General features: G+C 44.1%; 1 long non-coding RNA gene and 3 pseudogenes across 1 annotated transcript; 1 reads left to right on the top strand and 3 right to left on the bottom strand.

Annotated features, from left to right (window-relative positions):
* Positions 1-114,112: 114,112 nt before the first annotated feature.
* LOC101430274 (Golgi to ER traffic protein 4 homolog) lies at positions 114,113-124,060 on the bottom strand (annotated as a pseudogene).
* Positions 124,059-260,961, top strand: LOC131278862 (acyl-coenzyme A synthetase ACSM1, mitochondrial-like; annotated as a pseudogene).
* Positions 166,934-167,026, bottom strand: LOC111761422 (U6 spliceosomal RNA; annotated as a pseudogene).
* Positions 260,962-270,143: 9,182 nt separating the features above from the next.
* On the bottom strand, positions 270,144-275,056 carry LOC139439104 (uncharacterized). Its single transcript, XR_011648937.1, has 2 exons — positions 274,898-275,056; positions 270,144-270,597 (listed from the first exon to the last, which is right to left on the bottom strand). It is a non-coding gene; the product is annotated as an uncharacterized lncRNA (long non-coding RNA).
* Between the last annotated feature and the right edge of the window lie 13,302 nt (positions 275,057-288,358).

Genomic DNA, 288,358 nt, shown 5'->3' with positions numbered 1-288,358 from the left:
CGGCCATGACCATAACTCCCATGGGTCTCTTTAGCCCTCAAAGGAACCAATATCTGGGGGTTGTACCTGCTTTATCTGTCTCTCTGACTCTGCTCAGTTGTGCATGAGGGCAATCCTTCTGCCAGCCTCCAGACTCTTTTTTAGAAACTCGTAGCCATATAAACTCATTTCTCCTTTCCATTTCCCCCTTACTTTAGGTCAAACAGCATTTTAAAGTCATGGTATTTTATGTAGACATGGATATTCTGCTGATCCGCATTGAACCTTCCATATAAGGTCATTTTCCAGTTGCATCATCAGTTGGTAGTTGATAGTGGTCCCTCGTTGCCAGGGAGGCTCATCCCCGGGTGTCATGTCCCACGCTGGGGGGAAGGCATTGCATTTACATGCTGAGTTTGGCTTCGAGACTGGCCACATTTGAGTAACATGAAGGCTGACAGGAGGAAATTCCCAGGCACAATGTTGCTCTAGGCCTTGTTCTTATTTTAGGTTTATCAGCTCACAAGCATAGTCATTAGCATCAGGGGCTCACTGTTGAACCCTCACTCCCTCCCGGTCCCCGCCACTGTACCTGGGAGACTGTCGCTGCTCCCCTAGGGACCACGACAGAGCACCACTGACCAGGAACCCAGTAACCCCCTGCTGTGGTTTTTAATTGTTGCCACTATGAGTATATCCAAACATTACCATGCACCCTGGACATATGTTCTGTACAGCTCCCTGTCAGCCATATATCACCTGTCATTGGTATCCCATACCAGTATCCCTCCATTGCCATTGTTGAAACACTCTGTGATCCAGAACTCCCCGAAATTTGAAGCCCAATATAATGTCATGGTCCCTTACTAGGGAATGGCATATAGCAATGGGTTTAAAGGATAGGTAAAGAACTTGGATAAAGTTAGATAAAGAGCTTAGATAAAGAATGTTGACTTGAAAAAATTCCACATCTTATCTTTTTCTCTTTTTTTTTTTCCCCCCCCTAATTATTCAGCTTTTCTTCACAGGAGTCCTAGACCACAGCAATGTATATATATAATATACAGCACTCCCACACATCCACCAGAAAACCTTTTCCCTTCCACAGTGATACTCTTACGCCCTATTCATATCATATTTACTTAAAGTGATGTACAGAGTCTGAGACATTAGCTTTCTAACAAGGTGACATCTGTGCTTACATTATGGTGCATACTCTAGGATACACAGTTCTTTACATTTTTAGTTATCCTATGTTTTACATTATGGTTTACATTATCAGTCTGTCATCTCCTATATGTTATGGTGTAATATTGCATGTTTTATATCCATCCTTGTGTACTCTCAAGAAACTCCTCTCTTACCCCCCATTTACTTTGGTTCCACACATTTAACGTCCATTTTCCCTTCCACCTTGGTGCCCACAGTGACAGCCAACCTCCGTTTCCTGAGGAGCCACTTCCAGAGATAGATGGAATAGTGTTCAGGGCCTAACTTGCTCAACTGCCCCAATGCCCTGGGAGCCACCCTTTCTCTCGAGGGATATAGTTCCCTCTATTTGATGGCATTAGTCCTCCCCAGGATGTGGGTCCACCCCCACTCTCACTACTTGGGTTTCTACCCCATGGTGTCACCCACTCTGGCAGAATGAGCATTTAGACATTCCCCAGGAGCCCGTCCTGCATCAGACCCTCCCCTCCGAGCATTCTAAACAGGTAACGCTCTTTATGATATTTTGATATGATTTTCTCGGCATTTTACTCTCCACCAACACCTGACCCTCTCCTGTGCTCGTATTCTACCCCTCCCTCCCCCCACTTTTGGGCAACGTTACCCATCCGTCCCTCCCCAGCCACCCTCAAACCCGCAAAGCCCCAACCAAAGGCACCCCCTTGCCCCCCTTTTATCTCTTCTTTGTGTTCATACTTACCACCATCTCGTCTTAAATTCCACCCCTGCAGACATCGGCTCATATCCTTCCTCCACCCTCCGATTTCCTGTAAGCCTATCGTTCAGTCTCTTGCTATCTAGGGCAGCTTGTTTATTTCATATCATTGAGGTCATGTAGTATTTGTCCTTCAATGTCTGGGTTGCTTCACTCAACATAAGGTTCTCAAGATTCATCCATGTTATCACATGTGTTTGTAGTGTGTTTGTTCTTACAGCCGAGTAGTATTCCATTGTGTGTATATACCACATTTTATTGATCCACTCATCTGTTGATGGGCATTTGGGTTGATTCCAACTTTTGGCAATAGTGAACAATGCTGCTATGAACATTGGTGTACATATATCGGTTTGTGTCCTTGTTTTCAGTTCTTCTGGGTATATACCCAGCAGTGGTATTGCTGGGTCATATGGCAAATCTATGGCTAGTTTTTTGAGAAACCGCCATACTGTCCTCCAGAATGGTTGGATCCTTCTGCATTCCCACCAGCAGTGGAAGAGTGTTCCTCTTCCTTCACATCCTCTCCAGCACTTGTATTCTTCTGTTTTTTTCATAGCTGCCAATCTTATGGGTGTAAGATGGTATCTCATTGTAGTTTTGATTTGCATTTCCTGATAGCTAGAGATTTGGAACATTTTTTCATGTGCTTTCTTGCCATTTGTATTTCTTCTTCGGAGAAGTGTCTGTTTAAGTCTTTTTCCCATTTTTTAAATGGGTTGTTTATCTTTTTATTTTCAAGATATAGGAGTTCTTTATATATGCAAGTTATAAGTTTCTTATCAGATATATGATTGCCAAATATTTTCTCCCACTGTGTGGGCTCCCTTTTTACTTTCTTGACAAACTCCTTTGAGGTGCAGAAGGCTTTAATTTTGAGGAAGTCCCATTTATCTATTAGTTCTTTTGCTGCTCGTGCTTTTGGTGAGATATTCATAAATCCATTTCCTATTACAAGGTCCTGTAGATGTTTCCCTACACTGCTTTCTAAGGTTTTTATGGTCTTGGCTCTTATATTTAGGTCTTTGATCCATCTTGAGTTGAATCTTTGTATAAGGTGTGAGATGGTAATCCTCTTTCATTCTTCTACATATGGCTATACAGTTCTCCAGACACCATTTGTTGAATAGGCAACTCTCTCCCAGTTGAGAGGGTTTAGTGGCTTTATTGAATATTATGTGGTTGTATATGTGAGGTTCTATATCAGAGCTTTCAATTCGATTCCATTGGTCTATGTGTCTCTCCTTATGCCAATACCATGCTGTTTTCACCACCGTAGCTTTATAGTATGTTTTGAAGTCAGGTAGTGTGATTCCTCCAATTTCGTTTTTCTTTTTCAGTATGTCTTTGGCTATTTGGGGTCTCTTTCCTTTCCAAATAAATTTCATAGTTAGTTTTTCTAGTTCCTTAAAGAAGGCTGCGTTGATTTTTATTGGGATTGCATTGAATGTGTAGATCAGTTTTGGTAGGATAGACATCTTAATAATGTTCAGTCTTCCTATCCATGAACAAGGAATAGTCTTCCATTTATTTAGGTCTTCTTTGATTTCCTTGAACAATCTTGTATAGTTCTCGGTGTATAAGTTCTTTACCTCTTTAGTTAAATTTATTCCTAAGTATTTGATTTTTTTATTTACTATTGTGAATGGTATTTGTTTCTTGATTTCCTCCTGATCTTGCTCATTATTGGTGTACAGAAATGCTACTGATTTTTGCGCATTGATCTTATAACCTGCGACTTTACTAAACTCATTTATGAGTTCTAGAATCTTTGTTGTAGATCTCTCAGGGTTTTCTATGTATAGGATCATGTCATCTGCAAATAATGACATTTTGACTTCTTCCTTTCCAATTTGAATGCCTTTTACTTCTGGTTCTTGCCTCAGTGCTCGAGCAAGTACTTCTAAGACAATGTTAAATAGGAGCAGAGACAGTGGGCATCCTTGTCTTGTTCCTGAGTTTAGAGGGAAGGAGTCTAGGATTTCTCCATTGTACACAATATTGGCTTTAGGTTTTTCATATATACTCTTTATCATGTTCAAAAAATTTCCTTGTATTCCAATCTTTTGGAGTGTTTTTATCAAGAAAGGGTGCTGTATTTTGTCAAATGCTTTTTCTGCATCAATAGATATAATCACGTGATTTTTTTCCTTCAATCTGTTTATATGGTGTATTACGTTGATTGATTTTCTTATGTTGAACCATCCTTGCATAACTGGGATGAATCCCACTTGGTCGTGGTGTATAATTCGTTTAATGTGTTGTTGAATACAATTAGCATGTATTTTGTTAAGTATTTTTGCGTCTAGGTTCATTAGAGAAATTGGTCTGTAATTTTCTGTTCTTGTGATGTCTTTGTTTGGCTTTGATACTAGGGTAATGTTGGCATCATAGAAGGAGTTCGGTAATGTTCTTTCTGTTTCGATGTTTTGGAATAGTTTCAGCAGGATTGGTGTCAGTTCTTTCCGGAATGTTTTGTAGAATTCACCTGTGAAGCCATCTGGCCCTGGGCTCTTCTTAGTTGGGAGATTTTTAATAACTGATTCTATCTCTCTGCTTGTGATTGGTTTGTTAAGATCATCAATTTCTTCTTTTGTCAATATGGGCTGCTTATGTGTTTCTAGGAATTTGTCCCTTTCCTCTAGATTGTCATTTTTGTTGGAATATAGTTTTTCAAAATATCCTCTTATGATAGTCTTTATTTCTGTGGGGTCAGTGGTAATATCACCTTTCTCATTTCTTATTTTGTGTATTTGCATCTTCTCTCTTTTTTTCTTTGTTAGTGTCACTAAAGGTTTGTCAATTTTGTTAATCTTCTCAAAAAACCAGCTCTTGGTCTTGTTTATCTGTTCAAGTGCTTTCTTATTTTCTGTTTCATTTAGTTCTGCTCTTATCTTTGTTATTTCCTTCCTTCTTCTTCCTGTTGGGTTACTTTGTTGTTTTTTTTCTAATTCCTTCAAATGTGCAGTTAGTTCTTCAATTTTTGCTCTTTCTTCTTTTTTGATATATGAATTTATGGCTGTAAACTTCCCTCTCAGTACTGCTTTTGCTGCATCCCATAAATTTTGGTATGGTGTGTTATCATTATCATTTGTTTCAAGATAGTCATTGATTTCTTTTGAGATTTCCTCTTTGACCCACTGTTTTTCTAAGAGTGTGCTGTTTAATTTCCAAATCGTGGTGTGAAATCTGGGCTTCTGTCCCTTGCAAATCTCCAGCTTGACTCCACTGTGGTCAGAGATAATGTTTTGTATGATTTCAATCTTTCTGAATTCGTTCAGCCTTTCTTTGTGGCCTAGCATATGATCTATCTTGGAGAATGATCCATGTGCGCTTGAGAAAAATGTATATCCTGCTGTGTTTGGGTGTAGCGATCTATATATGTCTATTAGATCGAGCTCCTCTAATATACTATTCAGATGTTTTGTTTCTTTGGTGATTCTCTTTTGAGATGTTCTGTCCAGAGTTGATAGTGGTGTATTAAAATCCCCCACTATAATTGTAGATGTATCTATTCTTTCACTTAGTTTTTCCAGCGTTTGCCTCGCGTATTTAGAGGCACCCTTGTTAGGGGCATAGATATTTATGATTGTTCGATCTTCTTGACAGATTTTCCCTTTGACTAAAATGTAGTATCCTTCTTTGTCTCTCACAATTGTTTCACATTTAAAGTCTATTTTGTCTGATATTAATATAGCTACTCCTGCCTTTTTTTGGTTATTGTTAGCTTGTATGATTGTTTTCCAGCCATTCACTTTCAATCTCCATGCGTCTCTGGGTCTAAGATGTGTCTCTTGTAGACAGCATATGGATGGGTCATATTTCCTTATCCAATGTCCCAGTCTGAATCTTTTGATAGGTGAGTTTAATCCGTTGACATTCAGTGTTATTACTATCAAGGAATTATTTGTGTTAGCCATATTTTGATTGGATTTGTGTTTGTCATATTTTGTTTGTATTTTTTTTTTTTGTCTTTTTTGTTGTTGTTGTTGGTCTTATACTCTCCTCCAACTTTGCCTTTCCTGTTTTTTCCTTTCTTCCTGCAGAACTCCCTTTAGAATTTCTTGAAGGGGAGGTTTCTTGTTGGTATATTCTTTCAGTTTCTGTTTGCGAATATTTTGAACTCTCCATCATGTTTGAATGCTAGTTTAGCTGGATAGAGTATTCTTGGTTGGAAATTTTTTTCCTTTAGTACCTTGACTATATCATACCACTGTCTTCTTGCCTCCATGGTTTCAGAAGAGAAATCAGCACTTAATCTAATTGAGTTTCCCTTGTATGTGATGGTTTTCTTTACTCTTGCTGCTTTTAGGATTTTCTCTTTGTCTTGAGCATTGGATAATTTGACAAGTATATGTCTTGGGGTGGGCCTGTTGGGGTTTATGACTAGTGGAGTGCGCTGTGCTTCTTGGATATGTACATCTATCTCTTTCAGTAGATTTGGGAAGTTTTCAGCCATTATTTCCTGCAACACTCCTTCTGACCCCTTTCCCTTCTCTTCACCTTCTGGAATGCCTATAATACGTATGTTTGAGCGTTTTGCATTGTCATTCAGGTCCCTAAATCCTAATTGGATTTTTTCTATCTTCTTATTAACCCCTTCTACTATCTGTTTGATTTCTGATGTACTGTCTTCCACATCACTAATTCTCTGCTCTGTTTCTTTTAGTCTGCTGATATTTGCTGCAAGAGTATTTTTGATTTCTTGAACTGTGGTGTTCATTCCCATCATATCTGTTATGTTTTTGCATATGTCTGCAATTTCCCCTCCAAGTGATGTCTTCATGTTGTTAACCTCTTTCATTACTGCATCAAATTTGTCGGTGATAAATGTTCTGAGATCTTTCATTGCTTGTGCCAAGTTTTGCTCCCCTTCGTGATTATTGGTTTGTTGATTGGATTCAGCCATGTTTTCCTGATTATTGGTTTGGTTTGTAGATTTTTGTGGCTTTCTGGTCATCTCTTTATTTTGACGAATTTAATCAGTTCCTTAGCTTCTTTGTCTGCTCTTGGAGGTTAATTAGTTGTTATTTTTGCATAGGTGTTATATCTTCTCTTTGTCACTTTTTTCTTCTTATTCTAGTTACTTGTTGTTGGTTAAGCTCACTTTAGAGGAAAGTATTAGTGTTGGGGAAAGGCAATTGTGTAAGCAAGGGAAAAGTGTAAAGTAGTATTGGTGATGTATGTTAACAAAGCAAGAATATGAGATCTGGGAGGATGGAGGTTAGATTCGTGTAGATTGTATAGAGTTATAGCTGTAGGTAGAGTACCTTTTATGAGGTAGATGACTGAATATGGGAGGAATATGGTATGAACTACAAAGCTATTGTTTTCATGAGAGAGGGAAAAAGAAAAGAAAGGTAATAGTTTCAAGAGTGGATAACAGACAGAAAACAGAACAAAGGTATTAGAAATTAAGAGTTAGACACTTTGTGGATCAAAGAACGGGAGGTGGGGGGTGGAATATAGGAGAGACAGTAGATGATAGTGGATATCAAGATGCAGGGGAAGGGGGATAGTGTAGGTAGCCTAAATCAGTTCACACAGAAATGAGACAGTGGAGGATGGGAAAACCCCAGCAAATGTGAGGTGTTCCCTGTAGCACCTATTGTATACTTGAATTAAAATAAAATAAGTGGAAAATGAGGGACAAGAGGGAAAGAGAAAACCGAAAAACAAAAAAACTAATTATAATAAAGAAAAAAAGAAAGACAAGAAGAAAGGAAGAAAGAAAAAGAGGATGGGCAAACGGTGGGGAACGGATAGGGGGAAGAGAGATACAGGTATACACGTGTCACAATTGCAACACTATCTAAAACAACAACTTCCCCCCACTTTGCCCTAAAACCCCCCGTCTGTCTGCCCAAATGGGTCTGCAAGCACCTCCCTTCCCACAAACCCCCAATAGGCCGCCCAGGGCCCACGAACTCCCCAGTACTGCAGATGCTCCAAAAAAAAGAACAGAAACCCCTCCGCAGGCCCGGCTCTGCCCGCCGCTGCCCGCCGCGGAGGCCTGGACCGGCTCTGCCCGGCTCCTTACGCCGCTGCGGCCTGGCCTGGCTCTGCCCGGCTCCGCTCGCTACAGCGGCCCAGCCGGCTCCTGCGTCCACCTCCCACCGCCGCAGCCTGGACCGGCCCCGCCTGGCTCCGTACGCTGCCGCGGCCTGACCCGGCTCCACCTGGCTCCGCTCGCTACAGCGGCCCGACCCAGCTCCGGCGTCCACCTCTCGCCGCCGCAGCCTGCACCGGCCCCGCCCGGCTCCATACGCCGCCGCGGCCCGGCCCGGCTACGCCCGGCTCTGCTCGCTATAGCGGCCCAGCCCGGCTCCGGCGTCCACCTCTCGCCGCCGCGTCCTGGGCTGGCCCCGCCCGGCTCCGTACGCCGCCGTGGCCCGGCCCGGCTACGCCCGGCTCTGCTCACTACAGCGGCCCAGGCCCGGCTCCGGCGTCCGCCGCCTGCCGCCGTGGCCTGAACCGGCCCCGCCCGGCTCCGCACGCCGCTGCGGCCCGGCTCGGCCTGGCTCAGCCCCGCCCGGCCCCGTTCGCCGCTGGCGCAGCCCGGCCCGGCTCCGGTGTCCGCCGCTGCGGCCCGGCCTGGCTCAGCCCCACCGAGCGGGTCTAGATGCCTCGTCTCCGCCTACCCAAGGAGGGAATCCTCTACAGGTAGCTGGGATCTCCGTGTGTATTTCACATACGGATCCTCTCTGTTACCTTCCCTCCCAATCGATGTCCAGACACCTCCGGACCAGCAAAAATCCCGAAACAATCCGGTCCCAAAGAGTCTCCAACGCCGCCCAGCCGATTCCCTGCAGAAGACCCTAACAGGGATGTTCACTCAGCCGCCATCTTGCCCCCTCTCCGACTCATAATTCTTTACTTTCTTGGTATAGCTGCTTTTAAATCTTCTGTTATATAGCACATCTTAGATTGTACCTTTCAAGATTTCTTCTGGAATTCATGTTGCCTGTAATATGCAAGCTTGTGCTTGGAAACATTTTTATTAGTTATCAGCAATCAGTTAAAATAACTTGAGCAGCAGTTAGGCAGACCATTAGCACACATTTTTGGATAATTACTGTAAGACTATACTGAGACTTGAAGTTTTGGAGATAATTATTGATTTAAAACTGAAAATTCCTTTTAGACCTTGATAAAAATTTTGTACTCATTTTATTATCTTGGTTAAATTAAGCCCAATCAGAATTAGCATGGAAATAAAACAAAACACAAATGTTGCCACATTTTTCTCTCATACCAGTGGATTAACTATTATTAGCCTTCACTAGCCCAGAGCTACATTGTCATGTAGATAGTAGGGAGTTGTGAAAGGATTGGCATTTGCGGAAAGAAAGCTGATTGCCTTATAAGCTTGTTTGGATTTTGGGGCTTGTGGCTCGCCTTGTTGATAGGTGGGGCCAATTTCAGAACAAAGCCTGAAGTAACCAGACAAGTTCTCTTACTTTCTATAAGATCTAACTGTGGCCTGATAAGCCGCATTTGCATTTACAAAGGCAATTTGCTTAACAAAGTCTGTTTCTGTGTTGGTATCGCCAAACAGTTTTTCTGCAGCCGTGCACAATTTGCCTACAAACTTTGAAAAGGGTTATTCTGGCCCCTGCTTAATATTAGTGAGGGAGGAGGCAGTAGGGATTAGCGACTCGTTTTCAAAAGAGATGAGGCTAAGGGGTGAATCGGAAAGCTCAGGGTTATTCTCTTTTGTACTTTCCCCACCCTGGTTTCTATATTCCTTGTCTCAGCCGCTGCAACATGAGGCAGGGCGGGAAGGTGATTGTGACTTAAGGACAGTTTTTCCTTCTGTAATAATATCTTTAATATCAGGGGGTTTATCATCAAAGGAAATTAAGCTAAAGGGTGAGTCTGGGTGTGAGTGATGGGGTTGCGAGTGATGTTCAGACCTCTTACTGCAACCCGAAGGGGGTTGAGAACTTAATTTTAAAGCAGTCTCCCCTTCTGTAACTAAATTCTTTATATCAGGAGGTTGGGGGTGATTCCTAGTACATCTTGTACTAGCCACCAGTAGCTAAAGGCAGTGACGGGGACCCTTTCAGGTCCAAAAGTTTTATAATAGTCAGTTAAACAGTCACCTACTCTACTCCAACACTTTGCATCTATTGTGCCCTCCTCGGGAAACCATGGACAGGTTTTGATAATAAACATGAAAAACTCAGTTAAACTTTTCTTTTAAACCTTAACTTCTCGTGTCTTGAGTGCCTCTTTTACTTGGCAAAGAAATGAATGAGTGTGAGGATTCTGCTTGTCCCATGATTACAAAGAAGTGAAGCGAAATAGAGTATTTCACTTACCCGCTTGGCCACCGCCAATGATTGAAGGATTTACGGGTTGGTGCAGAGCTGTTCCCTTTCCGCCACTGGGAGCCTTTCATCGGCTGATGTGCTGGGAGTACTCCCTTCCTGGGTGAAGCGACGTTCTATTCTCGATTACAGGGAATTGTCAGGTCCCACGCTGGGCGCCAAACTGCCCCGGCCTGCGGGATGGCAACGGAGACCCGAAACCTGCTGAGAAAGAATGGTGGGACAAGAGACACAAAGAATGACAGCAAGACAGAGTTCTGATCAAACTGCAACTTCATTAAAGGGGGCAAAGTACATATACCCTCAGTTGGGGGAGGAGCGGGGAGTGAGGTAGTAGAGGCTAAGGATTGGTTGTTGCTGTCGCCGGGGTGGGAGGCAGACCTTAGTTTCGCACCTTGCGCCTGCACACTATCTTATCAGCCTGGGCAGTGGCGGGAAGACAGAGTACAAAGAACTGAGGGGGAAGAAGAATGAGGAAGTAACAGGGCAGATTTGAGTTCTGCCATGATTTGGGACCCGCCATGTTGTGGTGAACTAATTATAGCTTACTCAAATAGGAAAGTTGGCTCCACTCGGGCGGCCGTGCTACTGGCTCTGCTAAATTCAGTGTGTGCTCATTTTTACTGCCCCCAACAGGAAATGTTTCTAGATTTTGTGCAATAGGCCTGCCCTTTTTTCCTGATGAAGGTACCATAAATGAAAAAAACCATGGTGGAAGGTTGGTCAATGCCTTCAGGACCATTACACTGCCAAAGGGCCACAGGGCATGCCAGTGTGCACCTTTACTTTGTGGGGCTTAATAAGGGATTCCCTGGATTCTCTGAGGGAGTTGGAAGGTCAACCTGTGGTTAAGCCTTTACCATCCACAGTTAATAAAGTGTTAAAAGAGTCCTCTCTGGCTGCTGCTGAGGACCCCAAGTAAGAGGGGGATGAGATGACCATGCCCTTGGACTCTGGATTAGGGGGACTACAATGCCAGATGTCTCAATTATCTGTGCAGGATCAGAACTTGTTAGCTGCAGCTCTCCCTTCTGCCCCTGTGGTGCCTGCACATGAAGCAGAGGCTCCTTTGGTATCCCCATTGCAGCAAGGGCTGCATATGGCATGTCTTGCTAGGGAAGATATCACAGGATTCCAATTTTTTCATGTGATAGAGCACCCAGACCCCAATAATCCCAGTCAGGTCTAGGCACTGTCATGACCCTATTCCTTTCAAATTGCTGGAAGAGTTAAAAACGGCTTGCAGTACTTACCATTCTACTTCACCTTGCACCATGTCCATTTTGGAATCCTTAGGTACTGACTCCCTTTGCCCAAAGGACTGGACAAGTCTTGCTAAAGTCTGTCTTTCTGGGGGGCATTATTTAATGTGGAAAAGTCATTGGTTTGAGGAATCTAGTACATAGCCTAATAGCAATCAAACACATGGTGTGCCTATCTCCATAGAAACACTGGCACAGGTCAATGTGACCCTCACCAAAAGCAGTTCCTGTTTGGGCTTCAGGCCTACCAACAAATCAGCCTTTGTACCTTACACCCCTGGAGACAATTGCCCTCACAGGAGAGAAATCCCTAGAATTATCCAAAATCATGCAGGGACCATAAGAGCTTTATGCTGACTCTGTCACCCGCCTTTTTAAGGTGGTAGGGTAAGTGATCACTAATCCTGAAGTTGGGAGCTTCATTGTGAAACAGCTTGCATTTGAAAATGCTGATGCAGCTTGCAAAAATGCTATCAGGCCTTATAAAAAAACTGCCACCATCACAGACTACATCCGGCTTTATGCAGATATTGGTCTATCTGCAGCTTTAGCGACTGCTCTTAAAGCCACCATCCAAAATATCAGTCGGTTTGTTCTCAGTGCCAACAACCAGGACATTTTCATCACAACTGCCCTTCTGTGGCTTTGCATCCTTCTCCCCTTTTGCTGTTGCATCCACAACAAGCATGTAGCACTTGCCCTCACTGCCAGCGAGGCAAGCATTGGGCAAATGAATGCTGGTCTAAGACCACTGCATAGGACAACCTGTACAGCCACTGGAAGATGGCTTGTGGGGCTGACCCCAGCCCCACCAAATAGTAGGGGCTCTAACTACCCCACCTATTCCAATCCTGAAGTGGCACAGCCTTCACTCAGAAATAGCCCTGCCCAGTTCACTGCCTCCAGTTACTGACAACAAAGTATCAACAACATGTAACTCAGTCCCACCACCCAGTGGGTATTAACCCTGAAATGGGATCCCAGAGTTTTCCCACTGGTGTCTGGGATCCTGTCCCCAACAACTTATGGGCTAATTCTTGGTCTCCCTCATTTGGCTGTGAAGGGAATAATTGTTCTTCCATCATTAATCACCCCTACTTATACTCAAGAAATTTGCTTAGTGGTAACTGTTACCTCTCTTGTTGCCTTAGAACCTCACAATGCTTATGCTCACCTCACTTTGCTTCCTGCTGCCTCAACTTGTCCTTCCTCTGATCATTCACCAGCCACTTACTGTACTCAGTTAATTCAGGCAGAATGGCCATTGCTAATGCTGCATCTAAATGGCAAGATTTTTGAGGGAGTCATAGATACGGGGGCTGATGTATCTGCCATTGCCTAGCAGCATTGGCCTGCAACTTGGCCAGTGGAAACAGCATCAGGTACCTTACAAGGGGTGGGCACTGTGCATGACCCTTTCCGTAGTGCCCCAACTCATTCAATGGGAAGATACAGAAGGACATAAAGGCTGGTTTCAGCCTTTTGTCCTGCCAGCATTACCTATTAATTTATGGGGATGAGATATTCTTCTTAATCTTGGCCTTTTGTTTGTTAACCCATCATCTGCTATTATGCAAATGATGTTAAAACAGGGCTATGATCACAAAAGAGCCTGGGAAAACAAAAGCAGGGTTTGTTGGAACCTGTGCATACTCAGACTCCTCCTCCTTAACAGGGATTAGGGTACCCCCATTTTTAGGTGGCTATCCACCTATTTGGCTATCCAATGAACCTGTCTGGGTGGATCAGTGACCCCTTACACAGGAGAAGTTAGTTGCTGCAGAAATGCTAGTGAATGAACAGAGAGCTACCAGCCATCTCTGTGAAACTTTTAGTCCGTGGAATACTCCCATTTTTGTTATTAAAAAGAAATCAGGAAATTGGTGGTTGTTACAAGATCTGCATGCAGTAAATAAAACCATGCAGATTATGGGTCCATTACAACCCGGACTCCCCTCTCCAACCGCTGTTCTTTTACAATATCACCTTTTAGTACTAGACCTAAAGGATGTCTTTTTCACTATTCCTTTGCACCCTGCCGATCACCTCTGTTTTGCCTTTTCCTTGCCAAGCCCTAATTTACAACAACCTTTATGCCAGTTCTGTTGGGCTGTACTGCCTCAAGGCATGGCCAACAGTCCTGCTGTCTGCCAAACTTATGTAGCTAAGACACTGACTCCAGTGTGAGAAAATTATCCTTCTGCCTGTATTATTCCCTATATGGATGATATCTTATTGGCTTGTGCAACAGAAGAACAGTTGCTTTCACTTTTTGCAGATACCTAACAGCTTCTTATGGAATGGGACTGCAAATTGCTTCAGAAAAAGTTCAAAAGACTTTCCTTTCTCTTACTTAGGCCATCTAATGGAAAAGCAGTGAGCAGTGCCACAAAGGCCAACTATTCATGTGTCACATTTAGCTACTTTAAATGATTTCCAAAAAACTGTTAGGGAACAATAATTGGTTGCAACCCTCTTTGGGACTAAACATGGCCATGATAGGAAGCTTGCTGATGGATCATATCAGACTCATGTTGTAAACCCATTTAACTACAGTGGCCTCACTGTCAAAGTGCCTCTTTGTTTTTCTCCCCAGGAAACTATGGGTTGTCTATGTACCCAGCAGGAAAATCAGACAGCCTATGAAGGCAGTCATGTAGCCAATGTCACTGGCCCATGGGATCTCTATAAATACATCCAAACTGTAAGCAAATGGGGATTCACTAATGGTACCCCAGTGCCCATGCATCATCGGCCCCCATTGCCACTCTGCTCTCAAAGTACTAATTTAGAGTTTAAGGGCTTTCCTCCTTGGGTCTTGTGTGCTTATGTCCCAGCCTGTGCTCATAACATCTCAGGAGGTTTGGATACTTTATACACCTGGGCCACCATGCAGACCCCCAGCATCCAAATTTTCATTATATATCTGCAGGAGGTTTTGTTGCTACTGTCATCATTTCTCCAAAGTTTGTTTTGCAGGATAAGCTGTGGAAGTTGGTTGTTGTGATCCATCATGTCAATTTCACAGGCACTGGAGCTACAGACTGTGGTCTCCAGTTTTGATATGGATAGAAGGCCTGTGTGCAGTTTTAGTAGGCCATGTAAATACTTCCTTTCAGGGTTCTTACTATGTGGTAGAATCACCCCTCTGTAACCTTACCAACTGCATTCCCACTGCTAACTGGGATGATGATCTACTCATCATCTGACAATCTAGCTTTGTCATGCTCCCAGTGGCCCTAGATGAGCCTTGGTGTGCTGGCCCTGGGGAATGAACATTGCAGCTCATGCAGCACACACTAGAGTCATGACATCATGGAGCTCTCGGCCTCATCATTGCCAGCATTGATGCCCTCATTCCCATTAGAGCCTCCTCTGTAACTTCTGGTCTGACTTTAGTGAAGAGCACTCAGACAGCTCATTTTGTAAATGATTTGGTTAGAAACACTTCCCTAGCATTAGAAAATCAGGAACATCTCGATTGAAATTTGAAAGCAAAATTAAATGCATTGGAAGAAACGGTCCTTTTTTTAGGAGATCAGTTGGAGGCACTGCAGTACTGTGTATGGCTACAATGCCATCTGCAGTACACATGTGTTTGTGTGACCTCTGTCCAATTCAATAAAACTTCCTGGAATTGGATGGCAGTGAAACTGCACCTATAATGGTATGGAATCATGGAGAAATTAGTATGGATCTAAAACATTTGCATGATGAGATCTTAGCTCTCCAAACTGCTCATCTGGCAGTTAGAGACCCCAAACAATTGGCCAAGTACCTCCTGCATACTTTACATGGTTTCAATGCTTGGAACCTGTTGCAGCATAGCTTTTGGTATTTAGCAGGCCTTATTGTCTGTGTTCTTGTGTTGTGGTGCATGTTTTCTCTATTTTGCAGCCAAACCCGCTGAGTGCTCCAACACATGCAAACTGAAACCACACACCTTAAACTTGCACACAAGGCTCAGTGTGGCCTCTGATCACTCCTGTGGCACCCCATGCACAATAGTCTATAGCCGGCTGGTAGTCAATGACGGGTAAGAGTTTCAGAGGAAACCAACCTAAGACAGGCACAGCTGATGTCCAGACAAAAAAGAAAAGGGGGACCTGTAGGGGTCCCCGAATAATGTGTGGGGCTCAAGCCATATGGCTAGGAAGGATCAATGTGTACAGAAAGGTGAGGGTGTGGACAACCATGTCTGTACCTGCAAGTAAACAGAAAGGAGCTGACATCCTGATAAGAAGGAACTCTAAGAAAACCCTCCTCAAAGAACTTCATGCCTGAAGGTCCCTGTTCTGAGAACAGTGACTGAGTTAACTGCTTTAAATAAAGCTTGTGGTGCCAGTTCGGGGCCTTGTCTTTGCTATCAGCTAGCCCTGACTCACCTCTAAACTTGTCTTTGTCACTATGTGTCTTTCTTCAGCTCCCATCGCCTCCCCTCAGGTTCTCTGTTCACCTGTGCAGATCACAGCAGTCCACCATCAAAAACTGACTGAGGAACATCCCCAGGCATGGGACAGTGCCCTGGGTGGTACCCTGTGGCACTGGGTGGGTGGGGTGAGCACATTTTCTCAGGTGCCCCTGAGACCCCACTCTGACAACCCCACAGACTCAGACTCCTAGGACCACCCAGCATCACCCTGGCACATGCTTAGGCACTTGGCTGTCACCCCGAAGTTCCATGCCCAACCTCCAAGGACCCCAAACTCCCCTGCAGTCACCTCCTAGCACCAGCATTTCTTCCATCACAAGCCAACACCCCACCCCACCCAGTCTACCAGCATTGGCTCTTCCAGGCTCTTGCTCTGACTTGCTGCCACTAGTTCCCAAGGATTCCCACAGCTCCCGGCCCTAAAGTTTCTAGGGGAGCAGTCATGGAAGGGAGGTTCCCCGGGCTCAGAGGCCCAGGAGGGATGGGTGGGAGGGGGACCCCATCCTGACTTGGAGGCCACCTGCCTTGGCCCCCAGCATGAGTCACACTCACCCTTTCCTGCTGCTGTTGCTGCTTCTGGGCTCTGTTGGGGTTCGCATCCAGGATGGCTAACTCGGGGTTCCCCTCCTGCCAGGATTGAGCAGGTTGGGGTCAGTGAGGCCCTCAGCCCTCCCCATTGTCCCTGGGGTCGTGGACCCCTGGGCCAAGTGGGCAGGTGGAAATCTGCAAAGCCATGGACCCCAGGTGGGTGGGGCCAGCGCCCACCTGCTGGACCAAGGAACGTGCAGCCTAGGGGCTATGCAGGTCCCTAGTGGAGAAAGGTCCTCAGACTTCACACTGAACCAGAGGTGAGCAAACACCCAAAAGACAAGATCCCTGACCTGAAAGGGTGAGTGCCTGGAGGGTCCTTGGTGGAGAAAGACACCTCCAGGCCTGAGGGTCTGAGCAGACCCTGGGGAACTGCAGACCCTCCTGGTTGGGAGACAACCTCCTGGACTGCACTGTCACAGGGCCAGAGGAACAAGTTGTTGCCATTTGCTACCCCAACCCCACATCAGAACAATGAAGAGAATTGCAAGGGCTGGGTCCAGGAGCTGTATGGACGCTCCCCCACAGACTGCCGGTAGTCCCCTACCGCTGTCCCTCCATGAGGTCAGCTAGCCCTCGCTGGAGAAAGGGAGGTCTGCATGTCCTCTGCCTGGCTGTCCCTTTCCTGGAGCCTCTGCCAGGGCCGGGAGGACCACTGCCTGGGGGCCTGTGGGAGATGTCCAGGGCAGCAGAGTTGGCAGGGTCCCAGAACAGGATCTTCAGTTCCAGCATCCCTGAAGGCTGAAAGCCTGCTTGGTGCCGCTACCCTCCTGGAATCCTGGGCAGCCGAGGCAGGGCCCAGCTCCTACCCGGGAAGGTCAAGGGGGCAATTAAGGGAGACAGCAAGAACCCTCCTCAGCAAGAGAGCTGTAAGGCTTGGAGCAGGTGGGGAAGGACAGTCACGAAGATGCTGCTGGGGACATGGGGCTGAGGAGTGGACTCACAAATACAGCAGCACAACGCGCATGTGCCTGAGGTGCACTCATCCTCCAGCCAACCCTGATGGGAATCCTGCAAAAGACCCTCTCCTGCCCCTCTCCACGTGTGCAGTGACCTTCCCCCATCTGTGGAGTGACAGTGTGCTGGGTGACTGGTGGGGTCCCAGGTTCCTCGGGAAGTGGGATATGGGGCCACTCGGGTGTGAAAGCCCTGAAGAGCACGCTGGCAGTGGCCATGGTGGAACATGCTCCCCAGCTGCTTTGGGTCCCCCATCAGTGCCTGCTGTCACCTGACCCTGGCCAGGGCCCCAGTGGGCCAGCACCTTCCTCAGAGAGATGGTGTACACAAGCCCCTCCTCCAGCTCCTCACCGACCACCTGCATGGAACTCTGTGAAAACAGTGTCTGGCAGCCACGTCAAAGGGTGTCAGCGAGGGGCCTGTCCTCCCCACAGGGGAAGCTGGCCCTCCATTGGGCTGGGACCCAGGGCAGGTCCAGATAAGGTCTGCCTTCCCCTCCAGCCTGGTAGAGAGGAGAGGGGAGTTCGAGGCTCAGGACTGACATGGTCCACATGGATGCCCCCAAGCTGCCTCTTCACACTCCCACCCATGACCTGGCAGGGGACAGGGAAGGCCCTCCGGGTCCCCAACCCTGATGACTGCTCTTGCCTGCGGTGGTCCCCCTGTCCATATCCCTACACCCTGGGAAGAGGATGGAGTGGGGCTGCCCAGGAGGAGCACAGCAGTGGCCTGTGCTGAACTGGCTCCCCTGGGCCACCCCCTGTCACCTCTGGGTGCCTTCTGGGTGCCGATGGCCAGCGGCTCTGTGGCTGAGGCCTGAGCCAACATCAAAAGTGGAATGCAGCAGGGGAACATGTTGCTCTCACGAGTGTCTCCTGCCAAGAGAGCTGGGAAGGGGCTGACTGTGGAATCTGGGTGCCTGGTTACCAGGGTTCCAAGTTCTGTTGGGGCCTGTCACCAAGGAAGTGAGGTCACCTCCTTAGATCATCTCCCCTGGGCCCCTGAACTGTAAGAACTCCACCACAGTCCCTCTGCATGGCTGTCTGTCCATCCCCTCTTCTGGATCACCTTGTTCCCTGGATGCAGTTCTGCCAACACATCCCCCCCAACACACATCTCCCTGGGAAGGCTGTGGGCAGCTTGGGCCCCAGCTAGGGGCAAACCCAGCTAGGTTCAGAGCCTGCTGCTCCATCCTTTCAGTTTTGGGAGCCCAGGCTAGTCACTGAGCCCCCCCCTCCCCCAGTCTCCTCACCACACAGTGGGAACCATTCTAGCATTGGCTTCCTGGGACAGCATTACATCCACATGGGGTGGACACTGCAAGCCTCAGAGACTTGTTTCACATGGAGCGAATGCACACACTCAGACATGGGAGAAGCAGGAAGGGGATGGATGGAACCCCGAGTCCAACTCCACACAGGGCTGGAGGAGGGCCGTGTGGTCTGAGAAGACTTGCACTCCTGGGTTGCTGTCTCCATCTGTCCCATGATGAGGTGGAAATGAGACCTAAGTCAGACATTGTGGCTGTGCCACCAATCCTGCCAGAGGCTTCCCATTGCCTTTATTATTTTTAACTTTATTGTGTCCATTTAAGAATTGGAGATATAAGCAATAATTAAAAAAGAAAAAGCAAACACAATTGAATAAAACCATACAATTCTCAATTAAATGTACAGGCTACGTAGAAATTGTTTTTTGTTGTACAATATGTTACACAATATATTTGGTTCATAATAACACAGTCGTACCTTTTGTGTTTGGCCTGCTTCACTCAAAAGAATCTCCTCCATGTTCGTTCATGTTGTCTTCTTTACAATTAATTCATTTCTTCTTACTGCTATATAACTTTTCTTCATGTGAATTTACCAGCTTGTTTTTCCACTCATCCATTGATGGACACCTGGTTTGTTTCCAGCTTTTGGCAATCATAAAGAATGCCACTGCAAAAATCAATGTGCAGATGTCTGTTCATGTCACTGCTCTCAGTTCTTCTAGGTATATACCCAGTAGTGGTCACATGGCAAGTCTATATTCACCTTCTTTAGGAACTGCCAAACAATCCTCCACAGTGGCTGGACCATTCTGTATTGCCACCAACTGTGAAGAAGTGTTCCTATCTCTCCACAGCCTCTCCAGCACTTGTAGTTCTCTGTCTTTTTCAATAGTGGCCATTCTGATAGGTGTGAAATGATATGTCATTGTGGGTGTTGATTTGCATTTCCCTAATCATTAGAGATCTTGAGCATTTTTTCATGTTTTTTTTTTTTTGCCACTTGTATTTCTTCTTTGGATAAATGTCTACTCAAGTATGTTGCTTATTTATAAATTGGATTATTTCTCTTTGTCTCATTGAGTTATAACATATCATTATAGATCCTGGATATTATACCATAATCAGACATGTGATTTCCAAATATTTTCTTCTCTTGAGTCAGCTTCTTTTTCACCCTTTTGACAAAGTCCTGTGAGGTGCAAAAGTGTTTAATTTTGAGTGGGCCCCATTTACCCATTTTTTCTTTTGTTGCCTGCACTTTGGGTGTAAGGTCACAGAAACCACCACCTCCTATAAGGTCTAGAAGATGTTTCCCTACATTTTCTTCTAGTTTTATGATCCTGGCTTTTATATCTAGGCCTTTGATCCATTTTCAGTTGATTCTTGTGAAGGGAGTGAGATAAGGCACCCTTTCCTTCTTTTGGTTATAGATATCCAGTTCCCCCAGCACCATTTATTGAATAATCTGTTGTGTCCCATTAACATGGACTTGATAGGTTTGTCAAAAACCGGTTGACAGTATAGGTGAGGTATTCTGGATTCTCAGTTCTGTTCCACTGATAGCTGTGTCTGTCTTTATGCTGCTACCATGCTGTTTGGCCACTGTAGCTTTGTAGTATGTTTTAAGGCCAGGTGGTGAAATTCCTCTCATGCCAGTCTTCCTTTTCAGAATGCTTTTGGCTATTTGGGTGTGCTTTCCCTTCCAAATGAATTTGGTAATGGCCTTTTCTAATACTAGGCTGTTGGAATTTTGATTGTTACTGCATTGAATCTATAAATCAGTTTGAGTAAGATTGACATCTTCACAATATCTATTATTCCAGTCCATGAGCACATAATGACTGTGGGTTTTTCATATATGCCCATTATCATATTGAGGAATTTTCCTTCTACTCCTATTTTTTAAAGTTTTTATCTCAAAACGGATGCTGGATTTTGTCAAATGCCTTTTCTGCATTGATCGAGATAGTGATGTGGGTTTTTTTTCCCTTTGATTTGTTAATAGGGTGTATGAATTTGACTATGTTCAACTAGCCTTGCGTTACAGGATTAAATCCCACTTGGTCATGATGTATAAGTGTTTTGATCCTGTTGGATTCTATTAGCAAGTATTTTGTTGAGAGTTTTTGCATTTATGTTCATTAGAGAGCTTCATCGCTAATTTTCTTTTCTTCTGGTATCTTTATCTGACTTTGCTGTTAGGCTGATGTTGGCTTCATAAACTGTGTTCGGTAATTTTCCTTCCTTTTCAATTTTTTAGAAGAGTTTAAACAGGATTGGTGTTCCTTCTTTTCAAAATGCTTGGTAGGATTCACCTGTGAAGCTATCTGGTCCTGGACTTTTCTTTGCTGGGAGATTTCTGATGATGGATTCAATCTTTTTCATTGCGATTGGTTTCTTAAGATCTTGTATTTCTTGTAGTGTCAGTGTAGGTCATTTGTGTGTTTCTAGGAATTGTCCATTTCATCCAGGTTGTCTAGTTTGTTGGCATACAGCTTCTCATAATATCCCCTTAGGATCCTTTTTATTTCTATGGGGTCAGTCACAACTTCACCTCTTTTATTTCTGATTGTAATTATTTGCATCTTCTCTCTCTTTTTCATTTGTTTGGTTGTTGTTATTTTTTGTTGTTGTTAGTCTAGCTAGGGGTTTGTCTCAAAGAACCAGCTTTAGGTTTTGTTGATTTGCTCTATTGTTTGTTGTTGTTGTCATTGTTCTCAGTTTCATTTATTTCTGCTCTAAGCTTTATTTATTTCTTTCCTCCTGTTTGCTTTGGGATTGGTTTGCTGTTCTTTTTCTAGTTTCTCTAATTGTTCAGTTCAATCTTTGAATTTAGCTCTTTTTCTTTTTTAATATAAGCATTTAAGGCTCTAATATTCCCTCCCAAAATTGCCCTTGCTGTATCCCATAAGTTTTAATAAGTTGTGTTCTCATATTCGCCTCAAAATATGTACTGATTTCACTTGCAATTTCTTCATTAACCCACTAATTATTTAAGGATGTGTTGTTCACCCTCCACACCTTTGCAAATTTACTTTTTTCCTGTTTGTGATTGATTTCCAGTTTCATTCCATTTTGATCTAAGAAGGTGCTTTGATTAATTTCAATCTTTTTATATTTATTGAGAGCCGCATTGTGCACTAACAAGTGGTCTTTCCTGGAAAAAGATCCATGGGCACTTGAGAAGAAGGTAGAAACCACTGAGTTTGGATACAGCCTTCTGTATATGTCTTTTAGGGCTAACTCATTTATCATGTTGTCCAGCTTCTCTCATTCCTTGTTGATCTTCTGTCTAATTGTGCTATCTAATGATATGAGTGTGGTGTCAGAGACTCTAACAATTATTGTAGAGTAGCTTTTCCCAACCTTTCACTTTCAGCTGTTTTGTACCCCTGGGTCTATGGTGAGTTTCCTGTAAGCAGCATATGGATGACTCATGGTTTTTGTTTGTTTTTTCTTTTATTTATTTGTTTAATGTTACATTCAAAAAATCTGAGGTCCACATATAGCCCTCACCCCCCTCACCCCACTCCTCCTACATCAACAACCTCTTTCATCATCATGGCACACTCATTGCATTTGGTGAATACATTTTTGATCACTGCTGCACCACATGGACAGTGGTTTATATTGTAGTTTACAATCTCACCCAGTCCCCCCAGTGGGCCATGGTAGGACCTACATGTTTTTTATCCATTCTGTCAGCCTGTATCTCTCTTTTGGAGAGTTTAATCCATTCACATTCAATGATATTACTTTAAATGCATTATTTACTTCCCCCATTTTATTCTTTGTTTTTCTTAACTTTTATCCTATTTTTGTCTATCTTTTTACTCTTTTAGTTATCCTTTCTGCTAGTCTTTCTTCTATACTCTTCTCCAGCCTCTCTCTCCCTGTCTTTTGATTTCAGGTTCTAAGGCTTCCTTTAATATTTCCTACAATGGTGGATTCTCTTCTTTGCACATTCTCTTCATTTCTGTTTCTTTGTGAATATTTTATACTCACCTTCATATCTGAAGGACAATTTTGCTGGATAAAGACTTCTCAGCTGGCAGTTTTTCTTTCACTATCCTAATCATATCATGCCACTGTCTTCTTGCCTTCATGGTTTCTGAAGTGAAATCTGCATTGAGTCTTACTGGGCATCCTTATATGTGATGGTTTGCTTCTCCCTTGCTGCCCTGAAAATTTTCTGTTTATCCTTGACATTTGACATTCTGAGTAGTATGTGTCTTGGAGGAGGTCTATTTGGATTTATTTTGATTGGGGTATGGTACATTTCTTGAACATGTAAGTTTGGTTTTTCTGTGAGAGTGGGGAAATGTTTCAACTATTGTTTCTTCAAACACTCTTTTGCCCTTTTCCCCTTCTTTTCTTCTTTTGAAATTACCATGACATGTATGTTGTTGTGTTCTCATAATTTTTTGCTGATGTCTAGGCATCTGATTAGGATGCAGTTTACTCAGATGCTCCATTTTTTTTTCTTTTGTGGGGATTTAGTAGTGGGAGGCTGTGTGTTACCACTGCTCTTTGATTCTTGGCTCAACCCAGACGTGGATTGTTAGAATTGTCCCTGCTACTTGTGCAAAACTGAGCTCTGGACTCAGAGCTTCTAGGGCCATGGGGAGGGAATCTCTGAAGGCCAGAAAAGTCTCTTACTTATTTTTAATTTTCTCACGTGCCAGCAGATGGCGCACCTGGAGTGGACCTGGAGGCAAGCACAGCCTTATGAGTCTGAGCAGGGGAGAAGGCAGGTCAGCCTTGTGCTCCTTCCCCTCTGCTTCCTCCTGTCCTCATCGAGATGACCCAGGGCACCTGAACCCACCCCGTCTCTAGCAGAGCACAGCGGGACATGAGAGGGGCAGGTGACCCCAGGGTGGAGGCAGGGCAGAACCCCAGCTCTGAGGGTTGGGGTGCTCACTGATGCCAAGGAGCCCTCCTGGGCCCCCTGTCCCTACCCCTGTGGATGGTGAGCAGGCAACTCTGGCACTCAAGTCCTGCAGCTCCAAGAGAGCAAGCCCAGCCTCCGAGGCAGGCTCATGGTCCCTGCTCTCACCCGCCCCTCTTCCTGAGTGGGGCCTTGCCCCTGGCATGCTCATTGGGCCAAGGGGCCTCCTGAGTTGAAGGTATTTGGAGGCTTCAGCCCCCTTCTTCAGCCCAACACACCCACCTGAGGTGGCAATCACTGGCTTCCTTTTGCCTTCTAGAAAATGCAGGATCTGAGATCCTGACACAGGGCCGTGACCTGCTCCAGCTGTGGATTTCCACCTCGGATACTCTGACTCCAAAGTCCGTGCTTTGTAGAAGAGCCCAAGGAGGTGGTGGGTTACAGGGAATAGCTGTATGGGCAGGGGGCTCTGGGGTGGACAAGGCCTTGCCTGGTTAAGGCTGAACAAGGCTCCCGTGGAGTTGGAATGCAGGGTGGGGGGCACACCGGGAGCTCTCCTGGCCATGGCACACAGAATGGCAGAACTGGGGGGCTGCTGAAGGGTCATGAGCTCTCCCCACACCCAAGCCTGGGTCCCCAAGCACCTCCACGGTAAGGAGACCGGCCTCGGCATCCTGCTTTGAACATGGTGGGTGTGCAGTCACGTCCCTGTTGACCGTGCTGGCTGTATGTCCAGTGTAAGAGTCAAGCAGCTGGTTGGGAAAGTCAGTGCCCAGACGACTTCTAGCCTTGAGGTCCTATTCTCCTCCTTGGAGCTCAAAGGCCTCTGGTCACGAACCTGATGGTCTACAACTCAGAGGTGATGCTGGAAAGTTTCCAAATCTCTTTCCTTCCCACTGCTTCCCAGTCATGCAGTCACTCTACAAACCTTTATGGGGTGCCTTCTGGGAGGTTGGCACTGGAGACAATGAGTCAGGCACTGTCTGTGCCCTGCTAGAGCTGACAGCTGAGGGGGTAGATCTGGGCATAAGAATATGGTCAATGCTGACACAAAGACGAGGAGAAGGTGCTGTGGGCACATGGAAAGTCATCCACTCCAGAGGGGACATGTCAAGGCAGGCTACCTGTGGGCATGGACAGCACGGGGGTCCCTGCAATTGTGCAGGCAAGGGGATGGCCATGGTGGGAAGAGCAGGCTGACTGGTGGGCAGGGTGAGCATGGCTGTGCTAGGCCAGGCTCCCCAGAGGCCACGTGTTCTATTTGGCCCAAGAGTGTGAGCATGCACTCAGGATGCACCAGCTTGCCTCCCATGGATGTAGTGTGGGCATATGGCTGGCACACCTACCACCCACACCCCAGGAGAGTACAAGACAGGGCACTCATCTTGGTACCTGCCCTCAGCCTCAGGCTTGGCCATTCCTTCCTTGCCCATGGCTTTCTAGGTGGCTCCTGACTGCTGGCCTGCTGCTGGGCTCCAGGCAGGGACGTCCTCCCCCAGCTACCCCAAGGTTGGGGCTTGTTGCACTAGCCACTGCCTGGCAACCTCCCCAGATGATGCAGCTCCCATTGGCAGGGCAGTGCCATGCTGCTGAATAGTCCCTCCTTGCTACCCAGTTCAACTTCTGTTCTGGTGCTCAGGTAGGAGTGGGCAGGGAGAGTCTTTGGCAAGACCAAGTCCCATCCAGGTACCCACAGGTATGAGCAGTGGGCTCTAGAGCTCTGCTCCCACCACAGGATCAGGGAGTGCATGTGCCCACAGCCCCTGACCGAATAGGTTGACCAGGGGGACTCTGTGCACAGGGCAGTGCTGTCCACTGGTCGCAGCAGGGCACATGTGGGTGATGCATCCGTGACTCTGCTCACAGGAACTGGTGAACATCATGTGCCACCAGCACTCCCCATGCCTCCCAGGTCCCATGGACCTTGGGGGCACCTGGAACACTGCTGGGTGGGGCCATACTGCTAATGGGCTTGATGGGCTTGATGAGCTTGGAGACCCTGGAGAAGCTGGGGGTGAAGAGGACAGGGAGGGGTGGCTACTGGATATCTGGCCACCTCCTCACTGTCAAGGTGCCCAGGTGCCACCCACAGAGGACAGCCAGGAGCAGGGCACCTGAAGACAGGCAGGTGAGTATAGTTGATGACAAGGCCAGGAGGCCCCCTCATATTCCTCTTCAGCCTCTCTGCTCCTGTGTTTGCAGATGGGATCCCTGAACTGGATGTCCAGCCTGTCCCCAGCTGGTATATGAGAAGACGTGAGGGAGCCCAGGGAACCAAGCCCCACTACCAGGGCTGAACTAGTGTTGGGGGACAACTACTGGTATCAGAGCAACCCTCTGGCAATCAGTGAATCTTTCTCTTTTAGAGGTGACCATCCAGCACCAATGGCTCACAGTGACCAGTAGAGTGAGAAACTCTGTTATTTACAGAGAAAATGCATTCGAGACCAATTATTTCCTAATTAAAGTGTATGATTAGAGTGTTTGACTTCCCTGATAACCTATACTGAATAGGGCCTCTTGGCCCACACCTAGGGCATGTGGGAGGCTTTTGCAGGCTCCTTGGGCTCTGTGTTGAGCCAGGGGTTCAACCTTTAGCTCCCGGTCATAGGGAAGCTGGGCTAGAGCACATGGAGAGCTCAGGACAGGGTCTGTAACCACCTGGACAGGGAGCCGCTCAGTGATTGAATGTGCGATGAGGAGAATCAGTGCAAGACTGTGGTGATTGGTCCCATCAGGCCATGACTTGCACCCCCTCCCAACAGGAACTGTCCACACCCCTGTGACATCAGCAAAGCATGAGTTATGGACCTGTGGATGCAGCACTTCCAGGGGTCCCACGAGCTCGAAGCACTCAGAGCCAAACTCCTCCTGAGGCCAGTCAGCAGTCACATGGTGGGGAGTGTGGCCCTCAGACCACAAGGCCCAACTTCCCCTTGACCCACAGGAAAGGGCACGTGGGGTCTCTGGCCAACAGGAAAGAGTGCTTTTGTCTTGGTGTCGAGAGCTCCTGCGTGCTGCTGCAGGCCCTGGCCAGCAAGGAGAGTCCACTGGGGACTCCACACAGAGGCAGGGCCTGCCAGGGAGTTTCCAGGGGAAGGACTTGCACAGGGAATGGCATGGCAGTGGAAAGCACTCGTTCACAGGGAGCAGTGGTGTTGAAACAAATGAGGCCCAGCTGGAGCCTGGGACGCTGCAGCTCAAACCCCCATCCCTGCCTAAGGAAAAGGAATTCTGGTGCCAGGGATGAGGATCACAAAGCATGAAATTGAAGATAAAGATTTGACCATGAGGCCCTGAGGGAGACTGAGGAGGCCAGGTCTGCCTGCCCTTGGACTTGTGTGAAGAATCCTCCTCTTTTCCTCCTCTGTGCCTTTCCATTCCACATTCTCAGCAATATTCTCATTCTTTCCCTATGTACTGCTGGTGTAAACCTACCAGTTGCCCTTGAAAACTACAAGTTCCTATTTGGTGCACAAACAAAGCCTCAGGCAAGAAGCAGAAAAGGTTCCTTCTTCCTCCAAAGCAGTAGAAAGGTGGCCACTACCTTGCCCGGGATCAGGAAATGGTCCTTGTGAATGGTGTAAAGCCCAACAGTCCTCCCGGGTGCTCTCAGCTCCTGCCGGGTGTAACCCTGAAATGCACGTGTGCTCTCTGGTGTGGATTCCCATGTTTGCTTCAGGAACCCAGGGAGGGGCAACTGGCTCTTTTCACTTCTCCTTTCTAAAATAAATGGATGACTCTGCATGATTTCTCCTTTGATTGAGCACTGTGAGACCTGTATCTCATTTCAATTAACACAGGAAATGTAAGAACCAAACTCAACTCCCAGGCTGTAGTAGAAACAAGAATTTAATAATAAAAACTTCACATTGAACATCTGCTAAGAACAAATGCAAGTATTGTCCCTCCCTTTTATATAGATAGCATTTGTTGCTGTTGATTCTCAATTCAGTTATTTCACAATCTCTCATAGATCCTCCCTCTGACTAGCCATGTTTTGGCAGTGGAACAGGTCCAGGGGTGTGAGTGGAGTCTGGGGATGGCCCAGACTGGCTGCTGGGGAGGGAAGCACCTGCCTGGCCTGGCCCACGGTGGTTGGGGTCAGCAAAATGACTTCTCCAGGTGGACCTGGAAGGGAAGGGGGCCCTGAGGGCTGGGGGGCAGCAGGGGCCAGTTACAGTTTCCCCTTTCAGAACCTGGTCTACTCCCCAGAAGGGCTGAGATAGCTCTCTCCTTGACCTCGGCATCCAGGGGTATGGTCTTCCTCCGGAGAAGAAACCGACAATCGGGCGAGGGCACCATAGTGTAATACACGTTGGTGCTGTCTGGGATCTGCAGCATTGGGGGGTGGGGCAGAGGGGGGTCAGCTGTGCCCTAGGCCATGGACGAACCTCACTCTCTATGCCCCCCTCAGTCAGGGACCCGAATTCCTCAGTCCAACTCCAGGACCAAAGAGGAGCCGTTGGAATGACACCCACCTTAAGGAAAGACTTCAGAAGCACAGCTGAAAACAGGGGACCCTTGTTTTAAAAGTGACTCTGATTCCTAGCTGCCAATCTCAGAGTGGAGCTGCCAAAGATCATCTCCTCCCCCAACCACCCCTGCCATTTTCACTGCTCAGGATTGCGGCACTGAAATTGGCATTCAAGTGCGTGGTGGTTTTGTACATTTACAACTTCTGTCATAAAAACATATTTAATAAAAATAGGGTAAGTTGGGGGAATACATGAAATGTACTATAGTTTGTATAGTAAGATTTTGACAATATTCTTTCATAATTTGTAACAAATGTTTCACAACAATGCAAAGTTTTAGTGGTGGATTGATATATGGGACCCCTGTATGATGTTATGTATATTTACTTTGTAAGTTCACAACTTTTACTATGCACTTATTATTTATATATGTTCATGTATAAATGATATAAAAATAATAATAGGGTGAGTTGGGGGAAAAATACCTTAGTTAGTAGTAATATTTTGAGGATGCCCTTTCATTGTTAGTTAAAAATGTTTCACAACAATGCAAGGCATTGGTGGTAGGGTGAGGTATGAGAGCCCTGCATAATGTTATGTATGTTTGTTTTATAAGGTCACAACTATTACTAGATACTTATTGTTTATGTATGACTGATATACTTCAAAAAAAATTTTAAATTTAGGCAAGGCAGAGAAACTGACCATCAGGTACACTCAAAAACATAATTAGATGCTTAGAAATCAACAGAAATTACAAGCCATACTAAGAAACAGGAAGATATGGTCAATCAAAGGAAAAAATTAAAAATGTAGATTCGACACAGGATTCGAAAGAACTAGTCAATTGATGTCCAAACAAACCTCCTAAGTCAACTCAAGGAATTGAAGGAAAATATAGCTAAAACGTTTAAAGGGTATTAAGAAGACAATGGGTGAGCATAAAAAAAAGTTGAAAGCTTGCAAAGGAAAGTAACATATCTATGGGAATGAAAGACACAATGGATAAGATTAAAAGTACAAAAACATTATAGGCATACAATAGAAGATTTGAAATGGCAGAAGATCAGACCATCAAATTAGAGGGCAACATATCTGAACTTGAAAAGACAGAACAGACAGGGAAAAAATGGGAAAAATTGAACAGGTATCAGGGAATTGAATGACAGTGTGAGGTATGCAAACATTTGCTTCATGGATGACCCTGAAAGAAAAGAGAATAGAAAAGGGACAGAAAGAACATTTGAGAAAATAATGACCAAAAATTTCCCAATTCTTATTAAAGACATACATATTCTTATCCAAGAGTGGCAACATACTCCAAACAGAATAAATATGAACAGTTTTACCCTGAGACAGATAATATTCAGAATGCCAAATGCAAAAGATAAAGAAAGAATTCTGAAAGCAGCAACAGAAAAGTGATCCATCACATACAAAAGATGTCCAAAAAGACTTAGTGTAGAATTCCCTTCACAAACTATGGAGGCAAGAAGGCAATGGCATATATATTCAATATACTGAAAGAAAAAATTGCCAGCCAAGAATTCTATATGCAGCAAAATTGTCCTCTAAAAATGAGAGTTAGTTTAAAGTTTTCACAGATAAACATAATCAGAGAGTTCATCATCAACAGACCAACACTACACAAAATAATTAAGGGAGTGCTATAGCCTGAAAGGAAAAGACAGGAGAGAGAAAGGCTTGGAGGAGAGTGCAGAATGAAGAGTACTAGTGAGGGTAACTAAGAAGGTAAGAAGACAGAGTGGAGAGGATGTGGTTCAAGTGGTTGAGTGCCTGCTTCCCATGTATGAGGTCCCAGATTCAATCCCCAGTACCTCCTAAAAACAAAACAAAGAAATGTAAAAAACCAATTCAGAGGAGCCAGTATAACTCAGTGGTTGAGTGCTGGCTTCCCATATATAAGGTCCTAGGTTCAATCTCTTGACCCCCAAAACACACAGACAGTAGATATGACATATGAAAGCCAAAGTATAGCATGATGAAACTAATGCCTTTACTGTAATAACAATGAATGTTAGTGGATTTAACTCCCCAATCTAAATACACACACTGACAGAATGTATAAAAATTATGAGCCAGTCTGCATGCTGTCTACAAGTGACTCACCTTAGCGGCAAGGAGGCTGAAAGTAAAAGATTGGAAAAAGATATTCCATGCAATCAATAACCAAAAAAGCACTGGAGTAACTACTCTAATATTGGACAAAATAGATTATAAATGCAAAATTGTTCTAAGAGATGGAGGAGGACATTATATATTAATAAAAGGGACAATTCACTAAGAAGCATTAACAATCATAACTACTTATGCACCTGACAACAGTGCTCCAAAATACATGTGGCAAACAGTGACAAAACTGAGGGCAGAAATACATCTATAAAATAATAGTTGGTGGCTTCAGTACACCACTTTCATCATTGGCTATAAGACCTAGGTGGAGGATCAATAAAAAAGTGGGGCACTTGACTAAGGTGATGAACAAACTAGACCTAACAGACATAGACAGAACATGGCAACACAGAAGAGCAGAATATACATTCTTCAGTAGTGCTTATGGATATTTCTCAAGGATAGACCATATATTGGGTCACAAAACAGGTCTCAATAAATTTTAAAAAGCATTGAAATTATATAAAATTCACAACTATTTGGAGGTTAAACAACACACTCTTAAGCAAGTCAGTAGGTTAAAGAAGAAATCGCACATTTCACTCGAGATGAGTGAAAACAAGAGCACAACAGATCAAAACCTATGAGATACAGTGAAGGCAGTGCTGACAGCAAAATATATACCCCTTGATTGAGGTGAGGCAGGCTGAAGTCTGGCTGGCAAGCATAGCCGCGCCCAGTGGGGGATATGCGCAGCCCACCACTCGGGTGTAGGGCGGCTGGAACGGGTGAACTGCCCTCAACCATGGAACGGGCGCACTGCCCTCGGCCCCACCCAGGCAACCGACACCGGCTTGCTGATAGCCAGCAGAAGCTGCCTACGCTCACATCCCCCCTCCCGCACTGTCAAGCCGCAGCACAAGCCGCACCATAAAAGGCAAGGAACTAGTCCCTACCAATCACTCCCAGCCCCGTTCCCCTTTCCCGCCGGTGCCGCCCCTTCACCAACCTAGAATCTGCCTCTTCCCCCCACCAACTGCTCGCCACCGCCAATCCAATCCCCCTTTGGCCACAGCCAATCAGTCCCCTGCTCACTCCCCCATAACCCTATATAAACACATGTACTTCCCTTAATAAATTAGACCTGTGTGCTCACCTCGTCTCCGTGGTGGTTTCTCCGCCACGCGCCCTCCACACCTGCGAGCCCCCGCAGGAGCCTAGGCCTCTCCTGCCCCGTCGTCCACCGGACAGGACGTACCTACCGCACTTGATGCTTACATTAAAAGAAAAGAAAGAGCTAAAGTCAAAGACTAACTACACCATTGGAGGAACTAGGAAAAGAGCCACAAATTATTCCCAAACCAAGCAGAAGGAATGAAAAAACAAAGAACAGAGCTGAAATAAATGAAATTGAGAAGGAAAAAAAAGTAATAGATAGAATGAACAAATACAAAAGTTGTTTCATCAAGAACATCACTAAAGTCACAAACTCTTAGCTAGACAGACCAAGAAAAACATTGTGCTCAATGGCAAGAGACTGGAAGTTTTCCCTCTGAGAGCATGGATATAAGAATACCCACTGTCATCACTGTTATTCAACATTGTACTAGAAGTTGCAGCTAGAGCCATTAAGCAAGAAATAAAAGGAGTCCAAATAGGAAAGGAGGAAGTAAAACTTTCACTATTTGCAGTTGACAGAATCTATATTTAGAAAATCACAAAATATCTACAACAAAGCTCTAGAGCTAATAAATTAATTCAACAAGATGGCAGGGCACAAGGGAAACACTTGAAAATCAGCAATATTTCTATACACTAGAAATGAACAATCTGAGGAGGAAATCAGGATCCAAATTCCTTTTACAATAGCATCTTAAAGAATCAAATAGCTAGGAATAAATTTAAACAAAGGATTAAAGGGCCTGTACTCAGAAAACCATAAAACATTGCTAAGAGAAATTAAAGAAGACCTAAACAAGTGGAAGAACATTCTGTGTTCATGGATAAGAAGACTAATTGTTGTTAAGCTGTCAATTCAACCCAAACTGATTTTTTGCACAAATGGAAAAGTTAATTACCAAATTTATTTGTAAGGGAAAAAAACCCAAATAGCCAAAAAGAAAAGCTTAAAAATTAAGAATGAGGTTGGTGGACACATTTTCTGACTTTAAAGCATATTAGAAAGCTACAGTGATCAAAATAGCATGGCACTGGAATAAAGACAGACATGGTGATCACTGTAATTGAATTGAGAGTTCAGAAGTATGTGAAAGAAATTAAGACCTAAACAAATGGAAATGCATCCACTGTTCATGAAGTGAAAGACAATATTGTTATAATATCACTATTACCTAAAGTGATCTACATTTTCAAAGCAATCCCTAACAAAATTCAAGCGGCTGTTTAAAAGAAGTAGTAAAGCTCATCCTCAAATTCACATGGCACTGCAAGGGGCATTACATAAGCAAAATATTCTTGAGGGTAGAACAGAGTTAAAAGACTCAAGCATTTCATTATTTGAAGGTTGAGTATGAAGCTACAGTAACAAAAATTGTGGCTCTGGCATATTGGTAAACATATATACCAATGGAATAGAATTTAGAGTCCAGACAAAAATCCACACATGTTTGGAAAGTTGACTTTTGACAACTGCCCAAGACCATTCAATGGGGAAATAATAATTTTTACAAAATAAGGTACTGGGACAACAGTATACAAAGAATGAATGTGAACCTCTACTTATCATCATATACAAAAAATTAATTCCAAATAGATCGAAGAACTAAAGATAAGAGCTAATACCATAAAATTCTTATAAGAAAATATAGGCAACTAGTTTTATGCCCTTGAAGTAACCAATGATTTTTATATTTCCCATCAAAGGCACAAGTAACAAGAGAAAGAATAGATAAAATGGACTTCATTCAAAATTAAAACCTTTTTTTTTTTTGCAGTTTGGACACCTTTTATTTCTATTTCTTTTTTTTTCTTTTCTTTTTTTTTATTGAAAAATTAAAAACTTTTGAAAGTCAAGGACTTTCAGGGGAGTGGGTGTAGCTCACCTGATTGAGTGCCTGCTTCCCATGTACAAGGTTCCAGGTTCACTCTCCAGTAACTCCAAAAGCAAACAAACAAAACCAGAAAAAACAAGTGTTGACGAGGGTATGAAGAAATGAGAATCTTCCTACATTGTTGGTGGGAATGTAAAATGTTGCAGCCAGGAAAGTTAAACATAGAAGTACCATATGAGCTTGCATTTCCACCCTAGGTATATACCCCAAAGAATTGAAATCAGGGTCTCAACCAGATATTTGTACACCAACATTCATGACAACATGCTAGTATAACCTAAAGGTGGAAGTAACCCAGCACTCTGTCAACACATGAAGGATAAACAAGATAAGGTATGTGTATACAATGGAATACTATTCAGTAATAAAAAGGAATGTTGTACTGGTACATGCTAAAACATGGGTGAACATTGAAGACATTGAGTTGAGTGAAATAAGCTGGATACAAAATGACAAATATTATATTACTGCTATTATATGAAAGACATACAATAAACAAATAGAGACAAAGGAGAATCATAGTTACCAGGGGTGGGGGAAGGAACTGGAAGTCATCGATAAATGGGCATGTGTTCTGGTTTGGGATAATGGAAAGAGTCTGGAAATAGACAGAGGTCCAAGTTACCTAATACTGCCAATGCACCTAATGCCACAGTATTGTCCACTTAAAATGGTTAGATTATTTTCATATTATGTATATTTTTCCACAATTGAAAAAAAATAAAAAATCAGGCAAGGTAAAAAAAACCACATTAATAGAAAGTAAGACAAAAAAAAACAAACACTTGATCACCTCAATTGACTCAAAAAAAGACCTGAAAAATTCCAAACCCGTTCATGATAAAAACAGTCACAAAGCTAGGAATATAAGGGAATTTACTCAACATAATAAACAGAATTGATGAAAACCCACAGCTAAAATTGATTGACTGATAAAGGACTGAAAGATTTACCCTTAAGATCAGGACCAAGATTTCAAAAAAATTAAAAAATTTTGTGCATGATAGTGAATATGTATGGCAGGGGATGGATAGAGGGGTTGAAAGGAAATGCTAAGGGGTGGGGGCTTATGTTTTTGGAGCAATGAAAATGCCCTAATATTGATCATGGTGATGAATGCACAACTCTGTGATTATACCAAAACCCATTGAATGTACCCTGGATGGATTGAATGATCTATATAAATATATCACAAAAAATTGCTAAAAATATATATAATAACAAAATACTTTTAAACATGAAAGGATATTATCAAGAAAGAGAAAAGAAAACCTACAAAATTGGGAAAATACTGTAAATAATATATATATTGAGTTTAATATATAAACCCTAAAGTACTACTAAAAGTTACCAACATAAAGAAAAATAACCCAATTTAAAAATGGGCATATGGTTGAATAGAAAAGTCTCCAATTAAGATATACCAACAAGAAATAAGCACATGGGAAAGTGGAGGTGGCTCAGGCAATTGGGATTCTGCCTACCACATTAGAGTTCCTGAGTTCAGTTCCCAGTGCTTCCTGGAGAAGGTGAGCAGGCACAATGGGCAGGCTCAGTGAGCTGACATAAGATGATGTAACAAAGAGACACAAAGAGGAAAGACAATAAAAGACACAACAAACCAGGGAACTGAAGTGTCTCAAGCTATTGAATGCCTCTCTCCCATGTGGGAGGTCCCAGGTTCTGTTCCCAGGCCTTCCTAAAGAGAAGATGAGCAGACACAGAAAGCACGGAGCAAATGCACAAAGAAAGCAGACAGTGACTGCAAACAATGGGGGGGGGATAAATAATTAAAATAAGTATTTAAATAAAAGAAATAAGCACATGAAAAAATAATGTGCATCATATATACAATAAGAGCATAAAATCCAGATCATATAAAATACTACTGAAAGTCAACAACAACAAAAAACAAATATCTCAATTGAAAATGGGCAATTAAATAGATATTTCTCCAAAAAAGATATATTAATGACAAATAAGCACATGAAAAGTTACTAAGCATCATTAGCCATTACAGAAAGGCAAATCAAAAGGAAGAGCTATGAATCTACAACAAATGGAAAAGAAGTACTGTAGAGGATGTAGAGTAACAGAAACCCTCATATATTCCCAGTAAGAACATAAAATGATGAAGCCAAAGTGGAATCCAGTTAGGCAATACTTCAATTACTTAAACATGGATTTACCATATGATTTAGCAATTCCACTACTACTTAAAAGCTGAAAAGTAGAGATACTTGCAACAGTGTTCAGGGCCCAACTTGCTCAACTGCCCCAATGCCCTGGGAGCCACCCTTTCTCTCGAGAGATACGGTTCCCTCTATTTGATGGCATTAGTTCTCCCCAGGATGTGGGTCCACCCCCACTCTCACTACTTGGGTCTCTACCCAATGGTACCACCCACTCTGGCAAAATGAGCATTCAGACATTTCCCAGGAGCCCGTCCTGCATTAGACCATCCTCTCCGAGCATCCTAAACAAGTAACCCTCTTAATTATATTTTGATATGATTTTCTCAGCATTTTACTCTCAACCAACACCTGACACTCTCCTATGGAGGTTGGCTGTCACTGTGGGCACCAAGGGGATGGGAAAATCGATGTTAAATGTGTGGAAGCAAAGTAAATGTGGGGTAAGAGAGGAGTTTCATGAGAGTGCACAGGGATGGATATAAAACATGTAATATTACACCATAAACATATAGGCGATGACAGACTAATAATGTAAACCATTATGTAAAACATAGGATAACTAAAAATTTAGAAAACTGTATATCCTAAAGTATGGACCACAATGTAAGCGCGGATGTTGCCTTGTTTGAAAGCTATTGTCTCAGAGTCTGTACATCACTTTAAGTAAATATGATATGAATAAGTTATAAGAATATCACTGTGGAAGGGAAAAGGTTCTATGGTGGATGTGTGGGAGTACTGTATATTGTATATATGAATTGCTGTGGTCTAGGGCTCTTGTGAAGAGAAGTTCAATAATTAGGGGGGAAAAAAAAGAGAAAAAGATAGGATGTAGAATTTTTCCAAGTCAACATGTATTCTGTATCTGACCTTTAAACCCATCGCCTTATGCCATTTTCCTAGTAAGGGATCCTGACATTATATTGGGCTTCAATTTTTGGGAGGTTTTGGATCACAGAGTGGTTCGGCAGTGGTGGTGGAGGAATACTGGTATAGGACACTATTGACAGGTGATATATGGCTGACAGGGAGCTATACAGGGCATATGTCCAGGGTGCATGGTAATGTTTGGATATACTCATAGTGGCAACAATTAAAAACTAAAGCTGGGGGGGGGTACTGGGTTCATGGCTGGGGGTGCTCTGTCTTGGCCCCTAGGGGAGCAGCGGCAGTCCCACAGGTGCAACGGTAAGAACCAGGAAGGAATGAGGGTCCAACAGTGAGAGCATGATACTAATGACTATGCTTGTGTGCCTATATGTCTGAAATAAGAACAAGGCCTAGAGCAGCACTGTGCCTGGGAATTTCCTCCTGACAGCCTTCATGTTACTCAAATGTGGCCAGTCTCAAAGCCAAACTCAGTATGTAAATGCAATACGTTCCCCCCAGCATGGGACATGACACCCGGGGATGAGCCTCCCTGGCACCGAGGGATCACTACCAAGTACCAACTGATGATGCAACTGGAAAATGACCTTGAATTGAAGGTTCAATGCGGATCAGCAGAATATCCCAGTCTACATATAATAACATGACTTTAAAATGCTGTTTGACCTAATGTAAGGGGGAAATGGAAAGGAGAAATGAGTTTATATGGCTACGAGTCTCTAAAAAAGAGTCTGGAGGCTGTCAGAAGGATTGCCCTTAAGCACAACTGAGCAGAGTCTAAGAGATAAAGTAGATACAACCCCAGGTATTCGTTACTTTGAGGGCTAAAGAAACCCACGGGTTCTATGGTCATGGCAGATAGGGTTCACTGCCGTATCAGATGGCCCTTCTTTGGAGATGGTGTTTCGGTGTGATGGAGCTGGACTCAGATGGCATCTCTTTGCACAAGACTTTCATGCTACTTTACTGGAATTGTAGTTGGTGTTGGGGTTTAAAATACATTTAGGGGATTTGAATCTCTGGACTGACAATATGATAGCCAGGCCCTGAGCCCCAACAGACTTCAGCTCCTACAATCTGATTTATTGGACTCACCTCACTCAGCTAAGATGGAGTTGAAGAAGGACAACCACCACACCATGGAGTCTAGAGGGCCTACAACTGAAAGCAAGAGGATTGCATCCAGTATCCATGTGGAATCTGAGCCTCCTCTCGACATAGAGGTGCAACGGACACAACCAATCCAAGGTCCTCAGAGAAAAGGTGGCATTGGAGTGGGAAAAGTGGACATGGTGGCTGATGGGTATGGGGAATGGCAGGAAGAGATGAGAGGTGGAGGTGCCTTTGGGACTTAGAGTTGCCCTGGATGGTGCTTCAGGGGCAATCACCGGACATTGTAAATCCTCCCAGGGCCCACTGGATGGAATGTGGGAGAGTATGGGCCATGATGTGGACCATTGTCCATGAGGTGCAGAGATTCCCAGAGATGTACTTACCAAATGCAATGGATGTGTCATGATGATGGGAGTGAGGGTTGCTGGGGGGGGGGAGTGGTGGGGTGGGAGTGGTAGGGATGAATGGGACCTCATATTTTTTTAATGTAATATTTTTACAAAATCAATAAAAATAAATAAATAAAAGCTGAAAAGTATTGAAAGCAGCTAACTTGGTGGCAGACTTGGCCCAGTGGTTAGGGCATCCATCTACCACATGGGAGGTCCACGGTTCAAACCCCGGGCCTCCTTGACTCATGTGGAGCTGGCCCATGTGCAGTGCTGATGTGTGCAAGGAGTGCCATGCCATGCAGGGGTGTCCCCCGTGTAGGAGAGCCCCATGTCCCCCATGTAGGGAAGCCCCACACACAAGGAGTGCACCCTGTAAGGAGAGCCCCCAGCATGATAGAAAGTGCAGCCTGCCCAAGAATGATGTCATACACACAGAGAGCTAACACAACAAGAACACAACAAAAAGAAACACAGATTCCCAAGCCACTGGCAACAACAGAAGTGGACAAAGAAGACACAGCAAATAGACACAGAACAGACAACTGGGGTGGGGGGGGAGGGGAGAGAAATAAATCAATAAATCTTTTTAAATTCATTTTTAAAAAATATTACTTCAAAAAATATGAGGTCCCCATTCACCCCCACTGCCCCCACCCCACCACTCCCCCTACAGCAACACTCTCCCCCATCATCATGACACATCCATTGCACTTGGTGAGTACATCTCTGGGCATCACTGCACTGCATGGTCAATGGTCCACATCGTAGCCCATACTCTCCCACATTCCATCCAGTGGGCCATGGGAGGATCTACAATGTCCAGTAATTGTCCCTGCAGCACCACCCAGGACAACACCAAGTCCTGAAAATGCCTCCACATTTCATTTCTTCCTCCCATTTCCCGCACCCAAAAGTCAACATGACCACTTTTTCCACACCAATGCCACATTTTCTTGATTACTAACCATAATAGTTCATGAGTAGAATATCATTAAATCCACTCTAATCCTTACTGTATTCCTCCTTCCTGTAGACTTTGGCTTGGTTTTGTCCATTCCACATCTATGTCAAGAGGGGGCTTAGATTCCACATGGAAACTGGATGCAATCCTCCTGGTTTCAGTTGTAGGCACTCTTGGCTCCATGGTGTGGTGGTTGACATTCTTCAACTCCATGTTAGCTGAGTGAGGTAAGTCCAATAAACCAGAGTGTAAGAGCTGAAGTCTGTTGAGTCTCAGGGCCTGGCTATCATATTGTCAGTCCAGAGATTCAGATCCCCTAGATATATCTTAAAGCCCAGCACCAACTACAATTCCAGTAAAGTAACAGGAAAGCCTTGTGAAAAGAGATCACATCTGAGTCCGGCTCCACCACGCAGAAACACCAACTCCAGAGAAGGACCAACTGACATGGCAGTGAACTCCATCTGCCATGACCCTAAAACCTGTGGGTCTCTTTAGCCTTCAAAAGAACCAATACCTGGGATTGTATCTACTTTATCTGTCTCTGAGACTCTGCTCAGGTGTGCATAGGGCAATCCCTCTGAAAACCTCCAGAATTTTTACAGACTCATAGCCATATAAACTCATTTGTCCTTTCCATTTCCCCCTTAATTTAGATCAAAAAGCATTTTTAACTCCTGTTATTATATGTAGACAGGGATATTCTGCTGGTCCACGTTGAACCTTTAATTCAAGGTCATTTTCTAGTTACATCATCAGCTGGTACTTGGTAGTGATCACTCAGTGCCAGAGAGGCTCATCCCTGGGTGTCATGTCCCATGCTGGGGGGAAGGCAATGCATTTACATGCTAAGTTTGGCTTCGAGACTGGCCACATTTGAGTAACATGGAGGCTGGCAGGAGGGAACTCTTAGGCACAGTGCTGTTCTAGGCCTTGTTCTTATTTCAGGTTTATAGGCTCACTAGCATAGTCATTAGTATCAGGGGCTCACTGTTGGAACTTCATTCCTTCCTGGTCCTTGCCATTGCACCCGGGGGACTGCTGCTGCTCCCCTAGGAACCATGAAAGAGCCCTCCCAGCCAGGAACCCAGCACCCTCCCATCTGTTGTTTTTATTTTTTTCCACTATGAGTATATCCAAACATTTCTATGCACCCCAGGCACATGCCCTATATAACTCCCTGTCAACCATATGTCCCCTGTCAATAACATCCCATATCAGTATTCCTCCACTGCCATTGTTGGAGTACTCTGTGATCCAAAACTTCCTGGAAAGTGAAGCCCAATATAATGTCAGGTTCCCTTAATAGTAAAATGGAATATAGTGATGAGTTTAAAGGTTAGATATAGAATATATATTGATTTGGAAAAATTCTACATCCTATCTTTTTCTTTTCTTTTTTCCTAATTATTAAGGTTCTCTTCACAAGAGCTATAGATCCCAGTAATTCATATATACAATATACAGTACTCCCACATATCCAATATAAAACCTTTTCCCTTCCACAGCGATAATCTTTTAACATATTCATACCATATTTACTGAAACTGATGTACAAATATTGAGACAATAGCTTTTAAAACAAGGTAACATTTGCATTTACATTGTGGTTTATACTTTAGGGTATACAATTTTCTAAATTTTTAGTTATCCCATGTTTTACATTATGGTTTACATTATTAGTCTGTCAGTCCCTATATGGTTTTGGTGTAATATTACATGTTTATATCCATCCTTGTGTACTCTTGTGAAACACTTCTATTGCCATTACACTTACGTTGGTTCCATCTATTCAATATCTATTTTCCCCTCCCCTTGGGGCCCACAGAGACAGTCAATCTTCATATCTTGAGGAGCCATGTTCAGAGGTACTTGCAACAGTGTTGAGGGCTTGACTTGCTCAGCTGCCTAATGCCCTGGGAGCCACCCTTTCTCTTGAGAGATACAGTTCCCTCTATTTGATGGCATTAGTCTTCCCCAGGATGTGGGTCTACCTTCACTCTCATTATATGGGTCTCTACCCAATGGTATAACCCCTCTGGCAAAATGAGCATTCACATATTCCCTAGGAGTCTGTCCTACATCAGATTATCTCCTTTAAGCATCTTAAACAGGTAACTGTCCTAATTATATTTTGAAAAGGTTTTCTCAGCATTATACTCTCAACCAACACCTGACAATCTCCAATGTTCATATGTTGCCCCACCCTCCCCCCAATTTCTTGGGCAATATTACCCATCCGCCCATCCCTAGTCCCCCTCAATCCCACAAAGCCCCACCCAAAGGTAACCCTATGCCCCCATTTGATCCCTTCCTTGAACATATACTTACATCCAGCTTATCATACATGTCACCCATGTAGATGTCAGCTTACATCCTTCCTCTACCCCTGATTTCCTGTAAGCCTATCTTCCAATCACTAGCTCTCTGAGGCAGCTTTGTTTACTTATTTCATATCATTGAGGTCATGTACTATTTGTTCTTCAATGCCTGGGTTGCTTCACTCAACGTAAGGTTCTCAAGATTCATCCATGTTATCACATGTGTTTGTAGTGTATTTGTTCTTAAAGCCGAGTAGTATTCCATTGTATATATATACCACATTTTATTGATCCACTCATCTGTTGATGGGCATTTGTGTTGACTCCAACTTTTGGCGATAGTGAACAATGCTGCTATGAACATTGGTGTGCATATATTGGTTTGTGTCCTTGTTTTCAGTTCTGCTGGGTATAAACCCAGCAGTGGAAGTGCTGGGTCATATGGCAAATCTATGGCTAGTTTTTTGAGAAACCACCAAACTGTCCTCCAGAATGGTTGGATCCTTCTGCATTCCCACCAGCAGTGGATTAGTGTTCCCATTTCTTCACATCCTCACCAGGATTTGTATTCTTCTGTTTTTCATAGCTGCCAATATTATGGGTGTAAGATGGTATCTCATTGTAGTTTTGATTTGCATTTCCCTGATAGCTAAAGATTTGGAACATTTTTTTCATGTGCATTTTAGCCATTTGTATTTCTCCTTTGGAGAAGTGTCTTTTTAAATCTTTTCCCCATTTTTTAAATGGGTTGTTTATCTTTTTATTTTCAAGGTATAGGAGTTCTTTATATGTGCAAGTTATAAGTCTCTTATCGGATATACGGTTGCCAAATATTTTCTCGCATTGTGTAGGCTCCCTTTTTACTATCTTGACAAACTCCTTTGAGGTGCAGAAAGATTTAATTTTGAGGAAGTCCCATTTAACTATTTGTTCTTTTGCTGCTCGTGCTTTTGGTGTGATCTCCATGAAGTCATTTCCTATTACAAGGAATTGTAGATGTTTTCCTACACTGTTTTCCAAAGTCTTTATGGTCTTGACTCATATTTAGATCTTTGATCCATCTTGAGTTGATCTTTGTATAAGGTGTGAGATGGTAATCCTCTTTCATTCTTCTACATATGGATACCCAGTTATTCAGGCACCATTTGTTGAATAGGCTATTCTCTCTCAATTGAGAGGGTTTGGTGGCTTTATCGAATATTATATGGCTATATATATGGGGTTCTATATCAGAACTTTCAATTCAATTCCATTGGCTTGTGTGTCTCTCCTTATGCCAATACCATGCTCTTTTCACTACTTTAACTTTGTAGTATGTTTTGAAGTCAGGTAGTGTGATTCCTCCAATTTCGTTTTTCTTTCTCAGTATGTCTTTGGCTATTCGGGGCCTCCTTCCTTTCCAAATAAATTTCGTAGTTAGTTTTTCTAGTTCCTTAAAGAAGGCTGTGTTGATTTTTATTGGGATTGCATTGAATGTGTAGATCAGCTTTGGTAGGATAGACATCTTAATAATATTTAGTCTTCCTATCCATTAACAGGGAATATTCTTCCATTTATTTAGGTCTTCTTTGATTTCCTTGAATAGTTTTCTATAGTTCTCGGTGTATAAATTTTTTACATCTTTAGTTAAATTTTTTCCTAAATATTTGATTTTTAAATTTACTGTTGCAAATGGTATTTGTTTCTTGATTTCCTCCTGATCTTGCTAATTATTGGTGTACCAAAATGCTACTGATTTTTGCGCATTGATCTTATAACCTATGACTTTACTGAACTCATTTATCAGTTCTAGAAGTGTTGTTGTAGACCTCTCAGTGTTTTCTATGTATAGGATCATGTCATCTGCAAATAATGAAATTTTGACTTCTTCCTTTCTAATTTGAATGCCTTTTATATGTGGTTCTTGCCTCAGTGCTTCATCAAGTACTTCTAAGACAATGTGAAATAGAAGGGGAGAGAGTGGCCATGCTTTTCTTGTTCCTGACTTTAGAGGGAAGGATTTTAGAATTTCTCAATTGTTAATGATGTTGGCTGTGGGTTTTTCATATATACTCTTTATCATGTTCAAAAAATGTCCTTGGATTCTGATCTTTGGAGTGTTTTTGTCAAGAAAGTGTGCTGTATTTTGTCAAATGCTTTTTCTGCATCTATAGATATAATCATGTGATTTTTTTCCTTCCATCTCTTTATATGGTGTATTACATTGATTCATTTTCTTATGTTGAACAATCCTTGCATACCTGGAATGAATCCCACTTGGTCGTGGTGTATAATTTGTTTAATGTGTTGTTGAATATGATTAGCAAGTATTTTGTTAAGTATTTTTCCATCTAGGTTCATTAGAGAAATTGGTCTGCAATTTCCTTTCTTGTGGTGTCTTTGTTTGGCTTTGGTACTAGGGTAATGTTGGCATCATAGAAAGAGTTAGGCAATGTTCCTTCCATTTTGAATTTTTGGAAGTGTTTCAGCAGAATTGGTGTTAGTTCTTTCCAGAATGTTTTGTAGAATTCAGCTGTGAAGCCATCTCTCCCTGGGCTCTTCTTAGTTGGGATATTTTTAATGACTGATTCTATCTCTTGACTTGTGATTGGTCTGTTGAGATCATCAGTTTCTTCTTTCATCAATATGGGCTGCTTATGAGTCTCTAGGAATTTGTCCATTTCCTCTGAATTTTCATTTTTGTTGGAATATAGTTTTTCAAAGTATCCTCTTATGATAGTCTTTATTTCTGTGGGGTCAGTGGTGATATCTCCTTTCTCATTTCTTATTTTATGTATTTGCATCTTCTCTCAATTTTTCTTTGTTAGTCTCGCTAAGGGTTTGTAAATTTTAGTGATCTTCTCAAAAATCCAGCTCTTGTTCTTGTTTATCTTTTCAAGTGCTTTCTTATTTTCTGTTTCATTTAATTCTGCTCTTTGTTCTTTCTTTCTTCCTTCTTCCTGTGGGATTACTTCGTTGTTTTTTTACTAATTCCTTTAAATGTGCAGTTAGTTCTTCAATTTTTGCTCTTTCTTATTTTTGATGTATGAATTTATGGCTAGAAATTTCTCTCTCAGTACTGCTTTTGCTGCATCCCATAAGTTTTGGCATGTTGTGTTATCATTATCATTTGTTTCAAGATAATTATTGATTTCTTTGGGATTTCCTATTTGACCCACTGTTTTTCTAAGTGTGTGCTGTTTAACTTCCATATCTTGGTGTGAAATCTGGGCCTCTGGCCCTTGCAGATTTCCAGTTTCACTCCACTGTGGTCAGAGATGTTATTTTGTATGATTTAGATCTTTCTGAATTCATTGACCCTTTTTTTGTGGCCTAGCATATGGTCTATCTTGGACAATGATCCATGTGCACTTGAGAAAAATGTATATCCTGCTGTATTTCGTGTAATGATCTGTATATGTCTATTAGATCTAGCTCCTCTAATATACTGTTCAAATATTTTGTTTCTTTAGTGATTCTCTTTTGAGATGTTCTGTCCAGAGTTGATAGTGGTATATAAAATCTCCCACTATAATTGTAGATGCATCTATTCTTTCACTTAATTTTTCCATCATTTGCTTCATGTATTTGGAGGCGCCCTTGTTAGGAGCATAAATATTTATGATTGTTCGTTCTTCTTGAGAGATTGTCCCTTTCACTAATATGTAGTATACTTCTTTGTCTCTCACAATTGTTTCTCATTTAAAGTCTATTTTGTCTGATATTCATATAGGTACTCCTGACTTTTTTTGGTTATTGTTTGACTCTAGTAAGATTTTTTTCAAAGCATTCACTTTCAGCCCCCATGAATCTCTGGCTCCAATATGTGTCTCTTGTAGACAGCATATAGATGGGTCATATATCCTTGTCCAGTGTCCCAGTCTGAATCTTTTGATAGGTGAGTTTAATCCATTGACATTCAGTGTTATTACTTTCAAAGAATTATTTATGTTAGCCATATTTTGATTGGACTTGTGTTTGTCATATTTTGTTTGTTTTTTCTTCTCTTTTTTTCTTTTTTGTTGCTCTTTCACTCTCCTCCATCTCTGCCTGTCCTGTTTTTCCTTTCTTCCTGCAGAAATCCCTTTAGTCTTTCTTGAAGAGGTGGTTTCTTTTTGACATATTCTTTCAATTTCTGTTTATCTGTGAATAATTTGAACTCTCCTTCTTTTTTGAATGCTAGTTTAGCTGGGTAGAGTATTCTTGGTTGGAAATTTTTTTCCATTAGTACCTTGGCTATATCATACTACTGCCTTCTTGCCTCCATGGTTTCAGATGAGAAATCAGCACTTAATCTTATGGAACCTCTCTTGTATGTGATGGTTTTCTTTTCTCTTGCTGCTTTTAGAATTTTCTCTTTGTCTTGAACATTGGATAATTTGACAAGTATATGTCTTGGGGTGGGCCTGTTGGAGTTTATGATGTTTGGGGTGCACTGTGCTTCCTGGATATGCACATCTGTCTCTCTCAGTAGATTTGGGAAGCTTTCAATCATTATTTCCTGCAACACCCTTTCTGACCCCTTTCCCTTCTCTTCTCCTTCTGGGATGCCTATAATATGTATGTTTGTGTGTTTTGCATTTTCATTCAGGTCCCTAAGTCATAGCTGGAGTTTTTCTATCTTTTTATCCATCAATTTTACTGTCTGTTTGATTTCCAATGTACTGTCTTCCACCTCGCTAATTCTCTCCTCTTCCTCTTCTAATCTGCTGCTATTTGCTGCGAGTGCATTTTTTATTTCTTGAACTGTGGTGTTCATTCCCATCATATCTGTTATCTTTTTGGGTATGTCCACAATTTCCTCTCCAAATTCTGTCTTCATATTGTGAACCTCTTCCTTTACTTCATTAATTTTGTGTCTGATACATGTTCTGAGATCTTTAATTACTTGTCTGAAGTTCTGCTCCCCTTCCTGGTTTTGTTTGTTCATTGGATTCAGCCATGTTTTCCTGATTACTGGTTTGGTTTGTAGATTTTTGTTGCTGTCTGGCCATCATTTTTTTTCTTGATGGGTTTAATCAATTCCTTAGTTTCTTTGTCTAGTCTTGGGGATTAATTAGCTGTTGTTCTTGCATAAGTATTATATCTTCTCTTTGTCACTTTGTTCTTCTTATTCTAATTTCTTGTTGCTGGCTGAGTTCAGTTTGAAAGAAAATATTAGGGCCGGGGTAAGGCAATTGTGTAAAAAAGGAAAATGTGTCAAGTAGTATTGGTAATAAATGTTAACAGAGCAACAATATGAGAACTGGGAGGATGGGTATTAGACTCATGTAAGTTGTGTAGAGTTATAGCAGTAAGTAGAGTACCTATAATGAGGTAGTTAACTGGATATGGGAAGAATATAGTATGAATTAAAAAGCCAGTGTTTTCATGAGAAAGGGAAAGAGAAAAGAAAGACAATAGTATCGAGCATGGATAAAAGACAGAAAACAAAACAAAGGTATTAGAAATTAAAAGTTAGACAATTTGGGGACCAAAGCAAGGGAGGTGGTATACAAGAGAGACAGTAGATGATGGAGGATATCAAGATGTGGGGGAAACATGATAGTGTAGGTGGCCAAAAACAATTCACACAGAACGAGGCAATGGAGGATGAGGAAACCCAGCAAATGTGAGGTGTTCCCTGCAGTTCCTATTGTAAAATTAAGATAAAATAAAATAAGAGGAAAAACAGGGAAAATTTTAAAAAAGAAATAAAAGGGGGGCTGTGTAAAGAAGAGGAAGGGAAACAAGCAATAAAAAGAAAAGGAAGAGAAAGAAAAAAAAACCCTAAATAAATGAAAAAATACCTTGGGAAATACAATGGGACAAAAGACTAGGAGTTAATGCAATATTAGCAACCAGGACAATAAAAAAGAAAAGAAAAGAAATGAAAAAAGAGAAAAAGGGAAGAGAAAAAAACAAAATAAAACAAAACAAAATGAAACAAACAAACAAAAAACAAACTGCAAATGTTGAGGGCTCAGACAATCAAGGACCTCAGATGGACCTCAGGGCGTGGTGGATTCAGGGATGGGAATTCTGTGATATTGCAGACTCAAGAGGTGTGAGTCTCTGGGGTGTGGGTTTAGGGGACACAGACCTGGCAACCTCAAATCTGGTTAACAGGGAGCCTGGGAGCACTGCAGTGCAATGCAGCCTTCAGGGATCCCCACAACTGGGTGCCAGCCCTATGGGTGGGGTCACATCTACAAACTCTGACCTCTGTGTCAGACACCCAAAATTCCCCCTCTCACAAGAGTTTCTTCTGTCACTGTGTCACCAATTCGACTTCAGGACACCTCCTGCCTGGCAATCCCCCAAAACAGCCTGCTGGTGATGCCTCTTTATTGTGACTGATTTAAGGATGCTGCAGATCGGCAGCCAGGTCTAGGGGGCGGGGCTCTAGCCAGAAGCGCTGAACTCTGTGTCAGAAATCCAAAATTCTACACCTCACAAAAGACTCTTCCATCTGTTTCACCTAATCGGCTTCCAGACATCTCCCTCCCTGCAAGCCCCTGAAATAGCCTGCTGGTGATGCCTCTTTATTTTGACCAATTTAAGGACCACTGCAGACCAGCAGCCAGGCCTAGGGGGCTGGGCTCTAGCCGGAAGTGCTGATATCTGTGTCAGAAACCCAAAATTCCATGCCTTGCTTATGAATTCCCCAGCACCGCATAGCCTCCAGGAATCACCACTGCCATGCTGCCTGCCCCAGGGGGGAGTGTCCCGCATGCAGCCCCTATCTCTGTGTAAGAGAGCCTCAATTCTACCTTTACACGAATCTTCTCTGTCACCATCCCACCAAATCGGTGTCCAGACACCTCCTGCCCTGCAAAATCCCTAAACAGCCTGGTCCTGAAGAATTTCCAATGCTGCTCAGCTGCTTCTTTTCAGGAGAGACTATAAGGTGCACTCACTCAGACACCATCTTGCCCTGCCTCCCCCTCAATAAATCTTTAAAAAAAAGAAAACAGATAACTTGTTCACAAACGTTCTTAGGATCATTTGCAATAGCCAAAGGCGGAAGCAATTAAAATGTCCATCAACGGATGAATAACAAAATGGTATAGGCATGTTATGGAATGTTATTCATTTATAAAAAGTTATGGAGCTCTGATACAAGTTGTAATATGGTAAATCTTAAAAACATTATGCTAACTGAAGTAAGCAAGATGAAAAATACTGCATAGGTGCACTTACATGAAATATGTAGAATACAGAACTACACAGAGACAGAAAGTGGATTACAGGTTACCAGGGAAAAGGGGTGGGTGATGGGAAGTCATCAATAATTGCATAGTTTCTGTTATATATGATGAAAAATATTTGGTAATGGAGGGAGGCAATAACAGCACAACACAGGATATAAACATTACCATACATTTGTGCACTTAGCTGCATGGACACACAATGACTGCCTTATCAGATGGCATCCACCAGCATCATTACATGGCCAGAAGAAGGGAAGGGGCTGGGGGGCACCCCCACCCCCACACCCCACTTTCAGGTTACCTCACACTTCATGGACTGTGACCAGAGGCCAATCACCACCAACCAACACACACTGCAGAGCTTGTGGACAGCAGCCAGAAGCCATACAACACCAGATAGCACCCCCAACCCCTTAAAAGAATCAAATCCCCCAATAGGGAACCCCTGCTTTTCTTAGGACTGGAGTCTTGTACCCCCATAAAACAGGGGATCCCAGTGCAGATTTTAACATTTTCTCTCTTGAAATTACCCATCCCATGACTTGGAGATGTACTTCTGTTCTCTTGCTCTACCCCCTAATAACTTCTCTGCTTGTTTAATTAATCTGTGGCTTGTCCTTGAATTCTTTCTCATGATGAAACCAAGAACCTAGATACCTGGACACCATTTTCAATAACAGATTAAGTCAAAACTGTTACAAGACAGAATAAATTTTTTAAAAAATCCATAGAGACACACTACACAATCAACACCAAGTTGACCCATGGACTACAGTTAGAAATACAATTTTTATAATGTGCTATCATCAGTCATAACAAATGTTCCTTACCAATGCAAGGTGATAATAATATGGTGGTATATGGGAATTCTGTATTTTCTGGATGACTGAAGCTCTGTAAACCCACAACTTCTCTAATTAAATTAAAAATTAAAAAAAGTTACAAGAGACAAAAAAGAATGATATATCTTAATAAAAGGGACAATACAATCAGATGAAATAAGCAATTATGCACTTCATGTAACTTAAATATGTAAAAATATTTAAAATCTATGTTAATGGGCACAAAATATGCAAAGATGTAACCTGAGACAGTAAAAATACAAAGAATAGAGAGTATTATGGGAATATACTTTGTTTATTACTGAAATAAAGCTGGTACTAGTTTAACTAGGTTGTTTCAGTTTAAGATATTTGTGTTAATTACAAGGATAACCAATAATAATACAAAAATATAGAGCAGAAGAAAGGGAAGGAAATTAAAATGGTAAATAACAAAAAAACAATAGAAACAAAAAATGGTAGTATAGGAGTCATTGAGGAACAAAAAAACACATGACACTCAGAAATCAACTAAATTGCAGATATAATGCCTTCCTTCTGTTATTTTCTTAACCGGCAAAGGATTAAACTCCCCTATTAAAAGGAAGCAATTCCAGTACTCCAGAGGATGGTAGAAGCTGGAGAAGGAATCCACAGTGAATTGGAGAAAGAGAAAAATATCAGGTGCGGCAGGAAACACCTCACATTCGCTGGGTTTTCTCATCCTCCACTGCCTCATTTCTGTGTGAACTGATTTAGGCTACCTACACTATCCTCTTTCCCCTACATCTTGATATCCGCCACCATCTACTGGCTCTCCTATATTCCACCTCCCACCTCCCTTTCTTCGATCCACGAAGGGTCTAAGTCTTAATTTCTAATACCTATGTTTTGTTTTCTGTCTGTTATCCACTCTTGAAACTATTACCTTTCTTTTCTCTTTCCCTCTCTCACGAAATCAATAGCTTTTTAGCTCATACCATATTCCTCCCATATTCAATCATCTACCTCATAATAGGTACTCTACCTACTGCTATAACTCTACACAATTTACATGAATCTAACCTCCATCCTCCCAGATCTCATATTCTTGCTTTGTTAACATATAACACCATTACTACTTTACACTTTTCCCTTGCTTACACAATTGCCTTTCCCCAACACTAATACTTTCCTTTAAAGTGAACTTAACCAACAACAAGTAACTAGAATAAGAAGAAAAAAGTGACAAAGAGAAGATATAACACCTATGCAAAAATAACTGCTAATTAACCTCCAAGAGCAGACAAAGAAGCTAAGGAACTGATTAAATCCGTCAAGATAAAGAGATGACCAGAAAGCAACAAAAATCTACAAACCAAACCAGTAATCAGGAAAACATGGCTGAATCCAATCAACAAACCAATAATCATGAAGGGGAGCAAAACTTGGCACAAGCAATGAAAGATCTCAGAACATTTATCACCGACAAATTTGACGAAGTAATGAAAGAGGTTAACAACATGAAGACATCACTTGGAGGGGAAATTGCAGACATACGCAAAAACATAACAGATATGATGGGAATGAACACCACAGTTCAAGAAATCAAAAATACACTTGCAGCAAATATCAGCAGACTAGAAGAGACAGCAGAGAATTAGTGATGTGGAAGACAGTACATCAGAAATCAAACAGATAGTAGAAGGGGTCAATAAGAAGATAGAAAAAATCCAGTTAGGACTTAGGGACCTGAATGACAATGCAAAACGCTCAAACATATGTATTATAGGCATTCCAGAAGGTGAAGAGAAGGGAAAGGGGTCAGAAGGAGTGTTGCAGGAAATAATGGCTGAAAATTTCCCAAATCTACTGAAAGAGACAGATGTACATATCCAAGAAGCACAGCGCACTCCACTAGTCATAAACCCCAACAGGCCCACCCCAAGACATATACTTGTCAAATTATCCAATGCTCAAGACAAAGAGAAAATCCTAAAAGCAGCAAGAGAAAAGAAAACCATCACATACAAGGGAAGCTCAATTAGATTAAGTGCTGATTTCTCATCAGAAACCATGGAGGCAAGAAGGCAGTGGTATGATATAGTCAAGGTACTAAAGGAAAAAAATTTCCAACCAAGAATACTCTATCCAGCTAAACTAGCATTCAAACATGATGGAGAGTTCAAAATATTTGCAGACAAACAGAAACTGAAAGAGTATACCAACAAGAAACCTCCCCTTCAAGAAATTCTAAAGGGAGTTCTGCAGGAAGAAAGGAAAAAACAGGAAAGGCAGAGTTGGAGGAGAGTATAAGACCAACAACAACAACAAAAAAGACAAAAAATATATACAAACAAAATATGAGAAACACAAATCCAATCAAGATATGGCTAACACAAATAATTCCTTGATAGTAATAACACTGAATGTCAACGGATTAAACTCACCTATCAAAAGATTCAGACTGGGACATTGGATAAGGAAATATGACCCATCCATATGCTGTCTACAAGAGACACATCTTAGACCCAGAGACGCATGGAGATTGAAGGTGAATGGCTGGAAAACAATCATACAAGCTAACAATAACCAAAAAAAGGCAGGAGTAGCTATATTAATATCAGACAAAATAGACTTTAAATGTGAAACAATTGTGAGAGACAAAGAAGGATATTACATTTTAGTGAAAGGGAAAATCTGTCAAGAAGATTGAACAATCATAAATATTTATGCCCCTAACAACAGTGCCTCTAAATACGTCAGGCAAACGCTGGAAAAACTAAGTGAAACAATACATACATCTACAATTATAGTGGGGGATTTTAATAAACCACTATCAACTCTGGACAGAACATCTCAAAAGAGAATCACCAAAGAAACAAAACATTTGAATAGTATATTAGAGGAGCTGGATCTAATAGACATATATAGATCGCTACTCCCAAACACATCAGGATATACATTTTTTTCAAGTGCACATGGATCATTCTCCAAGATAGATCATATGCTAGGCCACAAAGAAAGGCTGAACGAATTCAGAAAGATTGAAATCATACAAAACATTATCTCTGACCACACTGGAGTTAAGCTGGAGATTTGCAAGGACAGAAGCCCAGATTTCACACCACGATTTGGAAATTAAACAGCACACTCTTAGAAAAACAGTGGGTCAAAGAGGAAATCTCAAAAGAAATCAATGACTACCTTGAAACAAATGATAATGATAACACAACATACCAAAATTTATGGGATGCAGCAAAAGCAGTACTGAGAGGGAAGTTTACAGCCATAAATTCATATATCAAAAAAGAAGAAAGAGCAAAAATTGAAGAACTAACTGCACATTTGAAGGAATTAGAAAAACAACAACAAAGTAACCCAACAGGAAGAAGAAGGAAGGAAATAACAAAGATAAGAGCAGAACTAAATGAAACAGAAAATAAGAAAGCACTTGAACAGATAAACAAGACCAAGAGCTGGTTTTTTGAGAAGATTAACAAAATTGACAAACCTTTAGTGACACTAACAAAGAAAAAAAGAGAGAAGATGCAAATACACAAAATAAGAAATGAGAAAGGTGATATTACCACTGACCCCACAGAAATAAAGACTATCATAAGAGGATATTTTGAAAAACTATATTCCAACAAAAATGACAATCTAGAGGAAAGGGACAAATTCCTAGAAACACATAAGCAGCCCATATTGACAAAAGAAGAAATTGATGATCTTAACAAACCAATCACAAGCAGAGAGATAGAATCAGTTATTAAAAATCTCCCAACTAAGAAGAGCCCAGGGCCAGATGGCTTCACAGGTGAATTCTACAAAACATTCCGGAAAGAACTGACACCAATCCTGCTGAAACTATTCCAAAACATCGAAACAGAAAGAACATTACCGAACTCCTTCTATGATGCCAACATTACCCTAGTATCAAAGCCAAACAAAGACATCACAAGAACAGAAAATTACAGACCAATTTCTCTAATGAACCTAGACGCAAAAATACTTAACAAAATACATGCTAATTGTATTCAACAACACATTAAACGAATTATACACCACGACCAAGTGGGATTCATCCCAGTTATGCAAGGATGGTTCAACATAAGAAAATCAATCAACGTAATACACCATATAAACAGATTGAAGGAAAAAAATCACGTGATTATATCTATTGATGCAGAAAAAGCATTTGACAAAATACAGCACCCTTTCTTGATAAAAACACTCCAAAAGATTGGAATACAAGGAAATTTTTTGAACATGATAAAGAGTATATATGAAAAACCTAAAGCCAATACTGTGTACAATGGAGAAATCCTAGACTCCTTCCCTCTAAACTCAGGAACAAGACAAGGATGCCCACTGTCTCTGCTCCTATTTAACATTGTCTTAGAAGTACTTGCTTGAGCACTGAGGCAAGAACCAGAAATAAAAGGCATTCAAATTGGAAAGGAAGAAGTCAAAATGTCATTATTTGCAGATGACATGATCCTATACATAGAAAACCCTGAGAGATCTACAACAAAGATTCTAGAACTCATAAATGAGTTTAGTAAAGTTGCAGGTTATAAGATCAATGTGCAAAAATCAGTAGCATTTCTGTACACCAATAATGAGCAAGATCAGGAGGAAATCAAGAAACAAATACCATTCACAATAGTAAATAAAAAAATCAAATACTTAGGAATGAATTTAACTAAAGAGGTTAAGAACTTATACACCGAGAACTATACAAGATTGTTTAAGGAAATCAAAGAAGACCTAAATAAATGGAAGACTATTCCTTGTTCATGGATAGGAAGACTGAATATTATTAAGATGTCTATCCTACCAAAAGTGATGTACACATTCAATGCAATCCCAATAAAAATGAACACAGCCTTCTTTAAGGAACTAGAAAAACTAACTATGAAATTTATTTGGAAAGGAAAGAGACCCTGAATAGCCAGACATACTGAAAAATAAAAACAAAATTGGAGGAATCACACTACCTGACTTCAAAACATACTACAAAGCTACGGTGGTGAAAACAGCATGGTATTGGCATAAGGAGAGACACACAGACCAATGGAATCGAATTGAAAACTCTGATATAGAACCTCATATATATAGCCACATAATATTCTATAAAGCCACCAAACCCTCTCAACTGGGAGAGTGGTCTATTCAACAAATGGTGCCTGGAGAACTGGATAGCCATATGTAGAGGAATGAAAGAGGATTACCATCTCACACCTTATACAAAGATCAACTCAAGATGGATCAAAGACCTAAATATAAGAGCCAAGACCATAAAAACCTTAGAAAGCAGTGTAGGGAAACATCTACAGGACCTTGTAATAGGAAATGGATTTATGAATATCTCACCAAAAGCACGAGCAGCAAAAGAACTAATAGATAAATGGGACTTCCTCAAAATTAAAGCCTTCTGCACCTCAAAGGAGTTTGTCAAGAAAGTAAAAAGGGAGCCCACACAGTGGGAGAAAATATTTGGCAACCATATATCTGATAAGAAACTTATAACTTGCATATATAAAGAACTCCTATATCTTGAAGATAAAAAGATAACCCATTTGAAATATGGGAAAAAGACTTAAACAGACACTTATCCAAAGAAGAAATACAAATGGCTAAATAGCACATGAAAAAATGTTCCAAATCTCTAGCTATCAGGGAAATGCAAATCAAAACCACAATGAAATACCATCTTACACCCATAAGATTGGCAGCTATGAAAAAAACAGAAGAATACAAGTGCTCAAGAGGATGTGAAGAAAGGGGAACACTCATCCACTGCTGGTGGGAATGCAGAAGGATCCAACCATTCTGGAGGACAGTTTGGCGGTTTCTCAAAAAACTAGCCATAGATTTGCCATATGACCCAGCAATACCACTGCTGGGTATATACCCAGCAGAACTGAAAACAAGGACACAAACCGATATATGCACACCAATGTTCATAGCAGCATTGTTCACTATCGCCAAAAGTTGGAATCAACCCAAATGCCCATCAACAGATGAGTGGATCAATAAAATGTGGTATATACACACAATGGAATACTACTCGGCTGTAAGAACAAATACACTACAAACACATGTGATAACATGGATGAATCTTGAGAACCTTATGTTGAGTGAAGCAACCCAGACATTGAAGGACAAATACTACATGACCTCAATGATACGAAATAACCAAGCTGCCCCAGATAGCAAGAGACTGAACGATTAGGCTTACAGGAAATCGGAGGGTGGAGGAAGGATGTGAGCCGATGTATGCAGGGGTGGAATTTAAGACGAGATGGTGGTAAGTATGAACACAAAGAAGAGATAAAATGGGGGCAAGGGGTTGCCTTTGGTTGGGGCTTTGCAGGTTTGAGGGTGGCTGGGGATGGGAGGATGGGTAACATTGCCCAAAAGTGGGGGGAAGAGGGGTAGCACACAAACACAGGAGAGGGTCAGGTGTTGGTGGAGAGTAAAATGCTGAGAAAATCATATCAAAATATAATAAAAATGGTTACCTGTTTAGAATGCTCGGAGGGGAGGGTCTAATGCAGGACGGGCTCCTGGGGAATGTCTAAATGCTCATTCTGCCAGAGTGGGTGACACCATGGGGTAGAAACCCAAGTAGTGAGAGTGGGGGTGGACCCACATTCTGGGGAGGACTAATGCCATCAAATAGAGGGAACTGTATCCCTCGAGAGAAAGGGTGGCTCCCAGGGCATTGGGGCAGTTGAGCAAGTTAGGCCCTGAACACTATTCCATCTATCTCTGGAAGTGGCTCCTCGGGAAACGGAGGTTGGCTGTTGTGAATGCCCCAGCCAGCAGGGCAGGGAACGGGGGCTCGTGGTCACGCGGAGGAGAATGGTGAGACAGGAGATGCGAGGAATGACAGCGAGACAGGGTGAGGATCAAGCTGCAAAGTTTTACTGTGAGAACAAAGCATTTATACTCTTGGGAAGGGGAGGGGTAGTGGGAGGGATGGCGGTTAGGGATTGGCTATTGCTGTCACTAGGGGAAGTGGCAGGGTCCAGGGACAGGCTGTTGCCGTTGCTGAGGTGGAGGGCAGACTTCAATTTCGCGCCTTGCGCCTGCGCGTTACTGTATTAGCCTAGGCAGTGGCGGGAACAGAGAACAAAGGAGCAGGGAGGGAGAAGAACCAGGAAATGGGCTCCGCTCTGGTGGCCATGCTATTGGCATCGCTGATCTTAGCGCACGCCCTCACCAATCGTCCCCAACATCTCCTCCCTTTTTGTTTTATTAAAGGAAGCTAGCTGAGGGAAGCAGAGGCCTCATTTCCCTGATGTAGACAGCTCTGATATCGATTGCCTTCAAAGTTAAGGAGCGGGTACCTTTCACTGCTCAAGGAGAGGCCTCATGGAGCAGTCCTCAGCCTTATGGGTCTTACGGTTGCCCTCAGCTGAGGGAGGTTTTCTGGGCCTTACGGCTGCCCTCAACCCCTATCGCCCTCATCCTGAGAGTTTTTCTGGGTCTTACGGTTGCCCTCAATCTCTCGAGATTACACAGGCCAAAGATGGAAGGTTTTAATATAAGCAGTGTCGTACCAGATGCTCACATACTGAGGGGGGTGGCTGTGCCTGCTAGGTCGAGGCTACGCGCAATCAGCCTTACCCGTCATGGGGAAGCGTGGCAGTGAAAGGCCACTTCCCTGTCTTAGGTTGACTGAAAGGCTAGCCAAGTTGCCCGTCACTGACTAACCAGCCCGGCGCCTCGTTGGGAAAGCAATCAGGAGCAGAGCGAATCCCCATAAGAACGAGGCATGCTTCTCAGAGAACAGTCAAGTTATTTCTTTAACCATCCCCTGCAGTGCTTTGCCACGCACTCAGCAGCTTGAGGCAGAGGGGGCCATATATAGATGATCTGTTGGCATACCTTGATCAGCAAGGTGGAGCTGGTGGTAATGCACCTGAATAGGCTTGCCGAGAGCGGAGTCAATCTGGTCCTTAACCAACTGAATGATTCTTTTTATGGCCCAGGGTCCAAAAGATAGTATGAGGAGTATGGTAATGAGTGGGCCTAGTATGGGGAGAATGTAAGGGAGAATTCCATTAAATCCCCAAGAGTAGTTTCCCTGGGTTTCTCTTTCTTTTTTACGTTTTGCTAACCCCTCTCTGACCTGGGCCATATTGTCTCTAATAATGCCAGAATGATTAACATAAAAGCAACACTCTTCTCCTAGGGCTGCGCAAAGTCCCCCCTCTTTAAGAAAGAGGAGGTCTAAGCCTCTACGATTCTGGAGGACGACTTCGGATAATGAGTTTAGGGAGTTTTCTAAATGGGAAATGGAGCTTTCGAGGCGGGTTATATCTTCATCCACAGCTTGCCTAATAGAGGAAAAAGAAGTTTGTTGTGTAGTGAGAGCTGCGATTCCAGTGCCGACTCCTGCAAGACCTAGGAGTGAAGCAATTGTAATGGCAGTGGTAACTTCTCTCTTCTGTACGTAGGTTGGTAGAAGGTGACACTGCCAGGAGTCAAAGAATTGGTTATCATTGTGAAAATAGATGCGGGGGAGTATGATGGCAAGCACGCAGGTTTCTTTGGTATTGTTGAGGGTTTGGACACTAAGGCATGGAGTGAGGCCGGTGGAAGAGCACAGCCATTTGGTATTATTGGGAGGTATAAGAAATGTTGCATTTGGTTGAGGAGTGATAGTAATATTGCAAAGGGTATGCATGTATGGGGCAATAGAACCTTTAATTTTAGTGACACAAAGTCCGCTTTGAGAAACCAACCCGATTGTTAGGCCAATTTTCGTTCAATTCCAATTACAGGAGGCGGGATTACTGTTAGTGGAGGTTTGATAAGGGGCATTAGTGGCTATGGCCTCATAGTAGGGTGACGCGGAGGAGAAACATAACCAGCAGTTTTGGGTGAGGTTGGGATTGAAGGAGTTTAGGGTGTTAAACGTAGCATTAAGAAGGGATATAAGTGGGTTTACGGGGGTAGGTGACCAGGGTGGTAGAAGAGAAGAGGGAGAAGAAGAGGTAGATGTTGTAGTATGAAGGAAGTTAGCGGGAGCAGGAAGGGGATTAAGAACTTGATTGGGACCAACCGGGACTGGGGGTGGTGATGAGAAGACTTGATTTTTCTTAATAATAAAAAAGGAACCATAGTCATAATCGGTCATGTAGAGTCGTATTCCCCAGGTACGGCCATGAAGCCATTGAATGTCACTGGGATCTTTTACCTGTAGAGTGACGTTAGGCCATTGGGGATTGACCAAGGAAAGGTGAGGGTCCCGGTTAGGGGCTCCGGGCCATCCAAATGCTATGGTTTCGCACCCCCAATGGGGACAGTAATAGTGTGCGGGATCGTGGCAGGAACGCGAGGAAGAACCTGATGAAGAAGGGCAGATGTAGTAGCCTGATATAAACTTGTTGTAGCGGCCATAAACTTGATCTCTGCCCCGATTCCTTCCCCAGCAGCCATGCTTGTTATTATGCCCCCGGCAGTTATATTCTTTGCTAGATTCTGTGCAGGTCCAATGATTAGCAAGTGCACAGGCATGTATAGTAAAGGATGGGGGGCCTGGGGTGACATTGTAGGCGAGGATTACTTCTTCCTGCCAGAGGCTTACTGTCCAATTAAAAGGCTGATGGCTGGGGTTGGTGAGTGTGGGAAAAGAAGGGTGAAGGTTTTGAACAAAAGGAGGCTTGGTGAAGTCATTATGGGAGGAAGATAAGGAGTAAAGCATAAAAGAGGATAATGAACAGAAAGGTGATGGAGAGTAGAATTCGTTGGCCGAGGTTCCAATCTTCTGGAGTGGTAGCGGCTAAACAGATGGCAGAAAATATTGTCAAGAAAGCAAAGGTTATGAGGAAGAAATAAAGTATTAAAGGCTGTGGGGGAAGTGAGAAGATCATTTAGAGGATAGGGTTGAGAATGGTATGTTTAAGACAGAAGCGTTGTGGTTTGTAGGAGACTGCTTTATAAACGAAGGAGAATAAGGGCAGTAAATATAGTAACAATAGATAGGAAGATGACAGCGAGGAGGAGTCTTTGTTTAAGGTTCCAATCGTCCAGGAGCAACAGTGGCTAGGCTGATAGCGAGGGGTGTTGCTAAATAGACAATGGCTGCAAAGAAAAGATAAGGAATCATTGGGAGGGTGGATACTTAAGGTAGATGCATTACCGGGGGGCCAGGAGAGGCAGAGGCGTTGTTTGGAGCCACTCGGTTGGGATGAAGTGTCTTCACTAGGTGGAGTTGGAAAGGCTGAGTCACTTTTAGTTGAGATATGATGTCTTCTTGGCATTGATTGTCATGGTGATAGGGGCCTCTTCTGGACTATTGGACGAGCTGTAAAAGAAAAGAGGGAGTTTTTCTCAGGGGGAGATTATCTCCCTGGAAGGGTTAGTTTGTGGTTGAAGGAGTGGGAGATTGACATGTTTTATCAATCTTTCTGGTAACCAGCAAAGGCCATTTCCTTGTTGGTCATATATGCAGGCAGAGCCTCGTCCCCAGATGATTACGGGGTCAGGCCCATTCCATTGCGCTGTTAGAGGGTCGCGCCACATAACAATAGCTTGTTGTGTTTGTGTGGCAGGATGCCAGTGCCTGTCGGCTGCAGATTGCCCATTCATATCCAGGGTAAGGAAATTGAGAACAAAGAGAGCATGATGTAGAAGGTCTCGTGGTCGCTGTTTAGAAAGACCAAGAGAACTTTCTGCTAAGCGACTTAAAGTGTTTTTTAGGGTGCAGTGGGCACGTTCTATGATGCCTTGGCCCTGAGGGTTATACGGTATACCTGTGACATGATTGATTTGTAGTTGCCGGCAAAAGGCTTGAAAGTTTTTTCCAGTATATCCAGGACCATTATCTGTTTTGATAACTTTGGGTTGGCCCAGAATAGAAAAGCAATGCAGCAGATGGGATATAACATGCTTCGAGGCTTCTCCCGACTGCAAGCTGGCTAGGATGAAGCCGCTGTAAGTGTCAATACAGACATGGATGTACTTAAGTTGTCCAAAGCTAGCTAAGTGAGTTACATCCATTTGCCAGATTTCATTTGGGACAAGCCCTCTGGGGTTGACTCCCAGATGTGGGACTGGCAGCTGAGTTACGCAATTGCGGCAAGCTTTGACTATTTCTCTAGCTTGTTCTCTGGTAATGTTGAACTTTTGGCAGAGGGTATTTGCGTTTAAATGATGCTGCGCATGAGCTTGCGTGGCTGAGGTTAGGGGATTTGAAAGGGCAAGGCATGCTAATCGGGTGGCAGCATCTGCTAACGCATTGCCCTTAACCAGGGGACCGGGCAAATCTTGATGGGCGTGGAGATGCCCTATAAAAAAAGGGTGCTGCTGTTTAAGGATGGCTTTCTGGACCTTTGAAAATAGTGGAACTGCATTACTGGATGGCTTAATGAAGGGAGTGGTTTCTAGCAGGGAAATGGATTGAGCTATGTATGCACTATCAGTATACAGGTTAAAGGGTTGATTTTGGAGGTGGGAAAAAACTTGTAGAACTGCATAGAGTTTGACAAGTTGGGCTGAAGTATAAGGGGAAGGTATAGAGAAAACTTGATTTTGGATGACATAGGCAGCGGTTCCGTTTGCAGAGCCGTCTGTGAAGACTAAAAGTGCTGAGTCAATGGGTTTTTGTTTTGTAACCTTTGGAAAAGTGAATGGGTGGGCTTTAGCAAACTGAATTAATGGGTTAGGTGGATAATGATAATCAATATTGCCTGCAAAAGAAGAGCACGCAATAGCCCAATCGTCATCAGTTTGAAAAAGCCAATTAATTTGTTCTCGTGTATATGGGACAATAAGGGAATCTGGATCCTTGCCAAAGAGCTGGTGGCTAGTTTGTCTGCCTTTGGTGATAAGGGTGGCTGTAAGAAAGATGTAAGATGAAAATACCCGAGGGGGGGTAGCAGGGAGGTGAACCCAGAGTAAAGGACGACCCTGCCCGTCTTGTTGGCTGAGATAAGATTGCCAGAAGACACCCGTTGGAGTATGAGCTGTAGCCAGAACTATAAAAGTTAAAGGGTGGCCGTAGTCTATCTGATAACAAGTTTGGGCTTGAATAGCCTGATTTACAGTTTCAAGTGCTTGTACTGCCTCTATAGTTAAGCTCCTACAAGAGGAGGGGTTAGTGTCACCTTTTAGAATTTCGTTAAGTGGGAGGAGTACTTCTGTGGGTATTTTAAGGTAGGGACGGAGCCATTGAATATCCCCTAAGAGTTTTTGAAAGTCATGCAGCGTTAGCAAATGAGAGGTTTGTAACTTAATGCGGGGAATAAGGACTCGCTGATCCCAGAGTTCAAAACCAAGGTAAGAGAAAGGATTGGAGGTTTGTATTTTATCAGGGGCTATTAGAAGACCCTTTGCTGTCAAGTGTTCAAGAAGGCTTTGATAACAGGAATGGAGTTCAGTTATGCACGATCCTGCTAGCAGGATGTCATCCATGTAGTGAAGGATATAAATTTGTGGCCAAGCCTGTCTAATTGGATTAATTGCAGTAGCAACAAACTTTTGACACAAGGTGGGGCTATTTGCCATGCCCTGAGGTAAGACCTTCCATTGAAATCGGGGCATGGGACCTTGGAAATTAATTTGAGGAACACTGAAGGCGAAATGTTGCCTGTCTTCAGGGTGAAGAGGTATGGAGAAAAAGCAATCTTTTAAATCTATAACTGTCTTGTGGAAACTGGAAGGGATCGCAACTGGTGAGGGGAGGCCGGGTTGTAAGGCCCCCATAGGGATCATTGCCTTGTTAACAGCCCGTAAATCTTGTAACAGTCTCCATTTGCCTGATTTCTTTTTTATAACAAAAATGGGGGTATTCCAGGGCGACTGGGTAGGCTCGATGTGCCCAGCAGCAAGCTGCTCCTGTACTAACTCTATGGCTGCTAGGGTTTTTTCTAAAGTTAGAGGCCATTGATCAACCCACAGTGGCTGTGTAGTATTCCAAGAGATCTTATCCGCGTGGGGTACAGGGATGTCAATGGCCGTTACGTTAAATCCTGGGGAAATCCAAGCCCTGCTCTGTCTATTTTGGGTTTTACTGAAATAGGTTGTGAGATACCTTGGTTATGTTTACCCAAACCTTTTCCGGGGATGAAATCCATATTAAGCATCTGGGCAGTGACAGCACTACTGGGACTGCACATGAAGACTTTCATTTGTGCAAGGATGTCCCGACCCCACAGATTGACAGGGAGGTTAGGAAGAACGAATGGAATTACCGTGCCTTTGTTTCCCTCGTCATCTGCCCAGCTAAGTGTTTGTGAGCTTTGGAGAGGGTTGGAGCTCTCCCCTATTCCTTGTAAATGGGTGGCGGCAGCCGTAAGAGGCCAAGATTTAGGCCAGTGATAGGAGGAGATGACTGTGGCGTCAGCTCCAGTGTCTAAAATGCCCTCAAAAGGTTTGCCATTTAATTTTAATTTTAGGGTGGGCTGATTATGAGTTACAGCTTGGGCCCAGAAGACGTCAGAGGAGCCAGGGTTTTCAGTGGTACGCTGCAGCCTTTTGAAATTTGAGTTAAGTTGATGCAAGGGGAGAACAATAAGCTGCACTATTTGTGTGCCGGCAGGGATGGGAATTATGTTGTGTGAGGTTGTTGCGATTATCTTGACTTCGTCTTTAAAATCATTGTCTAGTACTCCTGGTAGGACTTGGACCCCTTTTAAGGAAGTGCTGGCCCTGCCCAGGATGAGGCCAAAAGTGTTTGGGGGCAACGGCCCATATACTCCTGTTGGAATGAGGAGGGGGCTGGATTCTGGGATTAATACTGACTCGGAGGCGGCACAGAGGTCCAATCCTGTGCTTCCTGCTGTTGCCCTCCATAAGTCGGAGATGTAACAGGGTGATGGACAGGTGGGAGTGCAGGTGTTGTGAAAGGGGTTGGCTGAACAAACCATACTGCCCCGGGGTTTGTTTTGGGAGGGGCCTGGGGCTGGCCCCGATAGGGGTTTCCCGACAGCGATTGTCCAATGGGCTGCCCATTAATATCATAATGAGAATGGCATTCAGATGCCCAATGGAACCCCTTCTTACACTTAGGACAGGCAGTAGCGGGGCGTGCGGAGCATGATTTATTTGTTAACCAAGAAGCTGGTGCAGGCGGAGGTTGGCCAGATCTCGTACCCTTAAGGGGGCAGGATCTTGCAAAATGTCCCATTTGTTGGCAGTTAAAGCAAACAGGTGGGTTGGTTAAGGACCTTTTTAGGTCTTGAAAAGCCGCGCCAATAGCCATGCCTATGGTTTTGGCAGGTGTAACATTTGCACATAGGCGCACCCAATTAGAAAGATCAGTGTTGCGAAATGGACGGATGGCCTGTTGGCAAGGCTCATTTGCATTTTCAAAAGCAAGTTGCTTAATAAAATCGCATCCAGTTTCTGTGTCACCAAACAAGTGTTCGGCTGTGGCTTGTAACCGACTAAGGAAGTCAGCAAATGGTTCTTCTGGCCCCTGAGTTAATTTTGCCAGAGAAGAAGTTGGGTGGTTTTTTTGTGGCAATTTTTTCCAAGCCTTAAGGGCCGCCCTCTGAATTTGAGAAATGAGCCCCGCGCTAAACTGAGCTTGAGCTGCATTGGACTGGGCGGAACCTTGGCCCGTGAATTTTCTCACTGTCCAACCTTTTGTTTCTTCCTTTTTCTCATTGCGTATAGCACGTTCTCTGGCTGCCTCCTCATAGTGTGAGCACCAAGTAATGAAATCTCCCCCTGAGAGCATGGCTTTAGCCAGCTGGAACCAATCGTTAGGGGTTAGCTCTTTATCGCCTAATGCCTCTATTAGGGCAAGGGTGAATGGAGCGGTGGGCCCATATGAATGAACCACCTTTTTTAATTTCTCAATGGTTTTGAAACTTAAGGGACGATATACGTCAGGGGAGGGGCTGCGCCGCCGCGCATGCGCGCTCGTCCTAAGTGGGGTGGGTTCTGGTCTGGTTGATCGGGGTTCATCTTCCCCGGGCTCTGGCCTGTTGGATGGGCCGGGCTCTGACTCACGGGATCGAGGTTCATCTTCCCCGGACTCATCAGTACTATTGTCAGAGAGGGCTAACGGGTCTCTGTCGGGAGCGGGAGTGCCGGGAGCGGGAGTGCGGCGTCCAGCAGAAGTGGATCGCCCACTCCGGAGGATAGGAAAAACCTGGTGTGATTGGGGAGACGATGTAGCACTGATGAGAGTGTGTGTGAGGGTTTCTAGCCTCTGTGTTAGAGTTATGATGGGTGTAAGATCAGGGAGGGGAGAGGGACCGGCGGTGATGGGCGCAAGAAGGGCGGGTGAGGGAAGGTGGTCTGCAGACGCATATGGTGGGGGTTTGAATACAGGGACTTCCCTGGGAGTTAGGTTAGGTTGGGGGAGTAAATATGGATCTAGAGGGGTGGAGGCAGTGGGGACAGCAATGTCCGCTTGGGTGGGGGGCGGCCTCTCCGGGCGTGAAGAGGAGGAATTCCCCGCGTCCTCGTCAAAGGAGATAGCCTGGTTGTCCGGTAAGGAATCAGTGTTCGGGGAATTGCGGGCAACTGAGACAATGGAGGGCGCCCGGGAGGGCGCCCTGGAGGGGGCTTGTGATTTGAGGATGTTTTCCCCTTCCGTAATGATTTCAGTAATATCAGGGAAACGGGGAGAAGCTCGAATTATATCATGAATTAGTTGACAATAGCTGAAGGCAGTGACAGGGATTCGAGAGGGACCAAAGGTCTTGTAATAATCATTTAAGCAGTGACTGACCCTTCTCCAACATCTCTCGTCTATGGTCCCTTCCTCGGGGAACCACGGGCAAGTTTTTATGATGAACTTAAAAAATTCACTAAGACCCTTCTTTTTTACCACAATTCCTCGCGCCTTGAGTGCTTTCTTTATCTGGTTAAGATATAAATTATGTTTAGATTGTTCCTGTCCCATGATGAATAGAAAAGTGAAATTTAGTGAAAACTCTTACCTTAAGTTGCTCTTCCTAGGACTCCCTCCTGGACGGGATCTGCGGCGGCTTGCTCGGTCGGTAGAGTTGGGGTCTGGCTGCGGACGAGGGGTCGGTCCAGCTCTGGACAAGGGGTCGGTCCCACTTGGGACGAGGGGTCGGTCCAGCAGCAGACGAGGGATCGGTCTCACAAGGGGTTGCGCGGTTCGGCTGACGGGGTTGCCTGGCGAAGCCGGCGACGAAGGGGTCGCCCGGAGAAGCAGGCGACGAACTGGGGACAAGGGAGGCCAGGCCCTTGTCGGGGGCTCTCAGGACTGGAGGGCGCACGGCAGAAGAACTACCGCGGAGACAAGGTAAACACGCAAGTCCACTTTATTGAGGGAGAGGCAACAGTTTTATAGGGGCTGGGGAAGGCTGATTGGTTGAAGCCACGCCCTGTTCTGATTGGTTGCCGGCGAAAGGTCAGTGGGCGGTACCGGATGGGGGAGGGGTGGTGGTTAGGGATTGGCTGTCGCTGTTGCTGGGGGAAGGGGCAGGGTTTAGGGATTGGTGGCTGCTGTTGCTGGGGTGGAGGGCAGACTTGAGTTTCCCGCCCACGCCTGGCTGTTGCTGCTGTCGGGGGAGGGGAAAAGGGCAGACTGGAATTTTCTGCCCTGCGCCTGCGCAGGGAGAAAGAAGAAGAAGGGTGCCGCCCTACAGGCATCGTGTGGCGCCATCCGGGAGGAGGGGCGGCTGCGGAAGCATGGCTGCTGAGAAGGGGAGACCCGAGGGCACTCTGCGCCCATGCCGAGCTCACTTCAGGGGTGGCGGTGAGTCCGACCAGCCACCCTATTATGGGGGCAGCGGCTTGGCCTGCTGCGGCTGCTCCCCCGCCAGGCCAGCAAACCACACTTCAGCCCGAGGGGTGACCACATTTCCCCCTTCTTTTCAAATAAGGGCCAGGATGGCAGCAGCAACAAGTAGCCGAGGCCCAAGAGGCAGTAAGCAATGAGGGAAGCAGGGCTGAAGAGGGAGGTGAGTATGACGGGGATATAAATGTACAATTTAGGGGGTGGTATCTTGCCGTTGCAAGCAAGGGTGGCCAATGTCCAATTCTTGTTGATCTCGGCGGCTATAAGATCCATCTGTTGTTAAAAGTCCCGAATGACAGCGCGTTACAGGTAGTTGATCTCTACTTGGCGGCGAAGAGCGGTAGAGGCAGATGTGTGATTGTCTGGAGGATCGCAGCTGTGAGGACAAGTCGCGTCAGGGCACCAGCGACGGTGGTGGCAGCAGCGTCGGGAGTGGTGGAGACGTAGGCGAGGACAACAAGAAGGCCAAAGTCTTCACGGGCATGAGAGAGGCCGATGTTAATGGGGCGGGCCGACATGGGGCGGCCCAATCTGCAATGCAATGGGGGTTCAAACAAAAAAGGAGGGTGCGGGGGACGAGAAAGGCCGCTTTGGGTGGCTGAGAAGAGGAGTGAGGTCGAGACAGGAGGAAGCTCTGCAGAAGTATCGAGAGGCAAAAGCATAAACGTTATTAGATGTTAGAAAGCAGGCCGCGGGCCGGGGAAAGCGGGTTGCGGGCCGCTCAGTGGAGCCGGAGCTGCTTGAGAGCGATGGCGGCATGGGGGGCTGCGGTTACAGAAGACTTGGGGCTGTTTCAAAGAGATCTTACACCGGTGAGTGTCTAGGAGACCGGCGAGGGCCCGAACTTGCGGGGCTTGCTTAGCAGATAGGATGTTTCCCATCGCTAATGGCCTTTTGGAGCCGATAAGAAAAGGGGCCCTTACCTTGAGAGCACGGCGATGGGAGCCGAGGTGCGCGGTGAGACGAGGGGTCGGAGCCGGTGGGGCTCCGACGGTGGTCGCGGGCCAAGAGAAGGCCCCGACGAGGGGAGGGCGGGACGACGAGCAGTGGAGCAAGGCAAAGGGGAGCAAGCACAGAGGGGAGGAGGCAGAGGTGAAGGCAGGGGTGGAGGTGCTCAGGCACACGCTCCTGAGAGTTTTATTGGTGCCTCTTAATCATAGCGGGTCGGTATAAGCCCCCGACATGGAAGGAGAAAGCCATCCAGCGATTCTCCCAAACCGCCGTGGATCATATGAGGTCACCAAGGTTCAGAAGCAGCAATGCAGAGTGAAAAGATAGGGGTGAGAAGAGAGGAGAGCGTAGGGCTATGGTAGGGTTACTTCAGACGTGCAAGCGCGTGCTCCCGAGAAATCCAAGGCTCCTCTTAATCATAGCGGGTCGGTATAAGCCCCTGACATGGAAGGAGAAAGCCATCCAGCGATTCTCCCAGACCGCCGTGGATCGTATGAGGTAGCCAAGGCTCAGGTAGCAGCAATGTTGCACGCGAGAAGTCCCAAGGTGAGAAGGGGGGTGGGGGGCGCCAGGTTATGGAGTGAGGCTGTGGTGGAGTTGCCTTGCCCCACGTTGGGCGCCAACTGCGGCGGCTTGCTCGGTCGGTAGAGTTGGGGTCTGGCTGTGGACAAGGGGTCGGTCCAGCTCTGGACAAGGGGTCGGTCCCACTTGGGATGAGGGGTCGGTCCGGCAGCAGACGAGGGATCGGTCTCACAAGGGGTTGCGCGGTTCGGCTGACGGGGTCGCCCGGCGAAGCCGGCAAAGAAGGGGTCGCCCGGAGAAGCAGGCGACGAAGGGGTCGCCCGGAGAAGCAGGTGACGAACTGGGGACAAGGGAGGCCAGGCCCTTGTCGGGGGCTCTCAGGACTGGAGGGCGCACGGCAGAAGAACTACCGCGGAGACAAGGTAAACACGCAAGTCCACTTTATTGAGGGAGAGGCAACAGTTTTATAGGGGCTGGGGAAGGCTGATTGGTTGAAGCCATGCCCTGTTCTGATTGGTTGCTGGTGAAAGGTCAGTGGGCAGTACCGGACGGGGGAGGGGTGGTGGTTAGGGATTGGCTGTCGCTGTTGCTGGGGGAAGGGGCAGGGTTTAGGGATTGGTGGCTGCTGTTGCTGGGGTGGAGGGCAGACTGGAGTTTCCCGCCCACGCCTGGCTGTTGCTGCTGTCGGGGGAGGGGAAAAGGGCAGACTGGAATTTTCTGCCCTGCGCCTGCGCAGGGAGAAAGAAGAAGAAGGGTGCCGCCCTACAGGCATCGTGTGGCGCCATCTGGGAGGAGGGGCAGCCGTGGAAGCATGGCTGCCGAGAAGGGGAGACCCGAGGGCACTCTGCACCCATGCCGAGCTCCCTTCAGGGGTGGCGGTGAGTCCGACCAGCCACCCTATTATGGGGGCAGCGGCTTGGCCTGCCGCGGCTGCTCCCCCGCCTGGCCAGCAAACCACACTTCAGCCCGAGAGGTGACTGCAGGGATCCTTCCCAGATTCACGGACTTCTGCGCCGCTAGTGTTGCCTCTGCATCGGCCGGAGTGAAGAGAGCTCTCTATCTTGGTGAGGGCAGTGGTTCTCTCGCATGCAAGCCAATTGCCCCACGTTGGGCACCAGCTGTGAATGCCCTGGCCAGCAGGGCAGGGAACGGGGGCTCGTGGTCATGCGGAGGAGAATGGTGAGACAGGAGACGCGAGGAATGACAGCGAGACAGGGTGAGGATCAAGCTGCAAAGTTTTATTGTGAGAACAAAGCATTTATACTCTTGGGAAGGGGAGGGGTAGTGGGAGGGATGGCAGTTAGGGATTGGCTATTGCTGTCACTAGGGGAATTGGCAGGGTCCAGGGACAGGCTGTTGCCGTTGCTGGGGTGGAGGGCAGACCTCAATTTCGCGCCTTGCGCCTGCGCGTTACTGTATTAGCCCAGGCAGTGGCGGGAACAGAGAACAAAGGAGCAGGGAGGGAGAAGAACCAGGAAATGGGCTCCGCTCTGGCGGCCATGCTATTGGCATCGCTGATCTTAGCACACGCCCTCACCAATCGTCCCCAACAGGCTGTCACTGTGGGCACCAAGGTGGAAGGGGGAAAATGGACGTTAAATGTGTGGAACCAAGGTAAATGGGGGGTAAGAGAGGAGTTTCGTGAGAGTACACAAGGATGGATATAAACATGTAATATTACACCATAACATATAGGAGATGACAGACTGATAATGTAAACCATAATGTAAAACATAGGATAACTAAGAATTTAAAAACTGTGTATCCTAAAGTATGCACCACAATGTAAGCACAGATGTCACCTTGTTTGAAAGCTATTGTCTAAGACTCTGTACATCACGTTAAGTAAATATGATGTGAATAGGGTTTAAGATTATCGCTGTGGAAGGGAAAAGATTTTGTGTTGGATGTATGGGAGTGCTGTATATTATATATATGCATTGCTGTGGTCTAGGGCTCCTGTGAAGAGAAGTTCAATAATTAGGGGGAAAAAAAAAAAAGAGAAAAAGATAGGATGTAGAATTTTTTCCAAGCCAACACGTATTCTTTATCTAACCTTTAAACCCATCGCTATATGCCATTTCCTAGCAAGGGACCCTGACATTATATTGGGCTTCAAATTTCAGGGAGTTCTGGATCACAGAGTGGTTCAACAATGGCAATGGAGGAATACTGGTATAGGATACCATTGACAGGTGATATATGGCTGACAGGGAGCTGTACAGAACATATGTCCAGGGTGCATGGTAATGCGGTCACCCCTCGGGCTGAAGTGTGGTTTGCTGGCCTGGCGGGGGAGCGGCTGCGGTAGGCCTAATTCCACTGCCCCCATAATAGGGTGGTTGGTCGGGCCCACCGCCACCCCTGAAGGAAGCTCGGCATGGGTGCAGAGTGCCCTCGGGTCTCCCCTTCTCGGCAGCCATGCTTCCGCGGCCGCCCCTCCTCCCGGATGGCACCACACGATGACTTGTGGGACGGCACCATTCTTCTTCTTTCTCCCTGTGCAGGCGCAGGGTGGAAAATTCCAGTCTGCCCTTTTCCCCTCCCCCGACAGCAGCAACAGCCAGGCGTGGGCAGAAAAATCCAGTCTGCCCTTTTCCCTCCCCCCGACAGCAGCAACAGCCAGGCGTGGGCGGGAAACTCCAGTCTGCCCTCTACCCCAGCAACAGCAGCCACCAATCACTAAACCCTGCCACTTCCCCCAGCAATAGCAACAGCCAATCCCTAATCACCACCCCTCCCCCATCCATTACCCCCCACTGACCTTTCACCGGCAACCAATCAGAACAGGGCATGGCTTCGACCAATCAGCCTTCCCCAGCCCCTATAAAACTGTTGCCTCTCCCTCAATAAAGTGGACTTGCGTGTTTACCTTGTCTCCGCGGTAGTTCTTCTGCCGTGCGCCCTCCAGTCCTGAGAGCCCCCGACAAGGGCCTGGCCTCCCTTGTCCCCAGTTCGTCGCCTGCTTCTCCGGGCGACCCCTTCGTCACCGGCTTTGCTGGGTGACCCCGTCAGCCGAACCACGCAACCCCTGTGAGACCAACCCCTCGTCTGCTGCCGGACCGACCCCTCATCCCAAGTGGGACCGACCCCTCATCCCAAGCGGGACCGACCCCTCATCCAAAGCTGGACCGACCCCTCGTCTGCAGCCAGACCCCACCTCTACTGACCGAGCAAGCCGCTGCATGGTAATGTTTGGATATACTCATAGTGGCAACAATTACAAACCACAGCTGGGCGGGTACTGGGTTCCTGGCCAGTGGTGCTCTGTCATGGTCCCTAGGGGAGCAGCAACAGTCTCCCAGGTGCAGTGGCGGGGACCGGGAGGGAGTGAGCGTTCAACAGTGAGCCCCTGACACTAATAACTATGCTTGTGAGCTGATAAGCCTAAAATAAGAACAAGGCCTAGAGCAGCATTGTGCCTGGGAATTTCCTCCTGTCAGCCTTCATGTTACTCAAATGTGGCCAGTCTCGAAGCCAAACTCAGCATGTAAATGCAATGCCTTCCCCCCAGCATGGGACATGACACTCAGGGATGAGCCTCCCTGGCACCGAGGGACCACTATCAACTACCAACTGATGATGCAGCTGGAAAATGACCTTATACGGAAGGTTCAACACGGATCAGCAGAATATCCCTGTCTACATAAAATAACATGACTTTAAAATGCTGTTTGACCTAATGTAAGGGGGAAAAGGAAAGGAGAAATGAGTTTATATGGCTACAAGTCTCTAAAAAAGAGTCTGGAGGCTGTCAGAAGGATTGCCCTTATGCACAACTGAGCAGACTCTGAGAGACAGATAAAGCAGATACAACCCCCAGGTATTGGTTCCTTTGAGGGCTAAAGAGACCCATGGGAGTTATGGTCATGGCAGATGGGGTTAACTACCAGGTCAGATGGCCCCTCTTTGGAATTGGTGTTTATGTGTGATGAATCTGGACTCAGATGAAATCTCTCTTCATAAGACTTTCATGCTAATGTGCTGGAGTTGCAGTTAGTGTTGGGGTTTAAGATATATTTAGGGGATTTGAATCTCTGGACTGACAATGTGATAGCCAGGTCCTGAGCCTCAACAGACTCCAGCACCTACAATCTGATTAATTGGACTCACCACACTCAGCTAAGATGGAGTTGAAGAAGGACAACCACCACACCATGGAGCCTAGAGTGATTACAACTGAAAGTGGGAGGATTGCATCCAGCATCCATGTGGAATCTGAGCCTCCTCTTGACATAGAGGTGCAATGGACACAACCAATCCAATGTCCACATAGAAAAGGTGGCATTGGATTGGGAAAAGTGGACATGGTGGCTGATGGGTATGGGGAAATACAGGAAGAGATGAGAGGTCGAGGCGTCTTTGGGACATGGAGCTGCCCTGGATGGTGCTTCAGGGGCAATCACCGGACATTGTAAATCCTCACAGGGCCCACTGGATGGAATGGGGGAGAGTATGGGCCATGATGTAAACCATTGACCATGAGGTGCAGAGGTGCCCAAAGATGTACTTACCAAATGCAATGGATGTGTCATGATGATGGGAATGAGTGTTGCTGGGGGAGGAGAGGTGGGGTGGGGATGGTGTGGTTGAATGGGACCTCATATATATATATATATTTAATGTAATATTATTACAAAGTCAATAAAAAAAGAAACAAAACTAAAAAAAAAGATTTACATTTTTTATCATTGTAGAGATCTTATTAACATTTAAACTTATGTATTAATATAAGCACTTATTTAATTTTTGGCCATTTGAATAGAGCTCTTTTAAAAATTTTTATGTATTAATTTATATCACCATCTGGAGGTATAATATACACTGACATTGAACAAACAGACAAACACAAAACAATTACAATACATTAACAGAAACATATAGTTTACAATTGACTCATAATTCTTACTTTCTTGTTATAGCTGCTTTTAAGTTCTCCATTATATCCCACCTTAGATTGTACTTTTTAAAAAATTTCTTCTGGAATCCATGTTGCCTGTAACAGGCAAGCTTGTGCTTGGAAACATTTTTATTAGTTATCAGCAATCAGTTAAGATAACTTGAGCAGCATAAATGTAGTTAAGTTCTTATTTAGCAGTTTAGACAGACCATTAACACACATTTTTGGATTACTACTCTGTAAGACTCTACTGAGCACCTCAAGCTCCTGTTCTTATTCCAATTTACTTTCTTTCATTTCAAATTTACTTATGGGCTAAAGCTGCTGCTATCTAGTGGCATAAGGCCCATACTGATAATGGAATGAATTTCCTTTTTTTGATATGCTCTTCCTAAAGCTTTCATTACACATCTCCACTGTTTCAAATTTAAAACATTATGTCCCTGAGGCTGAAGCCAGCAACAATGTTTTTGTAGTAAAGCTAACATTTCTAGTAATTCATAGCTTTTTACAGGCACCCCATTAACTTTCCCTAACATGAATGAATATGCTTCCACACGTCACATTTGATTACCCATTACCCTGATGACTTCACCAAAAATGTTACTTACTTAAAAGAAGACTCGAGTCACTTTGCTTTGGACGTCACACGACCCTCGATGAGGTCTTTTCTGCGGTTCCTGATACTGATTTGGAAGACTCACTAACTTCTTTGGGCTCCACGTTGGGTGCCAGATGTTGGATATTTGGACGCAAAGGTTATCGGGAATGAAAGAAAGAGAGAAAGGGAGAAGGAAACAGAGAGAAAGAAAGAGTGAGAGAAAAAGAATGAGAGAGCTGGGATCAGGAGGTCTGTGATTTGAGACTCATCAGACAACTTTATTGTTCACAAGGGACTCTATATATACCCCAGTCCACATGGGTAAAACCATCAACATTACTCATAGTTTAAGGGATTAAGAAAATCTTATCTCAAGGTTTAAGTGTTCTATTTACTACACAAATGTTATCTGCTCATCTTTTCTTTCAGCCTTTCACAGCTTCATCCTGTTTGCCGGAACTCTTAATTACCACATTCCTTAGATAGCAAGCATAGCCATGGAGACAGCATGTCTCCCTGAGAGGCTACTGTGCCTCAGTTTCCAACACTAGTTGTGACTACTGTACCATTTCAATGTAAGATGTTAAAATTGTTTAACCTGGGGATGGGATATTCTCTGGACTATCCTTATAACTTTTCTGTAAATCTAAAACTGTTCTAAAACAAAATGTTTACTGAAAGAAAAGCAATAACGTGGGAGGGTGGGGAAGGGAATGGAAGAGGCTCATGAAGAAGAGTGAAACTTTGGGTAGCCAGAGAGGTAGGAGGAGAACCAGAATCAAAAACAAAATACTATTTCCATCCAAAGCAAGCTCCACAGTCAATCACAAACTAAAATGTTCCACTAAATTTAAATTAACTTTTAAGGATTAATAGAATTTTACCAATGATGTACTTTGCATTTTGTGCTTTCCAACAATATTTTTCTTTCATTTTCATCTAAAGAAAAAATGCATAGCAGTAATTCTACTCATCCAAACTTGGAGTCATCATCTACTCCACCCCACTCTGTCCACAGCACTGCCTCCTCCTTTTGTGCTCCCACCTCAGGGATGGCCACTCCAGCCATCCTAAAACTCAGATCAGAATGCCATCATCATGACTCAGGCTCCTTTCTCACCTGTCCAGTCACCAGGACCTGCAGATCCCACCTCTATTTCTATTTCCCTTCCTCTCCACTTCTACTATTTAGACCTCATCACTTCTGATATACTCTCACCATAAAAGCCTCCTAAGAGAAACTAAGGCACAATGAGTGTAGGGATTCTGTTTGGGGAGAAGTGAAAGTTTAACTAATGGAATTTTGTGAGGATACTGAAATATTGTGAATATGATTAACCATATTGAATTGTATGCTTAGGAGTGGTTAATTTAATAGCACTTATGTCTGAAAACAACATTTCAGAACTTTTCTCCCAAGCACATTATTAAGGAAAAAAAACTATAACAGTAAGTGAGCTTAGATTGCTCCTACAAAGTAAAACAAATGCTAAATTCCCTCCAACAAGGACAATCATAGTGCTGTAATTTTTTAACGCTCTGTGATATATTTGAAAGATTTACTGAAATCTTTCAAGCCTTCTCATCGCACTGCCAAAACCATAAAACAGAAAGTATCTACAATACAAAACTGCTGGAAATGTGAGTTTATTCTAGGACAAACTAGAATAAAACTCATTAAACTTTCAGGAACACAGCAAAATATAAAATCTATATTTTTCTTGCGGTCACCCCTCGGGGTGAAGCGTGGTTTGCTGGCCTGGCGGGGGAGCAGCCGCGGCAGGCCAAGCCGCTGCCCCCATAATAGGGTGGCTGGTCGGACTCACCGCCACCCCTGAAGGAAGCTCGGCATGGGCGCAGAGTGCCCTCGGGTCTCCCCTTCTCTGCAGCCGTGCTTCCGCAGCCGCCCCTCCTCCCGGATGGCGCCACACGATGCCTGTGGGGCGGCACCCTTCTTCTTCCTTCTCCCTGCGCAGGCGCAGGGCGGAAAATTCCAGTCTGCCCTTTTCCCCTCCCCCGACAGCAGCAACAGCCAGGCGTAGGCGGAAAAATCCAGTCTGCCCTTTTCCCCTCCCCCGACAGCAGCAACAGCCAGGCTTGGGCGGAAAAATCCAGCCCGCCCTTTTCCCTTCCCCCGACAGCAGCAACAGCCAGGCGTGGGCGGGAAACTCAAGTCTGCCCTCCACCCCAGCAACAGCAGCCACCAATCCCTAAACCCTGCCCCTTCCCCCAGGAACAGCGACAGCCAATCCCTAACCACCACCCCTCCCCCGTCCAGTACCGCCCACTGACCTTTCGCCGGCAACCAATCAGAACAGGGTGTGGCTTCGACCAATCAGCCTTCCCCAGCCCCTATAAAACTGTTGCCTCTTCTTCAGTAAAGTGGACTTGCGTGTTTACCTTGTCTCCGCGGTAGTTCTTCTGCCGTGCGCCCTCCAGTCCTGAGAGCCCCCGACAAGGGCCTGGCCTCCCTTGTCCCCAGTTCGTCGCCTGCTTCTCCGGGCGACCCCTTCGTCACTGGCTTCTCCAGGCGACCCCTTCGTCGCCTGCTTCTCCGGGCGACCCCTTCGTCGCCGGCTTCTCCGGGCGACCCCGTCAGCCGAACCGTGCAACCCCTTGTGAGACCGATCCCTCGTCTGCTGCCGGACCGACCCTTCGTCCCTGGTGGGACCGACCCCTCGTCCCAAGCGGGACCGACCCCTCGTCCAGAGCTGGACCGACCCCTCGTCCGCAGCCAGACCCCACCTCTACCGACCGAGCAAACCGTCGCAGCTGGCGCCCAACATGGGGCAGAGCACCCCCACCGCCACCGACTGAGCAAGCCGCCGCATTTTCTCACAGCAATTCTTCTATTTTATTTTTTTTCTATTTAATGCTGCATATGACACCATTTAGAATATTGCTTTGTCGTAGAGATCAAATATTTGACTGACAAACCAATATTCTTAATATGTATTAAAAATGGGCATATATTGACATGAATTTTGTTTTTTGTAAGGTCTATACCATTTAGTTGGTCATGTATGCTGTAATCATATAATTTAAAAAACCTTATCCAGCAACGTTTTCAGCATCATTATTTGTGATAGCAAAAGGTGGAAATAGTTCAAATGTCCATAATCTGATGAATAAACAAAATGGAATATATATATAATAGAATACTATACAGCTGTCCAAAGGAATGGAGTTCCAATAAGAACTGAAACAGGGATGAATCTTGTAAACATTATGCTAGGTGACATAAGCAAGATGTAAAAATATTGCAGAGTTGCTCTTACATAAAATAAGTAGAATAATGAACTACACAGAGACAGAAAGTGGATTACAGGGTAGCAGGGGCTTCAGGTGGGTGGTGGAGAGTAAAGGGTTTGTGTGATGAAAAAGCTTTGGTAATGGAGGGAGGTGATAATACAGTGAATACAACAATATCACAGAATTGTACACTTTTTACAAATGGCTAAAATGCAAGAAAAAAGAATGCAAGGAAAATGATTAGAAGTGATTTTCCTTGGCTCCTGTTGAGTCCAAATTGCTCAGTTATGGTTATTGAATCAAGGAGTCAGTGCCTCAATGCCGAGTTGGAAGTGATGGAAAAGTACCCTCTGAGCAGTCTGCATGGAATTACTTAGGAATATTTGAGAATATTTTCAAAGATATGGATAAATCACTAATTCAGTATAATCTGAAGTGAAATCTGCTAACAGGTTATAATTGATGGTAAAAATATGTGTGGAACAGAAAAAGGCTTATTTAGACAAATTCTTGCAGCTGGTAAAGAAGGATAGGTTCACTTGAGCTTTCTTTTGCTGTTGTGCACATTAACAGATGTTTGCAATCATTTTTGATAAGAAACACTCAGAAGCCCAGTTAAACCAAAGGTGGTATCCATTCTTCCCCTTAGGAGACCTGTATTACAAAACACTGTACTCAGTTATTGTTATGTTTTGGGTTTTGTCAATAGAAACTTGTGTTTCTTAGTTTGAATTTTATGCAATACATACATTAACAAAATACAACTTTAATTTTTAAAAAATTGAGGAAGTACTAAGGAAAACATTCAAATGTTTACTGTGATGACAGTGAGAGCCACTGAGTGTCCACTTTGGATGGAACGTACAAGGCATGGGGCTGTGTAACATAATGAACCACATGATGGATGATAGATTGTGGTCAACAGTACAAACATGACAGTGTTCTCTCATCAACTATAGCAAATGAACAATACTAATACACAGTGTTAATAATAGGGGTTATATGGAAAATATACACCAAATGTACACTTTGGATAATAGTGGTAATAGTCTGATCTTGTCCTTTTATTATCTGTAACAAATATTCCACAACAACATAAGGTTTTGGTGGAGGGGTGATATATGGGAATTCTGCACATTACATATGCTTGTTTCATAATCTTACAGCTTCCCTAATGAAAAAATGAAAAAAAAATTGAATACTCTGCACTATATACTATCTGCCTGAGTGATCTGATAATCTAAAACAAGCTGAAACATGGACCAGGTTAAACAGCAGGATTATGTAGCCAGATTTTGTCTAGATTCTTGACTGAACAACAAGAAATAAATTTTAAGAGCACATCAGGTTAGTCAGGCCAGTAATTTTTCAAGGAATGGGAGAAAATAACCAATTACAGATCCCAGGTAGAGAGGAAGGGGCTGAAGAGTGAGAAAGCAGGCTGATTTACAGAATACAATTCCCCATTACAGATTATAAATGCCCAGGTTTACTTATGTATTGATACAGGTGGGGGCAAAGTAGCCAGAATAAAGTACAAACAAGTACTGGGACAGGGTGAAGGCAAGAGAGCAAGAGAGCAAGACAACAAAAGGCCTTTGTACTTTTTAAACCATTAATTATTCCATCCCTTTGCTAATGGCATGGAAGGAGTCCCAGCTGTCTGCTATTTTGATTAGTTACCCTACCCATCACTCCCCCAGGAAGGCCCAATGATAAGATCCCTGGAGAATATTTGGGGCTACTCCAGGCTTCTGGATGAAATCTCATTCTGAATGGCAGAATGGTGGAATCTTGTGAGGGTCTTCCAGCAGCCATCTTGGGGGTACCAAATGACATATGGATGTCTTGCCAGGTCCCAGATCTGTCTATTGATCCCCTGTGTTACTAGCTTGCTTCATTCCCCCTACAGAGAATTTATACCTTCATTCTTAAAGGGGTGTTGAAAGATGATGATCTTTCTTCTGGAATTACTTACTGCTGTTTAGGGGCAGTAGGTCCTCCCTGACAAGGTGTAAAACCCTCCTGCTATTCTATCTCAGTTGACAAAGACACATTGGGCATCCTGGGCAAAGCTGGATGAAACCCCCATATAGCTAACAAGATGTTGATTTTGGAAGAAATAAACTTGATTAGAATTTTGAGAATATATGGTCCCACTAAGAGGATACTGGATGACAAAAGTAGAAAAGGTCAGGTGCCTGTAAAGACTGCGTTTTTCCAAAGTTAATGGGAAACAATATTCTTCTTTCAGTTATTTTATGCTGTTGGTTAACTCTAGGGAAGAGATTGCAATAGACAGTGGGGTTAGGTATAAACTGTCAGTCCAAGTTCCTATGGTAGAAGAAAGGAATGAGAAGAGGCATTGCCCTTTAGTTATAATATAGGAAAAGTTACAGGAAGTGAAACCAGACAAGGTTTTTTAAAAAGGTGTCTAGTTTGTCCTCCCCCTAGCAATAGGCATTTGGGCTATAGTTAGAGGGAACAGCTGGCTTTGATACAGACATTACTTAGCTTTTTCTCTTGAAGAGGGTTTTCAGACCATCCAATGACTGGCACTTGTACATTCTTTCATGTGCTTCTGGTGAGCTGGCACTTTCTTGGGCAGATGGCTTCACTCAGGATTTGTGCACCAAGCTGGCAATTCCTTTAATTTTAACAGCTGAGGGAGTGATCAGAACTACAGCGTAAAGTTCCTTCCAATTTGGCTTTAAGTGAGAGTGAGACTTGTTTTCTTGCCAAGTTTTTATCACAACCTGGTTTCCAGGTCCTGGGTGAAGATAGGTTGTCCATTGACCATCTGTAAGGGCTAAACTGAAGTGGGTTTTAGCCACCTTGTTTGCTGTTTCCCTTCTGGTGGGAAATGCTTAGCCCTGGCAGGATGGCATGTGGGTCTGCCAGCCCTCCCCAGGGTATAAGTAGGAAAGGTTCTGGAACAAGGGCTAAGAAGGATACCTGGGTTAAGCACGTTCATCAACTACTTAGAAAATGAAGATTCCCAGGACTTTTAACATACTCAATATACCTCCGCATATAATGTAGAATGGAGGCTGCTCTCAGCTATACTGTGGCCATGTAGATCAACAGTAGACAGAAGTTCTGATCTTGAGAAGGCACTCCTATGGGACCATGCCCATTATTCTAGGAAGAATTGAAGTAGCATTTTTTAGTCAACTAATCTGGACTTCCAGAATCCAAGTCTGACTAAAAGGTTCACACTCCAAATAATTTGGAGCTGATGCTCTAGTCTCAGGATCTTGAGAATTTAACCCAGAGCCCTGCTGATGGGTATTACTATTGTTGACTTAGGTCTTGGGGAATGCCTGAAAGCTCACAAGTTCAGACCAAAGCACCTAGGATGGATTGGTGGAAGACACTGGGCAGTTACCCCAAATCGAAGCACTTGTGTGAGACCTCAGGGGCCATTTGGCTGCCCTCTGAATGGAAGGGCCCAAAGCATGGGGGCTGTTCAGAGTTCACTGCTCTGGTTCTCTGCACCCCTACATTCCAGGGTCTGAGACTGACTGCACATTCCCCAAACAGAAGCTCCTGAGATAAATCTCAGGGAAAGTTTGTTTGCTCTCTGAATCAAAGTGCCCAAGCCTTCAAGTTTTGGGGGACATTCAGAGTTACATCTCTGGTTCCTGCCACCCCAGGAATCACAGAGACCCTGCCACCAGGCATTTCTGGGGCCATGTTGGACTTGGAAGTCAGACTGAATAGATTGATTGAACGCTTTCCAAGCTGAATATTGCTTCTACTGGAGAAGCGACAGGAAGAAAAAAACAAAAAACCTTTTTCCTGTTCTTACAGAGGTCCTTTACCATCTGGTAGTTTCCCAGTTAGACTAGCCATCAGAAGGCTATTAAATGACTAGAGAGCAATTGTTCCAACTAACAGGTCTTGAGGCCTTGAAGCAATAACGTCCTCGTTAGCAAAGGCATTTTCAGTTTTACAGTTTTTTAGACATTCCAAGGTGTTTTTACACAAACCTGTAATGAGAAATTCAGTAGTAGGATGTGGGAAGGTAAAACGTGGGTAAGTGTCATTATGGAGAGAGCCCTGGCCTGTGACCCCCTGGGGAAGGGAACTCCCAGGGCACCCACTTCACCCTGCCTGCTGCCACCTTCCCACCATGTCCCAGACCAGGGAGGTTGATAGGAAGGTGGACCTGCAAAGGTGTGGACCCGCAGGCAGGTACAAGGCCCTGGCTCTCCATCACTGCTGTCATTGCCACCAAGGGGAGAGGGTGGGAGAAGGTAATTGTGGCCAGGTCCAAGGGCAGAGCCAACAGCTATTCAAAGGGCTTGAAAAATTACCTTCACAGCACCCAGAGCTCAGCTGGGAAACTTCTGTCTTGGCAGGAGCCCCTGCCCTGAGCCCCAGCCCTCCTGGCTAGGGTCAGGCCTCAAAAGCCTGGGTGTGCAGTGTGGATGCAGAGAGTTCCTGTGACCCAGCCTCTTCCCTTCCAGCATTACATCCTGTGAGGGCTATAGGTGAACCCATTTAAAATGGAGAACCAAAGGAAGGCATTAAATAGGCTGTAGGCCATAGTGTCACTCCTCTTGGCTGGCAGTGCCAAGATATATAGCTGGATTTTGTCTAGGTTCTTGGCTATGCTGCAGAACTGAATATCAAGAGCATGTCAGGTTAGTAAGGGCAGTAGTTTATTAAGGTAAGGAGGGTAAAATAATAGATCATGGGCCCCAGGTAGAGAGGAAGGGGCTGAAGATTGATAATGCAGGCCAATTTACAGATTATAATTCCCCATTATAGATTCTAAGTCCCAGGTTTACTTGTGAATTGATCCAGGTGGGGCGAAAAGGGTCAGAATAGGGGTCCAAAAGCAAGTGAGAGCAAAAGAGAGCAAAAGGCCTTTGTGTTTGCTTTTTAAATCATTAATTATTCTACCCCTTTGCTAATGGCATGGGAAGAGTCCCAGCTGTTTGCTGTTTTGATTGGTTACCCCACAGATCAATCTCCCAGGAGTGCCCAATGATAAGGTCCCTGGAGAATATCTGGGGCTTCTCCTGGCTTCTGGAGGAAGTCTCATTCTGAATCACAGAATCTCATGAGGGTCTTCCAGCAGCCATCTTGGGAGTACTGAATGATACATGGACTTCTTGCCAGGTTCCAGATCTCTCTATCGATTCCTTGTCTTACTAGCCTGCTTCAATTCTGTGTGTGTTCTAAGGTAGATGTGGGGTAAATGAAGGTAAAATGCCCTTTTGGTGAACTTAAGATTCTGGAATATGGGCAGTTTGGTATGAGTGTGGGGAGAGGGAAATGGATTTCCCACATCTGCCTCCCACTAGTCATTTGTGTAGACTGCCAGAAGGATAAGGTTGAACTGGCCAGCAAAGAGAGGGAACAAGGTGTCTAACTGGTATTTATGTACTTAGGCTATAGATAAGTTTATTATTAATGGTACCTGCTTATATTGCACCCATTACCTAGGCCACAAAAAATGTGTTGCTTCCTGCTTGGGCATATACACCCCTCTATACAAACCTGTAGCCTCCAAAAAAGCCACAGAGCCTCCCCCAGTCTGCCACAGTCTGGTTACATGAGTAAATAAAGACATGACTGATGCTGGGCTCCCATGTGGTTTCTCTGGTATATCTCTGGCTGCTAAATTAGGGAAGTGGGTGTCAGAGGAAGAGCACAGAGGGGCTGGGTCTGGGGTGTGGGGGAAGGAGCTGCAGTTGGTGAAGCAGGAGAGCCATGACACCCTTGGCCTGAAGTTATGAATTTTGAGGTGGGAACTAAAGGTGAAACAGGGGCAGCTCTGTCTCTCCTCCTCAGCCAGTTCCCTCAGCCATGGTGGATGAGCTTCCCGGCAAGTGCTGTGACCCAACCTTCCCACTTTCCACCATGCCCAGGCCATTGCTCACCTCCCAATGTACCTGGAAACTGCTGCCCCAGCACACAAACCTCCTCCTCTCTCCCTCAGGCAGGCCTTGCCTGAGGGACCTGAGGAAGAAGCCAGCCTTGAGGAGGGGAAGGCCAGGAAGCAGCCTATGGCTAAGGAGGACAATGAAGACAAGACAAGGTGAGGAGGATCCCCTATGTGAAGCAGGAGGTCTGGGGACCCACCTTGGGTTGATGTGTGCCTCAGGGCAGGTATGGCAAGAGAAGTGGGAGCAGCTCAGTCCCTCCTCAGTGCTTTCCCAGTCAAGGTGGTGGCTTCCCATCATTCCCTGCCACCCCAAGATCTGGGAGCCTCTGCAGCTGCTGGGTGCTAAAGCTGGCATTACCCTGTCCTCACTTTGTCTTAGCAGTCACTGCCTGCCCTCAGCCAACCAATAGACACTGTAGCTACAAGTTCCTAGCAGACTCATAGCAGGATGACCTAAGCTCCTCACTGGTCAGCATCTGTGTCCCAAGCCCCAGGCCCTCCAATGGGCTGCAACCCTGCCCATACACACTCCACCTACCTCAGGCCGACTGACCTTGCCCTGGGTCCTGGCAGCCCTAGAGCAAGGGAGGCCTGGGCAGATGGAAGGGAAGTAGTGAGAAGAGGGTGAGGAAAGGGTGCTGCCTCCAAGGTGGTGGATATGTCCCAGGAGGGTCTTGCCTAGGTGGTGCAGGACCACCTGCCCTGCATTTAGCCATCCGGGTGTGGGCAGGTGTGGAGGGGACTGTTCCCATCCTGGACAGTCAGGGGGCATGGCCTCTCCACCAGGTGCTGAGGGGGTGCTGCTGCCCAGAGGTCTCAGGAAGGCACCTTGGAGCACTGTCTCCACCCTGACAACCCCCTACACGCAGAATTTAGGTGCAACCAGCACATTGCCCTTTCAGAATAGGTTCATCAGCCCCCAGGAGCTGAAGGGAGGCTTCACACATTTTCACAGAAGGGTACTAAGACCACCAGTTTCTGTCAGGAACAGCTAACAAGCAGGAGACACTCCCAGCAAAGGGCCCCCTTACTGGCAAGGGCTGGTGTCAGCTCCCTAAAGGGACTTCGAAATCTTAAAGAAGCTAGTGCCAGAAAAGCCTCACTGGCCTCTCCTGTTATTTGTGCCTTGCTCAGGTGACTTGAGTGAAACTTTAAAAACTTTCAGGAGGCTAATCCAGCTAGTGATGCCCAGGATTCCCCTCAAGAAAACCTGGATGCCTTCCCCAGACCTCTGGTGTGTGCTGGCATGAGCAGGAAACACTGAGGGGATTTGAAAATTTTCCAGGATGTTCATACAAGCAAGGAGCAACAACCAGTATCCAGAGCAGACCTGCGGTGCAATCTCTGGTGAAAAAAGTCAGAGTTCAGCAGTTTCCATTAGCCAATGTGAACATTAGAAAATGTTATGAGTCATCATGTACTCTCAGGTAACAAAATGGCACTGAAAAGGGTTTTGACTTACCCTCTCACAGGAAATTCCACCTGCCTGGAAGGAAATGGCATTGGAAGTGTGACTGAAGATTCCTGGCAGCTCATCTGTGGATTTCCAGGTGAAGTGAAATAAGTGGTATAGAACTGGTCCAAACCCACAGACCTGTACCAGTGTTACAGGAACAATTTCAAGACACAGGTTCATATGTGACCAGGTCCCTACAGAAGAGAACTTGAAAACTATTTCTAACCATCACCCTAGCCACAGGCCTGTCTTACCTTCCTAACTACAAACTTCAACCTCACCATTTCTCTAATCCTAGCCCTTACCCTAACTCAATAAGTGTGCACTGGAATCTGCCATGTAGTTTGCAACTGTGATGATAGAAATGCTCAATAACCACCATCCAGACATCTATGGAAAGACACCATTTAGAACATCCTGTTGATTTCCAAGACAGTATACAATCTTCCAGGTGGAACCCAAAAACAGGCCTGAACTGCTGGAAGGGCACATGAGCTATGAGATCTCTCTTCAGTTTTCACCCATGGACATCCTCCCAGGACACACCAGCTTGAAAGTTTCAGCAGAGCCACCTAGGGCCACTGAGGAGGGCCCAGGAGATATCTTTCAGTTTATCCTGGGGAATACCTGTCCCACCAATAACAGCTGCTGGTCAGGGCACAGGCCCACCTGGGACCTCCCTGAGCAACATGGCTTGGACTTAGACAACCTGGGCACCTCAGGGGCCTCCAAGCAGCCTGGGTCTGGGTCTGGTCCTGGCAGATGCTCTGCAGGTTGGACAAAGGGGAGCAAGAATGCATGCAGGTCAAGTAAAGGGATGCTATGCTCAGAGCACTCAAACCAGCTGGTTCCCATCCTTCCCCTGTAGAAGATTTGGATAATTTTAGTGAGGTTCACCCAATAAAAGTGCACAAAAGAAAAAAAAAACAAAGAAATAATTTTAAAAAATTAAAAAATATATATTTTTAAAGTGCACAAAAGGACACCGAGGGTCGGACTGCAAACACTGTCAATGCCACTCCCTGTGAGAGTGTGGTTTGGGGTCAAAGTCTAAAGGTTTCCTGTGAAATGAGTTACAAGTTAGGGAAGGTGAAGAACAAAGATAAAAATAACCTGGAGAAGGGAGGGCATGAGGAAACATGGAGTTCTTGGGGAGCAAACCCCACAGACATCCTGGCCAGCATCTGCCCTCTGCCTGACCCATAGGCTTCCATGAAAATGGCCCAGTGTTCACAGGAGGGGAAAAGCTCTGTGATTACAAGTCTCTGCTGGGAGCCACTCCCACCCAAGTAAGGCACCCAAGCTCTGACCAGCAACCTGAAGGCCTGCCCATGGGCAAGGAGAAGCCTGCAACACTGCTCTCCCCCAGCAGCCCAGCCACCCATTCACTTTCTGCTCGACTCATATCCTTGACCTTCTTAGGCAAGGTCATCTGGACCACAGAGGAAGAAGGGGTCTCCAACCTTAAACCTAACTCCTAACCCACAAAAAGAATGTGACCCCAAATCTTGAATCCTGACCACTAACAACAATGTAAATCTTATCCCTAACCTCTATCCTTAACCAAAGCTCAAACCAAATACTCATTTTAATATAGACAATATCATCCTGGACACAGCTTGGATGAGAGTCTTATCTTATGCATTGAGTCCCTGTGACATACAAGGTAGGTCATATCCCTGGGTTCTGGAGGCTGTGTCAGAGCAGAGCCACCACCAGCATGGCCAGGAACAGAGAGAGAAGGGACAACATGAAAGATCCGCTGACTCTTAGATTTCTACATGATGGAAACAAACTGGTAAACCACTCAGCTCTATACATGATACCATTCAAGGGAAGTGAAAGACTGCAAAAATATATCAAAGTAATAACCACATGACTAGAATGTAGTGTAAAAAAAGAGGTGATCACCTCAACTGACATCGAAAAAGCATTTAAAAGATTCCAACATGGTTTCTTGATAAAAAATATTCACAAAAGCAGGTATAAAAGAGAGCTTCCTCACATGATAAAGGGTATTTATGAAAAACACACAGTTAAAATTTAAACACACAGTTAAAACACACAGTAAAAATTGAATTTAGATTCAATGGTGAAAAAATGAAGGATTATCCTCCACACTAAGGAACAAAACAAGAATGCCTACATTCACCCTCCTCTTCAACATTGTACTGGAATTTCTAGCCAGAGCCATTAGGCGAGAATAAATAAAAGGCATCCATATTGGAAAGCAAAAGGAAAAATTTCACCATTCAAAGAAAACTCGACCTTCTATGAACTTCAGACTCAAGGCCAACATTATTGTATTAGTCAGTTAAAGGGGTGCTGATGCAAAATACCAGAAATTGCTTGGTTTTTATAAAGGGTATTTATTTGGGGTAGGAGCTTACAGATACCAGGCCATAAAGCATAAGTTTCTTCTCTCACAAAAGTCTATTTTCACGTGTTGGAGTAAGAAGGCTGCTGATGGCTGTGAGGGTTCAGGCTTCCTAAATTCCTCCCTTCCTGGGTTCAAGGTTCCTTTCTTCCTGGGACTTGCTTCTCTTTCCTCTGTGAGCTTATTTTCTGGGGCTCCAGCTTAAGGCTTTTGCACCAAACTCTAACCTCAAAACTCCAACATCAGAAACCCTTAACTCTGTTCTTTGCCATGCCTTTTATCTGTGAGTCCACTCTGACCAAGGGGTGGGGACTCAAGGCCCTAATCATAACTCAATCATGCCCAGATACAGATCAGATTACAAACATAATCCAATATCTAGTTTTGGAATTTATAACCATGTCAATCTTCTACACTCCACCCTCTAAATTCCAAAAAGATATTACAATATTTGAAAAAACCTAAATCAGTAACAATGCAAGTACTAAATCATATCACAATCTATTTAGAGAAATACAGTTTGTCTTGGGGCAAAGTCCTGTCTGCTATAGACCTCTGAAAATTACAAAACAATTTATCTATTTTCAATACACAAATGGACAGACATAGGATAAACATTTTCTTTACAATAAGGAGAAATTGGGAGGGAAACACGAATCACAGGTCCTCTGCAGTTCAGTAAATCTGCAGGGCATCCTCCATTCGATTTCAGTCTGAGAGTCATTTTTTTTGTGTGTGTGTGTGTTTTTTTTATTGACTTTGTAATAATATTACATTAAAAATATATATGTGAGGTCCCATTCAACCCCCCCCACCCCCCCTCTCCCCCCCCCAACAACACTCGTTCCCATCATCATGACACATCCATTGGATTTGGTAAGTACATCTTTGGGCACCTCTGCACCTCATAGACAATGGTCCACATCATGGCCCATACTCTCCTCCATTCCATCCAGTGGGCCCTGTGAGTCATTCTTAAGGTGATGGTTTCTTCTCCTTGGGGCCATATGGGGCCTTTCCATAGTCTTGCCCAATGGCCATTTTCTTGGTTCCACCCTCATCAAGCATTTGGGTGCCCACCAAGCTCAGACCTCTCCCTCCAAGACTGTTGGGGTGATTGCCACACCTCACCCAAACTTTGGGTTAGAGTCTTAATACCCCTAGTAAAGTGATGTGAAGACAACATTCCCCTAAACCTTTGGCATACAGGCTGAACCCTCTCAGAGCAATGAGTTGACCACCTGGCCTTCCCCAACCTTTGGGGGACAGGTCCACTCCTCTCAGACATGTGGGGTGCTGACCTTAACTGCCCTAATCCTTGGGGAATGTGATCCACCCTCTCTGCACCCTGAGGCAGAAAAACTCTCCCAGAACATTGGGCAGGAACATTTCTTCTCTTCATCTGCTGGGGCAAACACCCTCTCTGTACACATGGGTAGGGTTCCTCTTTTGACCCAAGGTGATTTCTTAATTCCAGATCTCAGCTGCCATGGTTTTCCTCTTGAAGTCATTTCTTCTTCAATCACTCCTTTCCATATCCTTTTTAGTCCAAGCCGACAGCAATTTTGTTCGAACAGCTCTCTCAAAAAAACTTGTTGGTTTAGCATGCAGGAAGCATGGGTCTAAGACATCAAACAGTAAGACTTTATACAAGTCTTTCTGAGATAACCGCATCTTCAATTCTGATTTCCAAGTTTCAAGTTTAGTTAAGTCCTCCAACGAGGCCCTTTATTCTGGGAGCTTGATTTCCAGAGGCTTAGAATTTCCAAAATTAGTTTCTGCTTTCTTTGTGCCTAACAGTTCAGTCCTCAGTATATTTCTCTCATCTAGCATTTTGCTATAAGCTGCAAGCAGAAGCCAAACTGCATTCTCTGGGTTTACTTTGTAAATTCCCTCAGCTAAATGTCCAGGCTCACCACTTTCAATTTCTGCCTTCCATAAAACACCAGGAGTTAATCTTGCTAAGTTTGCTGCAACTTTAAAACACAGATCACCTTTCCTTCAGTTTCCAACAGTAGTTTCATTTACTTCTAAGGCATCATAAAAAGTCTCCTTAGCATTCATATTGCTGTCAACAGTCTCTTCAAAGCAATCTAGGCCTTTTCCATCAAGCATCTCACAATTCCTCCAAAAAATACCCCTTACCCATTTATAAGACCGTTCCAGCATTTTGGTAATTGCAAAAGACTTTCCCACTCCTCGGTACCAAAATCTGTATTAGTCAGCCAAAGAGGTGCTGATGCAAAAAACCAGAAATTGGTTGGTTTTTATAAAGGATATTTATTTGGGGTAGGAGCTTACAGATACCAGGTCATAAGGCATAAGTTACTTCCCTCACCAAAGTCTATTTTCACATATTGGAGCAAGATGGCTGCCGACATCTGTGAGGGTTCAGGCTTTCTGGGCTCCTCCCTTCCAGGGTCTTGCTTCTCTCTGGGTTCAAGTTTCCTTTTTCTCCCAGGGCTTGCTTCTTCCTGGGCTCATGGTTCCTCCCTTCCTGGGCTTACTTCTTTTTCCTCTGTGAGCTTACTTGCCGGGGCTCCAGCTTAAGGCTTCAGCATCAAACTCCAACATCATAAACCCTCAACTCTGTCCTTTGCCAGGCTTTTTATCTGTGGGGTCCACCCACCAAGGTGTGGGGACTCAATACCCTAATGATGTGGCTCAATCAAAGCCTTAATCATAACTCAATCATGCCCAGGTACAGACCAATTGCAAACATAACCCAATATCTATTTTTGGAATTCATAACCACATCAAACTGCTACAGCATTCATACTAATTTATTAATATAAGCACTAATTTAATTTTTGGCCATTTGAATAGGGCTCTTTTAAGAATTTTCACTTGTGAATTTAATACCATCCAGAGGTATTCAAATATACACTGGCACTGAACAGACAGACAAACACAAAAAGTCTTAAGACACACCAACAGAAACTTAAAGCTCACTAATTTGACTCAAAATTCATACTTCTTTGGTATAGTTGTCTTCAAGCTTTCTAGATTTTCACATCTCTGATTTCACTACTTTTAAGACTTCTTCTGGGATAAGCAGTTGTGACTCAACTGATAGAGCATCTGCCTACCATATGGAGGTTCCATGGTTCAATATCCAGCACCTCCTGACCCATGTGGTGAGCTGGCCCATGTGCAGTGCTGCCATGTGCAAGGAGTGCTGTGCCATGCAGGGGTGTCCCCCATGTAGGGGAGCCCCATGTGCAAGGAATGCACCCCAAAAGAAGACCACACCATGCAAAAAAAGCACAGCCCACCTAGGAGTGGCACTGCACATATGGAGAGCTGATGCAGCAAGATGACACAACAACACAACAACAAATAAGCAACATAGTTTCCCAGTGCCACATGAGAAGAATGCAAGCAGACACAGAACACACAGCAAATGGACATGGAGATCAGACAAGGGGGGGGGGAGGGAAGAGAAATAAATAAAATCTTTTTTTAAAAAAGAGACATAACAATGAAATGTAATATGTAAAAAAAGATTTCTTCTGGAATTTGTGTTGTCTACTATGCAAGTTCATTCCTGCATATTAGTAATCAGCAATCTGTTTAGGGATACTTGAGCAGTATAAATGCAGTTAAGTTCTACTTTAGCAGTTTAGACAGATATTTAACACACGTATTTTGGATAATCACTCTTCAGGAGTACACTTAGGCTCAAAGTTTAGGAGTAGACTATTGATTTAAAACTGAAAGTTCCTTTTAACACTGATAAAAATTCTGATTAAAATAAAACGTGACTAAAACTTAAAACATTGTTGAAGTAATATTCACCTTTAATTGCAGTCTTACAAAAGCTGCTGATATTTCTCTTTTATTCACTATCATAGAATTGTTCAGTTTAAAATTTACTAAATTGAACAGTAATTTTATCAATTTTGCTATACTGGCCTAATTAGAATTAGCATGGAAACAAAACATAAAATATTTACGTTGTTAAGTTTTTTACTCTTTCAGCAGTTTTATTCCACCAGCCCCCATTAACTCACAGCCACATCATTGAGGAATTGTTGCCGGATGTTCCTCTTAAGCTAGTTAACTCTTTAGCAGGTTAAAAGCATGATTTCACTAACCAGGGCCTTGTTTAACAATTTTTCTTGTGAGGGATATTGTATTTGTGATTTAGCTTTTTCTTGCACAAGCAGTTTAACATGATTTAAAAATTTTTCTATAGTTTCTACGTCTGCATCACTATCTCTTTCTTATCTAGTTGCTCAGAGAGATTTATTATTAAGGCAGAGTTGGAAGTCTACAAATTTCTTTCTAGCTTTAATATTTTTTTTCTTTAACCTGAGCATGCCAATGGGTCATCATCTGCACCTGTTTTTGTGAGCTGGCTGCAGGCTGGGAGGAGGGAGGGAGTTCAGAGGGAGGCACAGGGGAATGGGAGGAGGATAGAGCAGCTCAGAGTGTGCTGCTGGGGCCACGGCAGTGGTGGGGTATGATCAGGGGGTTGAAGTTGGAAGAAGGAGGTCTTGGGTGTGGAAGAAGGGGTGACTGCAGAGAAGGAGGACTTGTTAGGTAAAGCAGGATTGGCAGAGGGAGGGAAGGAAGGAAGAGGAAAGCCTGAAAGTAGGAACTCTTGAACCACTTGCTATTGTGCTGGATAAAGTCCTCTAAGTCTCGGAGAATTGGAAATTGAAGGTGCTGTTTTCTGGCCACTGAGTTTCATTATCCAATTTGTTTTGTAGCTTCACAGAGGTCAAATAGAAAATGAGTTTTTTGGGTCTAATGTCTTGTTTCTGGTACAGTGTTTTAAGGTTGTGAAGAAGAACCTAGAGGTGCAGATTTGGGGGTGTGGGGGGAAGGCTGGAATAGAATTGTCCACTTTAGGTGGCATTGGTGAAACTAAGGATTCTCTTTTTTTTTTTTAAGATTTATTTTATTTATTCCTCTCCCCTTCCCCCCTGTTGTCTACTCTCTGTGTCCATTCACTGTGTGTTCTTCTGCATCCACTTGCATTATACTGCAGCAGTGGGAAACCGTCTCTTTTTGTTGTGTTATCTTGGTGCACCAGATCTCTGTGTGTGTGGTGCCACTCCTGGGCAGGCTGTGCTTTTTTCACACTGGGTGGGTTTCCTTTGCGAGGGTGGATCTCCTTTGCAGGGTGCACTCCTTGCACATGGGTCACCCCTACGCAGGGATGCCCCAGCATGGCATGGCACTCCTTGTGCACAGCAGCATTGTACATGGGCCAGCTCACCACATGGGCCAGGAGGTCCTGGTAATCGAACCCTGGATCCTTCATATGGTAGATGGATGCTCTATCAGTTGAGCCACATTTGCTTCCCACTAAGGATTCTTAAAATGGGGAGATTCTGAGTGAAGAATTGTCCCCAAATCAGTCAGAAATCCCCAAGGAAACAGGAGACTGCATGTTCTGGATGTCTCTGGAACCAAGGGATCTCTTCCCACAAGGATGTGGGCTTTCCACCCACCATGGCCCCTGGGGACACTGAGGATCACTGTCCTAGAGCAAGGATTTTTGGTGGGTTGTCCTGGACAGCAGAAAAAGAAGCATGAGAGCAGGATCTGGGTGGAGAAGTCCCTGACTCTCCAGCCATGGTTCAGTGTCCAGTGCTGGCTGGGTGCCCAACAGTGGCAGGGGGACATGCCTCGTCAGCCAGTCTCAATGCAACTCCAGTCCCAGGTTTCAGCACCAAATGTTGGAAAAACTGTGCTCACTGGGATGACTGCAGGAAGGAAGTTTATTGAGGAGTTCTCCTAGCAGAGGGGGTCTGAAGATTAGACTTCAACCCACCCCTAGAAGGGGTGGATATGACTTTATACAGTACATCAACAGGTGGGAAACATTTATCCACAGGGAGGGCATTAGAGACTGAGGATAGCCTGGGGCCAGTAAGGGGCTGTAAGGTGAATTCTGCCTGTCTATGGCTTGGGGGTAGTTGGCCAGGAGGTAGGGTGTACTTAGAATGTGGGAGGGGTGGGGGGTCTTCTCCACTCCCACTGATAAGTTCCTATCTGCTCCACTCCCACCGCCATATGGCATCTTTGTTCATTTTTTGGGGGGGATGGGCTGCCTCCCCGCATGTAGGCTGTGGCTTGATCAATTGGTCACCTAGGCCACCTAGGTCCTGGCTGGAGGCTGCCTTTCTTCGATTTACATCATGTAAATTGAGGCATGGCCTTGTGACCTGTTATGATTGCAAACCTTGTAAGGGGGAACTTCTACCAGCATCTAATGATTGTAAGTCTTAATTACATTCCTACTAAGTTTTCACTTTAAAGCAAATTGGGCCCTTTGGTTTATTAACTAAACAACTATAACTAACTGTTTTGTTAATAATGACATTAATGTTGCTAAGTGTTTCTACTTTTCCAGCATTTGAACTAATTCCATGTGATTTATACATCAAATCCTGTCACAAGTTAGTACTGATGGGAAGCTGATGTGTTTCAAGCAATTGGGCTCCCATCTACCACACAGGAGGTCCAGGGTTTGATATCCAGGACTTCCTAGTGAAGGAAAGCTGACCTGTGTGGAGAAGTGGCCCACACAGAATGCTGCCCATGTGGGAGTGCTGGCCCACGCAGGGGTGCTGGCCCACACAGAGAGCTGATGTGGTGAGATGATGCAACAAAGGGAGACACAGAGGGACGCGGATGTGGCTTGAGTGATGGGGCTTCTGCCTATCATGGGGGAGGACCTGGGTTCAATCCCTGGGGCTTCCTGGTGAAGGGGAGGCAGAGGGAGAGTGCCTGTATGGCAAGCCAGTGCCTGCATGAGATGCTCACGTGGTGAGCCAGTGCCCGTACAAGTAGGTTATGCAGCAGGATGGTAATGCATCAAGGGAGAGACGGGGAGGGTCAGGAGACTTGGGGAACAGTGGAGGCCAGAAGCTGGGGTGGAGCAGTTGACAAGAGGCCTCTCTCCACATTGGGGGTTTCCAGGATCAAGTCCTTTTGAGTCCTAGAGGAGAGAAAATGAGAAGAGAAGACAACATGGACAGCAAAAACAACAGGGCAGAAGGAGAGGAAGGAGGAAATTAAGTAAATAAATAAATTTTGTTTTTTTTAAAGATTTATTTTTTATTTATTTCACTCCCCTTCCCCCCCTCAGTTGTCTGCTCTCTGTGTCCATTCGCTGTGTGTTCTTCTGTGACCGCTTCTATCCTTATCAGCGGCACTGGGAATCTGTGTCCCCCTTTGTTGAGTCATCTTGTTGTGTCAGCTCTCCATGTGTGCAGCACCACTCCTGGGCAGGCTGCACCTTCCTTCATGCTGGGCAGTTCTCCTTACAGGGTGCACTCCTTGCACATGGGGCTGCCCTATGCGGGGACACCTTTACGTGGCACAGCACTCCTTGTGTGCATCAGCACTGTGCATGGGCCAGTTCCACAGGGGTCTAAGAGGCCCAGAGTTTGAACCACGGACCTCCCATGTGGTAGGCAGATGCCCTATCCATTGGGCCAAGGCTGCTTCCCAAAAATAAATCTTAATTTAAAAAAAAAGAAACACAGAGGAGAAACAATAAGAGATGCAGCAGACCAGGGAGCTGAGTTGGCACAAGAGAATGATTGCCTCTCTCCCACTCTGAAAGTTTCCAGGATCAGTTCCCAGAGCTGCCCAATGAGAATATGAGCGGACACAGAAGAACACACAGTGAGTGGACACATAGAGCAGACAATGGGCAGAGGAATCATAAATAAATATATATTTTTAAAAGACAGTATTGACATTAAAGACTCATTCTTAGTTTACCTTTCATTGTTATCCAATATGTAACAGGTGAACTCCAAATCTGACTTACAATTTGCTAGGCATGAGCAGACTGACAAAGGTAAAGCAAGCACAGATTAGAAGAGAAAAGGGGATTTTATGCACTTAGCTTAGGGAAAGATCTGTCTATGAAATCACCTGGACGCAAGCTCCCAGTGTCTGTCCATGGAGAAACTTCGTGACCCTGCAGCTTCATTCCTGCAGGAAAATCCCTGTGCAGCTCCTAGGCATGGAGTGCAGAGCCCAGAGACGAGACATGATTCAGGGCTCTGGGGCTGTGTCCCATTAGATTCTTCCCATGAGGGCTAAAGCCCTGGGAGACTTTTACACGAAAGGATTGGAGCTTTGCAGAGGGAAAGGCAGGAACATTTTAAAACCATGGGCCGGAGGTGGGGGCGGTGTTTGAACGGCCCATGTCTGGATTCCCAGTCACTGTCTGTACGAGGCACAGCCAAGGCTGGGGAGGGCGGGAGAGGCAGACCGGGGCCGGGTGAGGGGCTCCCACACTGATGAAGAAGTTGATGACCTTCCCTGCCTTGCCAGAGTCCACCGGGGTTCCTGCGGGTTGACGTTCCATGGGGTCCTCCCTGGGGCAAGGCAGCTTGGGGCCAGGGCTGCATCCACACTTGAGCAGGTTCCTCTGATGTGGAGCCTGAACTTGGGTCACCTTTAGGTGACGACGCCTTTAATGGCAGCGAACAGGTGCGCCTGCTTCAGGGCCTGTGCCTTCCCCTCCTTCCTTCTGCATCTTGGTGGCCTGGTCTCGACTGTTGAAAATTACAAAGGCTGTTTCTAAAAGGGAGTTAATGGAAGTCTGGGGGCCCAGGGAAAGTTTTTTGCAGCTTCCTATGGATGTCTGAGGCAGACTGGCTGATAAGGTGAGCTCCTAGAGGATCTGCCCTTCTCTGGAGTCAGGAACATTCCTGTCTCTCCCAGCCCTCCTGGACATAAGGCTGGGTTTCTGGGTCCTGCCTGAGTCACTCCCCTCAGCTGGTTTAAAGTGGCTGCTTTGGAAGTGCATTTCCTGCTCCCTTTAAGGAGATGTGGCCACATGGCCTCTGGCCCTCAGGTCTTTCTGTCTTCTCCTTCTCTCTTACATCGGTTTAACTGGAATTCAGGGTCCTATACAGAGGCCATTCTCAGCCACGCTGTGGCCAGGTGGTGTGGCAGGAAAAGACCAGCCTCCTCCTTTTCAGGCTGTCAGGAGGGAGGTCATCCCATTCCTGTGAGGACACCACAACGGGAGTCGCTGGATGAGCCACCCATCGTCCTCGGGGAGGATGAACCTGTTTGTCAGTCTTGGTGGCGTCCCACTCGAGACCTGACTGAGTGGATCACTCACCAAGGCAGCTTCCTGGAGGCTGGGGCCCTGCTCACTGCCCCATGTTCAGGCATAAGGCAGCCTGAGGTCTCTGGGTATCCCCAGAGCCTTAGAGGTCTTGGGAGACATCTGGGTCCAGTTCACCGACTGCGGCTTCCAAGCTGGGCTTTCCCACCAGGAACGGGGCTGGCATGGACCTTGCCTTTGGCTTACCCTTGTGAAGGTCTTAGGAAGTGGCCATGACAGCGCATTTTATGGACACTGCCAGGGGCCAAGTTTTGCAGTTAAACCAGGCATTAAGAGGCACGTTAAGAAGCAGACACGTTTTATAGATTTTTCTTAGACTGAACCTTTGAATTTCCTTGTTAAAATCTCTAATATCATTTATTAAAACTTCTGTGAGTTTCTGAGAGGGTCTTCACCTGTGATGATGCAATTGTTGGTTTCTTCTTGCAGAACTGTCAGTTTTTGCTTTATATCTTTCAAAGCCATGGTGTTAAGTATTTGAAGCCCCTTGAGTATTATATTATCTTTTTGCATTGTTCCTTTTGTCAAAGTGAAACATCACTCTTTTTATATGATGTTAATATTCACTTTTTTAAAGTATGTCAAGTAAAATTTTATTGTCAATTTTTAGGTAATTAAAAAATTATCTGAAGTTCTTAAAAAAAAAGAAGCAGAGACAGACCTGTGATGACCAGGCAAACAGCCTCAGAGACCCCAGAGGTAACAGAGTAACAAGAACCATGCCCCGCAGGACATTGGATGAGCCTGCATCACCCATGCAGGGCCTCCCAAAATGGCAATCTTGAGAACAGAGCCTGTTTCTGGGAGGGTCCTTTTACCCCAAACCCCAGAAGAGTGTGGGGCTGTGTATGGTCACCCTGTGAGCCTCCCCATGTCCTGTGACCTTTCCCTGCCCTCATAAAGAGTCTTGGAAACTTTAGAATGAACCAGTTCATTGCATGCTGAAGCGACATTGTTGGTCAAGAAATCAGTTTCTGGCATAGCACTATTTGTAGTTACTTTTGCTTTCTCTGAGAGACTGCAGATATTAAGATGTAAACATTAACAACTGGTGAATACAGTTTAACTTCCATTTAGATATAGCTTTACTCAGCATGTCTGTAGATAATGATAGCAGCAAACAATCATTGGAGCTTAATGAACATTTTAAAAAATAAGTACCAAGGCCCCCCCTCTACTTGTGAATTTTGAAATTGTTTTGTTTATTTTCAGGGATACCGTTTAATTTAATTGTATGATTTGTCTGCACTCAGTTTATTCCCCTTCCAATCTTTGTCCATGTTGTTCTTTGTTATTGTCAGAACCTGGTGAGTTGTTTTGAACAGAAATGCCCCCCCCCCATAAGATGATGTTACTGCACAAGAGCACTGCAGTGTTTTTCATAATAAACTTGTGAACTAAGAACTGAAAAAAAATAAATAAATAAACAGTCTTGGAAGTTTTCCAAAAGCTCTTTCCAGAAAGGCCATGTGCATGGCCATGAGAGCCCATGCTCAGCACGTGTGGAGGTAGGGTCGCCCTGAGATGCCATCTTCTTTACATGGTGCCACTTGAGAATGTGGACGTGCCCTGTCAATATGATGGAGAACAAGAATGATTGGTGGCAAGGCTGAATGGATCCTAACGGGAATTCCGTGGCTGAGGGAGAGCAGATTCTATAGGCTTGAATGAATGGGAAAGCAGATTCCACCCTGGTGAATCATTAGGGCACACAGACATCTGTCTGATGATGTGAGTTTGGACTCAGACTCCAAACTCAAGCCCAGGGTTTTCCAGGGAAATGAGTTGCAAGATGTGGAAGGGTCAGCAAGAAGGAGAGCCCCCAGGAGGAATGGGAGGGGCCTGAGGCTACTGGGGTCTCAGATTCCCAACCCCGCAGCCTTCCTCCCTGAGGCAGAGGGATCTGGCCAGACCCCGCCCCGCCCAACCCCAGGGGCCACACCAAGGACCCAGGGCTGACGGCCTGCCCTGTGAAGCCCTCAGAGTGGTCGGGCCTGCTGGGACCCCTGCCCAGCAGAACCATGGACCCAAGACTCCCTCCCACAAAGCTAAGCTGCACCCACGCCCATGGGCCAGACCCCCATTCTGGTGTCCAGTTCACACAGAGGACTTGGGTAATTATCTGTAGGCTGAAGTGAGGCAGAAATGGTCTCTAGGGACTTCCCAACTGCCCAGCAGGGTGACCAGGGAAAGATTATCCCATTTGTTCAATGAGGCTCCAGAAAATGTCCCAGGTGGTGACTCTGCACCCACCCACCCAGCATCTGCCACGACTGCCCCAGACCCCAGCTGGCTGGAGGCCCTGGGTGTCTGCAACTTGTCAGCCTCTGGGAGATATTCCAAGTCCATGGCCAGAACCAGGTCGCAAGGACCAGGAGCTCCAGGTGGAGCTTCCCCCTGATGGGTCCTTGTCCTTGGGACAAGGGGGTCACAGGGTCAACCTGAACATGAATTTTGCAGGCTTCCTCGGGTGGCTGAAAGTGGTGCTGCAGGTTGGGGTGGCCTGGGTGGACACCTTGGTGTAAAAACAGCTGCCCTCCCTCCACCTTGGCCAAGGAAAGTGACCTCAGAGCTCAGGTGCCCTTCTGCCTTTTCAGGCACTTCCCGCTGATGCATTGTACATCGTCTTGAAAGCCCACAGGGTGTTCTAAGTGGTTTCTTACAGTAAACAGCTGGACTACGGTGGTTAACCTCTTATACTTGTGGGGATCCCTTGAGGCTTCTTGAATGTTGAGCAGTTGTAGGGCCTAGTCCATCCGGTGGGTGGGTGGTGGGTGGGGGAGTGGCTCCTTCCTGGTGAAAGCACCTGCGGGCTCAAGGGTCAGGGCCACCCTCAGCCCCACTTTTCTGCGGGTGGTTTGGAGGCTGACTCCCTGGGCAGTGGTCTCTGCTGCCCCCCTGGGCTCTTGGGTCCTCACAGCCCCACATCTCCCAATCCCAGGCACCTGCCTCCCTGCTGATCGCCTTCCACCTGAGCCAGGGACCCAGGGTATATGCGGCTCTCAGGGAGCCCAGGGTCCCTCACTGCTCCTCACCTTGCTGAATGAGGGTGCTCTGTCTTTGGTGTTCTCTTTGGTGACAATGTGGCAGGAAGCCCTGCTGTAGAGGGTGTGGCTGAAGCATTCTGGGAGGGGCTGTGCTGCCCAGGAACCTTAGAAACATGCCATGGTCCTGTGCACCGGGCTGTGGGAGTTGTGCCAAGGGCTGTCCCACCTGGAGACACCCCGGGGTCAGGACTTCCAGGCGTCCACACTCCCTCAGCTTCTCCCTCCTATGCCCCAGTCTGGGGTTTCCACTCCAGCTTCACCTACCTGAGCCCTGGTTGTCCCCCTCCCCAGGCTTCCCCACACTGCACAAGGACACACAAGGCACACATGTGCACACATCCACTGGCACAGGCTCCCATGCCCATCAGTGTGTGCCTCGGCCAGGCACTTACCTGCCTGACCCTGTGCCCCGTGCAGGCTGCACACCACAAGAGGCCACACAGCAATCCTCATGCTCCCCAGCTCCATCTGGATGTCTGTCACCTGCAGGAGCGATTTCCAAGAAGGCACTGTGAAATGCATCTTGTCCCTCTTCCTCCAACTTGGTCTTTCCAGCACCTTCCAGGAAAGACCCTTTAATGACAGCAACTTGGCACAGAAACTCCCCCGTCCTTCCCCTTGTCTCCCACCCAGTCTTGTTCTGGCTTGGGGTCCGCAGTCCACATGGCCCCAGCAGGCTCACGTTGTCTGGTTCCATGAAGCAAAATCAACATGCTCTAGAAGTGGTGTCTAGAGAGAGGCCCGTCCTGTCCCCCAGGGAATGGGCTGCCTGCAGGAGTGAAGTCCCACCTGCAGAGGAGCCTGGCAGCCGCCAAGTCCCAGGACCTCTGCTTCTGTCCAGAGGAGGCCGATTTTGTGGGAGGTGGCCCTCTGCTGCCTGCAACCCGGGTTCCTAACCCTTCTGTGGCCTGGGGGCCCCAGGGACTCCTCGGGCTTCTCCCACTCCAGAAGGGAGACACACCTTCTCCTGCTCAGTGAGGCATTAGTTCCCTCAACAAGGACAGGAGATGAAGAGAAAGCATGTCAGGCACCAGAGACAAGCACGTACATGTAAGTACACATAAAGATATACAGATACATATAAGGATATATGGACACATGGACACATACATGTGCAAGATATACATATTCACATGCATATGCATATACCCAGAGATATACATATTCACAGACACAGACTCAGGCTGGTGTTGGCCCTCCAGGAGGAGGGAAGCACACGAGTGGCCTCCGTGATGGGACTTTGGCCCTGGACATCTGCATGGGGGTCCTAGAATTGTGAGAAACGCTGCAGTTAAAATGCAAATAAGAAGACTTTCCAGAAGACGGTGGACTAAAAAGACACGGGACCCTCTTCTCCAGAAAAACAGCTGGAGGACAGGCTGAAAGAGCCTGGAAAAAGATCTTGGAGGGTTCAGGACACCAGGCGAAGGCTGGACACGGCCCAGAGGAGGGACGGACAAAGGTGGGAATTCTGATGCCAGAACTGAGCTGAAACGGGCCCTCCCCCACACTAGGGTCACTTTAGAGTTCTCAGGCCTCTGGGCGAGCAGCTCCAGACTAAGGGGCCCCGGGGACCTACCCCAGGAAAGGGGAGAGAGGGCACAGCCCGAGGCTGGCTCAGCTCCTGATGTTCAGATCTGGCCAGCTTGTCCCAGGGGCCCTTCTGGGCCAGGGGGCTGCACCATGTTTGCCTTGGAGCCTGCGAGGGGCTAGGGATGTACGACTCCATCTCCTCCTCTCCCGACAGGGACCGACTGTGCAGGACTCAGAAGGGAGGGGAAAAGGAGGGGGCTGCCGGGGAAGCTGGAGCGCTGTCTCTGGGAGAGTCTGCGCCACCAGGCTCCTCACCTGCAGGCAGGAAGCCCCAGCACGTGATCCAGTCGGTGCAGCAAACACTGTAACCAGGCACCAGCTGAGCTGCCAATGAGCACCATCTGCTGGCGGACCGAGGAAGTGCACATGAGGAAATTAAAAACAAGCAGGAGGCTTTTCCCTGCTCGATAGCCTCCCCGCCAGGGGCCCTGGAAGCTGGTCTGCAACCAATTCCTGGGTCCAGGGCCCAGTTCTGAGCCACCAGCAGGACAGTCCTAACAGTCCAGGAAGAGCCAAGAATCAGAGAGCAGAGTTAATACACAGCATCCTGCCACTAAATCCCTACAAAAGAGAAAGAAGTTGAGCATCTGAAGGAAACTATGTCCTAATAACATGCCTAGACTTCAGCAAAAAATCACAAGCCATAGTGAGAGAACAGAAGACATGGCCCAAAAAAAGGAATATATCAAAGCCCCAGAAGAGATGTAGAATTTGAGAGAACTAATCAGCAAGATGAGCACAAATTTCCAAAAATCAAATTGAGTTAAAAGACTATTGTCTTTGGTTAAAGAGATAGCTGACATCAAGAAAACACTGAGCAAGTGCAAGAAAGAATATGAAATCCTGAACAGAAAAGTAACAGAGCTCATGGGAATGAAAGACACAACAGGTAAGTTCAAAAACACATTTGAAGCATACAAGAGCAGACTCAACAGGATAGAAAAAATTAAGTGATACTGAAGACAGAACAGCTAAAATTGAAGAAAGAAAAAATAACAGAGAGAGAAAAGAATGGAAAAAATGGAGCAGGGAATCAGAGAGTTGAATGATAATACAAAATGCAACAACATACATGTCATGGAAGTTCCAGAAGAAGAGAAGGGAAGAGGGACAGAAAGAATATGTGAGGAAATCATAGCTGAAAATTTCCCAACTCTCACAAAAGAAATAAACTTATGTGTCCAAGAAGCACACCATATACCAATCAGAATAAATCCAAATAGACCTACTCCGAGACACATGTTACTTAGAATGTCAAATGTCAAAGACAGAATTCTCAGAGCAGCAAGGGAAAAGCAAACCATCACATACAAGGGATGTCCAGTAAGACTTAGCACAGTTTTCTCTTCAGAAACAATGGAGACAAGAAGACAATGATATGATACAATTAGGATACTAAAAGATAAAAATTGCCAGCTGAGAATTCTTTATCCAGCAAAATTGTCTTTCAAATATGAGAGCGAGTGCAAAATATTCACAAAGAAAAACTAAGAGAGTTTGCAAAAAATGAATGCACCTTTGCAGGAAATATTAAAGGGAGCCTTAGAACCTGAAAGAAAGAAAAAGACAGAAGAGATATGCTTGAAGTTGAGTATAAAAGAAATGACATATGAAAACCAAAGAATAAAGTGGAGGAATTAATAGTGCATTTACAGTGATATCATTGAATGTGAATAGATTAAACTCCCTAATCAAAAGATACAGGCTGACAGAATGGAAAAAAAAAAAAAAAGCTGTCCATATGCTGCTTATAAGAAACTCACCATAGGCCCAGGAACATAAACTGGCTGAAAGTGAAAGGTTGGAAAAAGATACTCCATGTGAATAGTAACCAGAAAAGAACAGGAGTGGCTATACTAATATGAGACCAAATAGACCTCAAATGCAAAAAAAATTAGAAGTGATACAAAAGGCATTATATGTTAGTAAAAGAGACAATCCACCAGGAAGATATAATAGTCAAACATATCTATGCACCTAACCAGGGTGCAAAACCCACAGCCAATGTCATACTCAATGGGGAAAGGTTGAAAGCTTTCGCTCTAAGATTCAGAATAAGACAGGGATGCTCGCTGTCACCATTTTTATTCAATATTGTACACAGAAGGTCTAGCTAGGCCAATAGACAAGAAAAAAAAATTAAAGGCTTCCAAATAGGAAAAGAGGAAGAAAAACTCTCACTGTTTGTGGATGACATGATCCTGTACTTAGAAAATCCTGAAGTATCCATACAAAGCTACTTGAGCTATTAAATGAGTTCAGCAAAGTGGCAGAATACAAGGTCAACATGCAAAAATCAGGAATGCTTTTGTACACTTGTACTGAACAATCTGAGGAGGAAATTAGAGGGGAAATTCCATTTTCAATAGCAACAAAAAGACTCAAATACTTAGAAATTAATTTAACCAAAGAAGTATAGGACCTATATGCAGAAAACAGTCGTAAAAGAAAATTTTAAAGACCTAAACAAATAGAAAGACATTCCGTGTTCATGGATTCAAAAATAAATATCATGAATATGTCAACCTTACTCAAACTGATTTATAGATTAAATGCAATACCAATCAAAATCCCAACAGCTTACTTTACAGGATTAGAAAAGGTGATTACCAAATTCATTTGGAAGGGAAAGTGCACCTGAATAGCCAAAAGCATTCTAAAAAAGAAGAGCAACAAACACATGAGGAAATGCTCAACATCACTAATGATTAGGGAAAAATGTAAATCAATTTCACACATATCAGAATGGTCACTATTAAAAAGAGAACAGTGTTGGAGAGGCTGTGGAGAGATAGGAATACTTATCCACTGTTGGTGGGAATGCAGAATGGTACAGCCACCATGGAGGACTATTTGGCAGTTCCTAAAGAAGATGGAGGTGAGACTTGCCACATGACCCTGCAATACCACTACTGGGTGTATCCCAGAAGAACTGAGAGCAGTGACGTGAACAGACAACTCCACATCGATGTACATAGTGGTATTACTAATGATTACCAAAAGTTGGAAACAACCCAGGTGTCCATCAATCAAAGATTGCATAAACAAACTGTGGTCTATTCACACGATGGAATATTATGCAGCTATAAGAAGAAATGAAGTCATAAAGAATAGACAACATAGTTGAACCTGGAGGGCATTACGTTGAGTGAAGCAAGCCAGACACAAATGGACCAATACTATGTGATTGCATTACTATGAACCAAATATATTGTGGAAGATATTGTATGATTTAAAAAAAACTATGTGTGTCCAGTACATTTAAATCAGAAATGTACGTTTTTATTAAAAAAGAAAAAAAGCAAATAGAAGAGCTAAAGCACTGCTCTCCAGTTGAGGGGAAATGGCTGCTCAGTGACCATTGACTCCTTGAAGGCAAAGGTCACCATGACCAGCTTGAGCTGACACCCAAGTCAGGCCAACCCCTCAAGTTTAAAGCCCATGTGGGAAAATCAGTGCAAGGTTTCCCCAAAGAATGGCAAACACAGTGTGTGCCCACATTGCCCACTGCTGTGAGAGATGCTGAGCCCTGGGTGGCCCCTGCACCCCTCCTCTCCAGCCCAGGCAGGTTTAAACGGGCACCACCTCCTTCTCTGCCTTCCTCTTCCTTTTTTTTTTTTAAGTTATTTATTTATTTATCTATTTATTTATTTATTTATTTATTTATTTATTTAGTTTGTTATTTTTCTCCCCTTCCCACCCCCCCCATCCCCCTGTCCTGGTTGTCTGTTCTCTGTGTCTATTAGCTGTGTATTCTTCTTTGTCTGCTTCTGTTGTTGTCAGCAGCATGGGAATCTGTGTTTCTTTTTGTTGCATCATCTTGATGTGTCAGCTCTCCATGTGTATGGTGCCATTCCTGGGAAGGCTGCACTTTCTTTCATGCTGGGCAGCTCTCCTTACGGGGCGCACTCCTTGCACATGAGGCTCCCCTGAGTGGGGACACCTGTGCGTGGTGCGGCACTCCTTGTGCGCATCAGCACTGCATGGGGGCTAGCTCCACACGGGTCAAGGAGGTCCGGAGTTTGAACTGCAGACTTTCCATGTGGTAGATGGATGCCCTAACCACTGGGCCAAGTCCTCTTCCCTCCTCTTCTGCGGTCACCCCTCGGGCTGAAGCGTGGTTTGCTGGCCTGGCGGGGGAGCGGCCGCGGTAGGCCAAGCCACTGCCCCCATAATAGGGTGGCTGGTCGGACTCACCGCCACCCCTGAAGGGAGCTCGGCATGGGCGCAGAGTGCCCTTGGGTCTCCCCTTCTCGGCAGCCATGCTTCCGCGGCCGCCCCTCCTCCCGGATGGCGCCACACGATGCCTTCCTTCTCCCTGCCCAGGCGCAGGGCAGAAAATTCCAGTCTGCCCTTTTCCCCTCCCCCGACAGCAACAACAGCCAGGTGTGGGCGGAAAAATCCAGCCCGCCCTTTTCCCCTCCCCCGACAGCAGCAACAGCCAGGTGTGGGCGGAAAAATCCAGCCCGCCCTTTTCCCCTCCCCCGACAGCAGCAACAGCCAGGCGTGGGCGGAAAAATCCAGTCTGCCCTCCACCCCAGCAACAGCAGCCACCAATCCCTAAATCCTGCCCCTTCCCCCAGCAACAGCGACAGCCAATCCCTAACCACCACCCCTCCCCCGTCCAGTACCGCCCACTGACCTTTCGCCAGCAACCAATCAGAACAGGGCGTGGCTTCGACCAATCAGCCTTCCCCAGCCCCTATAAAACTGTTGCCTCTCCCTCAGTAAAGTGGACTTGCGTGTTTACCTTGTCTCCGCGGTAGTTCTTCTGCCGTGCGCCCTCCAGTCCTGAGAGCCCCTGACAAGGGCCTGGCCTCCCTTGTCCCCAGTTCGTCGCCTGCTTCTCCGGGCGACCCCTTCGTCGCCTGCTTCTCCGGGCGACCCCTTCGTCGCTGGCTTCGCCGGGCGACCCCGTCAGCCGAACCGCGCAACCCCTTGTGAGACCGATCCCTCGTCTGCTGCCGGACCGACCCCTCGTCCCAAGTGGGACCGACCCCTCGTCCCAAGCGGGACCGACCCCTCGTCCAGAGCTGGACCGACCCCTCGTCCGCAGCCAGACCCCACCTCTACCGACCGAGCAAGCCGCCGCACTCTTCCTTTTTATTCCTTGGGGAGGAGAAATGCCACAGGGAAAGTTGGTCTGTGCCACTGGGGTGGAAGAACGGTTTCCTGGTGGGGAGGCAGGACCTGAGGGCATGGGCCTCCCAGGCAGGAATGCAGGATGCTTTTCCAGTTTAGGTCTTCCCTTTTTTTTCAGCAATTTCTTCTAGATTTCAGTGTACACCCTTATACCTCACAATTTTTATGTAATTTGTATATATTTATTCCTAAGTACTTTATTCTTTTTAATACTATTGTAAATATAATTTTTTTCCTAATCTCCGTTTTTGGTTTTATCACACTAGTGCATAGAAATACAAATATTTTTCCTTCTTAACAACTTTTTTGTAATATAATTCACACACCATACAATTCACTTATTTAAAGTATTAAGTTCAATGCTGTTTAGTATATTCAGAGAGTTGTTCAACTATCACCGCAAAAGGAAGCCTTGCACTCTGTTATCAGTTACTCCCCCCCACCCCAATTCCTTCCCTACCTCCCCACCTTCTGTCCCTATGGATTCACCTATTCTGGACATTTCTTATACATAGACTTGTACAATACCTGGTCTCTTGTGTGGCTTCTTTAGCTTAGCATAATGCAATGTGCAGGTTCTTCCATATTGTAGCATCTGTAAGCCCTTCATTTCTTCTTACTGCCAAATAATACTCATTGTTGGATATTCCACATTTTATTTATCCATTCATCACTGATGGACATGTGGATTGTTTCCACTTTTTGTCATTTATGAATAATACTGCCATAAACATGCTTGTACAAGTTCTTGTAGGAACATGTTTCCATTTCTCTTCAGTAGATATCTAGGAGTAAAGTTTCTGAGTCATATGGTAAGTCTATGTTTAATTTTAAAAGTATATATCATAATTTAAAATTTTTTATTCTAGCAATACATATACAACCTGAAATTCCCCCTTTTAACCATATTCATATAGATAGTTCAGTACTGTTTTCTTTATTCACCATGTTGTGTGACTATTACCACCCTCCATTACCAAAACTTTACAATCACTCCAAAGAGAAACTCTGTACAATTTAACCATTAACTCCCCTTTCCCTGCCCTCAACCCATCCCCTGATAACCTATATTCTACATTCTGACTCTAAGAGTTTGCTTATTCTAATTATTTCATGTCAAAAAGTTCATACAATATTTGTCTTTTTGCATCTGGGTTGTTTCACTCAGCATGATGTTTTCAAGATTCATCCATGTTGTCACATGTATCAAAAGTTCATACATTTTTATGGTTGAATAATATTTCATTATATAAATATACTGCATTTTATTAATCCACTCATTAGTTGATGGACCCTTGGGTTGCTTCCATGTTTTGGCAATTGTGAATAATGCCACTATGAACACTGATGTACAAATATCTGTTCAAGTCCCTGCTTTCAATTCTCCTAGAAGGGAGATTGCCCACATCATATGGTAATTCTATTTTTAACTTTCTGAGGAACTGCCAAACTGCCTGCCACAGCAGCTGTACCATTTTCCATTCCCACCATCAGCACTGAATGAGCATTTCTATTTCTGCACATCCTCTCTAACACTTGTCATTTTCTGTTTTTTTTTCTTAAATAGCCATTCCAGTGGGTGTGAAATGGTATCTTACTGTGGTTTTTATTTTCATTTTCCTAATGGCTAATGATATTGAAAGTCTATTTATGTGCTCTCTCTTTTTTTTTTTTTTTGTCCATTTGTATATCCTCTTTGGAGAAATGTCTATTCAAGTCTTTCACCCATTTTTAAATTGGGTTTGTCTTTTTATTGTTGATTTGGATTTCTTTATTTATTCTGGATATTGAACCCTTATCACATATGTGGTTTCCAAATATTTTCTCTCATTGAGTAGCTTGTCTTTTCACTTTCATGATAAAGTCCTTCTAGGCGCAAAAGTTTTTATTTTGATGGGGCCCCATTTACCTATCTTTTCTTTTGTTGCTTGTGCTTTGGGTATAAAGTCTAAGAAATCATTGCCCAACACAATATTCTGAAGATGCTTCTGTACATTTTCTTGCAGGAGTTTTATAGTCCTGGTTCTTAAATTTAGGTCTTTGATCCATTTTGAGTTAATTTTTGTACATAGTTTGAAATAATGATCCTTTTTTATTCTTTTACATATGGATATCCAGTTCTCCCAGCACCATTTGTTGAAGAGATTATTCTCTCCCAATTGAATGGATTTGGCCACCTTGTTAAAAATCAACTGGCTATGGATGTGAGGGTCTACTTCTGAATTCTCAGTTCAATTCCATTGGGCTATATATCTATCCTTGTGCCAATAGCTTGCTGTTTTGACCATGGTAGGTTTGTAACAAGTTTTAAAGTCAGGAAGTGTGAGTCCCCAACTCTTTCTTCTTTGCCAAAATGGTTTTGACTCTTTGGGGTCCCTTAACTTTCCAAATAAATTTATGATTAGCTTTTCCATTTCTACAAAAAAGACTGTTGGAATTTTTATTGAGGTTGCATTGAATCTGTAAATTCGTTTTGGGTAGAATTGACTTTTTATCAATATTTAGTCTTCCAATGCATTAACATGGAATATCCTCCCATTATTTATTTTCTTTGATTACTTTTGGCAAAGTTTTATAGTTTTCCATGTATAGATCTCTACATCCTTGGGTAAATTTATTCCTAGATATTTGATTTTGTTGCTATTGTAAATGGAATTTTTCTTGATTTCCTTCTCAGAGTGCTCATTACTAGCATATAGAAATGCTACTGATTTTTGCATGTGGATCTTGTACCCCACCACTTTGCTGAATTTTTATTTGCTCTAATAGCTTTATTTGTAGATTTTTCTGAACATTCTTCATATAAGATCATGTCATCTGCAAATAGTGGAAGTTTTACTTCTTTGTTTCCAATATGGATGCCTTGCCTTTTATTTCTTGCCTAATTGCTCCATCAAGAATTTCTAGTACAATGTTGGTTAAAGTGGTGACAGGACATCCTAGTCTTGTTCCTGATCTTAGAGAAAAAACTTTCAGTCTTTCACCATTGAGTGTGATGTTAGCAGTGGGTTTTTTCATATATGCGACTTATCATGTTGAGGAAGTTTCCTTCTATTCCTGTATTTCTGAGAAGTACCAATGATTTTTGATGTTGATCTTGTATCCTACAACTTTGCTGAATTTATTAACTCTAATAGGTTTTTGTAGATTCTTTAGTATTTTCCTCATCTAAGATCATATTATGTATGAATAGAGATAAGTTTACTTCTCTTTACAATTTGGATGCATTTTACTTTTCTTGTTGACTAATTGCTCTGTCTAGAACTTCTGGTACAGTGAAAACAGACATTCTTGTCTTGCTCCTTAGGAAGAAATCTTTGTTTTTCCTCATTTACCTTAATTTCAGCTGAGGGTGTTCCTAAATTCACTTTATCGGTTTAAGGAAGTTCCCTTCTGCTCCTACTTTCTGAATTTCTTTATCATGGACATGTTTTAGAATTTTCCAATGCTTTTCCTGTCAATTGAGATGATCATGTTTTTTTCCCCCTTCATTTTATTAATGTGGTTATTGTGCTGACTTTTTCATTTATTTATATTCTTTCTTTTTTCTTTTTTTTAGGTACTGGGCTGGGGATTGAACCTGGGACCTTGTATGTGGTATGCCAGCGCTCAAGCACTTGAGCACCATTGGCTGGTCTTTTATTTCTAATTGTGGTAAAATATACGTAAAAATCATTTTAACCACTTGAAGTGGAAAATACTGTTATGTTAAATGCACTGATAATATTACATAACTTTCACCACTATTTCTAGCCACACCCAATTACCATTAACTCCCCATCGCCCCTGCCCTGCCCCCTGGTAATTATCCTTTCAGTCTCTACGAATTTGCTAATTCTGAGTAGTTCACATAACAGATATCATACAATATTTGGCCTGTTGTAGCTGGCTTTTTCAGTAAGCACAATGTTTGGTGATGCCCTACCCGTGCCAGCCGACCTGAGGCCCAAGCCCTTGGGTGCCGACAGGGGCCTGGGTCCCAGTGGTGCCGTGTGGCACTGTTGGGGACAAGGACCCCTGCTCACTCCTGGGCTCCACCGTCAGCTTTCCACGGGGTGAGGGTTAGGGTTAGGAGGCATGGAGCCTTAGGCTGAGGTTGGAGAGAGCATGGTGACTGATGTGGGGAGAGGGAGGCTGGGGGGCTCTCCCTCCCCCCACCCCGGGGCGAGCCCGACCCCTGCAAACCCCCTGATCTCAGAGACAGGGCCTCGGCAGAGCCCTCTGGGGTCGTGGCAGGACGGTCCCTGCCAGTCCCTACCCTCGGAGCCAAGCCACAGTGGGCTCCAGAAACGCCAGCAGGGCTGCCGCGCACAGAGCAGGCCGGCTCAAGCTGGGTTGTGGGAGTGGTTAGGGCCAGGTCAGGTCAGGGTCAGGTCAGGGTCAGGGTCAGGTCAGGGTCAGGTCAGGGTCAGGTTAGGGTCACACCCAGGGCAAAGCGCTCAAGGCCACCCGCTCGAGGGGAGGCACTGCAGGCCCGACTGGCTGGTGCCCCGGGGTCAGGAGCAGCCAGGGAAGGTCTGAGCCCCCACGTGTCGGCCCTTCACCCCACTCCCCACACCCCTGGCCGCACCCCGCCCACCACGCGCGGCCCCAACCTCATGAACCTGGGGAGCGACCCGGCCCTCGCGGTGCAGATGCGGCGTCCTCAGCCCGAGCCGCCCCCACCGGCTGCGCACGCCCAGGTGACGAGAGGGGGGCGACAGGAGGGGGGCGACAGGAGGGGGGCGACAGGAGAGGGGGACGACAGGAGAGGAGGGAGCGACGAGAGGGCGGGGGCGACAGGAGAGGGGGACGACAGGAGGGGGCGGGACGATGGAGGGGCGACAGGAGAGGGGGGCGACAGGAGGGGGGTGACAGGAAGGGGGGCGACAGGAGGGGGCGGGGCGATGGGGGGGAGACAGGAAAGGGGTGAGTGACGAGAGAGGGCGGGGTGACAGGAGGGGGGGCGACAGGAGAGGGGGGAGACAGGAGGCGGGGCAACAGGAGAGGGGGGCGACAGGAGGGGGGCGAGAGGAGACGGGGCGACGGGGGGGCGAGAGGAGACGGGGCGACGGGGGGGGCGAGAGGAGAGGGGGGCGACAGGAGGGGGGTGACAGGAGAGGAGGGAGCGACGAGAGGGCGGGGGTGACAGGAGAGGGCGGGGGTGACAGGAGGGTGGGGGCGACAGGAGAGGGGGACGACAGGAGAGGGGGACGACAGGAGAGGGGGACGACAGGAGAGCGGGGGTGACAGGAGAGGGGGGCGACAGGAGAGGGGGGCGACAGGAGGGGGGGCGACAGGAGAGGGGGGCGACAGGAGGGGGGGCGACAGGAGAGGGGGGCGACAGGAGGGGGGGAGACAGGAGGGGGGGCGACAGGAGGGGGGAGACAGGAGGGGGGGCGACAGGAGGGGGGAGCGAAGAGAGGGCGGGAGTGACAGGAGAGGGGGACGACAGGAGGGGGCGGGACGATGGGGGGCGACAGGAGAGGGGGGCGACAGGAGGGGATGACAGGAGAGGGGGGCGACAGGAGGGGGCGGGGCGATGGGGGGGAGACAGGAAAGGGGTGAGTGACGAGAGAGGGCGGGGGTGACAGGAGGGGGGGCGACAGGAGGGGGGACGAGAGGAGACGGGGCGACAGGGGGGGCGAGAGGAGAGGGGGGCGACAGGAGGGGGGGGTGACAGGAGAGGAGGGAGCGACGAGAGGGCGGGGGTGACAGGAGAGGGCGGGGGTGACAGGAGGGCGGGGGCGACAGGAGAGGGCGGGGGCCTGCGGGGCCCGGGGACCCAGGCCGGGGCTCCTTCCTCTCCCCCCTGCAGGGCTGCGGGGCCGCTGCCTCCCTCTGCCTCTCGGCCCCACTCCTCTCGCCCCAAACCACACTGTCCCTTGCGGTCGCCCCCGCTCGCTCCCTCGGACCCTGGACCCTCTTCTCCGGCTCCCTGGGGGTCATCGTGGTGGACTGCAGCCTGGGGCCTCCCTTCCCGCCTCGAGCGTGGCGTTGGCGGCGTCACTGGGAAGGGCGCCTCTGAGTCCCGCAGGCTCAGGACTTGAAGTCCTGGCCCCACCGGCCCGCACACAGGTCTTGCTAGTCGTGGGCGATGCCCTTCGTGGACGACCCTCCGTGAACCTCCACACCACCAGGAGGACAGCGACGGGTCGCAGAAACGAGCCCCGCGGCGCCCAGTCCGACCCCCTCCCCCTCGTGCCCGGCGCTCCCAGGACCCTCCAGGCACGGGCTCAGCCCCTCTCCGAGGCTGGGGTGATGGCTGGTCAGCACCTGCGGGTGGGGGCCAGGCGGGCCTCAGGTTCCATCTGGACCCCTCGGTGCCAGCGGCCGGCTGAGCGACCCACCTGCTCTGAATACTCTGCAGCAGCCCGGGCCCACCCAGTTGCCCTGAGACCCTCAGCACAGCGTCCTGCTCCGCCCTGAGTCTCGCTGCCCCCGTCTTCTCAGGAACCCCCTGAATCTTCGCCCTCACCCCCTGGCAAGGGGCGGCTGCCTGGTGGCCACGGCCCACACGCGCCCCACGAGGCCTCCACGCTGGCTCGTCTGGGCCCTGGGGCCACATACACCTGGTGCTGGGGCAGGACGAGCCCTGGGGGTGCTCCCAGGAGGGGTCTCCTGGCCCCGGACAGCCTCCGGAGCTATGGTTGCCTGCGGTCACCTTCCAGAACGTTCTTGGGGCCCCTCTCGCTGGCAGGGAGCTGGACCAGGGCTCCTGCCCCCTTGAGGGCCTGCAGGACGCCACGGGAAGGAGTCCCAGGAGGGCGAGCTCGACCCGGCCTGAGGGATGCCCACAGGGAGCAGATCCACGGTGGGCTCGGCCCACAGGTGCAGCAGGGACGAGGGGTCTGAGCCAGTGTCCCCACAAGGAGTGAGGGAGAGGCAGGGGTTCTCTCTCGGGTCAGAGAGTCAGGACAACAGTTAAAAAGGGGTCGTGACAGTGACCGTCAGCTGGACCCGAGCTCATATGGGGCATTTGTGGGGTTTAGCATGTTGGGGCCTGCTGGGCGATTCTCCTAGGCCCCGAGCCCCTGCCAGCCGCTCTGCCTGGAGGGAAGGTCTGGCCTAGGCTCTGTCTGGGCTGAGTGACAAGGGCCTCTGGGGGGCAAGAGGGACAGGAGGGCCAGGGCATGCTGGGACCCCAGGGGACAAGGTGGGCAGGAAGGCCAGGGTGTGCGGGAACCAGGGGAGATGCAACCAGGCTGGGGTCTCCAAGCGGTGGGGCCAGGGCACAGCCATCACCAGCGCTGGGTTGCCTGGGCCCCCGCCTCAGCCTGCAGCCCCCATGCCTCCAAGGGTCTGAGCACTTGGTGCCCCCCCAGCCTTGCCCCCCAGCTCTGACTCCCTCAGCTCTGCACCCCCAGCCCTGAACCCCCCAACTCTGCACTCCACCCCAGCCCTGGCCCCATGTCAGCAAGCTTGGGGTCTGCACTGGAGACGCGGCCCAGCCAGGAGCTCACTCAGAAAAGCCCAAGTGCCACGAGTCCAGTACAAAGTATTTATTTTGCAGCAAGATGACGCAAAAAAAGAGACACAGATTCCCGTGCAGCTGACAACAGAAGCGGACAAAAACAAGAACACACAGCAAATGGACACAGAGAACAGACAATTCCGGGGGGGTGGGAAGGGGGAGAAATAAAAAACATATATTTATTTTTTTCTTTATTTTTTTTATATTACATTCAAAAAATATTAGGTCCCCATATACCCCCCACCCCCTTCACCCCACTTCTCCCCCCATAGCAACAATCTCCTCCATCATCATGAGACATTCACTGGACTTGGTGAACACATCTCAGAGCACCACTGCACCCCATGATCAGTGGTCCACATCATAGCCCACACCCTCCCACGTTCCATCCAGTGGGCCATGGGAGGACACACAACGTCCGGTAACTGTCCCCGCAGCATCACCGAGGACAACTCCAAGTCCCGAAAACGCCTCCACATCTCATCTCCTCCTCCCATTCCCCACACCCAGCAGCCACTATGGCCACTTTCTCCACACCAGTGCCACATTTTCTTCGATTACTAATCACAATGGTTCATGAAGAGAATATCAGTAAGTCCACTCTCATCCATATCTATTCCTCCATTCTGTGGGCCTTGGAATGGTTGTGTCCACTCCACATCTATATCAAGAGGGGGCTTAGATTCCACATGGATGCTGTATGCAATCCTCCTGGTTTCAGTTGTAGGCACTCTTGGCTCCCTGGTGTGGTGGTTGACCTTCTTCAACTCCATGTTAGCTGAGTGGGGTAAGTCCAACAAACCAGAGTGTGGGGCTGAAGTCTGTTGAGGCTCAGGGCCTGGCTATCATATGGTCAGTCCAGAGATTCAGATCCTCTGGGTATATATTAAACCCCAGCACCAACTACAATTCTGGTAAAGTAACAGGAAAGGCTTGTGAACAGAGATCACATCTGAGTCCAGCTCCATAAATGTATTTATTTAAATGTAACAATTAACATAAAACTTTCCTTTAAATTTCCCTCCTTCCCATGCATGATCACTGTGTATTAATCTACAACTTTTATTTTAACTGTGCAAAAATGAAGTGTTTCCCCCTTTTGTAATTATACTGGTAACATCTGGTAGAGCCTCTGTGATGAAGGGCAGATTTGCTCGTTCCTGGACTGGTTATTTGGTTAAAACCTAAAATGTCAGGTCAAAGGAATCAATTGCCTAATAAATATAAATATTGCATTATGAAAGAAATGTAAAGTCCCACAGTATCCCTTTTCCAAAAATGACATTTCAAAAGTGGCAATGTGGTATTTGCAAACAGCATGCCTTGGCACACTCTGCTCAGAGTGGGTGACCCTGTGGGGTGCATGTGGGACAGTGGCCAGAGCCAAGCTTGATGGCCACACAGGAAGCTGCTGGGACAAGCCTTGGGCACATGCTGCTCCATCCACCCCAGGGTGGCTGGGCAGGGCCGGCTGCCCTCAGCGGACACTGAAGGGACAGCGGCATGATTGCAGACACAAAAATGAGATGAACACACAAAATTGGTCATCTGCAAGACTGCAGAGGCCCAACTTGGTTGGCGCTTGCTTTCCCTGCCCACAGGCGCCAGGCACCAAAGGTGAAGCTGTGCCGCCTCCCCATTCACCGGATGGCACAGGTTGTGGTGCCCCTCACCCTGCCCGTAGGAGACCAGAAACCAGGATGGGCAAGTGTGCTGTCGCAGCAAGACCTGTGCTTTATTAGGCATTAATATGAGTGAGGACACTGGGGAGGCCACTGGGAGCCAGGGTCATGCTCGATCCCAGGTCCCGGTCAGCACAGCGACAGGCAGGCCGGGCGGCCCTCGGCCACCCTCACATAAATAACAGACCAGACACAGGGACACCGGCTATGCTGGCTTTAGGTGAAGAGCCCCTCTTGCTGGAAACTGGCCGCAGGCCTCGTGTTCTGAAACTGCCCTGCAGTTCCCGGGGCATCTCTACGCAGTTGGAGCAGATGGCTTCAGTCGAGCTCAATGGGGCTGCTGTTGTCCGTGTTCTCCTTGCCCTCCTCCTGCTCCGAGGAGCCCATGAGGCTGCTCAGGAGGTTCCCTGTAAGGAAAGGCGCATGGTGGCATCAGGGCCTCTCTCCTGGCTTCCTGCCAGGCCAACTTCTGAGACTTTTTGGCAGATGGGGCAAAATTCTTTCCCATGAACAGACTCTGGGCCCAGCAGTTCCACAGCCAAGAACTGTTTTCAAAGGAAATGTATCTGGTAGCCACAGAAATGCCCACCAGTAAGGGCCAGGATGCAGATGGACAGGAAGAGCCAGAAGAGCCTGCAAATGGTGCTGTGAAGAGATGACTTCACATATGAACAGAAACTATAAGAGCTCATAAACAAGAATCTGGCTCTGCAGAAAACACTGAAGTAGTTCTGCAGCCAGAAAAGACAAAATGAAAGAGAGGTTTGGAGGAGAGTGCAGAAGTGAAGACCAGCTGAAAAGGGTAACCAAAAAGGTAAAAAGATGGACAAAAATAAAATATGACATATGAAAGCCAAGGATAAAATTGTTGAAGCAATGCCTTCAACCATTTCATTAACATTAACATTCATAATAGCAATGAATGTTATAATTCATAATAACAATGAATGTTAATGGATTAAACTCCCTAGTCAAATGACAAAGGCTGACAGAATGGATAAGAAAACTTGAGCCATCCATATACTGTCTGCAGGAGACTCACCTTAGACCCAAGGATGCAAACAAACTGAAAGTGAAAGGCTGGAAAAAGGTACTTCATGTAAATAGCAACCAAAAGAGAGCAGGGGTAGCTTTACTGGTGTCAGACAAAACAGACCTTATATGTAAAAAAGCCATGAGATGCAGAAGGCCATTATATATTAATAAAAGGTCCAATACACCAGGAAGAAGTAACAGTCATAAATATCTATGCACCTAGTCAGGGTGCCTCCAAAATACATGGGGCAAACTCTGGGAAAACTGAAAGTAACAGATGTCTCTAAAATAGTGGAAACTCCAATTTGCCACTCATCAATAAATAGAATAACTAGACAAAAGATCAATAAGGAAACAGAGAACTTGAACAATATGAAAAACAAGCTGGACCTGACAGATAAATATAGAACACTGCACCCCAAATCAGCGGGTTATACATTCTTCTCAAGTGCTCATGGATCTTTCTCCAGGATACACTGTATGTTGAGCCAAAATACAGCTCTCAATAAATTTAACAAGATTGAGATTATAACAAGCACATTCTCTAATGGAATGAAATGGAAATCTATAATAGGCAGAAAAGTAGAAAATTTGCAAACATTTGGAAGCTAAACACTACACTCCTAAACAATCAGTGTGTCAAAGAAGAAACTGGGAATGAAATGAGTAGATAGCTTGAGAGGAATGAAAACAAGAATAAAAATAATCAAAACTTATGATATACAGTGAAGGTAGTGCTGAGAGGAAATTTATAGCCATAAATGCCTGTTTCAAAAAAGAAGAAAGAGCTAAAATCAAAGATCAAACTGAATTGCAGAAAATAGAATGACAACAAACCCATCTCAAAGCAAGTAGAAAGAAAGAAATAATAAAGCTTAGAGGAGAAATAAATTAAATTGAGAACCAAAAAACTATAGAAAATTAACAAAACCAAAAGTCTCAAAAGTCTTTGAGAAGATTAATGAAACTGATAAGCCCTCAGCTAGACTGACAAAGAAAAGAAGAGAATATGCAAATAAAATAAGCAATGGGAAGGTGGAATAGAGATCCATGGGACTCTCTTTTCTCAGAACTGCTGGAGGAAGGGCAGAAACGGCCTGGGAAGAAGTTGTCTAGGGTTTAGGACACCAAAGGAAGGCTGGACACTGCCCAGAGAGGGAGGGGCAAAATAGAAGAATCACAATGGCAACACTGTGATTTAAAAACTGTGCTAGGGAGACCAAAAGAGCATCCTACAATATCCTTGAAAGAATGGAAGGAGGAGACTGCCCATCTGCAGAGAATATTCATAAGTAGAGCACTCCACACCACTGAGGCCAGTGCCTGGCTGCCTCAGGAGCTGTTCTGTGACTGGAATAGGAAGGTCCACTGCCCAAATATGGGGGAGGAAGAGACAGTTGGGCTCTGAATTTGGCTATGGATGAGTAAATTCAGCAGGCTAAACTATAATCCTAAGAACAGCTAAAATTTAACCTGTCCAAGTCAGAAAGAGGCCAGTAGCTGCCATTTTAACTTTACCCTTGGCACGAGGGGACGCAGGGAAGACTGAAAATCACAGTGCTGGTAGGGACCAGCTTCCTCCATCCAGATAAGATTGCAGTTCTAGCCTAAGCCCCAGCCCTACCTCCAGGAGGAAGGAAGCTGGGAAACCTGTGCCAGCCTCTCCGGGAAAATACAGGCCACACCACAGAAGCTGGTGATTATCCTACTCTGGTGGTGCAAGCCAACTCAGGAGCTGTTTTGTGGCTGGAATTTGAACCTACATTTCCCCAAAATGGGGAAATTATGACTGGCCACCAATTCCAGCCACTGATTAGTAAATTCAGCTGGCTAAAGTATAACCCTGAGAAGAGGTAAAGTTTGAACCTGTTCAGGTTGGAGAGAAGCCGGTGGCCACCATTTTTACTCTGCCCCCAGCATGAGGGGAAGCCGGGCTGACTGAAAATCAGTAGAGACCAGTTTCTTCCACCCAGATTGGCCTGCAGCTCGAGCCTAAGCTTCAGCCCCACCTCTGGCAGAGAGTAGGCTGGCGAGCCCTGCACCAGCCTATCCAGTAACTGCAGGTATATTTGGCTGGCACAGACTGAATAAGCGGAAGTGTACCAGGGCAACTGTAGTCATCTTGATCCCCCACTGCATAGATTGCTGCCACACCTGCAGCTCCATCCCTGCCCCAGACAGGGGAGAAATGGACATGAAGCTTCATCAGTCTCTCTGGGTAACTACAGTCTAGGCCTGTATGACCTGGATTATTCCACACAGCTGTGACTCTGTCCCTACCCCTGGCAGAGGAGAAAGATGGAAGAAGCTTCACTGGTTCCTGGCAAGGAGAACAGCTTAAGCCTCCACAGTCTATAGCACCAATTACAACCTTGGCTCCTACTTCACAAACAACAAGGGAGAAAGGGCAAGAAGCCCTAAAATAAAAAGAGAAACTGCACCCAGAATAAATATCCTAGTAAGCCAGATGTGAAGACACCAACTAGAAGATTATAATCCACACCAAGAAACAAAAGATATGGCCCAGTTAAAGGAACAAGATAAGCCTCCAGATGACATAAAGGAGTTGAGACAACTAATCATAGATGTTCAAACAAATCTCCTTAACAAATTCATTGAGATGGCTAAAAAGATTAAGGATATTAAAAAGACACTGAATGGTTACAGAGAAGAATTTGAGAGCATGCATAGAAAAATACCAGATCTTATGGGAATTAAAGGCACAGTAAATGAAATTAAAAATACATTGGAATCATATAATAGCTGATTTGAGGAGGCAGAAGAAAGGATTAGTGAGCTTGAAGAAATGGCCTCTGAAATGAACATATAAAAGAACAGATGAAGAATGAAAAAAATTGAACAGGGTCTCAGGGAACTAAATGACAGCAAAAGCCATGCAAACATGTGTATCATGGGTGTCCCAGAAGGAGAAGAGAAGGGAAAAGGGGCAGAAGGTATATGTGAAGAAATAATGGTAGAAAACTTCCCAACCCTACTGAAGGACATAGATATCTCTGTCGAGGAAGCACAGCATACCCCGATTAGAAAAAAATCCAAATAGACCAACTCCCAGAAACATATTCATCAGAATGTCAAATGCCAAAGACAGAGAATTTGAGAACAGCAAAAGAAAAGCAATACATAACATATAAGGGATGCCCAGTAAGATTAAGTGCTGATTTCTCACCAGAAACCATGCAGGCAAGAAGACAGTTGTCTGATACATTTAAGATATTACAAGAGAAAAACTTCTAGCCAAGAATCTTATATCCAGCAAGACTGTCTTTCAAAAATGAGGACGAGATTAGAACATTCACAGATAAACAGAAACTGAGAATTTCTAAGCAAGAGACCAGATTTTCAGAAAATACTAAAGGATGTGCCTGAAAAGAAAAGACAGGAGAGAGAGGCATGGAAGACAGTCTAGAAATGAAGATTAGATTAATAAAATAACTAAAATTATCAAAAGAGTGGTGAAAATAAAATACGACAGATAAAACTCAAATAGTCAGGAATAAACTTAAACAACAATGTAAAGCACTTGTATTCAGAAAACTGCTACTCAATGTTAAAAGAAAATTTAAAAGCCTAAATAACTGGAAGAACATTCCATGCTCACAGATAGGAAGACTAAATATTATTAAGATGTCAATTCTACTCAAATTGTTATATAAATTCAATGTAATCCCAATAAAAACTCCAACAGCATTTTTTAAAATTAAAAACACAATTATCAAATTTATTTGGAAGAATAAGGAGTCCTGAATAGCCAGAAACATCATAAAACAGAAAAGTGAACCCTCATCTCCAAACTTTAAGTCATATTACCTAGCTACAGTGGTAAGAATAGCATGGTACTGGCATAAGGACAGACACATAGATCAATGGAACCAAATCGACTGTTTAGAAACAGACCCTCACATGTATGGCCAAGTGATTTTTGACTAGTCTGTCAAACCCACACAGCTCAGGCAGAACAGTCCATTCAACAAATGGGGCTCAAAGAACTAGATATCCATAGCTGAAAGAGGATCCCTATCTTACACCTTATCCAAAAGTTAACTCCAAAATGGATCAAAAACCTAAAAATAAAAGCAAGAACTGTAAAACTTCTAGAATAAATTGTTGGAAAATATCTTCAAGACCTAAGTGGATTCTTAAAGGAGAAAAGAGGAGGACTGAAATGGACTGCTGATGTTTAATGTATGTAGAAGTTTCAATTAGCTTTACAATAAAAGTGTGGAAATGTATAGAGAGGATGGTAACAAATAGTGATTAACAGCTAGTTTATAAATGGGGAGGTGGCTGAAAATGGTAGTCCAGGGATGTAAAAGCCAAATGACAGAAAGCTAGAGAATAATGTAGGAACTGAATAACAGAGTAAACCCAGAGGTGAATGAGAATTGTGGTTGATGGTATAGCTGCAAGACTGTCCTTTGTTAGCAAGTGCAAGTGTGCAACACTATTGCAGGGTGGTGGGAATGTGGAGAAGAATGGGAAAAATACAGCTGGAGTGACCTAGGGACTGTGGTTGGTAGTAATAATATAATATTCTTGCATCTATGCCAAAGATATACTGTGTTGATAATGGGGCAATAGGGAAAATGTGAGCCAAATGTACACTAACGATGTGGTAACAATCAGATGGTCTTATCTGTAATAAATGTTCTACCACGGTGTGCTGTGTTGATAGAGAAGGTGTTGTTTGGGAATTCTGTACCTGTGCATGATTGTTTTATAAGTTTACAACTTCTGTCATAAAAATATATTTAAAAATAATGGGGGGTTTAGGAGAAAAACACACCAAATATAAGATAAGGACTATGACTACTAGTAAGAGGTGGAGGGTCGATGTATAGGACCCCTGTATGATGTTATGCATGTTTGCTTCATAGGTTCACAACTTTTACTATACATTTATTGTTTATGTATATTCATATATAAATGATATAAAGATAATAATAATAATAGGGTAGGTTGGGGGAAAATACTTTGATTAGCAGTAATATTTTGACAATGCTCTTCAATCATTAGTTAAAAGGTCTAACAACAATGCAAGGTATTGAGGGTAGGGTGAGGTGTGAGAGTCCTGTATGATGTTATACATGTTTGGTTATTTCACAACTATTACTATAAACTTATTGTTTATGTATGTTTATGTTTGAGTGATATACTTCAATAAATTATTATTTTTAAATGGGTAATAACTTGAATAGACAGATGTCCAAAGAAGAAATACAAATGGTGAAAAAACACATGAAAAAATATTCAACTTCACTAGCAAATAGGGAAATACAAATCAAAGCTTCAGTATCACCTCACTCCAACAGAATGGCCACTATTAAAAAGACAGAGAACTTGAAGCGTTGGAGAGGATGTGGAGAGATAGGAACACTTACTCACTGTTGGTGGGAATGCAGAATGGTACAGCCTCTGTAGAAGACTGTTCGGCAGCTCCTAAAGAAGTTGAATATAGACTTGCCACATGACCTGGCGATACCACTACTGGACATATACCCAGAAGAACTGAGAGCAGTGACAAGAAAAAATGTCTGAATACTGATGTTCACAGTGGTATTATTCATGATTGCCAAACGATGGAACAACCCAGGTGTCCATCAACCAATGAATGGAAAAAGAGTGTTGTAAACAAACAATGGAATACTTTGGAGCTGCAAGAATATATGAAGTCATAAATCATATGACAACACATAAGAACCTGGAGGACATTATGTTGAGTGAAGCAAGCCACACACAAAAGGATATTGTATGACTTCATTATAATGAACTAAATATTTTGAGCAAAGTCATGGAATTAAGCTAGGATGTAAGTCAACACGGAATAGAATGTGTTAGAGAATGGAAAGCTGAGGTTTAATCTGTACAGAATTGGTAAAAAGTTGTTTGGAAATGAATAGAAATATGGAAAGCATATCACAGGGTTTGTAATTAGCAGCACTAATACATGAGGATGATAGTGGGTGTTTTTGTTTTTTGTTTTCTTTTTAAATGAAAATGCTTTTGTATTAAGTGATAATGCACAACTCAGTGATTACACCAAATGCCACTGACTGCACACTTTAGATGAATTATATCATTTATGAACCAAAAAAAAAGGATGGGTTGGGGGAAAAATGCACATGTAAGACACGGACTATAGTTAGCAGTAATTCTTTGAAGATGCTTTCATAGTTTGTTACAATTGTTTTACAATAATGCAAGGTACTGGTGGTGGGATGATGTGTGGGGGTGACGTATGGGAGCCTGCATGATGTTATGCATGTTTATTTTGTCAAGTTCACAACTTTAACTTCATACTTATTGCTTATGTATATTCATGTATGAGTGATATACTTCGATAAATAGTTTTTAAAATGGGAAGCAGAACAGTGTGCCCAGCATGGCTCCACTCATGCAGAGCACAGGGGCTCTGTGTGAGTGTGACGTAGCAGCACAGAAGCAAAAGAAACATCCACGCTGCCAGGCCAGGGCCAGGCTGTGGGGAGGGGCAGGGCAGGAGGGCAACTTTTTTGAACTTTGAACTATGAATGATTCCTATTTAGAAAACAAAATTTAAAACATATGAAAATAAAGAAAAAAAGACCAGTTTTAAACAAGGACTGTCCTGGTTCCTGCCCTTGTGAGGAACTAGCTGGTCTTGAGAACAGAACCCAAGAGAAGGCAAGTGAACCCAGGGTGGCGCGGCTGGAGACCAGCCCAGGGGGTGGGACGGCGCCGGGGCCGGGCCCCCGGGGGCCGACAGAACCACGGGACCTGGGTAGGGCTGAGGCTCGGAGGGCAGGCTCAGGAGCCTGACCTCAACGCCGTGTCCAGGCGAGGGGTGACCAGGCTGTCCCTCGCCCTGGGGACAGTGATGAGCGACGGCAGCAGAGGCCGGGCTGAGCCAGGGAGGCAGGAGCGCTGCCAGGAGCCAGGCGCCTCCAGCCGGTGGGGGCTGCGTCCTCCCCTGCACAACCCCGGCCCTGGAGCCCCCTGCCCCGGGCTTACCTAGCAGGCCTCCGTAGGAAGAAGTCTGCTTGGGCGGCACGCCGAAGAAGAGCTGTCCTGTCCTGTCGAGGTACTAGGGAAGCAAGGGCAGCGTCACTGGGCCCGCGGCGCGCTCAGCCCCCGCACCCCCCACCTGCCCCCGCTCCAGGCCCTGCCGTTCCGCCCCGGAGAGCCCAAGGCGACCCTGCGCCGTGCTCACCTCGCTGTACATGGGGTCTCTCCTGAGGGACGGCCGGTACTGCTCACACAGCACGGTCACACAGCACGGTCAGCTTGCCTCTGAAACAAAAGAAAACGGTGAAGACAATTTTGCCTCCAATTAAACAAATTAAACCCAACTAGGAAAACCACACACACGCAAATAAAATTTACCCCTCCACAGCCAACAGCAGGAACCAGATGAAATTAAGCAGAGGCTGCACGAAAGGAGGCCCGTCCTCGATGGATGGGTGTTTCTGTGTGTACGTCGTGAACACCACCGACGCGCTGTTTTTGTTTTTCAAACAGAGAAACCTGGAAAGGAGAACACCTCCTAAGCGGAAACACGAAGGCAGCAGCTTGGCTCCCACGGCACAGCAGGCGCATCAGGGATCTGGGGCCACCACAGAGGCCCACAGCTGCAGGCCAGTGCCTGGGCGAGGGGCTCCACCTGCACAGCAGCCCAGGGAGCTTCCACAACTCCCAGCAGAGCCAGGTGGGCCTGAGCCACCTGCCGTCCAAGGTCAATACACGGCAGCCCCTCTGCCTCATCCATGCAGCCAAAGCCTCCACTTTCCCTGCACACCTGCTTCCACCTCTCAGGCAGGTGCCTGCAGAAGAACAGCAGGTCCCGATGTGGAGAGCCCAGGCATGTGCCCACAGCTGTCCTCCAGATACCCCCGCCCCCAAGGCACAGAGAAAGGTCAGTAGATGTAATGATTTAGAAGCAGCCCAAGTTCAGCCCAGGGAAATGTCTGAACAGGGTCAGTGAGTTACAGATTTTAAATAATCTTTCTTTTCTTTTCTTTTCTTCTTTTCTTTTCTTTCTTTTCTTGGTATCGGGGCTGGGGATTGAACCCGGGACTCGTATGTGGGAAGCTGGTGCTCAACCACAGGACCACATGGGCTCCCCAGCTATTTTTCATTTTTAAAGCCAGAGACTCAGCAGCAAACAGCTCTGCGGCAGAGATCTGGAGCTTTACAGTAAAGGACTGCATTCTGCCACAAGCCCTGCTTCAAATTCCACATCCAGATTGCCAAACCATGGTTTCTTCTGGAAAGAAATAAACCTGATCAGGTATGAAGTTTTTCATCAGAAAAGGAGGAAAGGCTAAAGTTTGCAAACCACAGAGAGCTCAGGAGGTGAGGCAGGCTGACCCCTGTGAGGAAGAGGCTGAGCATGAGAAGGGCTCTGCCCGGCACGTGAAATGGCCACGTGCCTGAAAGGAAAGTGAAAAGGACAAAGAAGCCACGGCAGGAACAGGGGATGGGGGAGCAGGTTCCACCAGAGGTGAACGAGCCGGCCCCAGATGACTGCAGGGCACCACCCCACTGGGGAGATAAAATGTTCACGGGCCTAACAGCACCTGCGAAGTGGGGCACGTAAACAGCCTCTGCAAGGATGCTCACTGCATAATTCAAAACTTCTTAAAGTTCATTAAACAGGTTTCCTATAAAAGATAAGTTGCCCTGAACAAGAAATAAGCTATGTAAAATTCAGAACGTTACAGTGCACTCTTTTTAGTGCTCAATTCAGACCGAAAAATGTGCTGGAGCATTCCAACGGCACAGGATGCTGGGAGCAGGAGACGTCTGTCTCCCCCCCAGCGCTGCGTCAGCTACTGAGGCCTGCTGCAAAACCCCGAGCTCCACCTCCAGAACGCCTGGGTCAGCTCTGAGTGGCTGCTCCGAGCCTGCAGCAGGGACCCGCGTGGCGTTAAGGATGCCCAAAGTCCACAGGAATACCTACTGGAGGACCGCCTGGGCCACGAAAATGTCGACCTCGCTGCGAAAGCACCAAACTAACTCCTAAAAGGGGAAGGCTGCCCCGCCGCGTCACCTTGCAGCTGCAGCACACTCAGCCTTCCATCGACACCTGCCACTCACTCATGCCCACGGGCCATGGCCGTTCATCGGCAGCTTCCCACTCCTCAGGAACAGCGCACAGTAGAGATGGGTGCTCTGGGGCGGGACAGAGGATGGACGAGTGAGTCAACCCATCAGCCGCAGTGGCAGCAAAAGCCTTTAAGGAAAGACAGGGAGCACACGGAGTGGCAGGGACCTACTGGAAGGGCTGCAGGGAGGGAGCCCGAGAAGGAGGCGCTTGGGCAGAATTCTTCAGGTCATGAAGGCGCCTGAGGGGAGGGGTGATCCCGGCAGTCAGAGATGTGGCTTCAGGATGCTGGCTGCTCTCAGCAAGTCTCGGTCTTTTCTGGAAGAGGAGCTGAGGACGAGTCAGCCAGAGGGCTCTGCGGAGCTCCCCTGGCCTTCCCGTCTTTCCAGTCTCTGAACCCTGCTTGGATCTCACAAGTGGTTCCCATTCTCAGCTCCCTGAGACTAAGGGGAAAGGTGCCTCGGGTTCAGAGAACTCTAGTCTCCTGCCGTCAGAGGGACAGGGACAAGGCACATAGCAGCTCAAGCAGGCAGAGCTCGCAAGGAGGGTTGGCAGGAGCCCAGCTCAGCCCTCTGGGAGCAGCCGGTCCCTCCTGAGGCCCAGGCACCAGGGGCTGGCCGGGGCTGCGTTGTTTGCCGAGGGGATGAGTGGAGGGAAGGGGAGCACAGGGACTCCAGGGTTACGACTTGTGGCCAACACGAAGCTCCACCACTTGTCACATCACTTGGCAGAGCACAGTTACTCCACGAGGAGCCGCTGCCTGGATCCTGGTGCCCGGAGCAACTTGGCCTGATCTCCTGAGGAACGTCCTTGAGCCCAGACCTTCCAGGTCCCCGTGTCCTGGCTAGCGAGCTCTGCCTCCTCTGCTGCCACTGTCCAGCCACAAAGCTCCCCAGTGCACCTGCCTCCCCAAGGCGGAGCTCGGTGAGCTCAGGGACGGCACGCAGGGGCACAGGAGCCTGGCAAGGCTGTGTGTAACTCCATGACTGAGCTGCTCTTACAGTGACAGAACCACAGACCACGTGGACTCCTCGAGAAAGGATTTTCTAGAAGCCTGCTGGAAGGAACAGCAAATGTTTGAGGACCTTTTCCTGGCCCTAAGCCACAGATCTGGAGCCAAGTGCACCAGCCAGAGTAAACAACACATATGGCCCATTGCCTCATTGACTGAGCCCCACCCCAGGCTCAATCAGTAAAGCCCGCGGTGTGAGGAGAGCAAGCTCAGTGCCACCGGAACCCCAGTCGGGGGGAGGGGGGCGGTTTTCCAGAGGACCTGGGGCAGACAGCAAGAGGGTGCAAGGAGGACCTGGAGGGGCTTCATGTAACCCAGAGGCAGCTCTCCTTCCAAGAGCAAGCATGCCCATCTCACTAGAGACAACGCCTCCCCTCATACCACCTCAGCTGAGGATGTCAACTGACCAGGGGGGTGAAGCAGATGGCACCATGGGGGGGGACACATGGCAGCCAGGTACATGGGGTCCTGCCCTTTGGCCAGTCCCAGACCCTCTAGGATCTGGTGCTACTATGCCACTCTTGGGCCAACTACTCCAAGGGTCCAGTGGGACTCCATGCTCCTGGTCTCAGGAGCTCTAGGGCCCCACCTGGTGACCTGTGCACCAGCCTGGCAGCCCCCATGATCCCTCCTAACAGCCTGTGCACCTGCCTAACGGCCCCTGCACCCCAACTAGTGGCCCCCGTGCACCTACCTGGCAGTCCCCATGATCTCTCCTGATGGCCCATGCACCTGCCTGGTGGGCCCCACACCTCACCTGGCAGCCCCCACACCCTACTGGTGGCCCCCGAGTACCTACCTGGCAGCCCCCACACCTCACCTGGTGGCCCGCCTGCACTCCCTGCACCTACCTGGCAGCCCCAGTTCACCTTTCCACAGGGTGAGGGCCAGGAGCTGGTGCAGTCAGGGGTGGCCTAGCTTCCCTGACCCTCTGCTGGACCACTTCAGGGCTCGAGACACGAAGGCCACATGCTCGGGAGAATTGGGGTCCATCAAACTAAAGAGTTTTGCCAGGTTTTCTAGAAACAGCACAAACGTAGACCCTTACTCGAAGAACAGTAGAGGTCTTTTGTTGGGAGCAGTCTATACGAGTATACACTGAGTTCCGGCAACATGGCCACCAGAGCAGAGCCCACTTCCTTGTTCTTCTCCCTCCCTGCTCCTTTGTTCTCCGTTTCCCGCCACTGCCCAGGCTGATAAGATAGTGTGCAGGCACAAGGCGTGAAACTAAGGTCTGCCTCCCACCCTGTCGACAGCAACAACCAATCCTTAGCCTCCACTACCTCACTCCCCGCTCCTCCCCCACCCGAGGATATATATACTTTGCCCCCTTTAATGAAGTTGCAGTTTGATCAGAACCCTGTCTTGCTGTCATTCTTTGTGTCTCTTGTCCCACCATTCTTTCTCGGCAGGTTTCGGGTCTCCGTTGCCGTCCCGCGGGCCGGGGAAGTCTTTGAAGGGCTCATCCAAAAAAATTATTAAAAACAGTGAAAATTTAACTTTGAAAGACAGCTGGGAAATGGCATCATGCCCATGTGTCCAGAGCACCCCATGTTTGTCCCCGGCATGCCCATGTATCCATTGTGTGACCCATGTCCCAGCATGCCCTGTGCCCCTGGCATGCTCACATCCCCAGTGTGCCCACATGTCCCCAGTGTGCCTGTGCTCCCTCAGCCTGCATACAGTGTGGGTGTCCTCAGTGGACCCTCTGCTTCAGGGCAGGCACGTGCTGTACCAGGCCTGAGGAGGATGGGCACCCCCTGCTCCTGCTCAGGCCTGGTGGGAGCTGAGCTCTGGTGGAGCTGCACCTCGGAGGGAAGGAAGCCCAGGAGGGCACTGGGAAGTGGCGCTTCAGACTGGCGGTCTAGAGCATCTAGAGCACAGCCTCCTTCCTCTCCTCTCTTTGCCCGAGTCTCCAGGTGTGTGCATGGACCAGGAGGCCATCTCAGATCTTCCTTTTGGGCAGCTGCAGAAAGGTCCCCCAGCTGCCTGCCAACTACACCAGCCTGGCCACCGGCCAAGCTCTGGGACAAATTGGGAGCCTTCCTCACCAGCCAGCAGGGACTGTGACCCAGCAAAGTGTCAGACAAGTCAAACGGACTGGCAGCTTCCAGGCTGGGGGCACTGCCCAGTCACCAGCCTTCAAGGTCCCACAAGCTGGCATGCCTGGGCCAGCACCACAGGAGGAGGTGCAGGTGGAGGGCCTGAGGAGAGAGCCTCACCTAAGAGCTCGTTGGTCACATGGACTTCTGCCTTCTCCAGTGACTCCAAGACCAGCATGGACAAGTCTGCAGCACTGTTTTGTTACAAACACAGGCAAACCAATGACAGCCACAGTTGGGGCAGTTCCAGCAGGTTCTCAGATATGGCAAGGGAGTGGGGCAGCATGCTTAGGTCCCCGAGGTGGGTGGGGGCTTGCAAACAGACTGACACTAGGTCCACCCTGAGCCCCGATGTCACTCAGCAGTGCAGCCTGAATGCTTCTTGTCCTCAATCGGGGCCCACGCAGGGACCCAGGAGCCATCCCTGAGGACAGCACCTCTGCACTGTGGCAGATGCAGCCATGTCCCAGTGTGCCTGGATCCGGCGGACTCATGGACAGGAGGAAGCAGTGTGCATACCTGTCGATGACTGAAAAACAGCAGCTCTCCTGAGTACATGAGCTCTCGGGCTTCAGAGGGTTTGCCTTGCAACATGTACCTGGGGTGCAGAGAGAAGGTGAGCAGAAGGCCAGGTGCAGGCACTCGTGGACCTTCCCAGAGCCAGATGACCTCCCATCCTGACACTTACCATGGTGAACACGGTTTTGGAGACTACGTGGGAAAGATAAAGTTCTCAAGGACATTATGGTTTACATTTAGCCTATAAACTTTTATACATTTTTGGTGTGATTTAACATGTCTTATATCCATCATTGCATGATCTTCTGGAAGATTTCCATTGCCCCACAGTTACACTGGTTCCATGTGTTCAACATCTCTTTCCCCCTCCCCTCAGGGCCCACCATGACAATCAATCTTCATTACTTGAAGGACCATATTCAGAGATACTTGCACCAATGTTGACGGCTTGACATACTTGACTCCCTGTTGCTGAGCTTGCTAGCAAATAACATCTAGCCAAAATGGCTGCTAAGCATATATAATGGCTATCATAAACGGCACTGCCCTTCTTCCTCGCCACCTTCCCGCTCATCCAATCAAGTAGCTGCTTCATATTATCCCAATCCCCTTAGCCTATTTGAAACGTCACCTCAAGCCCCCACCCCTGCCTATATAAACTGTACCACTTCCCCAATAAACTAGACCTACGCCACAAGCCTGCATCTCCAGAGTGGTTACTGTGTGTTTAACCTGACTGTGTGATACTGGGGCTCCGCTGTCACTTACCTCGTGGACAGGCAGCCTGTCCCAACCAGGCAGGATCAGCAATAACTCCCCTAACCCATTGGGAACCACCAATTCTCCCAAGAGATACAATTCCCTTTGTTTGAGTACATCAGTCCTCTCCAGGATGTGGGTATACCTTCGCTCTCATTGTATGGGTCTCCACCCAATGATATAACCCACTATGACAAAGCACTCACACACTCCCTAGAAGCCACTTTCTAAGCCAAACTCACATGTAGATGCATTGCCTTCCCCCCAGCATGGGACATGACTCCTGGGGATGAGCCTCCCTGGTGCTGAGGGATTACTATTGAGCACCAGCTGAAAATGTAACTAGAAAAGGACCTTGAATAAAGGGGTCAACTCAGACCAGCAGAATTTCTCAGTCTACATGTAATATCAGATGTTAAGAAATGCTTTTTGACTTTGGATAAAAGTGGGAAATGGAAAGGACAAGTGAGTTTATATGGCTATGAGTCTCCAAAAAAGAGTCGGGAGGTCATCAGAGGGGTGATTCTTATGCACGCCTCAGGAGGGTACCAGAGACAGCTAAGGTAGATGGAAACCCAGGTGTTTCTCAGGTGTATATTCCTCATGTGGAATATAAGCCCCCTCTTGATGTAGAGGGGGACTGGACATAACCATCCCAGGGTCCACAGGACAGAGTAATAGAGTATGGATTAGAGTGAACTTACTGGTGTTCTGCTGGTGTTGTGAGTAGTAAGGGAAGAAATTGTAGTAGTGATGTGGAGATGCTGGCCATGGTGGCTGCTGATGGTAGGGAGATGGAAGAAGAGATATGGTGTGGGGACATTTTCAAGATTTGGAGTTGTCCTGGGTAGTGCTGCAGGGATGGATGCTGGACATTGTGTGTCCTGCCATGGCCCACTGGGGGACTGGGGGAGAGTGTGGACTACAGTGTGGACCATTGTCCATGTGGTGCAGCAGTGCTCCAGAATGTATTTGCCAGGTGCAGTGGATGTGTCACGATGATGGAAGAGGTTATTGATGGGGGAAGGGAGGGGAGTGGTGGGTAGGGTGGGGAGTGTATGGGGACCTCACTTTTTAAAATGTAACATTTAAAAGAAAATAAAGAAGGAAAAAAAAAAACCTACCCAGGGGAAAAAAAAGTTCTCAAGGACATGTGCACACTTCACTGAAGCCAACACCTGCACACACACCCTTTATCAAGAACGGGAACACTCCCCCAAGGTGTGCGACTGCCATGGCATGGCCCGCTCAGCTCCCTAGAAGCATGGTGAGGGCGAGTCCCTCCCACTGCCCTGGTGTATCGCAGGACCCAGTGTCTTTGTGCACACTGGCCCTGAGTGAACTGATGGTGCCCATCGCTGCTCTAGTGCTCAGCAGGGTGGGTGCTGTACCATGTGAGGGCACTGTATGGCCAACAGGTATGAAGTCAGGCAGTGCCCCCCCCCCAAGCAGACTGGTTCTCAGCAGAAGGGACCAGGGACAGACTGGGAGCATAGTCTTGCCTTGTGGAGGTGCCTGCATGAAAGGGTGGGGGGACTTGCAGCATCCGCCTGCAAGGGGCCCTAAGGATAGTGCACCCACACTCACCGGTACCAGAGGGCAGCAACAAATCTCAGTGACCCACTTCCTTCGCTCCTGCTGGGCTCCCCTTTTCATGGGTCAGCTGGGGCCCTGCATCCTCAAAGCCTTCCCTTAATGGCAGGCTCCACTGTCAGCTCCTGCAGTGCATGGAGGGACAGCAGGTGCATGTGGCTCCTCCCCAGGTCCTGCACGTGCTGCACCCTTATCTCCTCTGGCAAACTGCAGGAAGCTGAGGGAAGGCAGCTTCTCAAACCACACTATACAGAAGCCCAGGCAGCCAGACTCTCAACAGGAATTGACACAAAAAGAGGATGGAAGTGTCTGCCTCGCAGTGAACATGGTGGTTAGGGCTGAGCTGCTCTGTACAGCACACAGGCCCTGCCAGAAACCACTTCCTACTGACCCTGCCAGCATCCTGCTGGGACAGCCGCAGCTCCAAGGGTGCCTAAGGAAGGCAGAGGCAACGGGGGTGGTTCTCAGGCTTTAGGGGCCCAGAATGCATTAATTCATCAGCTATGCATGTATCTTAACTATTACCAGAAATATATATATATATAACCAGCCAATCAAATCTATGCCTCCCAACCAAAATTCTCTTGGACAAAGCCAAGTTTAAAACAAATCAAAGTAATGAAAATTATTAACTAAGCAGCAGAGGTGACACAGAGAGGAAGAGCTGTGCCAGTGGCACCTGTGATGGCTTCCTCAGGGCAGGGAGGAGGTCTGCACTCCAGGAGCAGCTGGAGGCTGGGGGTGCAAGCGTGACAGTGCATAGTCTCCTCAGTGCAGACCACTGCAGGTTCATCTGGCAAAGACTCAGCAGGATTTGGGGTTCTGACATCCCCATTGATATCATCATCCCAGATGTCTTCATCCTAATCCTCAGGGTTCCCTTCCTTTCCAATCAATGCCCTCACTGTAACAGGAGACACACTGCAAAGTTGAGATTTTAGTTTCTGTTGCAGCGCTGCTACTCACACAATGAGACTCTGGGTCTGTTTTTCAAAGGTCTCAATATTTTCCTTCAAAGCACAAACAAAAACTTTCACATCCTTCATGCAGTACTTAAGGTGCAAGTCTGAAGCCTTCAGCTCATTCCTTTCTTTTCTAACTGTATCCAGTGTATTTAGGAACAGTCAGCCAACACCATAATTTTAACTGCACCAAACTCTGTTAAATGTTGAGAACACTCTCACCCAGATCCTTGCCTCTTACAAGCATGGAAGTAGTCATACCAGTGGTGATACCTTGTGTATCTCTATGGCCAGCTCATGCCATGGCCTGCCAGTGGCCTCTGGATTACTGGAGTCATTAGAGCCCTTGAGTCTAATCAGAGTAGAAAGCCAACAGCAAAAATCGCAGAACCAATTCAGAAATCCCATTTTTAAGATTCTGTTTCTCAAGAATCACCCCACACTTCTCTAGAAACAGAACTGACAAGAGATATCTGTAAATAGTAAGAGATTTTATAAACTTGTCCCATTTGACTGTGGGGGGATGCACAAGTCTAAATTCCATAAGGCAGGCTACAAACCAGGGCCTCCAATGAAGGTCCTCATGTGTTCCCAGGAGATGCTGGCTGTTTGAGGTAGAGCTGGGAATTTTCTCTCCAAATGCTGAAGTCACTTCCCCTTTTAAGGCCTTCAGCTGATTGGATGAGGCATGACTCACTGATGACGGCAGTCTCCTCAGTTGATCATGGATGTAACCAGCCACCTATGTGATAAACTCACTGACCACTGAAGTCCATGAAGGGCTCTTGTATCATGATTAGCCCAGTGTTTGCTTGACCAGACAACTGGGCACCATTACGTGCCTGAGATGGTACCTTAGCCATTAGGGGCACAGGGCTGTAGCAGTAGGGCTGGGCTGGGAGCAAGGCAGGAAGCTGCCATCCAGGTAGCCACAGAGATCTTCTCTTCAAAAGGCATCAAGTCAGACCCCACCAGCTCCCTGACAATACCCTACACCCAGCCAGTACCCAAGGACCCTTGTCAGTGTGGCCCACAAGCTGCCCAGCGGAGGACACCATGTGATACACACAGTTTATGTGGTGGAGCAAGGAGGTGAAGATACACACTAAGAGTGTCTTGTCAGCACCACCTGAGGCTAGCCACACACAGAGATACACAGTCCCACTCACACACCTGTGCATGCACACACACTCAGACACCCCCACACATATATTCAGAGACCCACACGCAGACATACCTGCACACACACACTCTCAGAGATGCACTCATGCACCCACATACTCACACCCAGAGACCAGAGTCTCTGAATGTGGCCTGTTCCTACACCAAGTTTTTTTTTTTTTTTTTTTTTTTTTTTTTCAATTTTTTAATTTTTTATTGACTTTGTAATAATATTACATTAAAAATATATATGTGAGGTCCCATTCAACCCCACCCCCCCACCCCCCTCTCCCCCCCCCCAACAACACTCGTTCCCATCATCATGACACATCCATTGGATTTGGTAAGTACATCTTTGGGCACCTCTGCACCTCATATACATTGGTTCACATCATGGCCCATACTCTCCTCTATTCCATCATGTAGGCCCTGTGAGGATTTACAATGTCCGGTGATTACCTCTGAAGCACCATCCAGGGCAGCTCCATGTCCCGAAGACGCCTCCACCTCTCATCTCTTCCTGCCTTTCCCCATACCCTTTGTCCATTATGTCCACTTTTCCCAATCCAATGCCACCTCTTCTATGTGGACACTGGATTGGTTGTGTCCATTGCACCTTTATGTCAAGAGGAGGCTCAGATTCCACCTGGATGCTGGATGCAATCCTCCCATTTTCAGTTGTAATCACTCTAGGCTCCATGGTGTGGTGGTTGTCCTTCTTCACCTCCATCTTAGCTGAGTGTGGTAAGTCCAATAAATCAGATTGTAGGTGCTGGAGTCTGTTGAGGCTCAGGATCTGGCTATCACATTGTCAGTCCAGAGATTCAAATCCCCTAAATATATCTTAAACCCCAACATTAACTGCACCTCCAGCACATTAGCATGAAAGTCTTATGAAGGGAGATCCCATCTGAGTCCAGATTTATCACACATAAACACCATTTCCAAAGAGGGGCCATCTGCCCTGGTAGTTAACCCCATTGGCCATGACCATAACTCCCATGGGTCTCTTTAGCCCTCAAAGGAACCAATATCTGGGGGTTGTATCTGCTTTATCTGTCTCTCTGACTCTGCTCAGTTGTGCATGAGGGCAAACCTTCTGCCAGCCTCCAGACTCTTTTTTAGAAACTCGTAGCCATATAAACTCATTTCTCCTTTCCATTTCCCCCTTACTTTAGGTCAAACAGCATTTTAAAGTCATGGTATTTTATGTAGACATGGATATTCTGCTGATCCGCATTGAACCTTCCATATAAGGTCATTTTCCAGTTGCATCATCAGTTGGTAGTTGATAGTGGTCCCTCGTTGCCAGGGAGGCTCATCCCCGGGTGTCATGTCCCACGCTGGGGGGAAGGCATTGCATTTACATGCTGAGTTTGGCTTCGAGACTGGCCACATTTGAGTAACATGAAGGCTGACAGAAGGAAATTCCCAGGCACAAAGTTGCTCTAGGCCTTCTTCTTATTTTGGGTTTATCAGCTCACAAGCATAGTCATTAGTATCAGGGGCTCACTGTTGAACCCTCACTCCCTCCCGGTCCCCACCACTGTACCTGGGAGACTGTCACTGCTCCCCTAGGGACCACGACAGAGCACCACTGGCCAGGAACCCAGTACCCCCCCTACTGTGGTTTTTAATTGTTGCCACTATGAGTATATCCAAACATTGCCATGCACCCTGGACATATGTTCTGTACCGCTCCCTGTCAGTCATATATCACCTGTCATTGGTATCCCATACCAGTATCCCTCCATTGCCATTGTTGAAACACTCTGTGATCCAGAACTCCCCGAAATTTGAAGCCCAATATAATGTCATGGTCCCTTACTAGGGAATGGCATATAGCGATGAGTTTAAAGGATAGATAAAGAACTTGGATAAAGTTAGATAAAGAACTTAGATAAAGAATGTTGACTTGAAAAAATTCCACATCCTATTTTTTTCTTTTTTGTTCTTTTTTTTTTCCCCCCCCCCCTAATTATTCAGCTTTTCTTCACAGGAGTCCTAGACCACAGCAATGTATATATATAATATACAGCACTCCCACACATCCACCAGAAAACCTTTTCCCTTCCACAGCGATACTCTTAGGACCTATTCATATCATATTTACTTAAAGTGATGTACAGAGTCTGAGACATTAGCTTTCTAACAAGGTGACATCTGTGTTTACATTATGGTGCATACTTTAGGATACACAGTTCTTTACATTTTTAGTTATCCTATGTTTTACATTATGGTTTACATTATCAGTCTGTCATCTCCTATATGTTATGGTGTAATATTACATGTTTTATATCCATCCTTGTGTACTCTCAAGAAACTCCTCTCTTACCCCCCATTTACTTTGGTTCCACACATTTAACGTCCATTTTCCCTTCCACCTTGGTGCCCTCAGTGATAGCCAACCTCCGTTTCCTGAGGAGCCACTTCCAGAGATAGATGGAATAGTGTTCAGGGCCTAACTTGCTCAACTGCCCCAATGCCCTGGGAGCCACCCTTTCTCTCGAGGGATACAGTTCCCTCTATTGGATGGCATTAGTCCTCCCCAGGATGTGGGTCCACCCCCACTCTCACTACTTGGGTTTCTACCCCATGGTGTCACCCACTCTGGCAGAATGAGCATTTAGACATTCCCCAGGAGCCCGTCCTGCATCAGACCCTCCCCTCCGAGCATTCTAAACAGGTAACCCTCTTTATTATATTTTGATATGATTTTCTCGGCATTTTACTCTCCACCAACACCTGACCCTCTCCTGGTTCGTATGCTACCCCTCCCTCCCCCCACTTTTGGGCAACGTTACCCACCCGTCCCTCCCCAACCACCCTCAAACCCGCAAAGCCCCAAGCAAAGGCAACCCCTTGCCCCCCTTTTATCTCTTCTTTGTGTTCATACTTACCACCATCTCGTCTTAAATTCCACCCCTGCAGACATCGGCTCATATCCTTCCTCCACCCTCCGATTTCCTGCAAGCCTATCGTTCAGTCTCTTGCTATCTAGGGCAGCTTGTTTATTTCATATCATTGAGGTCATGTAGTATTTGTCCTTCAATGTCTGGGTTGCTTCACTCAACATAAGGTTCTCAAGATTCATCCATGTTATCACATGTGTTTGTAGTGTGTTTGTTCTTACAGCCGAGTAGTATTCCATTGTGTGTATATACCACATTTTATTGATCCACTCGTCTGTTGATGGGCATTTGGGTTGATTCCAACTTTTGGCAATAGTGAACAATGCTGCTATGAACATTGGTGTACATATATTGGTTTGTGTTCTTGTTTTCAGTTCTGCTGGGTATATTCCCAGCAGTGGTATTGCTGGGTCATATGGCAAATCTATGGCTAGTTTTTTGAGAAACCGCCATACTGTTCTCCAGAATGGTTGGATCCTTCTGCATTCCCACCAGCAGTGAATGAGTGTTCCCCTTCCTTCACATCCTCTCCAGCACTTGTATTCTTCTGTTTTTTTCATAGCTGCCAATCTTATGGGTGTAAGATGGTATCTCATTGTGGTTTTGATTTGCATTTCCCTGATAGCTAGAGATTTGGAACATTTTTTCATGTGCTTTCTTGCCATTTGTATTTCTTCTTCGGAGAAGTGTCTGTTTAAGTCTTTTTCCCATTTTTTAAATGGATTGTTTATCTTTTTATTTTCAAGATGTAGGAGTTCTTTATATATGCAAGTTATAAGTTTCTTATCAGATATATGATTGCCAAATATTTTCTCCCACTGTGTGGGCTCCCTTTTTACTTTCTTGACAAACTCCTTTGAGGTGCAGAAGGCTTTAATTTTGAGGAAGTCCCATTTATCTATTAGTTCTTTTGCTGCTCGTGCTTTTGGTGAGATATTCATAAATCCATTACCTATTACAAGGTCCTGTAGATGTTTCCCTACACTGCTTTCTAAGGTTTTTATGGTCTTGGCTCTTATATTTAGGTCTTTGATCCATCTTGAGTTGATCTTTGTATAAGGTGTGAGATGGTAATCCTCTTTCATTCTTCTACATATGGCTATCCAGTTCTCCAGACACCATTTGTTGAATAGGCCACTCTCTCCCAGTTGAGAGGGTTTGGTGGCTTTATCGAATATTATGTGGTTGTATATGTGGGGTTCTATATCAGAGCTTTCAATTCGATTCCATTGGTCTATATGTCTCTCCTTATGCCAATACCATGCTGTTTTCACCACCGTAGCTTTATAGTATGTTTTGAAGTCAGGTAGTGTGATTCCTCCAATTTCGTTTTTCTTTTTCAGTATGTCTTTGGCTATTCGGGGTCTCTTTCCTTTCCAAATAAATTTCATAGTTAGTTTTTCTAGTTCCTTAAAGAAGGCTGCATTGATTTTTATTGGGATTGCATTGAATGTGTAGATCAATTTTGGTAGGATAGACATCTTTATAATGTTCAGTCTTCCTATCCATGAACAAGGAATAGTCTTCCATTTATTTAGGTCTTCTTTGATTTCCTTGAACAATCTTGTATAGTTCTCAGTGTATAAGTTCTTTACCTCTTTAGTTAAATTTATTCCTAGGTATTTGATTTTTTTATTTACTATTGTGAATGGTATTTGTTTCTTGATTTCCTCCTGATCTTGCTCATTATTGGTGTACAGAAATGCTACTGATTTTTGCGCATTGATCTTATAACCTGCGACTTTACTAAACTCATTTATGAGTTCTAGAATCTTCGTTGTAGATCTCTCAGGGTTTTCTATGTATAGGATCACGTCATCTGCAAATAATGAAATTTTGACTTCTTCCTTTCCAATTTGAATGCCTTTTATTTCTGGTTCTTGCCTCAGTGCTCGAGCAAGTACTTCTAAGACAATGTTAAATAGGAGCGGCGACAGTGGGCATCCTTGTCTTGTTCCTGAGTTTAGAGGGAAGGAGTCTAGGATTTCTCCATTGTAAACAATATTGGCTTTAGGTTTTTCATATATACTCTTTATCATGTTCAAAAAATTTCCTTGTATTCCAATCATTTGGAGTGTTTTTATCAAGAAAGGGTGCTGTATTTTGTCAAATGCTTTTTCTGCATCAATAGATATAATCATGTGATTTTTTTCCTTCAATCTGTTTATATGGTGTATTACGTTGATTGATTTTCTTATGTTGAACCATCCTTGCATACCTGGGATGAATCCCACTTGGTCGTGGTGTATAATACGTTTAATGTGTTGTTGAATACGATTAGCAAGTATTTTGTTAAGTATTTTTGCGTCTAGGTTCATTAGAGAAATTGGTCTGTAATTTTCCTTTCTTGTGATGTCTTTGTTTGGCTTTGGTACTAGGGTAATGTTGGCATCATAGAAGGAGTTGGGTAATGTTCTTTCTGTTTCGATGGTTTGGAATAGTTTCAGCAGGATTGGTGTCAGTTCTTTCCGGAATGTTTTATAGAATTCACCTGTGAAGCCATCTGGCCCTGGGCTCTTCTTAGTTGGGAGATTTTTAATAACTGATTCTATCTCTCTGCTTGTGATTGGTTTGTTAAGATCATCAATTTCTTCTTTTGTCAATATGGGCTGTTTATGTGTTTCTAGGAATTTGTCCATTTCCTCTAGATTGTCATTTTTGTTGGAATATAGTTTTTCAAAATATCCTCTTATGATAGTCTTTATTTCTGTGGGGTCAGTGGTGATATCGCCTTTCTCATTTCTTATTTTGTGTATTTGCATCTTCTCTCTTTTTTTCTTTGTTAGTGTTGCTAAAGGTTTGTCAATTTTGTTAATCTTCTCAAAAAACCAGCTCTTGGTCTTGTTTATCTGTTCAAGTGCTTTCTTATTTTCTATTTCATTTAGTTCTGCTCTTATCTTTGTTATTTCCTTCCTTCTTCTTCCTGTTGGGTTACTTTGTTGTTGTTTTTCTAATTCCTTCAAATGTGCAGTTAGTTCTTCAATTTTTGCTCTTTCTTCTTTTTTGATATATGAATTTATGGCTATAAACTTCCCTCTCAGTACTGCTTTTGCTGCATCCCATAAATTTTGGTATGTTGTGTTATCATTATCATTTGTTTCAAGGTAGTCATTGATTTCTTTTGAGATTTCCTCTTTGACCCACTGTTTTTCTAAGAGTGTGTTGTTTAATTTCCAAATCGTGGTGTGAAATCTGGGCTTCTTTCCCTTGCAAATCTCCAGCTTGACTCCACTGTGGTCAGAGATAATGTTTTGTATGATTTCAATCTTTCTGAATTCGTTCAGCCTTTCTTTGTGGCCTAGCATATGATCTATCTTGGAGAATGATCCATGTGCGCTTGAGAAAAATGTATATCCTGCTGTGTTTGGGTGTAGCGATCTATATATGTCTATTAGATCGAGCTCCTCTATTATACTATTCAGATGTTTTGTTTCTTTGGTGATTCTCTTTTGAGATGTTCTGTCCAGCGTTGATAGTGGTGTATTAAAATCCCCCACTATAATTGTAGATGTATCTATTCTTTCACTTAGTTTTTCCAGCGTTTGCCTGACGTATTTAGAGGCACCCTTGTTAGGGGCATAGATATTTATGATTGTTCGATCTTCTTGACAGATTTTCCCTTTGACTAAAATGTAGTATCCTTCTTTGTCTCTCACAATTGTTTCACATTTAAAGTCTATTTTGTCTGATATTAATATAGCTACTCCTGCCTTTTTTTGGTTATTGTTAGCTTGTATGATTGTTTTCCAGCCTTTCACTTTCAATCTCCATGCGTCTCTGGGTCTAAGATGTGTCTCTTGTAGACAGCATATGGATGGGTCATATTTCCTTATCCAGTGTCCCAGTCTGAATCTTTTGATAGGTGAGTTTAATCCATTGACATTCAGTGTTATTACTATCAAGGATTTATTTGTGTTAGCCATATTTTGATTGGATTTGTGTTTGTCATATTTTGTTTGTATATTTTTTTTGTCTTTTTTGTTGTTGTTGTTGGTCTTATACTCTCCTCCAACTTTGCCTTTCCTGCTTTTTCCTTTCTTCCTGCAGAACTCCCTTTAGAATTTCTTGAAGGGGAGGTTTCTTGTTGGTATACTCTTTCAGTTTCTGTTTGTCTGCGAATATTTTGAACTCTCCATCATGTTTGAATGCTAGTTTAGCTGGATAGAGTATTCTTGGTTGGAAATTTTTTTCCTTTAGTACCTTGACTATATCATACCACTGTCTTCTTGCCTCCATGGTTTCAGAAGAGAAATCAGCACTTAATCTAATTGAGCTTCCCTTGTATGTGATGGTTTTCTTTTCTCTTGCTGCTTTTAGGATTTTCTCTTTGTCTTGAGCATTGGATAATTTGACAAGTATATGTCTTGGGGTGGGCCTGTTGGGGTTTATGACTTGTGGAGTGCGCTGTGCTTCTTGGATATGTACATCTGTCTCTTTCAGTAGATTTGGGAAGTTTTCAGCCATTATTTCCTGCAACACTCTTTCTGACCCCTTTCCCTTCTCTTCACCTTCTGGAATGCCTATAATACGTATGTTTGAGCGTTTTGCATTGTCATTCAGGTCCCTAAATCCTAATTGGATTTTTTCTATCTTCTTATTGACCCCTTCTACTATCTGTTTGATTTCTGATGTACTGTCTTCCACATCACTAATTCTCTGCTCTGTCTCTTCTAGTCTGCTGATATTTGCTGCAAGTGTATTTTTGATTTCTTGAACTGTGGTGTTCATTCCCATCATATCTGTTATGTTTTTGCGTATGTCTGCAATTTCCCCTCCAAGTGATGTCTTCATGTTGTTAACCTCTTTCATTACTGCATCAAATTTGTCGGTGATAAATGTTCTGAGATCTTTCATTGCTTGTGCCAAGTTTTGCTCCCCTTCGTGATTATTGGTTTGTTGATTGGATTCAGCCATGTTTTCCTGATTATTGGTTTGGTTCGTAGATTTTTGTTGCTTTCTGGTCATCTCTTTATTTTGATGAATTTAATCAGTTCCTTAGCTTCTTTGTCTGCTCCTGGAGGTTAATTAGTTGTTATTTTTGCACAGGTGTTATATCTTCTCTTTGTCACTTTTTTCTTCTTATTCTAGTTACTTGTTGTTGGTTAAGTTCACTTTAGAGGAAAGTATTAGTGTTGGGGAAAGGCAATTGTGTAAGCAAGGGAAAAGTGTAAAGTTGTATTGGTGATGTATGTTAATAAAGCAGGAATATGAGATCTGGAAGGATGGAGGTTAGATTCATGTAGATTGTATAGAGTTATAGCTGTAGGTAGAGTACCTTTTATGAAGTTGATGACTGAATTTGGGAGGAATATGGTATGAACTACACAGCTATTGTTTTCATGAGAGAGGGAAAAAGAAAAGAAAGGTAATAGTTTCAAGAGTGGATAATAGACAGAAAACAGAACAAAGGTATTAGAAATTAAGAGTTAGACACTTTGTGGATCAAAGAACGGGAGGTGGGGGGTGGAATATAGGAGAGACAGTAGATGATAGTGGATATCAAGATGCAGGGGAAGGGGGATAGTGTAGGTAGCCTAAATCAGTTCACACAGAAATGAGGCAGTGGAGGATGGGAAAACCCAGCAAATGTGAGGTGTTCCCTGTAGCACCTATTGTATACTTGAATTAAAGTAAAAATAAGTGGAAGATGAGGGACAAGAGGGAAAGAGAAAACCGAAAAGAAAAAAAAAAAAACTAATTATAATAAAGAAAAAAGAAAGGCAAGAAGAAAGGAAGAAAGAAAAAGAGGATGGGCAAACGGTGGGGAACGGATAGGGAGAAGAGAGATACAGGTACACACGTGTCACAATTGCAACACTATCTAAAACAACAACTTCCCCCCGCTTTGCCCTAAAACCTCCCCGTCTGTCTGCCCAAATGGGTCTGCAAGCACCTCCCTTCCCACAAACCCCCAATAGGCCGCCCAGGGCCCACGAACTCCCCGGTACTGCAGATGCTCAAAAAAAAAAAAAATAAAAATAAAAAATTAAGTAAAATTAAAAAAAAAAAAAAACAAAAAAACAAAAAAACAAAACCAGAAACCCCTCCGCAGGCCCGGCTCCGCCCGCCGCGGAGGCCTGGACCGGCTCCGCCCAGCTCCTCACGCCGCCTTGGCCTGGCCTGGCTCCGCCCAGCTCCGCTCGCTACAGCGGCCCAGCCGGCTCCGGCGTCCACCTCCCGCCACCGCGGCCTGGACCGGCCCTGCCTGGCTCCGTACCCACCGCGGCCTGACCCGGGCCCGCCCGGCTCCAAACGCCACCGCGGCCCGCAGCCGGGGCCCGCACCGGCCCCGCCCGGCTCCAAGCGCTACCGCGGCCCGCAGCCGGGGCCTGCACCGGCCCCGCCCGGCTCCAAACGCTACCGCGGCCCGCAGCCGGGGCCTGCACCGGCCCCGCCCGGCTCCAAGCGCTACCGCGGCCGGCAGCCGGGGCCTGCACCGGCCCCGCCCGGCTCCAAGCGCTACCGCGGCCGGCAGCCGGGGCCTGCACCGGCCCCGCCCGGCTCCAAGCGCTACCGCGGCCGGCAGCCGGGGCCTGCACCGGCCCCGCCCGGCTCCAAGCGCTACCGCGGCCCGCAGCCGGGGCCTGCACCGGCCCCGCCCGGCTCCAAGCGCTACCGCGGCCCGCAGCCGGGGCCTGCACCGGCCCCGCCCGGCTCCAAGCGCTACCGCGGCCCGCAGCCGGGGCCTGCACCGGCCCCGCCCGGCTCCAAGCGCTACCGCGGCCCGCAGCCGGGGCCTGCACCGGCCCCGCCCGGCTCCAAGCGCTACCGCGGCCCGCAGCCGGGGCCTGCACCGGCCCCGCCCGGCTCCAAACGCTACCGCGGCCGGCAGCCGGGGCCTGCACCGGCCCCGCCCGGCTCCAAACGCTACCGCGGCCCGGCTCGGCCTGGCTCGGCCCCGCCCGGCCCCGCTCCGGCGTCCGCTGCTGCGGCCCGGCCTGGCTCAGCCCCACCGAGCGGGGCTAGATGCCTCGTCTCCGCCTACCCAAGAAGGGAATCCTCTACAGGTAGCTGGGATCTCCGTGTATATTTCACAGATGAATCCTCTCTGTTACCTTCCCTCCAAATCGATGTCCAGACACCTCCGGACCAGCAAAAATCCCGAAACAATCCGGTCCCAAAGAGTCTCCAACGCCGCCTAGCCGATTCCCTGCAGAAGACTCTAACAGGGATGTTCACTCAGCCGCCATCTTGCCCCTCCCCTACACCAAGTTAATACCATGACAGAGCAATTAATTTCACGGCCAGTCACCCTACTCATCATGCCATTCTAAAATACAGCACATGTTCACACCATACCACCACCGAGCCTAGAAAGTAAAAAGTAGGGCCTGGTCTGGGTCTAGGGGGAGAGAAAAGCAGCAGCTAATGTCCACCAAGCCTCTTCCACACTGTCCTGTCCCCCACAGCCTACAAGATTTTAATATCAGACAAAAACACCATAATGCTAAGTGAAAGAAATGAAACACAAAGTACTACTTACTATATGATTCCATTTATATAAAATATAAATATAAATCAATTTAAAGATACAATTAGATTAGTGTTAATGCAGAACTGGGAAGGACTGCTAAGGGATGTGGGGTTTTTCTTTGGAGTAATGAAATTGTTTAAAAAAATTTAGAAATGAAGAAAATCCTTGAAGGCATAATTATTCTAGGTCCTCCATCACCTTTTCCTAAGGGACAGTGCTGGATGACAAGGTGAACACAAAGAAGGTAGGAAATCTTTCAAGTCAAATGGCTTTGATGAAAAGCTTTCCTTATGGGGAATAAAAACAAAATTCACCACTTATAAAGTTCTCTATTCTGCAGAGTGGATGTAGTTCTGTGGTTAAGCACCTAGTTTGCACAAAAAATGCCCAAGGTTCAATCCCCAGTACCTCCTAAAAATATGTTTAATAAATTCTCTGTTCTCCATTAAGAGTGATGAGGACCACTCAAGTTGCCTACAAATCCTGGGTGAGCTCTCCCAACCCCTCAGTTCTTCTACTTATGTTGGACAGCATGCCAAATGATGAGGCAATTTCTCAGGATTATGAAAATCAGTAATTACCAGGATCTAAAAAATGAAAAGACTAAGGGGTATTCCAGATCAATGTTCAGAGGAAGGTTCAGCTTTCAGAGCCTCTCTCACTTTTGTTGACAGCACAAGAAAGGAGAAGACTCAATTCCCCCAATGTACAGAGACACAAAAGTCAATTTATGGTAATGCTGAGTCCTAAAACTCCTATCAAGTCTTGATTGTCAGCATTCTGAAGTCTCTCTCTCTGCAGAGTGGCTCATGTCCACTCAAGGATGTTGCCCAGCATTTCATTTCTCCCTTCCAGAGTTTCAATGTTAAGCTTCAACACAGCACAATGAGGTCAGTGGTACTTAATGCATTTCCTTAACTACTACCTTTAGAATCTAATCCAGGAAAAGGGGATTTTTACCTTAAATTTATTTATTTAATCAGAGAGAATATTACTGATCCTTTTTGTTTCTTGAATCCATTTCTTTGATTCATTGATCTGCACAGATACGCAATAAAGGCTTCAGAATTAGGATGTATTAATGTTAGTGTTTGCAAAACATTATCTCCAAGTGGGTGACCCCTCAGAAATAAAGAAAGCATTACTCAGCACATACAATGCCTGCTTTGAATTTCAATGTTTATAAAACAATAAAATCCCCACCAGGATGAAAAATGAAACAGTAAAATACCTGAACAACAAGAAGGTGGAAGTGTTCAAGGTAAAGCCATAAGAAAAGAAAATGAAAGGATGATTATACTTTTTTTCTAAATTGGATATTTTTTCTGGAAGTATGGTATTTTCCTCCATGTGTTATTGATCTTCCACAAAATTTACTGTAAATTCACTAAAAGGAGATGAAAACAATCTCTAAAATTCTTTGGAAAATCTGATAAAATTGAATTACCTCAGTTTATTAGCAAAAAGACTCATTATCTGGTGCTTTGAGTGTAAACTCCTTAAAATTAATATCATGCCTAAAAGAAAAATTTTTAGCAAATGATTCATAAATTGATTTTTTTAAAATATGAAAATAAGAATCCTATTTCAGTGAGAGTCATATTTAATTTTTTTCTTAGATTGAGAATCACAGTAAAAATGTCTTGGACTAATAAATCTCCCTTCACTAAGCACCCTTCTTCTTAAAAAATTTGATTACTTCAAATTGTTGTACCATTGCCAGAGATAAAAGAAAGAAGACCTGTGCATCCTGTCCACTTACATCTCTGTCCTCTAATTATCAAGATAATAAGTATGTCACTGCCATAGCTTTACAAAAGAAAACCTCATGCCTCCTTCTACTTAGAAAAACACACTGTAATTCCTTGGAATTCTTTCTGAAACACCACCTGCTGGACCTACTCAGAGGTGTCGTGGGTTGTCCTGCAGGCCAGCTGATCACATTTCATGACCACCAGGATGGGGTGGTCTGGAGAGCATTGGTTTGGGAATCAGATGGCCCTGCTTGAACTGTGGTGTTACCACTTGGTCTACAGAGTTCACAAGATTTTTCATCTCCAAGGTGAGAGTATATCTCCCATCATTCAGGTAAACAGTTAGCACACAGCTTACAGGTAGACACCACTTATAAATCATCTCGAACAGGGTTCAGGAAGGCAGACTCCTCAGACAGGCTCTTCATTCTTATCTATTTGTCCAACATGACATCTCTGGTGCCCTGAGACCATGCTCAGGGCACATTCCTGGGATGACAACAATGCTGTCATCTCCATAATAAACAGCAGCCTGTGATGTGCCACCCGGTCATCTTGCCTATAGAGAGCTCCACTCAACTGTCACCATCGACGAAGCATGTACAGATTTCATCATCTCCATTTTACACTGGATTCATTCTCTAATTCTGTCTGGAATCAGTGGCCCTTCTGAATCGCATAGCATCTGGCATAAACCTCTATGAAAACACATCTCTTCCTAGCAAGTCCTGAACACCTCTGGGCTTTAACTTCTCAACAGGCACAGCTACCATCATAATCATCTTACTTTGCTCCCACAGCCAGGTCGTGCCAGACACCTCTCTGCAGACTCCAGACTCATCTCATCAACATCATCCTAAATCTTTTCCTCCTCCACATCACCTGTCTCACTAGTGGCTCCTTCATCCATTCTATCTTCCAGGCTGACAGCCCAGGAATAGTAAGATTTTGAGAGGTAACAATGAACCAGCCATTGGAAATCACCATATTTCCTTTTTGTTGAATTAGAACCCAAATCAACACCAGTATGTAGAAAATATTAGGAAGACAATATAAGTCTAAAATCATACCTTGATATATTTGAGGCTTTACCTAGAAGAATGAAAATCAAAATTAAATATTAAATTTGATGTCAAGACATATTGCTAATAAAAATCTTTTGTTTGTGATAAGACAAAATGTATTTCAATGCAATTACAAAAATTGTTTAGTCCAGAATAACTTATTCATTTACTCAAAATCTGAAAAAATAGAATAACCTGTTTAAATTGTGATAATTCATAAATTTCAGAAAAAGAACACTAAGTTAAATCCCTTATCTTCAGCCAAAGATCTGTTAATTACTCTTTTTTGTAAAGAGTCACAGTGGATTGAACCCAGGACCTCCTATCTGTGAATCCTGTGCTCAATCACTGAGCTACACCCGACCACACTATTTCAAACAAACACAATCTAATTGACTTTAATATGAAATTTGCACATATTTATATGAGAGATATGCCAATGCATATCATTTACTTGAAAACATTTTTTGTTAAATCAAATGACCATAGTGATATTCGTATCTGTGTTGCTGAAAAAGTCTCTTAAAAAAAAGAAAGAAAAAGGAAAATCTTTGGATTAAGATATGCCCCTATCATTCACCAGAAAGTATCTAGGTCAAAAAGTCAGAGCTGGCTATTGGCTGAATTGATAAATTCAATTTCTGGGCTTTGGATAATTAGGGTTATTTGCCACATTTCACTGCAATAAATACTATGCTATCGATTGTCCCCCTCTAAGGACTTTGGATGCATGTTTCTTACTTAGTAGAGTTGAATACCATATGTGGATTTTATCCTGCATAAAAGGAATATGAACATTTTAAAGGCCTCACACTCTATTTTTCAACTGCTTTTCAGAGTAGTCCACAATTCTACTAACACTGTAGGAAGGGCACAGAAAATGCTTAATATTACTACTTCATTTTGATAGAAAGGATTTATAAATTGAAGTATTCTCATCAAGATTATGTAGTTGTCTTGTCCACTGAGTTCTTATTTTTTTAATTTATTTTTAATTTATTTTTCTCCCCTTCCCCGCTCCCTCCCCCCACCCCCCGGTTGTTCTCTGTGTCTATTTGCTGCATCTTTTTTGTCCGCTTCTGTTGTCAATGGCATGGGAATCTGTGTTTCTTTTTGCTGCATCATCTTGTTGTGTCAGCTTTCCATGTGTGTGGCACCATTCCTGGGCAGGCTGCACTTTCTTTCATGCTGGGCAGCTCTCCTAATGGGGTGCACTCCTTGCATGTGGGGTTCCCCTATGTGGGGGACACCCCTGCATGGCACGGCACTCCTTGCGTGCATCAGCACTGCACATGGGCCAGCTCCACATGGGTCAAGGAGGCCCGGGGTTTGAACCACGGACCTCCCATGTTGTAGACAGATGCCCTAACCACTGGGCCAAGTCCGCCACCTGAGTTCTTATTTAAAAGATTAGATGGTTTCATACCGTTAGCTTACATTTCAAACATAAACTAGTATTCATGTTAGTAATCTAAAAGCAAAATAAATAAAAGGTTACAGAGTTTGCAGTTTATTTAAAAGCCCAAGCACACATATGAGGCACTTGTTATACTCATGGGAAGCACAGAGCTCCAGATGAAAACGGCCAATGAAGAAATTCCCAAGTAGGCACCAATAATGATAGGCTTCCTAGGAATTCTGTAAAAATCAGGATCAGGATGAAAACAATGAGACAGATATTCAGACAGCTGGAAAAATAATGAGGAACCTCAATGAAATTATAAGGTAGCAGTCACAAAGAATCAACCACAGAAACCCTAAACCAGCCTCTAAGAGCTAATGACATCCCTCCAACATTTCTAATGGATTCAGGATCCCAAGAAAGACTGGAAGTTGGCACCTCATGTTGCCCATGGGGCAGGCAGTGTTGTATATTGTGTATGTTTCCTTTAGTAGAGAGCAATTTCCAGGTCACCATGGGTCCTACCCAACCTCATATCTCAGACTGGGCACAGTGTTCTTTGGCTACGTTGATATTTATCAGAGCCATCAGCATAAGGCAGTGTATCATAAAATCACATTTGAGAAATGAATTTATTCAGAAGTAATCAACTTTTAGAGCTTAAATAGAATTTATGGTGATAATGAAGATAACACTAAAATGAGATTTATGATTCTTGATTTTTAATTCACTACACTCTGCTGTGAATGAAGTAAAGTATCCAATGGCCTTGATAAGTGGTCTCGGCTGCTCAAAATGTAATGGTATTTTTTTTTAAACTTGATGCTGTGACAATACTTCCTTGAAGACAGTGAATTAAACAGACATTTTCATTCAACAGACATGACTCAGAAAGGCGATGGGATGAATTTAAGGATCCTGGCTACAACATGAATGAATCTCAGAAACATTCTGAGCAGAAGTCAGACAGATTCAAAAGATTATATATGGTAAGTGTCTATTTATTTGAAATTCTACAACAAGCAAAAGGAATCTCTGATGCAGGCAGGGATTGTCTGGGTAAGAGTGTGAGGGCACTTTTGGGGGGTAGGAATGGTCTATATATTGACCTGGGTTTGGATTACTCTGCCAATGTATTTGTCAAAACTCCGTGAATGTTCACATAAGTTTTGTGTATATCATTCAATGTAAATTTTAAGTTAAAAAATTTTTGCCAACATAGAGTTCTAGTTAATGACAGAATATTTACCAGGAGTGATAATAATGTCAGCAATTTATTTTAAAATGAATCAAAATTAAGACGTGAAGACTGGTTGAACATCCGCTTCCCAGGTACAAGGTTTTGGGTTTATTACCCGGTACCTCCTAAAAATAAAAGAAGTCACCAAAGTTAAGATGGATAGATGGAGGACAGATGGATGGATGCATGGATGAATGGATGGATGAATGAATTGGAAGAGATGTGACAAGTCAACATTAGACAAATGTTAATGAATTAACAGTGCTGTCTGCTTGAAAATTTTCATGATAAAATATTATGAATCCTTAGCAAAACCAAACTAGCACAAGCTAGTGATAGTTCTTTTGAAATAGACTTCCAAACATAATTGTTATTAAAAGCTTAAGTGTTTGAACATTTTTAAGCACAATCAGAATTATTTTTTGTTTTTTGTTTTTCAAACGAATTCAGCTTTGAATTGGAAAATGCAGATATACACTGGGACAACCTCATTGAAGTACTTTGTTCTGGTCATGAAAAAAGGGTTAAATCCTGTCCTACCACTTTCAAAGGTAAAAGATAAACTGTAGTACATCATTCAAAGGAATTATTCTAACCAATGAAAAGGAACAAACTATGAATACACAAAATGAGATAGATAAATCCCAAAATGATTATGCTGACTTACAGAATCCAGAGCAAAAAAAAATATGCACCTCCCCAGGATTCCATTACATAAAATTCTGTAAAACTGCAGAACAGTGTTTGAGGAAGATGGTGTAGTGGGAAGAGGGGATGGAAAGATGGTTTGCAAGGAGCATGAGGAAACTTTCAGGCTTTTTGGATAAGCATACCACCTTAATTGTTGATGGTTTCAGGTTTGTATACATAGTTCAACATCAACTAATTATGTATATTAAATAGGTGCTGTTTATTATCTATCATATAATAATCTGAAACATGAACTATAGGGTTATTTATTTACTTGGCAAAAAATCAAATATTTTTTATTAGTTAAAATTTAACTTATGCATTTGGAGAGCAGATGTAGCTCATTGGTTGACCACCTGCTTCTCATGTATGAGGTCCTGGGTTCAATTCAATGTACCTCCTAAAATATTTTTATTTATGGATTTATAAGTCAATATGTAATAGAAAATTAAAAAATACATACATTTAACGGGAACCATAGGTCTTGTTCTATATACCCATGAATCACTTGACTTAAATCCTTAGTAAAATTTCCAAAAATACATTCAACCTGTGTGAATGAATGCAACACAATAGCAATCAAAATTCTATACCAGGAGGCGGGGCAAGATGGCATCTGAGTGAGTGCACCTCATAATCTCTCCTGAAAAGAAGTGGCTGAGTAAGGTCAGAGTCCTGCTGGACCAGGCTGTTTCGGGTGTTTGCAGGACAGGAGGTGTCTGGACGTTGATTTGGTGGGACGGTGACAAAGGAGAGTCTTGCAAGAGGTGCTGCAGGGAGCGCTGCACACTTGCTGTGTTTCCTCATCTTCCATCTCCGCTTTCCTGTGTATATTGATTTTGGCCACCTACACTATCCCCTTTCCCCCACATCTTTCTATGTTCCATCATCTACTGTTTCTCTTACATTCCACCTCCCTTTCTTTGGCCCCCAAATTGCCTGACTTTTTATTTCTAATACCTTTGTTTTGTTTTCTGTCTTTTATCCACTCTTGATATTATTGTCTTTCTTTTCTCTTTCCCTCTCTCATGAAAAAACTGGCTTTTTAATTCATACTATATTCCTCCCTGTATTCAGTTGATTGTCTCATTATAGGTACTCTACTTACTGCTAAAACTGTACACAACTTACATGAGTCTAATATCCATTCTCCTAGATCTCACATTGTTGCTCTGTTAACATTTATTACCAATACTACTTTACACATTTTCTTACTCATTTTGCTTTCCCTGGCCCTAATATTTTCCTTCAAAGTGAACTTAGACAGCAACAAGAAAATAGAGGAAGAAGAACAAACTGACAAAGAGAAGGCATAACACTTAAGCATGAACAAAAACTAATCCCCAAGACCAGACAAAGAAGCTAAGGAGCTGATTAAACCCATCAAGATAAAATGATGGCCAGACAGCAACAAAAAACTACAAACCAAACCAATAATCAGGAAAACATGGCCAAATCCAATGAACAAAATAAAAACCAGGAAGGGGAGCAGAACATTGGAAAAGTAATTAAAGATCTCAAAACATATATTAGAGACCAACTTAATGAAGTAAAGGAAGAGGTGAACAATATGAAGAAAACACTGGGAAAGGAAATCACAGACATATGCAAAAAGATAACAGATATGATGGTGATGAACAACAAAGTTCAGGAAATCAAAAATAAAATGCACTCTCAGTAAATAGCAGCTGATTAGAAGAGGCAGAGGAGAGAATTAGTGACATGGAAGACAGTACATCTGAAATAAAACAGATAGTAGAACTAGTTGATAAAAAGATAGAAAAAATCCAGGTGGGACTTAGGGGCCTGAATGACAATGCAAAATGCACAAACATATGTATTATAGGTATCCCAGAAGGAGAAGAGAAAGGAAAGGGGACAGAAAGGGTGTTGGAGGAAATAATGGCTGAAAACTTCCCAAATTTACTGAGAGAGTCAGATGTACATGTCCAGGAAGCACAACACACCGCAAACACCATAAATCCCAACAGGCACACCGCAAGACATATCCTGGTCAAATTACCCAATGCTCAAGACAAAGAGAAAATTGTAAAAGCAGCAAGAGAAAAGAGAACCATCACATACAAGGGAGGCTCCATAAGATTAAGTGCTGATTTCTCATCTGAAACCATGGAGGCAAAAAGGCAGTGGTATGATATAGTCAAGGTACTAAAGTAAAAAAATTCCAACCAAGAATACTCTACCCAGCTAAACTAGAATTCAAAAATGATGGAAAGTTGAAAATATTCACAGATAAACAGAAATTAAAAGAGAATGCCAACAAGAACCCTGCACTTCAAGAAATACTCAAGGGAGTTCTGCAGGAAGAAAGAAAAAAATAGGAGAGGCAGAGTTGGAGGAGAGTGTAAGAGCAACAAAAAAGACAAAAAGAGAAGGAAAACAAACAAACAAAATAGACAAACACAAGTCCAATAAAAATATGGCTAACATAAATAATTCCTTGAAAGTAATAACATTGAATGTCAATGGATTAAACTCACCTGTCCAAAGATTTAAACTGGAAGATTGGATAAGGAAAAATGACCCATCTATATGCTGTATATAAGAAACACATCTTAGACCCAGGGATTCAAAGAGGTTGAAAGTGAAAGGTTGGAAAACAATCTGACAAGCAAACAATAACCAAAAAAAGGCAGGAGTAGCTATATTAATATCATACAAAATAGACTTAAAATGTGAAACAATTGTGAGAGACAACGATGGATACTACATATTAGTGAAAGGGATAATCTTTCAAGAAGAATGAACAATCATAAATATTTATGCTCCTAACAAAGGTTCTTCCAAATATGTGAGGCAAATACTGGAAAAATTAACTGAAAGAATAGATGCCTCAACAGTTTAGTGGGGGACCTTAATACACACTATCAACTTTGGGCAGAACATCTCAAAAGAGAATCAATAAAGAAATAAAAACTCTGAGCAGTATATTAGAGGAGCTGGACCTAATAGACATATATGGACCATTACACCCAAATAGAGCAGGATAACATTTTTCTCAAATGCACATGGATCATTCTCCAAGATAGACCATATGCTAGGCAATGAAGAAAGGCTCAATGAATTCAGAAAGATTGAAATCATACAAAACAATATCTCTGACCACAGTGGAATGAAGCTGGAAATCTGCAAGGGCCAGAGGCCCAGATTTCACACCAAGATATGTAAATTAAACAGCACACTCTTAGAAAAAGAGTGGGTCAAAGAGGAAATCTCAAAAGAAATTAATAACTACCTTGAAACTAATGAAAATGATATTTGGAGGAATTAGAGAAAAAACAACAAAGTAACCCAACAGGAAGAAGAAAGAAAGAAATAACAAAGATAAGAGCAGAACTAAATGAAATAATAAATAAGAAAGCACTTGAAAAGATAAACAAGACCAAGAGCTGGTTCTTTGAGAAGATCAATAAAATTGACAAATCCTTAGGTAGACTAACAAAGGAAAAAAGAAAGATGATGCAAATACACAAAATAAGAAATGAGAAAGGAGATATCACCATTAACCTCACAGAAATAAAGACTATTGTAAGAGGATACTTTGAAAAACTATATTCCAACAAAAATGACAATTCAGAGGAACTGGACAAATTCCTAGAAACACATAAGCAGCCTATATTGATGAAAGAAGAAATTGATGATCTCAACAAACCAATCACAAGTAAAGAGATAGAATCAGTCACTGAAAACCTCCCAACTAAGAAGAGCACAGGGCAGATGGCTTCACAGGTGAATTCTACAAAACATTCCGGAAAGAACTAACACCAATCTTGCTGAAACTCTCCCAAATATTGAAACAGAAGGAATATTTCCTAACTCATTCTATGAGGCCCACATTACCCTAGTACCAAAGCCAAACAAAGACACCACAAGAAAGAAAAATTACAGTTCAATTTCTCTAATGAACTTAGATGCAAAACTCCTCAACAAAATACTTGCTAACTGTATTCAACAAAACATTAAACAAAATTATATGCAATGACCAAGTGGGATTCATTCCTGGTATCCAAGGATGGCTCAACACAAGAAAATCAATCAATGTAATACACCATATAAACAGAGTGAAGGAAAAAATCACATGATTATATCTATAGATGCAGAAAAAGCATTTGACAAATACAGCACACTTTCTTGATAAAAACACTGCAAAAGATTGGAATTTGAGGAAATTTTCTGAACATGATAAAGCGTATATATGAAATACCCACAGCCAACATTATTTACAATGATGAAATCCTAAAATCTTTCCCTCTAAGACCAGGAACAAGACAAGGATGCCCACTATAACCTCTTCTATTCAATATTGTCTTAGAAGTACTTGCTCAAGCACTGAGGCAAGAACCAGATATAAAAAGCATTCAAATTGGAAAGGAAGAAGTCAAAATTTCATTATTTGCAGATGACATGATCCTATAATAGAAAACTGTGAGAGGTCTACAACAAAGCTTCTAGAACTCATAAATGAGTTTAGTAAATTCGCAGGTTATAAGACCAATGGGTAAAAATCAGAAGCATTTCTGTACACCAATAATGAGCAAGCTCATGGGGAAATCAAGAAAGAAATACCATTTACAATAGTCAATAAAAAAATCAAATACCTAGGAGTAAATCTAAGTAAAGATGTAAAAAAGTTATACACAGAGAACTGCACAACACTGTTCAAGGAAATCAAAGAAGACCTAAACAAATGGAAGAATATTCCCAGTTCATGGATAGGAAGACTAAATATTATTAAGATGTCTATTCTACCAAAACTGAGCTACACATTCAATGCAATCCCAATAAAAATCAACACAGCATTCTTTAAGGAACTAGAAAAACTAGCTATGAAATTTATTTGGAAAGGAAAGAGGGCCTGAATAGCCAAAAACATATTGAAAAAGAAAAGCGAAATTGGAGGAACACTACCTGACTTCAAAACATACTACAAAGCTACAATAGTGAAAACAGCATGGTATTAGCACAAAGAGAGACACACAGACCAATGGAACCAAATTGAGAGTTCCGATATAGATCTTCATATATATAGTCATATAACATTCAATAAAGCCACCAAACCCTCTCAACTGGGAGAGAATGGCCTATTCAAGAAATGGTGCCTGTAGAACTGGATATTCATATGTAAAAGAATGAAAGAGGATTGCCATCTCACAACTTATACAAAAATCAACTCAAGATGGATTAAAGACCTAAATATAAGAGCCAAGACCATAAAGACTTTTGAAAGTAGTGTAGAGAAGCATACACAAGACCTTGTAATAGGAAATGGCTTCATGAACTTCACACCAAAAGCACGAGCAGCAAAAGAACAAAGAGATAAATGGAGCCTCCTCAAAATTAAAGCCTTCTCCACCTCAAAGAAGCTTGTTAAGGAAGTGAAAAGAGAGCCTACACAATGGGAGAAAATATTTGGTAACCATATATCAAATAGGAGACTTATAATGTGCATATATAAAGAACTCCTATATCTTGAAAATAAAAAGGTAAACAACACATTTTAAAAATGGGAAAAAGACTTAAACAGAATGCGGCAGCTTGCTCGGTCGGTAGAGGTGGGGTCTGGCTGCGGACGAGGGGTCGGTCCAGCTCTGGACGAGGGGTCAGTCCCGCTTGGGACGAAGGGTCGGTCCCATTTGGGACGAGGGGTCGGTCCGGCAGCAGACGAGGGATCGGTCTCACAAGGGGTTGCGCGGTTCGGCTGACGGGGTCGCTCGGCGAAGCCGGCGACGAAGGGGTCGCCCGGAGAAGCCGGCGACGAAGGGGTCGCCCGGAGAAGCAGGCGACGAAGGGGTCGCCCGGAGAAGCAGGCGACGAACTGGGGACAAGGGAGGCCAGGCCCTTGTCGGGGGCTCTCAGGACTGGAGGGCGCACGGCAGAAGAACTACCGCGGAGACAAGGTAAACACGCAAGTCCACTTTATTGAGGGAGAGGCAACAGTTTTATAGGGGCTGGGGAAGGCTGATTGGTCGAAGCCACGCCCTGTTCTGATTGGTTGCCGGTGAAAGGTCAGTGGGCGGTACTGGACGGGGGAGGGGTGGTGGTTAGGGATTGGCTGTCGCTGTTGCTGGGGGAAGGGGCAGGGTTTAGGGATTGGTGGCTGCTGTTGCTGGGGTGGAGGGCAGACTTGAGTTTCCCGCCCACGCCTGGCTGTTGCTGCTGTCGGGGGAAGGGAAAAGGGCGGGCTGGATTTTTCCACCCACGCCCTGCTGTTGCTGCTGTCGGGGGAGGGAAAAGGGCAGACTGGATTTTTCCGCCCACACCTGGCTGTTGCTGCTGTCGGGGGAAGGGAAAAGGGCAGACTGGAATCTTCCGCCCTGGGCCTGCGCAGGGAGAAAGAAGAAGAAGGGTGCCGCCCCACAAGGCATTGTGTGGCGCTATCCGGGAGGAGGGGCGGCCGCGGAAGCATGGCTGCCGAGAAGGGGAGACCTGAGGGCACTCTGCGCCCATGCCGAGCTTCCTTCAGGGGTGGCGGTGAGTCCGACCAGCCACCCTATTATGGGGGCAGCGGCTTGGCCTGCCGCGGCTGCTCCCCCGCCAGGCCAGCAAACCACACTTCAGCCTGAGGGGTGACCGCATTTCCCCCTTCTTTTCAAATAAGCACCAGGATGGCAGCAGCAACAAGTAGCTGAGGCCCAAGAGGCAGTAAGCAATGAGGGAAGCGGGGCTGAAGAGGGAGGTGAGTATGATGGGGATACAAATGTACAATTTGGGGGGCGGTATCTTGCCGTTGCAAGCAAGGGTGGCCAATGTCCAATTCCCGTTGATCTCGGTGGCTATAAGGTCTATCTGTTGTTAAAAGTCCAGGATGATAGCGCATTACAGGTGGTTGATCTCTTCTTGGTGGCGAAGAGTGGCAGAGGCAGACTGTGTGATGGTCTGGAGGATCGCAGTGGTGAGGACAAGTTGCGTCAGGGCACCAGCGACGGTGGTGGCGGCAGCGTCGGGAGTGGTGGAGACGTAGGCGAGGACAATAAGAAGGCCAAAGTCTTCACGGGTGCGAGAGAGGCCGATGTTAATGGGGCGGACCGACATGGGGCGGCCCAATCTGCAACGCAGTAGGGGTTCAAGCGAAAAAAGGAGGGGGGCGGGGGACGAGAAAGGACGCTTTGGATGGCTGAGAAGAGGAGTGAGGTCGAGACAGGAGGAAGCTCCGCAGAAGTATGGGGAGCTGTTAAAAGCAGAAACGTTATTAGATGCTAGAAAGCAGGCCGCAGGCCGGGGAAAGCAGGTTGTGGGCCGTTTCGCGGGGCTGGAGCTGCTTGAGAGCGATGGCGGCATGGGGGGCCATGGTTACAATCTTCTGGGGTGGTAGTGGCTAGACAGATGGCGGAAAATATTATCAAGAAAGCAAAGGTTATGAGAAAGAAATAGAGTATTAAAGGCTGTGGGGGAAGTGAGAAGATCATTTAGAGGATAGGGTTGAGAATGGTATGTTTAAGACAGAAGCTTTGTGGTTTGTAGGAGACTGCTTTATAAACGAAGGAGAATGAGGGCAGTAAATATAGTAACGATAGATAGGAAGATGACAGTGAGGAGGAGTCTTTGTTTAAGGTTTCAATCGTCCGGCGCAACAGTGGCTAGGCTGATAGCGAGGGGTGTTGCTAAGTAGACAATGGCTGCAAAGACAAAATCATCCTCTGTTTCCTTTAGAATAACTTTTCTTTAAATACTTAGTAGCATGCAATATTAGAAACCGTTTCCTAAAAGCAAGTTGGCAGGGGAGCTTGGTTGCTGTTAATCTTTCCTGTTACAAAATTACCTTTTATTATTATTATCATCAATTTAGTTTTATATATATATATTTAAGAATGACCTTTTGGAATTAGCCATTTAATACCTTAATGTAAATTATTGAAGATAAATTTTATCTCTACAGAGCACATTCCCTTATGTAAAGTTATCACAATACCTTTTACACTTGCCGCATGCAAATTAAGTTTCAAGAGTTTATGAAAAATTAGCCATCTTACTTTAGGACAAAATATGTCTTTTTGCAAAACTTATTACATTTCCGTTAGCATTTTTACAAACTTTTAACCTTTTTAATATTCATATAAGTTTTACATTCTTTATATTATCCTGTGAAGAAAAATAAGTTATTCATTTTAATCTAGGCAAGAACAACTTTTTATGAAGACGTACAGTTAATTTTGTTAATTAAGACTTACAATTTTTTTAAAAATTGTAGATATCTTATTAACATTTAAACTTATGTATTAATATAATAAACTTAAGTATTAATATAAGCGCTTATTTAATTTTTGGCCATTTGAATAGAGCTCTTTTAAAGATTTCTAGTAATTTATATTTACCATCCGGAGGTATCACAATATACGTTGACATTGAACGAACAGACAGACAAACACAGAACAATTACAACACATTAACAGAAATATATAATTTACAGTTGACTCATAATTCTTACTTTCTTGGTATAGCTGCTTTTAAATCCTTTTTTATATAGCATATCATAGATTATACCCTTCAAGATTTCTTCTGGACTTCATGTTGCCTGTAATAAGCCAGGAGGGAATCTTTTACCTTCCTGCTCCACAGCAAAAGTGACCCTATCTATAAGGCGAGTATAGGTGTCCGGGTCCCAAAACTGACACGTGGTAAGCCACGGATTAAAAGGGAGAAGAAGGTCCCGATATACTTGAAGCTGTTTGAAAGAGATCTTACACCGGTGAGTGTCTAGGAGACCGGCGAGAGCCCGAACTTGTGGGGCTTGCTTAGCAGATAGGATGTTACCCATTGCTAATGGCCTTTTGGAGCCGATAAGAAAAGGGGCCCTTACCTTGAGAGCGCGGCGATGGGAGCCGAGGTGCGCGGTGAGACGAGGGGTCGGAGCCGGTGGGGCTCCGACGGTGGTCGCGGGCCAAGAGAAGGCCCTGACGAGGGGAGGGCGGGACGACGAGCAGTGGATCAAGGCAAAGGGGAGCAAGCACAGAGGGGAAGAGGCAGAGGTGAAGGCAGGGGTGGAGGTGCTCAGGCACGTGCTCCTGAGAGTTTTATTGGTGCCCTTAATCATAGCGGGTCGGTATAAGCCCCCGACATGGAAGGAGAAAGCCATCCAGCGATTCTCCCAGACCGCCGTGGATCATATGAGGTCACCAAGATTCAGGAGCAGCAATGCAGAGCGAAAAGATAGGGGTGAGAAGAGAGGAGGGCGTAGGGCTGTGGGAGGGTTACTTCAGACGTGCAAGCGCGCGCTCCCGAGAAATCCAAGGCTCCTCTTAATCATAGCGGGTCGGTATAAGCCCCCGACATGGAAGGAGAAAGCCATCCAGCGATTCTCCCAGACCGCCGTGGATCGTATGAGGTAGCCAAGGCTCAGGTAGCAGCAATGTTGCATGAGAGAAGTCCCAAGGTGAGAAGAGAGGAGGGTGTAGGGCTGTGGTAGGATTACTTCAGACGTGCAAGCGCGCGCTCCTGAGAAATCCAAGGCTCCTCTTAATCATAGTGGGTCGGTATAAGCCCCCGACATGGAAGGAGAAAGCCATCCAGCGATTCTCCCAGACCGCCGTGGATCATATGAGGTAGCCAAGGCTCAGGTAGCAGCAATGTTGCATGAGAGAAGTCCCAAGGTGAGAAGATAGGAGGGCGTAGGGCTGTGGTAGGATTACTTCAGACGTGCAAGCGCGCGCTCCCGAGAAATCCAAGGCTCCTCTTAATCATAGCGGGTCGGTATAAGCCCCCGACATGGAAGGAGAAAGCCATCCAGCGATTCTCCCAGACCGCCGTGGATCATATGAGGTAGCCAAGGCTCAGGTAGCAGCAATGTTGCACGAGAGAAGTCCCACGGTGAGAAGAGAGCGGGGGGGGGCACCAGGTTATGGAGTGAGGCTGTGGTGGAGTTGCCTTGCCCCACGTTGTGCTGTGGTGGGGTTGCCTTGCCCCACGTTGGGCGCCAACTGCGGCGGCTTGCTCGGTCGGTAGAGGTGGGGTCTGGCTGCGGACGAGGGGTCGGTCCAGCTCTGGACGAGGGGTCAGTCCCGCTTGGGACGAGGGGTCGGTCCCACTTGGGACGAGGGGTCGGTCCGGCAGCAGACGAGGGATCGGTCTCACAAGGGGTTGCGCGGTTCGGCTGACGGGGTCGCCCGGCGAAGCCGGCGACGAAGGGGTCACCCGGACAAGCAGGCGATGAACTGGGGACAAGGGAGGCCAGGCCCTTGTCGGGGGCTCTCAGGACTGGAGGGCGCACGGCAGAAGAACTACCGCGGAGACAAGGTAAACACGCAAGTCCACTTTATTGAGGGAGAGGCAACAGTTTTATAGGGGCTGGGGAAGGCTGATTGGTCGAAGCCACGCCCTGTTCTGATTGGTTGCCGGTGAAAGGTCAGTGGGCGGTACTGGATGGGGGAGGGGTGGTGGTTAGGTTCAGCCTGAGGGGTGACCGCAACAGAAACTTCTCCAAAGAAGAAATACAAATGGCTAAAAAGCATATGAAAATATGCTCCAAACCTCTCAGTATCAGGGAAATGCAAATCAAAACTACAATGACATAGCATCTTACTCCCATATTGGCAGCTATTAAAAAAACCCCAGAAGACTACAAATGCTGCAGAGGATGTGGAGGAATGGGAACACTCATCCACTGCTGGTGGGAATGCAGAAGGATCCTGCCATTCCAGAGGACAGTTTGGCGGTTTCTCAAAAACTGGCTATAGATTTGCCGTATGACCCAGCAATTCCACTGCTGGGTATATACCCAGTAGAACTGAAAACAAGAATGGAAACCGATATATGCACACCAATGTTCATAGCAGCATTGTTCACTATTGCCAAATGTTGGAATCAACCCACATGCCCATCAACAGGTGAATGGATAAATAAAATTTGGTATATACATACACTGGAATACTGCTCAGCTTTAAGAATGAATACACTATAAACACATATGATAACATGGATGAATCTTGGGAACCTTATGTTGAGTGAAGCAACCCCGGCCTAGAAGGACAAATACTACATGCTGCCTCTGATATAAAATAAGTAAACCAAGCTGCCTCAGAGAGCTAGAGACTGAGTGATAAACTTAAAGGAATTTGAGAGGTATAGGAAAGTTGCAAGCTGATACCTACATGGGTGGAATCTATGATAAGCGGGATATAAGTATTTGTATAGGGAAGGGAAAAAATGGGGCATACGAACTTTGGGTGGGTCTTTGTGGGATTGAGGGGGGTTAGTGATTAGAGGATGGGTAATATTGCCCAATAAATTGGGAAAAATGTGGGGGGAACATATGAACATAGGAGATTGTCAGGTATTTGGTTGAGAGTATAATGTTGAGAAAACTTTTTCAAAAATATATTAAGGAAGGTTACCTATTTAAGATGCTTTAAGGGGAGAATCTGACACAGGACACACTAGGGAGTGTGGAAGTGCTCATTTTGTGATAGTGGGTTATATCATTGGATGGAGACCCATACAATGAGTGTGAAAATATACCCACATCCTGGGGAGGATTGATGTTCTCAAATAGAGGGAATTGTATGTCTTGAGAGAAATGGTGACTCCCAATGGGTTAGGGCAGTCCAGCATGTCAAACCCTCAACATTTTTGCAAGTATCTCTGAACATGGCCCTTCAAGCAATAAAGATTGATTGTCACTGTGGACCCTGAGGGGAGGGGGAAAGACATATTGAATAGATGGAATCAATGTAACTGTGGAGGCAATGGGAGTGTTCCACAAGATCATGCATGGATAGATATAGGACATGTTAAGTTAGACCAAAAATATATAGGGGCTTATAGGCTAAAATGTAAATCATAATGTAATACATAAGATAACTAAAAATTTAGAAAATTGTATAGTCTACAATATAAACCACAATGTAAACCCAAGTGTTAACTTGTTTGAAAGCTATTGTCTCCATATCTGTACATCAGTTGCAGTAAATATAGTATGAACATGTAAAAATATTATTGCTGGGGAAGGGACAAAGTGTTTATATTGGATATGTGGGAGTACAGTATATTGTATATATGAATTACTGTGATCTAAAACTTTTGTGAAGACAAGCCTAATAATTAGGGGGAAAAAAGAAAAAGAAAGGGCATAGACACTGAGGAAAAGATGGAAGAATTTGCCTTGAAATTTGCATACAGGGCAAAAATTATTGCAGTGATGGAAGGCAAAAATAAAAAACAAAGCTTTTGCATTTTTTAGTTTTTTAATACCCCAATTTATTTCTACTTCAATTTTTCTAAGTTAGTATGTATTCTATATCTAACCTTTAAACTCATCACTATATTCCATTTTACTATTAATGAAACCTGGCAATATATTAGGCTTCATTTTCGAAGAAGTTTTGGATCTCAGAGAGGTTCAACAATAGCAGGGGTGAAATACTGGTGTGGGATGTTATTGACAGGGGACACATGGTTGGCAGGGAGTTGTCCAAGGCATATATCCAGGGTATATAAAAATGTTAGGATATTTTCATAGTGGTTACAGTTGAAAATGACATCTGAGGGAATGCTGAGTTCCTAGCCAGGGGAGCTCTATCACATTCCCTAATGGAACAACAACAATCCCCCAAGTAAAATGGCAAAGACCAAAAAAGAAGGATGGTCCAACAGTGAGCCATTGATACTAATGACTATGCTTGTGAGCCTGTGCACCTGAAATAAGAACTAGGCCTAGAGCTGCAGGGTGCCTAAGAGTTACCTCCTGAGAGCCTCTGTGCTGCTCAAGTGTGGCCAGTCTCGAGGCCAAACTCAGCATGTAAATTCATTGCCTTCCCCCCAGTGTGGGACATGACTCCCAGGGATGATCCTCCCTGGTGCCAAGGGATTACTACCAAGTAGCAGCTGATGATGTAACTAGAAAATAACCTTGAATAAAAAGGTCAACTCAGACCAGCAGAATATCTCAGCCTACGTATAATATAAGGAGTTAACAATGTTTTTTGACCTTGAATAAAAGGGGGAAATGGAAAGGAGAAATGAGTTTATATGACTATGAGTCTGCAAAAAAGTGTCAGGGCATTATCAGAGGGGTTACCCTTATGCACACCTCAGCAGAGTCCCAGAGACAGCTAAAGTAGATACAACCCAGGTACTGGTTCTTCTGAGGGCTACAGAGACCCACAGGTTCTGTGATCATGGCAGATAGAGTTCAGTGCCATGTCAATTGGCCCTACTTTGGAGTTTGTGTTCCTGTGTGATGGAGCTGGACTCAGATGTGATATTTGTCCACAAGCCTCTCCTGTTACTTTTACCAGACCTGTGGTGGTTGGTGCTGGGGTTTAGTGTATACTCAGGGGACCTGAATCTCTGGGCTGTCCGTATGATAGCCAGGCTCTGAGCCTCAACAGACTTGCAATTCCTATAGTCTGGTTTATTGGACTTACCCTGCTCAGCTAACATGGAGGTGAAGAATATCAACCACCACACCAGGGAGCCAAGAGTGCTTACAACTGCAAGCAGAATTGCATTCATCTTCCATGTGGAATCTAAGCCTCCTCTTGATATAGATGTTGAGTGTACTCAACCATTCCAGGGTCCACAGGATGGAGGAATAGAGTATGGATTAGAGTGGACTTACTGATATTCTATTCATGAACTATTATGATTAATAATTGAAGAAAATATAGCATTGATGTGGAGAAAGTGGCCATGGTAGCTGCTGATGACAGGGAGTGGGAAGAAGAGATATGATGTGGGGGCATTTTCAGGACTTGGAGTTTTCCTGGGTGGTACTGCAGGGACAGTTACTGGACATTGTATGTCCTCCCATGGCCCACTGGGTGGACTGGAGGAAAGTGTAAACTATAATGTGGACCATTGACCATATGGTGTAGCTGTGCTCAGTGATGTACTCACCAAGTGCAATGAATTTCCCATGATGATTGAGGAGGTTTTTGTTATGGGAGGAGTGGGGTGAGGGGATGGGGGATATATGGGGACCTCATATTTTTTGAATATAATATTAAAAAAATAAAGACAAAAATAGGCAACAACAATAAAAAATAGTAAAAAGATTAAATAAACATAAAAAATATTTTAAAAAAGAAAGAAAAAAGAAATGGGAACACATGAAGACTGGAAAAAATAAAGTTATTATTATTTTTAAAAAGGAATCAGTTTTCTAAGACAAACTCTTAACATACTAGTGTGCATGTCAAAATTTTTAGACATACCTTTTTTTTTCTTATTTGAGAGGCAACATGGTATAACGGTTAAGGCTATTGACCTTGGAGGCTCACTGATTTTAAATCCCAACACTGACATTGAACAAATCACTTCATCTTTCTATGCCTCTTTGTCCCAGAAAAGGAGGATAACAATAATGTCTACCTCAGGGGATTTTTTTATGTGGATTAAACCAATTGGTAATCCTTAATTAGTAAATCACTTAGAATAATTACTGACACTTAGAAAATGCCAAGGGAGTTTTGTTACATAAATAAATAAATAAATAAATAAGCTATTTGTTTATTTTAACATTTAGATTTTAGACTTGAACATTTATCCACACATAAAATGCAAACTCAAGTATTAACTATTATCATGTTTATTATCTGCGGACAGAACTCCCACAAAATGTCTTTAGAGAAAATGTAATTAATGTTTCATTTCCCTAGAAAAATGGCTTTAAGCTTTCGTGAATACATCAGCCTCCAATTTTGGAGCACAAATCACAGTTCTTTCAAGGATATTGGTTACTTTTTTTCATATTTGATATATTTTATTACTTTTATTAAAGTTAATATATATCCATAGATTGCACATATTTGATAAATATTTACATAGTGAAAAAAATTTTATGTAGTGAAAATATCATAACCCAAAATAAGGAACAGAATACCACTAGCACCCTAAAACCCCCTTTCAAATCCTTCAAGTTACTACTCTTACCCCACACTGTCAAGAGTAGCTTATTACACAGACTTATTATAGTATAGCTTAATTCGGCCTAATTTTGAATTCTATATAAATGAAAGATACAGTATGTACTCCCTTTGGACAAATAATGGGTTCTTTATCTAGTCACTGGTAGAGATGCACCCATGCCATTGCATGGAGGCTATTCATTTTTGTTGTCATAAAGTATCCAATTGTATGACTTGATCACAAATTATTTATCCACTCTACAGTTGGTGCATAGTTTTGGTAGTTTTCAACTAAAGGCTAATATGACTTAGTTCTGCATGGACATTCCAAACAGAAGCTATGAAAGTTTCTGGTAAGTACACACTTAGGAGCAGAAATGATGGGTCACATGATACATGTGTACATTTAGTTTAGGTAGATATTGCTACATAGTTTTCCAAAATGTTTGTGCCAACTTTTATTCTGACCAATAGTGTATGAGAATTTCTGGTGGTACATGTTTTCACCAACACTTAATGTTCTCCTTCTTCCTCTCTTTTTTTTTTAAAGATCTATTTATTTATTTAATTTCCCCCCTCCCCTGGTTGTCTGTTCTTGGTGTCTATTTGCTGCATCTTGTTTCTTTGTCCGCTTCTGTTGTCGTCAGCTGCACGGGAAGTGTGGGCGGCGCCATTCCTGGGCAGGCTGCACTTTCTTTTCACGCTGGGCAGCTTTCCTCACAGGCGCACTCCTTGCGCGTGGGGCTCCCCCACGCGGGGGACACCCTTGCGTGGCACGGCACTCCTTGCGCGCATCAGCGCTGCGCATGGCCAGCTCCACACGGGTCAAGGAGGCCCGCGGACCTCCCATATGGTAGACGGACGGGCTAACCACTGGGCCAAAGTCCGTTTCCCTCCTTCTTCCTCTCTATCTTTCCCTCCCTCTGCCAATCTTGTGGATTCATTGTGATATCATTGACTGATTTTAATTTGTATTTTCTTAGTTACTAATTAGGTTGGACACCATTTTATATATTAATTTTCCTTTGACTATCCGTTTAAATAAAGTCTCTATTCAAGTCTTTTTCCAACTTTATATAGGGGTCTCAGTATTTTTCTTACTGATTTGTAGAAGTTCTTTATGTATTCTGGATCTTAGACTTTTGTCAAACGTGTATTGTGGATATCATCTCCTACTACATGGATTGCCTTTTAATTTACTTACTGGATCTCTTTTGGTAAACAGTATTTCTTAATTAATGTAATATAATTTAGGATTTTTTTTGGATTTTTACCATTAACACACTTTATATCTTGTTTTAGACATTTTTGCCTACTTGAAGATCATTAAAATGCACTCCTATATTTTCCTTGAAATATTTTATCTTTCATATTTAGATCTGTAATACTTCTGGAATTTATTTTTGTATGGTCTGAGGTAGGGATTTTCCAAGAGATTTCCAACTGATCCAACACCATTTATTGAAAATATCCCTTCCCTACCACACTGCAGCACTACCTTTGTCATATATATATATATGTGATTTATATATATATGTGAGTTTTACAGTTTCTTAGCAATTTACTCTGATTTATATATATTTGTGAGTTTTATAGTTTCTTAGCAATTTACTCTGTTATGTTGGTCAGTTTGTCTATCGTTATGCCTAAACCATGCAATTTTAATCCTTATGCCTAAACCATGCAGTTTTAATTGCTGTCGCTTTTCAATACATTCTCAAAATAATGTAATTTGTATTATGTATTATCTGGACCTTTAAATCTCCAGGTTTTTTCTTCTTCATCAAGATTTTCCTGTCTGATTCTTGGCCTATTGCATTTCCATTAAAAAAAATCTTTATACTTAGCTTGTTAATCTACACACACAGACACTCACACACTCAATATTCTGAGAATTTAATTGGGATTTCATTAAAAGTATAGAAAAATTGGGGGAGAATTGACATTATAATACTAAACTTTAAATCCCTAAGCATGATATATCCTTCTACTTATTTAGATCTTATTTAATTTTTCTCAGTAATCCTTTATAATATCCAACATTAAAATCTTGCAATCCTTCATAAACTTTATTCCAAGACATTTGTTTTTTCTTGATATGTAAATTGTTTTTAAAATATTATTTCCTACTTCTTTGTTGCTTGTAAATAAAAATTCAATAGATTTTGCATATTGACACTATCCACTGATATTCCTGAGTCTATTTATTCATTATATAAATTCATCTATTAATTATTTTGGATTTTCTTAATGCATAATGATAACATCTGTGAGTGAGGTAAACATTATACCTTTCCTACCAATCCTTATACTTTTTATTTCTTTTTCTTTTCTTATTGTATTGACTAGGACCAGCAGTATGACATTCAATAGACTGGGCATCTTCGACCCCTTCCAAATTTCAGAGGAAAGTTTTTAATATTTTATCATTGATTATAAGGTTTACAGTAGGTTTTTGGTAGATATTCATTTTTTTTTTTAAAAGATTTATTTATTTATTTAATTTCCCCCCCTCCCCTGGTTGTCTGTTCTTGGTGTCTATTTGCTGCGTCTTCGTCAGCGGCACGGGAAGTGTGGGCGGCGCCATTCCTGGGCAGGCTGCTCTTTCTTTTCACGCTGGACGGCTCTCCTCACGGGCGCACTCCTTGTGCGTGGGGCTCCCCCACGCGGGGGACACCCTTGCGTGGCACGGCACTCCTTGCGCGCATCAGCACTGCGCATGGCCAGCTCCACATGGGTCAAGGAGGCCCGGGGTTTGAACCGCGGACCTCCCATATGGTAGACGGACGCCCTAACCACTGGGCCAAAATCCGTTTCCCGATATTCATTATTAAATCAAGGAAATTTCTATCTATTCTTAGTCTTCTATGATATTTTTTTAGAATAGTGTTGGATTTTGTCAAATGCTTTTTCTTCATCCATTGAGATGGCCATGTGATTTTTCTCCCTTTTTCCATTAGTCTAGTAAATTGCATAGATTGTTTATCAAATGTTAAACTATCCTTAAATATCTAGACTATACCCCATTTTAAAATGTTTCATCCTTTTAATATATGACTATAATTATTTGATAATATTTTATTATACTTTTATATAACAATATACGTGGAAGAGACTGGTTGGTAACTTTACTTTTTTGTGATAATGCCTTGGAGGACTCAAGATTATAATAGTGATAAAAATTTGGGAAATGTTTCCATTTTTTATATATTCTGGAAGAATTAGTGTAAGATTTCTGTTGTTTCATTTTATGATTGTTCACTGGTAAAGCCATGTGGTCCTAGGGTTTTCATGGTAGGAAGGTTTTGAACAATATACTCAATTTCTTCAATAGCTAAAATGTTACTAAGATTTTTAGAGCAACTTGTCCTTTTCATCTAAACTGTTAAATCTGCATGTCATCCTTTCACAGGGGCCATGCCAATCTTCTCTGATTCATTCCAATTTTTAAAAATTAAATTGTCTTTTTTAAAAGATACATAAATCACTAAAAATGTTACATTAAAAATATAAGAGGTTCCCACATACCCCACCCCCACACCCCCACTCCTCCCACACCAACAACCTCTTTGATCATTGTGGCACATTCATTTGCATTTGGTGAATATATTTTGAAGTACTACTGCACCACATGGATTATAGTTTACATTGTAGTTTATACTCTCCCCCAGTATATTCAGTGGGTTATTTTAGGATATATAATGTCTAACATCTGTCCCTGCAGTATCATTTAGGACAAATCCAAGTCCTGAAAATGTTCCTACATCTCATCTCTACTTCCCTCTCCCTGCAATCAGCAACTACCATTGCCACTTTCTCCAGATCAATGCTATGGTTTCTTCCACTACTAGTCACAATAGTACCATAGTAGAATCCCAGTAAGTTCACTCTAATCCATATTTTATTCCTCCATACCGAGGACCCTGGGTTGGCAATGTCTGCTCTACCTCTATATTGAGAAGGGCCTTAGATCCCATATGGTTGATGGATGTTATTCTCCTGCTTGGAGTTGTAGGTAGTTTTGGTTCCCTGGTGTGGTAGTTGACCATCTTCACCTCCCTGTTAGCCAAACTGTGCAAGTCGAACAAACCAGAGAGTAGGAGTTGCAAGTCTGCTGAGGCTCAGGGCCCAGGAGGCACATGGTCAGTCCAGAGATTCAAGTCTCCTGGGTATATGCCAACCCCAGTTCTCACTACAGGTTCTGTAAAAGTGATAAAAGAGGAATGTATAGAAAGTTCACATCTGAGTCCAACTCCATCACATTCAGGAACACAAATTCTCAGTAGGGACCACTGACAAGGCACTGAACTCCAGAGCCAACTGCCATGATCATAGAACCTGAGTGTCTCAGTAGCCCTCAGGAGCACCAGTACCTGGGATTACAAGAGTACTACATACCTTGTTCTCCATATAAAAGCAGTGCATAACTGTTCCTTTATACTTATTAATATTCTTTTATATTTTGCAGGGCCTTTTCCTAATAGATTTTTCTTATATCTATTTATAAAGTACTTATATATTAATCTCATCTTCTCTTACATCAGATAAGATAGACTTCTTTGTTTAAATCACCTCAGGTAAAGACAAGAGAAGCATGTTTGCAGATAGGTGGAAAAAGTATCTAGAAGAATATACACCAGTTACTAGTGTTGACCTCCAGGGAGTGAAAAATGAGATGAAGCATTTAAAGGATTTTCTCTCTTTACTTCAAAAGCTTTTTTAAAAATTTCTATCTCCTCCCCCCATCTGCTCTCTGTGTCCCTTCATTGTTTATTCTTCTGTGTCCACTCACATTCTTGTGAGTGGCACTGGGAATCTGTGTTCTCTCTTTTTGTTGTGTCATCTTGCTGCATCACCTCTTCATGTGTGTGTCACCACTCCTGGGCAGGCTGCCCTTTTTTTGTGCAGGGTGGCTCTACTTATGGGGAGCACTCCTTGTGCATGGGGCTCCCCTATGTGGGGGGCACCATGCATGGCATGGCAGTCATTGCATGCATCAGCACTGTGTGTGGGCCAGCTCACCACATGGGTCAGGAGGCCTGGGGTTTGAACCCTGGACCTCCCATGTGGTAGGTGGATGCTCTACAAGTTGAGCCAAATCCCCTTCTCACTTGAAAAGCTTTTGGTTGCCTAAATTATTACTCTGAATATCCTTTGCTCTGAGAATAAAAATATGAAATATTTTTAAAACATGGTCATTATAGAAAATGTCAGGAAAAAAAGTTAATTAAACAAGAAAAGAAAATGAATCATGATTTTTAAACCATATATATATATATATGTGTGTGTGTGTGTAAGTTTATCTTATTCAGTCTTGTATCCTTTTTGGCAAGGAACAGAGCCTAACAAATAATGAGGACTTAATAAATATCTAATGAGTGAATGACCATTATAACATATATTTGGATTACATTGTATATATAGTTTTACTTTTTCTTTCTAACTTAATATTATATTGCGAGCAAAAAATATTCTGAAAATATTTATTGATGTTATCATAGTTCATCATACAGAAGTAAAACTTTTAAATATTCCCTTATAATTGAGAAATTAAGTTACACTCTTTTATTTTATTTTGTTGCCATAATAATAATAATTGTTGAGCACCTACTATGTGTCAGGCATAATTCTAAGCACTTTATTCATTTAATTAAAACCCTTAAAACTTTACTACCTGTAAATAGCAGTATTGTCCCCACTTCATAATTGAGAAAATTGAGGCACAGAGAGGGACCCACTGTTCCTATGGGACAAAGACTGACATATGGGAGAATGATGTTTTAAACCTTCAACAGATGACTTGAAGGCAGTTCATGGTCATATGGGGCTTGGTGGGATTGTGGGGGAAAGGGTTGGTTGCTACACAAGTTCAGAAATAGTTGAATGGATTATACCCTGCTTCCCACTTTTCTTGGCTCTATAATTGGAATCTCAGCCCTTGAGCTTGGTTCACACTGAAATGTGACCGTGGCAGTGGATTGACCAAATCTGTGCCTTTTTCTCTTGAAGTAGGAGCTAAAACGTTGTGTATGCCATTGACCAGGAGGGCAGGAGAGTTCCCAATCCAGCTCTGTGGTGGGTGAATAATGAAGGGAATGAAGTGAAGTGGAGCTTTGGTGAGATGACAGATCTAACCTGCCTTGTAGCCAACATCTCACAGACCTGTGGCCTGCAACCTGGGGATGGTCTGGTCTTGCGTCTTCTCTGAGTGTCTGTGTGGTAGCTGGTGACTGTGGGCTGCATCCAAACAGGTCAGTGATTCAAGGGGACCCCAATGGAATTCAGAGCTGACCTCGAGCCCATTGGTCCTGGGACACTGTACCCTGCTCCAAGGATCTGGCCTCAGCTCCTGATGCTGGCACTACAGAGCAAGCCTCCTTGCCCTCCGAGAATTAACAGTCATTTGGCAAAGAACATACCTTATCTTCCCTCTTTCTTTTTTCTTCTCAGTCTTTCTCACACTCCCTCTCATTATCTCACTCTTTCTCCCTCAAATTCTCATGCTCATCAACTCTCAGTCTTATGCATTCTCTTTCTCTCTTTTACATTCTTTCTTTTGCACATTCTTAGATGTTTTCAGTTCTTAAAAGATTCATCAATTGTTAGCATTTTTGCCAGATTTGTGGCCATTCTCTCTGTCTCTGTCTGTGTGTGTATGTTTTTCTCTTCCTCTCCTCTCTTTCTCCCTCTCTTTGATAGGATCATTTGATAATCAGTTGCATTGTGTCACTTTACCCATAAACTCTGCAGCATGCATCTGCTAAGAGCAAAGCTATTTCCTTCAAATAATGGCAATACAATTATCATACAAAAAGACTAACATGATAATAATATATTCATCTATGTCAGAATTCCTCAACTGTCCTATTAATGGCATCTATATTTGCTATATTTTTTCTTTAAATCCAAAATCCAGTCAACTATCATGCACTGCATTTAGTTGTCATTCTCTTCAGTTTCCTTTAATCTAGAACAGACCCCTAGTCTTTTTTGCATGGCAGTGACATTTTTGAAGAGTCCAAAGCAGTTGTACAATGATCCTATGTTTATATTTATGAGACTTTCCTTATGATTACATTTGGGTTACAATGCTAGAGCACTGCAAGTGTATTGTCCTACTTTCTCAGTGCATCACATCATGGGGTGTAGGAAGTTAGTCTGTTTCATCATCAGTGATCTCATTTGATCACTTGAATAAGGTAGTATTGGCCATACTTCTCCTTTGTAAAGCCTCCTTTTGCCCATTGCAAGTAATAACTAATCTGAGTGTAATGTTTATGAAACTGTCCATACCGTATTCCACAACTGTCTTTCACCCAATAGTTTTAATATCCACTGAAGATTCCTGACTGAATTGAACACTATAATGGTGGTTTTAAACAGTGATTTTTCTATCTCTATCATCCTCTCCATATTAACTACTTAGAATTCTTCTTTAAAGAAGAGCTTGCTTTCTACTTTTTAAGTATCTATTAACCTGTCTCATCTGCCTGTCTATTGTCTACTGAATTTAGAATCAGTATGGGACTCATGGATTCTTTTTTGAATAACTTCTCTCATTCTACCATTCCGTCTTGCATGCTCACAACTCAAGCTCTCTGTTGCTCATATTCTCTATCTCTTTATCTCTGTCTCTCTCACACTCATATTCTCTCACACTTAAAATAGTTTATTAATTTGGCAAGATCATGCCAAATAAAAAATTAGTAGCAAAGGAAGAGGGAGGATGGGGGAAAGAACCATGTCTTCTGTAGAACTAAGAGACAGCCCATGGGCTAACCAAGACTTGAGTTGAGCCCTTTGGGATAATGAGAATTTAGAAGGAACAGTAACAAAGGAAAGCATTCCAACCACAGTCCCAGCACATAGAAAGGCCTAGAGTCAGGGAGAACATCTATGAAGGATTGCCCTTTTGAAATAAAAAGTGGGAATTGTGGGAGAGAAAGATGGAGAGTGGGCAGTGACTGAATATTGGAATGGGGAGTTTTGTGTTTTCCTGGAGAGAGGACACATGTGTTAATGCAGGGAAGAAGTGTGGAGGGAAAAAAATCAGTTCTTCATAGAAATCAACCAGACAATAATACAGAAGGTGGGATGGCAGGAAAATTCAGGACAGGGCATCAAGTTGAGAGGCTAGAGTCCAATGGGGCATCTGAAGATCTAATCTAATTGTTGGCAGTAGAAATAGAGGGAAAGTTCAAACGTTAATGTGGTTACTACTTAACTCCTAATGAGGAATGAAGAGAGGAGAGGAGATTCAAGATGGCACCAAGGGACTGAAGAGAGGAAAGTGAGAAGAGGAATTCCAAGGGCAGAGAGGCAGCTAGTCCTGATGTGGGGTGTACTGCCCTACTCATAGCTATATTCTCAGGCCTGCTGAAGGTTGTGTAAAGTAGGAGCCACCTGTCTGTCTTCTGTTGGGATACATCTCTAGTAGAAAAGGTTATGACAGAGCTTTCCAACTTTAAGGTGCATCAGAATCATTTAGGGATCTGGTTCAAATGAAGATTTCACTTCAGCAGGTTTGGAATGAGGTCTGGGATTCCGCATTTCTAACAAGCTCCTAGGTGATGCTGGTGCTGTTGGTTCATAAAGAACATTTTGCAGTGCAAGCACTTACAAGATTTCTGTGCAGTCACTCCAGGGTTCAAACCCAAAGCTATGGAAGATAACCAGGAAATGAACAATTCCTTTCTCATCCTCAGGGATCATCTTCATGCTAGGGACCACCCAGATGAGGGCCAGGGACATTCTCTACCAACTCCTAGCATCTAAGGCCAAAGGTGTTCTGACCTATAGACACCCTGGCCCCAGAGGTGGACTCTGTGGCTTCTGAATGTCCTGCTCTAAAAGTCAAGCTCCTGGTATCTGACCACAGGCATAAAGGGGGGCAGAATTTTCCATCACTGATTAAGTGAATTTCTGGCCTGTTGATTGTGCTCTCTGCAGAATGGTGGATGAAAGCCATCTGATTTCAATGGCTGGGAAGCCAGAGGTGAGTGGTGAGATGGTCATCAGGCTGGAGGTCAAAAATTATCTCTTCCCAGCTGTCACTGACTTGCTGTGTGGCCCTTGGCTAGTTCCTTCCCCTCTCTTGGTCTCAGTTGCTTTATCTGTAAAATAAGAAGTTGAACTTCTATGTTCCTCTTATTAAAATGTACACACTCCTGGGCTGTGCTAAGGTTGTTATGTTACATCTTTTTGTAGGTGGATACTCTAAACATTAATTTTATAGAAGAAAATAAATATATTAAGAAGTTGAGTGGGGACAGGGGAGGAGGAGGGAGAGGGTGTCTCACGCAGCTCCAGGCGGGGCGGCCCCTGTGGCTGAGGGACGCTGCCAGACCTTGGCGGGACGGGGATTTAACCGGGCCCAGGGCACAGTGAGGAGGTGGAGACGTCGCCGGAGTTTTTTAAGCACCAGGGGAAATGCGGGAGGGGGAGGCAAGATGGCGGCTGAGTGAACTTCCCGGTTACTAGCTCCTGAGGGGAATCGGCTGGGAGGCGTCGGAGACTCTTTGGGACCAGCTGTTTCGGGATTTTTCCTGGTCCGGAGGTGTCTGGACATCGATTTGGAGGGAAGGTAACAGAGAGGATCCATCTGTGAAATATACACGGAGATCCCAGCTACGTGTGGAGGACTCCCTCCTTGGGTAGGCGGAGCCGAGGCAGCTAGCACCGCACAGAGCCCCGGCGGGCGGCGGCCAGGGTAGCCTAGCTGGGCCGAGGTGGGCAGCGGGCGGGGGATACGAGCCACGCCACGGCGGGAGGCGGGCGGGAGAGCCGAGCTGCGCTGCGCCGCGCCGGGCGGCGGGCGGGAAAGCCGAGCCCGGCCGAGCCCAGCCGAGCCGCGGCGGGCGGCGGGCGGGGGACCGGAGCCCAGCTGAGCCCAGCTGAGCTTGGCGGCGGGGTGTCTGTTCTTTGGGTTTTTTTTTTTTTATTTGTTGTTGTTGTTGTTCTTCTTCTTGTTCTTTTTTTTTTTTTTCAATCCTCTCTTTCTTGTCCCCAATATTCTTCTTATACTATTTTACCTTAACAATACAATAGGTCCTACAGGAAATACCTCACATTTGCTGGGTTTCCTCACCCTCCACTGCCTCATTTCTCTGTGAATAGATTTAGCCTGTCTACACTATCCCCTTTCCCCTACAACTTGATATCCTCCACCATCTGCTATCTCTCCTATATTGCATCTCCCTCTCTTTGATCCACAAAGTGTCTAACTCTTAATTTCTAATACCTTTGTTTAGTTTTCCATCTGGTATTCGTCCCTGAAACTATTACCTTTCTTTTCTCTTTCCCTCTCTCACAAAAACAATAGCCTCTTAGTACGTACCACATTCCTCCCATATTCAGTCATCTACCTCATTATAGATACTTTCCTACTACTATAACTCTACACAATTTACATGATCTAACCTCCATCCTCCCAGAACTCATATTGTTGCTTTGTAAACATATATCACCAATACTACTTCACACTTTTTCCTTCCTTACACAATTGACTTTCCCCAGCACTAATACTTTCCTTTAAAGTGAGCTTAACTAGCAATAAGAAATTGGAATAAGAAGAACAAAGTGACAAAGAAAAGATATAACACTTACGCAAAAACAACAGCTAATTAATCTCCAAGACTAGACAAAGAAGCTAAGGAACTGATTAAACCCGTCAAGAAAAAATGTTGACAAGACAGCAACAAAAATCTACAAACCAAACCAGTAATCAGAAAAACATGGCTGAATCCAATCAACAAACTGAAAATCAGGAAGTGGGACAGGACTTCGCACAAGCAATGAAAGATCTCAGAACATTTATCACCGACAAATTTGATGAAGTAATGAAAGAGGTTAACAGCGTGAAGACAACACTTGGAGGGGAAATTGCAGACATGCGCAAAAAAATAACAGATATGATGGAAATGAACACCACAATTCAAGAAATCAAAAATACACTTGTAGCAAATATCAGCAGACTAGAAGAGGCAGAGCAGAGAATTAGTGATGTGGAAGACAGTGCATTGGAAATCAAACAGATAGTAGAAGTGGTCAATAAAAAGGTAGAAAAAATCCAGATAGGACTTAGGGACCTGAATGATAACGCAAAACGCTCAAACATACGTATTATAGGCATTCCAGAAGGAGAAGAGAAGGGAAAGGGGTCAGAAGGAGTGTTGCAGGAAATAATGAATGAAAACTTCCCAAATCTACTGAAAGAGACAGATGTACATATCCAAGAAGCACAGCGCACTCCACTTGTCATAAACCCCAACAGGCCCACCCCAAGACATATACTTGTCAAATTATCCAATGCTCAAGACAAAGAAAAAATTCTAAAAGCAGCAAGAGAAAAGAAAACCATCACATACAAGGGAAACTCCATAAATTAAGTGCTGATTTCTCATCTGAAACGATGGAGGCAAGAAGGCAGTGGTATGATATAGTCAAGGTACTAAAGGAAAAAAATTTCCAACCAAGAATACTCTATCCAGCTAAACTAGCATTCAAAAATGATGGAGAGTTCAAAATATTCACAGATAAACAGAAACTCAAAGAGTATATCAACAAGAAACCTCCCCTTCAAGAAATTCTTAAGGGAATTCTGCAGGAAGAAAGGAAAAAACAGGACAGTCAGAGATGGAGGAGAGTGTAAAAGCAACAAGAAAGACAAAAATAGAAGGGGAAAATAAAATAATACAAACAAAATATAACAAACACAAATCCAACCAAAATATGGCTACCATAAATAACTCTCTAAACGTAATAACACTGAATGTCAACGGATTAAACTCACCTATCAAAAGATTCAGACTGGGACACTGGATAAGGAAATACGACCCATCTATATGCTGCCTACAAGAGACACATCTTAGACCCAGAGACTCATGGAGGTTGAAAGTGAATGGCTGGAAAACAATCATACAAGCAAACAACAACCAAAAAAAGGCAGGAGTAGCTATATTAATATCAGACAAAATAGACTTTAAATGCGAAACAATTGTGAGAGACAAAGAAGGATACTATATTTTAGTGAAAGGGACAATCTGTCAAGAAGATCGAACAATCATAAATATTTATGCTCCTAACAAGGGTGCCTCTAAATATGTGAGGCAAACGCTGGAAAAACTAAGTGAAAGAATAGATGCATCTACAATTATAGTGGGGGATTTTAATACACCACTATCAACTCTGGACAGAACATCTCAAAAGAGAATCACTAAAGAAACAAAACATTTGAACAGTATATTAGAAGAGCTGGATCTAATAGACATATATAGATCATTACACCCAAACACAGCAGGATATACATTTTTCTCAAGCGCACATGGAACATTCTCCAAGATTGACCATATGCTAGGCCATAAAGAAAGGCTTAATGAATTCAGAAAGATCGAAATCATACAAAACAATATCTCTGACCACAGTGGAGTCAAGCTGGAAATTTGCAAGGGACAGAGACCCAGACTTCACACGACAATTTGGAAATTAAACAGCACACTCTTAGAAAAACAGTGGGTCAAAGAGGAAATCTCAAAAGAAATCAATGACTACCTTGAAACAAATGATAATGATAACACAACATACCAAAATTTATGGGATGCAGCAAAAGTGGTACTGAGAGGGAAATTTATAGCCATAAATTCATGTATCAAAAAAGAAGAAAGAGCAGAAATTGAAGAATTAACTGCACATTTGAAGGAATTAGAAAAACAACAACAAAGTAACCCAACAGGAAGAAGAAGGAAGGAAATAACAAAGATAAGAGCAGAACTAAATGAAATAGAAAATAAGAAAGCACTTGAAAAAATAAACAAGACCAAGAGCTGGTTTTTTGAGAAGATCAACAAAATTGACAAACCTTTAGCGAGACTAACAAAGAAAAAAAGAGAAAAGATGCAAATACACAAAATAAGAAATGAGAAAGGTGATATTACCACTGACCCCACAGAAATAAAGACTATCATAAGAGGATACTTTGAAAAACTATATTCCAACAAAAATGACAATTTAGAGGAAATGGACAAATTCCTAGAAATACATAAGCAGCCCATACTGACGAAAGAAGAAATTGATGATCTTAACAAACCAATCACAAGCAAAGAGATAGAATCAGTCATTAAAAATCTCCCAACTAAGAAGAGCCCAGGGCCAGACGGCTTCACAGGTGAATTCTACAAAACGTTCCGGAAAGAACTAACACCAATCCTGTTGAAATTATTCCAAAAAATCGAAACAGAAGGAACACTGCCTAATTCCTTCTATGATGCCAACATTACCCTAGTACCAAAGCCAAACAAAGACACCACAAGAAAGGAAAATTACAGACCAATTTCTCTAATGAACCTAGATGCAAAAATACTTAACAAAATACTTGCTAATCGTATTCAACAACACATTAAACGAATTATACACCATGACCAAGTGGGATTTATTCCAGGTATGCAAGGATGGTTCAACATAAGAAAATCAATCAATGTAATACACCATATAAACAGATTGAGAGAAGAAAACCACATGATTATATCTATAGATGCAGAAAAGGCATTTGACAAAATACAGCACCCCTTCCTGATAAAAACACTCCAAAAGATCGGAATACAAGGAAACTTCTTGAACATGATAAAGAGTATATATGAAAAACCTAAAGCCAACATTGTTTACAATGGCAAAATCCTGAAATCCTTCCCTCTAAAATCAGGAACAAGACAAGGATGCCCATTGTCTCCACTCCTATTTAACATTGTCTTGGAAGTACTTGCTCGAGCACTGAGGCAAGAACCAGATATAAAAGGCATTCAAATTGGAAGGGAAGAAGTCAAAATTTCATTATTTGCAGATGACATGATCCTATATATAGAAAACCCTGAGAGATCTACAACAAAGCTCCTAGAACTCATAAATGAGCTTAGCAAAGTCGCAGGTTATAAGATCAATGAGCAAAAAGCAGTAGCATTTCTATACACCAATAATAAGCAAGATCAGGAGGAAATCAAGAAACAAATACCATTCACAATAGTAAATAAAAAAATCAAATACTTAGGAATAAACTTAACTAAAGAGGTAAAAAACTTATACATCGAGAACTATACAAGATTGTTCAAGGAAATCAAAGAAGACCTAAATAAATGGAAGAATATTCCCTGTTCATGGATAGGAAGACTGAATATTATTAAGATGTCTATCCTACCAAAACTGATCTACACATTCAATGCAATCCCAATAAAAATCAACACAGCCTTCTTTAAGCAACTAGAAAAACTAACTATGGAATTTATTTGGAATAAAAAGAGGCCCCGAATAGCCAAAGACATATTGAAAAAGAAAAACGAAATAGGAGGAATCACACTTCCTGACTTCAAAACATACTACAAAGCTACAGTAGTGAAAACAGCATGGTACTGGCATAACGAGAGACACACAGACCAATGGAATCGAATTGAAAGTTCAGATATAGAACCTCATGTATATAGCCGTATAATATTCGATAAAGCCACCAAACCCTCTCAACTGGGAGAGAATGGCCTATTCAACAAATGGTGCCTGGAGAACTGGATAGCCATATGTAGAAGAATGAAAGAGGATTACCATCTCACACCTTATACAAAGATCAACTCAAGATGGATCAAAGACCTAAATATAAGAGCCAAGACCATAAAGACCTTAGAAAGCAGTGTAGGGAAACATCTACAGGACCTTGTAATAGGAAATGGCTTCATGAATATCACACCAAAAGCACGAGCAGCAAAAGAACAAATAGATAAATGGGACTACCTCAAAATTAAAGCCTTCTGCACCTCAAAGGAGTTTGTCAAGAAAGTAAAAAGGGAACCCACACAATGGGAGAAAATATTTGGCAACCATATATCTGATAAGAGACTTATAACTTGCATATATAAAGAACTCATATATCTCGAAAACAAAAAGATAAACAACCCATTTAAAAAATGGGAAAAAGATTTAAACAGACACTTCTCCAAAGAAGAAATACAAATGGCTAAAAAGCACATGAAAAAATGCTCCAAATCCCTAGCTATCAGGGAAATGCAAATCAAAACTACAATGAGATACCATCTTACTCCCATAAGATTGGCAGCCATGAAAAAAACAGTAGAATACAAATGCTGGAGAGGATGTGAAGAAAGGGGAACACTCATCCATTGCTGGTGGGAATGCAGAAGGATCCAACCATTCTAGAGGACAGTTTGGCAGTTTCTCAAAAAATTATCCATAGATTTGCCATATGACCCAGCAATTCCACTGCTGGGTATATACCCATCAGATCTGAAAACAAGGACACAAACCGATATATGTACACCAATGTTCATAGCAGCATTGTTCACCATCGCCAAAAGTTGGAATCAATCCAAAAGTCCATCAACAGATGAGTGGATCAATAAAATGTGGTATATACACACAATGGAATACTACTCAGCTGTAAGAACCAATACACTACAATCGCACGTGATAACATGGATGAACCTTGAGAATCTTATGTTGAGTGAAGCAACCCAGGCATTGAAGGACAAATACTATATGACCTCAATGATATGAAATAAGTTAACTGCCTCAGAGAGCTAGAGTCTGGAAAAGTGGCTTACTGGAAATCGGGGGGTGGAGGAAGGATGTGAGTTAATGTCTGTAGGGGTGGAATCTGTGATGAGCTGGGGGTAAGTATGAGCACAAAGAAGGGACAAAATGGGGGCAAGGGGTTACCTTCGGGTGGGGTTTTCTGGGTTTGAGTGGGGCTGGGGATGTGAAGAGGGGTAATATGGTCCAAGAAATAGGTGGGAGGGAGGGGCAACATACAAACATGGGAGAGTGCCAGAAGTTCGTTGAGAACTAAATGTTGAGTAAAACGTATCAAAGTATAAGTAGGAGGGTTACCTGGTTAGGACGCTCAGGGGGTATGGTCTGATGTGGGACGGACTCCGGAGGGAATAGCTGAAGGCTCATTTTGCCAAGGTGGGTTCTACCATTGGGTGGGGTGGACCCATATCCTGGGGAAGACTAATGCCGTCGAATAGAGAGAACTGTATCCCTCGTGAGAAAGGACGGCTCCCAGGGCATTAGATTGGCAGGCTTTGTGGGCCCTAAGGGGAGGGGAAAATGGACGTGCAATGGATGGAACAAAGGTAAATAAGGGGGCAAAAGAGGAGTTATATGAGAGTACACGAGGATGAATATAAAACAGCTAATATTACACCAAAAACATATAGGGGACGACAGACTAATAATGAAAACCATAAGACAAAACATAGGATAACTAAAAAATTTAGAAAACTGTACAACCTAAAGTATGGACCACATAGTAAGCAAAAATGTTACCTTGTTTGAAAACTATAGTTTCGGAATCTGTACATCAGTTTCAGGAAATATGATATGAATAAGTTAAAAGATTATTGCTGTGGAAGGCAAAAGGTTTTATGGTGGATCTGGGGAAATACTGTATATTGTATATATGAATTTTGGTGATCTAAGACTCTTCTGAAGCTGACATTATGTTGGGATTCACTTTACGGGAAGTTTTGGATCACAGAATGGTTCAACAATGGCAGTGGAGGAATACTGATATGGGATATTATTGACAGGATATATATGGTTGACAGGGAGTTATACAGGGCATATGCCCAGGGTATATGGTAATGTCTATATATACTCATAGTGGAAACAATTAAAAACAACAGCTGGGGGGGGGTACTGGGCTCCTGGCCGGGGGGTCACTATTGTGGGCCCTGGGAGAGCAGCGGCAATCCTCCAGGTGCAACGGCAAGAACCAGGAAGGAAGGAGGGCCCAACAGTGGGCTCTTGATACTAATGGCTATACTTTTGAGCCTTTGCACCTGCAATAAGAACAAGGCCTAGAGTAGCATTGTGCCTGGGGGTTTCCTCCTGACAGCTTTCATGTTACTCAAATGTGGCCACTCTCACAGCCAAACTCAGCGTGTAGATGTGATGCATTCCCCCCAGCGTGGGACACGACACCCGGGGATGAGCCTCCCTGGCACCAAGGGATCACTACCACATACCAGCTGAAGAAGCAACTAGAAAATGACCTTGAATTAAAGATTCAATGCGGAACAGCAGAATATACCTGTCTACATATAATAACATGACTTCGGGAAGCAGTTTGACCTAATGTAAGGGGGAAATGGAAAGGAGAAATGAGTTTATATGGCTATGAGTCTGTAAAAAAGAGTCTGGAGGTTGTCAGAAGGATTGCCCTTATGCACACCTGAGCAGAGTCTCAGAGACAGATAAAGTAGATACAACCCCAGGTATTGGTCCTTTTGAGGGCTAAAGAGACCCACAGGTTCTATGGTCATGGCAGATGGGGTTCACTGCCATGTCAGTTGGCCCTTCTTTGGAGCTGGTGTTTCTGCATGATGGAGCTGGACTCAGATGTGATCTCTTTTCACAAGCCTTTTATGCTACTTTACTGGAATTGTGTTTGGTGCTGGGGTGTAAGATATATCTAGGGGATTTGAATCTCTGGACTGACAATATGATAGCCAGGCCCTGACCTCAGCAGACTTCAGCTCCTACACTTTGATTTATTGGACTTACCCCACTCAGCTAACATGGAGTTGAAGAAGGTCAAACACCACACCATGGAGCCTAGAGTGTCTACAACTGAAAGCAGGAGGAGTGCATCCAGTATCCATGTGGAATCTAAGCCCCCACTTGACATAGATGTGCAATGGACACAACCAATCCAATGTCCACAGAGAAAATGTGGAGTGGGTGTGGGAAGTGTAGCCATGGTGGCTGCTGGGTTTGGGGAATGGGAGGAAGAGATGAGATGTGGAGGCGTTTTCGGGACGTGGAGTTGTCCTGGGTGGTGCTTCATGGACAATTACGGGACATTGTAGATCCCCCCAGGGCCCACTGGATGGAACGTGAGAGAGTCTGGGCTATGATGTGGACCATTGACTATGGGGTGCAGTGATGCTCAGAGATGAACTTACCAGGTGCAATGGATGTATCACGATGATGGGAGAGAGTGTTGCTGTGGGGGGAGTGGGGGGCGGGGGCGGTGGGGTTGAATGGGACCTCATATATTTTTTTAATGTAATTAAAAAAATAATAATAAATAAATATTAAAAAAAAAAAGAAGTTGAGTGAAAGATTCAAATGAATTTTTAAGATGAAACTTGAGACTTCAAGAAAAACTGAGGCCACAGCTTGCAGGCAGCTTTGGTGCATCTTGAAACCTCCAGGGGCAGAGTGGCAAATATTTATTCTTCTCTGCCTTTGGGCATAGGGACAAAGTTAGGGAAATATTAGAGAAAGAAAAGGCCCTTTCCACCTCCAAAACTCGAATTATGTAAATGTTCCAGCAGTTTTCACATTACACATGTAAATCATAATGGGCTTGTTTTTTTTTCATTTTTTTGGCTTTATTTTTTTAATATTACATTAAAAAAGTATGAGGTCCCCATATACCCTCCACCCCCTCACCCCACTCCTCTCCCCATAACAACAATCTCCTCCATCATCATGAGACATTCATTGCATTTGGTGAATACATCTCTGAGCACCGCTGCACCTCATGGTCAGTGGCCCACATCATAGGCCACACTCTCCCACATTCCACCCAGTGGGGCTTGTTTCCTTGAAGTAACACCTGTTTTTAAAACTCTTTGCGTCAATCCCAAAAGCAAATGTTTTAGCAAAGTCACATCTTATGCTAGAGTCTAAAGTCAGAGATGAAATGAAAACAGTTAAAATCAAGAATGTTCTTGAAAAATGTCTTAAATCTCCCAGAGTACACATGGTATACTTTCTCCGGAAGACCAATAGACACAGCATTGGGATTGCTTGTAATTTCTTTGGTTGAACACCATATAAAGTAGCTTACATTTAGAACCATCCCAAGTGGTCTTGTTGAAGACAAGACAGCTCTTACCATCTGACACACAGCTCTGGTTATCTATAAAGAGATGAACAGCCCCCACCATAGCCTGTATGAGTCTTAGTCTAGGAGAAGCTCCTAAAAATCAAGGCAGACTGCCCTCCATCTCAAGCTCACACCAGGACAGAAACATATCATATGGAATGATGTATATATGCATGTCTTATATAATATATAATAAGAAATATATAAGATATATATTATCCACTTTTTCTCTCCCTCACTCTTTGCCCATCTTCCATTGTAAGGGTAAGGCCACATTAGGAAAATAGGAATAGAACTACATTAGGAAATAGGAATTGCAAGTGCTTTCAGATAAATAAATAACTTAGGGCTTAGGGCTGCTCCCAAGAAGAGTACCAATAAATAACATGGGGCTGCTTACAAAAAAGGGCTTTTAAAAAAGTAAAGAATAGATACGCTACCTTCAGCTAACTGCAGTGTTCCACTTCTGTGCCTGCTTGCTTGCTCGCTTACTAGTAAACCCCCCCTCCTGAAAGGCTATAAAAACACCTCTTCCCTTAGACTCAGGATTGCTCTCTCCTCTGCGTAGGATGAAGCAGTCGCCATGCAGCTAATAAAGCTCTCAATTGGAACTTTATTAAAAGTCTGAGTCTGGTGAATATCACTGATCTATAACACCATTGCCAAGATTACCATTAAATTCCTGTAAAATTAGTGTATCAAACAAGCTTAGCAGTGTGGTTAAATGCATATAGTGTGGGTCAGACTGCCTGGGTTTGAATCCTGGCTCTGCCAATTGCTAGCTGTGTTTTTAGGCAAGTTTTCAAACCTCTGTGAGCCTCTGCTTTTTCATCTGCAAAATCTGAACCATAAGCGTAGGATCCACCTCAGTGCATTGACTGGAACACAGTAAGAGGCACGGAAGTGTTTGTTAAATCAAACAACACCCCTGTGTTTCCCCATTTTTGAAATGAAGAAATGGTTACCAACTTGTCAAAATCACCTATAAGGTCATTATGATGCCGAAGACCAGAAGAGCCAGTTTTGCCTCTAGTAGTGCAAATTTCAAGTTTCTTGACTGGAAACTTCATGTTTCTTCCTTTTTGTTGGAGAAAAATGGCTTTCACTGGGACACTGAAACTGATTGACGGCAGGCAGAAAATGTATTTATTGAGAAACTCTCCCAACAGAGGGGGCCTGAAGAGAGACTCAGCCCCCTTGTGGAAAGTGCAGATGTGAATTTATGCAGTACATCAATAGATGGGGAAATGTTAGTTCATGGGGAGGGGGTTAGGGTGCAGAGTAAGGTGCAGGGACCAATAGGAAGCCCTAGAGGTAAAAATTTTCCCTGAATGCTGCAGGAGTCGATGTTTCCTTTGATCTGTAGGGATTTAAAGTGTTTGTAAATAGTGAAGGTTTCCATCTCCCTCTCCCTCTGATATGCAAGTAGATGTAGTAAAGATCTCCATCTCCCTCTGATATGCAGAGGGTGAAGATCTCTATCTTCCTTTATACTTGTCTCTATGTGATTTCTTTGTTTAACCTGTGGGTAAGTGCCATACCCTCAGGCAGGGGGAGGGGGTTTGCCTTTTCCCAATGCATTTCAGGGGAAACTGAGCTACAGCTCAATTATTGCAAATCTCTAACACTTTGATTTCCTAGATGATGTAAAACAGCTAATGTGATTTCTCTTCTCTTGTCTTAAATCCCTTTGCAGATCAGCATCCCCAGAACACACCTGTACTAAATCAAAAACCATGGACCTAATGGCCATCTTCTTCACCAGTGGACCACAGGCTACACCAAGATGGCAAAACACAGCCATGGACTTGACTTATGATCCTCTCTCCCTTTGCAGGAGGAAACAGGACACCACGTGAGAAGCTGGGTCACACATCTGGGACGGGGCTTGTGTGGGTGTGTTCACATGAGCACATGTGCATGTGCTGGTGAAGGAGCTCTAAGTAAAATTGACTCCATTCTGCTTCTCCTTCCTACTTTCTTTGGTTCAGACCTCTGGAGTCTGAGAGGTAAAGCTTGTGGAATCCTAAAGTGTTTTCTGATAGAGACCTTGGCACAACACAGGATGGCTGGAATATTTATGGTATCTGGACACTTTCATAGAAGGTAGGAGGAAATGTGTTTGGAGGCAGCAGGCACTCTGCAAGCCACACAAATGGCAGAGTCATTGTTTCCCTGTCAGTGGCTCCAGGGTTAGGGAGAGACAGAATAGTCTAACATTATAACCTGATGTGACAGATCCCCTCCTCTCTCCAATTATGGGCCAGTCAGACTTAGAGTTTCCCAGACATTAGCTATTTAAGAGGACACTAACTGGACCAAGCCATGCCTCCAAACTAAAGCAAATATCCCATGACTTCTGCATCTCTCCAACTCAGTGAAGCTGTTCTGGTGGACACGTCCCTACCCCCAAAGTTTTCCATGCATCCCCACATCCCTTCCTGCTCTAACCCATCTGGTGCTTATGAGCCAGCTAATGGGGAGAAAGACTGGCTTCAGACCCACCAGACTTGGGTACCAAGGAACTCCTGTTTCTAAGTCAAGTAGATTGGGTTCCAGTACAAATCATCTCTCTTAGCAATCACAGGGTGTAGACCAGTCACTAACCTCACTGATCCTCCATGAGTGTTAGTCCCACTTTACAGAGGAAGAAACATCTGCATGGAAGCATTGTGAGACTTCCAATATCATACAAATGGCAGGTCCAGCATAGGAGTCAAATCCATGCCTTTTGGGCCCAAAGCCCTCACTCTTCACTTTGGGGGGAGAAACCCAGGGATCATAGGAAACTGTGACAAGCTCTAAAGAAACCTGCTGAAACTTGTCATCAAAACAAACCCTAGCCTTCCTGGGTTTTGTAGTAGTCCTAAAGGGGAAATTCTTTGCTTCCAAGAATGAACATGGAAGGGTGATCACACCTTTAAAGCCATCCCCTTTCTCCAAAGTCATAGTTACTGGTGTACCATCTATTGAGAAGATGTCTGCTCTTTTTTTTTTTTTTTAAGTGGCATTTCATTTTTTTCTTTTTTTTCTTTTTTTTAAATTATTTGTTTTTAAAAATTACATTAAAAAAATATGAGGTCCCATTCAACCCCACCGCCCCCACCCCCCACTCCCCCCAAAGCAACACTCTCTCCCATCATCGTGACACATCCATTGCACCTGGTAAGTACATCTCTGAGCATCACTGCACCCCATAGTCAATGGTCCACATCATAGCCCACACTCTCCCACGTTCCATCCAGTGGGCCCTGGGGGGATCTACAATGTCCCGTAATTGTCCATGAAGCACCACCCAGGACAACTCCACGTCCCGAAAACGCCTCCACATCTCATCTCTTCCTCCCATTCCCCAAACCCAGCAGCCACCATGGCTACACTTCCCACACCCACTCCACATTTTCTCTGTGGACATTGGATTGGTTGTGTCCATTGCACATCTATGTCAAGTGGGGGCTTAGATTCCACATGGATACTGGATGCACTCCTCCTGCTTTCAGTTGTAGACACTCTAGGCTCCATGGTGTGGTGTTTGACCTTCTTCAACTCCATGTTAGCTGAGTGGGGTAAGTCCAATAAATCAAAGTGTAGGAGCTGAAGTCTGCTGAGGTCAGGGCCTGGCTATCATATTGTCAGTCCAGAGATTCAAATCCCCTAGATATATCTTACACCCCAGCACCAAACACAATTCCAGTAAAGTAGCATAAAAGGCTTGTGAAAAGAGATCACATCTGAGTCCAGCTCCATCATGCAGAAACACCAGCTCCAAAGAAGGGCCAACTGACATGGCAGTGAACCCCATCTGCCATGACCATAGAACCTGTGGGTCTCTTTAGCCCTCAAAAGGACCAATACCTGGGGTTGTATCTACTTTATCTGTCTCTGAGACTCTGCTCAGGTGTGCATAAGGGCAATCCTTCTGACAACCTCCAGACTCTTTTTTACAGACTCATAGCCATATAAACTCATTTCTCCTTTCCATTTCCCCCTTAATTTAGGTCAAACAGCATTTTTAAGTCCTGTTATTATATGTAGACAGGGATATTCTGCTGGTCCATGTTGAACCTTTAATTCAAGGTCATTTTCTAGTTGCATCTTCAGCTGGTATGTGGTAGTGATCCCTCGGTGCCAGGGAGGCTCATCCCCGGGTGTCATGTCCCACACTGGGGGGAATGCACTGCATCTACATGCTGAGTTTGGCTGTGAGAGTGGCCACATTTGAGTAACATGAAGGCTGTCAGGAGGAAACTCCCAGGCACAGTGCTACTCTAGGCCTTGTTCTTATTGCAGGTGTATAGGCTCAAAAGCATAGCCATTAGTATCAGGAGCCCACTGTTGGGCCCTCTTTCCTTCCTGGTTCTTGCCATTGCACCTGGGGGACTGCCGCTGCTCCCCCAGGGTCCACGACAGTGACCCCCCGGCCAGGGGCCCAGTGATGTCTGATCTTGATGTCACTGTCAACATGGCCTCAAGGGAGCACTGCTCTTCTAGTGACACTATTGCCCAAAGGCAAACATGCAGGTCCTAGCCTTCAATCTCAGGAGCACAACTTTAAGCTTGAATCAAAGGGGAAAAAAAAAATACAGAGAAATGTGTACAGGACCAGTGATGCTCAACTCTGACTGTACAGTGACAATATTCGAGGGGCTTAAAACAAAAACAACAGCAAAAAAACTGCATAGCTGCTTGGGTCCATCCTCAGAGATTCTAGTGAAATTGAACTGGGATAGTCCACAGCAATGGTATTTTTTTAAAGCACTCACTTGAGTACCTTTGTCAAGTCTGACCAACTCTATAAGGGAGATGAGATACATTTCCCTCCAGGAAGCTTCTCTGGGGCCCTGAGGCTTAGCCTCCAAGAAATCCAGGCTCTGAGAGAAAGAGGCAGATATTTAAGGCCAACTTCCAGGTTCCACTCTGATGCCCAACCTGCCATCCTTGGCATTGAGAAATTTCCTTCCAGGGGACCAATGGTATAAAAAAGCAGCCCACTGAACTGCATAGCAGTTCCAGGGGCACATCAGGGGGTGCATTGCTGGACACTTGGTGTAATGTTTCCTAAATTTCAGTCATTCACATCCACTTCCACTATTTTTTTCCTCTATCCATAGCCATCCTTATTACTATTTACCTTAGCTTTCTCTTTAGATCATCTATTTCACTTGGAAACACTTGTAAAAAAGAAAAGTTTACCTGATGAGCCTACATGGGAAACAGTATCACTTGACAAAATTTCAAGCCATGTATCACCATAAGAGTGATACAAACAAAACAATTTTCTTAAATTCTAGTTAAATTTTTCCTGCCAAAATCTCTTATTCTGAAACCTACCCTCTTCCTGGGGAAACAAAGGGAGATGAGCACATTTTTCAGAGTCTCTTCTATATAATCAGAAGAATTGGAAGAGAATACAAAAAAGAATGTGATTAAATGTTGTTAAAATGTTTTTTCATGTACCTGTTAAACAATGTCATCTTTTGCCCAAGGGATGAAGACAAGAAATAGCTTAATAGTCATGTGCATAGGCTATGGAGGGAGATTTACTCCAAATTCCAACCCTTGCTTTGATCAGCTGGGTGACTTTGAGCAAGCTCTTGTGTCTCTCTGAACATCTGTTTCCTCTTCTTTAAAGCAGGCTATAAAAATACCTATTTATTCATCATTATAACACCCAAATGGAAACAACCCAGCTGTCCTTCAACAGGTGAAGGGTTAAACAAACTATGGTATGTGCATTTAGGTATGTGTAGCAATCTGGATGAAACTCCAGAGAATCATGCTGAGCTAAAAGTGGCCAATCACAAATCTTGGATGATTCCATTTATATAATAATCTTGAAATGACACAATTATAGAGATGGAGAAAGGATTACTTATTACCAGGGGCTAGGGAAGGGGATGGGGGGTGAAGGGATAGAGAATAAGGGAATAATGGGTGTGGTTATAAAAGATCAATACCAGAGATTCTTGTGATGTTGGAACTGGTCTGATTCTTGGCCATAGTGGGGGAAACAGGATACGCATGTGATACAGTTTTGTGGGGCTAAATATACACACATACAAATGAGCATGAATAAGATGGACATATCTGAATAACTGGTGGACTATATCCATGCCACTATGTTGTGATGTTGAAATATATTTTTCAACATGTTAATATTGGAGGAAAGAGGGTAAAAGGTACATGGGCTCTCATTGTAGTTTCTTATTACTACATGTAAATCTACAGTTATCTCAAAATTTAAAATTTTACTTTTTAAAAAATACCAGCCTAACCCCTAAGTAAAACCCTAGGCTATTTATTTTTAGGAGCATTTTTTTAGAAGACTATATTTAATAGTAGAGTTATTTTTAAAATGTGCTTTCATCAACTGTGACAAAGGTATCATGCCAAAGCAAGGTGTCACTAGTAGGGTGGTATATGGGAATCCTGTATTTTATGCATGATGGTTCTGCAAACTCACAACTTCTCTAATAGAAAGAAAAGGCCAGCCTCATAGAATTTCTGTGAAAATCAAATAAGACAGTGTTTGGAGAAGAAAATTCATTCAGCAAATGTTTACTGAGAGCACTCACATGCCAGAACTCTATGTGTGCTGAGCTTAGAGCGGTGGATAAAATAAGCAGGGTTCCTGTTCTCTTGAAAATGTTAGTGGTGTGTCATGTACAAGTGAGTTATTTTTCAGTGATCATGAGAATTATCTTTATAACTTCTACTGCTTGAGCAGTAACCTGCATTGAGTGCTTACCTGGGAAGTAAATAGGCTTGGAGAGATAACAAAACTTGCCCAAGTAGCAAAAGGAGCTAGAGGCAGGAGTGGAGACCAGACCTGAGATCCAGGGCCAGGCTCGTCATCTCTACACTGACCCCCTTCAGCAGGGGTGCTCTTATCTTTGCAGGGTGACCCCAAAAAGACAGACAAAGTGGAGTGTGGGAACTTTTACAAAACCGGGGGCAAAGCAGGTATGGATGCAGAGGGCTACTTCTGGTTGCTGGGGAGGAGTGATGACATCATCAATGCCTCTGGGTAGGTGTGGCAAGCCTTGGACCAGTGGGTGTCACTCACACATGTCTGATAGGATATCACCTGCCAAGTCATGCCTCCAGGACTGATGAGGGGACCCTCAGCCTAATTCCATGCAGAGAAGCATGTAAGGGGGCCCTGACCAAGGGGTCCTCTTTTTTGTGCACCTCCCCCAACCCGTGTCCAGAAGAATCAAGCAAAATAAGGACTCAGAGGGACTGAAAAGAGAGCCAGACTCGTAATAAGACATCAGGCAATTTAAGCGGTGGATATGGGAAGGGAGGTTATTCTTGAGTCCCCAGTGGTTGGGGAGCTTATTTTATCTTGTGCTCCTCAAATGGGGTGCAAGATGTCACAATAGAAACAAAGTAATAGCTAACATTTATGGAGTACCTACTAGATAAAGTCTTTCTATCTTTAACTCACTTAATCCATCCTCAATATTATAAAATAGATGCTATCATTTCCCCCATTCTGCAGATCAGGAAACTGAGTCACAGAACAATAAAAATTTTTGCATAGTCTCATAGAGAATACAGGGCAAAGCCTAGACTTGAATGGAGGTTGTCTGACTCCAGGATTTTTTTTAAAAGGACATTTCTGTGCAACAATATCTCTTGGAAATTGAATTTTTAAAAGTTTCTGTAATAAACGCCGATATAGTGGGAAATAGGATGCAGAATTTGCACAAATATTTTAGATGAAGTTTGAGACTTCCAGGGAATTTCATGCTGGTGGAAGCTGCTTGAGCCGAACACCAGGACTTTGAGAGGACAAAGCATTGGAGATGGTGATGGCAGGAGCCCTGGGAAGCATTGAGCCGTGGTATTTCCTAGCACAGAACGTCTTCCATCTCAGGCCCACGACAGCCAAGTCCCGGGTCTCTGGAAGATGTGACCCCCAGAGTACAAGATTTGGGGCCCAAGTCACCCCAACTCTAGCTCTGCCTCAGCTCCCGGGAAGGAAAGAACAATTGATCTTCAGGTTCCGCCTCTGGCCGACAGAGGTGGAGGACGCCCTGGCGGAGCATCCAGCAGTGGCCAAGTCAGCCGTCATCAGCAGCCCGGACTCCATTAGGGGGGAGGTGACCAAGAGAACAGGGAGGCCACCTTGACCAAGAGCAGGTGAAACTTCCAGCCTAGGACCTGGAGTAGAGGGAGGGCAAAGTGGGTGTGTGCACTTACACGAGTGGGCAGGAGGGGGCACTGTGACCTCACCTGTCGCCCTGAAATGCTTTTGAGTAAGAGGACGATGACAGCTAATATTTAATGAGTGCTTGCTATGTGTCAACGCAGTTAACCCTCATCACAACCGAATGATATAACGACTCTTTTCCTACCCTTTTCTTTTAAACTAGCGGGCAAACAATCCAATTTTAAAAACATATACTCTATTTACAGATAAGGGCACAGATGAATAAAGAGATTAAGCAGTTGTTCTAATCACACAGCTAATAAGTGCAGGGGTCAGAAAGGAAATCTAAGCAATCTGACTGCGGAGAATGCATGTATTGAGTCAACAAGTATTTATTGAGCACCTACTATATACAAGACCCTTATAATAATAAGCTACCAACACATATCAAACATCCACCAGGTCCCAGATACAAAACTATATATACAGTAATAGTAAGAATGATGGTGATATAATCATGAGAGGAATAAAATTTAAGTTGAAACTAACCAGACATCTTACGTGCATAATTTCATGGAGTCTCTTACAGAAACTCTGTGAGAGAAGAAATTTTATTGTCCCCATTTCACTGATAAGGAACTGAGGTTAAGACAGATTCAGTAACTTTGCAAGGCATGGAATGGAAATTGGGTTTGAAGCTGGTCTTACTCTTTTCCAAAGCCAACATTCCCTTGGCCACTTTATGGTTCAACATCAACTTGCTGCTCTGATCATTCAATAACATTTACTTTTTCATAAGTATATAAATTATTGGCCCTCACCCTGAGGCTCCACTCCTGTCCTGCAGGTGGTGAAGGTATGTATTGTCCTGACCCCACTGTTCCTGTCCCATGACCAGAACCAGCTCACCAAGGAGCTGCAGCAACACATGAAGTCAGTAACAGCCCCATACAAGTACCCCAGGAAGGTGAGCTGGGCAGGTGGATCAGGTCTGACCCAGGCTTGACTGCCACAAGTCTGCTAAGGCTGCTGGCTAGAAGCCTAGTAAACCAATGGCATTAGCCTTTTCTGTGTCAGAAGAGGCAATTCAGCTTGGTGGGGGTGGGGGGAGTAGACTTCGATGGAAACCTTTATCCTGTGTCAGACAGAGATGCACCTGGATGCACAATCACCCCAGACACACCTGGGCACACTGGTGTGGGACCCATGGATGCACACCCAGACCCACATGCAGCAGGACAGAGACACGCTGAGGGAAACACACGCACACACAGGTACACACACTCAGGGCTCCAGAAACACCCCGCAGGGCAGACTCACACAGTGGGCACACACAAACACACAGGAATTCCCAAAGGAGCAAATTCACATGCAAAGATACAAAACACAGGCACTTCAGCAGGAGCACACACAGACACACACACACAGGTACAGACACACAGATATGCACAACTGACACACATTCACTGGCAACATGCAGGCACACATACACACCCAGAGATACCTAAACATAGCCGCATGGGAAAGCACACACACATAATCAATACCCTCCCAGATACAAATCTCACACACTCACAAACACAACTCAGACACACAGAAATGCAGGCAGATTACAAAACCGAAACATACAGAGACATGCCCAGGGACACACATACACACTCAGATTCAGACACCTAGACTGACACACACTCAAACCCCTGGGGCCTATGGGATGCCCAGGCAGCCCTGGAACCCACCAAGTTGAGCTATTACACCAATAAACTTTATTTCAAAAGTCTGCACATTTTTAGGATGTCAGTTTGAAGACAATTTCCAATATCTTTTTGGGAACTTAAATATGTAAGGCATGATGTGCTTTTGTTAAGGAAAAACTTTTTGTTTTAGTCCTAAATTGAGTCCTAAAGTAAAAAAAAGAAAAGGTTGACTGGTTGTTGCAGAATGAGAAACAGAAAAGTGTAGGACAAAACCTGAAAGGATGTGGAAACAGTGGAAGGTGATGGAAATGAACATTGTCATAGTTGGTCCTAAGATTTGTAGGTTTATTTATAAAATTATTCATATCAAAGAGTATATTTGTCCAAACTAGAATTTGGTTTTCTCTTTGTTAAAATGATGAAATTTTCTTGGGTTAGTGGTCAGCTGTTGGTAATAAGTGGTAGAACTTCTTAGCCATTTGAGTAATCTTCCCAGAAGGCAAAGATTCTGTGCATTACATTTGACCTTATTAAGAGAAGAAGTCATCTCACGTTTAAAACAATTAAGGTTTTGTTTTTGCTTACACTCATGTTACCTCCTACATTTACTTTGAAAAATATTTTTTTGTCACTTTGGTTAAATAGGGAGCCAACTATTGTCTACCAGTGACATATTATCTGATTTAACCAATTGTTCAAACCTCCTGACAAATTTTGGCATTTTGCCTTCTCAAAGTCAAGCCCCAAATATCTTTTTTATTTCAGTCTGCCTCTGGGGTTATCCAGAGGGTCCCTAGAAAAGCACAAAGGATTTATTCTTTCACCTTATATAAAGAGAAGTGCTAGAAATAGTTTTATTTGATATGTCATGAGTTGCTTGGAAACTGTCAAATTAAAGAGGATTTTCTAACATTCTGTTGGGTAAATTCATATGGGAAAATGTTACAAATTAAATATTTCAGAAATCATATATCCTAGAGCTTTGACAATGTCCTCACTGTCCATGAGGTGTCCTAATACTGATCTACCTGATATTAGATCACAACATGGTGTTGGTCATCATTTTAGCTATTCTTTAAAAATGTTATGTGCCCCAGAAACAACCACATTTCCTTGTCACCTGCATTGTTTTACTATGATGCTTCCCTGAAACTGCTTGAATCAATTACAGGTGAGAGTGTCAACCTCAGCAAAAAAACAAAAACAAGAACAAACAAATTTTACTCGAGAAGCAAGGCAAGTATATGAATCATGTTCCACCTGTCAATTAATAACCCTGGTAAAAGGGTACAGCTGGGGCTGGGCCAAAAATGTCCAGTAACAGGGACCTTTTGAACATCTTTAAATGGACTTTGTGAAGCTCCCCCTGTCTATGGGATGTGAACATGTCCTTGTTTTCATATGTCTATATCTGGATGGATAGAGGCCTTTCTTTGTCACAAGGCTACTGCTCTCACAGCAGCTAAAAACAAAAAACAAAACAAAACAAAACAAAAACAACTACTATGAAATTCCTGTTATGCTCTCAAATGATAGTTGCACCCACTTTACTGTAAATGTAATCAGGTAACCTTACAAGGTCTCACCTATCAGCCAAAAGCTACACTGTCTCTAAACCCTCAATCACCAGGAAAGGTAAAAAGACTGAATGCTATCTTAAAATTTAAATTGGCTAATTTATATGAGTCTCTCTCTACCTTGACCTAAGGGTCTTCTCTTAACCTTGATGACCAGAAAATCTAGACTCTTGAGAGAACACCAGCAGGTCCCCTTTGAAGTCATAATGGGAATACACATGAAGCTCATTATTTCTCCTGCTCTACCAGACCCCAATCTATTACAATCTGAAATTGCTAATTACTGTAAGGGACTAATAGCATCTACCCAATTCCACCATTCAGAAATCCAGGCTCCTTTCCCAAAGGTTTCTCCACAGTAGATTATATATGACCTTCAACCTGGAGAACTGGTATACTGGAAGAGACATTGACAAAAGACTGTTTTAGGACCTAGATGGAGAGAACCTTATCAAGTCTTATTGACCGTCACTACAGCAATAAAACTACAGGGAATTGGTCCCTGGCTCCACATGTCACAACTGAAACATGATCCAAGAACTTGGGAGTTTCCTGCCATTTCAGGCCTCAAACTGAAATTGATAGGAGGATTCTAGAAGCAGACAGCAATGAGGTAGACAGCTTTTACCCAAGCAGGTCATGTCCAAGACCATAGATCAAGACCCTCCTGGATTTTTTTTTAAGATTTATCTTGTTTATTTCTCTCCCCTTCCCCTGTGTTGTCTGCTCTCCATATCCATTTGCTATGTGTTCTTCTGCATCCACTTACATTATCTGGTGGCACTGGGAAACTGTCTTTTTTGTTGCATCATCTTGCTTCACCAGCTCTGCTTGTGTGTGGTGCCACACCTGGGTGGGCTGTACTTTTTTCAGGCAGGGCAGCTCTCCTTACAGGATGCATTCCATGTGCATGGGGCACCTCTATGCGGGGGCACCCCTGCATGGCATGGCACTCCTTGCATGCAGCAGCACTGCACATGGGCCAGTTTACCACATGGGTCCGGAGATCCTGGGGATTGAACCCTGGACCCTACGTATGGTAGACGGACACTCTATTAGTTGAGCAATGTTCACTTCCCCTTCTGGATTTCTTTATTCCCTGTCTCTTCCTTTCAGTCATCTGCCTACATTCTGTTATTCAGCCTATTCCCCTCACAGTGCCCAATCTCCATCCCCAACAATACCCTACCTTTGCCATGACTTTCTTTTATCTTCTCTTTACCCAATTCCCCTTCCTTGAACAAAAGTAATTCCTGGGACTGTGCCCATCCCCCACTAGTCTCAAAATAGGTAGTCCTCTAATAACCACCCCTTCCACTTGTAGACCTTGCTTTGTCAGGAAACATCATACCCAGTCAGCTAGATCTCCTTTTCGGAATGACTCTGGGCTGTGACTTAAGAGTGCCTGAGACTGGGGTTATAATGTGCCCTCTTTAACCCAAGGAATGTGCTATTTTACTAGAAACCAGGCAGATAACAATGGCACTGTGCATAGGAAATGTTCAGTTTCTATATGACAAGACTCCTTTGGCTTTCATGAGTCAAGAGTAGACTGTGGGAGCCAGATCTCCTTTAGAGACACATTTTTCTCCACGGTTTTAATAACATAAATAGTTATTCCACTTAAGGCACAAATTTCTGGTGGTTGAAGGATCAGACAAGGGAAATTGTTGGTTAAGTGGCACCAAGATATCAGAAGATGATGAAGATGATGATTATGGCCCTCATTTTGGAATTTATACCCAATTAGCTCAACAAGCCAGTATCCCATTCCCTTATAGTACTCTCCATAAACTGCGTTGTTTCCAGTTACATAGCTTATGCTGTTCCCCAAATGACTATTTATGATATACTTCCAAAGGAGAAAATTAGACAAATGAGGGCTCTTATGGCATCTTCTCATACTCTAGAGTGAAGAGATTTTGCCAGATGAGATACAGCTCTAAATGGATCCTAGAAAAACCCATTAACTCAGGCTACACTCATAGGGTGTTCTGTTTTGGTATAATTCCCTGTCACTGGAGCAACCTCCTATGTTGGAAGATACACCATAAGATTATTGGAAAAGGTAGTTTTAGAGTTAGAAAAATCTATTGCCCACCTAGGGCAAGTAATCAGGTCATTAGCTGATGAAGAAACAGAACTCCAAAAATGACTCTACAAAATCATCTGGCATTAGACTATATTCTGATTTCCCAAGGAGGTGTGTGTGTACTGGTGGGCACCCAGTGCTGTGTATTTGTAAAAAAAACAGTCAAAAGGAAGTTCACCAAGAGGCAGTGGCAGCAGAAGCCCATGCTAGGGAAGCAGCCAAACCAGCTGACATACCTTCTGAATCTGATTGGTCTGAGTCGTGGTTCATGGGGACCTTAGTTCAGAGATGTAAACATAGGGGTACTTTTTATCTTCTTAATCATAATATTCCTCAGTCGTTATCTGATCTCTCAGCACTTAAATGCAACTACACAGCCAGTAACTCTACAAATGATACAAACCAGTGTGTCAAATGAGATCAGGAGAATCTCAAACTTCAGCCAACCCATGAAATCAACAATGAAATATGAGTGACATTTAGTGGTGAATGAGAGATTGGAAACATCTTTGAAAGGGGGAAAATTGAATATATATATATATATATACATATATATATATCAAGAAATATAAAGAAAGCTTGATATATATATATCAAGAAATATAAAGAAAGCGCTGAAGACCACACAGAGGGGGAAAAAAAATAGGCTACCTTTTGTATCTCACGATGTACAACATATTGTTAATATTATCCCATGATTTTGGTTTCAGCTAGTTTCCAGCTGATCCAGAAGTGTGAGGCCAGATTGCTTTCTGGGGCTAGAGGAGCAAATTACAGGGAATCCTGAAGGTAACTTTCTCCTTTACATCCTAATTTTGCAGTGGGTATGTTAAACGTGGAAAAGCACACTTCAGTTTCCCTTCTGATAACATTCAGGCACGGCAGCTGAAGTCCTTTGATTTCAAATAGAGAATGAATCCCTCGACATTCCTTGGATAAACAGTTCCCAAATCGGGACAAGCCAGATTTTTTACTTTCATCTTCACTGCTGGAGGTTCCTGATTGCAGTCAAGGTTGGAGAGTAATTTATGCAGGACGGTCGAATTCCAAGCTGCACTGAAGTCCTCTGTGTGGAAGAGGTTGTAGATCTGATGGAGAACCTGGTGGCAGAAGCAGGTCGCTTGTGTCTCGTGGGTTTTGGTGAGAGCACTTCTTTTCTGTGGAAATCTGAAGTCTATCCTGGCATTCCGTCCTGCTAAAGAGGGGGTTTTTAATTCTTCAAATGCATGCAGATTTCCTTGTTTTCCCGGCGCTGTTCACAGGCAGGGGGCAGCCCAGCGAGCAGGCTTGCCCTGAGCAGGGCACCTGCAGCGCCCCGGGCAGAGAGAGACCTGGGCGTTGGGAGTTTGAGCGATTCCCAGGACGGCCGCGAGGGGGCGCCGCGGCGGAGGGCGTCCGCGCTCGCCGGTTCTGGCCGCTGGCGCCGCGGGGGGAGTCGGAGTCACCCGCGGCGGCCACAGGTGGGTCCCGCTCGTTGTTCCTGCGGGACCTGCCGCTGTGGAGGCGCGGCCGCACCTCTGGACCAAGTTGGTGCGGGCGGATGGTGGGTCGAAAAGTCGCTTTTTCAGGCCCCAAGGGCTGAGGGAGCTTTCCCGCGGCTCCTCTTGAAACACTTTACTTAAACAGTGATCACAGAACCTTCCACCTTCTGGACCGTTTCCAACTTTTACGATTCAATTTTTAAAAATAATTTACAGGACTAATTTTATTAAATACGTACATGATCGAGGGCCTTGCGCCTCAGAATCATGGACACTGTCGTCTTTCTACTTGTTCAGGATTGTTTCTGGGGAAAAGTCTGGACACAAATTCACAGAAAGGGAAACCAGCGGGAACTGATCCCCAAAATGATGAGACCTTCCAGGGAATGAGTCAGAGACATGAGACTTCTTGGACTCCAGGGAAGGGCAGGATGCCGCTCTGTATACAGGTTTTTAGAACATTGTTTTAATGTTGTGGTGTTTTTTTCTGAGTAGTTTTTAAGTAGGAAAATACTAGAAGAGTAAAGAGTAGGTTCTCAAACTCACAACATTGTTTTAAGTTTAAATATTTAACTTATTCCTAAACCAGGTTCTGTTACAATGCAACCTTTCTGACTTGAACATAAGCACACTCATCAGTAATATTTTAAAAATATATTTCTTACCTTATCTCATTTTCAGTTGAGAGAATTGCCATGTTAAACTATCTGAAATCATTTTTAATTAATTTCATCTTACTGGAACGTCTGTCACAAAACCCTCTGGGCCTTTATTTTTTTAAGAAAAGTTATCAAGCCTACTTCCGATTTCAGATAAATTGCACTGGTAATATTTCATGAATCCATTTTTTAATTTTTTTACAATCAATTATTGATACTGCATGTTGCTTAAAACCACTTAAGATGAAATTTCTACAGTATTAATCAGAATATATAAGAGTTACAGTAGTGGCTGGAAGTCAGATGCATTCATTGAAAATAAATATTCTCTCAAAAATTTAATGCAGAAGGCATTTAATTCATTTTTTTACCTCCACCTCAAAGGTAAATTATGTTTATAATTTCCTTATTTTTTGATATGCCTATTTCCTGTAACATTGATAGTTTTATCCAGTGATTTCTCCTTTTTCCATATCTTTCCTTTTTTGTTTTTCACATTTGGAAAGTATATTCATCCTGAGTGCGCAATTTTTACATTAATCAAACACATTTCTAAAATGACTTTCATTGTTGAAAGCAAGGGGATAGACAGAATAAGTATGCAGCTTTACAAACTGTCAGGTTTTTTCTTAGAAGTCTTCATTTATTTTATCCACAGAGAAGTTGCATCAAAATCTGTAATATATTTGCACCAATATACTCTTGATTTCAGTATAAGGTGTTACTTCCTTTGATATTTTGTGTTAGTATTGAATGAAAGCAAAATGGATATTAATCTGAGAAGTACCCAGATTGTATCGAATCTTGATGTCCATTGGGTATCACATATGATGTCCATATGTGATCACAGCAGGGTGGGGTTTTTGTTTGTTTGTTTATTTTTGACTAGCCTGTCAAACCCACCCAGCCTGGGCAGAACAGTCCATTCAACAAATGGTGCTGAGAGAAGTGGATATCCAAAGTCAAAAGAAGTAAAGAGGACCCCTATCTCACACCTTATTTTTTAAAATACCTCAAATTGGATAAAAAACCTAAATACAAAAGCAAGAACCATAAAGCTTCTAGAAGAAAATATAGGAAAATATCAAGACTTGGTGTTATGTGGTGGATTCTTACAGAAGATAAGAGGAGAACTGAGATGGACAACTAATGTTTAATATATGTTGAAGTATTAATTAACTTTACTGTAAAGGTGTGAAATGGATGGAGTTGATGGGAACACATTCTAATGATTAACAACTGGTTTATAAATGGGAATGTGCCTGAAAATGGTGGTCTAGGGATGTAAATGACTGTCAACAGAAAGTTAGAGAATAATCTAGGGAATGAATAGCACAGTCAACCCAGAGGTGGATGAGAATTGTGGATGATGGTACAGATGCAAGAGGGTTCTTTGTGAGCTAAAGATGTACATCACTATTGCAGGGTGGTGGGAATGTGAAGATGTATGGGAAAAGTACAACTGGAGTGACCTCTGATCTAATATTCATTCACCTATGCCAAAGACGTACTGAGTTGATAATGGGGGAGCATGGAAAAAGTGTGCCAAAAATGTACGCTGTGGACCTAATAATAATTTGATGATATTATCTCAAAATCTGTAACAAATGTTCCACAACAGTGTGGTATGTTGATGAAGGGGTGTTGTTTGGGGATTCTGCACATGTGCATGATTGTTTTGTAAGTTTAAATCTTCTGTCATAAAAGTATATTTTAAAAATAATAATAGGGTAGGTTGGCAGGGCAAATACACTAAATTTAAGGTAGGACTATAGTTAATAGTAAGATTTTTATGATATTCATTCATAATTTGTAACAAATAACTCACACTCAAAGGGGTGCTGATGCAAAGTACCAGAAATCTTTTACTTTTATAAAGGGTATTTATTTGGGGTAAAAGCTTATATTTACAAGGCTCTAAAGAGTCAAGGTACTTTGCCCTAAAGAGTCCAACTCAAGGTACTTTTGCCAACACTGTTGCCACTTGTTGAAGCAAGTTGATCATTGATCTCTGTGAGGGTTCAGTCTTCCTCTTCCTCTTAAAGCTCCATGGGCCCAGCTTCTTCCTGACCTCAGCTGTAGGTTGGAGAGCTCATTTCTTTCTGGGCCTTCTCAGCTGCTCAGGGCTCTGGGCTCTTCAGTTGCAAACTATCAGGTGAATGCCTCTGCTCTATGCAGGGTCCCAGGATCAAAACTGACAAAATTTTCTCTCTCATCTTCTGTGTATCTTCTGTGTATCTTCTTGAGTGAGTGCCCATTTATATAGTCCATCAAGAGGAAAGGAACTTAAATTGAGTTATTACTCTACTGAGGTGGTCAAATCAAAGCCCTAATCTTAACATAATTTAATCAAAGACATCTCAATTGAATGTAATACGATCAAAATATATCACACCCAGAGGAAAAGACCAGATTACAAATATATTCTCTCTTTTTGAAATTTATAGTCTCAAGCTACCACAGTAGGTATTAACAGAAGTGAGTGACAATACTATAAGACTTATGGAGGTTAAATAGCAAAATGGCAGAAGAAAGTCCTATATTATCAATAGTAACTTTAAATGTAAATGGATCAAACTCTCCAGTCAAAAAGCAGAAACTGGCAAAATGGATAAAAAGCATGACCCAATTATATGCTGTCTGTAAGAGACTCACCTTAAATTCAAAGTTATAAGTAGGTTGAGGGTGAAAGGATGGAAAAAACATACCATGGAATTAGTAAACAAAAGAGAGTTGGGGGGGATGTATTAATATTGGGTAAAACAGACTTTGAGTCAGAACAGCTATGAGGGACAATGATGGTCATTATATACTAATCAAGGGGACAGTTCAACAGGAAGATGTAACAATTAGGTATGCTGCTAACAGCAGACCCCAAATATATGAATCAAATGCTGACAGACTTGACAGTTCTACATTAATAGTAGGAGACTTTAACACACCACTCTCAATAATGAGTAAAACATCTAGTCAGAAGATCAGTAAAGAAGTACAGGACTTGAATGATACACTAAAACAAATAGATCTTACAGACATATATAGAACACTTCACCCAACAAAAAAAATACACATTCTTCTCACAGGTACGTGGATCATTTCCAAGATATAGCATATGTTGGGTCACAAAACAAATCTCAATAAATTAAAAATATTGAAATCATATAATATATATGCTCTGACCACAATGGAGTGAAGCTAGAAAACAGTAACAAGTAGAAATGGAAAATTCACAAATGTGTGGTAATTAAAAAGCATACTCTTAAATCAATGGATTAAAGAGGAAATCAGAAGTGAAATTAAGATATATCTTAGGGCAAATGAAAATGGTAATACAACATACCAAAATTTATGGGACACAGCAAAGTCATTGCTGAGATGAAATTATATCTCTAAGTGCTTACATTAAAAAAGAAGAAAGAATTCAAATCAGAGACTATTAGGATTTTCTAGGGAACAGAATCAACAGGAGGTATCTGTAAATAGTATGAGATTTTGTAAGAGTCTTACGACTGTGGGGATGCACAAGTCCAGTTTCCACAAACAGGCTGCAAACCAGGGAATCTGATGAAAGTCCAATGAAGGTCTTTGATGAGTTTCTGGGAGAGGTTAACTGTCCAAAGATGAGGTGGGAAATTCTCTGTGAATGTTGAAATCACTTCCCTTTTAAGACATTCAACTGATTGGATAAATTGTTACTCATTGCTGATGGCAATCTCCCTGGTTGATCGAAGATGTAATCAGCCATCTATACAGTAAACTCACTGATGACTAAAGCTCATAAATGTCCTTATATTAAATTAGCCCAGGACTTGCTTGACCAAAATTACCCTAACCATCACAGAGACCTAACCTCAAAACTTGAAGAACTAGTAAAAAAGGAAAAAACTAACCCTAAATTGAGCAGAAGGAATGAAATAAAGATTACAGTGGAGATATATGAAAGAGAAAAAAAAAGAGGGAATCAACAAAATCACAATTTCTTTCTTTGAAAAGATCAATAAAATTGACAAACCTTTATCTAGATGACAAAGAACAAAAGAAAGATGATATAAATGATGAAAATCACAAATGAAAAGGGAGACATTACTACTGACTGAGCTGAAATAAAAGGTACTATACAAGGATACTGTCAAAAACTGTTGGTCAATAAATTAGATAAACTAGGTGAAATGGACAAATTCCCAGAAATGTGCAAACTACCTATACTGACTCAAAAAGTAATAGAAAATATTAAGAAATAAATTTCTAGTAAAGAGATTGAATCAGTAATCAAAAATCTCCCTGGGAACCTCTTATATTTTTTAATGTAACTTTTTGACCTGAGGAAGAGATGGAAGAAGTTGCCTTGCCAATGTGCATACAGGGCAACATTTATTGCAGTAATAGAAGGCAAAACATCAAAAACAAAGCTTTTTAATTTTTTTAAATTTTTTGATACCCCAATTTCTTTTTACTTTAATTTTTCTAAATCAGTATGTATTCTATATCTAACCTCTAAACCCATCACTGTATCCCATTTTACTGTTAATGGAACCTGACAATATATTGGGCTTCATTTTCAGGGAGATTCGATGGTGGTGGGGGAGGAATACTGGTGTGGGGTGTTATTGGTGGGGGGGTGCATGGTTGGGAGGGAGTTCTCCAGGGCATATGTGTGGGGTGCATAAAAGTGTTTGGATATTTTCATAATGGTTATAGTTGTGAATGATGGTTGGGGGAATGCTGAGCTCCTGCCTGGGGGAGCTCTGTCGTATTCCCCAATGGAACAGCAACAATCCTCTGAGTGCAATGGCTAAGACCAATAAGGAAGGATGGTCCAACAATGAGTCCTTTATGCTAATGACTATGCTTATGGGCCTGTGGGCCTGAAATAAGAACTAGGCCTAGAGCTGTAGGGTGCCTAAGAGTTGCCTCCTGAGAGCCTCCATGTTGCTCAAATGTGACCAGTCTTGAAGCTAAACTCAGCAAGTAAATTCCCCCCAGCGTGAGACATGACTCCTGGGGATGATCCTCCCTGGCTTGAGGGATTACTACCAAGTACCAGCTGATGACGTGGCTGGAGAACAACCTTGAATAAAAGGGTCAACTCAAACCAGCAGAATATCTCAGCCTACATGTAATATCAGAAGTTAAAAATGCTTTTTGACCCTGAATAAAAGGGGAAATGGAAAGGACAAATGAGTTTATATGGCTATGAGTCTCCAAAAAAGAGTTGGGAAGTCATCAGAGGGGTCACCCTTATGCACACCTCAGCAGAGTCCCAGAGAGAGCTAAAGTAGATAAAACCCCTGGTATTGTTTCTTCTGAGAGCTACAGAGACCCACAGGTGGGTCATGGCAGGTGGAGTTCAGTGCTATGTCAGTTGGCCCTACTTTGGAGTTTGTGATCCTGAGTGTGATGGAGTTGGACTCAGGTGTGATCTTTGTTCACAAGCCTCTCCTGTCACTTTTACCAAACCTGTGGTTGGTGCTGGGGTTTAATGTATAGTTGGTGGACCTGAATCTCTGGACTGTCCATGTGATAGCCAGGCCCTGAGCCCCAACAGACTTGCAACTCCTACACTCTGGTTTATTGGACTTATCTCAGCCAGCTAACAGGGAGGTGAAGAAGGTCAACCACCACACCAGGGAACCAAGAGTGCCTACAACTGCAAACAGGAGAATTGCATTCATCCTCCAAGTGGAGTCAAGGCACCCTCTCAATAGAGGGGTGGAGTGGACATAGCCATCCCAGGGTCCATAGAATGGAGGAATAGAGTATGGATTAGAGTGGACTTACTGATACTCTATTCTGGAACTAATGTGATTAGTAGTGGAAGTAAATGTAACACTGAGATGGAGAAAGTGGACATGGTAGCTGCTGAAGGTGGAAATGGGAAGAGGAGATATGTGGGGGCATTTTCAGGACTTGAAGGTGTCCTGGGTGGTATTGCAGGGACAGTTACTGGACATTGTATGTCCTCCCATGGCCCACAGGGTGGACTGGGGAAGAGTGTAAACTGTAATGTGGACCATTGACCATGTGGTGCAGCAGTGCTCAGAGATGTGTTCACCAAGTGCAATGGATGTCCCCTGATGATGGAGGAGGTTGTTGTTATGGGAGGAGTGGGGTAAGGGGGGGGTATATGGGGACCTCATATTTTTTAATGTAACATTAAAAATAAATTAATTAATTAAAAATAAAATAAAAAAGATAAAAAAACAACAGATGGCATTATTATATAATGCTAAGAAACCTGGAGAAATCCTAGTGATAAATGATGAAGACATAAACTATCAGTGGAAATAAATTTCACGACAATAATAAGATAAAATCTCCCAAAATATGGGTGTGTGTATCTTAATGGTTGAGTGCCTGCTTCCCATGTATGAGATTCCAGGCTCAATCCCTGGTGCCTCCTAAAAAAAGCAAAAGAAAGCAAAAATAAATACCTCCCAACAAAAGCCTAGGACCAAATGACTTCACAGGGGATGTTTACCAAACAGTCTAAGAATACTTGATTCCAATTATGTCCAAACTCTTCCAAAAAATTGAAGAGGAAGAACACTCCATAACTCGTTCTATTAGGCCAACATTACCTTTATACCAAAGCTGGATAAAATACCACAAGTAAAGAAACCTACAATCCGATATCTCTTATGAGTATAAGTGAAAAAATCCTCAAAAAAAAAAAAAAATGCTAGCAAACCTCATTCCACAGCATATTAAGAAAATTAGGGAAGCGGACTTGGCCCAGTGGATAGGGTGGCCATCTACCACATGGGAGGTCTGTGATTTAAACCCCAGGCCTTCTTGACCCATGTGGAGCTGGCTCACATGCAGTGCTAATGTCCGCAAGGAGTGCTGTGCCATGCAGGGATGTCCCTGCATAGGGGATCCCCATGCGCAAGGAGTGCGCCCTGTAAGGAGAGCCTCCCAGCGTGAAAGAAAGTTCAGCCTGCCCAGGAATGGTGCTGCACACACAGAGAGCTGACACAACAAGATGACACAACACACATACACAAAAACACAGATTCCTGTGCTGCTGACAACAACAGAAGCGGACAAAGAAGAACATGCAGCAAATGGACACAGAGCAGACAGTGGGGTGGTTGGGGAGAGGGGAGAGAGAGAAATTTTTTAAAAAAGAAAAAAAAAAAGAAAATTATGCACCATGACCAAGTGAGATTTATCCCTGATATGAAAGGTTGGTTAAATATACAAAAATTAATTAATGTAATATACCAGATTAAGAGAATAAAGGGAAAAAAAAACACATGCTCATCTCAATTAATGAAGAAAAGGCATTTGACAAAATACAGCACACTGTCTTGATAAAAGGACTTAGAACAGTAGGAATAGAAGTGAACTTCTTCAACATGAAAGGGCATGTATGAAAAGCCCACAAGTAACATTCTACTTAATGATGAAAAAGTGAAAGCTTTCCCTCTAAAATCAGGAACAAAACAAGGATGCACACTATCACCACTGTCATTTAATGCTGTACTGGAAATTCTTGCTAAAGCAATTAGGCTAGATAAAGAAATAAAAGTCATCCAAATTGTAAAGGAAGAAGTAAAATTTGCACTATTTGCAGATGCTGTGATCCTATATAAAGAAAATCCTGAAAAACACACAACAAAGCTCTCAGAGAAAATAAATAAATTCAGCAAAGTCACAGGGTATAAGATCAATTCCCCCAAATCAATAGTGTTTCTATACACAAGCAATGAACAAGCATAAGAAGAAATCAAGAAAAAAATCCCATTCTCAATAGCAACTAAAAGAATCAAATATCAAGGATAAATCTTTTTGTTTGTTTATTTTATTTATTTGTATTTATTTCTTATAATGTTACATTAAAAAAATATGAGGTCCCCATATATCCCCCACACCCCTCACCCCACTTCCCCCACATCAACAACCTCTTTCACCATTGTGGCACATTCATAGCATTTGGAGAATACATTTTGGAGCACTGCTACACCACATGCATAGTGGTTTTAACTGTAGTTTACACTCTCCCCCAGTCCAAACAGTAGGCCATGACAGGACATAAAATGTCCAGCAGCTGTCCCTGCAATACCACCCAGGACAACTCCAAGTCCTGAAAATGCCCCCACATCCTATCACTTCTTCCCTCTCCTTACCTTCAGCAGCTACTGTGGCCACTTTCTCCACATCAATGCTACATTTTCTTCCATTACTAATCACAATAGTTCCAGAATAGAACACCAGTAAGTCCATTCTAATTCATAGTCTATTCCTCCATCCCATGGATCCTGGGATGATTATGTCCACTCCACCTCTATATCGAGAGGGGGCTTAGATTCCACATGGATGATGGATGCAATTCTCCTGCTTTCAGTTGTAGGCACTCTTGGCTCCATGGTGTGATGGTTGAACATCTTCACTTTTCTGATAGCTGATTGACATAAGTCCAGTAAACCAGAGTGTAGGAGTTGCAAGTCTGTTGAGGCTCAGGGCCTAGCTATCACATGGAGCATCCAAAGATTCAGGTCCCCTGAGTATACACCAAACCCAAGTGACAACCACAGTTCCAGTAACAGTGGCTTGTGAACAAAGATCACATCTGAGTCCAACTCCTTCACACTCAGGAACACAAACTTGAAAGTAGGGCCAACTGACATGGCACTGAACTCCATCTTCCATGGCCATAGTACCTGTGGGTCTCTGTAGCCATCAGAAGAAACAATACCTGGGCTTGTGTCTACTTTGGCTGTCTCTGGGACCCTGCTGAGGCATACATAAGGGTGATCCCTCTGATGACCTCCCAACTCTTTTCTGGAGACTCATAGCCATATAAACTCATTTGTCCTTTCCATTTCCCCCTATTATCCAAGGTCAAAAAGCATTTTTAACACCTGATATTACATGTAGGCTGAGATATTCTGCTGGTCTGAGTAGACCCTTTTATTCAAGGTCATTTTCTAGTTACATCATCAGCTGCTACAGGAAGGCTCATCCCTGGGAATTATGTCCCATGCTGGGGGTGAAGGCAATGCATTTACATGCTGAGTTTGGCTTTGAGAGTGGCCACATTTGAGCAACATGGAGGCTCTCAGGAGGTAACTCTTAGGCACCCTGCAGGTCTAGGCCTACTTCATATTTCAGGTGCACAGGCTCACAAGCCTAGTCATTAGTATCAAGGGCTCATTGTTGGACCATCCTTCTTTATTGGTCTTCTCCATGCACTTTGGGAATTTTTGCTATTCCATTGGGGAATGTGATAGACCTCCCCTGACTGGGAACTCAGCACTCCCTCAGTTGTCCTTTCAATCTGTAATCACTATGAAAACATCCAAACATTTTTATGTACCCTATATACATGCCCTGGAGAACTCCCTCCCAACTATGTGCCCCCTATCAATAACACCCCACACCAGTATTCCTCCCCTGCCATAGTTGAGCCTCTCTGTGGTCCAAAACTTCTTCAAAAATGAAGCCCATTATATTGTCAGGCTCCATTAATAGTAAAATGTAATATAGTGATGGGTTTAAAGGGTAGATATAGAATACATACCAATTTAGAAAAATTAAAGCAAATATAAATTGGGGTATCAAAAAATTGAAAAATGGAAAAGCTTTGTTTTTGATGGTTTGCCTTTCATCACTGCAATAAGTGTTGCCCTGTATGTAAAGTGGCAAGGCAATTTCTTCCATTTCTTCCTTAGTGTCTACATCCTTTCTTTTTCTTTTTTTCCCTAATTATTAAGTTTGTCTTCACAAAAGTTTTAGATCACAGTAATTCATATATACAATATACAGTACACACACATATCCAACATCAAACACTTTGTTCCTTCCCCAGCTATGATCTTTTTTACATCTTCATATTATATTTGCTGCAACTGATGTACAGTAATTGAGACAATAGCTTTCAATCATGGCTACACTTGAGTTTACATTATGGCTTCTATTTTAGACTACACAATTTTCTAAATTTTAGTTATCTTACATTTTACACTGTGATTTACATTTTAGCCCATAGGATTTTATACATTTTTGGTGTAATTTAACATGTTCTATATCCATCTTTGCATAATCTTGTGAAATACTTCCATTGCCCCACAGTTACACTGATTTCATCTATTCAATACCTCTTTCCCCTTCCCCTCAGGGCCCACCATGACAATCAATCTTCATTACATGAAGGACCATATTCAGAGATACTTGCCACCAATTCTCTCAAGAGATACATTTCCCTCTATTTAAGAACATCAATCCCGGGGAGGATGTGGGTATACCTTCACTCTCAATTTATGGGTCTCCACCCAATGATATAATCCACTATGACAAAATGAGCACTCACACACTCCCTAGAAGCCTGCCCTGGGTCAGATTCTCCCCTTTAAGCAGGTAACCTTCCTAATTGTGTTTTTGAAAAAGTTTTCTCAACATTATACTTTCATCCACATACCTGACAATATCCTATGTTCAAATGTTACCCCCACATTCCTCCCAATTTCTTGGGCCATCTTACCCAGCCTCCCATCCCAGCCCCCCCTCAAACCTGCAAAGCCCCACCCAAAGGTGTCCTTATGCCCCCATATTATCCCTTCCCTGTACAAATACTTCCCTCCAGCTTACCATAGATTTCACCCGTGTAGGTGTCAGCTCGCAACCTTCCTCTACGCCCCAAAGTCATTTACCAAGCAATTATTATACCACCGTTAGGCAAGGAATATAGTCTTGGGGAATATACTAGGGCAATTCAATACTCCTCACAATATATCTCTCAAATTTAATGTTCAGTGACTTTTGAAATATACATGTTTATTGTGCTTTTTAGTTCTTTCACAAAAATACTGAATTTCTCTGAGAATATGCTTTTGGGTCATTGCTATTTGTGTTTCCTCCTCTACTTTATCTTTCAGAATATACAGTAGTCTGTGAGAAGATGAGTCTTGCATAGGAAATACAGGCTCTCTTTTTTCACTGCTTAGGTCACTATTCTCTTATGCCATTAAATCATGACACCAGACCACTCATTGATTTCTCCTTTTGATCTCACTGTGTCTCCCAGTTACTTACCAAATTCTGTTGAGATGCCCATTTAATGAGGGAAAGTTTCTCATTTCAGTCACTGTTTTTAAAGAACTAATCTCTGCCTCATATGGTTATTTGGTTCCCTAAATACCAATCATTTTCTTGCTGATACCGATTGTTTCTCTAGCATCCCTAAGTCCCATCTGCTGCCCTACTCTCTCTCCAAAGACCCCATCTTTCCTATCCCATCTCCCTCCTACTCTCTATTTCTCAAACAATCTAGAATATACACTGGAATTCATGTTGTTCCAGGCTGAAGGTCTTGGAGGACATTCCACTCCCTGCAGAGTGACTCCAGCCCCCTCTGCAGGGTACAAGGTTCTTTTCCTCCTTGAGTCCCTGGTGGTCTCTCCAGCCCCAACCCTGCAGCCCCCTCCCCAGCATCTCAGCTGCAACCTTCAAAGAGCTCCCCCAGGTCCCCAGAAACTTCTCTGCATTTTTGTGTGCTGTGGTCTCAACAGAATAAACTGTAAAAACCTCAGTTGATGTATAGTCCTTTCTTTTCCATCTTAGGAAGCTGGAACACAAAGCACATGAGTGACATGAATGCCACTTACAACTTTTATAGGAAGAGAACAAAACAAGTAGTGGCAGAGGAAGTCAAGCACTACATGTGAGTTCACCTACCAGATACCATGGCTCAGAAAACCACAGTTGAAATGTTTTATTGTTAACCTTTTGTACATTGTTTGGGAAGGGTAGTGCAAAACCATGAATGATCAGAATACACAGAGAATTCACACACATATATGCACACACACAAATAAGCTTACAAAGGAAGAATATAAAGCTACCCCCAATTTTCTGATCCTCACTATTAGCTAGAGTGTATGGGAATGTTGTTCATGCAAACATCTCTGGGAGTGATGTAAATTGCCATAATTCTTTAGTTAAGCAGCTTGGTGTAGTGTGAATCATGAGCCCTAAAATTGTGCCTTTGATAACCTCAGTGGTCAGACCCCTAGGCAATATGCTAAGGATATTAGTAAAGGAAGAATCAAGCTTTATGATGAAAGATATTCTATCAGGAATAATCAGGAAAATACTGAGACTGGGTAAGAATATTATAGCCTACCACTTGGAACCTTTCAGGCAGTAATGAATAAGTGGGGCAACTGTGGAACAATGCTTTTATCATATTATGCTCTTATAATCATGTGCCATGAGCTTGTACATGTGGAGATAATGTCTCCAAGGGGCCAGCTGTGTGGGTCATGGGAACAGAAGCAGATCGGTGAATGGTATCAGCAGTCCTGTGCTTTGCCTGCTTAATCAATCATCATTTGTAGGCAAAGAATTGAAGAAATGGGACAAAACCTGTAGCAAACAGAGAGCTCATTGAGACAACAGGTAACTTTCACCAGTCAGACTGTTGTAGAATGTTTCACTACTTGATGCACATGATTATAATGGCCCTCAGGAACCCTAAACTGTGTGTTTTCTTTGTTATTTTTTGTCTTTCTCAGGTCGCTTTTCATGAGGAGAAAGTTCTTGATAGCTGGGTAAGATTTTATTCTTTTCATTTTTTTCCTTCTGAGCACGGTCTACCTCAACTCAACATGGATGTGTTTCACCCCATAGCTCAAAATGTATGCTTTAGAGAGGCATTGGTTGAGCAGATAAGGGAAGCTGCCTACTTGAAACACAGGTACAGGATTTTATTTTAAAATTAAAATGGAAATAATTTCATACTTTCAGAACTGCTCTCAAATTAAATAAAATAAACTCCACATAAAGAACTCCAACATGTCCCCCAACCCAGACCCACCAATTTGAATGTTTTGGCACATTTACTGTCACCCTCTGTCTCTTCATCCCTCTCTCCCTGCTCCTCTCCTCTCCTTCCTTCCTTCCTTCCTTCCTTCCTTCCTTCCTTCCTTCCTTCCTTCCTTCCTTCCTTCCTTCCTTCCTTCCTTCCTTCCTTCCTTCCTTCCGTTTACCTATTTTGGCAAATGTCTGAGACTAGGCTGCATATATCATGATCCTTGAGCACATAAACCTAACAGGTACAAGATTTTGACATCCATTTTCTTTTCAATGCATTTTTGTGTTTTTAAGACCAAGCATGTTCTTGATCTAAGGGCATGGTTTTCTGATTTTCATTCCATTTTATTCTTTCCCTTATTCCAGACTGGAAATATCCCAGAAAAATAAGATACTTATGCTGGGAATGCCAATGTGGATGCCCCTCCACAGAGAGGTAGGAAGCACCCTTTGGAGAACCCTTAATTAATTTCTGCTGCAATTAAGAATTCCACACACTTACCAAAGAGAGAAGCCTGCTTCAAGGGGATCAGATGCTATCATCTTATGTCCCCCAGCCACAGGGTCTCCTTCGTCCATCCACTGTGAGCTAATATCCCTCAAGTGACAGCAAACACCCTCCACCTCGACTTTGGGGATACTCTCAACTGGAGAGATGGCAGTAGTGGGAATTTGGGTCAGCACCCACTTCCCCCTTATAAAGGGTTTATTTTTCCTTCTTTTGAGAAAAATCACACAAAACTTCTTAGAATGTGGCATCTCTGGCCTGTCTAGAGAAGCATTTTCTTGATGTGTCTTAGTGAACACACAGTCTAGTACAAAATCTGCTCTAAGACAGCCAACATTCATTTATTGTTAATGGTTCCTTTATATTTCCTTTGCTGGTTTAAATTTTTACTATTAATGACAGTGCTTTATAAATTTCTAGGTAATCATACTCTACCTAATGAATGTAGCCCTCCAATTTTACTATTAATGCCTCATAGTTGTTTCCTTTTCCCATTACTACTTTGTAAATGTCTGTAAGGCCATTTCAATTCTTAAATGTTTATATAATCCTGGATCACAGATGGAAGTCAGGTTATGTAGAGACAGATATCCTACCAAGCCCCCATGGCTTGATGAGTATGAACTGTGCTGGTTTTCATGCTGATGTCCAGCTCTTTGAGCCCTGCCCTGGCTCCAGTTGCTTGATTTGTTATAAAAACACTTGGACCTGTGTGAGAGACCTGCCATACCATCCTCAAGGGTCAAGGGACCTCCCTCCATTCTTGGGGTCATCTGAGCATCTGGGAAACCCTGGGCTTCTGGTGGGAACCTAAATGGGGGTAAAGAGCCCGAGGAAGATGGTGGAGGGTTTGCTATTCTTTCCCACCCAAATCTAAAGAAACCCCCAGCAGTTCTTCTGCCTTCATAGATCCAGAGCCCGGTGCAGCTCCCCTGAGGAACAGCAGCTCCAGAAGCTCATTCCCTGCTGGGTGGACAGAGGAGGCCAAGGTAAGTGCTGCCTCACTTTGAACGGTAAGCAGCTATTTCAGGAAACTTTTATCACTTTATTCAAATCCTCTCTCACCTCATGTCAGCGTGGGCAATGCCAGTCCCAGGAGATCACCATTACAGATGCCTCCAGAAGCAGTAAGTCCTTAGAGGTTAAGGACTGAAGGGCTTGCACGGTTATATTTCTGGACGGAACTGCAGGAGAAAGACCCTTCACTCCCCTACTTCACAATGCGTGGTGCAGTTGATTCCTTATTGATATCTTTTAGTTTATGGGCTACCAAAATGTGATTTTCTTTTTAATATTTTTTTATTTTTTTGCCTTTATTTATTTATTTAATATTACATTAAAAAATATGAGGTCACCATATACCTCCACCCCCTCACCCCACTCCTCTCCCCATAGCAACAATCTCCTCCATCATCATGAGACATTCAGTTTATTTGGTGAATATATCTCTGAGCACTGCTACACCTCATGGTCAATGGTCCACATCATAGCCCACACTCTCCCACGTTCCACCCAGTGGTCCATGGGAGGACATACAGTGTCTGGTAACTGTCCCTGCAGCATCACCAAGGACAACTCCAAGTCCTGAAAAGGCCTCCACATCTCATCTCATCCTCCCATTCCACACACCCAGCAGCCACCATGGCCACTTTCTCCACACCAATGCCACATTTTCTTTGATTACTAATCACAATAGTTCATGAATATAATATCAGTAAGTCCACTCTAATCCATATTCTATTCCTCCATCCCGTGGACCTTGGAATGGTTATGTCCACTCCACATCTATATCAAAAGGGGGCTTAGATTCCACATGGATGCTGGATGCAACCCTCCTGCTTTCAGTAGTAGGCACTCTTGGCACCATGGTGTGGTGGTTGACCTTCTTGAACTCCATGTTAACTGAGTGGGGTAAGTCCAATAAACCAGAGTGCAGGAGCTGAAGTCTGTTGAGGCTCAGGGCCTGGCTATCATATGGTCAGACCAGAGATTCATGTCCCCTGGGTATATATTAAACCCCAGCACCAACTCTGGTAAAAGTAACAGGAGAGGCTTGTGAAAAAGATCATATCTGAGTCCAGCTTCATCACATAGAAACACAAACTCCAAAGAAGGGCCAACTGACATGGCGCTGAACTCCATCTACCATGACCATAGAAGCGGTGGGTCTCTGTAGCCCTCAGAAGAACCAAGACCCGGGGTTGTATCTACTTTATCTGTCTCTGGGACTCTGCTGAGTTGTGCATAAGGGCAACCCCTCTGATAACCCCCCAGCTCTTTTTGGAGACTCATAGCCATATAAACTCATTTATCCTTTCCATTTCCCCCTTTTATTCAGGTCAAAAAGCATGTTTAACTCCTGATATTATAAGTAGACTGAGATATTCTGCTGGTCCGAGTTGACCCTTTTATTCAAGGTCATTTCTATTTACATCATCAACTGGTATTTGGTAGTAATCCCTCAGTGTCAGGGAGGATCATCCCCGGGAGTCAGTCCCACACTGGGAGGAAGGAAACGCATTTACATGCTGAGTTTGGCTTTGAGACTGGCCACATTTGAACAACACGGAGACTCTCAGGAGGTAACTCTTAGGCACCCTGCAGCTCTAGGCCTTGTTCTTATTTCAGGTGCACAGGCTCACAAGCATAGTCATTAGTATCAAGGGCTCATTGTTGGGCCTTCCTTCTTTTTTGATCTTTGCTCTTGCACTTGGGGGATTGTTGCTGTTCCTTTAGGAACTGTGATAGAGCTCCCCTGGCTAGGAACTCAGCACTCCATCAGCTGCTGTTTTTAATTGTATCTACTATGAAAATGTCCAAACATTTTTATGTACCCTGCATATATGCCCTGTAGAACTCCCTGCCAACCATGTATCCCCTGTCAATAACATCCCACACTAGTATTCCTCCCCTGCCATTGTTAAATCTCTCTGTGATCCAAAAATTCCTGAAAAACCCAATATATTGCCAGGTTCCATTAATAGTAAAATGGAATATAGCCATGAGTATAAAGGTTAGATATAGAACACATATTAATTTGGAAAAATTATACTAAAAATAAATTGGGGTAACCTAAAACTTAAAAATGCAAAAGCTTTGTTTTTGATGTTTTGCCTTCCATCAATGCAATAAGTGTTGCCCTGTATGCAAATTGTCAAGGCAACTACTTCCGTCTTTTCCTCAGTGTCTATGTCCTATCTTTTTCTTTTCTTTTTTCTAATTATTAAGCTTATCTTCACAAGAGTTTTAGATCACAGTAATTCATATATACAATATACAGTACTCCCACATATCAACATAAGACCTTTTCCCTTCCACAGCAATAATCTTTTTACATATTCATACCATATTTACTGAAACTGATGTACAGATATTGAGACAATAGCTTTCAAACAAGGTAACATTTGGGTTTACATTGTGGTTTATATTTTAGACTACACAATTTTCTAAGTTTTTGGTTATCTTATGTTTTACATTATGATTTACATTTTAGCCTGTCAGCCCCTATATAATTTTTGTGTAATTTTACATGTCTTATATCCATCCTTGCATACTCTTGTGGAACACTTCTATTGCCCACACAGTTATTAGTTCCATCTATTCAATACCTCTTTCCCCCTCCACTTAGGGCCCACAGTAACAGGCAATCTTCATTGCTTGAAGGGCCGTTTTCAGAGATACTTGCAAAAGTGTTGAGGGCTTGATATGCTCAACTGTCCTAATGCACTGGGAGCCACCATTTCTCTTGAGAGATTCAATTCCCTCTATTTGAGGGCATCAGTCCTCCCCAGGATGTGGGTATACCTTCACTCTCATTATATGGGTCTCTATCCAATGATATAACCCAGTATGGCAAAATGAGCATTCACATATTCCCTAGGAGCCTGTCCTGTGTCAGATTATCCCCTTTAAGCATCTTAAATAGGTAACTTTCCTTATTATATTTTTGAAAAGGTTTTCTCAGCGTTATACTCTCAACCAAATACCTGACAATCTCTTATGTTCGTATGTTGCCCCACCCTCTCCCCAATTTCTTGGGCAATATTAACCATCCTCCCATCCCTAGCCCCCCATCAAGCCCATAAGCCCCACCCAAAGGTAACCCTATGCCCCTATTTTATTCCTTCCTTGTACAAATACTTGCCTCCAGGTTATCATAGATTTCACCCATGTAGGTATCAGCTTACATCCTTCCTCTACTCCCCAATTACCTGTAAGCCTATCATACAGTCTCTAACTCTCTGAGGCAGCTTGGTTTACTTATTTCATATCATTGAGGTCATGTAGTATTTGTCCTTCAATGCCTGGGTTGCTTCACGCAACATAAGGTTCTCAAGATTCATCCATGTTATCACATGTGCTTGTAGTGTATTTGTTCTTAAAGCCAAGTAGTATTCCACTGTATGTATATACCACATTTTATTTATCCATTCATCTGTTGATGGGCATTTAGGTTGATGCCAACTTTTGGCAATAGTGAACAATGCTGCTATGAACATTGGTGTGCATATATCGGTTTGTGTTCTTGTTTTCAGTTCTACTGGGTATATACCCAGCAGTGGAATTGGTGGGTCATATGGCAAATCTATGGCTAGTTTTTTGAGAAACCACCAAACTGTCCTCCAGAATGCCTGGATCCTTCTTCATTCCCACCAGCAGTGGATGAGTGTTCCCATTCCTCCACATCCTCTGCAGCATTTGTAGTCTTCTGTTTTATTTATAGCTGCCAATATGGGAGTAAGATGGTATGTCTTTGTAGTTTTGACTTGCATTTCCCTGATAGCAAGAGATTGAAGGCTGTGTTGATTTTTATTGGGATTGCATTGAATGTGTAGATCAGTTTTGGTAGGATAGACATCTTCATAATATTCAGTCTTCCTATCCATGAACAAGGAATATTCTTCCATTGATTTAGGTCTTCTTTGATTTCCTTGAACAGTCTTGTATAGTTCTCAGTGTATAAGTTTTTTACCTCTTTAGTTAAATTTATTCCTAAGTATTTGATTTTTTTATTAACTATTGTAAATGGTATTTGTTTCTTGATTTCCTCCTGTGCTTGCTCATTATTGGTGTACAGAAATGCTACTGATTTTTGTGCATTGATCTTATAACCTGCAACTTTACTAAATTCATTTCTGAATTCTAGAAGATTTGCTCTAGACCTCTCAGGGTTTTCCTATGTATAGGATCATGTCATCTGCAAATAATGAAATTTTGACTTCTTCCTTTCCAATCTGAATGCCTTTTATATCTGGTTCTTGCCTCAGTGCTCGAGCAAGTACTTCTGAGGCAATGTTAAATAGAAGAGGTGATAGTGGGCATCCTTGTCTTGTTCCTGGTCTTAGAGGGAAGGATTTTAGTATTTCACCATTGTAAACGATGTTTGCTGTGGGTTTTTCATATATGCTCTTTATCATGTTCAAAAATTTTGCTTGTATTCCAATCTTTTGCATTGTTTTTATCAAGAAAGTGTGCTGTGTTTTGTCAAATGCTCTTTCTGTCTCTATAGATATAATCATGTGATTTTTTCCTTCAATCTGTTTATATGGTGTATTACATTGATTGATTTTCTTATGTTGAACCATCCTATCATACCAGGAATGAATCCCACTTGGTCATGGTGTATAATTTGTTTAATGTGTTGTTTAATACGGTTAGCAAATATTTTGTTGAGGATTTTTGCGTCTAAGTTTATTAGAGAAATTTGTCTGTAATTTTCCTTTCTTCTAGTGTCTTTGTTTGGCTTTGGTACTAGAGTAATGTTGGCCTCATAGAATGAGTTAGGTAATGTTCCTTCTGTTTTGATTTTCTGGAAGTGTTTCATTAGGATGGGTATTACTTCTTTCCGGAATGTTTTGTAGAATTCACCTGTGAAACTGTCTGGCCCTGGGCTCTTCTCAGTTAGGAGGTTTTTTAATTTTTAATTTTTTAATTGATTTTGTAAAAATATTACATTAAAAAAATATATGAGGTCCCATTCAACCCCACCACTCCTCCCCCCCCCCCCAGCAACATTCACTCCCATCATCATGACACATCCATTGCATTTGGTAAGTACATCTCTGGGAATCTCTGCACCTCATGGTCAATGGTTCACGTCATGGCCCATATTCTCCCCCATTCCATCCAGTGGGCCCTGGGAGGATTTACAATGTCTGGTGATTGCCCCTGAAGCACCATCCAGGGAAACTCCAAGTCCCAAAGGCGCCTCCACATCTCATCTCTTCCTGCCATTCCCCATACCCATCAGCCACCATGTCCACTTTTCCCACTCCAATGCCACCTTTTCTCTGTGGACCTTGGATTGGTTGTGTCAGTTAGGAGATTTTTAGTGACTGATTCTATCTCTTGACTTGTGATTGGTTTGTTGAGATCATCAATTTCTTCTTTCATCAATGTAGGCTGCTTATGTGTTTCTAGGAATTTGTCCATTTCCTCTGAGTTGTCATTTTTGTTGGAATATGCTTTTTCAAAATGTACTCTTATGTTAGTCTTTATTTCTGTGGGGTCTGTGGTGGTATCTCCTTTCTCATTTCTTATTTTGTGTATTTGCATCTTCTCTCTTATTTTCTTTGTTAGTCTCACTTAGGGTTTGTCAATTTTATTGATCTTCTCAAAGAACCAGTTCTTGGTTTTGTTTATCTTTTCAAGTGCTTTTTTTAAATTTTTTTAATTTTAATTTTTTAAAATTTTATTTATTCATTTTTTAAAAAGTATTACATTCAAAAAATATGAGATCCCCAATCACTCCCACTGCCCCTACCCCACTACTCCCCCCACAGTAACACTCTCCCCATCATCATGACACATCCATTGCATCTGGTGAGTACATCTCTGGGCATCGCTGCACCCCATGGCCTGTGGTCCACACCATAGCCCACACTCTCCCACGTTCCATCCAGTGGGCCATGGGAGGACATACAATGTCCAGAAATTGTCCCTGCAGCACCACTCAGGACAACTCCAAGTCCCGAAAATGCCTCCACATCTCATCTCTTCCTCTCATTCCCTGCACCCAGCAGCCACCATGGCCACTTTTTCCACACCAATGTCACATTTTCTCGATTATTGACCACAATAGTTCATGAATAGAATATCATTAAGTCTACTCTAATCCTTACTGTATTCCTCCTTCCTGTGGACCTTGGTTTGGTTGTGTCCATTCCACATCTATGTCAAGAGGGGGCTTAGATTCCACATGGATACTGGATGTAATCCTCCTGCTTTCAGTTGTAGGCTCTCTAGGCTCCATGCTGTGGTGGTTGACCTTCTTCAACTCCATATTAGCTGAGTGGGGTAAATCCAATAAACCAGAGTGTAGGAACTGAAGTCTGTTGAGGCTCAGGGCCTGGCTATCATATTGTCAGTCCAGAGATTCAAATCTCCTAGATATATCTTAAACCCCAGCACCAACTAGAATTCCAGTAAAGTAGCATGAAAAGCTTGTAAAAAGAGATCACATCTGAGTCCAGCTCCATCACGCAGAAACACCAGCTCCAAAGAAGGCCTTACTGACCTCCAAGCCAGAAACCCAAAATTGCACCTCTCACAAGAATCTCTTCTGTCAGTGTCTCACCAAATCGACATCCAGACACCTCCTGCCCTGCAAGTCCCTGAAAAAGTCTCCTGGGGTGCCCCTGCACTACAAAGAGTTCAGGGACCTCTGTGGATGGGCTGCCAGCCCCAGGGGGTGGGATTCTGCCTGGAACTTCTGAACCTCTGTGTCAGAAACCAAAAATTCCACCTCTTGCAAGAATCTCTTCTGTCACTGTCTCACCAAATCGACATCCAGACACTTCCTGCCCTACAAGCCCGAAACAGCCTGCTCAAGTTTTGGGAACACCCCACACAACAAATTTCCCAGGGATCACCACGGCCTGGCCACCAGCCCTAGGGGGAGGGGCTCCAGCCAGAACCTCTGACCTCCAAGTCAGAAACCCAAAATTCCGCCTCTCATAAGAATTTTCTCCATCACTGTCTCACCAAATCGACTTCCAGACACTTCCCATCCTGCAAACCCCCAAAACAGCCTGCTCAGGGCTTGGGAACTCCTCAGCACAGCAAAGCCTTTAGGAATCACTGCTGCTGGGCTGCCGTGCTCAGGAAGAAAGGTCCCACCCAGAACCCCAACCTTTGTGAAGGAGACCCAAAATTCTACTTCTTACAAGAATCTCCTCTGTCACCGTCCCACCAGATCGATGTACAGACACCTCCTGCCCTGCAAATACCTGAAACAGCCCGGTCCAGCAGGACTCCAAGCCTACTCAGCTGCTTCTTTGCAGGAGAGATTATGAGGTGTACTCACTCAGATGCCATCTTGCCCCACCTCTCCCAAAATGTGATTTTTGATGTTGCTGTTAATTTCCATCTTTCTTCGTTTGGAGAAGCTGATTTTCTGTTTTTCTGTTTAAACTGTTTTTATCCTCATTACTTAAAAAATGTGAAAATCTCATCTTTCAATTTCACTGTGTGCTTCATGCAGTTCTGAATGCTCCTCAACAAAATAATTTCATTGGAAATGTCATAATCCATCATTGCCCCATCTCTGAAAATTGCATTATTGTAGAATCCCTTCTCGCTTTCCCTCTATAAAATTAGTATGAATTACAAGAAAAGACACAATTTAGTAGAAATGTACATGAGTGAAATAGTGAGGATAGAAAGTTGCTTATGTCCTGGAGAGCAGAACCTTTAAATTTGGTTCCCATCAATGTGCTCTTGTGACACCTGCATGACTGTTAGGGCCACCAAGTCCTCTGAACATCTTCATGGGACTTCTCCACCTTGAAATCAAAGTACACTTAATTCAGTCATGGAGAATTTCCAGGTCATATTTCCATGGGGCAAAATTAAACCTACATCTTGGGTTGCACATAAAATAGTGTTACCTGTGGATGTTCAGAAATATGATAGCTGAGCTCCTCTCATTTTTCTGTCTGAAAACCCTTTCCCCAGTCACCTACAGGGCTCTAGGTAATGTGTCTATCAAGAGGTTTCAGAGCCCCAGGGCAGCAGCTCCAGAGGGGGAAGATCCCTGTCAGGAAAAAGGTAGAGGGAGAAGGAGCAGGCCTGGGAGGCAGAGCTGGACCATTGACCATGAGGTGCAGCAGTGCCCGGAGATGTATTCACCAAATGCAATGAATGTCTCATGATGATGGAGGGGCATGTTGTTATGATGGGAGGAGTGGGGTGAGGGGGGTGGGGATATATGGGGACCTCATATTTTTTGAATGTAACATTAAAAAAATAAAGATAATAATAATAAAAAAGAGTACTGAAAATTTCATGGAAAAAAAAAGAAACTCATCCTGCCTCATCCAAGCTGTTACCCCGAGCAAAGGCTCTCATTCCTCTCAGAGTTTCTGTCCCTGAGACTCAGAGCAGGCTGGTCAGACTTAACTTTCAGAGTTCTGGAATGGGAGGTGAGAAGTGAGGGGTCTGCAGAAGGACTCTGAAGAACAGCTTCCATTCCTTGTGTAGAGACTGGCCCTCTCATCCTCTCTCATTCTCTGTTTCCAATATGCAAAGAATGAGCTTCTGTGTATTGTTGAAGGGAGGCTGGAGGGCCCTGGAAGTCAACACCTGTCTGCCTGGACTGTGGGCTTTTATTAGTTTGGAATGACCTTTGTTAAGGCTCTAGGAGAGCCCATTTGCCTTCCTATATTTGCAGACACAGGCAGTGCTGTGTTGATCCTAGTATTTCTCTCCCCTGTTTCCCTTTAGCCTCTCTCCCCTTAAGCTAGGGGTTCTTAACCTCTTATGTTCCCATGGACCCTCAGCTAGGCAGGCAAAAGCCAGGGACCCCTTACAATGTCCACACTAAACTGTGTATTATTTATCACCCACATCGACAAGTCCCCACAAGAATAATACTTTTTTAAATTTAAATTCAAGCTCATGAACCCCTTGTTAAGAACCCCTGCCTTAAGCTGTCCATGGGACTGAGTGGGGGGTCCAGTTTCCTGGGACTGATGCTCTCTGGGACCTGGCTAAGGGGAAGTTGCCAGTCACTGACCTGCTTCACTGGGTTTCAGATTTGGTGGTGTCTGTGTTTCGTCTGTCATGTGAGTGTATTTCAAAATGTCACATCATTCTGCTCTGCTGGTTATTATGGCTGCAAGGTGACCCCCTCCTTTCTCAGGACATCCCTTGATGCCCATTGTGTGGGAGGCCCTCCACCACCAATGCTGAGACAGAGCCACCTCTTCCACCCTGGGGGCCTCTCAGACCTCCTCCACCACCTCCCCCTCTGCCTTTGGTAAGAGGATTTGAACAATATGAATTCTTTGCGTGCAAGGGTGGCAGCTGCTACTCAGGTTTTCCAATGTAGGGGTCAATCTGGCTGATAATATTGTAACTCTCCTCAAGTGTTTTAGGACACATGATGGCAGTTTCTTCACAACACTGCAGGTGTTCATGACAACAAGAAACAAGGTTGATTATAGAAATATCCATTCTGCAGCTGTGTATGGAGACTTGGCCTTGTGCCCAGTTCCAGGGATAAGACACGCCTCTAAATTTAAGAGCCTAAGGTGACCCTCAGAAGAGAGACACTGCCAAGGCCCTGCACAGAGTGTGTGATCACCTTCAGTGAAAGCACCAGTTGAAGGCCCTGGAGTGCAAAAGAGGGAGATGTAATTGCACTGGAAATAACAGGGTATTGAAGGGAAGGAAGAGTTGAACAGGTGAATGGATGTTTCTTTAATTCAAGCAATTGAAACTGGAAGGTGATCCCCGTCAGGGCAGCTGCTTGAGCAAGAAGTTAGAGGCAAGCGAAGACCAGTTATAGCTGCTGTTTGGATGTTCAAATGGCAAGATTCAAAACCAGAAATTTCTTGATGAAAATTTCATTGTTGCTCTAAAGGCTTTAGTTCATAATCTGAAATAAATATTTTCATTTCCCTTGGGATTCTGAAGGTTTTGGATCAGTGTGAAAGAATTCCCTATTGGTTTAGGAAACTTAATTTGTTTCTGACAGGATATTCTGTCTGCCTGGGTTTCTTATGCCCCAGTGAAGCCAAAAGTGAAGGCAGGACCTGGCTGAAATGAGAGGCTGCCTTGGCCTCCAGAATGAGTGAGACTCTGTGGGTCTTTCAGGGCCTTCATGGGCTGCCCCAGCTGGACCTCCATCACCACGTCCCCTACAGCCTCTAGGCAGCCCTGACTCTGGGCTTCATGCCCACAAACATGTCACGCAGGAGCCTATTCATTGTCTGTGTTCCTAGGTCTCAGCTCCTAACACCACATTTTTCTGGAAGCTATCAAGAACCTCAATTGTGTTCTATACAAGACAGGGGTAATATTGATTTTATAAGCTCTATTTGAGGATGAAGAGATAAAGTACATGAAGAATTAATCTTGCAAAACATCTGCTCTATGTTGGATGTTCACCTTACTCAGAGTTCAAATGAAATGATTTGCACTCTGACACTCACAATGTTTCATCAATTACAGAAATTAAACTAAGGCTGATAGGTTTGGGGCCTAGAGATTTCAAATCTGGTTTCAAACATTAAGGTGCTGACTTCCTATTATATTAACATTCAGCTTCTACCGGGTAAAGAAATAATTGTGAGAATGTGCACACAGTTAAATTCAGAGCTCTCTAGCTGAGATCAGAAGTAAAATTCTTTCACCACATATAGACACACAGCTGTAGAACACACTGAAATATAAATCAGGGTCCAGAGAAATGTGGTAAAGACAATATGTATATGGGGAAAAATAAGATCAAATTGATATAAACCAAGACCCTTTTTGCCTTACAGGACAATTATATTGATATTTGAAGTGGCCTCTCAAAGCAGTCAGCAGGCTGCCACCATAATAATTTGAAAAAGAGACAGATCTGTGATACAGTCTGAAGGTCTTCCCTGTGCCATCCAGTTTCCTCTCCCTTTCAACTTTCCTAGATGTTTACCCTAATAAACTTATTTTACTTATTTATGTTGTTTGACTCATGGTTATTTATTTTACATTTTGGTTTTAAATTTTACTATATTATTTCAATTTTTTACTCACATCCCTCCCATTTTGGCCATTGGGAGCTCTTTTGTTCACTTCCATTTTGCACTTACCTAACACCCTCACAGGGCTTTTTTTTTTGTTGTTGTTAGCACCATCTTTCTTTCTTTCTTGAACTCTAAGATATGCAGGGTCACTTTATATATTTTCTTCCTCAGGCCTAGGATCAGCCATTTCTCCAAGGATCCCTGGATCCTTTCACTGGATGAAGATATTAAAAACCTAGATCAGGAGGCTAAGTGTGCTCTTTGCTACACAGGTAACCTTGTTTCTCTCACCTCTTAGGAGATGGTGTAAGGAAATGAAAGACTGAATACTAAGTTGTGTATATGCAAATAGAAATGATTTCATGGAACCATCTGGATGTACATTATGTTAAACAAAGTTCATCATTATGGGTGTACATTATGCTAAGCATGTGTTCAACTCTAATCCATTATTATATGGATATTCTACCTTCTCCAATTTTGCTTTTCTGTAACCTTCTACTCCAGCAGCAAGAAACTTGACTCCACTCACTGCCATCTATTTAATTAAGGTCCAACTCAGGTGTTTGATTGTGTGAGTATAATGATTTAGAATTAATTAACCAAGAACCTGTGGGAAGTAACAGTATCAACTAGAATTCAATGCTTTAGTACAGATCCTTTTAAATTTACAGATTTCATTCACTGATCTCATCACCTGCAGAGTCATTTTTAGAGATTTGTAACAGAGTTAGATGTTTTTGTCATGACCTACCTTCCATCCTGGGATCCCCAGTTCCCAAAAGTATTTTTTAAAATTTTACATACATTAAGATTCACAGTGTGTGCCATGAAATTCTATGGCTTTTGAAAATGCTTAATGACAGTTTTTTACCATTAAAGTATCCTACAGCCACCATGGTCACTTTCTCCACATCAATGTCACACTTTCTTCAATTACTAATCACAATAGTTCATGAATAGAATATCAGTAAGTCCAATCTTATCCATACTCTATTTTAGGGAGCAGGAGGAAGAGATGTGATGCAGGGGCATTTTGGGGACCTGGAGTAGCCCTCGGTGGTGTTGCAGGACACAGTATGTCCTCCCATGGCCCACTTGGTGGAGTGTGGGATAGTGTGGGCTATGATGTGGACCATTGACCATGAGGTGCAGCAGTGCTCAGAGATGTATTCACCAAATGCAGTGAATGTCTCATGATGATGGAGAGATTGTTGTTATGGGGGGAGGAGTGGGGTGAGGGGGGTGGGGGTATAAGGGAACCTCATATTTTTTAATGTAACATTAAAAAAACAAAGATAATATAAAAAAATAAAGTATCCTACAGATGCATTGCCTATTTAACCTGTCATCTCCACCCCCCACCTCTGCCAGCCAATGATATGTTTACCATTTCTTTGGTTTTCCTTTTCTGTAATGTCATATAAAGGGGATCATACTGTATGTGGCCTTGAATAACTATCACATTTTAAAGTAATAATATGGATCTCTTGTAAAACACAGATAGAAGGCTTACACTAAAAACAGGAGGGCCCTATTCCCACCTCTCAACCCCTAATTTGAGTTTACCATGTTCAAGCCTTTCACATATTTTTCTGCTATTTGTATCCATATTTCCAAATATATTTTTATGTGATGTTACTGCTATTTAGAGTTTAAATAATTTCTCATAATGTGAAAGAAGGGGAACCAGCTCTTTTCCTCCATGTCCCTCTCACCATATGCTTTCTCTCACACATTCTTCTAAAGGGGTGATCACCATATTAGATGAAATAATCACTAGCTACGTTAGTAGGTTTATATGAAGATTTTTGTTTCAGTCAAGGTTCTCCACAGACCATATATACACACATACATATGAAAGCGAATGTATATATACACATGTATACATATATCTATGTGTATATGTATGGATAGATATGCATATTTGTGTGTGGCATGTATGTTATGGGATTTATTGTAAGGTATCGACTCCTATGGATGTGGGAGCTGGCCTTGGGCTGGCAGCCTGGAAAATCATCAGGAGCTGAATTTGCTGTCTTGAGGCAGAATTTGTTCTTTCCTAGGAAATCTCATTTTTATTGAGGCATTTGCCCAAATGAAGGCGGTCCACCTACACTATAGAAAATATTCTATCTTAGGTACAGTCAACTAATTGTAGGTGTTAATCATTCCTACAAAATACTTTTTTGTAACCTGGTCCTGGGGCCACACTTCAAGGTTTGAAAACCTGAGAACAGAATTCTTCAGAACAGATGTAAGAAAAGCCATTCAAAAAGTACTGATTTTCAGTTTCCCAATTTGCACAATCTATGGAAGTAACTGCTCTTCAGCTGCTACTTCTGGATCTTAAGCCAAGCACTTTCCTTCTGTGCCTGCTGATCTTCAACTTCACTTTCATAACACTGACATGAGCTTCCTGAAGGGAAATTTAACTCTAAAGCCAAACAATCTCATTATTAAATTAGTTCCCAAGAACAAAAAGAGTTACATTATTCCAAAGAGACATCATGTAATTTTAAAATTACAAGACATGAAATATTTGTTCCTCAATAAAGCTAAAGTGTACTACAAAACCCTGCATCAAGCTCAGGCAGCTGTAGCTTGGCCACTTTTGATGCATTTCCTGAAATAACTTGAGTTTTCTACAGAGTTTTCTTTTCCAATATCTGCATGTAGGATAGAAAGAAAACCTATATTAGGATTCCTAAAGAAATGCTGGGTGAAACACTAAAAAGAAGAAATGTAACAACATGTTCCACAGCAAAGCCCTATATTTCAATGTAAAATTAATACAAAGAAAAATGCATATCTATATATATATTGTGTATTTATAGATATGTTTTCATATATAGATTTATACACAGTGATAAAAATTTAAATTGAATGGGCTTCGTGACCTCTTCTATACATTTTTAAGACATTAAACTCTTTTAAAATTAAAACAACTTATACAATTTTGAAAAAAATAAAATAAAATAAATTAATACAGGTTGGAATTGAAGAAAAGAAAGGAGGAACAAAAAATACCTGATGGCATAAATATTTATCAGCATCCACAACTTTCTTCTTTATGAAAGAATGGGGCAGATGAGAGGATGACAAGGGAGGTGGCAAATCTTTCAGGTCGAACAGCTCAAATAAATGACTTTTCTGAATGGCAGAAAAAAACTCACCACCTTCAATGTTCTCTATCATCCCTTAAGTGGTAGGGATTGTTGCTGATTGAAGATACATTTTCTCAGTTTTTTGATGTACCTTGACAGATACTTCAGAATCATGGGCACATTACACAGGGTTATAAAAAGTATTTACTTCCTAGGCTCTTCAATATAAAAAGCTGTTGCTGTATTAATTCTTCTTGAAATTCCTTATCAATTTTCTTTTTTTTTTTTTATTGACTTTGTAATAATATTACATCAAAAATATATATGTGAGGTCCCATTCAACCCCGTTCCCCCACCCCCCCTCTCCCCCCCCAACAACACTCGTTCCCATCATCATGACACATCCATTGGATTTGGTAAGTACATCTTTGCGCTTCCCAGACACCAACTCCACTCTTAGTGGTGAACAGTGTAGGGGCATGGAGGGTTCAATTCTCCCACAGACAGAGAGGCTCACAAGGGAAACTGTCTTAGCACTTAGTGGCAAACTTTTACCAAGACCTGATTCCTGACATTCTGATCTCTGTCAGATTGTACCATGGCTCATGCAGTTGTTTTTTTTTTTTACATACTGCATATTTCAACCTATATGAAATTCTAGAAAATAGAAATTATTTTGTATTTATAATGCATATATTGTTGTGTGTATATTTATTTTTTATTAGTGAAGTTGTGGGTTTACAGAACAATCATTCATAAAATACCGGATTTCCACACACCACCTTACCACCATCAACTTGCTTTGATTTAGATCATTTGTTACTATTGGTGATAGCACATTTTTATAAGTATGCTATTAAAGTCCAATATTTAACTTAGAGTTCACTGTTAATGTGGTGTAGTTCCAGCACTTTTTAAAAAATGTATTCTGTTTCCATATATTTAATCTGACACTACCCATTTTTTAAAGATTTATTTTTATTTATTGATTTCTCCCCACTGCCTCATTGTTTTGCACTTGCTGTGTCTGTTCATCTTCCTTGTTTCTTTAGGAGGCACCAGGAAGTGAACTTGGGACTTCCAATGTGGGAGGGAGGTGCTTAATCACTTCAGTCACCTCCATTCACCTTCCCCTTTTAATCATATTCAGTTATATAGTTCAGTGTTATTAATTGTATTCACAATGCTTACTACCATGACCACTGTCCAGTACCAAAACATTTCCATCTTTCCAAATAGGATCGCTGTGCATTTGAAGTCTCAACTTCCTATTCCCATCCCATCCCCTGATAATCTATATTTTAAATTCTAATTCTATGAATTTGCTTATTCTAATTACTACAAACCAGTGAGATTAAACAATACCTGTCATTTTGTGTCTGCCTTATTTCACTCAACTTGGTGTCTTCAAGATTCATCCATGTTGTTGCATGCATCAGGGCTTCATTCCTTTTAACAGCTAAATAATATTCCTTTGTATGTCTATACCACATTTTATTGATCCATTCATCAGTTGATGGTCACTGGCTTGCTGCCAACTTTTGGCAATTGTGAATAATGCCTCTAAGAACTTTGGTTTGCAAATATTTTGAGTCCCTGTTTTCTATTCTTTGGGGTATATGCCTAGCAGTGGGATTGCCAAGTAATATGGTAATTTTATACTTAGCTTTCTGAGGAACTGCCAAGCTGTCTTCCACAGCGGCTGCACTATTTTACTTTGCCACCAGCAATGAATGACTGTTCCCAGTTCTATGATTCCTCACCAACATGTCATTTTCCATTTATTTTTAATACCAGCCATTTTAATGGGTGTGAAATGGTATCTCATTGTGTTTTTTAAACAAATAAATTTTATTGATATGTATTAATAAAGCATACAATTCATCCAAAAGTGTACAATCAATGGTATTTGGTATAATCACATAGTTGTGTATTTATCACTTCATTCATTTTTAGAGCATTTCATTTTTTCAAGATAATAATAAACACCAGATGAACAAATAAGAAAATTCTTCACTTCTCAATTTCTCTATGCTTCCCCTGCTGTATAGAGCTATTTCTGACTATTGCATATATATTAATTTATTAAGCACTTTCACTGAGATATATTCACATACCATCTGATCTAGCCAAAGTGTAGTCAATGACTTTTTGTATAATCACAATATTGTGATTCATCATCACACAAAAAAAATTTAGAACAATTTCATTATTTCAAAAATAAAAACTCCACACCCCTTAGCAGTCCTTCCCCAGTCCTACATACCCACCAATCTAATTTCATCTTTATAAATTTGATTTATATTTATACTATATATAAATGTAATAATAGAATATGTGGTATTTTGTGCATGGATTATTTTACTTGTATAATTTTTTGGTCTGATATTAACATCTTGTAGTATTAACATACATTTGTACAGTTTCAAAGAAAAATAGTCTAATTTTACCCATATTCATATTTCACATGTGGTTTTAATATCCTATACAATCCCATGTTCTTAATACATTTCTTAGCTTTCTATTAGCAATATACATGATCTTAGATATTCCCTTCAAACCACTTTTGTACCCACAAAATAGTACAGCTAGTAACAAACATTATGTTGGGCTTTCACCTTTTCTGTTCATTTCCAAAGATTAGCACACACCCTTTTTACTAATTCTGCACAAGTTAACCCTCAGCTTTCCATTCTCTAGACTCATTCTATTTTCTGGTGATCCATTATCAAGTTATTAACACCATGAGATTATACAATATATGTTTTCATAGTAGTACATTCATACAGTATTTGTTCTTTTGTGTCTGGCTTGCTTCACTTAATACAGTCCTCCAGGTTCATCCATGTTGTCATATGCTTTATGAATTCATTTGTTCTTACAGTTGCAAAATTCCAGTGTTTAAATACATCACAATTTGTTTATCCATTCATCACCTGATGGTCATCTAGGTTGTTTCCATCTTTTGGCAATCATGAATAATGCCACTATGAACATCAGTGTGCAGATGTCTGTTTGTGTCACTGCTCTCAGTTCATCTGGGTATATACCCAGTTGTGGTGTTGCCAAGTCAGGTGACAAATCTATATTCAACTTCCTTAGGAACTGCCAAACAGTCCTCTATGGTGCCTGTATCATTTTACATTCTCATCAACAGTGAATAAGTGAGGGCGCACGGTGGACAGTGGGCCGTGTCAAGGGCGGACGCACAGCGGCGCGAAGAATGCTGCGGAGATGGAGAGTGGTGGTAACGCGTCTGCTTTATTGAGGAAGACAAGCGTTTATATAGGCTAGGGCGCTGGCGGTAGCAAGGCTAAGCCAAATAAGGCAATGTATGTGAGGGGAGGCCGCTAATTGGCTGGGGGACGGTTGGGGGTGAGATACGAGGGTAAGGGGTGATGTGTGGGGTGCGGATTGGCTTAAGCTGAAGGAGACCTCCGATTGGTTGTTGGAGGCTGTTGCTAGGTAAAGGGGCAGAGGTGAGGTTATCATTCTGGTGGGGGGTATAAGGGGGCTAGGGCAGAAGATAAGGGGAAGTTGTGGGTTGGGTTCTGGTGAGGCGCGGGCGAGGCAGGCCGATTACCCTAGGGCGGCCCCTATGGAGACCGGATGCTGGGTGGAGATAGAGGAGGCAGCCGTTATGGGCAAGAGTAGCAGGGGGGCGACAATCTACCTGCACCAAGCACTCACCCAGCAGGAGACGAGGCCTCATCTCAACGTGCTGGGCCTGCCCAACGATGGTAGCATGCTTGTTACCTCAAATAAGTGTTCCTATCTCTCCATATCCTCTCCAACATTTGTAGTTCTCTGCCTTTTTTTTCCTGGTGAAAATTTTTACTCAGTATGTGAAAAGGACATATTAAGATTCAATAATATATTAAGAAAGGGAAGTGAACTTGGCCCAGTGGATAGAGTGTCTGTCTACAACATTGGAGGTCCATAGTTCAAACCCCGGGCCTCCTTGACCCATGTGGAGCTGGCCCACATGCAGTGCTGGTGTGTGCAAGGACTGCCGTGCCATGCAGGGGTGTCCCTGCATAGGGGAGCCCCATGCACAAGGAGTGTACCCTGTAAGGAGAGCCACCCAGCATGAAAGAAAGTTCAGCCTGCCCAGGAATGGCACTGCACAAATGGAGAGATGACACAATAAAAAGAAAAAAGATTCCCATGCCGTTGACAACAACAGAAGCAGACAAAGAAGAACATGCAGCAAATGGACACAGAGAACAGACAACTGGGGGTGGAGAGAGAAATAAATAAAAGAAATCTTAAAAAAAAAAGAAAGCATACCATTAGTAACACCTATGGAGATGATCATTAAGAATGCTTTACATGCTCTATAATATGGTTGGTGTTTTGTTTTTTAATTCTTATTATTTTTATGACTTTTTCCTCTATTTTTTAAATGTTACATTAAAAAAACATAAGCGGTCCCCATATACCACACACGCCCCCTCACCCCATCAACAACCTCTTTCATCATCATGTCTAATGGGACAGTCATTGCATTTGGTGAATACATTTTGGAGCACTGTTGCATGTCTAATGGGACAGTCATTGCATTTGGTGAATACGTTTTGGAGCACTGTTGCACCACATAGATAATGGTTTACATTGTAGTTTACAGTCTCCCTCAGTCCACTCAGTGGGCCCTGGCAAGACATACAATGTCCAGCATCTCAGCAGGGTCCCAGAGACAGCCAAAGTAGATAGAACCCCATGTACTGGTTCTCCTGAAGGCTACAGAGACCCACAGGTTCTATGGTCATGGCAGATGGATTTGGAGTTCAGTGCCATGTCAGTTGGCCCTACTTTCAAGTTTGTGTTTCTGAGTGTGATGGAGTTGGACTCAGATGTGACCTTTCTACATATGCCTTTTCTGTCACTTTTATTGGACCTGTAGTTGATGCTGGGGTTGGTGTATACTCAGGAGATCTGAATCTCTGCCCTGTCCATGTGACAGCCAGGGTCTGAGCCTCAGCAGACTTGCAACTCCTCCCCTCTGGCTTATTGGACTTACCCCTGCCAGCTAACAGCATTGTGAAGAAGGTCAACCACCACACCATGGAGCCAAGAGTGCCTACAACTGCAAGCAGGAGAATTGCAGCCATCATTCATGTGGAGTCTAAGCCACCTCTTGATGTAGAGAGGGACTGAACATAACCATCCCAGGGTCCACAGTATGGAGGAATAGAATATGGATTAGAGTGGACTTACTGGTATTCTACTGTGGAACTACTATGATTAGTAATGGAAGAAATTGTAACATTGATGTGGAGAAAGTGGCCATGGTAGCCTCTGAGGGTAGGGAGAAGGAAGAAGAGATATGATGTGGGGGCATTTTCAGGACTTGGAGTTGTCCTGGGTGGTACTGCAGGGACAGATGATGGACACTGTATGTCTCTGTCTTTTTAAAATTTTATTTCTCTCTCCTTCCCCCACCCCAGTTGTCTGTTCTCTGTGCCTATTTACTGCTGTCTTCTTCTTTGTCTGCTTCTGTTGTTGTCAGCCACATGGGAATCTGTGTTTCTTTTTGTTGCATCATCTTGTGTCAGCTTTCCGTGTGTGTGGCACCATTCCCAGGCAGGCTGCACTTTCTTTCACACTGGGCAGCTCTCCTTATGGGGTGCACTCCTTGCATGGCACTCCTTGCACACATCTGCACTGCACATGGGTCAATTCCAAACGGGTCAAGGAGGCCCGGGGTTTGAACTGCAGACCTCCCATGTGATAGACGGACACCCTAACCACTGGGCCAAGTCTGCCGCCTGTCTCTGACTTTTTAAGAGTGACTCGTCTAACAGGTGTGTAATGATATTTCATTGTAGCCTTGGTTTGCATTTCCCTACTTGCTAGTGACAAATGTCTAGTCAAGTCTTTTGCCTAATTTTTAATTGGCTTATCTTTTTATTGTTGAGCAGTAGCATCTCTTTATATATCCTGGATATTAAATCCTTATGTGTCTGTTATGTCTAGCTAATTTTTTATGTTGTTCAAGCTCTCTGTTTCCTTGTTGATTTTCTGACTAGTTACACTATTTAATGATGTAAGGGGAGTGTGGAAGTCTCCAATTAAAATTGTAGCGGGGGTTGTTTCTCCATTCAGTTCTGCCAGAGTTTGCCTCCTGTGTTTTTGGGCACCCTGGTTAGGTGCATAGATATTTATGATTTCTTCCTTTCTGGTAGAGTGTCCCTTTATTAATATATAATGGTATTCTGTGACTCTTATAACTTTTTACATTTAAAGTATTTTTTGTCCAGTATTGGTATTGCTAACCCCACTCTTTTTTCGTTACTATTTGCATGGAGCATCTTTTTCCAACCTTTCACTTTCAGCCAGTTTGTATCCCTTCTTCTAAGTTGAATCTCTTGTAGGCTGCATAAGAATGGCTTATGCTTTTTAATCCATTCTGTCATCCTCTATCTTTTGATTGTTAGTTTAATTCATTCACATTCCGTGATGTTTCTGTAAATGCATTCTTTCTTTCCACCATTTCATTCTTTTGTTTTCATGTCATATATTATTTTCATCTGTCTTTTTACTCTTTTGTTTATCCTTTCTACTATTCTTTCTTCTATACTCTCCTCCAAGTCTCTCTGTCCTGTCTTTTTCTTTCAAGTTCTAAGGTTTCCTTTAATATTTTCTGCAAAGGTGGGTTCTTTTTCATGAACTCCCTTAGCTTCTGTTTGTTTGTGCATATTTTAAACACACCTTTATATTTGAAAAACTATTTTGTTGGATAAAGAATTCTCAACTGGCAGTTTTTCTGTTTCAGTATCCTAATTGCATCATACCACTGTCTTCTTGCCTCCATAATTTCTGATGAGAAATCCACACTAAGTCTTATGAGGTGTCCCTTGTATCTATAATGCTTTTCTTCTCCCTTGCTGCTCTCAGAATTTCCTCTTTATCTTTGATGTTTGACATTCTGAGTAGCATATGTTTTGGATTAAGTCTATTTGGATTTATTCTGATTGGGATAAACTCTATGCTTGCACATGTAAGTTCATTTCTTTCATGAGAGTTGGGAAATTTTCAGCTATTATTTCCTCACATACTCTTTCTGTGCCTTTTTTTTTCCTATTCTTATTCCAGAACTACCAAGACACATATGTTGTTGTCTTTCGTGTTATCATTCAACTCTCTGAGCACCTGCTCAATTTTTTTCTGTTTTTTTCTCTTCAACTTCAGCTGTTCTTTCCTCTGTAACAATTAGTTTTCATTATATCACTTCAAGTCTGCTGTTGTATGCCTCTAATATGTTTTTTATCTCACTTATCATGTCTGTAATTCCCATGAGCTCTGTTATTTTTTTCTTCAGGATTTTAAGTTCTTCTTTTCCTCACTAAGTTTCTTCTTGATGTCCTTTATTTCTTTAGCCATATTGCCTTTTAACTCATGCATCTAATTTTGGAAATGTGTGTGCATCTCATTAATTAATTGTCTCAAATCCTGCATCTCTACTGGAGCTTTGAAATATTCCTTTTCTTGAGCTAGGTCTTCCATTTTCTCAGATGGCTTGTATTTTTTTGCTGATAAGCATCCGATTGTGGTAGTAAGTTTAATCAGATGTTCAATTTCTTAGTTCATAGAGTTTTAGTGGTGGGAGGGTGTTACTGCTGTTCTTTGATTCTTGGTTGAACTTGTTCTGAGTTTTTAGGATTGCTGCTATTAGTTGCTTAAATCTGGGCCCTGTAGTGAGTAATGGGCTGAAGACCTGCTTTCCAGGACCTTGGGGAGGGAGGCTGTAAAGGATGGAAAAGTCTCTCTTACTTATTTACTTTTAATTTCCTCATGTACACTTTCTTGGTCTTCCAGAAGATGGTAGTCTTTGGCAGCCCTCTCAGTTCAATGCCTGATTGGAGTGTGTTGGCTGTAACTACTGACTGGATCAATGTGCTAGAGGATACTGCCTGGAGTCTAAGATCCTCGTAATTCAAACTCCATAACATCAAAACCATATGGGCTAGTTATGCTAACAGCTGTAGAAGAGGCTTTAGGCTTTAGTTTAACACTATTTAACCCCAAAAGCATCTCTCACTATATTTCTGAGGAATCCAAGTACACAGATTATGTTCCTTGATCATAATGTACTTGTACTAGAAATCAATAATAAAACCCTAACCTGATATTCCCTCATTCCAAAAATGAAAACTGCCTTTCTAAGTAAGCAAGAGTAAAAGAAATCACAAAGAAAAAGAGAATATATTTAGACTTAATAATAAAACAGAATAAAAATTGTCTCCTTCTGACCAGGGAATCCTGCTTTGTGTGGGAAAGAAGTTATAGTCTCAAAATCATCCCCTGTTTACCTAGAGGTAGAAATGTCTGTGGATATGCTCCCTCACTATGGTGCCCACTACTGCTAACTGTGGGATTGAAACTATGAACACAAATAGAAAAAGTTGGGGAATTGGGGCAAGATGGTGGCTGAGTGAACTTGCCTGGTAGTGTCTACTGCAGGGGGCGGCTGGGCGGCATTGAAGGCTCTTTGGGACCACACTGTTTCGGGGATTTTTGCTGGTTGGAAGGTGTCTGGACGTTGATTTGGTGGGAAGGTAACAGAGAGGATACGTCTATAATATATAAACGGAGGTCCCAGCTGGGTGTGGAAAGTTCCCTCCTTGGGTGGGCGGAGCCGTGGTATCGGGCCCTGCTGCAGCTCAGGGAGCTGCTGTGGCCAGGGTTGTTTTTTTTTCCTTTTTTTGAAGGCTCTGCAGTGCTGGGGAATTCGCGGGTCCTGGGTGGGTTCGTGAGGGGTTGATGGGACAGGACTCCTTTGCAGATCAATTTGGGGAGACAGACAGTGTTTTGTTGTGAAGTGGGGGAATTTTTGGTTGCGGACAGGGGTGGTAGTGCTTTCGCCTGGAGCCCCACCCCCACAGGTCTGGTTGCCGATCTGCAATGGAATTGGATTTTTGGCAATAAGGGGACACAATTGGGAGATTGTTGCAGGGTGCAGTGAGGGAGGGGGACACGTCTGAAAGCCAATTGGGGAATATTTTGCGAAGTTTGGGAGTTCCGGTTTTGGAGTCTGTTTTCCGCATTTCCAGCTGAAGCCCAGCCCACCGGCGGGGCTTGGGATCTGGGTCATTGAACTGGCTGCGGTGTAGAGGCGCCCTCAAGTGGCCGTTGCGTGGGAGCACAGGGTGGGAGCTGTCCAAAGGCTGAATTGACGATATACCCACATAAAGAAACCCTGAGGAGTAGGTGAATTGCAGGGTTCAGACATTAAATATAGAGTTTGCGGATCTGGCTTCCCCCATGGGGCTGGCACCCAGCTACGGGGATCCCTGAGGGCTGTGTTGCACTGCAGGACTCCTAAGCTTCCTGATGACCGGATTTGAGGTTGCCAGGTCTGGGTCCCCTGGACTCTGGTGGTCCACACCCCAGACTCACACCTCTTGAGTCTTCAGTGTCTCAGACTTTCCACCCCTGAATCCATCATGCCCTGGGGTCCACCTGGGGTCCTTCAGTGCCATGGACTTTAACGTTTGCATTTTATCTTTATTGGTTCATATTGTTTTGTTTTTATTTTCATTTTATCTTATTTTTTACTCTTTTTGATGCCCTGATTGCTAATATTGCATTATCCCCTAGTTTTTTCTCCTAGCATGTCCCCCAAAGTCCTTCTTTTATACAGTTATTTAGGGGTTTTTTCATTGTTGTTGTAGATGGTGTTGCAATTGTGGTTCATGTATACCTGTATTTCTCTTCCCCCTACCTGTTCCCCACCCTTTGCCCACCCTCTTTTTATATCTTCCTTTCTTCTCGTCTTTCTTTTTTTTCTTTATTATTATTATTTTCTTTTTCTGTTTTCTCTCTCCCTCTTGTCCCTCATTTTCCACTTATTTTATTTTATTTCAAGTATACAATAGGTGCTACAGGGAACACCTCACATTTGCTGGGTTTTCCCATCCTCCACTGCCTCATTTCTGTGTGAACTGATTTAGGCTACCTACACTATTCCCCTTCCCCTACATCTTGATATCCGCCATCATCTACTGTCTCTCCTATATTCCACCCCCCACCTCCCTTTCTTTGATCCACAAAGTGTCTAACTCTTAATTTCTAATACCTTTGTTTTGTTTTCTGTCTGGTATCCACTCTTGAAACTATTACCTTTCTTTTCTTTTTCCCTCTCTCATGAAAACAATAGCTTTGTAGCTTATGCCATATTCCTCCCATATTCAGTCATCTACCTCATAATAGGTACTCTACCTACAGCTATAACTCTACACAATTTACATGAATCTAACCTCCATCCTCCCAGATCTCATATTCTTGCTTTGTTAACATACATCACCAATACTACTCTACACTTTTTCCTTGCTTACACAATTGCCTTTCCCCGGCACTAATACTTTCCTTTAAAGTGAACTTAACCAGCAACAAGAAATTACAATAAGAAGAAAAAAGTGACAAAAAGAAGATATAACACTTACGCAAAAATAACAGATAATTAATCTCCAAGACTAGACAAAGAAGCTAAGGAACTGATTAAACCCATCAAGATAAAATGATGACCAGAAAGCAACAAAAATCGACAAACCAAATCAGTAATCAGGAAAACATGGCTGAATCCAATCAACAAACTAAAAATCAGGAAGGGGAGCAGAACTTCACACAAACAATGAAAGATCTCAGAACATTTATCACTGACAAATTTGATGAAGTAATGAAAGAGGTTAACAACATGAAGACAACACTGGGAGGTGAAATTGCAGACATACGCAAAAACATAACAGACACGATGGGAAAGAACTCCAGAGTTCAAGAAATCAAAAATACGCTTACAGCAAATATCAACAGACTAGAAGAGGCAGAGCAGAGAATTAGTGATGTAGAAGACAGTACATCAGAAATCAAAGAGATAGTAGAAGGGGTCGATAAAAAGATAGAAAAAATCCAGCTAGGACTTAGGGACCTGAATGACAATGCAAAACGCTCAAATATACATATTATAGGTATTCCAGAAGGAGAAGAGAAGGGAAAGGGGTCAGAAGGAGTGTTGCAGGAAATAATGGCTGAAAACTTCCCAAATCTACTGAAAGAGACAGATGTACATATCCAAGAAGCACAATGCACTCCACTGGTCATAAACCCCAACAGGCCCACCCCAAGACATATACTTGTCAAATTATCCAATGCTCAACACAAAGAGAAAAATCCTAAAAGCAGCAAGAGAAAAGAAAACCATCACGTACAAAGGAAGCGCCATAAGATTAAGTGCTGATTTCTCATCTGAAACCATGGAGGCAAGGAGGCAGTGGTATGATATAGTCAAGGTACTAAAGGAAAAAAATTTCCAACCAAGAATACTCTATCCAGCTAAACTAACATTCAACATGATGGAGAGTTCAAAATATTCGCAGATAAACAGAAACTGAAAGAGTATACCAACAAGAAACCTCCCCTTCAAGAAGTTCTAAAAGGAGTTCTGTAGGAACAAAGGAAAAAACAGGACAGGCAGAGCTGGAGGAGAGTAGAAGAGCAACAAAAAAAGACAAACTAGAAGGAAAAAAAAATACAAACAAAATATGACAAACACAAATACAATCAAAATATGGCTAACACAAATAATTCCTTGAAAGTAATAACACTGAATGTCAACGGATTAAACTCACCTATCAAAAGATTCAGACTGGGACATTGGATAAGGAAATATGACCCATCCGTATGCTATCTACAAGAGACTCATCTTAGACCCAGAGATGCATGGAGATTGAAAGTGAATGGCTGGAAAACAATCATACAAGCAAACAATAACCAAAAACAGGCAGGAGTAACTATATTGATATCAGACAAAATAGACTTTAAATGTGAAACAATTGTGAGAGACAAAGAAGGATACTACATTTTAATGAAGGGGAAAATCTTTCAAGAAGATCGAACAATCATAAATATTTATGCTCCTAACAAGGGTGCCTCTAAATATGTGAGACAAACGCTGGAAAAACTAAGTGAAACAATAGATGCATCTGCAATCATAGTGGGGGATTTTAATACACCACTATCTACCTTGGACAGAACATCTCAAAAGAGAATCACTAAAAAAACAAAACATTTGAACAGTATATTAGAAGAGCTGGAACTAATAGACATATATAGATCATTACACCCAAACACAGCAGGATATACATTCTTCTCAAGTGCACATGGATCATTCTACAAGATAGACCATATGCTAGGCCACAAAGAAAGGCTGAATGAATTCAGAAAGATTGAAATCATACAAAACAATATCTCTGACCACAGTGGAGTCAAGATGGAAATTTGCAAGGGACAGATTCACACAATGATTCACACCATACTTTGGAAATTAAACAGCACACTCTTAGAAAAAGAGTGGGTCAAAGAGGAAATCTCAAAAGAAATCAATGACTACATTGAAACAAATGATAATGATAACACAACATACCAAAATTTATGGGATGCAGCAAAAGCAGTACTGAGAGGAAAATTTATAGCCATAAATTCATATATCAACAAAGAAGAAAGAGCAAAAATTGAAGAACTAACTGCACATTTGAAGGAATTAGAAAAACAAAAACAAATAGACCCAACAGGAAGAAAAAGGACGGAAATAACAAAGATAAGAGCAGAACTAAATGAGATAGAAAATAGGAAAGCACTTGAAAAGATAAACAAGACCAAGAGCTGTTTTTTTGAGATCAACAAAATTGACCACCTTTAGCGAGACTAACAAAGAAAAAAAGAGAGAAGATGTAAATACACAAAATAAGAAATGAGAAAGGTGATATCACCACTGACCCCACAGAAATAAAGACTATCATAAGAGGATACTTTGAAAAACTATATTCCAACAAAAATGACAATTTAGAGGAAATGGACAAATTCCTAGAAACACATAAGCAACCCATATTGACAAAAGAAGAAATTGATGATCTTAACAAACCAATCACAAGCAGAGAGATAGAATCAGTCATTAAAAATCTCCCAACTAAGAAGAGCCCAGGGCCAGACAGCTTCACAGGTGAATTCTACAAAACATTCCGGAAAGAACTAACACCAATCCTGCTGAAACTATTCCAAAAAATTGAAACAGATGGAACATTGCTGAACTCCTTGTATGATGCCAACATTACCCTAGTACCAAAGCCAAACAAAGACACCACAAAAAAGGAAAATTACAGACCAATTTCTCTAATGAACCTAGATGCAAAAATACTTAACAAAATACTTGCTAATCGTATTCAACAACACATTAAATGAATTATACGGCATGACCAAGTGGGATTTATTCCAGGTATGCAAGGATGGTTCAACGTAAGAAAATCAATCAATGTAATACACCATATAAACAGATTGAAGGAAAAAAATCACATGATTATATCTATAGATGCAGAAAAAGCATTTGACAAAATACAGCACCCTTTCTTGATAAAAACACTCCAAAAGATTGGAATACAAGGAAATTTTTTGAACATGATAAAGAGTATATATGAAAAACCTACAGCCAACATTGTTTACAGTGGAGAAATCCTAAAATCCTTCCCTCTAAACTCAGGAACAAGACAAGGATGCCGATTGTCTCTGCTCCTATTTAACATTGTCTTAGAAGTACTTGCTCGAGCACTGAGGGAAGAACCAGATATAAAAGGCATTCAAATTGGAAAGGAAGAAGTCAAAATTTCATTATTTGCAAATGACGTGATCCTATACAAAGAAAACCCTGAGAGATCTACAACAAAGCTTCTAGAACTCATAAATGAGTTTAGTAAAGTCGCAGGTTATAAGATCAATGCGCAAAAATAAGTAGCATTTCTGTACACCAATAATTAGCAAGATCAGGAGGAAATCAAGAAACAAATACCATTCACAATAGAAAATAAAAAAATCAAATACTTAGGAATAAATTTAACTAAAGAGGTAAAAAACTTATACATCGAGAACTATCCAAGACTGTTCAAGGAAATCAAAGAAGACCTAAATAAATGGAAGAATATTCCTTGTTCATGGATAGGAAGACTGAATATTATTAAGATGTCTATCCCACCAAAACTGATCTACACATTCAATGCAATCCCAATAAAAATCAACACAGCCTTCTTTAAGGAACTAGAAAAACTAACTATGAAATTTATTTGGAAAGGAAAGAGACCATGAATAGCCAAAGACATATTGAAAAAGAAAAACGAAATTGGAGGAATCACACTACCTGACTTCAAAACATACTACAAAGCTACAGTAGTGAAAACAGCATGGTATTGGCATAAGGAGAGACACACAGACCAATGGAATCAAATTGAAAGCTCTGATATAGAACCTCACATATATAGCCATATAATATTCGATAAAGCCACCAAACCCTCTCAACTGGGAGAGAGTGGCCTATTCAACAAATGGTGCCTGGAGAACTGGATAGCCATATGTAGAAGAATGAAAGAGGATTACCATCTCACACCTTATACAAAGATCAACTCAAGATGGATCAAAGACCTAAATATAAGAGCCAAGACCATAAAAACCTTGGAAAGCAGTGTAGGAAAACATCTATAGGACCTTATAATAGGAAATGGATTCATGAATATCACACAAAAAGCACGAACAGCAAAAGAACTAATAGATAAATGGTACTTCCTCAAAATTAAAGCCTTTTGCACCTCAAAGGAGTTTGTCAAGAAAGTAAAAAGGGAGCCCACACAGTGGGAGAAAATATTTGGCAACCATATATCTGATAAGAGACTTATAACTTGCATATATAAAGAACTCCTATATCTTGAAAATAAAAAGATAAACAACCCATTTTAAAAATGGGAAAAAGATTTAAACAGACACTTCTCCAAAGAAGAAATACAAATGGCTAAAAAGCACATGAAAAAAATGCTCCAAATCTCTAGCTATCAGGGAAATGCAAATCAAAACTACAATGAGATACCATCTTACCCCCATAAGATTGGCAGCTATAAAAAAAACCCAGAAGAATACAAATGCTGGAGAGGATGTGAAGAAAGGGGAACACTCATCCACTGCTGGTGGGAATGCAGAAGGATCCAACCATTCTGGAGGACAGATTGGCGGTTTCTCAAAAAATGAACCATAGATTTGCCATATGATCCAGCAATACCACTGCTGGGTATATACCCAGCAGAACTGAAAACAAGGACACAAACCGATATATGTACACCAATGTTCATAGCAGCATTGTTCACTATCGTGAAAAGTTGGAATCAACCCAAATGCCCATCAACAGATGAGTGGATCAATAAAATGTGGTATATACACACAATGGAATACTACTCGGCTGTAAGAACAAATGCACTACAAACACACGTGATAACATGGATGAATCTTGAGAACCTTATGTTGAGTGAAGCAACCCAGGCATTGAAGGACAAATACTACATGACCTCAATGATATGAAATTAACAAGCTGCCTCAGAGAGCTAGAGACTGAATGATAGTCTTACAGGAAATCAGGGGGTGGAGGAAGGATGTGAGCCGACGTCTACAGGGGTGGAATTTATGATGAGCTGGCAGTAAGTATGAACACAAAGAAGAGATAAAATGGGGGCAAGGGGTTTCCTCTTGGTGGGGCTTTGCACGTTTGAGGGTGGCTGGGGATGGGCAGATGGGTAATATTGCCCAAAAAGTGGGGGGAGGGAGGGGTAACATACGAACACAGGAGAATGTCAGGTGTTCGTTGAGAGTAAAATGCTGATAAAATTGTATCAAAATATAATTAAGAGGGTTACCTGTTTAGGATGCTCGGAAGGGATGGTCTGATGCGGGACGGGCTCCTGGGGGATATCTGAATGCTCATTTTGCCAGAGTGGGTGATACCATTGGGTAGAGACCCAAGTAGTGAGAGTGGGGGTGGACCCACATCCTGGGGAGGCCTAATGCCATCAAATAGAGGGAACTGTATCTCTCGAGAGAAAGGGTGGCTCCCAGGGCATTGGAGCAGCTGAGCAAGTTAGGACCTGAACACTGTTGCAAGTATCTCTGGATGTGGCTCCTCAGGAAACGGAGGTTGGCTGTCAATGTGGGCACCAAGGGGATGGGAAAATGGATGTTAAATGTGTGGAACCCAGGTAAATGTGGGGTAAGAGAGGAGTTTCGTGAGAGTACACAAGGATGGATATAAAACATGTAATATTACATCATAAACATATAGGGGACAACAGAATGATAATGTAAACCATAATGTAAAACATAGGATAACTAAAAATGTTAGAAAACTGCGTGTCCTAAACTATGCACCACAATGTAAGCACAGATGTCACCTGGTTTGAAAGCTATTGTCTCAGACTCTGTACATCACTTTAAGTAAATATGTTGTGAATAGGTTGTTAGAGTATCGCTGTGGAAGGGAAAAAGGTTTTGTGGTGCATGTGTGGGAGTGCTGTATATTGTATACATGAATTGCTGTGGTCTAGGGCTCTTGTGAAGAGAAGTTCAATAATTAGGGGGGGAAAAAAAGGAAAAGAAAGATAGGATGTAGAATTTTTCCAAGTCAACATGTATTCTATATCTAACCTTTAAACCCATCACTATATCCCATTTTGCTAGTAAGAGATCCTGACATTATATTGGGGCTTCAATTTTCAGGAAGTTCTGGATCACAGAGTGGTCCAACAATGGCAGTGGAGGAATACTGGTATAGGATACTATTGGCAGGTGATATATGGCTGACAGGGAGCTATACAGGGCATATGTCCAGGGTGCATGGTAATGTTTGGATATACTCATAGTGGCAACAATTAAAAACTACAGCTGGGGGGGTACTGGGTCCCTGGCCAGGGGTGCTGTGCCGTGGTCCCTAGGGGAGCAGCAGCAGTCCCCCAGGTGCAGCAGCAAGGACTGAGAAGGAATGAGGGTCCAACAGTGAGCCCCTGATACTAATGACTATGCTTGTGAGCCTATATGCCTGAAATAAGAACAAGGCCTAGAGCAGCACTGTGCCTGGGAATTTCCTCCTGACAGCCTTCATGTTACTCAAATGTGGCCAGTCTCGAAGCCTAACTCAGCATCTAAATGCAATGCCTTCCCCCCAGCATGAGACATGACACCCGGGGATGAGCCTACCTGGCACCGAGGGATCACTATCAACTAACAACTGATAATGCAACTGGAAAATGACCTTGAATTGAAGGTTCGATGCGGATCAGTAGAATATCCCTGTCTACATAGAATAATGACTTTAAAATGCTGTTTGACCTAATGTAAGGGGGAAATAGAAAGGAGAAATGAGTTTATATGGCTATGAGTCTCTAAAAAAAAAGAGTCTGGAGGCTGTCAGAAGGATTGCCCTTATGCACAACTGAGCAGAGTCTAAGAGACAGATAAAGTAGATACAATCCCCAGGTATTGGTTCCTTTGAGGGCTAAAGGGACCCATGGGTGCTATGGTCATGGCAGATGGGGTTCACTGCCATGTCAGATGGCCCTTCTTTGGAGCTGGTGTTTCTGCATGATGAAACTGTACCCAGAGGGGATCTCTTTTCATAAGACTATCATGCTACTTTACTGGAATTGTAGTTGGTATTGGGGTTTAAGATATATTTACGGGATTGAATCTTTTTACTGACAATATGATAGCCAGGCCCTGAGCCTCAACAGACTCCAGCCCCTACAATCTGATTTATTGGACTCACCTCACTCAGCTAAGATGGAGTTGAAGAAGGACAACCACCACACCATGGAGCCTAGAGTGCCTACAACTGAAAGCAGGAGGATTGCATCCAGTAACCATGTGGAATCTGAGCCTCCTCTTGACATAGAGGTGCAACAGACACAACCAATCCAAGGTCCACAGAGAAAAGGTGGCATTGGAGTGGGAAAAGTGGACATGGTGGCTGATGGGTATGGGGAATGGCAGGAAGAGATGAGATGTGGAGGTGCCTTTGGGACTTGGAGTTTCCCTGGATGGTGCTTCAGGGGCAATCACCAAGCATTGTAAATCCTCCCAGGGCCCACTGGATGGAATGGGGGAGAGTGTGAGCCATGATGTGGACCAATGACCATGAGGTGCAGAGATGCCCAGAGATGTACTTACCAAATGCAATGGATGTGTCATGATGATGGGAGTGAGTGTTGCTGGGGGGGGAGGGGTGTGGTGGGGGTGGTGGGTTTGAATGGGACCTCATATTTTTTTAATGGAATATTTTTACAAAATCAATAAAAAATAAATAAATAAATAAATAAATAAATAATTAAATAAAGACTTCACTGAGACCTGTGGCAATTGCTGCCATGCAACAAATTAACTTTACAAATTCTGGAACTGGAAACTTGCAGCTTGTGTCTGCCTATGGACTTTGGGACTGTGTGCTCTCTCCTTATGCTATTGTGACAGGAACTGTTAACATCACAAAGGAAAATGGATACTGGCCCCTTGGACTAATGGCACTCATAGTCATAACCTGGAAAAGAATTTGTGGACAAGACAGTATTTGACCCTTAAACATATCATTTTAAAGCCTGTGTTGAAGATCCATTTGTTTTCATAACTGGTAAGATAACTATTAAGTATGAAAAATACTAGTGATTTGTGGCATAGCCAAGAGCACACTTGTGAACAGTTAAATAATTGGGTTAATGATTTAGAATTTGCTGTTTTGCATATTGGAGATCAATTGTATAATTTAAACTTGTTAAGGGGATTGAGATGTGGTTGGAATGAAAGTAATTTCTTTATGACTCTGCATATAATTCATCAGATATAGTATGGAAAATGAGACTCATTTATTAGGCCATAAAAGTAATATCTCTAGAAATAATGGAATTACAAAGAAAAATATTAGAAATATCTCAAGATCAAATTCATGTAGCCAATGATCAAGATATTTTCTCTGATATGATTTCACATATTACAAAATTTAACCCAGTTAATTGATAGAAATCACAGCATTTCCTGTCAGGTTTAGAAATAGGGTTAATCATATTTGTTCTGTGCTCATGATTCTCGCCTGTGCTGAACAGTGCTTTTGAAGAAAATTGGCAAAGCGTAACAGCCATGGAACATGCGAATAATCTGGTGCTAGCAAAAGCACTTCAATAATTTCCCCAAGTCAAAGAGCTTGGCCAGTAGTCAATGACGGGTAAGACTCTCAGAGGAGGGCAACCTAAGACAGGCACAGTCACCTCAACTAAAACAAAAAGGGAGAAATGTTGGAAACTGAGGCACAGTGGCCTCTCAAGGACAGACGTGCTGTCTCCATGACAGTGCTGTCTCCATGACTATGCTTGCAACCTAAGGAATGCAGTGATTGGGAGTTCCTGGCAAATGGTTTGAAGCTGTTAAAGGCTGAAAGAAAAGATGAGCTCATATCTTTTATAATGTATAGAACACTTAGACTTTGTACCTTGAGATAAGATTTTTTAAAATTCCTTAGATTATAGGTAATGCTGATAGTTAATACATGTTGTGACATTAAGTGTTGCTCCTTAATGTCATGTAGGCTAGTGTTTGTGTGTATAGGCATGTACACTGGGGTATATAAGACCCCCTTGTAAACAATAAAGTAGTCTGAGGAGTCATTACTCACAGACCCCCTGATCCCAGTTCTCTCATTCTTTCTCTTTGTTTCCTTCTCCCTTATCTCTTTCTTTCATTCCTGATACCCTTCAGGTCCAAATCTCCAACATTCTGCACCTCAAAGGAGTGTGTCAAGAAAGTGAAAAGAGAGCCTACACAATGGGAGAAAACATTTGGTAACCTTCATATCCTGCATATATAAAGATCTCCTATATCTTGAAAATAAAAAGACAACCCATTTAAAAAATGGGAAAAAGATTTAAACAGACACTTCTCCAAAGAAGAAATACAAATGGCTAAAAAGCACATGAAAAAAATGCTCCAAATCTCTAGGTATTAGGAAAATCAAATGAAAGCTACAATGAGATACCATCTTAGTCTTATAAGATTGGCAGCTATGGAAAAAAAAAAATCCAAGACTACAGTGCTGGAGAGGATGTGGAGGAATGGGAACACTCATCCACTGCTCATAGGAATGCAGAAGGATCCAGCCATTCTTGAGGACAGTTTGGCAGTTTCTCAAAAACCAGCTATAGATTTACCATATGAACCAGCAATTCCACTGCTGGGTATATACCCAGTAGAAATGAAAGCAAGGAGACAAACCGATATATGCATACCAATGTTCATGGCAGCATTGTTCATTATTGCCAAAAGTTGGAATCAACCCAAGTGCCCTTCACCATGTGAATGGATAAATAAAATGTGGTATATATGTACAATGGAATACTAGTCAGCTTTAAGAATGAATACATTACAAACACACGTGATAACATGGATGAATCTTGAGAACCTTATGTTGAGTGAAACAACCCAGGCATTGAAGGACAAATACTGCATGACCTCTCTGACATGAAATATGTAAACCAAGCTGCCTTAGATAGCTAGAGACTGGATGATAGGCTTAAAGAATTTGGGGGTTAGAGGAAGGTTGAGAGCTGACACCTACCTGGGTGAAATCTATGATAAGCTGTAGGTAAGTATTTGTACAGGGAAAAGATATAATGGGGGCACAGGGATAAGTTTGGGTGGGGTTTTGTGGACTTGAGTGGGGGTAAGGATGGGAGGATGGGTAATATTGCCCAAGAAATTGGGGGAAGGGTGGGTGAACATATGAACATAGGAGATTGTCAGGTATGTGGTTGAGAGTATAATTTTGAGAAAACTTTTAAAAAAATATAATGAGGAGGGTTACCTGTTTAAGATGCTTAAAGGGGAGAATCTGACACGGGACAGGCTTCTAGGGAGTGTGTGAGTGCTCATTTTGTGATAGTGGGTTATATCATTGGATGGAGACCCAAACAATGAGATTGAAAGCATACCCATATCCTAGGGAGGACCGATGTTCTCAAATAGAGGGAATTGTATCTCTTGAGAGAATTGGTGGCTCCCAATGCATTAGGACACTCGAACATGTCAAGCCCTCAACACTGCAGCAAGTATCTGTGAATATGGTCCTTCAAGCAATGAAGATTGATTGTCACTGTGAGCCCTGAGGGGAGGGGGAAAGAGGTATTGAATAGATGGAATCAGTGTAAATGTGGGGCAACGGAAGTGTTCCACAAGATTATGCAAGGATGGATATAGGACATGTTAAATTACACAAAAATGTATAGGGGCCTATAGGCTAAAATGTAAATCATAATATAAAACATAAGATAACTAAAAATTTAGAAAATTTTATAGTCTAAAATATAAGGCTCAATGTAACCCCAAGTGTAATCTTGTTTAAAAGCTATTTTCTCTATATCTATACATCAGTTGCAGTAAAAAATAGTATAAAAATTTGAAAAGATTATTGCTAGGGAAGGGACAAATTGTTTGTTGTTGAATGTGTGGGAGTACTGCATATTGTATATATGAATTACTGCGAGGTAAAACTTTTGTGAAGACAAGCTTAATAATTAGAAAAAAAAAAGAAAAAGAAAGGACATAGACACTGAGGAAGTGATGGAAGAAGTTTCCTTGCCAATGTGCATACAGGGCAACAATTATTGCCATAATGGAAGGCAAAATATCAAAAACGAAATCTTTTTCATATTTTAATTTTTTGATACCCCAATTTATTTTTACTTTAATTTTTCTAAATTAGTATGTATTCTATATCTAACCTTTAAACCTATCATTATATTCCATTTTACTATGAATGGAACTTGGCAATATATTAGGCTTCATTTTTGGAGAAGTTTTGGACCACAGAGATTTTCAACAATGGCAGGGGAGTAATACTGATGTGGGGTGTTATTGATAGAGGTAAATGGTTGGGAGGGAGTTCTCCAGGACATATATACAGAGTACATAAAAATGTTCAGATATTTTCACAGTGGTTACAGTTAAAAATGGTGACTGAGGGAGTGCTACCTTCCTAGCCAGAGGAGCTCTATCACATTCCCTAATGGAACAGCAACAATCCCCCAGGTGCAATGGCTAAGACCAATAAAAAAAGATGGTCCAACAATGAGCCCTTGATACTAATGACTATGCTTGAGAGCCTGTGCTGAAATAAGAACTTGGCCTAGAGCTGCAGGGTGCCTAAGAGTTACCTCCTGAGATCCCCCATGTTGCTCAAATATGGCTAGTCTCAAAGACAAATGCAGCATGTAAATGCATTGCCTTCCCCCCAGTATGGGACATGACTCCCAGGGATGAGCCTTTCTGGCACCAAGAGATTACTACCAAGTACCAGCTGATGATGTAACTAGAAAACAACCTTGAATAAAAGGTTCAACTCAGACCAGCAGAATATCTCAGCTTACTTGTAATATCAGGTGTTAAAAATGTTTTTTGACCTTGAATAAAGGGCAAAAATGGAAATGACAAATGAGTTTATATGGCTATGAGTCTCCAAAAAAGAGCCAGGTGGTCATCAGTGGGGTCGCCCTTATGCTCACCTCAGCAGAGTCCCAGAGACAGCTAAAGTAGATATAACCCCAGGTATTGGTTCTTCCAAGGGCTACAGAGACCCACAGGTTCTATGATCATGGCCAATGGAGTTTAGTGCCATGTCAGTTGGCCCTACTTTGGAGCTTGTTTTCCTGAGTGTGATGGAGTTGGACTCAGATGTGACCTTTGTTCACAAGGTTTTTCTGTTACTTTTACTGACCTGTTGTTGGTGCTGGGCTTTGGTGTATATTCAGATGACCTGAATCTTTGGACTGTCCATCTGATAGCCAGACCCTGAGCCTCAACAGACTTGCAACTCCTACTCTCTGGTTTATTGGACTTACCCCAGTCAGCTAACAGGGAGGTAAAGATGGTCAACCACCACACCAGGAAGACAAGAGTGCCTACAACTGCAAGCAGGAGAATAGCATCCATCATCCAAGTGGATTATAATCACTCTCTCGAAATAGAGGTGGAGTGGACATAACCATCCCAGGGTCCACAGAATGGAGGAATAGAGTATGGATTAGAGTGTACTTACTGATATTCTACTATGGAACTATTGTGATTAGTAATGGACATAAATGTAACATTGATGTGGAGAAAGTGGCCATGGTAGCTGCTGAGGGTAGGGAGTGGGAAGAAGAGATGTGATGTGGGGGAATTTTTAGGACTTGGAATTTTCCTGGGTGGTACTGCAGGGACAGTTTCTGGACATTATGTCCTACCATGGCCCACTGGGTGGGCTGGGGAAGAGTGTAAACTATATTGTGGACCATTGACCATGTGGGGCAGCAGTGCTCAGAGATGTATTCACCAAGTGCAATGAATGTCCCATGATGATGGAGGAGGTTGTTGTTATGGGAGGAGTGGGGTAAGCGGATGGGGAGTATATGGGGGCCTCATATTTTTGAATGTCACATTAAAAAAATAAAGACAAAAAATGAGGGTGTGTTCAAAGTATTCACAGGCAAAAGCTGACAGAATATGTCACCAAATACCAGAATTACAAGAGATACTAAATGGAGTACTGCAACCTGAAAGGAAAAAAAAACAAAAACAAAAAAATGGTTAAAACATATGTTTGTAACTAGCAGAGCTATTATATATGACAATGGTTGAAATGAAAAATCTTAGATCAGGTATATTACAGAAGAAAAGCTAAAAACTGTAATATGGGACAGTATAAGATGGTAAAACCTCATGTAAAATAAGAATATTGGTGATATTGCATATATACAACCACTTTTACAAATTATAAATACAAATATACTAGTGAAGGTAAAAGAGTAGCACTTATGTACATCAGGGAAAGCATAGAGAGATTGAGAAATGATGATTTTTGTTTGTTTTTATTTATTATTATTACTGGAATAATTAAATTCTCTAAGAATTACTGAAGTGATGAATGCACAAATATGGAATTACACCAATTTATACTTTATTAATATGTATCAATAAACATGATTTGTTTACCACAAAAACAACAAAAAACAAAACATAAGGAGATAGCAGGACACATGTCTTAGAATGGCTAAAATTAAAAAGACTGACCATACCAAGTGTCAACAAGGACATGGAGAAACTGAAAGCCCCATGCACTGCTGGTAGGAATCGCAAATGTACAACCATTTTGTAAAAGAGTTTGGCTGTTTCATAAGAAGTATGATCTATCTGGGTTAGCAGTTCCACTCACAGATATTTACTCAAGAAAAATGAAAACATAAATCCATACCAAGTCTATACACAAGCAGTTTATAGCAGCTTTATTTGTAATAGCCAAAAGCTGGAAACCAATCAAATGTATATGAATAGGTGAATGGATAAACAAACTATTGTATAGCCATACAATAGAAGTTGCTCAGCAATATGAAGGATTGAACTACTGATACATACTGCTATATGTATGAATCTCAAAATAACTATGCTCAGTGGAAGAAGACCAAAAACTACATTCTGTGCAATTCCATTTTTATAAAATTCTGGAAAATGCAAGCTAAATGGATCAGTGGTTGCCTGGAGATGGGGTGGTGACAGGAAAGGAATGGGAAGGAGGGAATTACAAAGGGACAAAAGGACACTTTTGGAGTTGATGCATGTCTCCATTATCCTGATTATGATAATGATTTCACAGGTGCATGCATAACTCAAAACTTATCCAATTGTATACTTCTAAGAGGAATGGAGTGGTATATTGTGATTCTAATTTGCATTTCCTTCACTACTAATGAGAGGTTGGGAGTATTATAGGCTTGGATCCTATGATTGAAATCTAGGCTGGGCAGAGAGATTTGGGAGCCATTGTGTAAAAAAAGTTGAACCTGTGGATTTGAGTTCCTCCATCAGGGAGAGCATGCGGCATGAGGAAAGAAGTCTTGGATGAATGGCCAAAAAGGAAGGTTGTTCTTTGATGAGGAATTTTAAGCCTTACTGACATTAAGAATCAGCCATGGCTTCAGATTCAGAAGAGCTGGGTGATGGAGAACCTACTTTCCAAGCCTTTGTTCTACCATATATAAAGGATGTCTGCATCTAACTGGGAGAAAGCACCCAAACAAATTTTGAGGCTTTGTGGACTAACAATGACCTTGAGTAAGTGACAGGCTTGAAAATATAATGACAGTTCACAAAGTCTGTCCCCTGATCCTAGACAACCCTGCCATGGAGTCTCTGAGAACAAGAATTCTCTTGGCAAAATTCCCAGCAGGTGTGCACAGCCCTCATAGCTTGGGCCCACTGTGGGAAATGCAGGGTGGTAGCCTTCTGAGAACAAGAACATGACCTTGTTGGCTGTCGCTCCAAAGGCATTTCTATAGGACCATCAGTTACTAAAAATAAATCCAGAGACCAGTGGACAAGGAAAACAGCTTGTGAGACCAAAAGATGGCTCTGAGACATCCCCAGCTCACCTCCAAATAGCCATCCCTCTCTGAAGATGGGTTCCTGGGTGTTGAACATTTTGGTTCATCTTACATTGTCTAAGTCTAGTAGTGGCATAGGCAATGACATGAAGTAAATATGACATAAGGAAAATGGGATGAGTTCCACCTTTGGGATGCACAGATAGTAGGGTTTGTGTCCCAGATGGCCTGAGCCACTTAGAAAGTTCTGCTCTGGAAATTCATGTCAAGTTGGGATCAGAGTTAGTGTTAGAAACCTGTTAAGGTCAGAGCGAAGCAGAGATCCTAAATCAGATGGCAAAGTCACGTGACAGAGAGGAAACTGGAAAAATGGCGCTAACAGGTCCCAGAGACACAGAGAGGCAGAAAGAGAGCCCATACCCTACAGATACCCATTTCAAAATTTCCAATTCTCAGCTGCACTGACAGTGTCTGTGAGGTCTCTGTAACTTTACAGAGATTCAGTTATCCCATCTTTCAAAGAGAGATGAAACCCCGTCCTCTTCTTGTATCAAAGTGTTATTGCAGACAACAAACCAGGAACTGTTCATAAAATGTGGAGGTCACACACCTGTGAGGGGTTATTATTTGTTGAAGATGGTGGTCCAAAACTTTTCAGAGAAGCAGGGATTTTAATGGGAAAGTGGTCAGGAAACAAGTCAATTGTGCTGTTGCCAATTTAATGCAAAGCAGTTTAATGCGGTAGATATGGAACTTCTACTTCATATCAGATGCCTAGCACAGGCTCTGAAGGACTCACCACCAGGCCCAGTCTTCCTCTGTGCCCCATCAGTGCAGCCTAGACCTGGCAGAGGGGCTGTGTCTGTAGTAGGTGGTGCCCAGAATGCATCCAGCTGCTGCTCTGAGCCAACACTGAGGGTCCCTGGACATTGTTGTTGACCTTCTGCCCCCTACAACCCAGGTCACCCTTAGCCTTGGTCCCAACATCTTGGCTTCCTCTTCCTTCTGCAGAGCCCAATTCTGAGACTTCAGCACGTCTACAGCTTCAGCCTGCCCAGGTTATGGTAATGAGCAGATCAGAGAGAACATCGAACCAATTTGGTTTAAAGTTCTTATCACTTGTAGCTGTGCAGCCTTGACAAGTCACTTAGCATCTCCTAGCCTGAGTTTGTTCATCCATTACTTCCATCAAGCTAGGCTGGCAAGAGGATTTATTAAAATAACGTAAGCAAAGAAAAAGGTTTAGTGCCTGGCTCATAGAGCATGTGCAATAGATGTTAGCTGCATAAATATTATTATTACTATTATTATTATCTTCATCATCATCATTAGTCTAACAGGCACAGATAAGAACGATTAGAACTCAATGAAAAATATGATGGGATCTAACAAGGAATAAAGAGACTCAGAATAGCAGAAAGATCTGGAAAGCTTCCCCAGTTCAGCAGGACCTTCTGGTGCATGCTCATGGCACCATCCCAGCCCTGCTTTCTCCATTGATGAGGAGCTCTCTTCCTCTTGCCTCTGGAGACAGCCATCGTTCTGACTGTGGGAAGCCTTCCCCATAGTGGTCTGAGTCTCTTTGAGGTGTTTTGAGCATTTATGAGCAGCCTTCATTGCTGATGGTGAAATCACTTGGAGCCAATTATGAGCTCTCAGAGCTTTGGTGGATGCGGGGCATGAAGGGGCCGAACTGTACATGGAGGGTACAGGGAGGTGGGGAGGAGGGTCTTGGGAATGATCCTGGCCTTACACTGATGTTGACCAATGACAAGGGATGACAAGTGGCAGGAACTGACCCAGGAGCAACTCCCTTGATTATTCCACAGTGGTCCCCATGAGGCAAGACATGTCATCTCTCTGCCTAGGATTCTCTCACCTTGGGAGGAAGGACAGGACCAAGATGCTGAGAAGCTACAGGAAAAGAAGACGAGAGGCCAGTGGCAAGCACATCCTTAGCACAGCCTCAGAAGAGAAGCTGGAGGAACAGAGCACACAGAAAGTCTTCAACAAACCCCAGGGCACTCAGAAAGTCTTCAACTCCTCAAAGCCCAGAGTGCACAGAAAGTCTTCAACAAAGCCCAGGGTTCACAGAAAGTCCTCAACTCCTCACAGCCCAGGGTGCACAGAAAGTCTTCAGCTCCTCAAAATCCAGGGCACACAGAAAGCCTTCAACTCCTAAAAGTCCAGAGCACACAGAAAGTCTTTGACAAAGCCCAGAGCACACAGAAAGTCCTCAACTCCTCAAAACCCAGGGTGCACAGAGCATCTTCAGCTTCTCAAAGCCCAGGGACAGGCAGTTGGCTGGGTTTACCCCTGAGCACCCAGAATTCTTTGCCCCAAGCTTCTCTTCATGTTGTAGGTTAAAATCTAATCCCTGTCACACACTGTCTGGGGAGGGGACTTACATCCTCTGAACCTCAGTTTCCTTTTTCATAAATAGGAGGTAGTAACTCAATTCACAAACCCGTCTTTACATTTTATCTGTGGATTTGGCCACATTGTCAACATTGTCAAGCACTCAATAGAATTTTCAAGGGCAAATGATGGCGACCTGTCTTTCAGAAGAAAAAGTATCCACTGAATGAGCTGATTAAATATTGCGTAGCAAGAGGATTGTAGCAAATTTCATTCCTTCAAAAAATATTCACTGAGCACCTACTATCTGCCAGGCATTTTGTGAAGATAAAGATGAATTTCTAATAGTTGTTATCCAATGGGTGTCATAAACACATGAACAGAAAATTCAAGCACATTGTGCATGGCTATGATGGGGAAACACTGGTACTCTGGGAACTTGGCAAAGGGACATCTGATCCAGCCTTTGTATGGGGGAAGGAAAATGTCAGATGGCTTCCCAAGGAGGAGATGGCCTGATGCAAAGGAAGAAAGAGTATGAGTGATCCAGGACATGGCAGGGATTCTGGACATAGGGACTAGCATTCGCAAAGCCAAGAAAGTGTTGGGGAGGGAATTAGGAGCAGTCCCTGTTACTCAGGGGAGCATGCAAACAGGGATGGGAAGATGAGACTGGAGAGGCTGGCAGTGGCTTCAAGCTGTTATTGAGCTGCTCCTTCATCTTCTGATTGATGGGTGCACCCCTGGATGGTGGTAGGTGAGGCAGGTACCTGTTAAACTTTGCACATTATCAAATCATTCTGGTAGCTGGTGTGGATGGATCTGAGTAGGCAAGGGGAGCAGCTGGGAGGCTAGTGCAGAGGTCCACGAGAGAGGGGACAAGACCCATACTGGACAGTGGTGGTGGGCATGGAATGAGGAGGATGGATCAGGGAGTTATTCTGGTGGTGAACTCTGCAGGACAGATGGCTGGCTGGATATGGGGTAAAAAGAAAAGGATGAGCCCAGGTTTCTTGCTTGAGCAGCAGCTATTTAGTTGTGACCCTCCTTGGCTTGGGGCACATGTGTGAGAGCTCAGGTGGTCATGTGGAGTTAAAGGGCCCGTGGCCTTCCAGGCAGAGGTTTCCAGCATGCAACCAGAGCTCAGGAAGGAAGCCTGGGCCTAAGAGGCAGATCTGAGAGCTGAAGGCAAGGAGGTCATGACAGCTCAAATTCAGGAGGGAGTACAGTGAGAAGAGCCATGAGCTAGGGACAGGGCCCTCCTGGGAAATGTCAACATGGAGAACTAAAGAAGAAAGAAAAGTCCACCAGGAGACTCAGAAGATGAAGCCAGGGAGGTAGGAGAAATCCTGCTTACGGGGTGTCATGAAGCAGGGAATGGGCAACACTGTCAATCGTTTCAAATATGGCCACTGTATCAGTAAGACGAGTGCTGGAATGTCTCTACTGAGTTTAGCAGTAAGGTGGTAATGGTGACCCCAAAAAATGATTTCAGGGGAAGTTGGTGGCAAAATCCAGACTGGAGGGAAGTGGATGTGACTCAAGTAGTTGGGTGCCTGCCTACCACATGGGAGATCCTGGGTTCAGTTCCCAGTGCCTCCTGAAGAAGACAAGCAAGACAGCAAGCTGATGTGATGGACTGGCATGCAAGATGATGCACTGAGATGACACAATGAGGAGACACAAAGTGAGACAAGCAGGGTGTAGTGCCTCCCTCCCACATGGGAGGTCCCAGGTTTGTTTCTCAGTACCTCCTAAAAAAAGAAGATGAGCAGACACAGAGAGCAGACAGCAAGTGCAAGAAAATGAGGGGGTGCGGTGAGAATAAATTCAGAAAATAAATCTTTAAAAAAATTCAGACTGGAGAAGGGTGAGGATTATGTGATGGTGCCTAGTCTTTGCAGGTGCTTGGTAAGGCTTGCTCTTCCCTCATTCTTTTGTCCTCTCCCTTTTGAGATCTGCAGACAGCCACGTTGTCCCTGTGAGTCTTCTCTTCCTCAACTACCACATACATGCCACATGAGCAGCAGTGCTGCTGGAGATGGTCAGCACCCAGGGAATCCTGGAATCCTCAGGAATGCAGAATCCCCAACTTCCAGTGGCTCCCCAGCCAGACCTCACACACACTCCCTTGGGCCCCTGCTCTACTCACTCTTCCTCAGTAACAGCCCTTCCTGTGCTCTCAATGAGCACATGTATGCAGAAGAGTCATCTGAGTCTCTGACCCAGACCTTGCCCAGGAACTCCAGAACTGCATGTCCAAGTATAGAGGTGACATTTCTTCATGTGTCCAAGGCTTCAGTGTGTCTACAATGGAACTCATTGTTTCCTCTCTGATTTTTTCCCTTATCCACTCCAACCTGCTCTTCTGACTTTCTCAACTAGTGAGTGACAGGCCCCACAGTCCTTGCCGTTATATGAGTCAGAAAACCCCAGAATCACCCTGACTCCCTCACTCCCTAATCTCCTCCAAGCCCTGCTGTTTTACTTCCTGATGATCTTGAGTTGACCTCTCACTCCCTAATCTCCTCCAAGTCCAATTGTTTTACCTCTTGACCATCTTGAGTTGACCTCTCACTCCCTAATCTCCCCCAAGTCCTATTGTTTGACCTCCTGACCATCCTGAATTGACCATCATTATTTGGTAGAAGTTGGATCGCCTCTCACCTGGACCCTACCACATTGTCTTGATTAGACTTCCTACCACCCCTCTTGCCCACCTCCAACCTGATCTACACATCACACTGCAACCAGAGTGATCTTTAACACATAATTCTGTAGCCCAATGAGTAAACCTGGGGAGTTAAATGGTAGAGTATAGGGTAGTAGGAGGCAGAATGAGTGTTGAGAAGGGGAGCTGATATGTTTATAGAATGTTTAAAAAGGGGGATTGTAAATATGTGGAAATGGGTAGAGTTGATGGTATCCCTATATCATGTGATTGTGGTTGAAAGGGGTAGCCTAGGGAGATTAATTTTAATAGAAAGACAGGTAGAGGAGAATATAGGGACTGTATAATATAGTATTTCAATGGTAAATAAGGATTGTGGTTATAGAACAAATACAAGGTTGTTCTTCTATTACAAAGTGTTATGAATATAGTGATACAGAGGAAAAATAAAACTAATATAACTTGTTTATTATAGTTGACAGAAATATTGCAATGATTTTGTACAAAAGTGAAGAAAAAAATAGAATTTGGGATACAGTTTTATGAGATGTGACTATCATCAAGCTTTTTTTTTTTGTCATTAAGAAGACAATCTTGGCCATGTCATCTGGCCAGTATGTGCTCATTTGTTTGTCTTTTGCATGATCCAACTTTTTTTTTCTTTCAATTTTTCCATTTTTTTTCTTCATCAAGGCGATCTTGGCCATGAAACTGGAGAAACAGATGAGTCTGCCTTGGGTTTGGACAGGGTGGGTGTGCCTGCACAGGGTGATTTATGGTGATGTTTCCATGGTTTCTGGAGCTACCTTTTGTCTGTTATTTTACTTCAGAAGGTGAAATGAAGTTTTAAAAAACAAATCTGATCATGCCACCCTCTTGCTATAAATGCTTCAGTGACTTCCCACTGTGTTTGGGATGAAGACAAAACTTGACACCAGTGGGTGGCTTCCTCAGTTCTTCCCAGCTCTGTCTCCTCCCTCACAGAACCCCTGCATGTGCCCACCCCATGGAATGTTCTATGTGCCTCCCTTTGCCTACTTAGCTCTAAACCTTCCAACAGCCTCAACTCAGTATCACTTCTTTACTGATACCCCTAAACATCCCCCATTCTGAGGTCCTTAAAAGCTCTGCTGCACATTTGGTACCTAATGGAGGAGAGCAAGTCAAGGGTTCAGAGGGAAACAGCTGGCGTCGCTGCACTGGCCTGTTCAGGCCTCCTTGGGAGTCTGTGGGTGGTAGCAGTCCTGGTCCCCTTCCCTCCCCTTCCTTTACTTGCTGATGGAATGAGGGAGTGAAGAAAGAAGAGCTCCCCTGAGCTGGCAGAGTGCCGTTTAGCTGCATGGTTCTGAAAAATGGGCCCAAAACATTCACTTGATCAGTCACTGCTTTAATCACTGACCCTTCAGCCCTGCACTTTGCACTCAGGTATCTGGGCTGTGGCCCACTAAGATGATCTGCTCTTTTCAAACTTTGCTTTTTCAGAGTGATGCTAGTCCACTTCTGTTGCATCTTCTCCAAGTGGATTAATCTTTCATATTTCTTATTCCTGCCTGATTACTAGATGATCTTGATGACTGGATCTAATTCCATTATTTCCTGGTGACCCAGGGTGGAATCAATTTTTGCAGGGCCCAGTGCTTTTTGGGGGCCCTTCCTTAACAAAACTGCAGCAATATCTTACTTTTGGAAACCTCACTAAGCGTGAGGCCCTGGAAGCACATGACTGGGCCCCTCCTATTCTTTTGGAGCCAGAAGAGACCTGCTGCCCATGAAGGGCTCTGAGGCTAAACTTCATTGGCTTCATGGAAATGGCTTTTGGGTACAGTTTTGCGATCCTGTGTTGAGAAGTGTCAGCTTGTCCTGGACCCACTGTGGGGCTGACCAAGCACAGACTGTGGGCTTTGTCCTCTGCAGGCCTCTACCCTGCAGGGCAGACAGGCCATTTCATGACTAAAGCACATGCCAGCAACTCCATGGTTCCTCTCAAAAGGGACCTCCTCTTCCCGGGCCTCCCACTGTGGGCATGGGGTGAGAGAGCAGACTGTACCTGGACATGCTTCCCTGGGTCATGGGAAGGGCTCTGGGGACAGGTGCGGCTCATATGCAGCATTTCTCTCTGTGGGGAAGAAGATTTTCACCTTCCTCCTCACTGCCCCCTGGCCTTGGGGAAGCCTGTCTTCCCATTTGGAAGGTAGGTTTTAGATTCCAACCAGGAGGCCCCGTGCTGGGTTTAGCCAAGCCGGGATCCCTGGGGGCTGCAGAGGCCCTGGTCCACTCAGGGGTCTGGGAGATGCAGCTGAGGGCTCTGTCATTGAAACAGCTATGAAGTGCCCCGTCTGCGGGAACACCTCCAGCAGTCAGCTGTGCCAGATGATGAGCAGACAAAAGCTCCTGCTCCCCTGGGGCCACCTTCTAGTTGGGAGTCAGAAAGTAACAGGACTCGGTCCAGGAAGTAAACCGTGGCACCCCACTGCCTCCCTAGATGTGCAACAACCTCCCTTCTGTGGGGGTGATGGCAGAGCCACAGACCAGGAACTCCGAGTGCATACTGGGGGCCGAGGGGCTCCCTGCGAACCCTGGAGGGACCATGGGGGAGGCCAGGGTGGGTGGGGTAGAGCTGAGTCCACACAGCCTGGGTTTCCAGTGGGCACTGAGGCCTGGGAGCTTCCCTAGGAGGAAAGGAGTCAGAAGGGGCTGCAGGGGGTTCCTGGGAGCCATGTGGGGCTCCTTAAAGGGGACAGCCTTTGGAATGGCTGCAGGGATGCCAGGGGCCAGGGAAGGTCTCAGAAGGAGCCCCCTCAGCTTCCTGGGCTGCTCCATGTGGGAAGCCAGGGCCAGGAGTCCCAGGAGTCTGAGGCTGAGGGGTTTTCAGGACTGGGCCTCAGGGGCACCTGAGAGTCTGTACTCAAACTCACCCCCCAGTGCCACAGGGGGTCATCCAGGGCACTGTCCCGTATGCGGGGACACTCCACCGCACTCATCATGCTGGGAGAATCTAGACGTGGGTGAGCCGGGCTGGGGCAGGTGGGCAAGGATGCTGAGGCTGAGGAGAGGACCCTGAGCCGGGGGCCAGGCAGGGTGGACAAGGACACTGAGGCTGGAAGAGAAGCCCCAAGCCAGGGGCTGGGCAGGTGGGCAAGGAACCCAAGGCCCAGGAGAGGCCCCGAGCCTGAGCTCCAGCAGGGGTACACTGCACCTCCCGAGAGCCCCCTGCCGCCCTGGGAGTGGGGGTACCTGGCGTCCCTCACAGCGAGCACAGCCTGGGAGACGCCTCAGGTGGGGTCCCCTCTGCTCAAGCAGCAGAGCCCCGACTGCGAAGGTGGCGAGGCGTGGCTGAGCGGCCACGGTTCCTCCTCCCAAAGGGAGAAGCAGGGTCCTGCCAAGCCAGGCGGCCAAAAGGGGCCGAGCAGTCCCTTCCAGCCTCCACCTCTCCAGCTGCCATCAGAGAGGGCTGGGCGGGGGTCCCTCAGCCTCTGCCCAGTCACCTGTCCTCTGGGGCCCAAAACCCGCTTAGGTCCCATTTCCGGTGTGTGTGCCTCTCTGCCCCCTGGTGGTCGCTCGCGGTAGTGCAGCAAGAGGGAGCGAAGCAGGTTGGTTAGAGCCTGGGGGGCACCCCGAGGGGCGTTGTCTGCTTTAGGGGAGACCCGTCAATTCTGGAAAGAGGAGGAAGGTGAGCAGCCGCGGTGCTCGCCGTGGGGTGGGTGGAGGAAGCGAGGCCCACCCGGGCAGGACGGGTCCTGGCTCCATCCTCCTTCCTTTTAGATTTATGGGGGGCCTGAGTTATGGGGAGACCCTTCGAAGTAAAGAGTGAGGGTGGGGGTGACATCAGGGTCAATTTCCCGGAGGGGTTGTTTGAACCCAGTTCTGAGAAGAGGTCGGGGCCTGGGTGGAGTGGAGGGAGGAGGAGCCATGAGCAGAGACCCCACCCCTGCCCCTCCACCCTCAGGCCCCAGGTCTCAGCAGCCCCTTGTCCCCCTCTGTTCCCTGGATGCTGCCATCCCAAGACCCAGCCTCTCCGGTCTGCCTGCACCTGCCCAGCCTGAGCCTAGAGCCCTTGCCTGTGCCCTCTGAGCTGGGCGTTCATCTGGGAAATGGGGTGATGCTGCAGGATATCTCAGCAGCCAGGAGGAACTGACACTGCAGCTCCCAGCAGTGCCCAGGGCACAGACTGCAGGGGGGTGGGGGGCAGGGGCTTCCCTGGAGAGGCACTCAAGGCAAGGTGGTCCTTTCAGCCACCAGGCCCCCAGAGCAGAGTTCAACAACAGCTCACACTCCAGGGTCCAGCCCATGTGGCCCCTCTGGGCAGCAGGGACACAGCCAACCAGGCCAGTGCACCACAGGCTGCCTCTACAGCTCTAACGTGGAGGAAAGGACAATGGACCTTGGCCCAGCATGTCGAGGTCAGGGAGAGAAGGCCACTGCCCGTCCCTTCTCCTGGCAGCTCCTGTTCGGTCGACCCTCCCTTCCTGGGGCCAGCATTCACTCTCTGTACCCACTAAAGGGCCAAGAAGTCCCAGCTCCAGAAGAAAGTCTTAGAAGACCTCAGGTCTAGATGCAGATCCACAGCTCCTGCTTCTTTTGCTGTCCCTGCAGGCCAGTGATTTGACCTCCCTTTAATCCCAGAGATCTCAGGTGTCAGCTTAACCTCTAGCCACCTGCTCACCTGGCCTCCAGCTCTTCCTTCTCCTCCTCCCCACCCCCTGGCCTCCAGCTCCCCCTCCTTCTCCCAGGTCTCCGATTCCTCCTCCTCCTCCTCCTTCTTCTCCTCCTTGGTCTCTAGATGCTCCTCCTCCTCCTCTTCCAGGCCTCCAGCTTCTCCTCCTCCTCCTTGGTCCCCAGCTGCTTCTCCTCCTCCTCTTCCTCCTCCTCTTCCTCCTCCTCCTTGGTCTCTAGCTGCTCCTCCTTCTCCTCCTCCTCTTTCTCCTTGGTCTCTAGCTGCATCTACTCCTCTTCCTCCTCCTCCAGGCCTCCAGCTTCTCCTCCTCCTCCTTGGTCCCCAGCTGCTTCTCCTCCTCCTCTTCTCCCTCCTCCTCCTCCTCCTTGATCTCTAGCTGCTTCTCCTCCTTTTCCTCCTCCTCCTCCTCCAGGCCTCCAGCTTCTCCTCCTCCTCCTTGGTCCCTAGCTGCTTCTTCTCCTCCTCTTCCTCATCTTCCTCCAGGCCTCCAGCTTCTCCTCCTCCTCCTCCTCCTTGGTCTCTAGCTACATCTCCTCCTCCTGGGCCTCTAGCAGCATCTCCTCCTCATCCTGGACTTCCACTTTGTCTGTTGTTGCCTGGCACACCCACATGTGCTCATTCTCAGAGGTTTGCATTACAACTCCTCATTGTTGCTTGACAACCATTGGGGGCTGTTGCAGCATCACACCATCAGCCTAGATAAGAATAGCAGCAACAAGTAGAAGACCATCCTGGGGAGCTGGGTGTACAGGGCAGCCCCATGCCCCACCCCCAAACCCTCTGTGGGTACCAAAGTTTCCCTAATGGCTGCCACAAAGAGCCAGCTCTCAGCTGAAATCCAGCATGCTCACCCCTTGGAGGAGGCAGGGGACACCACAGCTCCACCATACAAAGGAGGACACTAAGGCAGGAAGCCTTACCCTAGGCCGATGTTCAGGGAGGATGCTTTTGTGGGGGTGTAGACAATATGTCCACTGAGCTCCCTCCAGCCCTGGGAAGCTCAATCTCTAAGACACAGTGTCCCTTTGCTCACTCCTGAACAAGCAAGGACTCTCTCTATTACCTGTGGGATCTGACCCAGATGCACTCCAGCATGCTCATCTGACCACACATCCACTCTTCTAGTCTCCATCTGAGCCCATCATGCCCTGACCCTCCTGAGAGCCAACACAGCCTGCACTGTCCTTCTCCAAATCCACATGGACCCTTTGGACATGCTTATTAGGCTGGGCTCACAGAGAACACCTACCTGGGGCACTTCTGCAGAGCCCAGCCTTGTAGCCTGACTGACCTGGATTCAAACCCTAATCTGGTCCAAACCACAGATGAGCAACATGAGAGGCAACATCATGTCATCATTGCTCAAAGCCTCCCGTTCCTTGAGTGCAAATTGGGGTCATTGACTCAGACCTCATGAGTCAGTTAGGCATTAGAGTCACAGAGAAGGCCCTAGAGAGCTGGGACATCAGGAGGCCTGCCAGGCCAAGGGAACACAGCCCACAGGTGAGGCATGGGCATCAACAGGGAGGGGAGGAATGGCTGTGGCAGTGCCTCTGAGTCCCAGGTTTGTGACTGCACTTGGTCACTGTGAGCTGTTGGTGCTGGGTGCTCATTTCTAAAGTGGAAAGATTCACTGATTGACACTCACCTGCCTGCCTCCAGGTGCCCTGCTCCTTGCTGTCTTCTGTGGGCAGCACCTGGGCACCTTGACCTTGGGGGGGTGGCCAGATATCAGGCAGCCCCCCTCCCTGGAACCCAGCAGCAGGCCAGCAGTCGGGAGCCACCTAGAGGTCCATGGGCAGGGGAGGAGTGGCCAAGCCTGAGGCTGAGGGCAGTTTCCCAGATGAAAGCCCTGTCCTATCCTCTCCTGGTATGTGGGTGGTAGGCGTGCCAGCCATATACCCACATCCCATCCACGGGAGGTGAGCTGGTACATGCTCTCTGAGTGCACACTCACACAGTTTATGTCCAGCTCTTTGGTATAAAATTGGGAAACTGACCCCTAGAAAGAGGGAGTAATTGGCCCAGGGCACAGGGCTGGGTAGAGTCCCAAGTGTAAGGTAGGGTTGTGGCCGCCAAGCCAGGGCTCCATCCCCCCACCCCCACAGGGTTTCCTACCCAGGCAGAAACCTCCAGGGATTGTCTCAGGGCCAGGAGCCAAGGGTAGCCTCAGACCACTTCCCCGGTGGAGCACAGTCTGGGAAGATTCCTGGGCCAGGGCTTCTCCTAGAAGCAGGAGCTTCTTTTCCTCCCCTTCCTGCTCCAGGTCCCAAGGGACCTTCAGGAACTTCTCTATTTGAAAAGAGAAGGATGAACTCCAGGGCTGCAGTTTCCTTGGGATCACTGCTTTGGGCCAATCGGTGTTCGCTTCCACTCAACAGGAGGCGAGTGCATCAGGCTGCTCACAACCATGCCAGCATTTCCAGTGAGGAGCACAGAATGAATGAGTGGACAGTCAAATGATGGTACCACAGATTCTCTTGACCCCAAGGCAACAGGACACTCTCCCCTGGCTCCAAGTCCCCCACCAAGACCTCAAGACTCTTTTGGCAAAATGGACCGAAGAAAGACAATTCCGGCTGAGCACTGGTCTTTGCCAAAGCAAGCCCAAAGAGACATTATTCAAACAAAGATCAGTCTGTGACCATCAATGGTCATGGATCAGGCCACTCAGGGTGTCCCTGCCCCATATGTAAAGAGATGCAAACCAAGAGCTGCCCCTTTCCTAGCTGCAGCATTTTCAACTTGAGCTCTTCCTGTCTCAGCCAGAGAGCGATGGTGACAACTGGCTCTGCCTGCTGAACAGCAGTTTGGTTCATGGATGCACCGAACCAAAGCATACTTCTTTCAAGGAATATCCCCTCCACCCAGGGCTTGGAGGATGGCATTAAACATCACGTCACAGTCAGGGCCAGACCCAGTTGCTCCCAGGGTTGAGATCCCAGCTCTCAGAGAGGGCCCTGCCAGGGCTTTTCTGGCTACTGTGCTGACAGCAGGAGGCAGGGCTTGTCCTGAGCTCTTCACTCAACCTGGGCACAAGCTTCTGTGGGTTAGGGCAGCCCCAGCCTTCAGTCCATGGAGTGAAGCATCTCTACCTCCATCTCTATCTCATTCCTGTCCAATGGCTTGAGTGCCTCTCCCTCCTCTTCATCATCCCCCTCCTCATCCAGAGGCTGAAGTCTTTAGAGATCAAGGATCTTGGACATAGAGCCAGAAGCTGAAAACCAGGAAAAGCCAGAGATGGAGAGAGTGAGAGAGACAGAGACAGAGACAGAGAGACAGAGAGACTGCCAATACCTTGATTTTGTACTCCTAGCCTCCAAACCCCTAAGCCAGTAAAGTTCTGTAATTTAAGCAAACCAGCACACTCGGGGCCTACTTGCATCTGGGACACCTTAGCCCTGCCCCCACAGCATCAAGTCTGAAGTTTCTCTAAAGACCTGTGTCAGAAGAAGTCAATGATTTGAAGGCACTGGTGCGTTCCCATTTGAGAGGTGCCACCTTCATGAACCACATGCCTAGATGCCTGCAGCCCCGCTTGCCATGAGCTCCTGTATGTTAAGGTTCAGGGCCAATCCTTAATGGTCAAGGTCTCCCTCCTTGATGTTCCACTCCCACATCGCCCACAGTGTGGCCATTTGAAATTATTGGATGAACGTCAAAGAAGAGAAAGATGATGTTTTTACAGCCATCTCTTCTGTGGGTGTGACCCACTTTGAACTTGAGTAGAGAAGTTCAAAGCACGACCGTCGGTAGAGAGGCCTTTGATTAGATGACTTAATAAGACCACCTGAGGGTCTCGATTGGACTATGTCAGTGAGGCCTGACTCAGGTCGAGTCTCCCCAACTGCCCTCGCTGGCACTGATACAAGCAGAAGCACAGAGAGAGAAACAGACAGAGGCAGGGAAAGCATGCCGCCATATTTGATCCTGCCGCGCCGAGCCTGAGCGAGGAGACCCAGAAGAGAGCAGCCCCACGCAGCTTTGCTGAGAGCTGTGGAAGAGTAGAGGCCTTGGCAGAGACCCACGGCCATCTCGCTTCACCTCGTGCAGCTGACTTTGGTGGGAAAGTACATGTCACCATGCCTTGAGTTGGAATTTTCACGTTCTTACAGCTTTGACCCCAAAGAAATCCCCTAACCAAAGCCAACCCATTGCTGGTACATTGCAATGGCTGCCCTTGGGCCAAGGAAAACACTCGGCCTGGGGGGGGCCTGGCCCAGCACAGCTGTGGTCACCCTGCCCACCAGTCAGCCTGCTCTCCCACCATGCCTGCCACCCCCCACCTGCACAATTCCAGGGATGCCCCATGCTGTCCACTCCCCCAGGTAGCTTGCCTTGACATGTCCCCTCTGGAGTGGGTGACTTTCCATGTGCCCACAGCACATTCTCCTCATCTTTGTGTCAGCAGTGACCATATTCTTATGCCCAAATCTATCCCTCCCCAGCTGTCAGCTCTAGCAGGGCACAGACAGTGCCTGACTCCCTGTCCCCGGTGCCAAGCCCCCAGAAGGCAGCCTATAAAGGTTTGTGGAGTGAGTGCATGACTGGGAGGCAGTGGGAAGAAAAGAGATTTGGAAGCTTTCTAGTATTACCTCTGAGCTGTAGATCATCAGGCTGGCGACTGCAGGCCTTTGAGTCCCGAGGAGGAAGATAGGACCTCCAGGCCAGAAGCCATCTGGGCACTAGCCTTCCCGACCAGCTGCTTGACTCTTACACTGGACACACAGGCAGCACAGTCAACAGGGATGTGACTGCACACCTACTGTGTTCAGAGCAGGATGCCAAGGCTGGCCTCCTTATCGTGGAGGTGCTTGGGGACCCAGGCTTGGGTATGGGGAGAGCTTGTGCCCCTTCGGCAGCCCTCAGCTCTGCTATTCTGTGTGCTGTGGCCAGGAGCCCTCCCGGGGTGTCCCCCACCATGCATTCCAGCTATGGGAGCCTTGTTCAGCCTTAGGCAGGCAAGGTCTTGTCCACCCCAGAGCCCCCTGCCCACATGGCTATTCCCTGTAACCCACCACCTCCTTGGGCTCTTCTGCAAAGCACAGACTTTGGAGCCAGAGTGTCCAAGGTGGAAAACACACAGCTGGAGCAGGTCACAGCCCTTTGTCGGGATCACAGACCCTGTGTTTTCTAGAAGGCCAAAGGAAGCCAGTGTTTGCCAGCTCAGGTGGGTGTGTTAGAGTTGAAGAGTTGGTGTGAAGCCTCTAAAGAGCTTGGGTTCAGGAGGTCCTTTGGCCCAGTAAGCATGCCAGGGGCAAGGCCCTGCTCAGGAAGAGAGGCAGGCGAGAGAAGGACTGTGAGCCCACCTCGGAGACCGGGCTCGCTCTCTCAGAGCTGCAGGACTTGAGTGCCAGAGCTGCCTGCTTCACCGTCCACAAGGGCAGGGGCAGGCAGCCCAGGAGGGCTCCTTAGCAGCAGAGAGCACACCGACCCTCAGTGCTGGGGGCCTGCCCTGCCTCCACCCTGGGCTCACCTGCCCCTCTCATATTCCCCTGAGCTCTGCTAGAGATGGGGTGGGTTCAGGTGCCCTGGGTCTTCTCAGGGAGGACTGGAGGAGGCAGAGGGACAGGAGCACCAGGCTGGCCTGCCTTCTCCCCTGCTCAGACTCACAAAGATGTGCCCGCCTCCAGGTCTGCTCCAGGTGCGCCATCCACTGGCACATGAGAAAATGAAAAATCAGTAAGAGAGGCTTTTCCAGCCTTCAGAGATTCCCTCCCCATGGCCCTAAGAAGCAGGTCTGCCACCAATTCCTGTGTCCAGAGCCCAGTTTTGAGCAAGTAGGAGGGCCCACCCTAACAATCCACATCCGGGTCGAGGCAGGAATCAAAGAGCAGTGGTAACACACAGCCTCCCACAACTCCATCCCTACCAAAGAAAAAAAGGGAGCATCTGAGTACATCACATCCTCATCAGATGCCCAGATATCAGCAACAAATTATGGGCCCTACTAAGAAAACAGAAGGCAGGGCTTAAGAACAGGAACAGACCAAAGCCCTAGAAGAGATGCAGGATTCAAGAGGCCTCATCAGTGAGATGCGCACAAATTTCCAAAATCACAATTATGAGCTGAGGGTCAATGTGGCTAAGGAGATAAATGACAACAAAAAGACATTGAGAAAGTGCAAAGACACGTTTGAAATCTTGACCAGTGAAGTGACAGAGCTCATGGGAATGAAAGACAAAAGAGGTGTGATCCATAGCCCTTCAGAGGCATGCAACAGCAGACTCAAAACAGACAGAAGAGAGAATAAGTGACACCAAAGACAGAACAAGTGAAATGGAAGGGAGCAAAGAACAGAGAGTGAAAAGAATGGGAAAGAATTTAGCAGGGGCTCAGAGAGTTGAATGACAACACAGGGCATAGCCACGTACACATCATGGTTATTCCAGAAGGAGAAGAGAAGGGAAAAAGGGCAGAAAGAGTCTTTGAGGAAAGATGAGTGGAAAACTTTCCCCACTCTCGTGGAAGAAATGAAGTTAAAAGGCCAAGAAGTGCACCGTACCCCAATCAGAATAAATCCAAAGAGACCTCCTCCAGGACACATACTACTCAGAAGGGCAAATGTCAAAGACAATGAGAAAATTCTCAGAGTAGCAAGGGAGAAGCAAACCATGACCTACAAGGGTGCCCAGTAAGACTCCATGCGGATTTCTCTTCAGAAACCATGAAGGCAAGAAGACAGAGGCATGATACAATTAGGAAAGTGAAGGAGAAAAACTGCCAGCTTAGAAATCTTTATCCAGCAAAATTGTCCTTCCGATACAAGGGCAAGTATAAACCACTCACAAATAAACAGAAACTAAGGGACTTTGCCAAGAAGAGAATCCACCTTTGCAGAAAATAGTAAAGGAAGTCTTAGAACTTGAGATCAAAAGACAAGAGAGAGAGAGAGGCCTGGAGAAGAGCAGAGAAGAAAGACTAGCAGAATGGCTAACCCAAAGAGTAAGAAGACAGGCAAAAATAGAATACGACCTAAGAAAACCCAAAAATAAAACGGTGGAAGAAAATAATGCACTTAAAGCAATATCATTGAAGATGAATGGGTTAAACTCCCCAATCAAACGGTACAGGCTGATGGAACGGAAAAAGAAAAACACACACAAGTCATCTATCTGCTGCTTTGTAGACCCAGGGCTACAAAGCAGCAGAAAGCGAAAGGTTGGAAAAAGATACTCCATGCAAACAATCACCAAAAAGAGCAGGGGGAGCTAGACTGCTCTCAGGCAAAACAGACTTTAATGCAAAAAGTTATGAGAGACAGAGAATATATGAATAAGAGGGACCATCCACCAGGAAGCAATCAGTCATAAATATCTATGTAGCTAACCAGTGTAGCCCAAAATACATGGGACAAACTCTGGCAAAACTCAAGGAAGAAATAGATATCTCTACAAGAATTGTTGGAGACTTCAACATCCCACTCATATCATGAGATAGAACAATTAAATCGAAGAGCAACAAGGAAAGAGAGAAGTTGAATGGCATGATCAATGATTTACACCTAACAGACATCTACAGAAGGCTGCATTCCAACTCAGTGTGTTCTGCATTCTTCTCAGGTGCCCATGGATCTTTTTCCAGGAGAGACCACATGTTAGGGCACAATGCAGCTCTTGATCAATAGAGAAAGACTGAAATGAATCAAAGCACCTTCTGAGATCAAAATGGAATGAAACTGGAAATCAGTCACAAACAGGACCAAAGTAAATTCACCAAGGTGTGGAGGCTGAAGAACACATCCTCACATAATCATTGGATGTTGGAGTCTTGGTTGTTGACTCGAGGTATTGGGAATGAAAGACAAAGAAAGATTGGGTTTAGGGGATCTGAGAGCATTGATTTCTCAAGCTCATCAAACAACTTTATTGAGTTGAGGGGCTAGTATATATACCCCTAACCTACGTGACATTTAGCACAAAATCAAGTTACCTATTACCCTTACCTCATACTATATTAACTAGTGATTGATGAAAACCCAACAAACTTTACTGGAACTACTACTATAAGAATCAGTAACTATACTCATAAATCCTGTTACTCAGGTTGTTCTGTTCTATATGTTATTGTTCTACCTGCAGGTGTGCTTACCCAGGCAAGATTGTGCTCTGCACTGATAATCATAAGGGACAGCTTGACTCAGTGGTTACAGAAGTAACTTGCTTCCATGGAAACAACATGCATTTGTTTCCCACATTTCCCCCTTTTTGTTTTAGTTAGGGTGACTGTGCCTGTCTTAGGTTGCCCCCCAGGGGGTTTTACCCATTATTGACTACCAGCCAAGTGCACTGACTTCGGGGTACTATTGTAGAGTTTTAGCAAGTACTATGTTGTTTGCTTGTCCCATTGTGTTTACACGGTGCAACCTCTGGCAAACACCTTTTCTCAGGCAAGTGACAACAATGAGCAACAGGATTAATACACATATCCCTATTCCTAAGGCAGATAAGAAATGTTGAGATTTCCACTAATCAACAGGATTAAACTTATTTAAATGTGAAATTAAATCATTAAAGATGTCCTTATCATTATCTACATATATCTGATTATGAGACATTTCTAAAATCTTTTTTTGCAATTCCTAAATTTCTAATGACATATTTCTTTTGTGTCCTAACAAATGATTTTTTATTTTATTCCATTGAAACATAGAAATGTTATAATCCAAAGGAGTAATACAAAAATTACTTTCATTCCAATCACATTTCATTCCAATTACATTTTAAATTATAAACTTGGTTTCTTAAGTGTAAAACAGCAGATTCCAAATCACTAACTCTGTCATTAAGTCCTTCATCAATGTGCTCCTGACTATGCCATAAGTCACTTGCATTCTTGTGCCAATCATGCACGTATTGCTGTGTCTGCACTGTCTCATGCAATGCAACAGCAGCAGTGGCAGCAGCAGTGATGACACCAATGAAGCCAAGAATACCAGCTATGAGAAGTCCCAAAAATCTCTTAGATTCTTTCAACAGTTCTTGAGCCAGTTGGAAAAGAAGATGACTTTCAGGTGATGACTGCCACATCCGATTCATTTTCACGGGGATCCACACTCCTCATCTTTGGCGAGCCATGGTGATAATATCTCTATTCTGAAAATATTTTTAGACAAGCAAGTATACAAAGCCCCATCCTTATAAAATAAAGCATTTTCAGTAATGGTAGCCTTCTCTACCACAAACACATATGGATCTCTGACACATGATTGAAAATGATGAATTTGATCTAATTGTAGATATTGTCCATCCATACTTTTATTACCTTTCCATTCAGAAGTAAATGCCACTCCTAAGAAGACTTTCCATATTTGTTTTTGATCATGGATTCCAGTGCTATTGCACCATGGAAAAGGAACCCATTTCCTTATATTTTTCCAATCACTATTATTTTTGGTAAAAATTATTTTTTCATCTAAATCAAGGGATTCATGAAAGGGATACTGCATATTACTAATTTGTTGTTCTATGCTATTTATACTATACCAAATAAATCTGCCCTTATATTTGTTGGGATTCCCTATAGGGGCACTTTCCCAAACTATTCCATAGGAATCATTAAAAACGACAGATCCTCTTTCCATATGGCATTCATACCATCTTTGCATATTACCAGCATTTTTTTTAGGACAACTGTAACTTGGATACTTATATTCTTGCTATTGATAGGATGGGAATAAAGTTACCAAAGATTTAGTATTATTATGGCTAAAATTGATCACAGTTCTATTTTTCACAACCATACATGGTGGGCGATTGCCAATGCAAAGAGGTTGGAAATCAAATGGAAGAAGGAGATTATAAATCCTTTGTCCTTCTTCTCATGGCTTAAGTGGTAACCTATCATTCATGGGTTTAGGAAATATATGAGTTTTATTTAAATAGACAGGAAAAGAAGGATTTTTCCAGGTTAACACTCGAAGTAATGGGGGATTAGGAATATAAGCCCAATATGTGTAATTACCATTATCATTGCCAGTTTCACTCACTATCAGTAGGATTCACATGTGTAGAAGACTCCACTTCTTCAGTCCTAGGTTTAATCCTTTTTGCTGGAAGCCAGATTTTTTTTCCATTTTCTGAGATGATAAGAGCATAGCCTTGCCCCCATACTTTAACCCTGCCTTTCTTCCATTCATTACTTAAAACATCTTTCCAAAATACTGGTTGATTTTCAGATTCTGCAATTTCTGTGGATTTTTGAGAATGTTCAAAATGACATTCAGCTGGTGTTATAGAATCATAAACGTTAAGAAAATTTAAGGTAAATAAAGCTTTAGCCAATTGATCTTTAGGTGATATCATACCATCACCTCCCTCTTTTTGTTTTAAAAGCATAGTTTTGAGAGTATGATGGCATTTTTTAATAATAGCTTGATTTGTAGGATTATGGGGAATGCTGGTAACATGTTCAATAGCATATTTTTTACAAAAGGAAGCAAAGGATTTACTAATGTAAGAAGGTTTATTATTAGTTTTAATTTTTAGAGGGCATCTCATCACAGCAAAAGCAGACTAGAGATGTGAGCGAACATGATGAAACTGTTTTCCACTTTGAGTAGTAGCCTACATGAAATGAGAATAAGTGTCAATACAAACATGAACATATTGCAGTTTACTAAAGGATGGAATGTGAGTAACATCCATCTGCCATAATTGATTAGGAGTTAGGCCTCTGGGATTAGTTTCAGCCTGAAAAGGCACTGCTGTTTGTGGTCTACAGGTTGGACAAGTATGAATAATTTCCTGTGCTTGTAGTCTAGTTAGCTTTTGATATTTATTTTGCAGGCCTTTAGCATTAATGTGAATTAAAGCATGGTAATTATGAGCACTTTGTAAATACCCCACTAATAAATCAGCTCGAGCATTACTTGCTGTTATAGGACTAGGCAAAGATGTATGAGAATGTATATGTGTAATGTAAATAGGATACTGTTTTAATGTTGCAAATCAGCAAAAAGTTGAGATAATTTATTAGTAACAAAGATATGAGCCGTTTTAATATGCTTAACAGTAAGGCATACATATTTAGAATCAGAGACAATATTTAAAGGTTTTTTAAATATTGTTAATACCTTAATGATGGCAGCAAGTTTAGTACACTGAGCAGACATGAATGGAGTTTGCTAAGCCTGTTCTTTTTGAGAAGTAACGTATGCTGCTTTTTTATTACTATTACTATTAGTAAATACTGTACAAGATAGTTGGGCTATGCACATAGCCTTGAAAAGCACAGCAAAAGTTTATTGTTGCATTTTTTACAGATAGAGGAATGCAGCTGGCTTGATTTGTTTAAGAAGACACTAAAGAAAGTTTTAGCAAGTTTTAAAACAAAGTGATAGCAACACAGCTGGACATTAACTTTTGCAACTAACAGTGTTTGGGATTGCTGCATACTACAGTGTTACTTTAATTTATGATAAGAGGTTGTTTCTGTGACACACACTCTTTTATAATAATTAAAACCATAATACTTTTTATAACTTGCCATATGCATTTAAGTTCTAAGAGTTTATGAAAATTAGCAATCCTACTTTACGGCAAAACACACTTTTTTGCAAAAACTTATTAAATTTCAATTAGCATTTTCACAAACTTTTAACTTTTTTAATATTCATTTAAGTTTTACATCTTTTATATTATCCTGTGAAGAAAAATAAGCTATTTATTTTAATCTAGGCAAGAACAACTTTTTATAAAAAGACTTATAGTAATTTTGTTAATTAAGACTCATAATTTTTATTATTGTAGAGATCTTATTAAAATTTAAACTTATGTATTAATATAAGTGCTTATTTAATTTTTGGCCATTTGATTAGAGCTCTTTTATAAATTTTTATTAATTTATATTACCATCTGGAGGTATCAAAATATACACTGACATTGAACAAACAAACACAGAACAATTATAACACAGTAACAGAAATATACAATTTACAATTAATTCATATTTCTTACTTTTTTGGTATAGCTGCTTTTAAGCTCTCCATTATATTACATTTTAAATATTACTTCTTAAGATTTCTTTTGGAATTCATGTTACCTGTAACATGCAAGCTTGTGCTTGGAAACATTTTTATTAGTTATTAGCAATTAGTTAAGATAACTTGAGCAGCATAAATGTAGTTAAAACTCTAATTTAGCAGTTTAGACAGACTGTTAACACACATTTTTGGATTATTACTTTGTAAGACTATACTGAGACTTGAAGTTTAGGAGTAAACTATTGATTTAAAACTGAAAATTCTTTTTTAAACCTTGATAAAAATTTTGTACTAATTTTATTATCTTGGTTAAATAAGCCCAATTAGAATTAGCATGGAAATAAAACAGAACACCAATGTTGCTATGTTTTTTTCTTTTTTTAGTGGCTTAACTCTATTAACCCCTACTAGCCCACAGCTACATTGTTATGTAGACAGCAGGGGGGTTGCAGAGTTGCTGCCAGAATAGTTTCCTTATCTTAGTTAACACTTTAATAGAGAGTTTTTTAGAAGCCTGATTTTACTAACAAGGACATTATTTAGTATTTTTGCCCGTTTTAAATCTTTCAATAGTTTAAAAGTTTTTGGCTTAGGATGAAACTTGACACCCCCTTGTGGGTGTTGAGCATCAGGAAGAATTTGTTGAATAGTTATAGGAAAAGCTGCTATAGCTTGCTTAGCCAGAGGCTCACCTTGACTAGATTCTAGTAAAAGACATTTTATTAATGGAGTAACAGGCACAGGATTTGGCTTAAAGCTGCTACAAACATAAGGCAGGCTCATAGAGAAAAGTCCACTAGGTATTTTTCTAGGTTTTGGAGGTGCAGAAGGAACTTCATGAGTTAAATTAGGATATATGTTTGCCTTAGAAATATTTAGCTTTGACATGGATTTAAGAATGGTTAAAGACATGGTTAAGAATGGATTTGTGTTTTCAACTTCAAATAACTCCTCTTCTTCCTGATCCTCCTCCAAATTCCTATCTTTACCTGTATCATTTATAGCCATTTCCTCCCTTGAGAAAAGAATAATCTCTTCCTCTTTGTTAGACTGCAAAAGATTTAATGCAGCAGCAATATGCTGTTTTAAGGCCTAAACTGATACAGGTATATTCTCTCCTTTCTGATATGCTATCCTCAATTTTTTCATTACTTGCCTCTACTGCTTAACATTCAACAAATTCTTTTTTTGCAGTTGAAACCAATAACAATGCTTTTGAACTAAAGCAAACAATTCTAACAAATCTGCAGTTTTAACTGTGATGCCTACACTGTGCAACAGTGTTTTCAAAACTTGTGAATATTCTTCCAAGCATCTTGGTTGATTACCCATACTCTGATGCTAACAGAAAGCAAAACTTAATAATATGAAGCAGCAATTTACCCAGGTTAATTAATTTCGATGCTCCTTACCTTAAAAAAGGCTTTTCAGCTTTCTGCGTTCCCAATCCAGAGGTGGAAGATTCTATGCTGCCATGTTTTGATGAATCCTCTGCCTCGAGCCCTACGTTGGGTGCCACCTGTCAGAGTCTTGGTCATTGACCCAAGGTATTGGGAATGAAAGACAAAGAAAGATTGGGTTTAGGGGATCTGAGGGCATTGATTTCTCAAGCTCATCAGACAACTTTATTGAGTTGAGGGGCTAGTATATATACCCTTAACCTACGTGACATTTAGCACAAAATCAAGTTACCTATTACCCTTACCTCATACTATATTAACTAGTGATTGATGAAAACCCAACAAACTTTACTGGAACTACTACTATAAGAATCAGTAACTATACTCATAAATCCTGTTACTCAGGTTGTTCTGTTCTATATGTTATTGTTTTGCTTGCAGGCATGCTTAACTAGCCAAGATTGTGCTCCGCGCCAATAATCATAAGAAACAGCTTAACTCAGTAGTTAAAGAAATAACTTGCTTCCATGGAAACAACATGCCTTTGTTTCCCACAATTGGGTTCAAGAAGAAATCACCAGTGAAGTCAGGCAATCTTTGAGACAAAGAAATATGAGGACACAACTTATCAAAACGTAGGGGATACAGCAAAAGCAATCTTGGGAGGGAAAATTAGAGCCTTAAATGCTGACATGAAAAACCAAGAAAGAGGTAAATGCAAAGATTGAACTGAAGGACTAGAGAAACTAGAAGGAGAACAGCAAGCCAATCCTGAAACAAGCAGGAGGAAAGAAAGAAATCAAGATGAGAGCAGAAATAAATGAAATTGAGAGCAACCACCACAAACAATAGAGCAAATCAACAAAACCTAAAGCTGGTTCATTGAGACAAACCCCTAGACAGACTAACCAAAAACAAAAGAGAGAAGATGCAAATCATTGGAATCAGAACTAAATGAAAGAGGGGATGTTGTGATTGACCCCACAGAAATGAAAAGGATCCCAAGAGGATATTATGAGAAGCTGCATGCCAACAAAGTAGACAACCTGGATGAAATGGACAAATTCCTAGAAATGCACAAAACACCTACACTGATGCTTCGAGAAATAGAATATCTTAACAGACCATCAGAGTGAAAGAAATTGAATCCATCATCCAAAATCTCCCAGTCAAGAAGAGTCCAGGGCCAGATAGCTTCACAGGTGAATTGTACCAAGCATTTAGAAAAGAATGAACACCAATCCTGTTTAGACTCTTCCCAAAAATTGAAGAAGAGGGAAAATGACCCAAGATAATTGATGAAGCCAACATCAGCCTAATACCAAAGCCAGGTAAAAATACCACAAGAAAAGAAAATTAGAGACCAATCTCTCGAATGAACATCAATGCAAAAACTCTCAACAAAATACTTGCCAATAGAATCCAAGAGTGTATCAAAAGACTTATACATCATGACCAAGTGGGATTTATTCCTGTAATGCAAGTCTGGTTCAACATAAGGAAATCAATCCAAGAGGAAAAACACATCATCATCTCAATCAATACAGAGAAGACATTTGACAAAATCCAGCATCCTTTTTCAGATACAAACTTCAAACAATAGGAATAGAAGGAAAATTCCTGAATACGATAATGGGCATAAGTGGAAAACCCACAGCCATGATGTGCTCATGGACTGGAAGAATAAACATCATGAAGATGTCAATCTTTCCCAAACCAATTTATAGATTCAATGTAGTAACAACCAAGATTCCAACAGCCGTTTTACAGAATCAGAAAAGGCCATTACCAAATTCATTTGGAAGGGAAGGTGCATCCAAATAGCCAAAAGCATTCTGAAAAAGAAGAGTGACATGGAAGCAATTTCACTGCCTGGCCTTCAAAGGTATTACAAAGCTACAGTGGTCAAAACAGGAAGGTAGCGGCATAAAGATAGACACATCTATTGGTGGAATAGAATTGAGAATCCAGAAAAACACCTTCAACTCTACTGTCAGCTTGTTTTTGACAAACCTACTAAGGCTGAGTTAATGGGACTTAACAGGTTCTTCGATGAATGGTGCTGGGAGAACTGGATATATATGACCAAAAGAATGAAAGAGGACCCTATCTCACTCCCTACACAAGAATCAACTGAAAATGAGGCAAAGACCTAGATATAAAAGCAGATAAGAAAAACCTAGAAGAAAACATAGGGAAGCATCTTCAAGACCTTGTAGTAGGTGGTGGTTTCTGTGACCTTATGCCCAAAGCACAGGCCACAAGAGAAAAAAAAAAAAGATAAAAGGGACCTCTGCAAAATTAAACACTTTTGCACCTCACAGGACTTTGTCAAAAGGGTGAAAAAGCAGGTGACTCAATAGAGGAAGATATTTGGAAGTCACATGTCTGATAAGGGTCTAATATCCAGGATCTATAATGAGACGTGTACATCTCAACAATAAAAGGAGAAACAATCCAATTTTAAAATGAGCAACAGACTTGAGTAGATGTTTGTCCAAAGAAGAAATACAAATGGCAAGAAAACACATGGAAAAAATGCTCAAGATCTCTTCTGATTAGGGCAATGCAAATCAAAACCCACAATGACTTATCATTTCACACCTATCAGAATAGCCACTATTCCAAAAGACAGAGAACTCCAAGTGCTGGAGAGGCTGTGGAGAGATAGGAACACTTCTTCCCGGTTGGCTGGTGGCAATGCAGGATGGTCCAGCTACTGTGGAGGACTGTTTGGCAGTCCCTCAAGAAGTTGAAAATAGACTTGCCATGTGACCCTGCAGTACCACCACTGGGTCTATAGCCAGAAGAACTGAGAGGAGTGACACGAATAGACATCTGCTCATTGATTTTCAAGTGGCATTCTTCACAATTGCCAGAAGTTGGAAACAACCCAGGTGTCCATCGATGGATGAGTGGAAAAACAAGCTGGTGAATTCACCCTAGGAAAAGTTATGCAGCAGTAAGAAAAAATGAAATGTCAAGAAGAAGACAACATGAATGACCCTGGAGGAGATTCTTTTAAGTGAAGCCGGCCAGACACAAAAGGACCAATACCACAGGATTGTGTTATGATGAACCAAATAGACTGTGTAACATACTGTACAATAAAAAAAAAATTTCTACGTAGCCAGTTCATGCAATTGAGAGTTGTACAGTTTTATTCAATTGTGCTTGCTTTTTCTTTTTAAGTGACTGCTTCTATCTCCAATTCTTAAGTGGACAAGATAGAGTTAGAAATAATCAAGGCAATGGGAAGCCTCTGGGCAGGATTGGTGGCACAGCCTCAATGTCTGACTTTGGTCTCATTTGCACCTCGTCATGGGCCAGATGGAGACAGCAACCCAGGAGGGCAAGTGGGTCTCCTCAGACCACACAGCCCTCCCCTAGCCCTGTGTGGAGTTGGATTCGGGGTTCCATCCATCCCCTTCCTGCTTCTCCCGTGTCTGAGTGTGTGCATTCGCTCCATGTGAAACCAGACTCCAGGGCTCACAGTGTCCACCCCCCATGGACGTGATGCTGTCCCGGGAAGCCAATGCTAGAATGGATCCCGCTGTGTGGTGAGGAGACTGGTGGTGGGCCCCAGTAACTACCCTGGGCTCCCCAAAACAGAAACGAGGGAGCAGCGGGCTCTGAACCCAGCTAGGTCTCCCCCGAGCTGGGGCCCGAGCTGCCCGCAGCCTTCCCAGGGAGCTGTGAGGGGGGGGGACGTGTTGGCAGAACGGTGTCCAGGGAACAAGGCCATCCAGGAGAGGGGATGGACAGACAGCCATGCAGAGGGACTTTGGTGGAGTTCTTACAGTTGAAGGGCCCAGGAGAAATGACATAAGGAGATGACCTCACTTCCTCGGTGACAGAACTTGGAACCCTGGTAACCAGGCACCCAGATTCCACAGGCAGACCCTTCCCAACTCACTTGGCAGGAGACGCTCGAGAGAGCAACATGTTCCCCTGCTGTGTTGCGTGACCCTGAGGCTCCAGCCTCAACCAAACCAGGAATGAATCCCCTTGCCATCACTTCTGATATTGGCTCAGGCCTCAGCCACAGAGCTGCTGGCCATCAGCACCCAGAAGGCACCCAGAAGTGACACAGGGTGGCCCAGCAGAGCCAGTTGAACACAGGCCACCGCTGTGCTCCTCCTAGGTAGCCCCACGTCGATCCTCTTCCCAGGGTGTGGGGGCGTGGACAGGGGTCCACCGTGGGCAGAAGCAGCCATCAGGGTTGGGGACACAGAGGGCCTTCCCTGTCCCCTGCCAGGTCATGGGTGGAGGTGGGAAGAGGCAGCTTGGGGACATCCATGTGGACCATGTCTTTCCTGAGCCTCGAGCTCCCCTGTTCTCTCTACCAGGCTCAGGGGAATGCAGAGCCCACCTGGGCCTGCCCTGGGTCCCAGCCTGATGGAGGGCCAGCTTCCCCTGTGGGGGAGGACAGGCCCCTCTCTGATGCGCCTCAGCCTGGCTGTTGGGCCCTGTGTTCATAGACCTCTACGCAGGTGGTCGGCGAGGAGCTGGAGGAGGGGTTCATCTACACTGTCTCTCCAAGGAAGGTGCCAGTCCATCCGGACCCCAGACAGGGCCAACACTGGTTCCAGGTGAGAGCAGGCACTGAGGTAGGGGGCCTGAGGCAGCTGGGGAGTACCCCGGGGCCGTGTCCCACCCTGACCACTGCCTTCGGGGCTTTCACACCCGAGTGGCCCCATATCCTGCTTCCTGAGGAACCTGGGGTCCCACCAGTCACCCAGCACACAGCCACTCCACAGATGGGAGAAGGTCACTGCACACGTGCAGAGGGATAGGAGAGGGTCTTTAGCACAGGATTCCTGTCAGGGCCGGCTGGAGGGTGGGTGCACCGCAGACACATGCATGTCGTGCTGCTGTGTTTGCAAGTACCCTCCTGGCCCCACGTCCCCGGTGGCATCTTTGTGCCTGTCCTTGCCCATCTGCTCCAAGCCGTCCAGCTCTCCTGCTGAGGAGGGTTCTCACCATGTTCCATAACCGCCCCCTTGACCTTCCCAGGTAGGAGCTGGGGCCTGCCTCGGCTGCCCAGGATTCCAGGAGGGCAGCAGCTCAGAGCAGCCTTTCAGCCTTCAGGCCTGCTGGAGCCAAAGGTCCTGTCCTGGGGCCTTGCTGGCTCTGATGCCCTGGACACCTCCCCCAGGCCCCCAGGCAGTGGTCCTCCCAGCCCTGGCAGAGGCTCCAGGAAAGGGATGACTGGGCAGAGGACACACAGGCCTCCCTTACTCCAGCGAGGGCCACCTGACCTCACTGAGGGGCAGCAGGGGGGGACCACTGGCTTTCTTTGGGGGGAGCATCCCTGCAGCCCCTGGCGCTGGCCCTGTTGTTTTCCTTCCTTGTCCTGATGGGGAGTCGGGGTGGCCAACGGCATCCCCTTGTTCCTCTGGCCTTGTGACAGTGCAGTCCAGAAGGTCGTCTCCTGACCAGGAGGGTCTGCAGTTCTCCAGGTTCTACTTAGACCCTTGGCCCTGCAGGAGTCTATCTCCCCCATGGGTCCTCCAGGCACCTGCCCTTTCAGGTCAGGGGCCTCATCTTTCAGGTGTTTGCTCACCTGCGGTTCAGTGTGAAGACCGAGGACCTTTCTCCACTAGGGGCCTGCACGGCCCCTTGGCCGGATGATGCTCAGGGCTTGGGGCAGCAGGTGGGCCCTGGCCCCACCCAGCTGGGTCCAGGCACTGCATCTGACCACACTGCCCCTCTGTCCCACCCCAGAGGAAGAACGAGGGAGCCCTCCCGAGGGGGGAGAGCTGCAACGGGCGCACGGTCCAGGCAAGCCGCTGGGGGAACCTGGCGGAGCACCTGGTGTCCGCCTTGCAGGAGGGCGACCTCGGCTACATCCGCACCTTCCTGGGGACATACTGCTGTTTGCCTCCACCGAGCAGGTCCTGCACTGGCTGTTCCACCGGTGAGTGCCTGCCCCAACCCACCACCTGGGCTGCCCCACTCCCCACGTGCTGGGCGTCTCAGAAACGCCACTGCACCCGCTGGCCTCAGTTTCCTCACTGGGAGGGCTCTGGCCTGCAGCACCGTGCCATGCTTCTGCTTGCACAGATGAGACACCTGGAGCCCACGGAGGCAGAGCTGGAGGGTGAGGGGGCCTCAGGGTAGGGGCACGTGAGCTTGTGGGCCAGGGGCCGGGATCGCACTGCAGAGGCAGGAACCAGCAGAGGCTGCCCTCAGGCTGAGAGCCAGAGGGAACCCCAGACATGTCACCTGGAAGCCTGCAGGTGGGGAGCACTTTTCTGGGCAGGATCTTCCCCTCAAGGTAGTGGGATCTTCTCTGTATTGTAATGACACTTGGAGCCATTCATGGTGGGGAAACTGCCTCTTGTCCAGCTCCTTTGTCAGCTCCAGAGCTGCCGATGCCTCCAGTGCAACCGCCAGTGCCAGTTCCACCCTCTGCGGCCGACACAGGTCCAGAGTCAGAGTCGGCTCCATCACCACCCGGACTGCCCGCTAGCGAGGAGGCACTTGTGCCTACTGTGCTAGCTAGAACCTGATGCATTCCACACCATGGCACCAGCTCCTGAGCTGAAGGTGGCTTTAGCACCACCGCAGCTGCCCCCCACAGAGATGGGGCCCGTGCCCTCCCTGGAGCTAGACCATCCAACTTGGTCAGCCAGAGCACCTGCTCAGAAGGCGCAGACAGCTATAGCACAAACAGGAGCACAAGCTGAAGAGCCGGAGGCAAGTCCAGCTCCACCTGCCTCGCCGCCGCTTCACGGATCGGCACTGCCCGCTCTCGAGGGAGAGCCTGCTCTTCCAGCAGCAGAAGCGCTGACTTTCGAGCCTGAAGATGCCTCGGGGCCACCTCCACTGCCACTTGTGGAGGTAGCGCCAGTGCCCCCTCTGGAGATAGAGCCGGCCCCATCTGCAGGGGCAGCCCCTGCTGCACCATCCGCACCACCAGTTCGCAAGGGGGAGGCGGTTCCACCGCCACCTCCAGTGCCGCCTGCACAGGTCGCTCCAGGGCCCACTCTGGAGCTCCAGCCGGTTCAGGCACCTTCAGGAGCAACGGCTCTTGAGGCAAGTCTGGCAGCAGCACCTGAGCCATGGCCAGAGCTCAGATCAGCAGCAGGGCAAGCTGCCCCCCCAACAGCCTTTCTGCCCCTGGCCCGGGCCTGCCGGGAAGGTCTGCGTGAGCAGAAGCCTGAGCTCCTGGCTTTCTCTCCTGAGCTGGTGGCAGAGCAGCTGTCGCTCATGGATGCGGTGAGCAGCTGGGCTCAGCAGGGTGGAGCTGGGGGGGGACCTTCCTCCCAGGACCTGCTGCCCCAGCCTTCCCCACCCTGATCCCGAATCCTGGGATCTGGGTCCAAACCCTGGTCCACTGCCAGCCTTGTTCCCTGGGAGAATTTCTTGAGCCCAAGCCCACACTTAGGCCTCTGGAGAGGAGACCTAAGACACTAGCTGTCCCTGCCACATGCTGTGATGATGACCCCAGCCAGGGTCCTGAGGCCCCACGGGATCTGAGCTGGGGGCTGGTGTGGCTGGCTGACTCTCCCTCCTCCCCAGGAGCTGTTCAAGAAGGTGGTGCCCTATCACTGCCCGGGTTCCATCTAGTCCCAGCACAACCAGAAGGGCAAGGAGCACATAGCGTCCACCATGTGCGCCATCATCAGCCAGGTCAACCACATGGCCGACTGTGTCATGGCCACCTGCCTCAGGGACTGCAGCATGAAGGCCGCAGACAGGGCCAGGGTGGTGGAGCACTGGATCAAGGTGGCCAGGGTGCATGCTGGGGCCCTCTGTGGACTCCTGGAGCCCCCCTGCACTCTGGTAAGCTCTCGGCCTCTGGGCCCTGCCCTGCCTGGGGCACAGCCCTCCTCTCTCCTCACATCCCCTCCAGGCTCTTCCCTCAGGTGGAGTGTGGGGGTCCCACTCTGGGGCCTGGCTTGCCCTCAGGGGCTCCGTGGGAGTCTCTCATCCAGAGGGGGAGGTCAGCCGAGGGGGCTGGAGCTGGAGCAGAGGGCGCTCAGACCAACCCTCATGGCCCATTCTTTCTCCCTCCCCAAGAGTGCCGAACCCTCCACAACTTCTCCTCAGCCCACACCATCCTCTCTGCTCTTGAAGCCATGCGATTGGCTGTCAGAAAGAGACATGGGCCAAAATTTCCAGGAGGGCAGGCTTCTCTCTAGGGGATGCCGGGGGGTATCAGGGGCCTCACGGGAGGCTGGGCATCACCCTGCAGGGAGCCTGGAGGCAGTGGGATCCGGGCAAGGGCCGGGTGGGCTGGTGCTCCAGGTCTCACCAGAACCTGAGGTCAGCTGTTGCGCATCAATACTGGTGCCATCCACAGTCAAGCACAAAGTCGAGGCAGATGAGAGCATGTCCAGGATGTGCTTTTCAGCAGCCTGCTCTGTCCAGCGGACAGCTCCCCGTGTCAACACGAGCTGCTTGTGAACTGGGGGTGCCCACTATGCCTGCCTGAGAGCTCAGCTCCCAAGCCCATGCTGTCCTGCAGTGTTCAGAGCTGCCCAGGTTCAGCACCACCCACCCAGGCAGTCTAGGTCCCAGGACCTGGCTACAATGAAGCAGGTTGTCCCCTGAACCCTCCCACCCACTCCCACCTTTCTCCTTCCTTCTTGCCCTCCCCCAGGGACAGATTCTGCCTCTTTCAGACACTGTCTGAGATTTTCTCCACTGAGAACAACCCCTCCCAGGGCATCAAGCTCATCTGCCAGGTGAAGAGCAGGCGGGGGGTGGGGGGAGGCGGGCAGGACTCAGGAGGTGGGCTTGTGTGTGTTTCCCTGGATGTTTCTTTGCCAACATCCTGTCTGACCTCTTCTGGAGGAAGATGAAGAGGAATCTGTTTGGTTCGTGGGCAGGTGGGGGGCAGCTGCAGGGCCATAGGCTGGGGCTGGTGCTTGGATGTGATGGGGAGGGCTGGGATGTTCCAGGAGGAGATGATGAACTGGTAGGATGAGAAGTCTCCATCCACGTGGGGGTCTCAGAACTGCACCTCGTTATGAATGGCTTGTGTCAAAGAGCTAGGAGAAGTATTTGGGAGATGGGAAACCACAACGGATCCTTTCTGACTGAAACTAGAAGCTTCCACCTAGAAGATGCAGCACAACTTCGATGTCCAGTACTGCAAGGACATGTGGTCCCAGCCATGCAGCTGGAGGATGGGGTGCACTTGCAGGCAGAACATCCTGAGTGGACCCCTAGGAGGGGTCACCTGTGTTTGGGCCTCAGGCAGCCTTTGGATTTTCAGTCGTGTGGGCTGGGGCAGGCAGGATCTGCTCAACTAGGCCTCCCAGGACACCCCATCCTCCAGCTCCATGGCTGGGATGACACGAGGCCCCCTGCACATCCACAGGCAGAGGCCAGGAGAAGTGGACAGCTGTTGGCAGTGGCAGGCTTTGGAGTGACATCAGCACAGATGAGGTCTCTGGCCGGAGGGAGCCCCCTGTCCTCAGCACCCCAAGCACATCCTTCCTTGGGCCTGTGTGTCCTCCTGCAGAACAGAAGCACAAGCATCCAGCAGTGCCACCGTCATGGCCAGCTGACGGGGTTGACAGGAGAAAAGGAACATGGTCGAGCATTCCTGGTACTCTCCTGCCCATCTGGGGTCCACGACTTTTCAGATTTCCACATGCTCACTTGGCCCAGGAGTCCACGACCCCAGGGACAATGGGGAGGGGCAGAGGGTCTCACTGACCCCGACCTGCTCAATCCTGACAGGAGGTGAACCTCGATTTTGCCACCCTGGACAAGAACCCCAACACAGACCAGAATCAGCAGCAGAAGCAACAGCAGCAGCAACAGCAGGAGGGGGTGGGTGTGGCTCATGCCAGGGGTCCATGGTGAGTGGCCTCCAAGTCAGGGTGGGGCCCTCCTCCCAGCTATCCCTCCTGGGCCTCTGAGCCCGGGGAGACTTCCTTCCATGTCTGTTCCCCTGGAAGCTTGAGGGCCGGTAGCCGAGGGAATCCTTGGGGACTAGTGATAGCAAGTCAGAGCAAGAGCCTAGAAGAGCCGATGCTGGTCGACTGGGTGGGGCAGGGTGTTGGCTTGGAATGGAAGAAACACCAGTGCTGGGAGGTGACTGCAGGGGAGTTTGGGATCCTTGGAGGCTGGGCAGGGATCTTTGGGATGACAGCTGAGTGCCTGAGCGTGTGCCAGGGTGATGCTGGGTGGTCCTAGGAGTCTGAGCCTGCGGGATTGACAGGGCTGGTGTCAAGGGCACCCGAGCACCTGTGCTCTTCCCCACCCACTCAACACCACAGGTGCCATCCAGGGCACTGTCCTATGCCTGGGGACGTTTCCTCAGTGAGTTTTTTTTTATAAACATAAAAGTTTCACTGTAAGTTTATTTAATTTCACACTGCCTTATAAACTGATCCTACACTCCAAGATATAAGGATACTATTTCATGAAATTCTCACAACAAATAATGTGTTAAATTTTAGAGGTTTAACATTAAAAACAGAAAGAAGAAAACATGAATATTAACATTCTAATGTTCCTTGCTATTAAGGATTTGATCATTATATTAAACTCAAATTGATTGAACTTTCTAGCTTCTACACATAGATTTTCCTATGGTTTCTTATTTTCTTTTTTTTTTTGTCTTTATTTTTTAAATATTACATTAAAAAAATATGAGGTCCCCATATAGCTCCCACCCCACTCACCACAATCCTCCCCCACAACAACAACCTCCTCCACTATCATGAGACATTCATTGCACTTGGTGAATACATCTCTGAGCACCGCTGCACCTCATGGTCTATGGTCCACATCATAGCCCACACTCTTCCACAGTCCACTCAGTGGGCCATGGGAGGACATACAATGTCTGGTAACTGTCCCTGCAACACCACCCAGGACAACTCCAAGTCCCCAAAACACCCCCATATCTCATTTCTTCCTCCCACTCCCTACCCCCAGCAGCCACCATGGCCACTTTCTCCACACCAATGCAACATTTTCTTTGATTACTAATCAACAATAGTTTATGAATAGAATATCAGTAAGTCCACTTTAATACATACTCTATTCCTCCATCCTGTGGACCTAGGAATGGTTGTGTCCACTAAACATCTTATATCAAAAAGGGGCTTAGAATCCACATGGATGCTGGATGCAATTCTCCTGCTTTCAGTTGTAGGTGCTCTTGGCTCCCTCGTGTGGTGGTTGACCTTCTTCACCTCCATGTTAGCTGAGGGGGGTAAGTCCAATAAACCAGAGTGTAGGAGTTGAAGTCTGTTGAGGCTCAGGGCCTGGCTATCACATGGTCAGTCCAGAGATTCAGGTCCCCTGGGTGTACATTAAATCCCAGCACCAACTACAGTTCTGGTAAAAGTAACAGGAGAGGCTTGTGAATAAAGATCGCATCTGAGACCAGCTCCATCACACAGAAACACATATTCCAAAGTAGGGCCAACTGACATGACACTGAACTCCATCCACCATAACCATAGAACATATTGGTCTCTGTAGCCCTCAGAAGAACTAATACCTGGGGTTTTATCTACTTTATCTGTCTCTGGGACTCTGCTGAGGTGTGCATAAGGGCAACCCCTCTGATAACTTCCTGGCTCTTTTTGGAGACTCATAGCCATATAAACTCATTTTTCCTTTCCATTTCCCCCTTTTATTCAGGTCAAAAAGCATTTTTAACTCCTGGTATTATATGTAGAGTGAGATATTCTGCTGGTCCAAGTTGACACTTTTATTCAAGGTCATTTTGCAGTTACATCATCAGCTGGTACTTGGTAGTAATCCCTCGGTGCTAGCAAGGCTCATCCCTGGGAGTCACGTCCCATGCTGGGGAAAGGCAACGTATTTACATTCTGAGTTTGGCTTCAAGACTGGCCACATTTAAGCAACACGGAGGCTCTCAGGAGGTAACTCTTAGGCACCCTGCAGCTCTAGGCCTTGTTCTTATTTCAGGTGCACAGGCTCACAAGCATAGTCATTAGTGTCAAGGGCTCATTGTTGGACCTTCATTCTTTTTTTTCTTTGCCATTGCACTTTGGGGATTGTTGCTGTTCCTTTAAGGACTGTGCTAGCGCTTCCCTGTCTAGGAACTCAGCACTCCCTCAGTTTTTTTTTTAATTGTATCCACTATGAAAATACCCAAACATTTTTATATACCCTGGATATATGCCCTGGAGAAATCCCTGCCAACCATGTGTCCCCTGTCAATTACATCCCACACCAGTATTCCTCCCCTACCAATGTTGAACCTCTCTGTGATCCAAAACTTCTTCAAAAGTGAAGCCCAATGTATTGCCAGGTCCCATTAATAGTAAAATGGAATATAGTGATGAGCTTAAAGGTTAGATATAGTATACATATTAATTTAGAAAAATTAAGGTAAAAATAAATCGGTATCAAAAAATTTAAAAATGCAAAAGCTTTGTTTTTGATATTTTGCCTTTCATCACTGCAATAAGTGTTTTCCTGTATGCAAATTGGCAAGGCAACTACTTCCATCTTTTCCTCAGTGTCTATGTTTTTGATGGTGGACTGCCGTGACCTGTGCAGGTGAGAGATAACATGAGGGGAGGTGACAGGAGCTGAAGAAAGACACATAGTGAAAAAGACAAGTTTAGAGGTGGGCCAGGGCTAGCTTTTGGCAAAGCTGAGGCCCTGAGCTGACACCACAAGCTTTATTTAAAGCACTTAACTAGGTCACTGTTCTCAGAGCAGGGACCTTCAGGCATGAAATTCTCTGAGGAGGGTTTTCTTAGAGTTCCTTCTTATCAGGATGTCAGCTCCTTTCTGCTGACTTGCAGGTACAGACACAGTTGTCCACACCCTCACCTCTCTGCACACATTGATCCTTCCTAGCCATGTGGTTTGAGCCCCACACATTATTCGGGGACCCCTACAGGTCCCCCTTTTCTTTTGTGTCTGGACATTGGCTGTGCCCATCGTAGGTTGGTTTCCTCTGAAACTCTTACCCATCATTGACTACCAGCTGGATATGGACTATTGTGCTTGGGGCACCAAAGGAGCAATCAGAGGCCATGCTGAGCCTTTTGTGTGAGTTTAAGGTGTGTGGTTTCAGTTTGCATGTGTCAGAGCGCTCGGCGCATTTGGCTGCAAAATAGAGAAAACATGCACCACAACACAAGAACACAGACAATAAGGCCTGCTAAATACCAAAAGCTATGCTGCAACAGGTTCCAAGAATTGAAACCATGTAAAGTATGTAGGAGGTTCTCAGCCAATTGTTTGGCATCTCTAACTGCCAGATGAGCAGTTTGGAGAGCTAAAATCTCATCATGCAAATATTTTATATCCATACTAATTTCTTCATGATTCCATACCCTTGTCAGTGCAGTTTCACTGTCATCCAATTTCAGGAAGTTTCATTGAATTGGACAGAGGTCACACAAACAAATGCATACTGCAGATGGCATTGTAGCCACACATGGTACTGCAATACCTCCACCTGATCTCCTAAAGAAAGGACCATTTCTTCCAATGCATTTAATTTTGCTTTCA

The sequence above is a fragment of the Dasypus novemcinctus genome, chromosome 6, assembly GCF_030445035.2.
Source record: "Dasypus novemcinctus isolate mDasNov1 chromosome 6, mDasNov1.1.hap2, whole genome shotgun sequence".
Taxonomy (NCBI): Eukaryota; Metazoa; Chordata; class Mammalia; order Cingulata; family Dasypodidae; genus Dasypus; species Dasypus novemcinctus.
Note: the sequence above shows the minus strand (reverse complement) of the source record. Positions and strands in the feature narration are given on the sequence as shown.